We start from the raw sequence: 288,358 nt of genomic DNA on the forward strand, positions 1-288,358 counted from the left end.
TCCCTGCCACCTCTCCATTACCGACCGCCCCACCGGCCAGCTTCCAAGAAACGTTGGAGTGAAAAATCCATTTCCCGCATCATTATTTCTTCCGGTAATCGCAATTCTATCATCCATCAGCGCAACATAAATCTTCCCACACGGTAATGGCAGGTGCAGGTGGGCGGTGGCAGGGTAGGGGAAGGCTGGCTGGTTGGTTTATTGCAAAACATCATTATTACCCGCGAGCTATCATAATGTGTCGTCTTCGTCACCATATTTACGACCGGTACGGTGCGTCAATAATGGCACACCCACACATCCCCGCCTCCCCTTGTGCCCGCTCGTCACGGAATGTACTCGTTTGCTTGTGGCCTTCAGCCCAGGCAGCACGTGTCAAAATGGCACCGATGAGGAAAAAAAACATTTCAAACACGGTTAAGAGAGAAAAAGCTGAAAAAATATCAAAAGCATATAATCCAACGTCGGTTCCTCGGCGACCATAAAGGGAAGGCGTTTATCTCTTCCCGACCACCGCTGCTCGATGTGTTTTTAAATCTAAGCAGGAACACAAGTTTCTACACTCCCCTTTCCCTTTGAAGGTTCAATCATACGCCTTACTCATGCGTGTTATGAAACGAAACAGGTTTGACTAGATAACCCACCCGGGCAAATGGGTGTTACCATTTCGGGGCCGAAAACATAAAAGGAGTGAATATGATGAAGGAAAAACGAAACACAAACTGTCCCCAAAATGAAATCCAGACAAGCGTCAGCCAGCGGCTGCCGGGTAATAGGCGGGATATTTATGTACGCAATCTCTTCCCAACGGCCGACGCCGATTCCGAAGACGATGGAGACGCCCGGTCCTCGACGTTCCTCCGTTGGTGGTTGGCGTGTCGGAGCGTGCCGGCCAAGGATGTGTTAACCCAATGAAGTGTAAATATTTTGTTCCATAAAGTTCCGTCTGAGTGGAGCGATTTTTTCGATGCTGGGACTAGGGTTTTCCTTTTTCCATTTTTTCACCAGAGCCTCTCAGCATGATGGCTCTCCCAGGAAATGTGATTTCATGCAACGCACCGAATGGGCTTGGAAAGGGGAAATGTTCATTACAAACGAGGATATGCTAAGTGACTCCACTGGAGGGGGTCGGATGGGGGGGAAGGATTTGCCATTGTGTGGGGTTTATTATGGTTTAAATTGTGCATGTGAATTCTAGTATGAAATTTTTAACACCATGCTACATCACTTTGCAGAATGTAAATGTGTCGTTTTATTGCGTTTCCATCATCTTGACTCTGCTACTCTATCCTGGTCAAACGGTGAAGAGTGTTTTAAACAAATGAAAACGAGTCTAAGAAGTAGTTTGTAGAAAATATTGTCAAACACCAGGCGGCTCCATCGACATTTGACGGTTGAACTTTTGGCCAAGTGTCAATTGTTTTTAGTATGAGTAAACACACTGAACGTGGCAATTTTCAAATCAAGGTTTTCTTTTCTCAACCAGTTTAGTTTTATTGACCATCATTGCATGATTTTTCCCTTACTCCTTTACTTTTACAAAACACTGGGCGCCTCCATTTTGAATTACATACGATTCATTTTAAAGGCCTGTTTATGCCTTGTTTTGATGGAAAGGCTCGGATTTGGACAAAGAATATCCTTAAACTTCTTGTTTTAATTGGTTTTCGGTTTGGATTTTGAAATATTTCAATAAATAGCAAATGTGTTAATTGACTTAACATTTCTTTTTAATTACTCAAGAAGCCACATCGAGCGGATGGAAATCGCTCAAGCCACTCTCAATAATGACTCAAATGACCGTCAAGGGTCACATGCAACGTACGTTGAATTTGAAGCCACTTCGAAACACTACGTTTTTATGATACGCATCACTTCAGTTGCTTGAAAAATCAATTCGCTTGATATGCCACTTGCACTCGTTTCAAATTTGGTTCTCGGGTTTGCGAAGTTCCGAACGGGAAACTTTGTTTTTGAGTGATGGCGTGGAGAGTTTCACACAGTCATCATACTTTTCCTACTTCTCGCGCCACGTTTTTAATAACGTCGCAATATCTCTAATTAACGACCCATAATTAAGTGGACGATGCATGGAAAGACAATTTTAGTCAACGATGCGGTGAAAATGGGACCAGGTAGGACGGGAAAGCAAGAAAAAAAAAGCTCGATCCCAATATTACCCGCAGAGCTCTGATTAATTAGCACGAGGGTTTGCCGGGCGCTTCCATGAAGAAACCCATCGGCACGGTTTCGAACCGGGCCGAAGGAAACGGACGAATAAAAAAATCAAAAACCCTAAGATTGAGACTTAATTAAATTGAGAGGACACAAATTTTGCACCGGCAAGCCGACGAAAAGTGGTCCTTTGGATCCCTTTGGGGCGCGGCCAACGGCAGGTAGAATGTAATCCCCCGCACCACCGTTCGAGACCCGTTCCGAAGCGTGGCCAAGTGGTCGAAAGACGACATAAATCGTTGCCGAAATTTAGCTTCAACGATCTTCTCGGCTCTTGCACGGAAGCCGACTGTTGGGGACTTTGGTGTTTTTTGTTTTTCACCGCTCCGTTCCCTCATTGGGTCGATACCCGTGCGATTCTTTCAAGCTTCCGAGCCGGTGGCTGGCAGCCGAAATTAAATGGACCGGAATTCAATTATCTTAAAAGGAATCAAACGACTACTGACGGGAAAGGACATCCCCTCCACCCACCGACACCGAGCCAACTATTTCGGATGCGATCAAGCGAGACGCCCTCTCGACCGGGCGGGATGAATCTTTCATTTCGTGCAAAATAGTATCTCGCTCGGTGCTATCTTTTACCACCCACTTTTCCCGCAAACGGAGCCATAGTTCAATGCTTTTAAGGCGAGCGTCATCGGAACTGGTCAGAATAAATAATGAATTATCCGCACTGGGCACACTTTTCCACTTTGATAGCAAACACAAAAAAAACAACAACTCTCCGCGTCATAAACTGGGATGAGACTTCACACAACACCAGTCTCGCATCAGCATTCATGGAACCGAAAACTGCACCTCGTTGAAGCGGGCGAAAAACGGCTGGCGGTAGGTTCTGATTCCTGGCAGGATTGCGGGCAAAAAAAAAAAACGTACCCAACGAAGAAATAATCCATAATCTGTGACACCGACGAGAAAGGGTTTGGTCTCGTTACGATTTTTGCCGTAGGCTTTCAGTGAAATTGATTCTTTTTACAGTTCATTTGCCACCCTGTCGGGCTCTTTGTCGGTGGGAACTGCAGGGAAAACTTGCTCCTTCCCGAACGAAAGTGGATGGAGTTATTTTACATTTTTGTTTCAGGTTTTATTTTCGTTGCGCACACCCCAATATTTGACGCTACGCCTTTTTTTCACCTTAGATCAGAAAGATTACGCGTGTACTAGAGGTGTGCAAACTCGTTGGTTCGTTTGATCTGGAACTGAATTGGAAATGAACGATGAAATGAACCCGATTCCAATCCTTGTTCTTGCGGATCCAAATCTTATGGAACCCTTATCTCGGATTCTAAACAAGACAGATCCAGATTCCAATGACTCTGACTCCGGAACTCGGATCTGAATCTGAGCTCTAGATCTGAATCCCAAGGGAACTTCTGTTGAACACAGTAGGCTTATATTCCAGTTCATAAGAATTCAGATTTGTTAAAACTTAAACGTAATACAAAACATTGTGATTTATATTGAATTACTCCCAATAAACTTAATCCTGATGTTGGTTTTGGATCGCAAGTCATCTGAACCTGAACTCTAGATTTGTATTTCAAGTGATCTAAATCCGGATTCTAGGTGTGAACCGCAAGGGATCAGAATCTGGACTCTAGCTCTGAATTTCAAGTGATTTCAATACGGATTATGGATCTGGATCGCTACAGTTCTGAGTGTGGATTTAAGATGTGGATTCTAAATCCTGGATCCAGATCGTCAGGGTCCCGGTTTCGAGATCAAATTCGTATCGGCCAACGATCCGATTTCCCATCACTAGTCGATACGTGCATGGGAAAGAATCTTTAATGAAATCCCAATCCCATTCTTGGGGCGGGCCCTTTTTCCCTTTTTGGTACGTGACAAAAAGTTCGCTCGGAAAAGCATCCCTCCACAACTTTTCCCCCCCGGGCTAGTGGGATAAAAGAAGGCTCAACATGTGGCCACTACCTGGCATATGCTTGCTTGTTATTCGATAAAGCCGCGCACCCAAAACCGAAACCGGCCTTCCGGTGAATGCAATTGAAACACACTTTATGACGGGTTGGGCGGCGTTTCGTACTTGCCGAATGGTAATGACAGTCTGATGGTCATCCGATGGTGTCGTCATAATATCCGGCGCCGGCGGTTAGTGCGGTCCCACCGAAGGGCGAAGGATAAGTACGGCTGGATCTTCGTGGACGTGGGCCGACTATGGGCAGCTCCTGAACCATGACGGGTGGTTTATATTTTACATATTTTTATTTTTTACTACCTTTTTATAGGCTTGCTTTGTGTCATGGGCCCGGACCGGGATTGGTTGTCCTGGAGTTTCTCTGCCGTGCCTGGAACAGGGTTCTCGTTTTTTCAATCAGTGGAGAAAATTTCATCCCTTTAAGCTACGGTATGGGATGCATAGTAAAGAGGCTAGTGTTATGTGAAACGTATGGAAGAAGGGGATTAGGACTAGAAGTACTGAGCCCTAGAGGGAGCCTTAAAAAGGATGTAAATGCTTCTATTACACTGTATATTTTCCAGCTTCCCTTCCATATCGGATCGAGCATAAATCACAGCTTGCTTTGCAATGGACGCAGGCTGGGAACAAATTTTGGATACTCTTCTACGATCCGGATAAGCCGGCCCAAGCTCGCTGTAACGGAACGCAGTGCCCAGAAGCGACTGCCTGCCTGCCTGTCAGCCAGAGATGAAATGATCAATTATCCCGATTTGTTTTTTGGCTCCAATTCGACGAAACTTATTTCGATGCGTTCGACGAAACGAGGGCCGGCAAACAACGCTGCTACCGGAGAGCATTGATTGATTGACTATGATAGGCACGGAGATACGTCCTATCGCATTGTCGTTAGCTGGTCACAGTAAATCGAATCGAAGCGTCGTTAATTGTTCCGGCAATCTGTTCGAGCAATCGGCTTCCGGGAAGCACCGGGCCACTGTCCGTCGTTCCACCGGGCGTTGGCTATGCTCGAAATACCTCGAAATATCTGGCCATCGAGCCGGTCCAGCGAAGAAAAACCCAGACCAGATACACATACCATCGGTTTTAGCCACCCAATTGGAGCCCCCGGGACCTGATTCTTACCTTTGAGAGGTTTCAATTCCATTACGTTCCCTTAATTCGATTGCTACTGGACAGGCAAAAGGCATAGGCATGGCAATACCCGGGCCCTGGGGAAGGTGGCGGGATGCAGCATCGGATCGGTTCCAAAAAACCTGTCAGAATGGTCCATCGAGCATAGCCCTAATGAGCTTTGACGTGTGGGCACGTAATTTGCCAGCTTTCCGATTAGACGTCAGGCAGCCTGGTTCGAACGGAATGGCGTTCGGGTGTTTTTGCTCGGCCCTATTCTGCAACCGGTTTTGCGTATTAATACATCCCATCGACCGCATCCAGACAGTTAAGTTCACAGATTAGTTTGAGTTTACGGTTTTTGTTTTTTTTGCTGAGCATTCCATGTTCAGGCCCGGTATTTGTAGCAGATGGTTTCGCCCTGTCGATAACGATTTGAATCTGTCCCTGCGGTGTGGGATGGTTTCCCATTTGCGCTACGGTATGTCGCGTCAGATGTCATTAGTCGTTGGCGGTTGGAGGGGAGGATCGGGTTCCGTTAGTGCGGGTCGCAATCATGTGTTAATGTACCACCAACGGATGGAGCGAGCTGAAGCGGATGAGCAGCAAAAACACAGCGCCGGACATCGAAACCAGTCGCATAAATAATGCCGGAGTTATTTTATTGACACTAATAGGCTGGGTGAGGTTTTGCATAAGGGAAATTATTCTTCGTCCGCCCGGACTAATTGCCATTGACTGCGATGAATAACATCGGTATGCTTGGTGATGCTAAGCTTTTAAAACTAATTTTACTGTGCAGCGTCGGTTTGTGGCTGATTTTTAATTCAATTAATCTTTCTACTCGAAATATCAAAACATTGATTGGATTATGGTTGGTTTCACTTCACTACATTCAACTACTTTAACATTGCACATGAATTATCACTTAGATTATTAATTGCATTTCATTAAAATAAACAAGAAAATAATCCCATGGCTACTTTTCTGAATCTGTCAGATATGTTTTAAACACTTTTTAAATAGATAGAGTTCATTAATTTTGATCTACTCATCTCTGATTTACTGGATAGCATGCACTTTTTTTTTTTCTTTCTTTGACATTTTCTGAAAAATGAAATAAAAATTATTTCACTCTTCTCTGATTCACAGTATAATATACAATTTTTTTATCTCTTTTGTCCATTCCTTTCGTCCTTTCCTATCTTTCTTGGTTAAACATTTTCTAACTAAACTGAATTAATGAAATTTAATCCACTCTTCTCTGATTCACTGTATAATATACAAATAGTTTTTCATTTCTTTCGTCTTTACCTTTCGTCTTTTCCTTTCTTCCTTTCTTTTCTAACTTCTCTTTCATCTTTTCCTTTCGTTCTTTTTTTTTACCTTTAATAAAACAATTAATCAGTGTGTCCAAGGCTAAAATTTTAATCAGTCAGTCATAGTTGCACCATCAAAATGCAAGTGTGATACCTTTATTAGTAAATTATAATGTACTATTTTTTTATTTTCGGTTTTTTCATCCAATACGCAGAATCACATACCATAATATTATACCGATAAGGTTCTTTTGGTTGGTTGCTGAAATTGTTTTTGAAATGCACGTGAAAATGCCGTATCATAAAATTTTCCCGCTGATAAAATTAAAAGAAAATAAGCAGCTGTCATTAAGAACATTGAAAACGTGCAAAGAAGTTCTTTGATGTCATTTTGTTTCGGTTTTGATACAAAATTGGGCACGAACTTCCCATACCTTTCGATTACCAGAACGAAATAAGTAAATTTCGTATCATTATTGCTCGCAAAAGCAATTACAAGCGCGCAGAACAGAACAGTGCAGTTACGTGACAGCAAAATTTGTTTGCTCGCTCGCTTCGATTTGCCATCAATTTGTTGCATTTCAAAATGGGTTCCCCTCCGGGCGGACAGTTCGCATGCAAATTCGGTTCCGAGCCTGCCAAGGACTATCATGCGCACTGGCGAGCAAATCAAACCCATCAGCCAGCAGTGCCCCGTACAATGAATATGAATGCGCCCGCACCGAACACACACACACCCCCGGGGCCGTGCCCGGGGAAAGCCCGGGGAAAATAACAAATTTATATTCCATTGATTCATGATGAACGTCGGGCGGGCCCCGGGCTCGAATGGACGGACCGGGCTCGGTGGCTAATACGCTTTTCCCGGCCTCGGCTGTGGTGGGACGTTTTTCCAGCTGCATTAGCAAACCGGGCCAGCTGATTAACATTCATGGCCCCGTCCTAATGCCCATCAAAGCGAATCGTCGAAGCGCACGCCGCTGACCCGTTGCGACAGCACGAAATGAAAACTACAAATCGATACGGTAGCCAATAAATCTATTTATCAATCTATATGCTGCGGGAAAGCGCCAACAGGGAGATTGGCTGAAGAAAGGGAAGAAAGGAAAGGTTTGTGCTCAACATCCCACTGCTTAGGTCTTCACTTCGCCGAACCGAATGGAGCTGGCAGATTTATGATTAACGCCTGAATAAATCAAAATTATAAAATCTCTGCCAAATGAGAGGCCGAGTGTTGATGCTTCGCGAAGATGCAGCACCGTTGTGCTCCGCCTGTGGAGAGTCTGCTCGGCGAGGAGGCTAAGACCGGCACACCGGAACGGCTCGCCGTCGTCGGAGAGCAAGGATGCTGCAGAATGTTACCTTTCAGCTTTTCTGACTCCTTCGAGGGCTGCTGAACATCACCCTAGAGGGCGTTCGGGTTTAGTGGAGGTGAACTTATTCGCACGTTATTTATTGCTCCCCGCCAGGAAGGAAGCACTTCGAATCGGCCCGTGAGGATTTTGATATGCGAGATCCGACCGAAGCGGCGTGCCAGAGCAGGTGCTGGAGAATGTTGTTCTACTTCGTTGCGCTTTGGTATATCTGGATTTGTTATTCGTATCCGTTAGCAACATTTGAGTTTCATGGCTATTTTTATGTGACAAGAATGTTATTAAAAGTTTACTTAAAACATACATCACACATACACACCTTTATATCGAACCGTTAATCAAAGCATTGCGAATCATTAGCATTATTTATGTAACAACCGCTTTTTCCTCGGCATTAGGGATTCCATAAAAATACGTTAATTTATTGCATTCGTGTTCAATATTTGTTTCTTCATATGCTTCCTCAATCCCTACCACCGTGCTGGGAAACCTTTTTTTCCTACGCTCCTATCGACAAACATATCGCGTCAGCAGGCCCAAATAAACCTGGCGGCAACGTACCCACACACACACACACGGGGTTCGGGCCGTAGATCAAAGCTACGACAACAGGGCTTATCTTCCAATCTTATGATCGAGATTTGCCCGGGCCGTCTGAAAGCGATGGAGACGTCGAGCCCCGGCGGCCTAGCGTTCGACTAAACCAGCTTTGACAGACGTGATAAATTCGCAAACAAACTGTTCGACAACCATAAACTCTAGACCCATACACAGACAAGCACGAATGAACTCGTATGCGCACTATACGCGATGTCTAGTAAGGCCACCGAACAGAGACGAATAATATAAAATGTTTTATTTTATCTTTTATATTCATAGTTATACCGTTAAGCCTTGGTAGACTTTCTTTAATTTGTTGAATTAGAAATGAGAAGAATTAATTTATAAAAAAAAACATTTTGGCCAACAATTGTGTTGTACATCCCTGGAGTGGAGCTCCCGGGCGCACGATGCGAAACAATTTCGTACATTTCATGCATGCGAGCACACGTTCCGTGCATGTTCTCGATCAACTCGTTTCGCACATCCGGAAGCTACAATGAAGCTATCTCGGTGAATTTATGATGGAATATTAAATAAGTCTGCGTTCCTTTCGTTTCACTCGCACTGGTTGTCGTGAAAATGGAATTTTATGAAGGAAAAAACAAACCGTGACAGATAGGAACGGAATAGGTTTTACGAAGGAAAAACCGGAAGAGAAGAAAAGATTAGACACAACATTGCTGCCACCTCGGAAGTGTTATTATGAAGAGCACGCGTGGATGCATTGGGAAAAGGACTTTTTGCTGTTTCGTTGTGTCAGCAGAGTAGATATCCACATTCGAATCACACTTCACTCAGATCTACTTCTGCGAGGAAATCAACTTCTCGAAACATTCGTTCCTGATGAAGTTCGGAGTAACATTTCAACAAAAGTTTTCTATTCCCCTTTAATTCCCGATTATTTTTTAGAATATTTTCACCAATTTCAATAGAGTAGATGCATTAGGAAACTAAAACGAGTACTGTGGTAACTCTTCTTTTATTTTTTTATTGTTACGTTGTTTTGTTTTTTATGTTGAAAAGTTGAACAATAATACAAGTGAAATGTAAAATGAAAGGTTTTCAAACCATGCATACATTTGATTGAATAACATTTTCAAAATCGATTTGTAACCTATTGCAGATCTATAAAAAGATTTAAAAATCCATAGAGATCTATAAAAAGATTTAAAAATCCAATCCACTTATATGCATACATTTCCAGGTTAAAGTAAAACTAGAAAGATTTAAAAATTCATGGAGTAGACATTTATATCCACTTATATGCATGAATTTTAAACTTGAAGTAAAACGATAAAAGTTAAAGAGATAATTTAACTAAAACGTTAAAAACAATACAGCTTGTGTGGTTCGACAAGTTAATAATATGTTTTCATTGAAATAATGTACAAGAAACAAAAAAGACTAATTCTTTGTTATTGAAAGTATGCAATTTTGCCAAACAAGACACTAAATTGAATAAGTGACATGTAACTGCCCCTATAGTTTGATGAGCTATTTTTAATTAACCATTCAAAATCACCTCTGGCGATGTACTACAACAGTCATTTCACGTGCCCCCGTTCATCGTTTTCCCCGAAAATGGGATCCACAGAGTAAGGGGGATCACATGCCAGCCTCAAAAAGCAATGAAATCTCTGGCCGACATTTTGGCCAATGGCACATTTGAGGCCGACCGTTTGCAAAGGGGTTGATCGACAAAGTTCAAAGCGAGACCACAATTGAAACGAAATGCTGTTTAATTACAAACATGCATTTCGTGTAAATGGAGTTTTGAAGCCAAACAAAATTGAACCCAATGGTCGAGTTCCCTCGAATGTGTTTAAATACAGGTTTTCATAGTCGCCCCTGGCCCGATTATTGGTATTTCTGAACAAAAGTTTGACCCGGTCAATCTCACCTTCGATTGGAAAATGAAATTTGATTACTTGATGAGTTCGGGATGCTTTTGGGTTGAATTTGAATGCTCTATCTGTGTGAATAAGTGAAAAGTGTTTGGTATTGCTTTGTTTTAGGAAATATTTTTTGATGCACTACGAATGAATTTTTTTAATGTATTTTTGATACATAACAAATAACAGGAAACATATATTTATCTTTGATGTCAACTTTTACCAACCTCACACAACATACCGCAGTGAAAAATATTGCTCTAACTTTTCCTTATCTCGCTTTTCGTGTTCATTGGAAGAATCTTCCCTCCGTTTCAAAAGGATCCCATTTTTCTGGATCTTTTCGTTCTTTGTTTATGGGAAAATTCTAATCACTTTTTCTCAACGACTTTTTTCCACCAACCCCGCCCACGATTCCCGATCTCGCACAAAAAATGCGCTGAATCAAAACTTTTTTCATTCTTGTGCAAATTTACGCGTACACAAATCTCGTCTGCGGGCTTTGTTAATCTTTCCTTTGTCTTCGAATGCCAAATAAAGCGAGGGAACGTGGCTCGGGAAAGCGTACACCATGGACCGAGGAAATTCGCACAGCAAGAACCGGGAAAACCCGTAATTTAAATGGTTTTTCGAAAATTAATAAGACTAAATCAAACTCAAAGGGAAACCATACGACGGACCGCAGATGAAAGCGGCAGGCCTTGCTTTGGCAACGTCCCGTAAAGGGTATCAGTTTTTCCGAGCGCCATTGAAACTTTTGGAACAAAGACACGTAAAAAGACTTCTTTGTCGCTCATCGGATGTTATTATTACTACGTTTTCAATTGATTATGAGTATAATAAATCAACTCTCGAGGCAAGGATTAGTGCATTGGTATGGCAGCAGTAAAATAAATCCGGATTTACTGGGCTTGGTCATTGAAGTTACGGATGAAACATTCGCAGAACGAGGAAAATGTCCTTTTCCGATCTAATTACTGAGAAATAAATTAATACAGTATTACATACATTTTTATGATAAATCATTACTAATAACTCTCTTCCCATTTCGTTTCAGATTACTCGTGATTTTCGACGAACGTAACATGTGTAAGTTTCAATCTCTTAATGACACTCATCGTGTTCTATTTGATTCAGTTTGATAAAGCATTAAGTACACTTGTTTTAATATTTTCATTTGCCACGTAAGTGCTAAAGTTTGTGACACTGAAATTAAAATGAGTTCCTAATTATGTGATCCAATATCAAAAACCTCCACACAATTCATTTGCCCTTTGAAAATGGTTGGGTTTCATTTAATTTAGCAATGTCATTACAAATGCTCAACTTGTTTCGTACACAACGCACAACATCCCCGGGCTCTAACCGCCCTTGTGACATGTCGTGGTGGTTTCAAGGTTTGGGACTGTTTTACGGTTTCACACAATTTTGCACTCCACAGACAAGCATCGGTAAATAAAAGCTTACCTCGTGGGAATGGACCGTCCCCGTGAGGGCCCGAAATTGCCGTTCCGGATATCAATCAGCGAAATAATTGTTTACAACATATTTATGCTATCATTTCCTCACTCCAAAACCATCCCCCCCCCCCCAAATGTGTTTGCGGTGACGTTCGTCCCGTGCGAGCTGACAGTTTGTAAATGTTGCAACTGTGTTTATTCCGTACTCAACTTGTCCTAGGGCCACAACAGGGGTACGGGTACGAGGGTGTGAAATTTTCCACCAACCTACGACCCAACTTCCTCTTTCAACTTCCCCCCAAACGCCAGTCCGTAATGCGATTACGTTTGACGCATTTTCGTGTTTGATGTCAGCAATCGAACAAAAAATACCTACAAATGATTTAGATGCCGATAGAAATCGCATTTGAGGTACGCAATATGAATTATGGTGCCACTGTCCGTTTCCGGTTTCGTGCGAGAAGCACCTTTTTTTTGCGTGGGTGTGGGTTTGGCAGATGACGTACAGCTTTTGAATTTCTTGCTTATTCCCAACATGCCATCGGTACCGATCGGCATCGAATTTTCGATCGATCAGCTTGAGTCATCCGTAATCAGAGAGTGTGGCGTCCCCAACGGGGGGTAGAAAAGAAAAACTAAGCACCTAGCAGGTTTCAAAAGTGATCCCGTCAACAACCGGAAAACACGACGGTACGGTTTCGCGTGGGAATCGCAATGGATGGGCAACAGAGCCCATGGAGATTTGGAGAAAAATGAAAAGGTTAAAGCTTCGACAAGGGAATTACGCCGCAAGGACACTCAAATCTAACCTGTCTGTAGATTGGTGTGTGAGAATCGTTTTTTCCCACCATCGATTTAGTTTTTTAAAATTCAGCTTCAGTTAGCAGCGGCGCTGCTTTTCCTTTTGTTGCGCTCCGTAACGTCACTGCACTGCGGCATGCCGAGGCACGACGGCAAGGGCGTCCGCGGTGTGAAAATGCAAATGGCCTGTACACGATTCCGCAATTTATTCGGCTGACAGTTGGCTGACAGTTTAATTCCTCCGCTCATCAACCCAACAGTCCAATGTACGTAGAGGATGATTTTTATGTTGCAGTATAATACTGTTGATGTGATCATTGGAGGTTGCTCAATCGATGTAAAGAACAAACTTTATCGTAATTATAGAGCTACTGCTTTTCGAGTTAGTGTAACAAAGACAAAATAAAAACAAATAGAGACTTTTAACCTTTTTTAAAGAAAATATTTGGCTTTACATTGCAGATTGGTACATAGAAAAAAAGTAATAGAATCTTATTAATTCATTAAACTTGGTTGTGATTTTAATATTCTTTTGGCTTATTTTGGTTTAAAAAATTCAAAATAACTTTAAAATAACTGCAATATATAATACCTAGCCAATTTCATTAAAATATTTGATAATCTTGATGAGTTTGATTTGTAAAGTACACAATTTCCACTTGTTAAACATCACTCATGTCACTCATCAAATGTGAAATATTTAAATTTATGTTCTCTTAACCTATATATTATAAAGTCTCTGTTCTGTATTCTAAGTAGTTCGTTTTTTTAATCATTCGTATCTCATCCATTTTTCAATTTGCTGCCATTAAATGGCCCCCATGCCTCCACCTTCCAGGGCAATTTTCTAAAATACTTCAAATTGCTGGCACGATGATCGACTGCGGATGATGGACTCATCTCACGGTCGGTTTATCAAGCTTCCGAAACATCGTTAATGAGACAATTTCTGATTGATTTATTAATAGAAATTTGTCGAGTACAGGCTTGTCGGGCCGCATCCCGGCGGGAGTCTGGAGACGTCTCCCAACTGCCGTCGCTTCAGGCAACCAAACTCGCGACACGGGAGTTGCACGAGCCCGAACGGTGGAACTATTAATTTGGGAAAAATGACGCAGATCATGCCGCCGGCTTTTTTCGGCAGTGGTCGCTCTTCCGGCATCGTCTGCTCGTTTGCTTGGAACCCTCACGGATCACGTATGGATGTTGGTTATCTTGTTTTTTTTTTCTTGGCTCCTCTTTTCTGCTGACAGGCTGACAACGCCATGACACGGCTCGTCATCGGCGTCGATAACAGCCATGTCAACCGTCTGTAGCCAATCGATACAACGACGGCCCAACCTCCTCCCCCCGGGGCGCCGGAAAACGAAAGGATCGGGCATCGAGAATTTGCCAGCTCTTTTTTGTTTTTTTTTTGTTGCACCTTGCTGATTGGACCTTCTTCACCGTTTGGGTGTGTCGGAAATTCTCGAATCAACAGACGTTCACGACGATGTAGGTGCGCGTAGGGTGGTGTTTTTTTCTTCATGATAATCGCATAAGCTATGATTACTGCTCGTATATGAGTAGCCTGATGATAAAGATTATTGGGCTTAAGGTCAAATGGAACCCTCACAGTGAAGAGGTTGTTATTACAGACAAGATTTTCTAGTGTATTAGAATACAGTTCCGCTGATCTCATTCACATCATGGAGTTCTGCTTGAAAGAGAGTGTCAATAAAAGCATTCCTGTTGTGAAAATTCGAGAAACAATTTCAGTTTTCCTTTAAAAACCATCTTTTCATATAAAATAATCATTGAATTTGAATAAATTTCATAAGAGCTCAAGCTTGTGCTAATATTGAAGAAAACACAATTTAGTAAAATTTAATAAATCTAATAATAGTACGAGCTAATGGTAATATTGAAGAGACAAGAAAAATGAAAGAGTTTCATTACTCAGTAAAGACTGCTAGCAGTTATGCATCAACATTTGTTTTGTGCTTAAATCGAGCGTAGCTGTTAATTAAAGACATGGCATTATCACGCCTTAGTTTGCCTTCGGCAAAAACCCAAGATGAGATAAGCCAACTGCATCGCCAAGGCGCATTTGCAGTAGTGGTTGGTTCGGGTCGACCCGAACTCGTTGCACCTACGGATCGCAATCGATTCTTCTAGGGACGAACTCGATTCCGGGTTGATCCATGAGATGAATCGTAAGACTCATCACTAATTTGCAACTGCACTGGATCGACAGTTGCACGTTCGCGTTGATAAGGTCAGCTTTCGAAGTGGATTTCTACTCAGCTCAGCCGAACATACCATGGACGGAAGGGCAATTTGGCTGTGTTTACTATTACTAGCCAGTGAATCGATCGGTGCTGGTCGAGATATTGACGGGTTTCAGTACGAATTGCTAGTGAACCACCTGGGGGTTTTGGAATCGCGAATCGAACAGAAGCTTACAATGTTGCTGCAAGGCACCGAGCAAACCGCAGACGACATCAAAGCCGTCAACGAACGTCTAACCAACGCAGCTGCGAGAAAGGCAAGCACGAAATCTGAGGCCTACTATCAACTGGCTCAAATACGACAATCTTCCGAGTCGCTGTCGACAAACGCCGCAAGTGTGCTCGAAGCGGTGGAAACGACGCTTTCATCCATCGAGCAAGCAATAACACAAATGCAATCTGACTACGTCAAAGTGTCCCAACACTCTCGAGCGACTCTCGCAAAGACGAAGGATCTGGAGCGCACGGCAAATTCGTTCGATGGAACGGCTCAGATCATGGCGAAGAAAATGTCCGGTACGCGGCAATCCGTCCACCGTTGGGAATCTACGATGACTGATGGCATGGGCGGATTTCAGCAGACGCACCGTGAGTCCGTTTCGCGGACATGGAATTAATTAGGTAATTGTGTTCCTTCCCGAGAGAGCAGGTTGAATTAATGGAGTACGTGCGTATGGAAACGCAATTTTTTAAGAAAAAACTATTGTGAATCTCGAGCCCTCAATTGTAAAATAACGAAGAAGAAGAAACCGAAAAAAAACTTAGAAGAAGAACAAAAAGAAGGGCAGTAAAATGGAAGAACTAAGAAGTCAAGTTTAAGTGCGTATTAAAATGCAACAAATTGGCAACATTCACTTCGTTTCAAAGATCCGTTTCATGAGTGGTAAAATATTGGGATGAAAACTAGTAAGTTGTTTTAAATTGTCGCATTCACAAAATTGCACAAAGCGTGTTTAAGTAACTTTTGGCGAAATATCACACCGCAAACAATTCAGACTTAAATGCAAAATAATGACGCTCCTGAGGGGGATTAGTTAATTCAATTATTTTAAAGAAGTAATGGCAGTATAATGATCCGAACGATCGTCGCAAAGTGCGAGCTAATGTTTCGCTTCCGGCCAAACAGTGACAGTGATTCAGCTGCCATTGGAAATCCCTCCCTCCGTTTTTCCTTCCCTGCCCACGAGGGTCCCCGAAGCTCGACGGGTTTTCTTCGAACAAGTAATCTAGCGAGTATTTTCCAGCGAGTCCACAAGTTTTCCACCGCCATCAACAATAGGCACCTTGAATGATGGGTTTTTAATGGCTCCCTTCCGGCGCCGAAGCCTTTCGCGCGCGGACAGGAAGCCACCGGTGGCGGTGTTTGAAAGAAAAGGGTTTTCCTTCGCATGACGGTGCGACTCCCGCGGCAGGGATTTATTTCTTCACTTTCGCACCGCACTTTTCCACCCTCCCCCCCTTTCTTCGGTGGGTTTTAATGATTTTCACACGCCCCTCCGAGTTACCGTTTTTTTCCCCGATAGCTCCGCTAAGTGTGTGAATGTTTTTTCTATGCGAGAGTTTTCCACTGGACACCGTTTGTCTAGAATTTTCTCTTCGCACTTCCTAGTTTTATTTTGAGCCAGAAAATCTCATCAACAACGGGCAAGCTTTTTCTTCCCCATTGGGTGGTGGGAAATCGAACGGAACTAATACCCGTGGCGATTCAACTCAATCGAAAGCCAATTTTCGCTAGATGCTTTATTGTATGTGTGTTTGTTTTTTTTTTTGACAAACAGAAAATAAAACTGTCAGAAATTGGCTACAGAATCCTTTTATTTTTCCCAACCCCGTGGGAGGCCTCGCCGATTCGACACCTTTGACGGGTGATGATGCTTGGGAAATTTTAACTGCCCCTTTTCGGTTCAATCCGATTCGGAGCGAAAAATGAAAAAAATATTGAACGACGGAAATGGCACCAGAAACTGAAACACCACATCAGGCTTATTCCGGTTGAACCGCTTGGCTAGTTAGTAACAGCGTACAAGGGCACAAAAAAGGGTTTCCTTTCCTTTTCGTTAAGGATAAGGCGACGGATCCGTCCGGAAGCATGGATCGAGCGGAATCACAGTACGAACCGTACGCGATTCGGAACAATCCAATCCATCGTCGACTAAAGGAAGTCTCATCTCGCCTGGAATCCTGTGTGTGTGTGTGTGTATGTGTGTCCGGAGAGGAAACCCCACAAACCGGACACAAAACCGTACGAAAACCGTACGATGATGGCTCACACCCGGCTAATGCCTTCAACCAACGACGTCTCGTTGATGGCTCGCCGGTGAATGATGCCCCACGGCGAGGACTTGGATGAATGGATACAATCCGGCGTGCGAATGTGTGCTCCCGCGTCCGGGCAGGAAATCTGAACCCGAATGCTGTCACGAATGCGGCTCCACGCACCACCGATGTCTACGGTGATGTTCCGTTTGAGGCTATGAGAATTTATTCTCATTGCTAGCGTTGTTTATGAGGCTCGATACCGGGACGAAACAGAGGGTACGAATTTCTTTCTTCAGACTTAGAGAGAGAGAAAGAGAACGAGAAAGAAAGTTTCCGGGACGTCAGCATCGGAACGGCCACGGGTCGAAAGTGTGCGTCGATGGATATCTTCCATCTTCCAACTTCAGTCAGCTTATCTCATAATCATAATTAATTGGCTACATTATGAAGCCCACGGTCGTACTTCCCGCGTTCAACCGGCGTAGTTGGTGTTTGTTCGGACGGTTGTGAAAGTTTTTCCTCCACAAATTAGGAACTTGAGTGGGATAAGGCAAAGGTCTAAGTCGCCGTTGGTGTGGCAGTTTTGGCATCTTATCCGTGATTGTCAATCGGTAGATGAATGAAGAGTGTTCCTGGAATAAGAATATTTTCTTTTAAAAGAAAGTTTAGAAGAGGATATTCTAATATTAGGACATTGAGCTTTCATTCTACAGTCAAAGGAATTCAACAGTATGTACACATGATTCTACATTGTTGAGGAAGTTCAATTCAAAAGAATAAATAACTTTCCCATGTCCTGAACAGACTACTACTAGATATCTCTCGAAGGTTTCATTTTTATTATGATAAAAATGCTTCATAATTTTCCAAAATGCTGCTATATGCTGGTATACATGACATCAAGACCATCGGGTTAAGGTAGATCACTAGTCCTCGAGCTCTTCCTTAAACCAATCGATGTACATCGAGACACGATGCACGACACGGAGCGCAGTTGAGTTGCACTGTCCGTGACTGTAGATGTTAACCAGGTACTCGGTGAAAAGGTTCTTCTCGTCGTACTTTTGAAACACGATCGGACTGCCCGATGCGTAGCAGTGTTCCTCTGGCCCCGTCACACCGGGCACCATGCAGATCTGGCGCGGATCGGTGAATGGGCGAACGAACCGAGCGTCGCAATCTCTACGGTACACCGGATAGATCGGAGCGGATTGTGCTGTGTGTGTGAAAGTGAGTTCGAAATTAGAAGCAATGCCAGAGTCTAGGAAGTTAACACAGATGAACTTGAAATCAAGAGGCTTTAAATACCTGTTCGATGCAATTCCAACTCTACCGGGGTGTGCGTTACGTTCTGCCAAACACATCCCGGGAACATCGTGACCGTGGGTTGCACAGCCATCGTAAGCTTCACCAGGGCAATGTTGTTCATGAAGGTGGTTTGATTGAATTCCGGATGGATTGCGATGGTCTCGACCGGGATAATGGCGACATCGGGCCGTGAGTGGCTGTACAGTCCTCCTAGCCTAGCCACAGCCGGAAAGACTTCCTGCGCCATCAGACAGGACGCAGCAGCAACGATACCCTTCGTGCTGATGAGGTATCCATAGCAGCGGAATGAAATCTCCGGTCCATTCTCCCAACCCAGTTCAACCTGGAAAGAAGGCATAAAATCGTGCGTCTATTGTTCTGGAGAATACTCCACAGAGGAGGAACAGAGTTTTGACTTACAACGTGTGACAATCTTCTACTCAATGGTTGCAAACCGTCCCAGCGTTGTTGACGTTGCTTTCGCAGGTGTCGATAGCGCTGCTCGCACTCGTTGAACTCCTGCTCGAGAGGGGTCGGTGGCCTTTTGATGTCCGCCTGCGGGCAGCAGACGACCGTTCCACTAGAACAAAGCATTACCGGCAGATTGCTGGCCATGCGCTGCCGTATGCCTGGGCAACGTTCCTGTTCCACACAGACACCATTCACTCCGCCCGCGTAACTGCAACGATCGGACAGCTCCAGGTCGGGATTGATAAAGATCACCGCGTCTCTGCTGGCGTCCTTAGCGCTACCGGTTGGATCTCGCTGAATATTCGGCAGCATCACCGACTCAAGCCACGGTCGATGCGCGTTCAGCCGTACGGCCACGGCCGGTTCCCCGAAGCCACAATCTCGCCCGAACAGGTTGAATCCATATACGTAGTTGAAGTACCGCCCGAAGCGCCACATCTCCCGCTCGATCGGTGCACCGAACAACTGATTGCACGTCTGCGGAACCAAAAACGGTTTGTTCTGGAAGCAGACGTGCTCATTCTGTAGGCCACGGGACAGTTGCTCCCGATACTGGCGAGCCAACTGGCAGTCGGTGTTCGAGCGTAGGGTTGCTCGTGGCGAAATCGGTACAACAGTGGGATCTGAAGATCATGAGGGAAGTATTAAACTCGGTAAAAGATAGACTGAAAACGAAAGAGAATGGACTGTAACGAACCGAATGAAGTTACTGGTTCATCCCGATTGTATCCGACGAGATCCGATCGACCACTTCCGATCACCTCAAACTGTGGATCTGGTATGGTGTCGTTGTACCAAACGCATGCCGGTATGAAAGATGCGGCTCCGACTAGCTTCAACACTGCAATGTTGTTGTAATAGCGTCCCCCGGCTTGCGTGTAGTTAGGATGCACGATGGTTTCAGTTACCTCCAGATACTTTCCATTGGATAAGATCACTCTCGAAGGGGTGGCTCTAAAAGGAAATGTAGTTCATCATCTGAAAAATGACACGCGCACCTTACGACCCTACCCCATGTGAGTGGCACAGTCTGCCAATGTTACCACCGCGTCACGCTCGAACAGCGTCCCGGAGCAATTGTTCCGTGCGGGCGGAAGAGAGTTCGGCCACTGTAACATGACCCGATGTCTGCTATCACCGCGGACAAGGTGTGCTTTGTCCGAGTTGTATTCTTCATAGTTTTTCGACCGAGAGACGACCACATCATCCTCGTACTCGCGTACATGCACGTAACGTAGGGCGCAGGCCCATGGTTGGAATTGTACCGGCGTGGCCTCCGTTTCGCCCTCCTTCTGCAGCGTTTCAATGATCCAATCGGCGAAAGCGGAAACCCGAGCGTACACCCCCGGGTTCGCCTGTCCGCACGGTTTCCCGAACGATGTGACTCCGACAAGGAACGGACTCATCTTGGCGTTGTGGAGCAACTTCACGTGGAGCGGTCCACCCGAGTCTCCCTAGCGTGTGTGCACAGGAAAAGAAATTAATAACTCGATATTGAAATCTTAGGAACGCTGTTCGTTCTTACCGGGCATGTGTCCATCTTCTCGTCCCCAGCACAGAGATGGTGCGCGTGAAGCCCAGCGCGTAGTCCTCGGTCACCGGGTTTATAGAACTGTGAACAATTCTCGTTGCTAATCGGCGTCAGATCGACCTTCAGCAGGACGTTAGTTTTACCCTCGCCGAATCCAGTTCTTCCCCAGCCGGCCGAAAACAGCTTGGGGAACCGTACCTCGTCGTCCAACCAGAGACACGCCGGAGCTACGGTCTCGTGCACGCTAACAAGGAACGAAATACGTCAACTTAAGCATCCCACGGAACATTGCCAGGTGACTCACATAATGTTTTGATCTAGCTTCAACAGCGCCACATCGTAGTAGCGGGCGCTGAACCGGTGCTGCTCATGGCGTATGATCTTTACGATCTTCCTCTCCTGCGCGTAGTCGTCATCCTCGTCGCTGTAGATGTTCAGGTCACCCATTCGTGCCACATCGGGAGCAACATCACTGCATGGGTAGGAAATGGTAACAACAAAATCATACATTGCCTCTGAACTATCTCCCACACCATCGGAGTCCGTGTCATACTCATCGTTTGCGGCGCAATGAGCTGCAGTAAGAATATAGTTCTCCCATATCAGCGATCCGCCGCACGCCCAGTCCACCGTACCGTCCTCTTTGGTCCAACCGATGGCGGCGATGTGTGCAAACTCTCGCAACAGCGCCGGTTGACCGTAAGCCGGTGCTACCAATCCTCTGTTTCCTTCCTTCCAATAGCGCATATGACAGTCTTTGCATTTCATGGGTTATATAATACAGAAGAAGGGAATTATTGTTATTAGTTCATTACTCATATTTGTTGTTAATTATTATTATTAAGCTGTAGCACTATTATTATTAAGCAACAGAGTTGACAAATATTACTAGAACAGGTTTGTTGGATACGTTGTGTTTGCTGAGAGATAGCAAAAACTAATATCAACAAAATTAACTCACCATCCAACGATATTCGATCGTACGGCATCATCATGCCTTCTTCGTCCACAGCCGCGTTAGGGCTAACCGGGTACAGCACGGCATCACCTTCGAAAATCAACAAATCAACCAACCAACTCACAAAAACGCCATCCGTCCGATACGACCTTACTTTCCGTTAACAGCGCGACCGCTGCGAAGGCCGCGAACAGCACCACACGGTACACCATTATCGCTGGTCGGCGTCAGAACAGGTACTACTTCAATGCAGCCGCCTTAGCGCATCGTTCGCCTTCACAAAACTTATGCCGTTTACTTTCCGAATTGACCGCTGATGATGACGTGCCGACCATGTGTGTGTGCGGTTTTAACCACCGAGGCGCAACCGGTTTGCAAACCAAACACGGGGAAGCCGCTTGGCTGTGTTTTTCTATCATTGTTTTTAATCATCTGTGGTGGGAACACGTCGAGAGTAACAAACTGGCTGCTCCAATAGCTTTAGAATCTCAATTGCTGATTTTTCTCATTAGATTAAGAGGAAGCGAAACCGTCACAACATTGTTTTATGCTATTCATTGAACTGGTTATAAACTTTTTAATTATAATCGCAATTCTTCGTCTTCACCGTATCATAAAGTTTGGGTATGACATAGACCCGATCCCAATTAACCTCTTTCAGTTAAAAAAAACAAAGCACCTTGTTCTCTCAGCTGGAAATACCAACATGCCCTCTCAAAAGCTCAATTCAAGTTACATCTCTGCGTGTGTTGTTTTCTGGTTGAACTGGTTTTTACGATCGGGAATTCTAGTTTTGGTGTTTACATATATGATGAACGCGCGGTTTTTTTATGAATTCAATTCGTTTGATTTCACATTGAGGGTTTGTTCATGTAATCTCAATATTTCAACACTTTTGAACTAAAATTACCCTGTAATGCTGAGATTGTCAATCGACATCTGATTGCAATCAATCTTCGGCAAATAATTTGTCGAATAGTTTTACTATCTCATTGTCAAGAGAGAAGAAGGCTATTTTTATTTTTATGTTTAGGAGATATATTTATTCTTATATTTTTGATAGTCAGTTAACAACTATAAAGCAGGATTTGAACTATTTTATTTATTACGGTTATGGTGTCCATTTTGGTGTCCTGTCAAATGCGCCAATTGTCACACATTATCGACAATCCACGGAAGGTAGGCCGTAATGCGAGTATTGACAATGTATCCATCAGTTACACAGCTGCCGTGACTAAACAGGCCTACCAAGTATTCGACTGAAACTTTTCCTGGGTTTTCCCGGCGCCAGTACACTGGATTCGAGGTGGTGCATCTGGGCATCGCGTCATACATGCTTGGGCGCATGCATTGTTCACCACCGTACGGAAGGCGTCCGAGAATTCGCTCACAGTCTGTAGCGTACTGCGGATGTACTTCAATTTCTTGCAGCACTTGCTTGGGACCTAAGAAAGTCAGAACAGATATTCTTATGTTTGTCACTCTACCACTCACTGTAAGCGAATCGTACCAATCGAAAGAAGAGATGAAGCCAGAGGCGTGTGTGTCTCGTTACGCCATAGACAACCGGGAAAGGCACCCGGTGTGGGGATGATGGGGTATGCAAGCTTGAGCAGCGCCACATTGTGCTCTCCGGTGCTAGAGTCAAACTGGGGGTGTATCAGTATACTTTCGAGTTCAGAATAAAGGGTGGAGTCTTCGAACTGCCTCATAATGTAGCCTAAGCGAACTAGATTGGGCCTGCGATCCTTTTTCATCGTACACATAGCAGTCGTAAGTACACTATCGGTCGTGATTAGATATCCCAGGCATAGGAAAGTCGCCTGTTTCGTTGGCATATCCACCCAAGTTACCTCAGCCTGCAAGAAGAAACGACAACAATATTACTTATCCACGAAATACATGAAACAAAGTTTCATTACCAGATGAGGTTTCGATGGGTCGGCACCTTCGGATCGTATTTTAAAGTTTCTCTCGCGCAACGAACCGTACAGCTGTTCGCAGTTTTCTATCTGCTGCGAGCCCTCGTCCATTTGGCTGTCGTCCATCACATCGTTGGGCGGACAGCATACAATCGTGCCGTTGGAGCAAAAGATGAGCCCCTGTTTGCGCCGCAAACGATTGCGAACACCCTTGCATCGCTCCACAGGAACACAAAGCCCCACGGATGCATCATGAAAGTCGCATCGGTCAAACAGCTCCAGGTCGGGATCAATAAAGAGTAGTGAATCTTCTGTGGATTTGGCTTGCAGCTGCTGTGAGCGGTTGGGAAGCAACACCGACTCGAGCCAACCGAGGTGAGCCTGCAGACGTACGGCTACTGCTGGTTCCCCGAAGCCGCAGTCTCTTCCGAACAAGCTCACCCCTTGGACGTACTTAAAGAAGCGACGCAACCGGCTCACACTCCGCTGGATTGAACCTCCACCGGCGAGTTCACAAACCTGTGGCACCAGGAATGGGTCGTTGCCGAAGCATAGGTGCTGGTCAAGCAGACCTTGATCAAGCCGGTCCAGGTATTGTTTTGCCAACGAGCAGCTGTCGTTATCGTAAGCGAATACACGTGGTGTTAGTCGTATGATACTCGGATCTGCAAGAGAGGATGGTGATAACTCAAGCTAACATGCATTTAATACTCTATTGTACCTAACACAACATAATTAGCGTATTGATATATGTTTAGATCGGCTCGACCAGTTGCAAACAATTCCAGTTGATTGTCGTGAAGTGGTTGTGAATTCCAGATGCAAGCTGGCATTTCGTCAATTGAACCATCGATCTTTAACACTGCTATGTTGTTGTAATACGACCTATCGGTATGGTTAGGATGCACATGAATCTCCTTGATATCGTATCTACGCTCTTCAAATACATCGAAGGATTTCCGGAAGCGATGTATTACTTGCGATGGAGCAATGCTGGAAATAGCCATTTCGTGAAATATCGACAGCGGGTAACTTTTCATTATCTTCATTATCTTACTCGTCATTTGTTGCGCATTCAGCTAGCGTGACAATTGTGTCATGATCTATGATGGCGCCCATGCAGTTGTTTCGCGCGAGCTCCGTCGACCCAGGCCAACTTAGTTGTACTATCTCGCCCATATAATCCTCGGTAATATATTGCCGTGAAATATCGAACGTTTCAAACACTCCGGACTCATTGGCAACCACTCGGGAGACCGCCAACTGACGCAATCCCACATAGCGTAGTGCACAGGATTGGGGCTCGAACAGATCATCGCTCACTTCCGGTGCGCCGTTCTGCTGCAGCGTCTCCACGATCCAGTTGCGGAAGTGTGCAACGCGCGTGTACACTCCCGGATGGGACTGTCCACAGGGTAACCCGAACGATGTTAGTCCAACGAGGAACGGCGTTACCCGGTAGTTGTGCTGCAATCGCACTTGCAGAGGACCCCCCGAGTCGCCCTGAAAGAAAATGAACCACAACATGACGTAGTGATAAAGCGTAGCAGTGTTAAAATAACCCTAAAACTACCGGGCAGGTATCCATTTTGGCATCTCCGGCACAGATGTGATGTTCGTGGAGACCGTTCCGCAAACCGCGGGTGGATGTGGGGTTGTAATGATCAGTGCACTTTGTGTTGTTCACTGGTTTGAGATTGACTTTCAGGAGTATAGGCGTCTTTTTCTCTCCTGCAATGAAGAGAGAACGTTGATCGACATTAATCACTTTAGTCAAGAGTTTTAAAGTAATGCTGTTAAGCAACTAGGACACGCATGGGACGTTATTCGACCGTTGAAGTATGCAAAAACGCTGTACATTATAGTAATTATATGATGCTGTAAGACTAGACATTCATATCACCAAAGCCAAAAAGCAAAAAAATAATGTCAAAATAACATACCAGGAACTCTACAGCTGAGCTTAGATCTATTACACAAATTTGACTCTCTACTGTAACTCGATTTCTTCTACTCATCTGTATGGATTTAATCACTGATTGGCATGTTTGATGTACAATATAAACAAGTAAACACCATTGGAATTACCCGACCAACTTACCAAAGCCCGTCCTACCCCAGCCAGCTGATTCGAGCTCAGTAAAGCGCACCTCTTCGTCGAACCAAAGGCATGCCGGAGCCACTGTTTCATGGACGCTGTGAGATAAAAGTCAGTGAGGCATTTAGCGAACGCGGAACATTGATTCGATCACTAGATTCGATCGCGAACTTTTGTAACCCGATCATGTAGTTCTTACGTCACGTTTCGCTCCAGCTGCATCAGAGCAATGTCGTAGTACCTAGCGCTGTAGCGATGAAGAGGATGACGGATAATTTTCACTATACGCAGCTGTTGCGCATAGGTATCATCGTTCGCACTGTACAGATCCAGATCACCGAAACGAACCACATCGGGCTGGACGTTACTGCAATGGGTTGAAAGTTAAACAACTGGTGTCAGCATTGTACACCGAACTCAACTTATCGTTCTCGGCGCAATGGGCGACCGTTAGGATGAAGTTGTTCCAGATCAGCGATCCACCACAGGCCCACTCGATCTGCCCGTCCGCTCCAGTCCATCCGATCGCGCCAATATGAGCGAACTCTGTCAAGAATGCCGGTTTGGCAAACGCAGGCGCTACTATGCCCCTTCCCCCTTGCCAGTAGAACCGCAAGTGACAGTCTATGAGAGTGGAGGTAATTTTAATATTATCAGTATCAACAATCTCCAGCACTCTTACCCGCGATCGTCTCGCGCTCGTTTGGCATCATGGTGTTCGCCGGAAGTTCTTCATCGAAATCGGTGAACACTGGATCCAGGTCCGCTTGACCTAATTAGAAAACGATCAAAGAAATCAGGAAAACATGTTCCATACACGAATTCATATATACCTACAACTGCTGACGGCTAGGAACACTAGCAGCAAGGCACGATACTGAGCGGCCATCTTTCAACGAGCGTCTACGGGAAGCTGTTAGACGCTACTAATCGCAGGTTATTGCAAACAATCATCGCGCACTGCGGTATTAGCGAGTCATGAATGCTTGCGTTGGAGATGTATTTGCATATACATGATCACAATCGCTCGTGTAAGTGTGGCGCTTCCGTCAGCCTATCATAGGCGTTTTTCTCAAGAATGTTTCATTATTGTTTCCCACACATGATCGCCAACGATGTATAAGATCACCAAGGAAACTAAACATACACCGGGGCAATTCTAATTGCCTCTCAATTCGCAAAGCTTGAGATTCTACTGTTGTGCTTAATGAATCTTTTGGCGAGATTCATTCATATGAATCTTTCACTTAAGATTCATTCAGATGGATTCATGAATATTTGCGAATTCGAATCTTCAAAGCTTAATGAATCTTTCGAAACAATGGACAATGCGATTAAAAACAAAAAAGGGGTTCCTCAACCCATTTTTGGCTGGTGACTTTTCATCATTTGGTGTGTCTTTGGGTCTTATAAGACAGAGATTCATTCAGATTCATGAATCTGAATCAGATTTACACAACTCTACTTGAGATGATTCAAACCGGTTTTTTAATGTTAATTTTGTGTTACTTATCAGTTGTAGGATGTGAGCGTTTTAGTTCGAAACACAACAAAGACAGCGGAAATTTATGTTTTTATTAAGTGCAAGATTAATATTTTATACAGGTATTTACAATCATTGAACTTTAGAAAATTTATCGAAAAAATTATGTTCAATGAAAAAGTGGTTTGAAAAATAATGTATTCGAATAATTCTTCTCGAAACAAAGTTTTACTTAGTCATATTTTCCTACTTCTATTAAATATTATTTCACTATAATTTTAGTAACATATGTCTCCATTGGATTTCAATAATTGATTGGATACAAATGTGTACTACACCATCGCTTCGAAACCAACGCGGTCAAAAATGTAATGAGTGACAAATTTTAATCATCTTCACTTCTCGCCAGCATTCTTCTTTAAAATAAAAAAGCATAAGAAATGGAAATAACACGTCATCTCATCATCACCAGCGTGTCATGTATTGTACGAGACGTAAAAGTTCCTTCCCGAGCAGATTAATGGTCTTCACAGACCGTCTTCTCGTGCTGCACACCTTGGCTTCTCTTGAAACGCAGCCTGTGGTGTTCTTCCATGGATCAAAACCCAGTGTAGGCAAACGATGATTTCTCATGTGAAGAGCTTTTGACGAAAATATGACACGCACTGAAGGGATGGGAAGTGAAAAGGACACAACAAGCGACAAGAACTGTGCACAGCACACACACAGCAACTCCTTTGGCGAGAGAGATGATTTATGAAGCGTCATCCGGCAGATCCGCCACCGACAACATTTTCCACTCCACATCAGTCTAACCGGGGAGTTAATCCAGAAGCGCCTTGCACACCTCGGAACAGATCCTCCCCGGTGTAAGCCTAAACACGTAGTTCCATCACGGTTTGATGGCGCCATTGATGACGCCGATAGGTTTCGGTGCCTTCGTGGCCTCCTTTCACCATCGAACCTTGGTGAAGTCATTGTTGTGGCCGATTTTTTTCTTGCTGTACCTGCATTTCTGCTTTGCCCTGTTTTGCAGAAGGTCCGAAGTTACCTTTCCTTCGCCGCCGGAAAGTTTGCTTGAGTCCGGTAATCCTTACGGTTCATTTTTTACCCATTTGCTTTTTTGTTCGCAACTACTCACCGGGAACGCGGTGGAGCGTTCGTTTTGCAAAATGGCGCATGCCGGCAGTCCCGGTTGCGTTGGAGAATGGGAATGGGGGCCGGCTTTCCACCGAAACGTGAGTCGGCTTTTGTTACGCGGATGTTGGTGTTGTTGATGGTTTGGGCTGTCCAACATTGGCTTTTGTTGTCCGCTTTCCATCGTACATCGGCTGATGGTTGGAGCTCCTGTTCAGGTCACCCATTGTTCGGAGAAAAGTGTGCTGCTCAAATTAGTTATTATATTACTACTAGAGATGATGGCTGAGAAGAAAAGGAACGGTTTGACGAATTTTCCAGTTATGAGTGTGATACCTGATGGAAGTATGTTTTAAAATTAACAAAAATACTGCCGTGCCGGGCACGACTCGTTCCGAGAATTTTGTGCTTGCTACGGAAGGCAGCTTTTAAATGATGATGATGATGAGTCCCACCTCTTACCCCAACACAGGTTTGAGAATGGCGGAGTTATCATAAGATATTTGTAAGCAATATCCAAGGCAAATCACGAAGTGGTGGGATCAAAGTGACCCTTCACGAAAAAGACCAGTCAGCTCTCTTTTCCTTGCGTACAGCGGTTAGCACAACTTCCATAAGACAGGAGTCGTGGAACCGCTCTCCGGAGTGCACGGCCAAAAAATGCTCTCTCCTATTCGTGTAGCCGGTATCTCCCTTATCCAACATATGGAGGGGAGTTACCACTTTCCAGGATTGGCAAATTAAGCAAACCTTATCCGCGAAACAGTTGGTCACGTCGAAAATATCATCAATGGATGAATTCGAGGCGCCTGCCACGTGATTGCACAAGAGCGACTGATGCAGTTCCTACAGAAAGATCAACTTCAAATTTCCACTTTTACGCGCGCGTGTCTCAAAGATATGTTGTTCCATTTTTTTTTATTTACATTTAAATTTGCAAAACAAAAATCTCATCATCATCATCTGTGAGATCGTGATGACAAGTGCGATGCTTACAAACATTAAATTTTCACAATAGACAACTACGAGACATTGCACATTCTACTGGGTGCTACTTAACAACCTGCTTAACGTACACGGCACACAAGCGCTTGAACTCGCGAACGTTTGCAGCCTCGGCAATCTCTCTAGGCATGCTGTTATACCATTGTATACCTTTACAAAACAAAGAATTTCTGGCAAATACTGTTGAAAAGTTCGACGTTCTAGGATCATGAGCCCTTCGAGTGTTGTACCGGTGAACGTCAGAACCCCTAACTACTCTTTCTCCAAGGTACCCCGGTAACAAGCCCCTCAGGAGTTTGAATATTAGTATCATAGTCTGATACACTATCCGCTGCTCTACCGACATCCATTGCAGAACATCCAGCATAACAGCAGACGGCGTGTACCGACTACAACACAACACTAACCTCATTACCCTATTTTGCACTTTTTGCAACCTTTTGAGCTGTGTCCGATTGCCGAGGAACAATATTGATGGACAAAAATCAAAATGTGGTGAGATAATGGATTTGTAGAGGTGAACTTTCCCAAAAAAATTTAGGTTGTTCCCCAGTCTACTTATCACCCCACACTTCTTTGCCACCTTAGCGATGACCCCATCAATATGTGCACTGAATGTAAGTCCGTCGTCAAGAATGACTCCCAAATATTTCACCTGGGAGACTCGGTCAATTGGTTCCGTGTTGATGGCAATGGAAAGCTGGCCGATCCACTCCCTCCTCGACATCACCATGTAGTGTGTTTTACTAATGTTTAATGCGAGTTTCTTGTATTTCAACCAGCCATCCAGAGCCACCAAGTCTGCATTTAAAAGGGACTCTGCCTGTTTCACGTCCTTTCGCGATATAAATATTACTGTGTCATCAGCAAAAAGATTTATCTCGCAGGAACGTAAGACCTGCTTCATGTCATTTATATACATGATAAACAAAATTGGTCCAAGAACACTTCCTTGTGGAACCCCAAGGGTGTTTTCAATGGGATCTGAAACAGATTTTTTGAAAATTGTCCTCTGGGTTCTACCTGTCAGATAATCGCTGAACCAACTGAGTTCCTTCCCCTCAATACCGAATCGTCGAAGTGTTGTGAGCAACAAGGGTCTCGATATTGTTTCAAATGCCCGCTTTAGATCCAAGAAAACTGCAAGCACCGGCTGTCTACTGTCCATCAACCCCTTCCACTTCGCAAGCACCAGGTTCAGTGCAGTTTCACAGGAATGTCCTTCCCGATATCCCGACTGCTCCCGGGCCAGCAGTCCGGTCTGGTCCAGGTATTGCACCAATTGGTCTTTGATAACAACCTCCAGGACCTTTTCGACAGTGTGAAGCATGTTGATGGGGCGGAACTCTTCCGCTTTGATAGCTCCAGTCAGCTTTGGAATAGGTACAACCAATGACTCCTTCCATGTCTCCGGAAAAACACCCCTCTCCATCGATTGGTTAATCAAATCCAGGAGCGTCTCCCCCGCTACATGAAAGCAATCCTGCAAAGTTTTTGCATTTACATTCCCTATTCCTGCCGTTTTGGTCAGGTCAAAACATATCTGCCTAAGCTTGCTCATGTCTATTGGTTGAAAAGAAAATCTATGCCTGGGAGCATCAACTTGTCTCAGCTCGACTGGTTCGTCTACCGTCGGAATGTTGCTGTTAACAAGTGTGACGCTATTCACAAAAAAGTTGTTGAACCCTGCTGCGATCACCGCCTCATCGGACTCGAAATTATCGAATTTCACACATGAAGCTGTATTCTCGTCGGGTTTCAACATGCTTTTAAGAAGTTTCCAAAGTTCCCTACTATTACCCTGATGCTTGCTAATTTCCCTATTGAAGTATTCCTCACGAGTAGTTTTTAAAGACCTACTGTACTCGTTTCTTAGCTTAGTGTACTCACACCAATGTGAAGCCAGATTAGTCCGAACAAATTTTTTGTACACTTTGTCTCTTTTCCGCTTTAGACATTCCAGAGCCAACGTATACCATCTGCCAGAGTATCTAGTCTCCACGGTCCTTTCATAAACTAAACTATTCATAGCACTCTCTAGTGTATCCTTCAATAGATCTGTAGCTTCATGGAAATTTGTAGGTTCCCTCTGTAGACCCAAAGTGACTGCCTGACAAAGACCCTCTTTAGAGTACCTATTCCAGCATTTAACTTGTTTTTGAACTGTCCTGAAACGTTCATCATTCAAGTTTAAAAGCAAAGTTTCATGATCAGATATTTTTGCACAAGCATCTGTTACCACGCTAATTGAGTCTGTGTTGCAGTACACATGGTCAATCAATGTCCTGCTATTGTTCGTAATACGGGTAGCTGCACTAACCTTCTGCTTCAGGCACACCGAGTCCATAAGTTTCTTCAATTTTTCGGACCTCACATCATTGAACCAATCAATGTTGAAGTCCCCAACCAAGACATTACGCTTGCCAAAATCTAGAAATCTGTCTAACCAGTCCTCCAGAATTTCGACAAATCGTGAGTCACTTGAACTAGGTGAGTGATACAGAACGCCATAGTTTGCAGCCGCCATGCCTCGAGTCACAGTAAACCCCAAAAAAATCATGGCTTTTAAATATGGACTTTAATTACTAAGAAATTCCTTTCTATCAGATTATGCAAATGAATAATTTTAATCGGATTTTCGGTAATCAAATTTTTACTTTGAGGTGCATCATGTTGTAACATCATTATTTATCACTCGGTGGTAAGTGCAATCCTTCGAATATTTTTTGTCTGGTGCGTATTATATGTTTCATCTTCATAAGTATAATGTTGTTTAGTTAACTCATCATTTTTATCGCTAGACAACAAAATTGCTTTTTTCTAAGTACTGTTTCAAGAACAGCTCTAAAATGACACTACACTTTGTAAAATCCTTATCCTTTTCGACCTGTGTTTTTGTTGAGTTTGTTTGTTGATCTTAGAAGTTAAAGTAAACTTTTCTAGTTCCAAATAATTTTATTGATTTTATCACTAGCATATATAAATCTAAAAGAGCAACCCTTTTCTGCTAGTTTGAAAAAACTTACAAGAATTTGTGTACTTGTATCTTTTTTCTAATATTTAAATTGATTCCGTTTTTACGTATGCTATGAGCATGGCAATTGTTACTCTTTATCCTAGTTTTATAAATCATTTTTAAATGTTTTCTTACACAAATTGATAAAAATTGGATAAAAAATACGAAGAAGTTATCAGATGATATCGATTTGCTTATTGAGTAAAATATAACGTTCCCTAAGAACTGCCTCAGTCGATATTTTCTTTCGATTGAATAAAAAATACCACTTAACCTTCTCGGGAATATGTCCCTTCGTTTGTTGGTCAGTTGTACAAAATCCCATCGCCTGGAAAGGACCCCGCTCGTTAGAATCGATTCTGGAGTTTCTGGTTTCGCTGCAGGAATGATTTCATGGGAACAGCTTTGCTAACAACTCCCACCCCGAGGGCACGAATGACAGACGAATTTATGAGCAAAGACGATGAAAAAAGGAATGGGAATTATTCATAGGAGCAAAAACTTTAAACAAGCTCCGGGAAACTCGACGTCGCTCGCATGAACGGCAATGTCCAGCGCAGAGCGAAAGTTGGTTGCGTATTGGTTTTGCTTAGTCGATCCGTTTTTGTTGGTTGATGGATTGTTCTGCTCGGTCGGAGTGTATTTCTCCTCTCGATGGAACCGTTTTAAAATGGATGAGAAAGATACTGCGGGAAAATAAAGTGCTATGGAAGATTTAACAACAGAGAGGATAAAAAAACGAACAAAACACACACCGTAAGTCGCATGTCAAACACTGAACTACTCCGCCGTGGGGTCAGTTTGGGAATTGTTAACAGTTTGCGGAATTTTGCATTTCCAATTTTCCTGAAAACGTCGTCCCCGTCGTCGTCATTCCCGGGAAGTCACGCTTTCCCATCCGTCCGGGTGGTGCTCTAGCGGTTTCGTGCGGTCTTGGGAATGTCCGTGGCGGGCCACGACGATGACGGCCAGTTGAAAAGCTTGCCTGGAAAGGATTTCTCTATCCGATTGTAGAAGAAAAAACCAACTCAAAAGCTTTCAACCACTCAACCCGCCGGTAAAAAGGGGTGGATAAAAACGAAATAAAAAAGAGGTAAATCGGAAATAACATTTCTAGTTTGTAGAAAGTTTTCTTCCACAGTGGGTTTGATTTTCCGGGCTGCATCGGGTGTCGTTTTATTGTTATTTTTGTGTGTGTGTCCACCTTTTCGTCAAGGTTTGGATCGTTGCAGTCAAAGTGGGTTTCCCGTTCCCTTTCTCTGTCTCTCTTTTTCTCTCCTCCTGTTGACGAATCTTGTTGAACGATTTATGATTCGATTTTCTCCCCACCCCGCGCGGGATGCGGTTGGTCCGAGGGGCCCGTGGAACACAGGTGGAGGTAATTTTATGATTTATGCAAACTGTCAACGGGTGGTTAAAGGACGTGCGGTATCGAAAGCCATCACCGCGCCACGGACCGCCCTGTCAGTCGAGCGAAGACGGCCAGCGCGTCACCGGTGACGAGTGAATAAATCATTTCCTAGCGTTGATTGCAGCGCAACATAATTCATCATCATTTGTTCGGAGGTTGGGCGTCGGGGGGGCGGTCGGGAGCCTCGGGCCGTACTCGATGCATAAATGCAAAAAGGGCTTGCGCTTATCAAGAGCAACATCATTTATTTGCCGCTCGAAGGAGGCGCTCGTAGAAAGGGCAGAAATCCTATCTTTTGTTTTGGAATTGAATTTACAAAAACATCCTTCCCAGAACCAAGTGGCGGCGAGTTTCTTAAGCCTCTCGCCACTCGATTGCGTTTCATTTATCGAGCGTAGACCGGGTACGGCGGGTCAGACGCCGGGGCGATGAAGTTGGTTCAATTTAATTTGGTTGTTTGCTGAAAGTTGTTCACGTACATCAGGGATGGCTGAGGCTGAGAAGGTTTCCCGTTCCGGTGCGTTGCGCTGCGGATGGAAATCTTCGGCGCTCCCGTCATCCATCGGGTGGGAAGGATGTTTATGATTTTCCACCCCACTAAACCCGACCGGCCCGACGAACCATTTTCCGAGAACGAAGCTGCCGCTCCGTGCGAATCCAACGCCGGTGATCCGTTGGGCTTGGCCTTTGTTGGATTTGCCTGCGGACAGCTTCGGAAAATTGCTTTCGGGCGCGCCCTTTTCCGCTCCGGGTGAGTTCGTTGATAAAAATTGGGAAACTTTCTTTCCGTAGTAATTTCTTTCTCGAACATCTTTCCATCCGAGTTTTGCCGCACGGGCCCGAAAACCGTGATGGGCCGCGTATTGATGTCGTTTCGGGGTTTCTTTCATTCCGACCGCTCCCCTTTCACCATCAGGATCATCGTCATCATCATCATCATCGATGGATCAGATTCTTTTTTCTTTCCTTTTCGTGCTTTGTTTCACCGGCGAATTTGTTTGAAACATTGATCATTTCTGCTTACCCGAGCAAAACATAAACTACGGTGAAACCTTTTCCAATATTCTCGACATTTTCGACAAGGTCATGGAGAGCAAGGCTTTCTCGAAACGGGTGCCCGATTTGCATCCCTCCTGCCTTTACATTGCTCGAGATGCCGACCGATTCCGGGGAAAGTTGCTGTGTTTTCGGAAACTCATTCCATGCTCTCGGCCGAATGCTAAAAGGAAGCAATAGACAACGTTGAGTTTCTTACGTACCATCGAATCAATGTTCAATGGTGTCTCAGGGGAAGGGTTTGGAAGAGTCGGTGGGAAAAACAGTCGCCGGACGATGAGATCAAGCCCGCGGGTGGTCCGAACGGATGGTAGATAAAAATGTCGATATGATTTGTCAAGCGGAAGATAATTAATTCGCCCGGATCATGATTGAAGATAAATATCCGGCCGTCACTGAGCTGACTAACGATAGACGTTCCTGATGATGATATTGACGATGATGCTGCTGCTGCCTGATGATGGCCCTCACTCTGAGCGAAAAGAAAAGTGCTTCGAGTGCTAAACCTTCCTAGAAGTGGGCTGCTTTCTTACCCGGGAGCATTTAGTAGCACATCCTTTTGGTTTTTACCACCATGGAGGGTACGTGTTGTTGATGGGTTCGCTCGATGTCGAGGGTGACCGATTCCTCGAGGCTAGGCAAATTTATTGGAATAAATTAGACAGACGACAAGCGAGCGACAAACACGACGGAGTGAAACTGTCACGCCGAGCGGCGGGGAATTTGTCAATGGATGACACTTTTCCAGCAAATTGTTTACGACAGACTCCAGGATTTCCGAAACATAGCCGAAGGGTTTAAGACCGTTCAAAGATATTAAATGGTTTGCAAATTGTTTTTGTTTGCTACCGGTTTAGTTCAGACACTAAATTGTGCTATTTGCCTTCGGGAGTGAACGTTTCTTGTTTATTCTTATAATGAGTACTTTTAACCAATAAAAGGGAAATGAACTGTCATCAACAAAATGACTGAAATATAAAGCAAATTGTAGGGAGTCTCAATATAAACATTTTTGTAACTTGAAAGTTCGTTCTGAGATCTTAAAATTAATTTTGAAGTTGCTAATTTGCATTACATTATCGAATGAGTTTTTAACATTTAATGAGTTTTTAACCTAATTAAATGCACTTTGTAATTCTTACGACATGCTGACCCGTGCTGAAAAAAGCGGAACAAAACAGCAAGATTTAGAGTGTTTTGACTTTCACTTTCTCAAGGCGTTCTACCTCAAAACAACGAACCCCTTTCGAACCCCGTTTACTACCCGTTAATAATCTGTACAGTACTCTGGTGAATATGGCGTCGTAATGGACGCCATGCCGAACTTTCCTAGTTGGCAAGGGGTTAATGAGTATGTTCCGTTCCGAACAAGCAGCTTCACCCGACGCCTGCACTTACCCTCCTCGATGGAGTGACCGCACACTAAAGATTCTGACCATTAGCCGGTGCTTTACTCTTCTAAAACTTTATAATACACTTTGGCGCCTGCCGCGGGGGTTTCTCGCAGTCTCGGGTCGCTGGAGATCTCGGGAGGATTGACTAGACTAATTATGCAAAACTTTTGTAAAACGCGCCCCTTGGCCTGAAGACCTTCTCCCGAGGGGATAACGGCGACCTACCTTGTGTGTCCAGCTTCGCTCCGGTGTCATTTCCGTCTCCGTTCCTACTGCCTTCCCAGCATCAGTCCGCGAGGGGACTACAACTCCCTTTGGTGACTTCCACGCAGTAGGCGGAGGTAAAGGCGTTCTTTGTTTGGGGAAAGTTTTGCGGAAGAATTCCGCTACCAGCGGAAAAACTTTAACCCACCCTCCTCCGATGAATAATAATGAACGGGTGTGGCGAAGCATTCCGAAGGAAAAATGCCACGATGCGAACCGGCTGCTTATGGGGTTTAGTTTTTAAATGTGTATGTGATGGAATGACGATGGTGGTCTAAGCCAGTCACCGATACCGACGCTAGTCCATGAATTCTTTGTCAACGAAAGACAAATTGTTAAGACTTTGCCATAGTGTACCATATTAGCATACCGTTTTTGTGAATAGTTTCTTATTTAGTTTGCACAACTTTTCCTTCATATTTGTATTTTTGTTTGGACTTTTTAATACACTAACTTTTAAATGATACAAAAGTAACTACTTTATTTTGTGGTAGAACGCAGCAGTTGAAAAAAAATTTGACGTATCTTTCACTACAGAGAAAAATGTTAAAGAGAAACAGACTAACAACCGATATTGATTATTCGTAGCTTTGGTTATATAGAAAATATGAAACACAATCAAGCGACACGAAATTGCTCTAACAGCAATACTTAAAAAAAAAATATTATAATGGTAAACAGAACATAAATTAACTAAATTAGTAGATCAAAATATACTATGTTATATACGATAGCATGAATGGTTTTTAAACGATATACGATAGCATGAATGGTCGTAAATGTTTTTGTTTTTTTTATTGCGTATGAAAACATTGAAAAGGGAATCAAAATAAATAACTCTACTTACTTGCTCTCGTGATACTTTAGAATGAAGATAAGAAAAACCAACGGTCTAAATGAACTACTTTGTTTGTTCCATTTTATTTTCAAATCAACATAAAAAATATGAGATACTGATCAAATATTTTACAGTGAACTTAATTAATAATATGTTTTCTTATTGTGTGTTTGTAACCGCGTTTGTATGCAACCCAACGGGTAATTTATAAGCTTGGGTGAAAGTATGAAATAATAAGTCCAATTACTTGGTTAATCCAAAATGTATTAACATTAAGAGTGAACAGTATTAGTCAAGGCTTTTTAAATCACTCAGTTTCACTGAAAAGATACAAAATAAATTTAATGTAAACAAATTTGTGTTGGAACTCCATTTCAAACTATGAATGGAACCATACCTGATGCATTGTATGTTCCTGAAGATTTCTTATACAAGATATATACGCCGACTAGCAGACATGACACGCCGGCTATAGTTCCTATGACGGCTAGCCACACGATACGTGAATCGTCTTCGTGCGCTTCAGGCTCCGGTATATGCACAAATTGGCAACGCATTTCGTTCTCTTCATCGACGAACGAGGTCCATCCATCGAGGCAGACACACTGTTCGGGTGCTTTGCAGTAGGAACCAACGGAACAGTTGCTGCACTGGGGTTCACAGCTGCCTGTTTCGTTTAGCATGCTGTATCCCTCGCTGCAAATGCACTCCCCCGGTGCCACACACTCTCCAAAGCGGCATCCTTCACAGACCGGCGTGCAGCGATACGCATTTACGATGTTTGCGTAGCCCTCGAAGCACTCGCATTCGTTTTCGATACAGTTTCCCGTGAGTCCTTCGCAATCGTTCTCGCAAATGGACTCACACGAGCCGTTGTTGTTCACTCTGAATCCGGCAAAGCAAGAGCAAGTATTTGGAGCAGAGCAGGTACCGTTGCCACACTCTTGATCACAGAAAGGAACACATCGATTGATCGTAAGATCAGCACCGTATTCCGGTAGAAATCCATCCAAACATTGAAACTCATCAGGAGCCGTACAGTTGGCGTTTTCCGGGAGGTTCACACATTGAGGAACGCAACGAAAAGGAACAGTCGATGTTTGTAGGCTAAACCCGACATCACACTCACAGTAATTGGGCTCGGTGCAGTTACCCCCAGAGGTGCAGTCAACGATCGCCGGATCGCAGTAAGGTTGGCAAGAGTTAGAATCCAGTTCCACGAACCCTTCGAGGCATTTGCATACATCTGGTGCCACACAGGTTCCGTTTTCACAGCCTCCCACGCAAACAGGTTCGCAGGACGCAGTGGACACCTGCGACTGGGCATAACCCGGCCAGCACTCACACACCCCCGGTTTCACACAGGTCGCGAACGAGCAATCCAACTCACACACAGGCTGGCAACGTTGGACGCCATCTTCGGTAGCATTCAGACGGTATCCATCGTGGCATTCACAGCTGTTAACACCCGTGCACCGTCCCTCGGAGCAATCGACAACGGTAGGGTCACAATGGGGAACGCAAACGTGTGGCTCCGAACCGTTCTGGACGTGTCCTTCGTAGCAGTCGCACACGTTAGGAGCGATACAATGGCCTTTCTGGCATGACGCCTCACAAACCGGTTTACAAACGTATGCAAACTGTTCGTCCAATAAACTATATCCATCGAAGCACTCGCAACGATCGTTACCAACGCAACGTCCGTTCAGGCATGGTTTCGAGCAGATAGGAGCACATCCCACCTTGCCGTTGCTTAGCTGCGTCAGTTGAAAACTTTGATCACAACGCACTACATTTGGCGCCACACATTCACCATTTTGCACGTCAACAAAGTTTGGATCACAAAAAAGGACACATTTGTGTTCGGAAGATACGTTTTGAGATGGTATATAACCATTCTTACATACGCATTGGTTTGGTGCGACACACTCTCCATTCTCACACGGAGGATCACAAGACGGGACGCACTTCTTACTGGTGACATTGGGTTTGACGAACCTTTCAAAACACTCACATACATTCGGACGCACGCAGTTCGCATTCTGACAGGGAGGATCACAAACAGGAACGCACTTGTCGACCTCGAACCGGTAACCTTGATCGCACTGGCAAACGTTGGGAGCAACACACTTGCCGTTGGTGCAATCGCTGCTGCAGATTGGCTCACATTCAAACGATCGCACGGACGGGCGATAACCATCTTGGCATTTACATCGATTCCGGCCCACGCAGCTTCCGTTTTGACAGGGCTTATCGCATTTCGCCACGCACAGTGTGGCATTGGCGAGTCCATCAATGTCCGCTACCAAGGCACTGCGAACGTAACCTTCCGCACAGATGCAACTTCCACTCGGCGCACAGTTGCCATTCAGACATATGCCACTGCATCGTGGTACGCATCGACCGACGCTGTTTAGTTCGAAACCGTTCTTGCATAAGCACTGATACGGAGCCACGCAGACTCCGTTCTCGCACGAGTAGCAAATGGGCTTGCACACTCCACCAACAAGCGAGTATCCACTGTAACAGGTGCATGTTTCTGGCCCAGAACAATATCCATTGTTGCACGGTTGGGAGCAAATCGGGAGACACGTTCCTTGTGTACTGTTGTAATATCCTGAGCAGCACTGTGTCTTTGTGATGTAATTGAAGTCCAGCTAGGGAAAAAGGATGAATTATTTCATATTAATCCCACAGGATTTATTCTGTGGTTCGTCGAGAAAGGCAACTCACCGAGCATTGTTTATCTTCATAACTATACGACGCTTTACTCTTCCATCTGCAGTTTACTTCTTCAGTTCTCCGCTGCGAGTTGGTTTTAACAAAATAGTTCCTACAGGTATAGTTAAACATTATTAGTAGCAAAAGCTTTGAAGTTATGACTCTCAAAAGCACTATGAAACGATACCGTTTACTTTTGTTGTACACTGCACACCGATTGAGCCTGAAGCAGTTCGAAGCCGGAAAGAAGTATGCTTATTGCTAATAAAACACTCTTCAAATCCATCCTTAACTATTACTCCTTGCGTTGCAGTGTATCCACCGTGCTGGCCAGAATTAAACTAGCGAGACCAGTTTATGCTTGGCTCAATTTAAATCGTGAGCCAGCTGGAAATAGATGTGGTCTTTATCAGACAAGAGTTTAATGTTTATGCATGCGCCTTAAACTGTTCTTCCCGCTGATGACTACAGGCGTTTTAGCCTTATCAAGTCGAAAAGACGCATTCAGTACAGCTGTGTCTGTCCGAGGATGGAATGTGACCAAAGGGAAATGGTTACAGATAGCCGACGCCTTGTAACTGGGCCGTTCGATAATGAATACACCATGTATGCATGATTCAACTGTTGATCAAGCAAACGAAATAATCACTCTGAGCTGTCCATTTTGTGTACATGTCTCATACTTCCTCTGATGTGACAAGAATAGCGTTCTGCTATCGGGGATTTAAAACGAGCAAAAAATTGTTTGTTTTGTTTTCATTCTCGCCTTCTCATCATTTAACACTTTGTTGACAGGAGACGAAGATCTGCGTTTGTTTTTGACTCAACATTGTCCACGAAACGACGGACATAGGCGTTCGATGCAGGCATACCGTTGCGTAATAGAACATTTACTTTTTCCGTTCTATTAATCGTTTTCGTTTCGATCATTCGTTCATTACCGATTTTTAAAGTCAACAAAGTGTTAAACAACCAATTGGGTTGAGCACTTATTTGGCAGCTCAAGTATAATCCATTTCTACGTATTACATAGTAAAAACTAAGATTTGGCTTGAGACTACCATGAATAAACTGATTATTATAAAGCCTCATCGTATGGAATGGAAAATAAATCCTCTATTTTCAAATATTACTGCAAAGCATATAATTTTGTTGCATTTGAGTGTCAATCAGTCATCAGATATCTTGCTCAAACCGTTCATACACAAGGGTTGGTGAAAACTAAATGTAACTAAGTGGTTTGTTTCTGGTGTGATAAAAAAGTACAATGAATAAGAATACATGTTAAAGATGAGCGCACATAAAATATTTTTTTGGTTTATAACATGAAAGAACCAAGTGAAATACTGTAGCATGCCTATGCTATACGGCTTAAAATCCACCACCACTGAAGTACCGTGTTTTGCTGAGCGTGGAAAGCACAATGAACTCTCCATTCCATAATCAAATGTTATGAACTAAGTATCGAAAACAACTAGATCAGGTGACACCGCCAGAAAACAAACAAAACACATTTCGATAAACCCTCAACTCAGAAACAACAACTAAATACCCCAAACTGCAATCTAGGCAAATTGATAGATCGACGCACCCAGCGATACAGCGCAAGCAAGTTGCGACACGATGGTGCGCGAGCATTGCACCTAAGTAATATGACCCACGGCAAGCCGGTGCATGAAAAACAGGGAACCAACAGGTTCGGGCATTTGAGCCAAGTAAGCATGACCCACGGCGGGCCGGATGTTATGAAACAGACAGGGAACGATGCGCGCAAAAACGTTTGCGCGATCGACGTCAATAACCTAACCATGATTAAAAACACCAAAATTATCAAACCAGCATTTATAGAACCGATAAACAACTTTTGTAAAGTAGGTCAGCCTCATTACCAACACTTATTAAACCACCTGTAAACTAGCCTTAAGAAACAGTATAAATAAATCGATGCCGAATAGACAAAGGAACCATTCGGTGGACACTGATCGGACGTGGTCGTAATGCCCGTCGCGCATCCAGTAAGTTAAAAACTTCTGAGTTTTCATCTAAGTTCAAGTTGTACACGATGACAAACCCTCCGCTTTGATAAGTCCGCGACCGCGAGTGGTTTCACGCAGTATGCGTTGATACAAGGTGACCACGAGTTATGGATACCGTATATCCACCACATGGCGACCGTGATTATAATCAGCAATCTTCGGAGTGAAGTGAATAATAAGTGACTCGAATCATCGTGACCAACAAGAACCTTGATGGTTGAGAGTGCGGAAAAGTGTCAATTCAAAAACGATAACCTTTAAAAAATAGACAAAATGGGAGGAAAATCATCCAAGCCGCAGGCTGGTGTCTCTGGAACAAAAGACATTACAATTGTGCAAAATCAGGAAGTGCATACAGAAATGCACGAAGGACATGAGCTCAAGCTCAACATTCTTTTGGTTTTGGTGACAGCAATCTTACTGCTGCAGTGTTTGAAATATGCTTACAAACTCGTTGTGAAAAACGCCAAAAAACAAGCATTAAAGGCATTAGAGCTACCACGATAAAAGTGACGATAGTTATCGCAAATTTGAGTTTAACGAACACAGAAACAAAGTGCCAATTATACAAAGATAAAAACAATTAAAATAATGGTGCGCGAAAAAGCAGTGTCGACGCACGCAGCAAACAAAACAGAGTGAAATGCATAACGCCTATCGTTAGAAAATCATGTTGTGTGTATGAGTGACTATGTTACGCAAAACACAGTTATTGGCGGAAATGAATCGAGTGGTAACCGGAACGGCACTTGTATCAAAGGAAAAGGCGCACACCAAGCGACTACAGCAGTGAAGACGACTCTACCGAAGGAAGGAAATAAGGAAGGAAGGATGACGATAGCAGCAATATAGGATGATGACGAATATCCCTGCACCCCAGGTCAACGATACACGATGGTGGCGAGAAGCATGAAAGTTAAGTTTATTACATTTTTATCATAAATATATTAGAGTAAGAATAAGAACTAAAGTAAAGAAAGATGCTCCACGGATAAAAGAAAATAATACGACAATGAAACAGAATATGAAGAATGAAACGAAAAAATATGAAAATATGAGACATTGGGGATAATATGCGTAATAATGAGAATTTCTATAACAAAGTTTACAATTAATCCAACAAATAGTTGCACGATGAACGATGCCAGACAATATTAAACCCGCGGATGGAATTAAAAAATTAGAAAGGATCTTAGATAGGATTAAAGATTATACGAAAAGGCATAGAAAGGCCACATTAAGAGCAATCGAATTAACTTCAGAAGAAACATTCGAAGGGTTACAACATTATTTCCTTAAGCATGAGAGCAAGTACTCGGACCACGAAGTAACTGCATATATGGTAGCAGCAAGAAACTTGCTGACAAAGATTAAAGAGTTAGTCAAGTTGCATATGTCAAAACCGCAACACGTACAGTTCAGTATACTGGTACGTTGCATTATTAATTTGACAAAATTACACAAAAAGCATAAGAAAATGGCTACGTTCGATTTCAAAACGATTAACGCGGTTCTACCGTCGTTTGATGGCAAGCCAGAAAATGTGAAAATGTTCATCAAGGCGATCAAGATAGCCAGGGATCTGGCCAAGGATAATGAACCAATGTTAGTAAGGGTATTAGAAACAAAGCTGATAGGGAAGGCAGCTCAAGCGATGCCCGAGGACATTATGAAAATTGATGACTTCATCGCCGAAATCAAGAAGCGATTTGAAGAAAAAACGGATCCATTGAAAGTGATCGCTGCTATCAAAGCAATCAGGAAGTCGGACAATAAGGCAATAGGAGAGGAGATTGAACTCCTCACCAACAAGCTGATGGCTTTGTATAGGGAAAATAAAGTCCCTGACGACTTTGCAAATAAGATGGTAGTAGGACTGGCAGTCGATACACTTGTGGAAAAAATTAGTGGCGAGAGAACGAAGACATTGCTAATGGCAACTAAGTTTGCAACTGTCTCAGAAGCAGTGCAAAGAATGCAGGAGCTCGATGCAGCAAGTATGGGCACCTGAACTCGCATTTGTATATATAGATGATAAAATTGTTACTGGATGCGGTGCACAGCATCATATCAGTAACCTAGATAAAGTATTTTGTAGATTTAGAAGAATTCGATTTCGAGATTGAATTTTTAGCAGGTAAAGCCAATGTAGCTGCAGATGCATTGTCCAGAATAGTCATCAATTCAGATGAACTAAAATCATTTATTCCCAAAAATAAGGAGGATAAGATGAATGTACAGATGAAGAGCACAATCTTAACAGTGACAACGAGAGCAATGTTAAAGAAGAAGGAGATAAACAAATCTGAGAAGAGTGAGGAAAAGAAGAAGAAAAATGAATCGAGGACTGATCATCCTGCGATGTGGGAAACGGATAGACCTTCCGAGGTATCCAAAATACTGAAAATAAAAACAAACGAAAGTAGAAAAGGAATAGAGCTCATGGTTTATAACCACAAAGGAAACAAAGCGCTAGGGTCGATAATAATCCCCTCTAATAATGATGCACCGAAAAATGGAAGTCAAGCACTAGAGCTTGCTCTTCTAAAGTTGTGCCAAGTAGCAAAAGACTACCACAGAGACAAGCTAGCTTTGTCAATGCAAGATATATTGTTCAAGTACTTCTCCCATGAAATGGTAAAGGAAGTAGCCAATAGGACTATTTCTAATTTCAGTATAATTCTGTTCACTCCAACCAGTTGGATCACAGAAAGGGAAAATCAGCTGAGAATAATCCACGATTATCATATGACCCCTTCGGGAGGACATATAGGCCAGTACAGAACGTATCTAAAACTTAGAGAGAAGTATAGATGGAAAAACATGAAGGAAGACATAAAAAATTACGTACGAAATTGTAACGCGTGTATTAGGAATAAAACAATTAAGCATACTAAAGAAGAGACAGTTGTGACGACAACCCCTTCGAAACCATTTAGCGTAATATCCATAGACACAGTTGGACCACTTCCAAAAACAAACAACGAAAATAGATACGCAGTTACAATTCAATGTGACCTAACAAAATACGTTGTTATAATCCCCATACAAAACAAAGAAGCAAACACAATAGCCAGAGCATTGGTAGAAAACTTTATTCTCACTTTTGGTAATTTCTTAGAACTAAAATCTGATCAAGGTCTGGAGTACAACAATGAAATTTTAAGCAAAGTAGCAGAAATTCTCAAAATAAAACAAACATTTGCAACCGCATATCATCCACAAACCATAGGAGCGTTAGAAAGAAACCATAGATGCTTAAACGAATATTTAAGGTCATTCTCAAACGAACACCATAATGATTGGGATACCTGGACTAAATTTTACGAATTTGTGTACAATACCACAACCCATACAGATACAAGATATACACCATTTGAACTAGTTTTCGGGAGAACAGCAAATTTACCACAAGATTTATATAAAGCAAAAACAGAACCAGTTTATAATATCGAGCAATACTACAATGAAATGAAATTCAAGTTGCAAAAATCAAACGAAATAGCCAGGGAAAATTTAATCAGAACAAAAGAAAAACGACAGGCAACCTTGAACAAAACCACAAATCCAATAAACCTAAAAATAGGAGATACAGTGTACATTACAAATGAAACAGGAAGAAAACTAGATCCCATGTACATTGGACCATTTTTCATAAAAAGCATACGGGAAACCAATTGCGTAATACAAAATTGTCAATCTAAAAAGGAGAGCACAGTTCATAAAAACAGAATAATTAAACAACCTAGTGAGTAAGGTCATGATTCTTGACAATTGAGTAAGAACCATAACCTTCCTCAAGAAAAGGGGGGCGTGTAGCATGCCTATGCTATACGGCTTAAAATCCACCACCACTGAAGTACCGTGTTTTGCTGAGCGTGGAAAGCACAATGAACTCTCCATTCCATAATCAAATGTTATGAACTAAGTATCGAAAACAACTAGATCAGGTGACACCGCCAGAAAACAAACAAAACACATTTCGATAAACCCTCAACTCAGAAACAACAACTAAATACCCCAAACTGCAATCTAGGCAAATTGATAGATCGACGCACCCAGCGATACAGCGCAAGCAAGTTGCGACACGATGGTGCGCGAGCATTGCACCTAAGTAATATGACCCACGGCAAGCCGGTGCATGAAAAACAGGGAACCAACAGGTTCGGGCATTTGAGCCAAGTAAGCATGACCCACGGCGGGCCGGATGTTATGAAACAGACAGGGAACGATGCGCGCAAAAACGTTTGCGCGATCGACGTCAATAACCTAACCATGATTAAAAACACCAAAATTATCAAACCAGCATTTATAGAACCGATAAACAACTTTTGTAAAGTAGGTCAGCCTCATTACCAACACTTATTAAACCACCTGTAAACTAGCCTTAAGAAACAGTATAAATAAATCGATGCCGAATAGACAAAGGAACCATTCGGTGGACACTGATCGGACGTGGTCGTAATGCCCGTCGCGCATCCAGTAAGTTAAAAACTTCTGAGTTTTCATCTAAGTTCAAGTTGTACACGATGACAAACCCTCCGCTTTGATAAGTCCGCGACCGCGAGTGGTTTCACGCAGTATGCGTTGATACAAGGTGACCACGAGTTATGGATACCGTATATCCACCACAATACAAAATATGGAGAAAATGTGTTAACCTACAGCAAAATCAATTAGCACGCAAATGATGCGTCACAATTTGGGAAAAATCATGGTAATAGTTTAGTTAGTAAGGTTAATATGTTTATCAGTTTGAAGTACATGTATTGAAATATGGAATTTTCGAAATTTGAAATTTTTAACCGATATAAAAAAATATTGAGTAATTCAAACTCTTGTACGAAAGGCATCCGTTTGTAAATTATTTCCATTGACTTAACACACCTAGACTGAACCTGAATGAAGATAAATCGACCCGGTTCAGCGCAGGCCTCAGTTCCGTAGACCCTCGACCCTCTTGACAACGGCATTTCGAACGTCTTCGGATACAGAAGATCCTTTTCACTGTCGACCTCTAACAATGGTCACCCGCTACTCCTTTCCCTTCCCAACGCAGCTCCGTCACCTAGCATGATTGTTTACTTCTCCCTACTGAACAAACAGCCGATGGGCAAAGCCCAAACCAATCTCTCGTTTCATCCACTCGAAGGCAAGGAAACAAAAATAAAACAAACCATCGCAAAAGTATGTGCGCACGTTTGTGTGTGTTTCTGTATGTGTGTGCTAGGACCGTTGAGCCCGATCGTCCAATCAGTCAGTGGTAATAAATTTTCATTGGTCCTGTAAAATTTGATAGGAGCACGATTTATGGGGCGTTTTTTGTTTTTTATTCTCCATCCCGCTCGGGTTTTTTGTTCTACCGATCGCACCTCAAATGGACCTGTAAATATTTACCGACCCGATTGAGCGTGTGGGGGCGGGAAAATTCAGAACAAAGAAATGGCGCAGAAAAAATGGCCCGCAATAAGGAGAACCGAAAGATGAAAAATGTGCACTCGCCTGGTCATTATTCTCTTCATGGCGCGCGCCACTCGATTATGGCACCAACGGGGATATGATTTATCCGATAGAATTATGTTTCATATTTTTAATCATTGTCGTGAAAATAGACTTCCTGCATAATCGGTTTTTTTGCAAAAATGTTTTTTTTAATATCATAGCGGAATGTTAAAATGTTAACTTTTGAATTTATCCGGGAATAGATTCATTTCATTCGTACTACTTATTATGTCAAGATCGACATTAGCTCTTGTTTATTAGTCAATCTTCCTTTAAACAACGTTATTCGATTGCCCAGATTTTTGAATTTAAAAGTTCTTAAATACTTCACTCCTAGTTCTTCTCTTCACTCCAGCTCCTTTCCCTTCTCTACCTCTTCTCATATTATATGTGCTCTTTTGTTTGTTTTGTAGAATTGTTTTGTTCACAAGAATTTCGCCAGACTTTTCTATCGGCTATTTCTATTGGATGGCATGAATACACCAAATCGCATATGAAATACTTTTGCAATATTTTATGAGGTACATTTGTTTGAATCCTTCTAGGAAACCATATTTCGAATGCTGTTTCGAAGAAGAAAATCCATAGAAATTCAAACCTCCGCACAGTTTTCCAGTGAAAAAACACCTCCGTTGCAATCCGGGCAAGAGAAGAATTCTTCGGTAACCGGTTTGAGATGTTTGGCATTGTATTACATTGCACACCGTGACCCTGACGCAGTACATCGGTCTCGAAGAAATGCCCTCCATCCCGAGCGGCCTTCGAATCTAATCCGACCAGTCAGAGATGGGGGGAGGGGGGGTTTGAGACGATCTCGGGTGGGTGGGTTTCTCGAAATTTCTCCCATTTCTTGCGTGGTGCGATGCAGCGTCTCCGAGGATCGACAAAATTTAATTTATAACATTCCAACAACCGATGGAGGCGCCCGGTCGGTGCATGAACATTCGGAGCATTCGGTGCTGCGTGTGGGACCATTTTTTGTCCGGAAAACCATTGGGATGGGGTCAGAGGAAAATAAATTCCAAACAAAGCACTGAAGGGCCAGGGTGGGGGTATAGATTCGATCAACCGAGCGACGGACCGGTGTTAGTCCGGGGAAAGGGCTTACTAGCGAAGGATTGGCTGAAACCGGCCAAGTCGGGCCAGTTGAAGTCACATAAATAAACATCGGCAAATGCCATCGGGGGAAGGGGAGCAGGGGGAGGGAATCGGAGCAGCACAGGCAGCAGAAGAAATGTTTGCGGGATAATTTATTGTGCTGATCCTCCGGAATCCCTCCCGGGAGTGGCCTCAATGCGCTCGGATCTCGGAGCTCAGGTAAAACAAGCACACCTTTGCGGCCGACGCCAATGCTGCAGACGAATTGCCGAACGATTGCAAACCCACGCCTCCCCCCATAGTACTCACCAGGGACCCGGGAGGGGGTAGGTAGAAAAGTGCACCAGTTTATCGAGCATGTTATGGGTGAAATTGTTCAATTTGCAAAATGCAATAAAGGCGCAAACCCGGTGTAAGCTTTGCCAGGGTACGCACTGGAGCAGAGCAGCTATTCATGATGGGTCTTGTCTAGGATGTGGCTTTCATTTTGAATTTTGATGAATTGAACAATGCATATTTGTTGTTGTTGAATGTGCAAACGAAGCGGTTTTGCCTGCAAATGATCAAACATTGTCCTTCGTTTTCTCAAAATCATTTATTTTAAACAAACGAAGTGACGTTAAACATCATTAAAACTATTGACGTTTATGGCGAAATATCAGCATGGTTGAAATTGGATTCACTAACTGATTTGTAACAGCTTTAAATTTCAATTACAATTACTAAATACGTCAACCTTTTGAAATGATTTCTCTCGATCTATATTTTGCTGTCAAATAAAATCAATCGTTAATTAATCAACACGTTCTCCGGATAGTTTTCTTCAGTGAATTGCAATTTAATCTATGTATGCCCCATCTTCGACCGCACGGTCACGTTTCTTGTTGGTGATTGTAACGATCGGGTGTGGGTTTCTTCAAGGGAAGGCAATGGTAGAAACCAGCCGTGTACGTGTGGATGAAGAAGCCCCTTTTTGAAGCCCAGTAGTTCATTTACACGACTCGGTGGTTCCGAAATGGTTGCTGGATGGGGGAGGGAAAGCTAAAGAACTCTGCGGGAGTAAATGCCAACGAATGCTCGTGTAGCATATTCTTACACATACACATTCCCTCGCCCAGCATTTCCCATCCAGCTGCCGTTGACAGGAACACGGAAAGGGTTCTCTGGAAAAAATAAACGCAAAGAAGGAATGGACGGAAGAGTTATGGAAAAAATATCCGGAGTTGTAAGGTCACCAGGAAGAAAACTTTCAGCCCCGGGAAAAGCATGAAAAACCCCACCGGGAAGCGGGCGTGCGCAAGCGATGATTGATGGTCGTGCGGGTCGGCCTGGGTCGCCATTTTATGCAACTGTTATGCTCGCGTCGCTGCTAACGGACGGGTGAAAGCGGGGAAAGGGGAGTGGTTGGCCTGCAATTTTTCCCACGAGAAAATGTACCAAAGGCTGCTCGAAATCAGGGCGGTGGAGGTGGTGTGAAGGGAAAAAAATAAAAAAAAACGACCACAATGCAGCTGAAATGCATCCTGCAGTGCTTTTGCAAGTTAAACTTTAAGAAATGGAATGTAATAACGCTAGATGCAAGCCTCTGGAAATCAAAGTTTTGTCCTTGAACTTTGGACCTACATGGTGGTTACGACATTTGCAAGAAGCTCACTTAAAAGTTGAATTACTTATATATTTTATTTTATTGCGTAAAGTTTTACGAGCAATAGTTGTTTACTTTGGCTTTTAAATAATCTTATTTCGAATATTTGTGTAAAATAAAGAAAACAATTTTTTGTAGAAAAACGTGGAGTAAATTCGAAAAGAATTTATTATTTCACCTCGATTACTGAAAAATAAAGTAACACGAAGTGGTTAAAAGAGCCCCATAAAACACGAACAAACCAGTATTCGAATACTACAACATGCGTAAAAGCTTGAGAAAAATGTTTAACAAGAAACATGAGATTGCTTTCTAAATGGGTTTTGGTTGGTAGAGATTTTTCTTCTCAAGCGCATCCGTCTGACTTCTCCTCCCACTCCACCCAGATCCTTTCTTTAACCCACATCTTTCAAACACTATCTTTTTGCATCTGCATTTTTTACAGAACTGCCAGAGTATCGTTGGCCAACTACTTCCGATTTCCACTCGCCCGACGATTCTGCTTTGCCTGCTGGGATGGAAAATTCTTTACGCGGAAAAAGAAGTCGGGCACAAGCAGGGTGCTGTGGATATGTCATTGGCCGCTGATCCACTATTTTCTACAAAGAAAGCCTGTTCTCTCTCTGTCTTTCTCTTGCGTTTAGAGTGAAGAAAAATAGAAATCTCCAGCTGCACCACAGTGGTGACGGCGTGACGTCTCTGTTTGTGTCGGCCGGTGGGCGGGTGTGGGAAAACACGAGCACAGCAGGTGGGTGGGGGGTGGTAGAGCTGAAAAGCCACGGACCGATGGGACACTGACAGCTGAAAGCAAGCGTCCTGCAGCACATTCCACCCATTCAGCACAATTTTCATGTTTTATGGATAGCCTCTTACGGTGCTCGTTTGGTGCATGATGCTGTTTGCATTCGTATTATGCTCGTTCGTTTCCTTCACCCCGGTTGGCTTCCCCATCCCCCTCCTTTCCCCTTCGCCGATCGCTGGACTTGCTTGCCGAACGTCAAAAACGTGTGTGCGAAAAGTCCCTGGCGGTGCGCCTGGTACGCTTTGTGAACACACCGGCAAGACTTCTCCCAACCGGAACATAATTTAATATTATCTCTGTATCATGGTGCATAATATTGTGCAATTTTGTTTCGCCTTTTTTTCCTCCGGCCCGGGCTCGGACGAAGCGTGCGGACACACGTGCGCCTTGCTGAGATGTAGCCAATCTTGCTGGTTTATGCAACAGTGAGGGACAAAATAAAACAAGCTGAGGAACCTTTGCCTTATTCTTCTCGTCAGTGATAGTACGAACGAGCCTATCAATCATATCTGCTATCTGTGTCTAAGTATCGTAGTTGGAATGATTCGAGCTATGATCACGTTGTTTATTCACGTCGTGTTCTTTCAAATTTCTTTACAAAATGCTAAATAACGCCTGAAAAATTGAAAACAAAGTGCGAGATGTACTAGAGTTTGACTGATTAAATATTGCGTGTCACGTTGTTTATGTTTTATTAGGAGATGTGAATCTTTTTATTTTGATTCAAGCTGTTTTTATATTCTATCATGCATTATATTATATTCTATCATGCAGAAGTTTTTTACCATTTTCAAGTCTTTTTTAACATCAAAATAATCTCGAAAAGGCCCGTTATTATTTTGCTATTTTAAAATATCTTGTTGTATCGTAGTGTTTCGTAGGGAATTTCAACAAGCCTTGTCAATTAGTTATGTCTTTATTTTTCGATCATCCTAATTGTAAGTTATGCCCGATAAAGCTTTATTTATTCTTATCAATTTATTAGGCAAATTTATAATACTATTATGTATCATTTTGTCGATACTGCCAAGTGTTAAAATTTTAAATGAAAAATGGTGTTTAATTCAAACACTTTTTAACACATATTGTTTCATTGCTTGACGGCTTTGTTTGCGCATGGGGTTGGCTTTTCCCTGAGTTTATCCTTCACTGTAGCACACACACATTTTTTCCCGCATCTCGATAAAAGGAAACCGTTACGAGTGCAGTGGCCTTTCGGGACCGGTTAGCTGTGCAGTATCATCCGACCGAACGAGCTCTGCCGAGGATCGTACGTCCAAGCGAACGAAGAGCTGGAGCAAAATCCATTCTGCAGGTGTTTCCATGCTCGAAGAGTTCGAACTATCATCCCGAAGCAGCAGCAGCAGTGGTACGGTTGGCCAGTAAAGCGCCTTCTTCCGGCAAGCAAAAGATACAATGTAACGGCTTCCGCTACACAGATGTGAAATGTTCAGTTCCGTTGTCTTTTTTTATGCCTTTACTGCACTCCGACACTGTTTGCTCATAGGCCGTTGTTTTAAAAGTGCTATTTGTTGTGGCATTAACCGGGCATTAAAGGGATAAAACCTTGCGATCCATCCATCCGGCAGCGAGGCCATTTTTCCACCTGAAATGTTGCCCACAATGGAAGCGTTTACTTCCAAGCGCATCCAACGCCGCTTTGGCTCTGACGTCTTTGTCGTTGGTTCCGTTTACGTTTACATTTGCACCGGAAATGTCACGCTGGGCGGAGGAAAATCGATAGCTCGTCCGGGCGGGTTCTAGTTCAGAGGCCAGTACAAAGCACACACACACACATACTTACACACATCAACCACTAGAGACACATACTTGCTCAAGGAAGCAGAAGGACGTAACGTTCTGACAGGTTTTAAATTGCACTCGTGGTAACGTTTCTATTAAAAATGAACCAACCGCCTAGGAGCGCCCGATGGGTCAACGTCATCTTCCGTCGACAATGTTCCACCCTCCCTCCATTTTTCCTCACCCCCTCTTCTAGCACATGTTGGTTGGCCTTTTTTTACGCCGTTTCGTAGGTAGGTGACCCTATTTTCCACGGTCATAACTCAACGTTCGAAACACGGTGGAAAAAGGTAAAGAGCCTCAAACGGGAGTCCATGCAACATGTCGGACGCTTTCGTCATAACCGGACCGAAGGTAAACCGTTGAATAATGGAAACTGGTGATAGTTTGCGTCAGTTTTCCAGCGATCCATCTGGTCGTGTTAGCATCGGGAAGGTTTGTTTTGTAGGAAGGAAATGTGTTCGATAAAATTGACCATTCCATATTGATGAAGCATACACAGGTTGAACAATCAATCTAATAGAGAAGAAGTGGCACAATACACTTGTAATTTTCCAGCACAAATAGAAACATGTGTTTCATATGTTGTTTATGGGAGTTCCTATTGGAATATTTATTTTGCCTTTTAAATCATTTGAACTCTGATTTTTCAATCTCTTTAACTAATTTTAAGTAACTTTCATGGCTTTTACATTTAGAAATATGTGTTTCATGTGTTGTTTATGGGAGTTCATTTTTGAATATGTAATTTGCCTTTTTAACTCAGATTTTTTAATCTCTTTAGCTAATGTTAGGTAACTTTCATGGCTTTTACATTTTTCTTTCTATATTTTATGATAACCTTTGCGATTTTTACTTCGTCGTTAGCTTATTAAATCACATCGAAACAGTTCACAACAACATTCCTTAATAAATTGGATTCATCCAGCACGATTGTAGGCATGAAAGTGACACCAACGCTTTAAGATGCTCGCAATTGCTTACGGCTACCGGCTGGGACTGGGGTATTAAATTACAATAAATTTTCCATTTTTCTTCGACTTTCCCCCCCGAGTGAGGGAGCTGGGGGCCGGGCTTCCGTCATCATTTACCCATAATCAAATTGAAAACCGTCCCACGTCCCTTACACTTCCCGCCGACTGGTTCAACAGTTTGTCGGCATTCGGATTTCCCAACTGGCAATGAAAAAGCGATTCTGCTGCGGAAACGGAACAGCCAGCGGAAGTGTCTCCGGGACAAAGCCGTGGTGCGACGTGGTGCGCGGTTGGATGGCACGGCCTTGAGCGTGAAGACGTTTCCTTGTCAAGTGCGGTTATTTTTTTCGAATCACTCCGAAATCCCGACATCAATTGTGAAGCGCACTTGAAATAAAAGAGGGACAGCATTAAGCAAAACAAACAACAATAGGAAAAGCAAAAAAACCAACTCTGGATGCTTCATTCTATCCATCTGGAAACACTCCACCAAAACGACCGTTTCAACCTGTCAGCCAAACGATTGTCTGCAACAAACAGGAGAAAACTCGTAGGAAAATAAGATTAAAGTACAAAAAAAAGGAAAACCTCCACTTAGGAGCTTTCCAATGGCCAACGATGGGAGAATAATGAAATCGTGAGAAAAAAATCCTCATGCCGATGACAGTTTTCGGCCGGGGGTGAGGTGAGGTGACGCAGGATCGTTTCAATTTCATTCCAATTTATTACAAATGCGAAAACCGACACTTCGATGGCTGGATTTCGGCTTGAGAGACGGCAACGGTGCGGAATGAAAGTACGGCGCTCGCTAGCCACGGAATGGCTATATATTTTATTTTGAAATGAAATTTTCGTTTGGTTTTTATCTTATTTGCATAGCTAGTAGTCGGCGCCACTTCAGTTCGATCTGGAAAATACAAACACTTTCCACAAGCGCATGTTTGAAAGATTCCTCATGCAAACATTTTTGTTTTCTCTTTCTCTTCCATTTTCGCAGGTTCTTTTTACGGCGCGGAAAAATAACTCAACGGAATGGCAGAATGAGTGGAACCTTGCATGGAACTACTCATGGAAAACGACCGGTTCAAGTGGGAGTGAATTGAAATTAAAAGAAGGAAAAATTTACCATAAGCTAGTAAAAAACTCGTTAATGCGTGTGTGTAAACTGAGTTTGAAACGGATATAAATGTGATTAAGTGTTTTCATCCAAGTAGGCATTGAGTAAGTGTTGAAAAGCTTTTGATTGTTCAAGTTTTCCACCTCATTACAGCCAACGTTTGGAAATCGGTGGAAAATCTTTCTCCTCAGCCATAAACTGAACTAGTCGGATGGATTTTCCAAGTAAAAAAATAAAAACCAATGAATGGAGCGTTTCAAAGTGGAGCGATGTTTTCGTTCCGTGAAATGAAAAGAATTTGTTAGAAATGAGAGTTTTTCTTCACGTTGACTTCTAAACAGTCACAAAAAAAAACATAGATGTAGTCGTTTAAAATCCTGATTGTGGTCGGCAAGATAAATCTCCACGTCCCCGCTAATGGTGGGCAGTCTAAGCACACAGAACCGAAACGTTGAAGAATATTTTCCTGCAAATATCCGACGGTCGGGAAAAGTTCATGGTCCAAGGGGTGATTTGGTAGCGAAGTGAGAGTTGAAAAAACAACACCTACAGTGGTTCGGGCAGTGAACCTTTCCCCCGGGACAGGAAGAACGCCATCCCAACATCCGGGAGGCGCCGGAAAAGCTCGCCCGAAAAAAAAATACGCCCGATCACTTGGCCGGTTTTCCGCAGGGCGGGCGATGGTGCGGATGAGATTGAAAAATGTGAGAATTTTTCCACGTCGAGCCACTGCGAGACCGGAAGTGCGGCTGGCCGGGCCGGTGATGGCGACCCTGGAGTCGAGCGGCGGAAGAAACGCGGCCCAAGGCGGGACACCATTCGTCGTCTAACGGAGGCGTTTCCGGTTGCCGATGCCGAAGGGCATTCACCTCGTGGAAGACGTTCTAGTTGAGCAGGAGCAGGGAAAAGTGGGGAGTTCCGCCGTGGAAGAAAAATGCTAGCGAGACGCTGCATGGGACGAGCGAGTGAGTGTGTGTGTGAGAGATTGGGAAATTTTTCCAACGCCTTTTGATGGTGAAAATAACGCTTCCCCACGCTTGGTAAGGGGCGCTAAGGACAAGCGGTGAATTTGTGGCTAGTGAAGAGAGCGGAAAACTAATGGGGTGGAAAAGGCAAAACAAAAATTGACCACCAGTGCCGGAGGGCGCGAGTGTATGTGTGATTTATGTCAACTAAATAAAAAGTAAAAGGCAGCTTTGCATTTCAAAGGCCAACGGGGCAGAAGGCGAAAAGCGGTTTTGCATCGGGTATAACATAAATTGCATCGTAGCAGACGGTTTGAGTGGTGTGTACCGTGTGTGTGAATGTGTACGTGTGCGCGTGTTGTAATGTACCGCGAAGAAAATGGAAAACCAACCAACCGGTGCAGCGGTTCGGTGAAGTGATTTCTTACTTCCAATTCCCGCGAAAACGAGCGAAACCGCTAGGAAAGGGAAAACTCCACGGAGCGGAGGAAAAGTGCGCTTGTTGTTTTGCGGCTGGCGAAGCGTAACAACCCAATCACCATGAAGTGTCACAAGCGGCTTACGTTGGACATCTGGATCCTGCTGGTGTACGTGCTAGGTAAGTGCAGCCATGATTTACGACTCGCGTAGCTTCCAGGTTTCCCGGCGTCTAGTTTCCCATCGGGCACGAGCTCCGCGGGAAAACTAGTTTTTCTTGGCCCACTTTGGTTTCCTCCCCCCAAGCCGGTGGAACAAAGGCGAATAAAGTACATTTTATTTCGGTTTTTCCTCGTGGCAGTAAGGGTCGTGTCACAAGTCGGTGTATTTATTGTTCGGTGGCACCAAAAAGTAATAAACTATTCGGACAGCTATAAACAATAAAAACACACTCTAACCTCTCCTCGTCGAACGTGTGAGGAAGGAAAAGGAACAGTTACAGGAACAGTCGGTATCTTTTTCCAATTGTGGGCACATTGTGTTAATAATTAATTTAAATTGTGAAAGCAAAGCCACAACTCACGCTTTTCATTTCATAGATTAAAAGTACGCCATTCGAATTTTAACTGTTTGATAAAAGCTTTCATGCAGATGAAAAACATATTTGAAATTTATTGAACACTGAAGTAATAGTCCAGATTTTTTATTGAATCGTTCGGTTCCTGCAATTCTAGTCAAACCCTTTAAAATTGACGATATCATGCGTTAACAATCATCTGCAAGCCATTTTATTAGGAAACTACGCAGTTAAACTAATATAAATAAAACTATTTCACCAAAATATTGAACTGATTGTTTCCGATTAAAACTTCTGCAAATTAGTTCTAAACTACAAAATAACTTAAAACATAAGAGGGGAAGTCTTTTAATTGAAAATTGTATTATTTTTCCTCCGTAATAGTAAATCTTATATCAATTCGATTCAAATAATAATTCAGTCTACAGAAAATAATTGTGTGATAACTTCCTATATCCTGTTGAATTGTGACGGGCCTACTGAATATATTGTTCGGTCTGGTCAGGTTATTTATACTTGTTTAGTGATCTACTTATTACATTTTATATAAACTGTTGCTAGTTTTGGTCGTATGTATCATTCGCGTTGGCCAACACTTGATCTGCGCTACTATGTTTTAATTCGGATTTGGTTATTTCGTTATTTGTTTCAATGTTGTGTTTAGTCTTCTTTTGCTTCTAAGACACGTGTCCGGATCTTATTCTGGTTATGCAAACAATTTAATATTGTTTACAACATCTTCCAAAACGCTACGCTTATTTACATTGTAGATTCGTGCTCTTGCTATATTCGGCTGTTCTGTCGATGCGTATAATGTTGTTTCGTATTAGATTGTGTGTAAATTCATCAATCCAACATTTGCTTTAATTGGTGCAACATATTATTGTTGTACATGCTTTGACCTGTTCTTTTCTGATATCTCAAATTTGCTAACTTCCCTAACATTGTTGTGTGGTTCTAAGAACCGATTAATTCTTTCTTCTTAGTTCACGTTCGGTTAGCAGATTATTACATTCTGCTACAATTTGTACTTTTGATTACCCTTCTTCGTTAAACTTGAAAATGTGATTGAGTTATGAAATAGATTTTTTTTTTCATTTTCTCTTAAATACATAGAACGTTATTCCATCTCATATTTATCGCTCAACACTAGCGTCTGACTTTAACGGCGTATTTGCTCATCATTAGCAGGACGGAGTCGGTGGGACGAATGGCTCAAAACGTGCAGTTCTATCCATTCAAACTCATCTGGTGTATAGTTTTCCCCAGTCTCATCCAAACCCTTGCGTCCTATTTTCTTCGAGTGTCCAAGCCACTTCGGTCGCAGCACGATTGGTTGGCGAGTGGAATAATAATTTGGCCGCCTTTTTTCCCCCCGGGGGGCGAAAAACCGCGCGCGGTGGCGAGAAAATAAACCATAATCCAGCGCGCGAGCGAACGAAAATTGATTAATGCTATAAACGGCACATTTTCCACCCGACGGTACGGGGCCCGCTGTGTTGGTGGGTACGTGACTGTGTGCGGGCGCACCAGTGGACGGTTTTATTGTTGCGCCGTATCCTTTCGGTGGCACCATTCGCCTTCGTATTCTGTTACCATCAGTCTTTCCGGGCGCATTGTATGTAGGTGTGTGTGTGTGGGGTTTTTTTGCAGCATTTTTCTGTTTGCTTTTCGTCCAATCGCGATCGTCGCCTACTCGTTCGCCTTAATTAGAAATTCATGGACACTGAATGGACCCGAAATGGGAGCCCGTTTGATGTATTTCACGGCCCGCGCTAATTGCTCGTGAATGATTTCTGGGGTTTTGAATTTTTATGTCCCATGGCCGCCCTCAGTCTTTTTGGAGGCGGATCGATAACCCCAATGGGACCATTATGCACGCCAAGGGTGAAACGAAAATATTACCAAGAAGAGATATTTGTGCCTTTCGGAAATTGAAAAATAATATTTTTCATACGAAAATCAACGGAACTTCTTGTTCTTGGACAGAAATAATAAGAATAATAAAATTCAGTGGCAAAATTGCAACTCATACTTTGACTCCCATTTGTTTTTCATCACGTGCCGGATTCAGGATAATTCCTTACTGTTGCCAAAGTTCACCCCAGGAGTTGTGCTTTCCATTTTCCCGGTCGAAGGTGCATTCTTTTGGATGTCTTTTTCCCGACGAGAAAAAGGATTCGGCCGCCATTCGTGCGAATAAAGATTCTCGCGTGTCTTTCCCCCCGTTTTCCATTCGTGTCATTTTGTTTTCAGTCCACTCTGGCACCCATTCGTCGCTGACGCGTGGTACAAGCAAAACGCGGCCAAAAAGTCTTTGCTTGGGCCATTTTTCTTTGCACTGAGCAAAAGGCTTTCCGTTTTCGGCGAGCCCGAATTTCGTCGAGTGATTTTTATTTTCCACCTTCAATTTTCCAACCCCGTTCGTGTGTATATGTGTGAATGTTCGTTGCCATCCTCTCCCACAACACTCACCCTAATGTGAACATAAATCGTGCCCCCTCCCCAGGCTGGGAAAAGGGAGCTGGCTTCGGACGCTTCGAAATGGCGCCGGCATGTGATTTTTCGCTGCACTTTCGTCGCAAAACCGCTGCACCCTCCCGCCGATGCCACGGTGGGAAGTATGAAGTTGAGCGAAATGCAGTTGTCGTTTTTCGCCACCCAACGTCAACGGCAGCAGCAGCTGTAGCTCAGTGCTGACTTTTTTGTCCGACAAACGGAAGCGGAAAACTGAACCGAAGAAATAAGAGCACAACTCACCAAACAAACCTGGCGAACGGTGGGTGGGGAGGGCTCGGCGGGTGTGCAACAAAGAATAGTGCAAAAGTGTCTTCCATTTGTTTCCCGAACGCGCCGGCACATTACATTCTCCAGGCGGGAGGGAGGGAAAACACTAAGACAAGCGAGAAAAGGGAAAAGAAAGCCATCGACAAAAAAAGGGATGATGTTCAGTTCAGTGTTGTGTTTCAGCGCCCTAGCCTTGGCAGATAGCGCAAGACAAAACAAAATAAAGCCACCCCAGTTGAAAGCTAATCGGGCTGGGAAAATGCTTACAACGGGAAAATGCGAAATCAATATCAGCCCAGCGCTCCCCGCGGGCCGGTGTTTCGTAAAGTAAAATGGCACAATGGCGGACTTTCTTTCCATCACTCTCTCCCCACTCCCCCGTTCCCTCCCGCACCGGTAATAGAGTGTAAGGCGATTGCCTGGTCGGCGAAACTTGCCATCGGAGTGGTCCGATAGGCACTCGAGGACAGGAAACTAGCGTATTTTTAAGCACTTTATCGTTGATTCGTTTTATTTTCCCCTCGCGTTTCCCCAAGGGAGCGGAAAAGAACGCGAGCGGTAAACGACGAACCCTTCCTCGGGGATCTTTCGCTCCGTTATTTGGCTTCGGCCAGTTCTTCCGGCCGGTCCCCCCAGTGGAAAACCCTTCACCCAAGTTAGTGGGCCGAGTGCTGGGTATAAAATGGAAAACTTTGCAACGCTGTCCACATCCGAGTTCCGGTCGACTGGTCGAAGCCCCCGGAGGGCAGCCAAGGTTCGTGACTGCCAACGCAAGTGAACCTACTGTATAACTTCCCCCCTTCCCCAGGCCGGAATTGATACGTTCGATTGCACTCGCAGAATTAATGGGCTTCTTATTGTAAAGTTTTTGGCTAAGGCATACTATGGCTGGTGACTTCCGAATTGCTCAAATGGTGCGCTAGGACAAGGACACTCACACATACACTCATTTTATTTACTTCGAAAGTGTGGCGCATTAGTTCCCATTGTGCGGTACACCCCTTAAGTTTAGTTCCAAGTTTCTTTGCCCTGGCATCCGGTGCTGAAAGTTGATAATTTATAAACAAATGACAACGACGAACGGAGACACATTTTTGTGTGTGGAAAAGCGGAGCAAACCAACGACCATCGGCAAGCAATTGATAACGATAACCTCGATTATGTTCGACATCATAAGGCTAAGCAATAGGTGCGAATATAATCTTCCAAATGGTGCCTAATAAAAGTTCGTCTTCCAAATTTTCCCTTCCCGAAAGCAATCTATTACGAGCACGATAAAGTACGCAGCTTTTTGCTTTATTCGTAAGTCATTGAATGAAAGAAAAATGGCATAAATGCTCCTTTAGACCCTCACACCTCCCGCCCATCCAGTCGGGATCCGGTCACCAGCTGCGACCTTTTTTTTTTTTGCAAGTGTGCTAACTTTGATTGGTCAAAGTTTTATGAGCCTTTACGACGCCACACGAGCTGTGAATCCGTTTCGCACCGCCGGCCAGTGGAAAGTTTGGATCGTAACAACAAAATAACGATTTTCCTAATGTTGCCATCTTCCCTCTCCCCAACATTCCGCACACATGTTCCCTTCCCGGTGACCTTCAGTTGCGCGTATATCAGAGATGTCAAACATGCGATAAAGACCACTTTTTTAAAAACGTGACGTGCAAGTGTTTAGAAATCAAAGTTTGCGTTTTTTAAACATTCGATCTAAGTTCGATACTAAAAATATGATCGTTAGTTATCCTTAGCTTGTAAAAACCGTGGTTCAGGATAAAAAACTGTTTCCCAAAAATCGATAAAATTGTTGCGGATAGTTTAATTTATTTTGAATAGTTCGGAATAAGATTTTTTCGTAGAATGCATTTCAACCAACTTATTTAAGCTTCTCCTTAAGATTTGTTTTAGAAAACATTTTCATTCATTGGAACCGGTGAGCAGTAAGAACTCCTTCGTAAGCTCATTGAATGCCGTTTTCCAAATTCTAACGAAATCATATCAAGTTTATTTACATGAATTATGCAGGTCAACACTATTGTGCTTTTTGGTACAGGGTTAAGATAAGTAAAACAGCATAATTACTACTGCCAACTGATTGCTGAATATCTACAATTTCATTCATTTATAGTTCTCCAGTTTTGTTTTCCATGAACACTGCTGGCTTGATATGGATCAATGGTGTGTTTGACTTTCTTATAGAAATTGTACACTACAATAAGTATTCGCATACGATCAGGCATACTGAATCATCAAATTATACCTTTTTTTACTGGATATTGCTCATATAATGATAGTACTTATCTCAAGAAAATAACATATAGCTACCGAATGGTTGGATACGATTCATAGAAAATTTGTAGAAGAGGTAATATAATATACTAAAAATTATTATTAGATGTTTTAATAATTGAGTGTTAATCATGATTATCTGTTTGTTAAAAGCACAATGATAAAAACCTATTTTCATAAACCAACCACCATTAAGTTTTCGCCCACAAACCTATTTTTGGAGGAAATGCGGCGAGCGACGTCAACTGAGTTTGACATCACTGGTGTTTATGGAGACGGTTGTACGTCGTTTTCCACGTACGTCAAGTAGTCCGAATGTTCAGAAGGAAGTTTTTTCCTCTCTCCTCCTCCTCCTGCCCTACACCTTACCCTCATATAACATTGTTTTATAGCTCGTTGTTATGCCGACACGTGAGATAGATACCAAAACCGATGGGAGCCTGCAGTCTCAGCGTAACATCGGTGGAATTTTCAATTTTTCGCGTAACGAGGGGCTTTTTCCACCGGACGCCAACCTGTCGGCACGCCACTTCCTCGTCGGGAGCGGTGGACAATCATCTCCGCTCCCGGGGCGCTATCCTATCGGCCCGGGAGGTCAAGTGGATTGGTCATTACGCGGATGTTATAAAACTGCCATCGCCATAAACACCGTATTTATGGCGGAAAAGTTCGCTCACAGTTATCGGTTGCCGTTTTCCTATCCCTCGCGCCCCCCGCTCACGGTCGTTGAGGCGATCCTGGTGATCCCCTTGGCACGAGGGCATCTTCCGAGAAGGGCACCATAAATATATTGATTACATTTGATGGGCAACGATCGTCATCTCTGGCGCGTACTCTAGCGCGGTAATGAGACTTCGGCCATCTTCCGGCCAGCGCACCAGGAGGCGCTGGGTCGAGTACCAGACCTCCCACCGAACGGGCACAAGTCATAGAGAGACAGGATGTGCTTTTGGCAGAGATTTTTATGGCTTCGAATCGTAATTTCCTGCCTCGCCCCCACCGTTGGTACCGATAAGCTTGAGCACTTTTTGGCTTTTCCGTGAAGCTGGAAGGCTCATTACGACACGCGAACCGGACGAGTATCTCCGTGAATCTCAGACAGTTCTTGTTTCTTTTTTTCCCTCCCCTACGCCAACAGGAAGATCCTGTGTCCATCGTAAGGGTGCTTTTTGCATGCCTGCGAAACTTGATTGCGAAAAGATGATTGCGCCGGAAAATCTGCCCCGCAGGGTGGCTTCGGCTTTTGGCAGCCAGTCAAATGAGTTTTCGTTGCTTTACCAACCGAACCCGTTTGTGGTGCTTTGTACATCATTAGAGGGAGAAGTTTTACACAGATTGTATGCTAATACCAATGACGATTGGCATTGGGAAGAAAAAGTTTTTTTTATAACGGGATGAAATTGTATCTGATATTTGTTAACTTTTAAATCCGATTCTGGAGCATTTTTCCCGGAACTCAATTTTCGCAACCTCTTTATAGGGTCGCTATAAAAGGACCCTCGAATTACCGCACAAATAGGATGATCGCACTCGATTAAACTCACCCTCGTTCGATGAGGCCAATTGATGGGTCGGGTGTAAAACTGTAGCCTCAAACGTCAAAAACTCTCCCCCCCCAACGGTCGATCACTTTCCCAGCTGTTGTAAGGGGGAAAACCCAACCCAATCGCATCAGACACACCGTTTACGTTCACTATCAGGCCGGCGCGAACCGGCCAAAACGATCGATAGTAAAACCGAAACGCTAAAAGGCACCTCATCATATTTATCCGAACGCTGCGCTTTATGGCGCGATTGTCATTCGTTTATTTATTCCGCTTTTGCCCACTTTCTCTTCCGCTCTTTCTTTCGCCCTCGAAAGGGCCATTCCGGAAATGATTTTCTCGCACCCCGCCCGAGCCTGTTCGCCGAGGCGCTTTTACTTTTGTGATGCGGAAAAACAAACGCCAACAAATCGAAACAGCGGGCGGGCGGTCGAGGTTTTAATGCAGCGATTAAATAAGTATAGAAAGCCCACAGTTGCGTGCGTTAATGCCTGATGGCGGCATTCCTATAAACCAAAAGCGTGGGTTGAGCTGGAAAAATCGAAAAAATCCCAACTCGACACTCGACTTGCGGTTGCAATGGAATGGAATTTATATTCGTATTGGCGCGCGGTTCGATTCCGGCACGATTTATGATCCTTTCGATGCAACCGCCCGCCAACCGACCGTCCGAATGCGAATGATTTGTGCGCGGAGAGGAAATTAATCGATGCCATTTAGGTGCCATTCGTGGCCCGTAATGAGCCCCGGGCGATTATGGGTTTGCCCTTTGCTCGATTTATTATTTTTACCGGTTTGACGTGGTAGCGTGGTACGCAAATGGGGGGTTTTCCGGGTATTGTTTTATTTGCCCGGAGCATCGCGTTTATGCGTATGCTCTGTGGGTATATCAAATTGCATACGGCGGGAAGATTTATGCTCGTCCTGGTGGAGGTTTTTAGTCAAATCAAATAAATTATACGTTAATTGAGAGACTTGTGTTGGAGCATTTTTGCACTTTTTCTTATATATTTTATATTTTATGTACTGGATTTAAACTTTCCTATTTGTTAATTTAGAAGAACATTTTTGTTATTGTTTGTTCTTTGCTAAACATTTTTTTAATCTAATTTGAGGTTATTTCTTCAATGTTTTAATTTTAATTCAATGGACATATATGCAGACGTTTTTACTAACAAATGAAATTTAAAAATCAATTCCGATTGCTCTAAAATAATGAATATTTGAATATTTCTACCGAACATTATTCAAACTTCAAACGTTCTAAATCGTTCAAACAATTTGATACTTCTGATAAATGTTACCAAGAAATTTATTTAAATTTCCACTCGAATTCTTCTACAATGGGAAACTGAATTGATAAAATTGAAATGAAAATGGCTTCCGTATAACTCCCTGCGCCACCGATCCTTCCTCCCCTCTTCCAAACGGGACTTGAAAATCACTGAATCAACATTCATTTTGTAAAAGATTTGCTAGGCACAAACCGGCCCGAAACACGCCGTTTACCTTTGTGTCGTGCAATTGCTGCGCTTGCACATTTTCGTAATCGGCCAGCTTCACTGCTTCCCGGGGAATTTTCCCGCCTACCAACCCCCAAGCTCGGGCTTACTGGATGACCATAAATTGAAAAGAAAAACGGCAGCAAACGGACCGTACCGACCTCACGCTGGGTGGAATTTGTCCGACTAAATCGGCACTCGGCAAGAAAGTGCCGTCCGAAATCCGGTTCCCCGGGTTCCATGTACCCCCTCCCCGCCGACTGGGAGGGTTTGGGAGGTGGAGGATCCATAAATTATCAAAAGGAAAGCTCCCCCACAATATCGGTAGAAGCTTAGGCTCAAGGTTAGGTATTCAGCATCTTGTAAGGCCGAGAGTGTTCTCCACCGCTCTGTTTCTGATAGGCCATCATTGCACTACACGTCTGTTCCGTAAATCGCACGTCCTACCAACTGGAGGGCTGAGGCTTTGGGAAAGGAAAGGAGCCAACGGTGGCGCTGGCTAAGAATGAAATAAATCTCTTTCCACTACTAAACCCCTTTATCTGCTTCGAGTGACAGAAAGAAAGTGGAATGTGGTTTAGAATGTTGCCGCCATCTGCATGGACGAGTACTCCAAAGGCTCGGACGCCTGGAGTTGCAATGGAGCCGGTAACACAGCCGGTACGAAATGGCGGAAACACGACGGGCTGAATGGACACTTGTGTGTGTGTGGGTTGGTTCGGTATCGTCCGCTTTAGAAGCTTCCCCAGGACCCTGGTCCATCGCAAACAAATGTTCAATAATGACACAGAATTGTAGGTATGAACAGGGACGCGTGCTTTTGCGGTGCACCGGATTGGTCGGTTTGGAGCAGGGGTCGGCACTCGTTTCCAGAAAGAGGCCAGATGATATAAAAAGAACCTAAAACGGCGGCCCAACTTCCTTAAACGATGTTTTAATATGAGCATCAATTTTCTTCTCTAGAAAGTAACATAAACATTACATAAAGTATTTCAACGTTTTATTTCCCATTATATTTTTTATATTTATTTTATTTGTTCTAATTTAAATAAATTTCTTTTGTTATATTTCAAATCAATCATTGACTTAAAACTTGTTACCAAATCAATGTTTTTCTGGATTACTGTTATCTATAGTAAAAACTCATCTTCCAGAAGCTATAATTCAGTATTCAACTGTAAACTATAATACACCCGTTTCCACTTAGGGTGGAAGCGCGCCCGCCTTCTGTGCAATGGCGCGCTATAACGGTGGAAACGCGAGTATCATCGGTCGCACACCGCGCCATATGACTGAATCTCGTTTGCCTACTGTTGAAATGCGGACGCGGTCTTTCGGAGGGACGCAAATTTTGACGGCCGCACAAGATCTGTGAAGTGAGAGGTCTGCTCATACCATGGTTTAGCAAAACCTGTCAAACTTCCGCATAATCAATAAACTGACCTGCTTTAAAAGATGTTACTGCACGGATGCAAAGCAGTATTTGTTACACTATTCAAAAACATCCAATTTTCCACCCACTAGCTTTATTGAGAGCAATTCCTGACGCAATATTCAAAACATAGGCGGTGCAGCAAAAATCTCTTGACCTCTCACTTCTACAGATCTTGGGCCCTTTACTTCTGCTGACAAGTGGTTTGTTGACAGTTCTGAGGTTGTGGTTTTTTATCCGGTACGGTGAAACAACTTAGTCTCAATTGTAAGGTATGTAATTCATTTTTTATTAATAGCAGCATGCATATATCATAAATAACAAACTGAACATTTATTTTAGCAAGTACGAAAATGGAAAGAGTGACCAAAAAAATAACTAGCAATGAAGATAGACTGCGGGTCGTTCGTGCATACGAACAAGGAAAGAATATGAAGGAGATTTCAGAACTGCTGCAGGTGAAGCATTCTACAGTGCATGGTATAATTAAGAAGTACAGGGAAACGGGAGTTGTTGCAGCTACCGTACGTACTCCACCAAACACTAAGAAATTAGATGAGCAACAGATTGCATGTATTAGAGAGTGGATTGATCAGGACTGCTCCCAAACACTCAAGCAACTGGCAACAAAGATTCGCGAACAGTATAACATCGTAGTATCTACTACGACAGTTGCTCGAGTTATTAAAGGGTTTCAGTATTCATTTAAGAAGGTACATAAGGTTGCCCTGCGTGCTGTTCGTCCTGAGTTGATAGGTGATAGGAAAGAATACGCAGAAAGATTTTTGCAACTACCAAATTTGTACGCTGATGATGCGATTATATTCATAGACGAAGTGGGTTTTCAAGCCAACATGAGAACTTCTTATGGCCGCTCACCTGCTGGGAATCGCGCAATTAAAGTGGTTCCTGCGTTGCGGTCGCGCAACATATCTATTGCTTGCGCAATGACTAGAAAAGGAATTATCCACTACGAACATCGACCCACAGCAATAAACAAACACAGTTTTGTAGAATTCCTGCGGGAAATGTTTGTCAAAACTAGAGGCATAGGAGCATGTATCCTTGTAATGGATAATGTACCGTTTCATCGGAGCAGCGAAGTTCACGCAGTGATAGAAAACGAAGGCCACACACTGATGCTACTTCCACCTTACAGCCCATATTTCAACCCAATTGAAAACATGTTTAGCAAGTGGAAGTCTATCGTAAAGAGGGCAGAGCCAAATAACGAGGAGCAGTTAATGCATGCAATTGCTGAAGCATCAACCTTAGTTACCAGGCAAGACTGCGAAGAATTCGTTCGCCACATGTGGACAAATTTACGTCGTTGTGCGAACGGCGAAGAAATTTTTGAGTAAAATTGTGTAAATAGAATATGTACATAGTAAATAGAATTAGAATGTAAATAGTAAATAGAATAGAATAGAATGAATTATAGGAAATAGAACTATGTAAATAGAATAGTGTAAGTAGAATATGAAATATGGAGTAGAATATGAAAAGAACTGTAAATAAAATGGAATAAATGGAACTAGAACCGAAGTACTATATTACATGTATGATTACTTTTGTAAATACAGATCGTATTTGTTCAATCCGCAACCTCAGAACTGTCAACAAACCACTTGTCAGCAGAAGTAATGGGCCCAAGATCTGTAGAAGTGAGAGGTCAAGAGATTTTTGCTGCACCGCCTATATTTTGAATATTGCGTCAGGAATTGCTCTCAATAAAGCTAGCGGGTGGAAAATTGGGTGTTTTTGGGTGAATAGTGTAACAAATTGGTGTCATTGGGTGAATAGTGTAACAAATACTGCTTTGCATCCGTACAGTATCATCATTTAAAGAAGGTCAGTTTGTTGATTATGCGGTAGTTTGACAGGTTTTGCTATACCATGGTATGAGCAGACCTCTCACTTCACAGATCTTGTGCGGCCGTCAAAATTTGCGTCCCTCCGAAAGACCGCGTCCGCATTTCAACAGTAGGCAAACGAGATTCAGTCATATGGCGCGGTGTGCGACCGATGATACTCGCGTTTCCACCGTTATAGCGCGCCATTGCACAGAAGGCGGGCGCGCTTCCACCCTAAGTGGAAACGGGTGTAAATTTCCAAATGATGCTAAAAATGTCTTTTCTTGAAGTGGTTTTTGTGGATGCAAAGGTAATGTGTTATGTTACCGCTGGATTCTTGATGAGATACGTGAGACTGAATAATTTTAAAAAGATTTATTGTAAAATGTTCTCGAAAAATCTACTAGAAGTATACGTTTTAGTCGCCTGGTATTGAATTTCACGTTCAACAGTTTCAAGAGACATTTTTAGGAAGACATGAATTAGGATCGTTTTTGTTTATATGCTATGTCTAAAATTTTCTTACAAGCCGGATAAAATCTACTTGGCGAGCCGTACTTTGCCGAGCCCTGGGATGGAGCGTCGGTGACAGTACACACCGTTGCTCCCCATGTGGTACGAAACACAGTGGCGTGTACATAGCACACGAGGAAACAAGCGCTACAAGGGTTTGGTGGACCGGGTCGACAGCTTTGGAGACATTTTAATGGATCATTGTGCAGAATTTTTGTTTGTCCAAACAGGGGATAGATTGTAGCGGTGGAAGTAGCAGCAGCAGCACCCGCCTGGAACATCGGTCAGCGAAGCTTTGCGTCCGGGCTTTGGCGAGGGTCGTAAATTTCGCAGATTATAAATTCCACACAAGCGCAGCTAATGACAGCACGATGGCATCGGCCATCGGGGTTCCCAAACCCCCTTACCGAATGAGTAAAACGCATATGAGAACGTGATAGGGTGATTGAAAAACAGGAGACGCCGAAGGGAGCACACGGACGGACGCCATTACCCCGGGGGTTATCCATAGTTCTGCTTGCCCAAAGCTCCCTCCTGCGCCATGCTGTGCGTACGCACGTGACCGGCAATGTTTGCGTTCCCCGGGAAAACGCATCTCCCGCTGATGTCCATAAAAAAAGTAATTAACTATAAAACGACCAACGGGCGGACAACCAGGCAGCCACCAGTTCTGCGGTGGCTCCAACCAAGGCGTCCCACCAGGCGCAGTCCTCAGTCCCAGTCGGGGTTTCGGAGTGCTCGCAATGGGAGACATTGCTGCGACACAGGGAAAAAGGGGTGCGTTGGCAGCCGGGGGACGAGGGAGCAATTTTATTTAGTATCCGCAAGTACACTATGCTGGCGCTGGTCAGCCATCAAGCAGGTTTATGGAAGCCGAGTGCTGGAATTCGACGGTTTATGAAGTGCGCACGTGAAGAAGCGCTGTCACCCGGGAGCTGCGGCAGGAAGTTCGTCTTCTCGCTCTCGTCGTGTGCCGTGCATTGGCGCCCGATTGGGTCAATAAACCATTTTTATATCGTTTATTAAAAAAGCAAACTGTGCGTCGCTTTTTATGCATAACCCCGATTTTAGTGCGCACATCCGCCCTGAAGCCGGAATAATAACTTTATTTATCCGGTCCTGCGTCGTACGTCACACGGCAAATGTATACACTGTCATCATTTCGGGTGATTCTGGGGAAGGATTTCATTCTTTTGCTGCACAATTTTTCAATCCATTTTATTATGGCCATAGCAGGCGACGCTAGTTGTAGGATTTTGCGAAACGAGTCCCTCTTGAAATCAAATCATTTTCAGTTAAATGTCACCCGCGATGATTTAATTACCTTCTTCCGTTTGGCAATGTGCTTTTGGGTGTCGCCTTCTCTCCAAAGCGGACGTTGCACAGATAATTAAATTCAATCGCGTCCATTATCGGGACGGCGGGCAAACTAGTATCAACTGTTACTATTAGCTGCAAACCCCTCCACACTTAGCTTGCTAATGAAGGCGTTATCGTTCATTATTTAATAAAGCTAGTGCCACTCGTTCACCGATCCCGGACAGCACGGTGAGTGTATGAGGCCTAAGTTTGTGCCAATACTGTTGCCCGGGCTAATTAATTTGTATCCATGTCGGCGTGTCTGCTCCGCTCCACACATGGAGTACGTTCAGCCAGCGCTTATAGGCCCACCGTTCGCTCCGGAACATCACCAGTGGATATTGTACTGAGCTTATTAAAATCATTAGAGCAAAGCATCAAGCCTAAAATATTTACCAAACCAACCGTAACGCAAGCTCACGCGTACGGCGTCGAGCGAGATTTTGGAGTAGGCGAATAGCGAGGATCCCACATTTCGTGGCCTTTTCGGAATCTCCACACGTGCATAATTGTCGTTGGAATTTGGCTGGTTTGGCTTGCGCGAGAAATTAGTAGATGATAGGGACAAAGAAAAAACCAACGAAAAACCAAACGGAGAAAATTTATCCACCGTACACAACATGATAACCGGCAAGAAACGCAATACCGGAGCCCTCGGCTGGAACACGGCTCAACTTTGGTTTCTTTCCTAAGAACCGCACAGCCTCACGAGGCAACATTCTTTCACGAGTTGCCCCTTTGCTGTTGAAATCAGAGAAAATCTGCCGGTGGCTCTGATTAAACTTGCGTACATGTTCCGTGCCAGAGTGTGCAAATGAATGAATTAAAAGATTAGAATACTGCTGACGCGACCGACAAAGTCGTCCCATCCCGTCCGCCGTTGGCGAGAGTTCACCGAACGAATGTTTCCGGAGAAAAATGCTTTCAACATTCCACCGGGGAGGAGGGAAAATGTTATATCTTGTGTGTAGCAATGTTGCGGAAAGCCAGATATGTTGGTTTCGTGGCCTCGTAAGCTGCCGGTAAAACTTTGCCGACACTGGCACGTGATCTTCCGGATTGGAGATCTTATTTTTTATCATGAGCTCTTTAAACAAAAAAAACTCTTGAGGAAATATTTTTAATCCTTCGAGAATTTCTCGAGGACTGACATAAGTGGATGAAGCGACGTTTTTTCTCTATCCTGTGTTATGAGTTTGGATGGCAATTATAGCTGTAGTATGTGGTTTCAATAACTCCATGTGTGGAGCACTAGATAACAACTTTGCAAATTTCCAGAATGCTACGAAGCTAAATGTAAATTTATTTGCATAAAAGTTCCATAAACCAACTTTGTTTACTATGTCAATCTTCATTTAGTTGAAAATGATTAACAGAAATAATCCTATCAACTGTTCTTACACACGTTATATATTCTGAGGGTAATTTTAATTATTTAACTGTCTTTTCAAAATATGCTGTAAGTCGTTAGCGCATTTATAGCAGCTGACAGCACGCATGTCATGCAACACGGGCGCCATCTATGCCGTAAAAATGGCACTAAAGCGAACGTTGACAGATTTGAATTTGACATTGTTTGTGCCAAAGACGCTTTATTCTGTGCAAAAGTAAACACCAGCAAACATGGCCCGAAAAGCGGAAATACAAATTCAAAGCCCTCCCGCCGACGTGATCTCTGCGGTCAAGTTTGCACCGAAAACAAACCAGTTCATTCTCGTGTCCTCCTGGGACACCAGCGTCCGTTTGTACGATGTGGTCAACAATACGCTGCGACACAAGTTTTTCCACACCTCGCCGGTGCTGGACTGCGCGTTTCTGGTAGGTTTCGGTGGTGTACGCTTCCGTTGGCCGGAAGGAAATTGAACGTTTGTTTTGGGCTTTCAGGACTCGGTGAAAACGGTTAGCGGTGGATTGGACAACACGGTCAAGTTGTACGATTGGAACACGCACATCGAGCAAGACCTCGGGACGCATAATGCGGCGGTGCGGTGCGTGGAGTACGCGTCGATGGTCAACGGTGTGCTGACGGGAAGTTGGGACCGTACGGTGAAGTTTTGGGATGCGCGTGGAAAAGAATGCATCGGGACGTACGATCAGAGCGCGGGCAAGGTTTACGGCATGAGCTGCGTCGAAGAGCGGCTCGTTGTGGCAACCTCCGATCGGAAGGTGTTGATCTGGGACCTCCGCCATATGGGCAACTACGTGGAGCGACGCGAATCATCGCTCAAGTACCAAACGCGCACGGTTCGCTGCTTCCCGAACAAGGTAGGATATGTGATGAGTTCGATCGAGGGTCGTGTCGCGCTGGAATACTTCGACCCGGATCCGGAGGTGCAGAAGAAAAAGTTCGCCTTCAAGTGCCACCGCTCGAAGGAGAACAACGTCGAGCTAGTCTACCCGGTGAATGCGATCAGCTTCCACAACGGCTACAACACCTTCGCGACCGGTGGCTCCGACGGGTACGTGAACATTTGGGACGGATTCGAGAAGAAACGCCTGTGCCAGTTCCACCTCTATGACAGTTCGATTTCGAGTCTTTGCTTCAGCGACGATGGAAGTGCGCTGGCGATCGCCTGCTCGTACATGGACGAGGCGGAACAACCGCCAGAACCGTACCCGGATCCGACACTCTACGTGCGCTTCGTGAGCGAACAGGAGGCCAGACCGAAAAAGAGCTAAATGCCATTCCGTGTAAATGTATTTCATCTAACCATTGATAAGCCTGTACTTTTAGAATTTTATAAAACATCTCTAATTCATGTTGCCTTCTTTTTATTGACCCCTTTCGCTGGAGGGTATTATGTAATGAAAGAAGCTTCTTTCCTTGAAATCACTTAACCATCCGTTCGTTTTAATCAAGCCGTAGTTTTCCTCATCATATGTAGGTCATCAGCAGCCATGTATCCGGATTGAAATTGAATGGTTTCATCTTTCCCAGCAGCAAGAAAGCAACTGTTTATACGAGCGCTTTATTGACGAAATCTGTTTGATGTTCGATGCGGCGCACTGCGAGCAACTTCAGCCAGCTGCCAAAAAGTAGAAAGCCCGAAAATTAACTCTTGCCGCAAATCGGTCAGTTACATTTCGTCAGCAAACACCGGACGGACGTTCATCGTGGCGCCCTTGCTACGGGCTAACCCAAACGGGGAAACTTTCATGCTGCGATTGAGCGAAGGTTTTAGCAATTTACCAAACAGCACTCCAATCGCTGTCGGAAGAACTTGCTTTGACTGGCCGCCGTCATCTTGTGGCTCGTAGCTGCCGTACCAATCGTGTCGGAATGCAGCTACTCCAATGGATACACGAAAAGCGAACACCACATTTGCTCCGACGAACCATGGCTGCTGTCTAACTCGTCCTAGAAATCTAACCATTGCGGATTGCTTTCGGTCGAAAGTTGGAATTTACGCCCCGGGAAAGGTTCTTCAGATGTTGGCCCAAAAAATGCCCAGTCTCTCCGACGATGGTTGAGTTCTCTTCTTTTTTTTCTGTCGAATTGTAACCTTATTTTCCCCGGGATGGTAACGCGCACGCCGTGCAAACTTTGGCCATAAAATTGTGTCCGATAAACGGAAAGACAAGCGCAAGTCGTTTTTGGTAAATGGTCGTTGTGGCCATTTCGGTGCCATTTCAGGCCACTCTGCCGCACGTTTCCTTTCCACCGGTCCTGCCCGGTGGTCTTCGCGAATGGCCCGAGCTGTTTCCAGCCGTTTCCGGGAGATATGTTACTTCTGCGTGTGCGGGTGGGCACACTCATGTTAAGTTTTGCCACATTCCGAAACCCGAGGAACCGATGCTGGTCCTATCCAAGGGGCAGAGATGTGCAAACTTTAGCGAAAGAACTGATACCACCGATCAATTGACACGGAGAAACCATAGGCGGTCGGGGAGTCGGGGAGTCGGGGTGGAAAAGATGACGGAACTTGAGCAAATGGAAGAAAGTTTTCCCCCTCCCACCGACAGGGTGAGGGTCAACGTGGTACAAGAAACTCGCAGCTTCGTCCACCGAGTGGACACTTTTTGCGTTCGCTGAGTAAGTGGATTTCCACTAAAACGTCGATGGGCGGCGATTTGCTTTGATCGAGTGAAAATTGATTTTCTGCCCCGGACAAAGCGGCGTCCTTTCGCCTCAAAGTGATTGTTATGTTTATTTACATCACATTATGTTAAACTTCCCGCTCTCGGAAAGTGGACGTTGCGGGTGGTGTCTTGGACCCGGTCCGTAATGGAGGGACCGCATTTTCGTTATCAGTCTGGATGCAGTCTGTTATTAAGGTCAATAACTGAGATTGGAACGAACGAATGGAAAGCCATTACAATCGGAAACAAGCTTCCCAAGATATTCCATACCAATACGCAATAAGTAAGGTTATGTTTCCTCCTTCGTGCTCGACCTTAACCTTAATCCTTTGCACTGCGCGCCGGAATCCCTTTCGGGTACTCGAAAGGACGCCGTTCGCTGTTGGTAATTGATTTTGTTTCCGATTTTCTGTTCTATTAGTTTGATTTATTAAAAATTCTCTCCGGTCCGATGTAAACTTGTAAAGAATCGTAGGGAGTAAAACATAACATCCTTCGAGTGGAACGCCGACCTTGCAGTGGATCGGTTTTCGTACTCCCAGCCCTTCCCCTGCTGCCGGTCCATCGTTGTTGATTCAATGCTGGCCATAACGCTCGAATGGCGTTTGATGAACTTTTCCTTTTGAAGTCCTCGCATACATCGAGTGGGGCTCTCTCTCTCCCTCCGCGTTTGGTTTAACCCTTTTTCTTCCTCGATGACTTTGTGCGAACCGGCGAAGGAAGGAAAGCGAGGAAGTTCCGTTCCGTAATGGAAATAAATGAACCGATTTATACCATCTCCCGCTAGGAAACGGTTCTTCACCGCCGACGAACGATAGCATACGTTCGGGTTTTTCTTCTTTTTACGAAGCCCTTCTTGGGACTTTCTTCCTTTGTACGACCGGGATGAAAGTGGGACGCGAGCAAGAAAGTTCGAGGTTAATCACGTACCAGGGGGTGAGGTAGTGAGTAGTCCGGGACCTCCGTCTCCAGCACATCCGGTTTGAAAGATGAAAGCGAATGTGAAGCAATATGTTCCCGGCGTGCTCGTGGAGTTGTGTACGGCATAAACCCTGCAACCCCAAAAAAATGCCACGCAACCGAGCGAAGGAGTGGCAAGTTTAGGTTATGGTCGCAAATTTGTCTATGACCACCGTATCCCTCCCTCCCCGGCTCCCTATTCCTCCCGCCGATACACCGATGGAAAATGTCATTACTTTTCTCGATTGCGTCGAGCAATCTACGCTGATGGCGATCGTTACTCGTAGGATCTTTATGTGAGTGGTGCTCGAATGCACGTTCCGCACTCCCTCTCACCCTTCCCGCCTACCAGGACCTAAGGTTCACCGAAACCGGACATCTGCTGACCAACGCCGCCCCGACATCGACCGGACGAGCTTTGGTTTTCCCGTGGACGGTCGTAAATAGTACTTCATTACGGTTTCTCTAGGATCGTCTGTAATCTACCGACCCTTCCGCGTACTTCCGCCTTCCGTAGCAGGTGGCCATTTTTCATTCCAGACACAGCACTCAAAACTTCCCCTGGCCCTTCACCTTCCGTTGGCGACCCAAACAGAGGGGGGAGGAAAAAAAGTCTATAAGGAAATTACATCATTTATGAATGATTCATTTAGTGTGGCACACAGCAATATGGCATTCCGGAAGCGTCCTTTCCTTTACCTACTGGGGCGGGTGGCTAGGAGGCGGCCAGAAAAGCGAATAAACGCCCGAGTTCGTGTCAACGACTGTCACGTTTCGCAATCGATTCACGGTTTATGCTGGCCTTTTTCCCCCATTTCCGGGAGGGGGTTGGTTTTTTTACGCTTCGGTTCTGCGCTCTCAGAACTCGGCACTCATTAATGTTTTACGCCAGCTGGTGTTCGGGGCGCGTGACTCCTCGTGCCGGGAGGGTTCATTTTAATCTAGCTCGGATCCTTTCGCGCCCACGAGGACGAGAAAAAGTGGTGGGAATAGAATATTATTTCACCTTATCAGCACGAACTCGTCCCTCCCGCCCCGAAACCGTCAGTCCTGCCCCTGTGCAGTGGAAGAATTTTTCCTCCTAAGAGGTCCTTACTTCCGACGGTAAAGCAAACAGCCAACCGACCTCGCTGGAACGTACCGTGGGCTTCTTTTAAAACTCAGCTTTAGTTCTGTATTATTATTTGAGGTCGTTTTTTTCCCCGTTTCGGTTTCCTTCCGAAAGTTCTCCCGGGTGATGGTATCTTCTTGTTACTAACCGTGTTTTTTTCTTTTTTTACCATCGCTCGCTGTTACGTGCATATTTTACCCCTCTTATCTATGGATAAAAACGGTAGAAAAAGAACTTTTTATGTAACTTTGGTGACATTGTGCTATTCCCGGCGAACCGGCGTTTGAAAGGTGTACCACCCGAAAAAGTTCTCTCAACTGCCAACGTGGCCTGTGGGGTGGGGGAGGTGGAAATCCACCTGCTTGCCGGGTAGTTGCACATCTTCCGCGATGAAAATGAGGAGGCAGAAATCCTTTTGATGGGAGAATTTTTAACCATTTTTTTTTCTTTTCTTCTTCAAGATAGAGCAAGCGTCTTCTTATATACCGACGGCACGTTTTTATCTTCCATTGTGCTCCGGGTCCGCGTTCCGTCCAAAATGGCGCAACCAGGAATCTGCCGAACTGCCTCCGGGGAGGTGGAGCATGAACTTTTCCCTCCCGGATTTCGATTGTTTACTTTGCATTTCTCGGGCAATGAGATTCTCCATTTCGTTATTGTTTGGTTTTGCGCCTCGCGATAAGATAGCGCGCAATGTTTGCACTTCGATTGTCGGTGGCCGGGCGTTTGGCAATGTTATGTTGTTTCAGCGACGTTTGTGTTGTGAGAACGCTTTTCTCTTCCCCGGGAAGCCTATCTATCGGTTGTGATATGAGTGCACCTTTTTCTATCTCAGATCAACGTAATTTCTTCTTTCTCCGACGCAACGGACACAACGGATTATGCGGAAAATAATGCTGAGTAAACAATTCGCAGGCGGATTGGAAAACACACATTGACTAGGAGCGCAACATTTTATCCCAAACCGGGTGCCATTCAGCCAACCGAAACTGCACGGAAACCGGAATGAAAAAAAACAGAAATCCCCGGAAAATGGACAGTTTTATTTCCTTCCACGCACAGTGTTTCCCTTTTTATTTTATTGCAAAACCCGTTGACCCGTTGAACCCGTTCTTCTACTGTTTGTGCTGCCCTTTTTCCCGGGGAGGAATGATGTCCTCCCCCCGGATGGAGCTTTGGTCCGGAAGGTGGTGAGATTTAATATCCGGTCCGTGGGCGTTTTGGAGTAGAAGAAATAGCGAAAGAAATCGTGTTTTTCGTCTTCGCTCCCTCCCCCCGGGAAACTCTATTTTTGGGCGTCCGTTGAACCATATCGGGGGGACCGTTTGGGGAAAGTTTACTCGTGTGTCCCGGTTTCCGTTTTCCAGGTGTGGTAATGGTTACCGGTTGCTTGGTTACCGCGTAGATACGAAGGGATAGCAAAAATACTAAAATCGCCATAATCCTATCCCAACGGTGGAAATTTGGAGGATATTCAAAAACAAAAATTCCAAAACGTCGTGGGTCGTAAAACCCCCGTCTGTGCACATTCCCAGAACGGCCAGCGATCCGTCAAAACCCTATTTGCACCGGGGAAGGTCAAATAAAAACGGCACCGAAATCCTCTCATCCTTTTCTTCAAAAAAAACTCGTAGACAAAGCGTTAATTTTAATTGCTTTCAAAAGCGGGACGGCTTCAAAGCGCTGTTTCGCTTTACTTTTCTGATATTATTTTAAATGGAAGCGAAAATTCATGGATTATAATCCTTATCGCAGCCACCACCGAACGGGCATTAGAAAGCATTTTTATGACGACGATAAAACGGATAAGTCGATAAGCAAACGCTTCACCCATTTTATATGCTTTCCATTGCAAATCGCTTATTTATTGTCGCGTTCGCGCTTTGGAAAAAGCTAAATCACTCCCCGCACAGGGGATTAACAATTTTCCAATGTTGATTTTAAATGTAAAACGAATGTGCGCTGTTTTCCTCCAACGCATTAGCGACTCCGGTGTGTTTGTCTGTGACGTTTTTTCTTTCAAACATTATTTCACAAAACTCAGCTAACGATCTGTGGCGAGGTACGTGATAATTGGTTTGTACTGCTTCTAAAGGTGGGTGAAAAGTTCTCCCGAGTTTCATTTTTACAGCAAATAAACATCGGCAACAATGGTACAGAAACTTTACCCACCCAGACACAAACAAACACCCGGTGAAAGAAAGTGCAGTTGTTGCAGTACGTCAGCAGGTGAGGAATTATCTGCACGTGTCCTTGCATGGTGCGGACTCGAGTTTTCCCGCTTGCGTCTACAGAAAAACACTTTTTAATTCTTTAGTTGCGGGGGGGATTTTCCCTCACAACTGGCAATAATTTTAAACTACCCCCGATCCTAACAACCGGGAATGGGGGAAAGTTTTCCCCACGTCAGTGAAGGCATGAATTTTACATTTCACTACTAAAAGTACTTTGGCAGTCAAGAAGTCTAAAGGGAACGCTCGCTTTCCACTCGCCAGCAATGCTGTCATTTCGTGTCGTCGCGTGGTTGAAACATAATAATTCTTTTCACATTTCTCCTCTCCCCCCACCCGTTTCCGTGAAGAATTGTAAAAGTCACTGAATGTCGTCTGGCGGTCGTTTACGAAAGGTTGGTGGAGCATCCCATAACGACCTGCGAGGACGGAAAATCTAACCAGCGACAGCGAAACCTATGCGTGTGTGTTTTCATTTAATTCTTCACCGTGGGGAGGAAGAAATAAATTGTGCAGTCGCTTCGTTTCGCTTCGGTTCGAGTTTTTCTTTTCGGACGCGGTGTGTGTGTGTGTGTGTGTTCCGGGGGCCTTCTGCCACGGCAAGCGGCACGGTTTGATAATGATGGCTGTACGGGTTGTACGCACCATGCGAAAGAACGTAGCATTTTCACTTCCAACGTGGAGCGTAGAACTCCCACGCAGAATGAGCCCGCTGAGAGTCACAAATTCCGGTCCGGCATTTTTTTTTCCCCCCAACCAGAGGCTGTTGCTCGATGAAATTTCCACGTGCAGCACAAAAAGGGGATGATGAAAAATAAAAACCGCACCACACCGTGGCCAGATTTGGGAAAATGAAACCTCGCAAGAGCCCCGTTTAGACAAAAACCAGTTCAAAGGACATTCCCATTTTTGAGCGGGGAAGGGGAGGAGAAGGGAGGGGGGAAGTAGAAATTTATTTACATTTATTTTATTTCCAGCGAGCGTCGAAGCACTTCAGGTCCCGGGCAGAAGTACATAAATCATGATCAACCGAGGAAGCAAGAAAATCGAAACAAAAAAAAAACTAATCCCCACCAAATCCTTTCGCTTTCCACCTTTTTCCCCAGCTCCAGTTTGCCATTTTCTTTACCACCACGTGGGCGTAGGCCTCCATTGCCCAGGTGATTAATAATGTTGACACAGCAATTCGAACTGATTTGCGCTGATGGAATCGTCGGATTCGGTTCCGAAATGGTGACGCCTTGCAAAGGTCTACGTTCTTTCGGCGTGCCATAAAGTCATCGGCACAAAAATGACTTACCATTTCTCACCAAAAACAACGCAACAAAAGACGGGCCTCCTCCACCTCCAGGGCGACCTTCCGGAAACGGAACCGAGGCGCCCGGATGACGAACGAACGCACCGGTGTCGTAAAAATTAACCATCTTTATTTCCGAAGCGTATCTTCATTAAAGTCAACGACGGTTGAAATCCAAGAAGGCGCGAGCGACGCGGCCTCCTGTCGTATGTATACCTAACCTTGGCGGAACTTGCTATATTTACAAATACTGATACGGAACGTGCCGTTTCCGGGGTGGTTCTCTCCTGACGGTGGGTTCTCCTCGTTTAGACGAAGCTGGAAGTCATCATCACCATCGCCATCATGCTCGCACTCAGCAGCATCGCTACACCGACGCTACTTCCGAGCGGGGGAGCTGTTCCGGTTGCGCCGAGGATGCCAGCCGCCGCCAGCCGACTTGAGGCCGGTGTGGTACCCTCGTACTGGTAGTTGAGCGCGTTGTCGGCGAACGGTTCTCCGTTGGCACCCGCGTACAGGTACTTCTCGTCGCTGTTGAACAGGTTGTCCGGCGTGTAGACGTAGCTGAGGGCGCCCGTTTTGGCGCGCAGCACGCGGAAGTTCACCTCGGCCGGGTTGAGCCGGCCGGCGACGAAGCTGTGCAGCCGGTTGACCACCACGTACAGGTAGCCCTCGTGGTCGATGCCCATGCTGTCGACCCACTGGATGTAGGTCGGGTCCTTCGCCACGATCTGCTGGTTCTTCGCCGTGAACGGCTTGTACGTGTCCCACTTGGCGATGGCGTTCTCCCCGAGCAGCCCGAAGTACAGCACGCCCTGGTTGTCCATGAACATGCCGTCCGTCTGGGACAGCTTCTGGCCGTAGTCGACGACCGCCTCGAGCACCTGCTGCGGGGTCGCGCGTGCATTGAACTCCGGGTCGCGCAACAGCGACGCCGGCAGGGAGTAGACGTGGTAGCTCGACAGCGGACTGTAGTACACGTTCCGCTCGTAGTTCTGACTGTTCAGCAGCGTATCGGAGTGGACCCCGTTGGCGCGGTCCTCGTCGACGTTGGGGTTGTAGTACGGCCCGAGGGCGATGCTGTCGATGTGGATGGAGTAGTTCAGCTCGGTACCGTTGATGGCGAAACGGACCGCGTTCCGAGCGGCACGCATCGAGTTGTTCTCGCGCACCTTCCACGACTTCAGCAGGCGCCGGGAGAACACCACGATGCCCGGATCGGCGCCACTGTTGTCGGTGATGTAGGCGAAGCCTCCGAACGCGTCGTCCACGACGACCTTGTTGAGATAGTTGTTGCCAGCCGGGACGACCGACTCGGGGAATTGGTAGCGCAGTATGACCGCTCCGTTACGTTTCAGGTCCAGGAGTAGGATTTTGGGTGGGCAAACCACGTGGTCCGTGCCTTTGTAGGGATGAGAAGGAAATAACAATAGAGAGTGGATTTTTGGCAAAGATATTCTGTGCATAGTAAGGGGGAATCGAAACGAAGAATGGATCAAATACACTAGCATGTTTTAAGCTGAATTTTGCAATTTGAAAAAACATCAACCAATCGAATGTGTTCATTGTCGTTTCTAATACTTCTCATTTGAATTTAACGACTTAACATTAAAAATTGTTGATATGAAATATGGCAATTCAAAAGGCATTCATCAAGTACCAAAATATAATTTTTAACAGAATACAGAAGTAAAATGGATTCCTAATCCTTGCATTCTGGTTGTTAATACAAGACTTGAAACTGCTTCGTCTGGTGATTGTATTAATAGGCTTGATAAAGAGTAACATGTTTTGGAAGCACATTTTAGTAAATTTCATGAAATGTTTCTCCTTGTTGTGCACTTATACATCAATATAGTGGACTCAAAAATGATCAAATCATCATAAATAGACTTAAATAATAATTTCTCCTCTCGCGGAGTGTTCTCTCCTAGATTTAAAAAAACACGAGGAAAAGATAATTGTGCTCTTAAAAATTATCGTTTTAGTAAAATTTAAATAGTTTTAAAATTGTTTTAATGTTATTTTGGTAATAGAAGCAATGTTCCAGAATCGATCTGGAAAAACATACGGTATCTTTTTGCGATTGATAGCAGTTCTGTTCATAGTTCTGTTGATTAGAATCAGAGCTTCAAGCTGCATATAAAAATCTCGGTTATTATGCAGATTTACTCGTATTTACTGCATCAGTTTGTAAACAATCGAAAATGAATTTTTATCATTTAAAAAAAGATATTGATGAACAAAAGTATTGTTTCCATGAATTTCATTTATTTCCGGTCAAATTACAAAAAACTTGTTAACTTTTCACTGATCCAAATTTGGTAATTTGAGAAAGGGTGCAATTTACCCCACTGTTTTGGTGCGTATTGCCCCTTTGTTGTGGTGAGCCCCAGCACAAGTGCGTTTTGCTTCAACCAAATACAGGCCTATCGAAAATTGAGCTTAAGAGAAATTGAAACATTTAGTTTTTAACAAAAAAGGCAGAAATTCCTCAACAGGTTACTAGTTTGAACCTTAACCTCTACAGGTGCCTTGCAACGAATATGAAGCAGCTTACTTTGGAGCAAATGTACAACACTAATTGAGTTTACAATGACAATTCAATTAAACTTTAAAGCTAATGAAATTTGTTAACTCTTTCGTTACTAGAAATAAACCATCTTTGATGAATATTTCCTTGTGTTCAAAGATTATTTTTTGTGTTCAAAGATTATTTATAGAGGTGTGTGTGTGTGTGTGTGTTCCGGGGGCCTTCTGCCACGGCAAGCGGCACGGTTTGATAATGATGGCTGTACGGGTTGTACGCACCATGCGAAAGAACGTAGCATTTTCACTTCCAACGTGGAGCGTAGAACTCCCACGCAGAATGAGCCCGCTGAGAGTCACAAATTCCGGTCCGGCATTTTTTTTTCCCCCCAACCAGAGGCTGTTGCTCGATGAAATTTCCACGTGCAGCACAAAAAGGGGATGATGAAAAATAAAAACCGCACCACACCGTGGCCAGATTTGGGAAAATGAAACCTCGCAAGAGCCCCGTTTAGACAAAAACCAGTTCAAAGGACATTCCCATTTTTGAGCGGGGAAGGGGAGGAGAAGGGAGGGGGGAAGTAGAAATTTATTTACATTTATTTTATTTCCAGCGAGCGTCGAAGCACTTCAGGTCCCGGGCAGAAGTACATAAATCATGATCAACCGAGGAAGCAAGAAAATCGAAACAAAAAAAAAACTAATCCCCACCAAATCCTTTCGCTTTCCACCTTTTTCCCCAGCTCCAGTTTGCCATTTTCTTTACCACCACGTGGGCGTAGGCCTCCATTGCCCAGGTGATTAATAATGTTGACACAGCAATTCGAACTGATTTGCGCTGATGGAATCGTCGGATTCGGTTCCGAAATGGTGACGCCTTGCAAAGGTCTACGTTCTTTCGGCGTGCCATAAAGTCATCGGCACAAAAATGACTTACCATTTCTCACCAAAAACAACGCAACAAAAGACGGGCCTCCTCCACCTCCAGGGCGACCTTCCGGAAACGGAACCGAGGCGCCCGGATGACGAACGAACGCACCGGTGTCGTAAAAATTAACCATCTTTATTTCCGAAGCGTATCTTCATTAAAGTCAACGACGGTTGAAATCCAAGAAGGCGCGAGCGACGCGGCCTCCTGTCGTATGTATACCTAACCTTGGCGGAACTTGCTATATTTACAAATACTGATACGGAACGTGCCGTTTCCGGGGTGGTTCTCTCCTGACGGTGGGTTCTCCTCGTTTAGACGAAGCTGGAAGTCATCATCACCATCGCCATCATGCTCGCACTCAGCAGCATCGCTACACCGACGCTACTTCCGAGCGGGGGAGCTGTTCCGGTTGCGCCGAGGATGCCAGCCGCCGCCAGCCGACTTGAGGCCGGTGTGGTACCCTCGTACTGGTAGTTGAGCGCGTTGTCGGCGAACGGTTCTCCGTTGGCACCCGCGTACAGGTACTTCTCGTCGCTGTTGAACAGGTTGTCCGGCGTGTAGACGTAGCTGAGGGCGCCCGTTTTGGCGCGCAGCACGCGGAAGTTCACCTCGGCCGGGTTGAGCCGGCCGGCGACGAAGCTGTGCAGCCGGTTGACCACCACGTACAGGTAGCCCTCGTGGTCGATGCCCATGCTGTCGACCCACTGGATGTAGGTCGGGTCCTTCGCCACGATCTGCTGGTTCTTCGCCGTGAACGGCTTGTACGTGTCCCACTTGGCGATGGCGTTCTCCCCGAGCAGCCCGAAGTACAGCACGCCCTGGTTGTCCATGAACATGCCGTCCGTCTGGGACAGCTTCTGGCCGTAGTCGACGACCGCCTCGAGCACCTGCTGCGGGGTCGCGCGTGCATTGAACTCCGGGTCGCGCAACAGCGACGCCGGCAGGGAGTAGACGTGGTAGCTCGACAGCGGACTGTAGTACACGTTCCGCTCGTAGTTCTGACTGTTCAGCAGCGTATCGGAGTGGACCCCGTTGGCGCGGTCCTCGTCGACGTTGGGGTTGTAGTACGGCCCGAGGGCGATGCTGTCGATGTGGATGGAGTAGTTCAGCTCGGTACCGTTGATGGCGAAACGGACCGCGTTCCGAGCGGCACGCATCGAGTTGTTCTCGCGCACCTTCCACGACTTCAGCAGGCGCCGGGAGAACACCACGATGCCCGGATCGGCGCCACTGTTGTCGGTGATGTAGGCGAAGCCTCCGAACGCGTCGTCCACGACGACCTTGTTGAGATAGTTGTTGCCAGCCGGGACGACCGACTCGGGGAATTGGTAGCGCAGTATGACCGCTCCGTTACGTTTCAGGTCCAGGAGTAGGATTTTGGGTGGGCAAACCACGTGGTCCGTGCCTTTGTAGGGATGAGAAGGAAATAACAATAGAGAGTGGATTTTTGGCAAAGATATTCTGTGCATGGTAAGGGGGAATCGAAACGAAGAATGGATCAAATACACTAGCATGTTTTAAGCTGAATTTTGCAATTTGAAAAAACATCAACCAATCGAATGTGTTCATTGTCGTTTCTAATACTTCTCATTTGAATTTAACGACTTAACATTAAAAATTGTTGATATGAAATATGGCAATTCAAAAGGCATTCATCAAGTACCAAAATATAATTTTTAACAGAATACAGAAGTAAAATGGATTCCTAATCCTTGCATTCTGGTTGTTAATACAAGACTTGAAACTGCTTCGTCTGGTGATTGTATTAATAGGCTTGATAAAGAGTAACATGTTTTGGAAGCACATTTTAGTAAATTTCATGAAATGTTTCTCCTTGTTGTGCACTTATACATCAATATAGTGGACTCAAAAATGATCAAATCATCATAAATAGACTTAAATAATAATTTCTCCTCTCGCGGAGTGTTCTCTCCTAGATTTAAAAAAACACGAGGAAAAGATAATTGTGCTCTTAAAAATTATCGTTTTAGTAAAATTTAAATAGTTTTAAAATTGTTTTAATGTTATTTTGGTAATAGAAGCAATGTTCCAGAATCGATCTGGAAAAACATACGGTATCTTTTTGCGATTGATAGCAGTTCTGTTCATAGTTCTGTTGATTAGAATCAGAGCTTCAAGCTGCATATAAAAATCTCGGTTATTATGCAGATTTACTCGTATTTACTGCATCAGTTTGTAAACAATCGAAAATGAATTTTTATCATTTAAAAAAAGATATTGATGAACAAAAGTATTGTTTCCATGAATTTCATTTATTTCCGGTCAAATTACAAAAAACTTGTTAACTTTTCACTGATCCAAATTTGGTAATTTGAGAAAGGGTGCAATTTACCCCACTGTTTTGGTGCGTATTGCCCCTTTGTTGTGGTGAGCCCCAGCACAAGTGCGTTTTGCTTCAACCAAATACAGGCCTATCGAAAATTGAGCTTAAGAGAAATTGAAACATTTAGTTTTTAACAAAAAAGGCAGAAATTCCTCAACAGGTTACTAGTTTGAACCTTAACCTCTACAGGTGCCTTGCAACGAATATGAAGCAGCTTACTTTGGAGCAAATGTACAACACTAATTGAGTTTACAATGACAATTCAATTAAACTTTAAAGCTAATGAAATTTGTTAACTCTTTCGTTACTAGAAATAAACCATCTTTGATGAATATTTCCTTGTGTTCAAAGATTATTTTTCATTTTCTTTGACGCAACGAGCGTCTTCTGCCATCTGCCTGCTATTTAAGACTCACTAGACTTTTCCCTATAAGCACGTGAGTAGATAGTCTTCTCATTCGAGGATGGTACCAGATGGAGTTGCCGATTGGATTGCCTTCGTAAATGCTCGGCATTCCCAGACTTACAGATTTTCATTTAGCTTAAATAAATTAAGCCCAAATACCCAAGAGAAGTTCCTATATTTTGAAACCTCCTGTCCGCTCACCTCTGGTAAGAGTTTCCGTACGACCGGAATCGACAACCCACATGATGCCGTGCTTGTCCACGGCAACGCCCTGCACGAACTGCAGCGCCGAACAGTTGCCCCGCTCGTTCATGTCCCACGACGGGAAGGGCACGATCTCCGGATCGGTGCGTCCGTTGTTCTCCGGCCGCACGATGTAGCCCAGCGTGGCCGGAACACCCGGCAGCATGCGGGGAACGGTCAGATACAGCCGGTTGGCGTACGGCTTGCAGTCGGAGATGAGCACATTCTTCGGGATGTAGCGGCCACTGTAGAGGGCGTGCGCCCGTTCCGCCTCGCTGGGGAACGCAAAGTCGAGCACGTTCCACTCGTACACCACCCGGAACTGGCGCTCGCCCGGTGCGATCGGGCCGGCGGGTGTCGGCGGGCTGAGACCGTCCAGGGGGCGGGCCGTGGAGCTGGTCGAACCGAGCGGCTGCTGGGCACCGGTGCAGCCAATCGCGACGACCATCACCAGCACGACCGTCGGACGCATTCGGATCGCCATCGTCGAGGCCGTCGAGGTCACTTCTTAACGTGAGTTTAATCAATTAATTTGCCGTGAGCAATAAATTATCGTCCAACTTGTTTCGCCCTCCCCGCACCTCCACGCCGCCGCCACCCGTGCTCGTGACGAGGGTGACAACTTTTGGCCACTCACAAACACTGGTTCGGTGATGGTGTTCCACCGAAAAACAACGTCCGTCACGCGTCGCGACAACGTGCGCTTCTTCCAGCGAGCACTAGATCCACACTGACGTCGACTACTCGCTTTCCGACACACTCGACCGACACCAATTATCACTTCACTTCGGGGAGGATAAAATAGTACACAAAAACACGTAGTACACACACACACACACACACGAGCGCGCACGTTACTAGGGACCGCGAAGGGATACAGAAGAAGAAGGTGTTAATTTAATTTGCAATAATTACGCGATCTTTCCCGAGCAAACGTTTGCCAGAAGATGGTTGCTTCGGTCTTTGCTATGGTATTCCGTCAGCCTCTTGGACCTCTGTCTATCCGTTGGCGTGAAATCTGGCGCGATGCGGAAAATTCCGAGTCAGCTGATTGGACGCTCCGGTCAACGTAGTACTTCGTGTTCAACGCGACGGACGGAACATCGGGACTCCTGAAGGTGCTGTAAAAATGATGAACTTTTCCCACGAGTGCCGTGTTGCCGTGGACAAGGGTCCGAGGAGCCGGGCGAGAATCTTGAAAAATTAATTAATATGCTTCGAGCTTTCGTCCAACGGCAACCGCAAGGGACCAGATGGATTTTCCCGGATGCGCGATAAATATGATTCCTGGTTTTTCATCCCGGCGACCCGGGGATGCTTTCGCTGTGCCTTCCGTGTTCGTTCTGTCGGTTTCGTGTTTTTTTGCCATTATGTTTTTTTGTTTTGTTTTTAATTCTACTCCTTTTTCGCCCCCTCCCCCGAGCTGCCCACTTCCGCCAGGTTGTAACTCATTCGGTGTTTTATGACTTCCGCAATGGCCGGCGAGAGAGTCGTCCGCGTCCGGCACGCTTCCGTTTTATTTCCGTGTTCCGTTTTTGGGACGATGGAGGCCCTGGACACGGAGCATTGAGAGAACCCGCGTGGCTTGGGGAGCTTTGGTGCAAATAATTGCCATTTTTCATCGCAATTATGCTAATTTCAATTGCGGACCACTTTAGGCGCGCGTGTGTAACGTTACTCGCCCATCGCTGTAACCGAACCGAAGCCCATCCCTATGTACTTTCGGTTGGGTTCGTGTGAACTGGCTCGGATTAATTACAGCCTCACGGGCTGTGTGTAAGCCTCACCCGCTTTCTTTTTCGCCATTTGGGACCATGCGCTTGAAAATGCGATCAATTGCGAATGTCAAGTGTTCATGTCAAGTAGTTAAATGGAACCGAAAAACGAAAATTTCTCCGAACGCACCATCCATCGGGCGCATCACCGTGCAACGTGGGTGTAATCTATGATTCCTTGTTTTTGTTTTCTTCGTGCGCCATCGCTGAACTGTGCACTCTCCTGTCGATGCAGCTAGGCGCATAAATTTGAATAATTTAATTACACCATTATTTGCATTCGGTGCACCGGTTCTCGGGCGTTTTATCGGAGCGATAGGTTATTTAAGGGTTGTAACATTGTTGGAGTGCTTCAACCGCCGGAGATGGGTAAGGTATGCTCGTGTCCGTTGGTATTTGCTCCGCGACCTATCATTACGTCCATTCTAGGAACTTTTAAGTGAGAATTAATTAATTTCTGTTAAATTATTCGCAATTAAATTTCCTGTAGAGCGTTAATTACCTCATTCCATGAAGGTACGTTATTTTAAAACAGTAAACATGAAAATTCAGCGTATATGACCATTATGTTGCGGTAAATGTATAGTTTCATTTCGCCAATTCTTCTTAAAACTTCTTTTAATCTGAAGAACTTTGCAACTATGCTACAACTTTTCTATTTTTGGAGATTATTCAAATCTGTGTATCTGTGTTTAGTATATTTGTTGACTATATTTAGGTGTTTTTGGGTTTTTTATGACTCTTTCCATACTTCCGCTAGCTCTTAATTTTGTAATTTTAATTTAATAGAAAGTGTGCGCTATAAATTATATACATTCAAAGATATTTTAAAAATAAAATCATAGTTTTGCTATCACAAATTACTTTATAAATAGACCTCAAAGATTGAAAATAATTCCTATAATAATGGAACAAAACAGTCCGAAAACAAGCTATGGACAATTAAAAAATTCACAACTTCAAGGATAACTCCTGGCATCATTTGTGGTCTTTAAAATATGAAACTTGTTTTCATAGATGGCTAAGTATATTGGCTTCCTGGCGGTTTCTTTTTTATTAATTTACATTTAAAATTTTTTTTATTTTATTTTTTTTTACATTGAAAAATTAAAGTTAAAAAAAATTCCAATTCGATTCGATCTGTTTTGATTTACACCAAGCTAGCGGAAAGATAACGAGGTGCATCAAAAAATTAAAAACCCTAAAATATAGTCAAGAAGTATACTAAATAGTAACAATTTACTGATTAGTAACACCATACAGAATAGAGAAGTTATCCGTCGAAGAAGACGAACGACAAGGTCATTACCATTGAGTGAACAAAACACTTAGCATCCGATATCTACGATATACGTTGATTGTTTTACACTTCGTCAAACCTAATGAAAGTTCAATAATATGCTCAGTTATTCGTTTTTACCTTAAATTCTGTATTTTGTCTGAACTCCTGAAACAATGAAAACATAAATCTGCTCTTAAAACTAGTTGAAAATAAGTTTATCAAGTATTCAACAGCGCGTGAATGTAAAGGGAAGGTACGCGACTGTTGTTTGCTCCTTTTTTCCCTACGTTTCTATTTTTGTACACGGTCCGTTTGAAATTGGCGTTAGCATAATACGCCAAGCACGAACTTTGCCGGCGCAAAACAAACCTGCTGACGTGCGATCGGTCGAGCGGACAGTATCGATTCGCTGTCGAGGCGAGAAACTTTCGATTAGCGCTTGCCGATTGTGAATTGAAACCGAATGGAGTTGCCGGGGACGGTACGAGGAGGACGAGTAATCTATCCATCCAAGTGACCAGGCGCAAACCCTAATCGACGTCCTGCAGGATGGTCGAGTCGAAGGATGAATTAATTTGCAGACGTGCCGAGCGGGTCCATCCCACGCACGAACAATTACAGCACCGATCGGTTCGGGCGATAAACATATCGATAGCAAATTTATCATAATTGTAATATGATTGATTTCCTGGAGGACCACCTCTCATCCCTCCCCCTCCTAAAGCCCTTGACTTTCTCCCTATCCGGGAGGGAGCTGTTGAACAATGGAGCTTGAGATAAATTAAATCACGGCCCACTTGATTGGATTGTTGCACATCAAACCGGCCGGGAGCCAATTAGGAGGAACACATTTCCCGAGCTCGGGTTCCGTTTTGCGTCGTCAAAGTGCGTCTTTGATATGCAATCCGCTGCTAATAACACATTATTAATAACGCCTAGCGTCACATCGAATGCTTGGTGGGGGTACTTGAGGGGGTGGCTTCGAGGGGGGGAGGTCAATTATTTGCTTAAGTTTCATGTCAATCTTCGAGTCAGTTCGTTAATTTGCAGCAGCCCGAACTGCAATCATGGACCCGTTGCACTGAACTGCGGTCGGGTGTCACGCCGTTGGTGATTTGTCTCCCCCTCCACCACCACCCCATTTTCCCATCTTCAACCCTCTCTCAGATCGAAAACTTCGTGTACGTTTAGTGAAGGCGAGTAAATAATCGTGATCAGCTCCGGCGAAATGTAAGCTACAGCGTCAAGCTGGAGCGCCTGATTGATTGATCTCATCTCGTAATCATTAGGCATCACCCCCTCCCCCTCCTCTCGCTGGTGTGTGAGTGCTCGCGAACAATTAATTCACACTTCGATTACAGACAATCGAAGCGGATTCCCACCGGACGAGATCGATCGATCGGGAATTAATTCTAGGGCTTCCAGTTGCCGACTCGCGGATAATCGTGGGAACTTCGAGAGTTCGCTGGTTCGAATGCAAATCCAGTGACTCACGATCACGTGTGCGACGGTGAGTGAGTTCCTTCCTTGTGTCACAAAGGGGTTTCTTTTTTTTCGGGCCAACGGATGTCTGAATGCGCACGAATTTAGTTTTTGTTTGCCTATTTTTATGTGTCCACGGTTTTGCTGCTCGAAGAAATTGGTTGCTTCAATGTCGCACCACCGGCGAGGCATCTCCATGGTTCGGTAAACTTTCGAGCCGGCACCGTGGAGCTGCACAGGAAGTTGGTCAGAAAAGCAGCGCCGGTTCGTTTGTCAAAGGCCGCAACTGTTTAGGAGAGAGGGTCGTTCGTCGGAGGTCGACGTTAGCTCGCATATCAACCAAGTAACCCCACCGAAGAAGTCACACTTTTCACCTCGTAAACTTCTCTTCGGCTTCTTGCTGCCCCCTGCGCAAGCCGCCCTGCGTATGCACAAGCACGCACGCACGCGTAGCATTAGATCTTCTCCGCTTTTTTTTCATTTCGAACTCTCGTTTTCACTAGCCTTTGAAGCTCTCCCTAGACCACGGAGGTTATGTTGGCCTTCCGTCCAACCGGGGGTGTATCACTTTTTGCCGTCACCTTCGTCGCCGAGTTCCGGCCGGATGCGCTTTTGCCGTTTTTGCCTTAACTATTTTGACAGACGGCGCACTTAAGAGCACTTTGTTAACTTCCGAAAACAAAAACAACGAATCCACCCATCCAGGTCCGGTGTGACCTCGGCGGGCGTTCGACGTTACGTGACACGAATGTTTTGGTTTTTTTTCTTCTTTGACAAATTTTTCACTCTCCTTCCCCCCTGTCTACCTCGGATCGAAACTGCGGAACGTCGCTGTCGGAGACGAACTGTTGAATGTCACTGCGCGATCATCCGATCGTCAACTGAGCGCCGCCGCCGGATATCGAGGTGTAGATATACACTTAGCGCGCGCCGGACTGCGTCGTTGTTTGACGGGGCGCTGTCTTGCCGCAGGTTTCCTCCACTCTTTCGAATGATGATTCAATAGGAGCGTGTCTTCTGCAAACCGACGCCAAGGGATGATGGAGTGAGCATGAAACGGTGTCAGGGTGGTCACAGACAGACAAAAATTTGTTAAAAGAGGTGTGATTCTTCACACCAAACACACACCGATGGAGTGTTCTTCACCACCGCTGTTTATCATACAAGAGCAGAATTTATTTTTCCATCAAGCGAAACCCCTTACCGCCAGACATTCTAAACTGGAGAAAGACATTTAAAATAGCAACAGGTATCATATACTAATTTGCCAATGAACATTGATTAATAAACTTGTAGTGATAATTTTGTTCACGGTGTCATCTTGGTCACGAGCTCATGTGGTCGAAGTTGTTGCTAATAAAGTTGCTAATATTGTTAAAAAGAATTTGAAGAAAAATTAGTACAAAGCAATAAAAAGTATTTAATTGACTTTTTATTATATCCTAATATATGGATTTTTTAACCCCTTCACAGTCACGATGTTTTTTGTGATTTAGATCAATACTGTGTTAAATGTTGTTCAATTTCTTCGATTAGTATCGCATAAATGAGTTAAAATGTACAAACATTAAATGACGTGTTTTTGAAGCAGGTGCACATAGAATCAACGTCGCACAACGAAGATAGAAACAAAACAGACGACAAAAACTGTGGCAAAACTGTGAAGGGGTTAACAAGTGTGAGTTTTTAAATGAAAATGAAAAACAAAAATAATTAAATTCCTTAAACCTAAATAATGGATTATTAAATCAAAACTAAACAAATTGGGCATCACAAATCAGTGAACTATTAGAAAGGATAAAACTTATTAATTGTCTATCAATACTAGGCTATTACAATTTTAGTGGGAAAGTAAAAGTCATCAGGATGTAGTAAAATTGGAAAGAGTGATATTTTTTTTTTTTTTATGTGGCACGACATCCCCTAGTGGGACAAGGCCTCTCTCCGAAGAGAGTTTGTGTGACCGAAAGACGGTATATTATAGATCGGTGGTCAGCCGTTCGTAATACCGGAGGGAGCCAGACTCGAGATTCGCTCCCACACCTGTGGTGTGGTGTTTCCTCGCGCTACCGCTGCGCCATGGGCACCCCCAAGAAGAGTGATATTAAATATATGAAAAGATGCATTTTTGTAAATTAAAAAAAAGAAAAAAGTTTGACCATCCAGCTTTACACAACATTAAATTTGACGTTCTTGCAAAAATCAAAATTAGTGCACGGGATAATTGTTGTCTTTAATAAAACAATTAAGTTTTGCGAAAACATATTTTCTATCGAGTAAATTTTGAACACACGTGAAAATAATTTAGTACTAGATCGAAAAAAGCGAGTTAATCTCTTATAACCACCAATTTTCAATAAATTTAAATAATTTTTTTATAGCTTCAATGAATAAATTTTTGTTTCGTCATACCTAAACCATTTGGTGAAGATTACTGACAGATTACTCCACCTCATTCAACCAACGGCGATCTTCCGTCCCACGTTTGGAGGGTTCAAGATGAAGAATGTTTCGTTCGTGCCTGAATCGTGTCCATCGACACCTCTACCAGCGCTAACAAAGTGATCGTTCGGCCATCATCATCATCATCAAACGAGCCTCCCGCATACATGGCGCTGGAACAATCCGGTCGATTGACATATAGCCGAATTTATGCTCTTTTTTATGTCACTGCCATTGTTGGACCCGGTTCCTGCTCACTTTATCAAACTCAATTTCCGTCAATTGCTCTCCAGAGTCAGCACAAATTCGGGCGGAAGGAAGCGGCTCGCCGGTTTGCGTTGTAACTTGTCTATGTTTTGTTACGCTTTTACGATATGTCTGTGTGTGCCAGTGTATCATTATCGTCAGCGTTTTTTTTTTTCGTGCCGGCCATTAGCTACCGTTGTCCATAAAAGTTGTTCGTTTTTCTACGTGGGTAGGTTTTACTGGAACAAATGAGCCTCCTATTGCGCGGGGAGGTTTTGCAATTTAGTTGCAAATTTTCAAACAAACTTCTGCCATTGCTGTGCCGAATGCAAGATACGCGTTTTCACACACACACACCTGAGCTTGTGACTCACCCGGGAGAGAACATTTCTATCAATTAATCATGGATCCTGGAAGGCGGACGGAAGCGGTGGTTATATAAGTCACTGCCGCTCGAATCTTCTCACGGCCTTCGGGAGCGGGGGTGGTGAGGGGAAAGGGGCTCGCAAAAAAGTGGTTGCCAATAATAATAAACTGAGCCGGGCGAGCGGGGCGGATCTCTGGGTGGATCGTGCAGGTTGAACAGTTTTTCTACATGACATGAATACTAAATCAGTGTAACTAATTGCCGACCGGGCGGGATGCAAACCCCCCTCTCCTTCCGGGCGTGGGGGGGGGGGGGGGGTTAGGGAACCATCGCGTCGTATTGTAATTATAAACTACATTAGCTCCTTTTAGTGTTGGCAGCGGTGACGCCAAGTGGAGTATCATATTTGTTTACTAACACCGAGCGGATAGGGAGGTCCATGACTCAATTCTATCGACTGTCGTGCGCTCGTTCTGAGTTCAAGTGCGATCGATTGACACACACACACACACACACACACGCACTGCGAGTAGAAGGAGAGCAGTAGAATGGTGTCGTAAATCCGTCCTCGGATGGGTGGAAGTGGTCGCACGCGCAGGGACGAATACTGATCGAGACGAGCGACCGTATCGCCGTTCCATCGCCAGCTTTGGCAGGATAAGCGCAAATGGTATGGGTCTCAGTAATTACAGCCCGGGGAGTTGGGCATCATCACCCCTCAGCTCCCTTCTGCCCGACCGTCAACCGTCTTCCGGAATCGATTTCGCGCTTCTTACCACGGTTCCAGGGCCAGAGAACCATCGCTGTTGTCGGCCCTAGGTGTTGCTATTGCGCACTTTCGGTCGACTTTCAACTCCGGAGAGTCAGCCGAGGTTGTTGTTGGAGCTGATTTGAATTTATTTTCCATCAACGTCCATCCGATGACTGACCGCACTGCAGGTGGCTTCGCTTCCTTGTTTCACTTTGTAATGGGTTTCATTTGATGGGCCAGCGAGTCGATCGTCAGCATGGGACCGCAACGGTGGCTATTGAGAAGTCGTTTTAACGCTTTAACAACCCCCCACGCGTTTTTCCAGCCACGATGGGCGTTCTCGGAAGCTCGCCCTTTCCCCGGGTTTCATTCTCACCGCAACTAGCGAACAAAAAATCAGAACATGAGAGATAACATCTCCAAACGATTCGTTCTTTTTTCGTTTCGACAGTTGTGTAATTCACCAATAAAACAAAATTCGCACCCTTAATGCACCCAACGGTGCAGGATTAACGGTCATACTTTAATAAACGTTCGATAATTGACACCTTCGAGCGCTCGTGGGGAGCCTTTTTTCTCCCCCCACATTTTCCAGCCACCTTTGGCGGGGACATTTATTTTCCGCTGGACGCTCGTTCAACGGGATGGAATCGATGCATCGAGAGGGTTCGTTATCAAAGGGCAGCGAAGCGTCACATCGTTGACACTCAGAACGCGATTATAGTTTACGGTTCAGTTGGCGCATTGACGATCGAAATTGCGAGTGTTGGTGAGGGTGTTTTCCTTCCATTTTGATTGTTATTTGTCAAATCATTCAACGATAAACCCTTTCCTAAGAAAAGTTTCATTGTTGCATAAAATTGTGATTTGAAACTATTTTTTAGATTTTTCAAAAGTCGATTCCAAACTAGAAAGCTCAAATGACTTGAACTGTAAGGTATTATCGCTGCATGGATGCGCCTGGTTGTTGATCTCATTCTTCTTCTTCTTCTTTTTGGCGTAACGACCTCTTGGTCATGCCTGCCCGTTAAGGGCTTACGAGACTTGTTTCCCTGTTGTACGTGGATAGTCAGTCCTCTCGTACAGGGGAGGGTCCGGTCTCGGTTGGGATTCGAACCCACGCCGTCAAGGTGGTGAGCCCCGGCGCTCATGGGCCGATGTTCTAACCGGCGCTACCGCTCGGCTGTCGCGGACCCCCCGGAGTTGATCTCATTAGACTAATTAATTACTTAAAAACTAAACCCATACTGTCCAAGAGATTTATTTGTAAATTTAAAATTTGATTAGAGTTCCATAAATAATTCCCTCATACATGGGCAAGATTATGAGAAACAAAGGAAAACATCCTGGAAATACATGTTTGAATTCGTCTGTTTCTTTGAGCTCAGCAAGAATTAATTCTCTGTAAATGAGCAGCTAGTTGAACTCTACCGATTTCGACATGTTTTAGCTATTGGCTTTTTAAAAGTTCTAGGTTATTTAATACAATTTGTCATTTCGGGCTGTTACAGAAATAAAACTATTAGAATATCCATTTCACTTCACATTCTTGATTTCACTTGCCTTTTTTTTAAAATTTTCGAAGACGTTTGCGTTTCTTTTCTTACGAGGATTTGTGATTCGTTTTAAATTGAAAAGCGATTAAAACTGATGAGATATGGATTAATCAATTTCGCAATATGCATCATATTCGATCTTGGACGACTGATTTGTAAAATTTATGTTAAACAAAATAGACAAATTCTAACGAGTTTTCATGCAAAAACGGAAAACGATAGCAATTTTGTGTTAAAAGCAAAATAAAGAGTAGTATTTCTTTTAAATTTAGAACCATCAAACCAATTACGTTTTATTACATGTTAAAACATCCAGCTTTATCGCGGAAAACGTGACCAAAGATTTTTTAAAGCCAGACGGCGACAAGTGGTAAAAATCCCTGGTACTTTATATTGTTTTTGAAGCTTGTTACAGTATATTTCAAACGTTTTGAGGTCCCTTAACTCCCATAGAACGCCATATAGGGGCTGAAAACCAGCGAGAAAGCTATGCACAAAATTGCTGTTCTTTCTGTCAAGCCTTCCTCCGTATAGAGAAGTGTATAGTGTGTAGTGCCTTCATGAATTAAGCAACTTTATCAGAAAACATCATAAAGAGTACGATTCAGTGGTTTGGACATACCTGGCAGTATCAGCAAATAATTCCCAAAGATCATCCTTTGAGTTAAACCGGTCAAATATAATTAATATGCCCAAGACTGCAAACCCTCCTTATGCCTCTCAGCTACAACATTCACAAAAACAACTCTTAAATTTAGCTTTCTTGATAACTCTTAAAATTAGGACCTATTCAAACATTTTAAAACCCCAACGGAGTAGGAATTTTACATGAAGACCACACAACAACAGAAAAACATTCTTACACGATTGGTTTTGTCGGCTTTGGCTGAAGTTTCGGCCAAGGACCGTATGGCCACCTTACTGGCCATCGGAATATTTTTTGAAGCTACTAAAAAAATGTAACGCTCCAATAAAATTTACTTCATTCAATTAACTTCGTTAACTTTTTTCTTATCGCCTATGACAATTTGTCTAGTTTTTTAATGCAAACGCTACACAAAATCGATGTTCTCTAAAACAAAATATATAAAAATTTAATTACAAGTTGAGCGGAAGCTGAAGGTATCCTTGTCTATGTCCGGAGCGCTCGCACGCGTCTCCAATAACTCCGGTGAGGAGTGTCAAGTTCATCGTGCCAAGTTTACGCATCAAAGGTTCGAGCGCGATCGAACATAGGTCGCAAAAGCTACATCAACCGGAGACCACATTCCTGTGCTAGCATTTCGACCGAACGGTGATCGGTTAGCTCATCGGATTTGGCCACTCATTCTTAAACTGGTTTTTATCTTCCTCCCTCCCCTCCCTGCTCCATCATCAACGCCATCGGCGTCGCGGGCATGACGTCGAACGGAAGCGGCGTACCGGAGGCTTTGCAAAGCGCTCCATCGCGCATGGATTGAATTATGCGATCAACGATCACGATCGTGTTCACGGCGACCGAATGACCGCCCTGTCACCCCGCTGTCACATGAAACCCTTCGATGTCCCTTCAAACCACCTCGAACCCGCCGGGCTCCCTCCAACTCCAACGGTTTAACCGATCGTGCTCGAGCAAGTGCCTCGAGTGGCTCTCCATAATCGCCATCATCTCGCCGGTAACGTTCCTTCCCGTGTGTGTTCTACTCGAACGGTTTGCTTTGCTCGATGCTGTTCACTTTGTTTGCTGCTTCCTTCGCGGACGACTTGAGTTTCCTCCCTTTTTTTTTTGCGCCCACTTCGAGTTCACCTTGTGATCTTGGCAATGCGTATTGAGTTTATCGGTCATCGGTTGCGGTTAGCGTACCACGTTTGGAATGGAATTTTCTATGCAAATTCCAAAAGCATTGAAACTAATTATTACCATCGTGAGAATTGCGCCCTCCAAAAAAGGATTCCCATCCATTTTTCATTCTAAAAATCCAATTAACAAAAGTGTACGTTTCGTATCGAAAGTTCTGAGATATGTGAACTAAAGCCCACTATTTTCCGAGCTAGCATTATAAACTGGATAATGGACGAGGTAAAGTAACGTTTTACACACTCTGTGCGAAACGCACAACCATTTCCATTGTTTTGGTTGAGTCAATAATGTTTTATCTGAATTGATTGACGTCAAATCGACTAACGGGGCACACTGGGTGGTTTTTGTGCATCGCGAATTTGTTTCATCAACTACCCTGATTGTTTGAAGTAGCAATTAGCTATTAGACCGCACATTAGTTGAATGCATTTCAATTACACCATTAGCAGTACGCCGGGAATGCTGTACAAAGCTTCTGCCATGTATAAAATAATATTTCCACGAAACCATACTTGACTGGCGTGTGCTTCGATTCGAGTGTTGCCATAACGAACTGCTCGTCATGATATTGCGCTAAAAGTATCATGTAACAATCATTTTATTAACATCGTCACATTCATGGCAGCCATAATCTAATGCAATACTACTTTCTACATTGTTCGACCCATCAAAAGAGCATTTTAGATTCGGTAGCCATTTTCGTCTAATTAGTGTTTTGTAAAAGGTTCCTAGAACTGAGCGACAATAAACTGAAGAAGTATTGATGAATATTGAGAGTGATTTATAAGTAAATTGCACACAAACTGATTAGATACTGGACCGTAACACTCTTGTTTGTTGATTTCTCGATTTTTTTGAATTTTTCTATCAATTGTTTGCAGTTGCAATGTTTTTCTGTATTGCAATTTAAATAATTGGAGGTGGAATTATTTGTGAAACTTACATTCGTTTTTAAATGCTATGTTTTTCTGAGCAAATCTTCTACGATAGAAGTCCATTTAAAATTTCGTTCATTAGCAAGAATATTTGCCTGTCACCATTTGTAGCGGCAAATAAAATGCAACCAGTTTATATTTGACTATTTATGAATATCTTATGTTTCAGAAACCCTGATTTATTTATTACGTTTGGTTAATTATATCCTCAACCGACAACCTGCCCACGCTAATTCATGAATAAAATAGACTTTAGTGATGATATGAAATACTTCGTGACCATAACAACGTTCGTGGAATATGCTGTAACCAGTAAACTTTACAGAAACAGTTATAATTACTGTGGTTGCTACTAGATACAATTCAATTAAAAGTAATCTGATCCGGTAGTAGCATTTTACCGAATGCATCACATCAAAGACATAATTTCGTTCCAATTAATTGTAATATTATTGCAACAGTACTCGAATTGCAATTTCATTACGTTGCAACACCCTTTCCTTTGTGATGTTCTACACGAATGAGATGTTGCTTTTGTGTGATGGACCGTAATGAATTGCATATTACGGCATGCATTCATTTTAGTTTTTGCTGAAATCCAAACTGCACATGATGTGGCAAAGCACAAGCACGAAAAAGTGCAACATGACCATACCATTGTTGATTGCTGAAACGAGCGTAAAAGAGGGCAAAGGGTTCGATCAGCAGCGCGATTAAATGGATGTTAACAAGTTGCATGTCGTCACGAAACAAGAATGGAAACATCCGAATAACAGCGAAAGAATGAAAACATGAAAAAAAATCCCCAAAGCTGAAGGTGTCAAAAGAACAAACGAAATCACTCCCGCAGCTATCAACGGGCTACGGAGCTCAAGCCGAACGTCCAGCGTCAGGCGTTCAGAAGCACCAAAATCCCAGCCCTAAGATTGCACGCTTCATCTTCTCTCCATGATTTAATCTTCCAGGCAGGGATTTGGGCGAAACTCTTTCTTGGCGACTAGGAAAACATCTTTCGCACGGTGGACTAGCTCCGTGCCGGCTGGGGATTGGGAAACTTCAGCCCGATCATTTGTTTGTTCTGTTTGGTATTTTTTTCTCTCTCCTTTTTTTTCTTTGAAACCCCTAACGACTGGCAAAGACGTTTTTCCTTTCTTCTCGCTTTCCATATCGTACCGCATTCGGCTGCGCAAATGAACAACCACCAGCAGCATCAGTCGTCCGCAGTTGGGCAAAAACAAGGAGCATCAATTGTATCGTAATTAATTATGTCCGAGTTATGCTGCCGTTGGGTTTTTTTTTGTGAGTGTCATGTTTTAGTCGTGTTTCGGTTTGTCTTTCGTTGGGTAAAAGGGTGCAAAAAATAGGAAGAACATGGGAGAGGGATGCATCCGGGTGATGATGATACTTGTACGGTGGTTTGTTGCCCTTTTTTTTGTCTCAATTTCTAGTGACGATGGAATGTTTTCCGTTTGTACATGTTTTTCTTCTTTCTACATTTCGCATGACAAATGTCATAACTGATTTAAAATTAAAAACAAAAAACAAAGCAAAGTGAGGAAATGATAATCAATCATTAAAAATGGGAAAAAATACAGTAGGGATAAAAATTAATTACTTTAAATTTAAATGAAAAAGTAGCTTTATTAAATTTATAAATACAGTTTAAACACTTACTAAACAAATTTTGTTTCTAAAAGGAAAAATTTTTATTGAAAAGACTAAACTATTCAACCAACCAAAAATGTTGCCAAATGTTATCAACTACTGTACAAGTGACCCTTTCTGAAACGAATCTTTGCGAAGGATGCCCGGAAACGAATTCCTTCACAATTGATTGCCAAAATTCACAACCTCTGAGGAGGACAAGAAGAGATTTTGTTTTTGTTTCGTGCTCGCCCTTTGACACAATGAAATATTTTGCCCATTTATTGCGCAGTTCCGGAACTGCTAACAGGGTCACTTGGAACGAATGTCGGTGAAAGCCCGCACCAAGCAGGAGGTCGAAGATGCTTTTGCATGAGTTATGTATTGCTTCACCAAATTTGTACCATCACACCAAATTACCCTAAGAAGCAAAAAACACAAAGCGTGTCAAAGAAGGCAGAACAAATTTCACACCGCAGTGAAAGTGATCTTGCGGCGAACAAATTGAACCAACAAAAGGTTGTCCGGTGTTTCACTTTTATGGTGACAAATCCGGGAAGGGTTTGTTTTATTATTTTTACCCCTTGCCCAACCATTGTTCAAATGGAAGACGATGGGGAGTTACGCAAAGTAGCAAATAAAATATGAAAAAAAACGTCTATCAAAAGCTTTCTCAGGCATCTCTTCTCCGTCTCGGAGATGGATGGAGGATGGCCGGACCTTACGACAAGGGACGCTCCGGTGTCGGTCGAAGGTTACGCTTCGACAATGTACAAACATCGAAGGGCAGCCAGCCGGACGTGTCGGTTTGATAATGAAGAAAGATAAAGGTCCTCACATACACAATGCGTCTTGAAACCGGGCGCACTCGCAAGGCGTCCGTAAACCTGCCGGGAGTGTCAACTGGATGAGTAGAATTTTAATGTTCATGTGCTCGTTACTTCGGTCAGGTAGGTTTCAACTGCATCCCCGGCAGCAAACAGTACGGTTCGGTTTGATCTTGGCCAGTTCTCTTGCACATGGAGATATTTTTATGAGTTATTGTTTAAAGTGTGCGTACAATGTGTTACAGCATCGCTTGAGCCGACCGGTGGAGTCTGGTTTATTGTGTCACCGAAACATCTTGTCTTACGTACGGACCTGAGGAATGTATTTGATCCAAGGTCGGTAGACATTTGTTTTTGTAAAAAATAGAATATGTGGTTATGCATTTCATTTCTGTTTGTTTAAGGAAATATTGCAGGATGATATATTGGAAGGTGGTTTGAATTTGTTTCCTAAGTTGTAAATAGTTATAATCAGCGGCGAATTATAGGGTAAGCAAGCTTAGGTGCTGCATTTTTTTAAGTAAAATTAAAGTATAAATATTTCATTAAAGAAGAGGAATATTATCAGAATCGTTTCAAAATAATGGACATAGATTAGAAAAAGTTACATCCAGTAAAAGTAATCCTCAAATGTAGTAATTTTGCTGAGCGTTATTCTATTATATCCAAAATTTCACGATTTTGCATTTTAAATTGGCTTAGAAAAATTCAATAACAAATTAAAAACATTTTTTCCAATTTGGTCAATAGAAAATTATATTCATGGAAAACGATTCTCATGAAAAGTTATAGGTGGTTTTGCATGAAATAAGGCTTTACAAATCAAATACAAATTTTGACAATAAACACTTTAATAGAATAACAATGAACTTTCGATTCCTCATTAAAAATGGGTGGTTTAATTTAAATTGAAATTTTATAAACTTTGAAATGAAAAATTGAGTGGTAACTTATAGTTGCTTGGGGCCCCTAGGACTCCTAATCCGTCTTTTTATGATATGTAATAAATCTTTTCATTTGGCTGCAAAGACTAGCAATGTTGGTCGAGAAATAGGGTCTATTATTTTTAACTCAAATATGTTATTTTAAATTTAAATTGAATGCATTCGGTTGAGCTAGTTTACAATATCCTTTGTACTTGTATTTTACATTAACTAGATTTGGATTCTTAATGAGATGTCAATGCTGACATCATGACACAGGAACTTTTAAAAAGAAGGGTTGTTGGAACATTTGCATTTTTGTCGAGCAATGCATTTCTATGCTGTTTGCCATAGTTAGTAAACATGATTCGTGCTGCATAATTCAGTATTACCTGTCGATATGGATCACACGGAACAGCTTACATGTTGCACAGACACGATCCATTTATATTTTTTTACTACTAATATTTAATCGGCCCCGCAAATCGTCGGATATGTTAACGGCATATCTAATTTATTATTCAATCAATAAAACTCCCTGCTCGTCTAGTGTGCGTCATGTAACCGATCCTGTCCGATGATTTGCATCGTGCGTGCGGGAAAGGGTGGAAGCAATCGGGGTTTGCAATCAACCTACCACCACCCTATCCTATTGCTTCCGTCACGCGAAACGTGCGTCGATCCTCGCATCAAACAAATTCGTTCAAATGAAGCATGAAATGAACTGTCATTTATCATGCAATACGGTTATGTTTGCTCAGTGTGTGTGTGTTTACGTTGGTTTGTATGTTTGCACATTTCTTTTATGCGTGGAATCCTCGATCCACCGGAAACAAGGGAGCCCTCCTAGGACGAGAACAAAGAGCTCACAGGAGCCCCCCCAAAAAATAGCGTGAAAAAAACCCGTTCCGGTTTACTAAACATCGAGTGACATAAAATATCAAATTGATCATGTGAGTAAATTGTAGATTGATTGTTTTCAAACATTGCACGTGTGTGAGTGTGTGTGTTTGTGGCGAATGCACTTATAGCCGGAACGAAACGGCCCCATTTTGTTTTATTGCAAATCCGGAATACGCCGGAAAGCTATCGCAATGATGTTTTATTAAATGCTTTTCCCATTGAAGTAAAGAAAAGGTGGCAATTTTTCACGCTTTATTGAATCACATTTACGAGCGATGTCTCCCATCTTCCCCCAATGGAAAACTCGTAAGGTGGGAAGCAGATATTTTACTGGACGTTCTTATTGATCACGAGATTTGGATGCAAACGATGACGTCCTCTCGGCCCTTTCCCCCGAAAGCAAAGAATCACACGCTCGGTACGATTTAATGTGCAACCTATCCACCTTCTATCGGGGGCCCATTTTTCACGCCACAACGCCCCGGAATGGATTTCAAAACGGAACGAGTGGCGGCGTTTTTTCACCGGTCCAAACGGCCGTAAACATTTTGTGTTGCCTAAGTGCGTCATAAAAGTGCTCCGGGTCTCCGGTGTGCGTACTATTTGCATTGAAAATTTATTGATAAGTGAAAATGAGCCCACTCGTGCAAATGGTACGTGCTGGGAGGAGCAAGGGGCGGGGGGGGGGGGGAAGGAAGATAGACCGTTTTTCCAAAGCCGAGCCCACGGAGAACGGTCCCAGACGAAGAACCCGACGAGTCAGCTCGTTCCGATTCGGTGTCTCACGTCGGCTCCGAAATGTCGTCATAATAAGGATGACGACGATGGTAATGCGAAGGATGCCGCGTCCTGGTGACTGGGCTGGGCTGGGAAATAATGTTTCCTTATCGATAAGGCGAGCGATGAGAGCAAAAATCTGTCATCTCTCCCGGAACGCCGAAGGTGGTTGTGGGAGGTTAACGCTGGTCGGGATCGCCTTCCGCTTCCGCAAAATCTCGGAAAACCCCGGACTGACAAAGGTCAAGGACGAGAGAAGGACCCCTGCGGGGGACGAAGTGGAGACGGTTATAACCCTCAATTAGAAATTTGATTGGCCTTTGTGCGTGGATGGGAACGGACGAGACGCACATTAGCTTAAGTGTGTTGATCGTTTCGAAGCGTAACGTTTGATGGGTAGCCAAAAGGGAGTCGAAAGGAAAGTCGAACCCTTCTCACGCGCCCACCGTGACCTGCCAGCTGGTAACTGTCTGTTAGTTTTGCACCTTACGACCTCCTCCACCCCCCATCCCACCCCACCCCAGTTAACGTGCAAAGGATTTGCCGGGGGCGATTAAGTTTAAGTGTTGTTATTCTATAACTATTATCATCATTGCCGCTTGTCACCTCGCCGGTCTCCTTTCCCAGAAGTCGAAGGTTTTCCAATTTTATGGGACTTCAGAAAATCAGAACCGCTGCGCCTACAAATACCGAACACGACGACGATGCGGACGAACGAACCGTTGCGGCGCTTCCTTTTAAACCGGGAGGCTCATTCATTTTAAGGAGCTGTGCTTTGCCCGGGAAAACCTTCATCGTCCGGGACGGCGGCGTTTCCGGGCGCCATCATTCTTCCGGCCCCCCGCCCCATATCGGTGCGGAATGAACCGAAACGGAACAGCACGGAACGGAACGGAACGAGATACAACTCCTGCCTTTGCCGTTGTTGTCATTGAAAATTATAAAAATGTTGACTGCATTTACGTGATCGGAGAGTCAAGTGCCGTTTTTGAGCCGGCCTGCGGTGGAAACAGGAAGTCGTTCCGACTGCTCTCTGGGTTGTTTCGCTTTATTTGTTTTATGCCCCCACCCGATCCAGGCAGCGGAGGCCCTTCTCCGATCCAAGGCATACCTTGTTTTTTTTTTGTTTTGTTCTGTTCTGCCCTCCATCTAGGGCGGGCTGATGCGAAGGAAATGTTTTGAATATCGTTAACGAGCGAAAACGGGACACGATGGTGATGGGCTTGCCGGAGATCATGGCCCCGATGACGTTGACTTCTGGTTGCCCATATGTGTGCGGGGAAGAATTTATTGTATTAGCTTTTTGTCGTTTAAATGAAAATAGAGCATGACGGTTATGCAAAACCAGTAGCCATGTATAATTGCTAAAGAAGCTATTCGTCTTCGATTTGTTGCCATGGAATTTTAAATTAGCTTGCGTTACGTTACGTTACGTTTACGTTTAATAACGTTTTTTCTGTGTTTTGATAACAATTCAATGCTGACGGTAAAATGAACGTAAACTTATTTTATAATCAAGTATGATCTCAAGCTTATTTTATATACTTTCTGCTATTTTTCTGTCATTGGCGTACATGTTTGACTTTCTTTTGATTTTGACCAACATTTTCGTGTTTTGATATCAATTGAATGAACAAAAACTTATTTTAAAACATTAATTGACTTTAGACTTTTTTTACATCTTTTCTGTTATTTTTTGTTGTTGGTTTGTATATTATCTTGGTTTTAAACAAGCGAGACTTACTTTTGAACTAGCGAGATTTTTTACTTTCTTTTGATTTTGACCATCATTTTCGTGTTCTGATATTAATTCCATGCTGACGATCGAATGAACAAAAACATATTTTAAAAGATTATCTGACTTTAGACTTTTTTTTATATCCTTTGTGTTATTTTTTGGTTATATTATCTTAGATCTTAGAGAGACTAACGAGACTTACGGATATAAATTTTTGCGTTTTTCAAATCTGGATGATTTTTATATTTGGAAAAAAATTCAATGCTGACAGCAAAATGAACACAAATACACAATGAACTTTATTTAAGAAGAATGCGGAGTGCATCATTTTATTTGTCTTTTAAAATAAGCTCATTGTTTGTGGTGTTTTTTTTTGTTTGAAGTCCACCCTCGAAAATTGTAAACACAATCTACATCATCATGTTTTTACACTGACACCGAATCTCGAAGCATGTAATGCGTTAAAACGCCGGAGAAGAAACACCGAGCCATCGAAAAGCTTTCAGAAAAAGGCGGGAAGAAGGCGTGACTGCCCTACCGCGTCCCTTCCCCTCCCCTCTGGCACACCCAAATCGGGTGGCCACGCATACCACGAGGTCGAGAGAATTGAAAGCGTCATCGCGAAGCCGCGCCGTTGCGCATGTGATACGCGACGCGTACAATCGAGACAATAATAATACTTTGCAGCAACTGGCCCCCTCGGCGGGGGAGGATTCCGTGGGTGGAGGGGGTCGGTTGAGGTTTACATCTGTTTTGGTCAAGGTTAGCCTGACCGTGGTGAATTATGAATTCCTCTCCCGAACGCAAACCGCGGTGCCGATCCATTCTTGATGGTATTGGGTTTCTCCCTTTTTCAAACCTGCTGCTGGTCGTCGGTGTTTTCGACAGGCTGGAGTGCCGAGCGACGTAAAACAGTCCTGTTTTGTGCGTATGTGTGTGTGCGTTTTGTGGTTCGTTTGTTTCATTAAGTGGTGCTTCCATCATCAGGTGTCGGGGAAGATATGTTGTCATTATCTTTATTGTGAGATCATGACGCCTCGGTATTCATTAATTCTCAACATTACTACTTGATCTTGTAAGCCGTAAATTTTATCTCCAATTTTGTTTCCAGCTGAACATAACAAATAAATTAAATGGATGGTACGTTGATATAAATCATCTTTAAACATGCATTGTAATGAGGCTTAATCCAATTTAGCGTAACAGGTTTACCATAAATAAGTGCTATAGTTGTCAATACTAAGGGTTAATTTGTAAAAAGGAAGAAAACAGTTAATAAAATTTATTAACTTTAAAAATAAGATAAAATATAAAATGATAATAAAATAATAAAATAATTTAATTTAATTTAATTTACTTATTTTATTTGCGCGCTAAGCCTAAATAAAACTTAACATTGAACATAAAATAACATTGACTTAAAAACTAAACCGTTACTCAGAATATACAACAAAAATAGGAACAATTTATTTCATGGAAAAATAAAAGATACTAGTAAATCTCTTATTTTAAAATGCCAAAATAAGATAAAAAATAACTGTTGAATGAACAGGGACAATTTAATTTTCAGAAAAATAAAAGATACTAGTAAAACTCTTACTTTAACATGCAAAAACACATGAATATAGCAGTGATAACGTCATGCACTAACAATGTAGAACAAGCTGTACTTTTCATTGTTCAAGACACATGTCCAAATTTAGTGTTTTTTCTATAGATTTGCTTTTTTGTTTATCCAAAAAACTGATGTACAAAGTGGTCGGAAAAAATAGCCTTCTTAGCAGTCGAAGCTGCATGTCAAACACTCGTCCGTCATTTCATGCAACAAATGTTTGTTTGCTTTTGCCCGCCCGAACACGGCTGAGCTGAGATTTAAATCGTCAGTTTGACACCACATACAGCTGGAAACAACTGTCCCCACGGCTTGGGCAAGCACCACCTCATGACACTAAAATCTAAAGCGAAAACAGTTCGAAAGAACTCAGCCCGCGTGTGGTCCACCGGTGGAGCTTCATCGTACGTCAAAGCTTAGCGAAACCCAAAAAAGAAAACCTATTGCTCAACGGTGACGAGTTGATTTCGGTCACATTTAGCATTTGGAGCGTCGTGTGTTCTGTCGGAAAACACGCGGCCAAACTTTTCCCAAGTCCAAGTGGGAACGAGGTATGACGGTGGGCAGGACATGGGAGCTGGTGGAGCGATAACCTAAGCAACATCGGGCCCGCGTTGCAAACAGTTGCTGCTGCTCGGAGGTGCATGAGCTTGAGCCACCGTGTGAGAGTGTGTTTGACAGCACGCTCTCGAGCGTGTTCGGAGTCCGGAAGTGGAATCGCAGCATTCGACCTGACGGTGATGGACCGGTTTTCCCTTCTGACGCCGTTTTCGCCGGAAGACCAGCGATGTGGAAATGTATTACATGACTAATTCCCTGTCAGACGATGTCAGTTCAACGCGGCGACCTACGGGGCTGGCAAAATGGAGTCCCCTCGACTGCGGGTGAAAACTAGGTGATGCAAAATATTCGCTTGTTGAACATTTCGAAAACAAGAAGGTAATTTAAATGTTGAATTTTTGATCCCTTTCTACAATGACCTGCGGATGATCTGCGGATTTTCATTTTGATGGAGATAGTTTTTGGAATTAAATATTTATTTAGAAAACGATTTAGAATAACGCAAAGCTTTCGTGCGTATCCAATAAAATCAGGGTTCAAAATATCAATATTCATACTGACATCTTGGTCCTAAAACTACCTTTTTCACGACTAAGAGTATGTTTTCTGAGAAGATAAATTTGAGCAATCCTATTCACTTTATACGGGATACGGGAAATAGATACCGGGGGTCCAATTGAGTGACATTAGCGAGTGGCGTTACTGCGAGTGACACTTTTTGTGACACTAACTTCCTGCAACGGTTCAACTTTCCGCCTGATTTTCGCCCATCTTCTTCCAATATTCACAGGAAAATAAAACGAGTCTGGATTGACGCGAGGGAAGGCGATTTTTCTGTTTCAATATTATTTGCAAGAAGAACGAAATATCCACCTGCGTGCGTGTGTGTTGGAAGGGAAAGTCGAAAACAGATAGCGAACCGTCCGTACATCTGCTGCGCATCAACGATTCGTTTCATATTTCATAGGTACAGATTTCATTCCAATGGAACGATTCTTGGAAAGACTGTTTTGTTAGTGAACAGCACTTTCTAGAAATTCTTGCAATTTGAATGTTGGATCTGTATGTTTCGCTTGAAGGTTAGACGATAAACAGATACAGTTCAAAGCACAGCCTTACCTGGATAAGCTTTGCTGAGATGCCAGAAAAACATCGATGGGCCGACTATTTTTCTTTGCGAATAAAACCGATTCTTGTTAGATTTGCATAATGATGGCAGCTTTCTTCTGAACTAAACAAAACAAACAGCTTGTGATAGCTTCATTGGAAGATGTATTATTTCTTGATTCTTGTGGGAGAAATATCTTAAAGCAGAAATATCGCGAAGCTACAAATTTAACATTAATATATCCTTGCAAAGTAATTCCGCGAATAATGAATAACTGAAATTAGTTTATTGTTTTATCAATAATAATTATTATAATTGATTGAAACAATAAATGGGAATAATCAAAACATAAACTATTTGGGATGAACTACTTACTATTACCTCGGTGAGAAAATAAAGTCCCTAAGATAATCGGATCTTTGATAACATCACGGCAATAATTTTCTGTTTTCCACATGTTTCTTTTACTCTTCCTGCAACAATTGTTTTCATCACTCAGTGGTTTTCCTCATCGCTGAGCAATCCCGCCAGGGGAAAAGCGCTTTCGATGGCAGCGCGCTGCCGTCAGAAAACTAACCTAAAACAATTAGTCATAACACAATCATGGCGGCGCTGTCATGTAGTTTGTTTTCGGTTTCGTGTGCGTTTTCAACTCTTCTTTTTCGAACCCCCTCGGAAGAGTGTGTTTTATGTTACTGATTGATCGATAAATGGCTCGTAGTTGGCAGCAGAACCGTTGATTGGTTCATTACGAGAGCGGAAGGAAAAAAGAGGAACGCGAGGACCGATGTAAAGGAAGAGTCGCAGCCCGAAAGGAAAAAGGCTGGACAGGGTCAGGAAAAACTTTTTCTATTAACGTCACCGGATCCGATGGGTGCAGGCAGCAGATCCGGTCGTGGTCAGAAAAATGCCGCACGCCGGAGGAAAAAGGGATCTCCCCCGGGGACGGGGGAGAAAATGGAAGGATTTGCCTCGGCGCTCCACGAGAAGTTTCGGCAGTGTGTACGGACCCTTTTGCCTCCCGAACAAATGGCCGAACGGCCGAATGTGTACGGTTTTGCATTTATTTCGTTTATCTTCTTTCGATTTATCATAATTGACCGCACCATTTGCTGTATGGCTCGTTCCTCGAGCTTAGGCGAACTCTTTTCTTCCTCCTACTGTTTGTTTTGTTTTTCACCAACGGCGTTTCCTTCGTTGTGGTTAAGCTCTGTCCGTGTTTCCTTCGCCTTTTCCCATTGGTATCTGAAAAATGTTCCATACCCTCTGATTTTGCGTTTATCTTTACGACCATCAAACTCATATCTAGAACAGATCCATTAAGATTATGTTCTATTGGGTAGGAGGGGTTATCTCCCTGGCCTCTTATTTCCGGGTGGCTTTTCTCGAGAATCGATGCTCAGTCTCCGGCTCGGGGAGGTGACAGAGCTTCCTTCGAACCGTTTTCTGCTCGATAGCGATAGCTTTCATCTTCTTTTATTTTGAACAACATTGGTCTGTTCATCAACCCTTCAAATGAAGGGCCGCCTTGAATTCGTCGCTCCAACCAACAATCCGGTGCCGGCTGCAATCACTTCATCAGCGACAAAATTCCCACCAGAATCGTTCGAAAGGCCAACCGACCATCGATGCGGCGTGCGTGTCTCGATATCCATCACCCACAACGAGCGCTTTGACCCTTTTCTCCAATCGCCGCCGGGAAGACGGACACGTCTGGCGGAGACCGGATGTTGATTTAAGGCTCGGGTTGGAAATAATCCAACCTAACCAGCCTATATATTTCCCGGCAGGGACGAATTTTTGAGTGTATTTACGACCCCGCCAGGATTACGGAGCCCAAAGCCAAACAATTTGTGGCCGTTTGTGGATTTTCCGGGAAGGCATCGGGTGGGAAATAATATTATTTCAGCCACTGATGCAGCATCACTCGCAACGATGTCGTAAACAAGGGCAGGTGATTAGTTTGAACCCCGAAACAATGGCACCCGTTCTCGTCGGGCCAAACGATGCCTATCTTGGATGGGCAATAAAATTGGAAACCTATGTCCTCCGCCCTCTTCGACGCCCGATGATCTTCAGGGACCATCCCAACGTCTGTAAGGATTAACTTCATTTAGATTGATATCTAATGGCCTTGGAATGGTTACTTCCAAAGAAAGGGGAATTTGGATTGATTTTGTGAAATCGATTGTGTCTTAAAATAGCTCTATTTGATCTTTCGCAAATGGAGGCCACACTTTCGCTATTCAGAGCTTCAAATAGATGTCTGTTCGTGATTAAATTCGAAATGTTCTCTTTTAATCGGCGAAGAAGTTCCTCAGAGGAGGGCGCTACGTTGAGCTTTTGATGCAATTAAAACCCTCCGGAGAACCTTTCCACCGTGTCCGCTGTGAAGTTGCTCTCGAGAAAATGGATTCTTTCAACGCAGCGTGGTTTAACGTCTTTCTTCTTTCGATGATAGGGAAAACAACCAAACCCACCCGAGCCAGCACGATTGTGTTTAATGGATTTCTTGTGTACCATGGTTTTGACGTCAGGGAGTCCCACCCCAGACGGGGAATTTTGTGTTCTCAAACTGGGCGAGAAGTCCGGAAGTGGCTCGAAGGTGGATTAAGCTTCCGATGCGCTGGAGCCATTGATTGGGACGGAGCTCCGGCTATGGCTCGTTAACTGCTGATACCGTGACTGCAAGCGAAGGCAGAAGACTAGCTCATACAAAAAAAAACACACCCACCCACACACACACACACACACAATACGCCATCTTCTGATGACCAGCTGGTACGGAACCGACCGGACCCGGTTCTGAAAACTGGAGCAGGATCCCGGGGAAATCCTTCCAAGACATAATTACGTGCATTAGCAGATTGTAGGGGATTAGCTTCGGCCGGGAAGAAACTGGTCAGCTGAGGCTGAGAAAATGGTATGCAGCTGTGATTGGCTTGCTTGCTTTTCGGTTTCGGCTTCGCTCGTCGTTAGGTCCTGAAGGATACGGATATCAACGGTGGGTGACGGTTGCACGGGACACGGATACGTTGGGTTGGGCATTGATTGGCGAGCTGAAAGACAAATTAAGCTTGGCTTCTTGCCGAGAGCGCGCGGAGTGTGGTGGCAGATTATCGAATGCGTATAAATTAATTAAATGTGATAAGGTTAAGGTTGGCCACATCCATTGCGTGTCCGACGAAAGCTGGAAATTGACGTGAAACGTCTTTAATCAGCGCAAAGACGAATGAGAGTAAGACGCTTCCAGAAATGCGCCATAATGTAGACTATGCGTCAAACACCTGCTGCTGACGTATTGAGTGAAGTGGGGTTATTTGCACCTTTTGCGGAAAACAGGTTATATTCAGTCTTTCTGGATGAAATCCATATGCAACACATCGAATGAAACGTTTGTAACAGAAAAAGGTAGTTTTTTCACTTGCTTAGCCTATTTGTATAATTTTTTATCTCTAATTAAGTTATATGTTTCGTTAGCAAGTGCGAGTCCGGACTCACAGTTCCGGATTGTTACTAACATGTATTGTGAATGTGCATGCCAAAAATCGTACTCCAATTATATAAAACGAGTTTTTAGTGTACATAAAACTCTATACAAATAAAAACCTAAAATATGTAATAGATTTAAATTGAATATCAGTATCCCGACTTTTATCATGTTGGATTGATTTGAAACCTACTTGTCTAATCTACATAACAAACCACGAGATAAATATGTATTTCTTTCTACAACAGTTTCCATTATTGTGAAGAAAGTACAGAAGAGATTAATTCTTCAAAGTATTCCAATTAAATCTAAGGCATGCTTTTTCTTGCTTCAAATAACATTGTAAAGATGTGTTTAGTTTTTTCAGTTGATAAAAGTAAAAGTATGTTCTTTGACCACCTTCAAATCGAATGAAAACGATTCGAAACCCGTGTATGTAACATTTAGCCATAAGCAATGAAACGAAACAAGCAAAAAACTTCCCTTTCGAAGAGCTGACATCCGCTCTCGTTCGCCAGATTTATAGCTTTGTTTATTTGATTAATGGCAATAAATCGTTATCTCTTTCGCATCCTTTGCCGGACTGGAACGGAACTTGTGCCGCAGGACTGCACGCTCCACTCAACCGCAAAACGCTTTACGCCCTTTCTTTTCTTGTTTCTTGGAGTTTTTTTTTTTTTTGTTGTTTTGTTTGAGTTTTGGTGGGTGGATTCGAAACAAATGAACCGGACGTGGTCTGCGACACTTGGTTGGCATCATTTTCGGGGTTAGCTTTCAGAGAGACACACAAAAAAAACCTACAGAACCAATGAAGTTTTCCCAACCATCTCGTCGGCTGAACTTCTTATGGTCTGGTTGTCTTTTTTTTGCTTCACTTCACTATTTCCACTCCTGTTGCCTAATCAAATTCTGAACGGCGTCACCGCCTTAGTGCCAGAACGAGCGTCTTCTCGCAGGATGTTTGGTCGGGAAAATTTATAACCATCGAGAAGTCACACTTCAAAAGAAACACTTGCAGAAATCCACTCAACCGTTGGGCGGTTCTGCCAGCGCTTTCTTAAGTAGTGTCGCAGCCTGCCCCGCCTTGGCTCTGGTATCTCCCTCGTCCGGGCGCTCCGGGACTGGTGTTACATCGACCCTTTTGAGGGGGCGTTCGACCTTAGGAGGTTCTGTTATTTGCCACTTCAAAAACCGTTTTCTTTCTTGAAAAGGCACGTGCAGCAGCAGCAGGGTAGCGCTGCAGCTCGAGAATGGGACAAGTTTTCTGTCAAACGTACGTACTCACGACTGGTATGCAAATAAGCGTTGAAACTATTAACACTCGCTTCGAGTGGACTTTGAGCTCTGGCACAAACCAAAGGGTGGGAGTGAGGGGAGGGTGAGCTCTGAATGTCCTGAAGTGAACTTTAATTACTCTTTGCCGGATGCAAATGAACCATTTGGAGAAAAGTTCCGTTGCGCACCACGCAGCGGCTGCATTTTTGCTGCAGTTGGTGTATGAATGCGTGAAATTAAACGTAGTTTTTGTGCATCCGACTCATTTTCTGCAACATTGTCAAGTGCATGCACTACGAAGTGGATGCTTGAATATTAATTCCAAAGAGCTCGTCCCTAGCGTCTAGCGTAACATCATTTTTTACGGTTTATGATCATTGTTTTTCCCTTACCAACAATTTTGTCTATTTTGAGCGTATCATCAAATTTTATATTTTCATTTTATTTACGTTCCATTAACTCTTCAATTTGTGTTTCCAAACAACATTTAAAATAATGCTAGTGAAATCTATACATATAAAATGTTTGTGTCACGGTGTTGGAGGTTAAACTCCTCCCAAACGTCTGATCCAATTTGAATCAAACTTTGCGCACATATTTCTTAGATATAAGAAAAGGTTTTTAACTATATCTCACGTCTGGAAACTACACACTTTTTAAATTAATTACGATTTTCTATCATCATATATCGCACCTATAGAATGAACAATCAGAATGTGTAGTTGAAAACCAAATGTTTCCAACAGTTGTATATTCAAACAATATTTAACTGAGCTAGTGAATTTGTATTTTTTGGGAACTTTTTGTTGTGACATGTTTATTTAAGGTGCAGTAATACCAAAGTGTACCATAAGACATACATTTTAAACATTCTAATAAATATTTTCATTGTAATGTTATCAACAATAATAAATTCAAATGTTTCTTGATCCTTGATAATATTTCCAAATCATTACAACATTTGACATCCGGAGAAAATGTGAATAATGTTTTCAAAAACATGCATCGATGTATCGTTTTTAACTTGTCGTAAAATTCATATTTGAACATTTTTAACCCACTTGTTATTTAATTCTTACCATAAATAGTTGAGTAAACTCATTATAAATATTTAGAATTCTTCGAATTCGCAAACTTTGGTTCAGCTTATTAGAATCCCTTCTAGTATCGCCGTAAACTACCGATTTTCCGGCTCGCATCGCTCGCTGTACATCGTTGGAATTGTTATCACTTAGTGAAAATCACACAAAACATTTCAAGCCTCGTCGCAGATTAGGGACTAATTGCTTTGATTACAAACGAAACAGCTACTCGCATATTTATGAGTCTGTTCGGGAGCGAAATTCCCTCAACACGTCCAATCTAGAGATGGGAAAGATGATTCTTTAAAAAGATCAGGTGCGGTGCAGTGCGCTCAGTGAGATGAACTGAACGCGTGCGGTGATTCTTCCGCACGTCCCAAGAGCGATTTTTCGTCGAATGGGTTATAGATTAAACGACAAATATTGGCCTGGTCATTATAACACCGTGAAAAATGGGATATATTGTAAGATATCACATACATTCAGAATATTTTTTACATAAATATTCGATATTAGAATATTTATTCATGATATTTCTGGATGTGATTTTAACAACCATAATTAATATCGTTGCCCACCTAAAACAGTAATTCATTCAAAATTATAGCGGTTGATACAAAAACCGCTTTTTTTTGCTATCGTTTATGTACTAACGAAAGAAAGAATGGTGCCCCACACTTACATAGTAGGAAAGTTGATCAACCATACGAAGAATCATAACCGCACCTCTGGCGTGCGATTGAGCAGGGCTAGCCAGCTCGTTGATCAATGAATAAACCAATACCACACCGCCGGTTGGTGGAGTGTTGTCGTACACATTCATGATCAACCGTAGAACGAATCAATATCGCACCGCTGGCGTGCGGCTATAGCCTGCACGGTAGGTGACCGCACGAGGAATCAATACCGCACGTCTGACGTGCGATTGAGCAGGGCTAGGGAGCACGGAGAACGATCGTCGTGCGTAGAACCAATACCACACCGCCAGCGGGTAGCGTATTGTCTTATCCATTCTTGATCAACCGTAGAACGAATCAATATCGCACCGCTGGCGTGCGGCTATAGCCTGCACGGTAGGTGACCGCACGAGGAATCAATACCGCACGTCTGGCGTGCGGTTGAGCAGGGCTAGGGAGCACAGTGAACGATCGTACGTAGAACCTATACCACACCGCCAGGGGGTGACGTATTGTCTTACACATTCATGATCAACCGTAGAACGAATCAATATCGCACCGCTGGCGTACGGCTATAGACGGTAAGGAACCACCCCGGTGGCAAAATGATCATGCTTTCTCGTTCTGTCGGTATCAATTGTCAATTGGGCAGAACGAGAAAGCATGCTGATTTTGCCACTAGGGCATCGTCACACAGCTGGCGAGTCGTGATTTTTCCTATGTATGCATAGTCGGGACCATCGGCGTGCGGAAGAATCATTTTGGTTGATTTGAATGTGCGGTAATCGTTCGCTCAGTAGAAAGATCAGAGTGAATCATACAGTTCTGATTCAATTTGCCCATGCCTAGTCCAATCACGTTGATCCACTGTCGAATGGGGGGAAAAGGCGAACGTCTTGCGCCAATCCTGCGTACACGCGTGCCTTGGAACCGCAAACTATCGCGGTATGTGTGTGTGTGTGTTGGTGTGTGACTTTCATTTTTAATGCCTTTGCCTCCCTCGAGGGACTGACGCGGGGGTTTTCGTAAGAAAATTAGGCATTTTAATTACGTGCTCAATCTGTCCGGGGCTGCCGTTTTTCTGGGCGCTTTTCCACGTCTTTCGAGGACTCGGTAGACTCGATTTCATTACCCGAAGAAGAATTGCTCCGAGCGCGCGACGACCTCAGAATCGAAATGGAAACGCGAACGCCACGGAATGCCAACGTTTTCCCCAAAGCCTTCGCAATGATGGTGTAGGTAATAAATCAAGACAATCGGCTCATGTCAAGGCTCGGGCGCAAATCGAAAGGTTGTTCCAGGGTGTATCTGTGTGTGCTCTCGAGGATTCGGCGTACCGTGTGCGTGTCGACGCTCGAAGCCCAGGCCAAAAACCAACGAAGCGAACGTTTAGCTTTTCATCGGCTTCATTACCATGTGAAACATTTTGCAGTAAACAGGAAAGAAGCCGACGTTGCTGATGATGATGATGATGGGAGGAAACGGAGCCGTGCAATCTTTTGAAAGCGTCGGCACCACGGGGGGAAAAGAACAATTCACCCCCGAGCCGTGACTCCATCCTTGCCAACGAACCGAACTACTTTGACTTTGACAGCAGGAAACCAGCGTTTCGACGTGTTTGAAAATGTCTCCGCTTGATGTTTCAGTGGCGTTCGTCTGTGTGTGTATCCTTTGCGAAAACGGTCGGGGATCACATCCTGAGACGCCTTGTTTTGCGTTAACTATTAATGACGGCTGGAAAACACAACCCACCGGCGTCCTCGGAAAACGCTGGGCGGTCGGTGGAAATGACAAGCGGAGGCATCCACAAAGCGAATCCGGTGAAATTCAAAGGAACTTGATAATGAAACTGGCCAGCGTAAAGAAGAACCAGAGGCAATCAGCGTGATGAGCCCGGGAAATCTAGTGCGCGTTCGAGATCTAAAGTGGAAGGCTTCTGTTCACTCACTCAGCCTGCTCCTGCGTCTAGACGCGGCATTACGAAGCCCCGTTTTGTGGGAGTGCGTGGAATAATTAATGGCAAACCCCTACCCGCCCGCCCTCCCCACCACTTGCCTGTCGTTTGACGCTGTTTTCCACGGTCGAGGCCGTTTGGAATTTTCTAAGGCCACCCATCATCGTCAACATCAACGCCACCATTAACCACGGCCGGGACGAGGGGAATCACTGGTATAATGCCTATTTGCGATGCTGCTGATGGGTCCATTGTTGTTGTTGTGATTTGCCCTCCCCCCCTGCTCCTCTTTAACCATACCTCAACCTCCTAAATAGGAGGTCTGCTTTATTTCGGGCGTTTTGGGTTAGTATGGAATTGATGTAAGCGAGTCTAATGGGTGCAATTGCTCTTTCGCCGTCGGGCAATCGTCTTGCGAGGAGAAAAATGTCCAAGAATCCACGACACACAGCTTGCTGGGGAGAGGGGGGAGGACAAACAACCAGTCGTGGCCGCATACACGCCCAACGTATGGGAGGGAATGGGTTGAAGGTGTGGAAATTGTTACATTGTTTGCTCATTAAAGAAAGATCCCTTTCCCGGGATCTATGTAATGGCGGCCATAACGGAGGCTTATATCTATTTGTTTCGCTGTCGGAGGACGATGGGGGTGGAAACCCCTTCATTCACGCACACTCGTTTCAATATATGTTGTTCTAATTAGTGTACACCGTCTGGGCGCCAAATAGCAGTCATTTGTATAAACTTAGGGTAAGTTTTGACGCAAAAACGTTTGACAACAACGATGCCAATGCTGTCAGTTGACACTAATTTGTGGTTATATGTTCCTGGGTCGCAAGGTAGTCAAATTGTGGGGTTTTAGTGGAAGGGGAGGGAAATTCACGTTGTTTTCAATGAATTTCAGGTTATTTTACACTTTTTTTTATTTTGTTCAATTTTCCTACTACTTGTTTACTTTATTGAGTACTACTTGCCAACTTTTGTCAAAACATATTGAATAAAAGCAATAAGTTTTAAAATGAAGCAAAATTCATTTGTTTGGAGATATGAAGTTGGCTGTATTTATTAAAACGGTGCTATTCGAGCTAGTTCGTCTAATTCCGGCTTGTTTTATAATCCTTAAACCATCTTTTCTAGTTAACTCCTCTCAATGTATACCAAATAGAACTATTCAGATCTAGTTGAAAAGGATGTTTACATTCATCGAACTGTAAAAAATATTCTAGTACCACTGGTCTGGAATTGTGCCTTTTAAACTCGATTGTATTTAAGAGGTCTAATAGGAACTCAATTTTTTTTGTAGGCTATATTTTACTATCAATTTCCGTATTAGTTATAGCAATTTTGGCAGGCTTTTACCAAAAAAACTTCTTTAGCGAGTTCATTTATTAATATAATGGGTGAAAACCGTGAAAATCAAGATGATCTTATAGCAACTGAACAGAGTGTATATGAATATTGATCGAAAGATCGAAAATTGTTGTTTTCACCTGGTTTCTTATCGCCTCACTTCAAGGGCTCTCTTAAATCTTGTGGTATAAGTTTTCTTTTGTAAAATTACCTTTGGATGGAAATGTTAAGGTTTTTACCTTGCTGTTGTCAATTTTCAATGATGTCCCAGCGTCTTCGAATGAGTACTAGCATGATCGATTTTGGTACGAAAAACGACTTTTTTTTACTTTGTCCTTAGCTAGTCGCAATATCTAGCACAAGTGCTGTTCGGCGCTGTGGACGTGACATAAACCGCAGCGATAAAACTACAACTCAATCAAAAATTGATCCTTTTATAAGAAACCGGACTGACGGTGAACAGTTGGTCGGACGAAGCGCTGAAAGCAAACCTTTTTCGTCGCGAAACTTCCACTAGGTTGAGCTGAGAATTGGAGTGCACTCGAAAGAAAAAAGAAAGCCGACTGCTACCAACGTGCCGTCGGGTGTGGGATATAAATTTTAATATTTTATCATCCCCCGCTCAAGCTTTCGAGGGGTCAAAGAGGGGTTCGAGCAAAAACCTACAACTCGCTAGCCCCAAAAATAACACGTCCAACACTCTGCCGACCCCGACACGGCCACTCTAGAGTCCGGATGCCTCGGAGAGGTATTGGCAGGATATTGGATCGCGTTTATGTGTTCGTTTTCACCAGTCCGGGGAGGAGGATGTTTTATGTCTTTTTTGGCAGATTTCTATGCTTTTATAACCGAACCCCCCGTGATCGTGAGCGAAAGGTCAGCCCGGAGGGTAGCAGACGAGCGAACAATATTGGGTTGGCAAATGGGACTTTTTTTTTGTGTTTTGGTATTCTTTCTCCAACTGCAACGCAACATAACTGCAAGTCAGTCACTTGGCCATGGGTGGGTGACATTTTGTTTTTTTGATTCCAAAAGCATTGTTTCGATGGAATGGAAATAAAATGCGCGAATGGCACGAGTGTCACGACAAACGCTGGATCGTCGAAGTGCGTACTAAATTTATGGCACGCAATAAAATTCGACAAATGCCAGATAAATATCTGCTGCCAAATGGTAGCAAAAATTACTTTTCAATGGAAGGCACACATACAAAGGCAGGATCGGACCGGGATACTGCACTCCTGTTGTTCAGACCACACCATTTTGACTTCCTTTTGACAAAAGAATTGAGAATGGTTAGAAGAACGACTTATTTGAGTTCGTGATGAATGTTTTATCCTCGAGTCCTATTAAATCAGTGTTTCTACAATTATGTTACACCAAAATGTATTTGGCATTTATATTTGACTCATCTGTGTACGAATCAATAATGCGTTGTTCCATGCATTTCCAGATTCATGTTTTTTTTTACTTTCTTTTTTGCACAACTTTGAGTCTCTTTTAAATCCTTAGAATGTTCAAGTATGCTGAGCCGTTCATATTTTATGCTTTGCAAATTCTTTTCACTTTTCTAACAATGTGGCTCGTAACTGCTCGGTAAAGGCGCAAACTTTCCCCAAGTGTTTGCAGCTTTTAGGAAAATGAAACACACCACGGAGAACCATCGCGCGACACCAGCTTCTTAGTCGATCTCGGAGGTGACCTCGGTCGCCGTCTGCCTTCGAATGTCGCCCCGAAACATGCCACAACCTTCCCACCGGGCAATGGTTCTGGTGTCAAGTGCATGCTCGAAAGTAATGACAGTTCGAGCAGCGGACCAAAAACTTATTCCTTCCCGTCCGCCGTTGAAGTTTAATTATAATTCTATTAGTTCGTAATTTACTTAGAAAATCAATTCGGTCGAGCGCTGCCCAATGCGTGACGCTTTCGGGAACCCGGGGACCTTTGGCCGTAGCCGCGAGCTCACTCTGTCGTCTGTCGCTGAGCACGGCACTATCTGAGTACTCCCACTGCGGGGATGGAAAGTTTTCGCGAGCCCGGAATGCGCACACACAACGGCCCCCGGTTGACCCATATTGCAGGGGTCATCGAATTTCCCGAAATGTCCGTTGACGTGGCAAACATCTTGGCTTGAAGTGTAAACTTTATTTTCCGCCTCCTTGATCGTGGTGTCAAGATGGTGAAGTTTTCAGATCGCCAGCCAAGAGCGTGTCGCAGTACGAGTCAACAAATCTCATTAACTTTACCAACTCTTGCTTTGCTTGTCAAACCAACTTCTCTTTGCTCTGAGGGCGCACCGGGGCATATCACCGTTAAAATAATAGTAAACTTTTTAATGAAATAAACCTAAAAGTGTCGCTGAATACTATAACTTGGTCCTGCACAGACTCAAGCAATTGGATTTAAAGATATTGAGTGTAAGTTCTACTATAAAATCATATTTTCCTGACGTAAAACATCGACGATTGCAATGTTAAAGTATTTGCCTCACAGACCACCGCAGTTACCACATCTATAATTGTTACTTAATTGAATCGTACCGTAATTAAATTGTGGTAAAGTACATGTTTGGGTTATTTTTAATTTTTATTAACTACTCTTATAATCTCTATAAACGTTAAGATAATCAGGTAAAGTTAGATTTTCTTACTTTTGCAGGTTATTCAAATATAAAGCGATGTGTGATTAACAAAACTGCAATGTCTTACCTATTGAATTTTCTAAAAAGATCCTATTGTGTACTCCTAACGAGGCCACTATAAATGGTATAATTATTTGACAAATCAACATCGACAGGCAGCGTTCGTGAACGATTTTGCTTCCATTAGCCAAATTCAATCAGCTATTATGCGCCTCGTTGGGAAGCACTATATAGTTATCAGCGTGCCAAACGTGACCTGGCGAGCTGAAGTGGATTGATAAAACTTCTCCCGAGTGGCTCCACGGCCAGTGCGCGCGAATGGTTCGTGTTTTTCAAACTGATAATTGAAGGACGCTCAAATTAAGCACTCGTTAAACGGACGCCATGGCACATCGTTCGACAATCGGGGTTGTTTCCCCTGCTGTTATTGTCCAATTTAACTTCTCCTTAGCGCCACCGAAAGTACTCGGCGAGTAACATGTTTCTGGCAGAGATGGAAGCTGTTCGATTGAAAGCAAACACTGTAGTCTATGTTGTGGCGTTTTCCGCTTCCTTTTCCACTCCCTGTCGCTTTCCAGCCGTCACGTTTTATTATAATTTTTTTGTTTGCCAAAAAATCGTGACTTGTTCGACGGCTATCCCGAAGCGAGATGATGTGATCGGGATAAAGATATTCATCTATCGATACTTTTGACCTCGTTTCCAGCGCCCCGTTAATGCGTTGGGGGTTGGGTTTGTTGGAAAAACTTTGCGTAATTGACGCACTTTGCGCACGAGCCATCAGCACGTGTCCGGGGAAAGGGAGAAATGTGAATGCAAATGGTACGCCTTTAATAAACCGAACGCGTTGAGCAATTTTTACAAACAAATATACCTTCATTCCAGCGAAGTCCCTGGCGAGATTTAACGTAAAAGATCGACTCGTTAACGTTTTTCTTCTCTCTTTCTTTTCTAGGTAAGTGCAACTGCTTTGACTATCCACCCGGAGCGCAGCCTCTGGAAGAAGGCCATTTAAGATAAGTGAAATGAATCCATTTAAATTACTTACAACAGCTTTCTTTCAAAAACTTACACTTGAGCGCTGTTTCTACCTCTACAAACCTGGTCCTGGTTGAAAAAAAACCCATCGTAACCGATTTGATTCCCGTGGCTTCCGGCAGAGGACTAGATTGCTGTCTGCTGCAGATAGCAGTGTTATCTTCCAGATTCCTTTTTACACCGCCCGAGGTGTCTACGGTGAAGGTGTCATTATCTTCCTGCGGGGGATATCTTCGTCACAAGCAGATCGCGGGGAGTTGAAATGGAGAATTATTAATACCATTCAAGATAATTCCATTCCGACAGAGCTGCTTTCTAAAGGGGGAAAGCTTTTTTTAACGACTTTCTGCTTGGCGAGATGGTGATAGAGTCACGAGAAGGTCATTCATTTTCAGACTCAACAGTGTTGGATTTGCTTTGAAATATTATCGTCGGAGTTCATTATCGCACTCAGGTCATTTCAGCTGTTTATGTTGGAGAAGTCCTTGAGTTGTTGAGCAACAATTTTAACACGAAGCAGATTTAAATATCTATTGGATCTTCTTAACATCGAAATTGAGGATTAAAAGCAGTTGTTTTATACATTTCAGAAAAAACTTAAAGTAGCTTTTAAACTGACCTTTTGTAAGCTTGAATCTAATCTTATTTATCTTTGTGGTATATAAATCGTAAGCATAGATCTTGAATGGATTTAGTACGAAAATGCAATCCAACAATTGTGAAACAAAGCACAAACCACAGTCGAATACCTTTTCCAATAGCCTTTCGTATTTTTAGTGCCACCATAAAACTATTACCGTTAATAAATGTGGTCCATAAAATTAAAATCTAATTTAATTAAATCATTCCCTTTCTTCGGGCTCGATGGCTCGAAGAGAAGAAAAAACCTCTTCTACCACCTCGTGCCTGCAAGTAATCGCCGGCGGACCCTTCACCTAAGTGGAGCGGATTTTCCAGTGAAGTGTAAATTACTTTCAATTAGACAACGGACCTAACTCTCGCTTGCCGGCGCAAGCTTTGATGGACGATGCTACGGCCGACGTGGCGATGGCGCCACGATTTTCCCCGAAGAAAGCACGATGGCGAATGGCAGATGGATTTCCCCGAACGGGGGACAAACACAGGTGTGGGCTTATGTGATTCGGAACAGCCTATGCCTGTGGAGCGTATTCCCTCGAGCGATTCCTGCTCAGGACAGTGAGACGTCGTCGTTCCCCTGTGTTGGAAACTATGGCTGGGAAAGAAGGCATGGGATCTGCGTGGGCACGGAAGCAGCAATCTAATTAACATGTACAATCCGGATGCTGCGAGCTGGGATGTATAAACTAGGAATTTCAATATTCATAATTGAAAAATATTGCGTAAACTTCATTAGCGCACAATTTGGTTTCCTTCGCTTTCAGCTCGTTCACCTTTGCCGGGTAAGTGGAAAGTCTATCCACTCCTTAAGGGGGAAAAAGGTTTTTAAAATGGAAGCTTGAACGTGAGAAGAAAGTGGGCGCCGGATGGGGAGCACGGGAACTCAAGGGAACCGAACCGGGGAGGGGCTGAAAGTCGAAAGAATTTTCACAGGTGTTTGGAAATAATTAACGTCGTACCGAGAACGGAGCAGCAGGAGTTCCGGGGAAGAAAAGCTTCGGCGTTCGGTTTCATTTTTACCTTCCCGCTTTCCCGAGGAAGCCGGCTACCTACCGGTGGAATTTCCGCTCGGTAAGTGAAGCTACATTAGCCCTAATAGTCCGTTACTTTATCGGCGTTTGGGTGGGAACACTTATGGTCCTGTGTGTAAAATGACAAATCGCCTTCCAACTATCGCTGGAAAGTGACGCCGACTGGTGGCTTCTCGCAGAGAGAACGGAAAAACCGTCCGACTCCTGAACGGGGTGTTGAATTTTTAACGTTCCATTAACTCTATTAAGTTAATTATTTGTCAGAGTGGCATGCGCTACTGAGGAGGAAAAGTTAGACAAAAGCGACGACGGATACGTCATGTTTGGTCCGCTTTTCGGTGAGAAATTTACTTCTTTGTTGCGAAAATATCAAGTCTGCAAGCTGTTGACGAGTTGCGAGTCATCTTGTGTCAAAATCGATGGTTTTATCGTCCCTTTTTTACGTTTTATGTTGGGCTAAGTGTAGCACAATGACTACAACAGAACAATATTAAACTTTTTTATGTTTATTACGAAGTTTGCCTTTTTGCAAGCACTATTTTTGAGCTCTCTTGTGTGGTAGTGTGACACAGTGTTTCTAGCAGTAAACTTGAGTAGTTATGTTGCTAGTGAAGTTAATTATTTGTTCTTTTGCTCATGGTTTGGTTGTATGATGTTGATATTCTTTCTTCCATGTTCCAAATCTCCTGTTTATTTTCGAATAAAATTAATTTTACTAAACCCAAACACAAAAGGTTTAAATGCAACAGATTTCCACAGTCGATTGGTTATGCGAAATAAAAGATAAAAACCTATCCCAAACAACATTCAATCAATTGATTCCGACAAACACTGCGGTTTGGTCCGCCCTCTTCAGCGTGTCCCTCGCTAAATCTTGCCATTTTCTCCATCCAACGCTAAGGGTGTAAGAAATGTGGCAAAAGGATTCGCTTCGATGTGTCAGTTCACTTCAATACTACACATTGTCTTGCCATGGGGACGAGAAAACCCTGTGGAAAAGGGAAGGGCGTGGTCCATTAATTGAATTTGCTGGATCATTTCACTGCTTTACCGATTCGATTATTTGCACTTTCACGCCATTTTCCCCTCCGCCCCAGTTGGAATAGTGGTCGGGCAGGGTGTTCCCAGGGACCCGCTCGAATCCTCGCCCCCCACCACCGATATGATTACGATGTGGACGATGTGTGCGGACCCTAGTTTGAGGGGGAGGTACAATCCACCCCACCCTAACGGCCATGTTAATGCATGTTCCAGCCGGCGCACGACTCGCCCTTTCGCAAGAGGGATATAAAGTCCGACTTTACATTTATGCTCGTGCCGCACACAATCGTAGCCTCGTACACACACACACACATGGAAGCTCTTTTCTCAGAAATGTTTGTTTTTCAGGGCAAGTGCCGTATGCGTGTGTGTGTGTGTGTGTGTGTGAGTCGACAAAATTTTGTGTTAATTGATTTTCCTACGCCCTGTGCGTTGACTTGTGCGTCGGAGTCGGCAGCATCCTGCCAAGGCAGCACAGGACTGTTCTAGTGTTGGGCGGCGTTCAACCCCCCCTAGGGGGAAAACGTGGGGGCTTTTGGCGTTCGAAAGCAGGTCCTTTGTAATCTAGTTAATGGGTAAGCCAACACCAGAAATTGAATATTTATGATGGCCGGCACGGGCAGACACACTCGGAAAGGGTCGGAAAGCATCGAAGGGTTCCGCCTCCGGTACTCCGAACGAAAGGTAGTAAGGCTTCGTTTTCACTCCCCGTAAGTGAATGTGTTGGTAAAGAATTAATTTTTGACGCTGGCAAACGGGGACAAGATTTAAATTGAGTTGGCATTCCATGTTTCAAAGCTGACTAATTTTTGCTCCGTACGCTTCAGTTGGACAGTGTTTATTTTACACTTGAACTCAACGTCATAGAACATCAAATACTTTGCAACGGTATTTAAAATCTCATATTTCATTTAGCTAATATTTCAGTCAGTAAGATTAATTTAACTGCAAAAAGGTTACTAGTTATGGAAGTTTTGTGACTCCGTTTTAGCTGAAGGTATGTCTTACTAAATCTTTAAGGGTCGTTCAAGAAAGATACAAAGGGATTCTCAAAATCTGGGAGGAGTATGAAAATTAACCTGAGGCAGCTCAGTATTTTAGAGATGTAATTAGGAAACCCGATATTCGGGAAAATATGAAGGCTGAAACCATTCCGTTTCATAAGTTGAAGATCGAAATTATGCAAAACACCCCATTGGTTTGACATTCCAGGTAAGGTTTGATCTTCAAGGCTTCTGTCGAATTCCATCCACACGGATTTCGATTCAACGAATCCAATACGAGGTCAGCTTGGATGAGCCCTTAGGATACAATTACCAGGTTTGCGAGTCATACTAATTTCACGTAATGTCACCAACCATATTTGCTTGTGTTATAAATTAATTAACCACGATATTAAATTTAAAAACGAGAAGCACATATTTTCTAAGAGTAACTGTTGCAAACGATCGGGAAAAATTATCAAATTTTAGGAAGCTTTCAAATATGGTTGAGGAAACAACCAATACTTTAGTCTTTTATTACTCGATGTTGTTTGCAACAGAAAAAAAACGTTGTCTGTTTTCTGCGCTTATTTATACATTTTACTATTTATCATAGTTCGTTTTTTCTATCATCTTTGACAGCTGCTTGTTAGAGCGAATCCGGGCTCGCAGTTCCGGACTGTCTCTAAAAGTAACAAAATATAAATTTAAAAATGTTGTCCATTGCCTAGCTAATTTTGAAACCCACTCAATTTTAAACACCATACTCTAAATGATTAAAAAAATATTTCATAATGGCATCCGGGTAGGTCGAACAAACATGAGCTTTTGAAAATGTATACTATCAACGTGATCAATCTCTTCAATGATGATGTGTCGGGTAGAGCATTCCCCTATCTTAATTTAAATATTCTAAACAGAATGCTTTGGACACCCTCGAGTGAGGTCCGCAATTAGAAATGCATGAATTTTCCACCCACGTTCCGGACACGTACACGTCTGGTGGAAACTTTCTCTGGAAGCCTGTAATTTTCCTGAACCAAAGCCTAAAGAGACACTTCGAGCGAACAATGTTGTGTCCATCCTTTGGTTAGTCTCGTCGAAAACGAGGGACCGTTGACGGGAACTACGTACCGCATCGAACACCATCCTTTCCCCCCCGGGGACGTAAAACCGGGGGGTCGAAAGTTAAACCTAATCAAAGAGGACAATCGACCTCCTTGGCTTCCACCGTGTGGTCCGTTAAATTATCCAAATCGTTCCCCGATCTCCCAACCGAGCCTCAAAATCACGCTTCCGTGAGGACACACTGTGTCTGCGTGTGGTTGCCTCCCGATGCGTGCGAATGTTAATCGTGCCAAATATTGGCATTTATGTGACGTTCGCCGTCGGAACAGAACCGGTGGTTCGTCGGTGGAAAAGCAGGAGCTTTTCGTTCCGGATTCGAGTTTCGCTGTTGTGGCTTTGTGTGCGACAGCTTTCCAACCGGGACCGGATGGTTTCGATTCGGTTCACTGGCCACCGGGTCAGCCCGTACCCCGTAAAGGAGCCTACGATTTTCGAAGAAGAACAGTACCGGGAAAAAAACGAGAGATACTGAAAAGCACTGTCGCCAAACTGATGTTGTGTAATCTTCCATCAATTAGCCTTCGGACAGTCGAACCGGCCTTGAGGTTACCTTATGGACGACCGGTTGTGGCTAGTTTTAAGGAGCTTATAGTGCCATACGGTCGCTAGGCCGTCTCTAGCCGTCGAGCGTTTCGTCCTGTGGTGGGCCACAAAAAATAAATGTACAAATAAATAAATAAACGAAACTCACAGCAACCAAGCAGGGTACACCATCGGTTTCGGAAGTTTAGGAGTCCGCTTAGGGTTCGGAGCGCTGCTGAATACATTACGAGCCGCTCGTCATCAGGAGACCACCGCATGCAAAACTCGTTGCGTGCGACTCCGGGAAATAGACAGCGAAGCCCTAAACCCCAACACCCTCCCGGCCGGGAGGGCCGGTACGAAGAAAGGACCGTCGAACCCGTAGCAGAAATGGTAATTAACCTCAATTATGAAAAGGGGACTATTTATAGGCAACGCCAAAACCAGTTGGTTATGGTAATTTTTGGTTTTCTCGGTTAATGCTCTCGGGAAAGCTCCCTTACACTCCCCCTTGCATACGGCACACACCACAACAACATGTTGCGAACCGCTTCCGACTGGCAGGTGGGAACAGCTTAAGGCCCTCGGAGCCCTACGCTGGCTGCGACTCAAATCACTGTCTAGTTAAAAGGGCTAATAAAACCGGACCGAAGAAGGGGAAAAAGAATCAACGACAACCGAACCGTCTCCGGGATTTTGCGACACCTTTTGGCGTAGATTTTGTTGTCAGCCACAGTGACCACAAAGCTGACACACGACAACACCGACGGCAGTGTTGCACGAACTGGGAAGCCATTTTTGTCTGTTCCAATAATGTAGAAACGGGTTGTTTCCAACCGAAAATTATCGTGCGATGTTGGTATCAATTTGCGGCTTAATTTAGTTGCGTTTGTCTTTACCGAAATACAATAGTTGTTTTGAAACAGATTAACCTAACTATTATCTGTAGTGATTTTCCAATCATTTTTCAACAACTTAAAGCACAATGATAATGCTACTTTTATGCTACACTTAACGATAATTTTCAGATAGCAATAATTTTTATGCGCTCCAAAGTAAATTAAATATATGTTTTTCAAGCTAAACACATTTTGCATAGTACATTGAACTACATCGTTTTTATTGCCTGCAAAATAAATTAAATATATATTTTTTTGAGCTTTTTCGAAATACTCTTTTGTTCACAAACATTGAACAACATATTGGAGGCACAGTGAAATAAACTAACAAGTTATATATTGTTTTATCAACATTTGTATCTTTGCAAATTTTCTTTCCATGTATGTTCTTTTTATAAGGTGATAAAATACTTAATGATAATTTTCAGATATGAGTCGTTTTCATTGACTACAACATAAAACTAAATATGTTTTTTTTATAACTATTTCGAAAAACAAAACAATCTTTTGTTCACAAACATTGATCTATATATTGGATTGAGCAAAAGGGAGTGAACTACCTAATTAATTTTCTTTATTAACATTTTTATCTTTGCGAATTTTCCTTTCATGTAAGTTCTCATTTCACTTATTTATTCAACCTTCCAAGAACTTATGATAACTTTGAAAGCATGCTATCGAAACCACCACGGGTTGTTCAAAACCAGATGAAATATATTAGTCTTTTCCTCGCTTCCTCCGAAGCCAACCCGTCTGAGCCGGGAATGAATAATGTGCCTGCGGTGGTTTATCAGTAATATAGCAATTTACGTTCGAAACAACCCGTTGCAGAATAAAGTCAAATCCAGCCGATAAAAGTTTTCAACAGAACCTACCTCTTTCTCGGAGCGTAATGATGGCGTCACGTGTCCCCTGCAGACGGTAGGGTTCTGCTTTGTTTGGTTTGAGTTCTGCACGTCTTAATCCAATTGTGTGGAGCTAAGGATGGTTATTTTTTTCCTCTTTTGACGACACGTGGCTTCCGCTTTGCGGATAACGAGTGAACTCCGATCCGGCAGCCGGTGCATGTATCGCATGACGCCAATAACGACACTGAATAATTACTTGCTGAAGAGGTTTTTTTTTGTTTTACTTTCGGTGCTGCAAAATCGAAAAAGGAAAAAGCTAAGCTAGCCGAGAGTAATGGTGGAAAAATCAAGTTTCCTCCTATATGATGTCGGAGGAGGAAGCAAAAGAACCGTGGAAGCGGGGGTGAACATGATTAATTTTCTTTCACCGGAGAAAAGATCTTTTCAATTTTACTTTTCTTTTATCAAAAACAAAAAAAAAATCATGTAGCATGTGGTTGGATATTTTTTCTTCCACAACAAAATTCATTTATCAAACGTTTTCATCGAAAGGAGAAGATTAAAAATGATGGAACCGTAACGGAGTATGAAGCGAATGCTGCTCTCTAAAAACTCTCACCAAGAAAGAAACTGTGAACCTTTTGTAAATCAAAAGATTTTTTTAGTTGCTTTAATTTTCTACACAAAATACGTTGTTTTTAGTTATTTAATCTGTGTAATCTTCGTGTAATTCAGCACTTTTTGTGTTAGATAATAATTGATCCGAGGTGACAGTATTTTTATTAGGAAAATTTGACGCTTGCTGCATGAAACATGTTGCTACTTGTATTACCTCGTATGACTTCATTTAATTTCTTTAATTTTAATTTTATTTCTCTTGAAGTGCTTCGACTGCCATGATCAAAAGCGCTCAACTGGCCTTATTGTATCTGGAACACAGATAGTTTATTTTTCTAAAGATATTTTCCCTCTCATTTGAACAATGGGCTTTCAATATTCAGGTGTAATGAACATTATTATTTCAATAAAAAAATCGTTGTTGAGATCTCACTGGATTGTAAACGAGTAGATTTAAAGGCATCTTCATTTTTCACCGGAATCGTACAGTTTTTCTTTTGAAATAAAAGTATAACTAAACGTCCCATTGTGAAAAGGAAATGTTTTTCGCTATCTGTCATCAACACTTTTGAAAAGAAAATCACAACCTTGCACCTAAAGACGAGAGATGGTGTTTTTTATGCTGAATTCGTTTTATTTCCCTCGCTACATCGCATTTTTTCTACCATGTAACAATACCGATTCGATATCGAAGGTTGGTACGTTTTTTTCAAGGATAAGAATATTCAGTGTACTTTATACCCGGATTCCGGATTTCACTCCCCGCACACGCCCTCAACCTTGTGCTATGGCGTTCGACCCGTCGAGCTTTCAGATGCTTCAAAGACGGAACATGAAAAGTGCGCTCCAAAGCACGACAAAGTAATTTCACAGCAAGAAAGCTTAATACCACCGAGCGCTCTGAGAAGATCATCAAAAACTAGTTTACTTTCGAGCTTCCTACATTTTTTCCTTCGGCCAGGCGATACCCCGTGGGTCGTTTTTGAAATGAAGATTCTCAATTGGCTTCTCGTGTTCTTTGCACTTCCGCCTGGGTCGGCCCGATGTCAGAGGACATGACGTATTCTATGCTGATCTTAAGTTTAATTAAGGACTTTAAAAGTGGAAAAGTATATGGACCGGAGGGTTTATTCATTACTGAGCAAACAATATTGTGGAGTAGGGCTGGGCATATTGTGGAGTTTATTAGTTTACTTAAAATGTGAGATGTTTCATAAAAGTATGTTTTCTTAAGAGTTTTGATACTCAAAAACTTGTATAAAAAGGAGTTTTTTTGGCACCTGCTTTCGTCTTAATAGTTTAATTCAATACTCGAATTGATTTTCACTGTAGTATTCCTTCAAACTTGTATGTGCATCATAATTAGTTCAAATTTTCATTTCGTGATGATTGATTTATTTAATTTAGATTTTTTTGTGCGGCTTTTCCCCACCTAACAACTAAGAGTCCAGGTCACTCGCAAATCTAACACATTGCGCACCAATGTGGAAATGGCCATTAGCAATGTCAATTTTTAATGTATAAATTAAGCGATTGATTCCCAGTTTTCTTCTCATTCGGTAGTTTTTATCTCTACACCTTTTATTTCTGGCTGCTCGTGGCGCCTCTAAGTGATTTATCACTTTTTAATTAATTCGAAGACACTTTCTTTAGTCACCTCTACATTTGTAGAACTGGAGGAGAATGAGAAAAAGAAGTCATTTATTATGCAAATTTGCATAGAGCTGCTAAAATTTGATTCTCGCGGAGCAAAATGAAACCGCTGCCAAAGTTCTCACTCTTCGAACGGATCAAGGAATAATCGATTTCTGTCGCATTCCAATTTTTCTGTTTAGTTCCATTTTCGGGAGGCTTTTATTTTTCATGGAATTGGTTTAAGCAACCATGCTCCGTTAAAGAGTTCCCTCAGCAGTGAATGGACAAAAAGTATACTTCCACTTCCACGTGGGACCAGATTTATTTCATCCCTTGAATCATCACCAAAGTATGGGAAAAGTATTGGCAGATAAGGCTCAAAAATAAATATAAATGTTATCTGTCCTCAGGAATTGTGTCGCCTTGTGCAAAGATTGCCCCTAAACTGGTTTTCAAATACTGATATTTTATTTCGTATCCGTTTCAAATCCAGATGACTCATGGAAACGCAAGTGCACTGCACCGCGTTATGCGCCCGAGCCAGGGTCCTTTAGTAACAGTATCTGCAACACACTGTGCAGCTTTATCGGTACCGAAGAAAGCCATCGAAGGATATCACCGCATGATATTTCATTTCAATTCAAACACTCGAAAGCCAATGCAATCTTCCGATGCGAACCCGAGCGTACCAATCAGCCAATTGTGCGGGTCCGGTCCTGCGTTGGAAAGTGGCCACCCCCTCCCGCTTCCTTCCTAATGGAAATGTGATACACCCGTGGGGCGCTTAAAAGCCCTCCTCCATTCCTCCCGCACCGCCTGTGTGCATATGTTGAAAGTTATGCGCTCATAACAGTCATTGGCCCTTATCCCGCGGCAACTTATACGGTTACGCCGGGGAAAAGCTTTGCTGCATTCGGCGTGTTCCACGAACGATTCTCGAGAGTCTATGTGTGTGTGTGTGCTTTCTTCCGCCCGGCGTGAAGGCGGGTGTATTGAGACCCCCCCCCCCCCCACTTTACCATCAGCCCAGTCTGCAGCTCGAAAGTATTTGCTCGCGAATGCATAAAACGCATTGCCATCCATTAGCGAAATCGGGACGCGGATTTCATGCCCTGGCATCTGTTCACATGTGGTACGCTTCGTACTGCATTGTTCTCCTGTAGCCTCCACCACCACGTAGTGGCGTAGTGTATTTGAGTAAAGTTTTTTTTTTCTTTCTTTCTTTGTGCGCAAACACCAAATCCTTCAGCCCGAGGATTGGAGGATTTTCCGCGGTACATAAAATTCCAATAAAAATTTACTACGGCTCCCGTGCATCGACTGCAGCGAGGGAAATGTGGTTCCCGTGTAGGTTTCACGGTTCGATCCGCAGCTGAGCTTTCGCTACAGAAATGGCGATAAAATGGGTCGTTTTGCGGGATTGACATTTTTGCAAAGTCGAATTCGCAAAACAATTTTCTAATGATTTCAACCCTTTAGAAAATGTAAACATGTTTATTGGTCTCTAGTGTTTACATTTCTCTTTAATTTAGAACATTTGTGATTTTTGAAATTAGTTGAACAAGTAATGCTTTCCAGAATTGCTAGCAAACGATAGAAAAATATCAATAATAAATAAAAAGTCGAAAAGGTATCAATCCCTTTCGGATAAATGATTTTCATGAAAAAAAGAAAAACTCGTTGGTGATAACAAGGTCGTTGGCATGGTACAGATTCACTTCCAAAGTAACACACGGCGAAGTGAGGATGTAAAACTCCGTGCTACAGCCAAAGCAGTTTGCTGCTCCGATGCTTTCCGTTTCCAGGCGAAATCCATCATCATCAGTTTACGTTCCATCAGTTTACCGTCCGATCGTGACAAACTATCTCCTGCACTGCCATGCAAACCCGATGCTTGGATTCTGGGATGGTGGTGGATTTTATGTGCTAAAGTATATGTGGTCTTAAAGTGCACTCGTTCGGCGTCCGATGATGGATGCTTTAAATCCTCGTCCGGAGTTCGCTGGAATATGAAAGTGAGTTGTGGGTTTTACGAGAACTTTAAAAGGCCACTTTGAGGATAGAGTACTAATAAAGTTGGTTTTAGCCATATAGTAATTTCTTATCCTTTAGACATTTAGCACTTTGTGTTAATTTTTATTTCAAAACATTTCCCACAGATTTCGTTGTGCAAGATTTTGTTTCTCAAACAAAGATGGTTGGATATAATGATATAAGAAGACTAGAAAACATGTGCTGTACTTACATGACGGTTAAGTCATGTACATGTCATGACCATCAAGTATATTTAATACAGTACAGAAATCGGATCAACAATTGCTAAGAGATTCTCTTTCCGAGGCTTCTTTGTTATTTGACCCCGTAAATACTATGGTCCCTACTAAAGTAAAAGCGCCATGTGCATCACCTAATATTTTTCTGTTTATTCCTTTTTTTCTTTTTAGGTAAGACGATGCGTTGGTGAGGTTGCAGTTTTCATTATTCTTCTAATGGTCATAATCTTTCCATGCCTTTGATCAACTGAATGACGACGCAGTTACATTCAAAACATATTTAACTGCAATAAAATCTCTTTTCATTATCCTTGCTAAGCGGCTTTTTTCATACAGGTTTTTCCGATATGTGTAAAACTTACTAAATATTCTTGTTGAGCGCATAATGTTATGCGTTATGTGGGGTAATAATGTGTTGCGATAAAGCGGGTGTTAATGTGGTTTATTAAATTTTTATTACCCTTCACCCGCAGTAATTGACTGTTTCGTGACATCTGTTTTTTTTTTTTTTTACTTTTAGTTTTTAAACCATTACTGTCAATGGCATTGTTTCACACTTTATCGTGAAAAACTCACACTTTAAACTCTTTGGAAGGGTAGTCAATGCTTTACGTTGAAGTAGTCGTTTTGGAATGCAAACTTAGCTGCAATTTGAAATAATTCGCAAACCTGCGAACGGGTTTTATCATCGGCTACCAAGTTTATCTCTTGTCATGTGCAGTACAGCGAGCGCATGTAGCTCACTATGAGATGGCATTGAAATGCCAGGTGAAGTGAGAAATTTATTGCATGGCACAGTATTATTTCAGTGTCACATTTGGTATCGGCCTTTCTCGGTTGGCATTAAATCAGCTTTGTGCAATCTGTTCCGGTATCTCGCCAGCGTGCACTGTAATAGCACCAAGATCGGAGCCGTTGGCGTTGCGGTAATGAGCGAATCGAATCTTTGACATCATTTGGTGTTAATTTTCCGACCAACTGATTACCGTACGTTACTGGTGAGAGATTGTGAACGAATTGATTCGGGCCATGCTTCGCCTCACCCAAAGCTACAGCGATGATATTGTGGATACCACTGTACGGTACAAAACCGGTGATCAAAATCATGAATAGTTGAATCGATTTGTGATAAATATTCAACTTGGTTTCAAAAATACCGTGATGACAGATCAAAAGCATTCGCAGTACATTGGTTGGAAAGTGAATCATTTGCTCCAAAACTCTTAACCGGCTGGTTTTTCATTTAAAATAAATAAAAACATCGTGCTCATGCTGCGGATATTTTGACTGGAAAAACCACTTTATTTAATAAATCACCATGCGCCTCCATTAAATGCCAATATTCGCTAACTTTGATTAAGCGACTCGTAGTAAGTCCATTTTAATTCCTGATTCTTATATTAGTATTATTTGCTAATACAAGCATAACGAAGTTAGTCATTATCTCACACCACCTCGCCGTATTTTCAATCAACTCTAGCTTTCCTTAGTTGAGCAATGGCTGCCCTACGCTTTTGAGAGAGTGCAATTTTATAATCTATTAATTTATGTTTAAGATCGAGCTACAGATTAATGTGACCGTAAAAGAGCGACTCATACAAATTCAACGAATCTTCAATGTTACATAAAACTGCGTTATTAACGGGCCTGCTTTAATGTGTGGTATCGATTTAATCTAAGCACTTTTAACAAGATTTATATTAAAACTAATATATAAGAATCTTGTTCTTACCCTTCAAGACTGTGCAATGGTAATGATAAGATAGTTTAGAGGAACGGATTCAATGATATCCTGATGCAGCTCACTATTGTCAGTAATTCCAGTCATAGAACCTACATCAATTTCTTAACTAAAAGTTTATCAAACATCCGACTAATATGATTAAAGCAAATTAAAACTCAACAATGTCACTTAAACGTTTGTTTACATGAGTATATAATTGTTTCCAAGATACATCACTGGTCTTTTGGAGTAAATACGAGAAGCAATCTCGACATTCACGTAAATTTGCGAGTCCCAACTCTTTCAAATATTTAACCAACAATGGCTCCCGTTCTTCAAATGGATATCCTGATAGTTGATTTTCAACAAGGAATTTGGCAATTTTGTAATGATTCTTCTCAATTGCTCGATTTAAAACGGTTTTTTTATTTTTATCTTTGTACGAAAATACATCGTAAGGATCTTTTTGCATCATGTATTTGAAAAGCTCTATTCGATCGTTTTCAAACTTTGTATCATTGAAAGAAGCTAAACAATCAAAGAATGCATTCCATTTAAGCGTGCCTCCAATTTGCTTCGGTTCGAATCCTTTGTGGTCCATCAAGTAACGGGCCACTTTGAACAAATTGCAGCTGAGAGCGTACTGCAGTAATGTTTCCTTGTTGGCGTCCTCAAAATCTCTAGGATTCTTTACCTTTTCTTCGATAACAGCTATAAGAGCGTCCTGGTATCGTCTGTTCACACACCCACCTACTTCGTCTAATTTGACAAAATGCATCAACTTGGTCATTACGTTGTTGTTTATGGGTACAGTTATTAAAGACAATACCTTTTTCGATGTAAAGCGGTTTCCTGAGCAAAGCGAAAAGTAGAGCAATCGGAAAAGGTTTTTTTGTGTGTTACTAACCTCGGACGAGAAACTGCTAATCAATTCTTTCTCCCGGCTAAAATTGATTGCTGGCTTCCAAGTGTATAGATCTTGTTCCCCATCATCTTCATTGTCACCTCCATACTGATTAACGTACTCAATGTCTAATAGTCCGCAAAATTGTTTGAATAATATTGTAAACAGGGTGTTAAAATTATTTGATATGGTCATTCGAATTACGTAAAAAAAATCGCCCATATCAACGTTTGCTGGAACAGTGCACTTACGTTCACCGATCAGATAGTTAATCACGTAAAGGTTTTCAACTGCAATTGCTCTTTTTATCAGACCGTTCATGTTGTCTGGCAGTATAGTCTCAATTCCTCCAGCCTGTTCAACAAGATTTACAAACAGACCACCTGCCCTTTTTTGCACACAGTACTCCAAAGGTGTCAGCTTGTTTTCGTTCACTTGGATGAAAGGTGATTGCAAGTCGACTTTTTTCCCCTTTACCAAATATTCGGCAACCTTTGCCGTCACCTCTTTCGCAAACGTTTTTAAAGCTTTATCGAGGGTTTTACAACGATATCTAGTATTTGCTAAAATCAAATCTCCGTATATAACAGCTATACGCAGAGTCTCTTCTGGTTCATCTTGTTGTACTTGTTGTGCTAGAGTCAAGCCGTTGATTCTCGCTCCATATTCTAACAACTGCTGAACGGCGTATGAATCATTAGAAACAAATGCATAATCCAGAGCACTCCATTTCAGTAAATAGTCTTTTTCGTTCAAGTAAGACTGAGCAGGATGTTTTCCTGGATCGAACAAAACGTTAAATCTCGATACATTGTGAGGGTAATACAGTGTTACCCAATGAAGTGGTGTTCTTCCTGCGCCATCTCTAGTGAAAATACAAAGATGATCTTTCTCTAGTGCTTTTTTAATGTCACCTGTGGATTTGTCAATTGCCGTCAGGTGTAGTGTAGCACGAGATTTTATGAACATCCGGTCGAAATACTCTCGCATCTCTCTTCTGTTATCGCTCCAAAATGAAGGAGATCGCAAAAATTTGTTAACAGCAGGAACTGTCCTATTACAATATAACCAAAATGCAGTAAAATATTCTGCGAACGTGCGGTGTATGAACAAAGGAACATCGTCTTGCACGGCCTCCACGATGCCACTTTTTTCGACCCCTCTGTTGACCATGCTTTTGTAGTTTAGAAATATTTCCTTCGGATCACCCTCTGTCAACAACTTTTTACGCTCTTCTGCGTCGAAAAGCACATAGAGGGCCAAGAAGGAGTACATGTCTTTTGCATGCTTTTTAGAATTTTCAATGACAGTCTCACCTTGCACTGTAGCTCGGCTGGCATCAGTCATCTCTGTTTTGTCTACAGTTATTCTCATTTTATTTTCAACAAATGACTCTATGAGTTGAAGTTTTTCAAACCTATCGTGGCACAAGTCGACAATCTTCGTGGATATTCGACACTCGGCAAAGTCGATATGTTCTTGAATGAAACCAGAGAGCGTATCCAAAGCCATTCTGGTAAACAGGGGAGTGTCTCGCAAGTTCCACAGGTAGTATCGAGTGATAGATTCCAGACAGATCAACAAATCAGTCCGTTGTTCTGTTGAGCATCGCGTGTATTCCTTGAATTCGTTGCTCAGGAAGGTATCTATGGAAACTAACCGATCTTCGTCGGAAAATGGTTTCAATCGATAAAACTTCACGTCATCAAAAACAGATTCAAATTCATTTTTCAACTTATACGGTCGACTTGTGAGATAAATTTTATCGATACCCTCAAATTTCTCAAATTTGTGAAGCAGATCGAACAACACCTGTTTATAAGTAGGAATTATTTCATCAAAACCATCGAATAGCAGAACCAACTCTCGACTGTTAAATTTTTTTATGAAAAGTCTCATCTCGATGAGTTGGAGAGGCGACAACATGTGCTTGTCGTTTTGCAAATAATCAACTTCTATGTTCCCATCGACTATGGAAAGAAACTTTGCACACTGTTCAGCTTTCGTGCGCTCCACATCCACTTCTTCATTTGATAATCTGTTTATATTTCTTATCGATAAAGCCAAGTGCGTCATTTGGAACAAGATTCTTAGTGCGAGGTCATTGTCCATGTTGGCGTGGACATCACCATCCAAAAGTCGTCTGAAATCGGTGGAATATTCTATTGCATTGAATCTTATTATCCACCTGGCGGAATCATGTTGTTGTAAATACCACCCCAACCACGTCAAGTAGGTGGATTTACCAAAACCTGCCTCTTCCAGCAAAATATGAACTTTTACATCATGATCGTACGTTACTCCCGGAGGGTGATATACTATACTATGCTTATGCGAGTGTATGATAGTTTCAATATGCTCCGTGTATATCGACGATAGACCAAAACTATTCTCCACAGCGGAGCGAAATTCATTCCAGCTCATTTTATCAACTTCTCGAAATGAACTTACGTTTAACGGTAGTCTATATTCGTGAAACGCTTCGTTAGTAGACTCATCCTCATTTAGTTGTTTTAGTTTCTTACTCACGCTCCTCTGTGTATCTCTCTGAACATACCATTCTTTAATTTTCTCGTAATCTTGATCAATCAAATTTGTTTTGATTGCTGAATCGCTGCCTCCTTTTCCGGTGAGTTTCAATAAAACTGCCACATCATCGTCATCGTCAATAATATCCGCTAGCAATGCATCGGTTCCGAAAATATTCCAATGTGAATTTTTTTCCAAAAAGTCTAAATCACCGACCAATATACGATCTTCAATGTCTTCTCCTGCAGAGCAATTTTTGAACAATTTTATGAATACTACCTTATTATTATTTCCTCTGAAATATGAATCTAATGCACTCAAATCAGGAATAAGTTCATGCTCTTGGCAAACAACAACCAAAACTTTTCGACCATCCGTATGGCATAAAGTGTCACGTACAAAATCCTCATTTTGTAAATATTTCGCGCTTTCCATGAATGTTATTTCGCCGCTACTATCATGACCAAAGCACAGTGAAAACGTTTGGTATACAATCAACATGCTGAAATCAGCGTCGTATCTCGATGTAAACATGTAAATTTTGTGATCAGGTTGCGAGGGTTGACTTAAAAACTTGAAAATCTTGGAATTTTCTAATCGTTCTTTTTTAATCTGTAGCACGAAATCTTTGATGATTTTTATGTACCTATTGGACTCAATTCTCACGTAAAGGTGTTCAAATTTCTTTACAATGCTTTCGAATAACGTGTTGACGTAATCCTTTTCCAGTGGTCCAGCTTTTGCTGATTTCATCCAGTTAAATATGATTACTGACAATTCTTGATAAGCCATTTCGGTTTCAAGCACTCCTTTTTGCTCCATCGATAAATTGTGAACATTTGTCGATTGCCATACATTCATTATTATTTCAGGTAGCTGATCTTCGCTGCGAGTAGAACAAACTAATATAAACTTTTCGAAAAAGGAAGTTATGATTGTATCGGTAACATTATCATCTGGAAGTTGCGAAGTGGACGTGTCATTTTTTGGCAAAAAGTTTTGACTAAATGCTATACCCTTTTCGCTTACGTCTTTCCAGACATCACGGTCTGTGTCGACATATTGTTTGTATTCTGCTTCAAATGCTCTTTTAAACTGCGTATCTGCTGTCATAAATTCATGTTTTACATTGAATACACACAATTTTGGATCTCCCTTAGAAGTTCCTACTATGTTGTATGCAATCGCATTTCGGTATGCTGCAATAGGGTAGTGTAACGTTATTTTCTTTTTATCGTAAATATGCGAAGCTAGCATTTTCGCCAAGCGATTGCAATCAGAACAATCTTCCATAATGGCTTTAATTTCCTCGAACTTTCCTCTTTTCTTTAGTTTATCTTCATTAAAGCGAAAGCATGTAGCTCCAATTCTATCAAAAATATCAAGCATATCCGTTCCCGACGTATTGCTTGGAGGAAGCTCATCACATAAATCGCTCACATTAATGTCCAAATCAGCGTTAGTACATAATACAAAGCATTGGTCGCTGACAGTCGCTTTTTGTTGTTCCAGGAACGATGTGAAGTATTTTGCAAGAGAAAATGCAGCTTTGGAGGCTTTAGACGTGACATCGCCCCACGTGATTTTATGTTCGGCCAGCTTATGCTTTGCTTGGAGACTCATTACTCGCCGTATGCCGTTGTAGGAGTACTTACAAACAGTGTCGTCAAATTTACCTGCATCGGGATCTTCCGTGGTGATTTCAAACAAAAGGTCTTTGTATGTTTCCATCAATTTGCACATTTGTAGCAAAACGAGGAGGATTAGTTTCAACTGATAGGAAACGCCATGGAGCGACTTTTTCAAGCCCGTTGGTGGACAATGCTGTTGCTGATTGGAAATAAGATTATCCACAGTCACATTTTCATTTGAAATATTTGATCCATTTGGTGGGTCTTTTAGTTTTTCACTTGGTCCATTATCCATTTCGCTTGCTCTGCGCCTTTTCCTTGGAGAATTTTCCCTGCCATCCGTATCCATTTTTAAAGACGTGTGCTGTTAGCAATCTGAAATTAAAAAAAAAAACATCGTTGTCACATGTTGTTTTTACTATAATGTGGGAATAGCAAGTGTTGCAAATGCAACGTGAGTGAGAAAAACAAAGGAATTATTTAAGAATTTTGCTAGTAGAAAAAACTAAAAAAATAGTCCTTTATTCTTCCACTTGTTACCATGCTTTAATGTTTCAAATATTTTTATGTTTTCTCGCATTAGCAAGTTTGAAATCAAATAGCCTCGATAGCTTGTGACCTATCGTTCAAGGAGAATAGAATCGCTCGGGCAACGGCAATATAAGCTTTATGTTTTCCAAACACTTGCACACAGTAACACAATGAGAATTTCCCTGTGGGTACCCGAATATCTTCATATACGTTTTTTTTTTCTTGATTTTACACTACAAAATGTCGATGAAAGCAACAAGTTTGAGCGTCGAATTATCACAATGATTTCATAAAATGGATCAACATGGATGGTTAAATTACCAGTACACGCACCAACAATGTGAATTAATAATTGTCTGTTCTACACTTTAACACCCTTGAATGACAGAGTTTTCCGGTATCCGTACACTTCAAAACCAATCGATCACTTCTTTATCGATTTCAGAATATCCAATCTCAGTTGTTTTATATATTTGAATATTCTCAGATGCTTTCAAGCTACAGCCATCAGAATTCAAATTTGGCCGAGAATTCCTACTTTGCCATGAACAGACACCACGCTTCAGCTGAACAAATTTCGCACTGTATTTGGTTTTAATCAAAATAGTGATGTGAACACTCTGAGCTCTGCTACAATAATGATTTGCTGAACATATTCTCTCTATGAATGTTGCCAACAAATTGTGTTATCACATGCAGGCGTTATCAAAAAAAAAAAAAGGCACGGTACATTATACGGCCAATGGAATGATAACGGTTTCGGGGTTAATGCCCAAGTGCCAATGCTGCAGAGTTTCTTGGAAGGAAATTAGTCATGCGCTCTGGCTCTTCATGTAAGACATGAATCATTTTATTTATCAGTAACCGTTTGATTTCGCAGAATTAAATATCAGCATAATCTTCCAAAAATATTGCATGAATCATTCACCGTAGCTAAGTGATGAAGAACGCGAACGTGTTTATTTAAAACCCACGTAAGCTGACGATAAATCGTAAAACATGGGCCAGTCGGTTCAAGCGGTTCTACACTGATATAGGGGGACGAAAATTGTCGATTCCTAGGGGCTAACGATCCGCAAGGCATTATAACATGGTTGAACAGCACCTGGTGCAAGAAAAAAATTGGAAACGCTTGTAATGCGAAACCGAAATTAACAATCTTTTACGCAATCAACACTTGAGGGCATCGCAGTTTGTCGAGGGTACCTGTCAGTTTAATCATCGCTGTCCCATACAAAACACTATAGACTATAGGTCAATGATACATTTAAATAATTTTTAACTGGTTTCGGTAGTGGAGCAAAGATTGTAGAGTGATTCAGTGGTTCTCTGTTTTGTGTCGATAAAGTTCCTTTTGGACCAAAAGAATATATTAATAAGAGTAAATACTCCATCCATTGAGAATCTAGCAGCGTTGTAAAAATCTTTCAAATGAAACGTACGAATAAAACACATTAAAAATAAGGTATCTCCAATCTCCTGATTTATATGTTCAGCTCAGATGCTTCGTTTGACCGTCAACTGGGTTACACGCTATGTGTTTGTGGTTGACCAGATATAACGATGTGTGTTCCGAAGGGTCTGTCAGATGCAAAATCTAAAATCTCTTGCATTAAAATCCAATTAATGTTATGCTTCATTGGCAAGCAAATTAGATTTTTTGGTTGGAATTACTTATGTTATGCTTCATTGGCAAGCAAATTAGATTTTTTGGTTGGAATTACTTAGCAAATGTTTCATAGAAAGTTTTTGAATTCGTGATACATATTTGTACGGTTATGGAGGTACTTACCTGTCACTAATCCGGACTCGCTCTTCCAGATCTTTCAAAGTGTCAATGTAAAGCAACATTCGATAAGTTTCGATTAGGAAGGGTATAAATAGCGGAGAGAAGACAAAATCCGTTCGTTTCTGTAACAAGCATACGCGGACGAAAAAAAAGTAAATTTTTGGTATTTCTCCCGAAACAATAAGCTTCTTAAAAAATGGTCGGACGCTTTATAAAAAAATGTTAACGTTGATTACCTTTAGTATTTAGCTTTCGGTATCGTTTTATTTGCAAATTCAATGACTATTTTTTATTAATATCTTAGTTTACTCTTAAACAATTTGAGAAGTGATTTAAAATTATCCCATTACAATATTTGTGATAATTTTTTAAGCTTATTTCAATTTTTTCCAGCCCCTGGTAGTTTATAATTTCTACCAGGTTCGTCGCTCTTCTACCTGTGCTTTTAAGACATTCTGAGCGAATAAAAAGTGAAGCGTCGGTGTTAAAGACAACGTAGCTAAAAGTTAACTTTATTGAAGTAATTACCTGTTTACAGCCGACGAAACGCCGGAAACCAAGGCAACGGTCTCATTCCCTGGCCAAACCATTGCCTTGTGTGTAGAGCCCAAGGTCAACACCTAAACTGGTTCGACAAAATGTTTACGAATTTCAAACAAAGGAACATCAGTGAGTATTTCACCCAGTCGTTTTGAGAAGGTAAATCTTGTTAGGGTACGGTAAATTCCGAGGAAACGACAACAATTCATTCGCGTACACCGTGCAGCTCATTATGCTCGAAACGTCCTTTTTATGGAACACCAGATCGTAAATCCGACCGAAGTCCGTCCCGCCGACCAAGTCTGTGAACGCACGAGAGCTGTTGGGGGAGAAGCTTAAGACGATTATCTACGCTCCAAGGCATTCTAGAAGGCATGGTCACACTTTCACCGAACAGGGAGTGCTGCTATATTAAGGATGGTGCGAAATTAAGTAGTGTCACAATTTAAATAACATCAATTAAAAGGACAAGATTCTATTTTCCACAGTCGTCCTGGTAGGGTAGGTCGAATCAAACCCATGTAATAAAAGATGCCATAAATATGACCCACACAATGACCCTCGGTTTAGGCCATCCCGCTATGAGCAAAGACACGCCAACCTGCCTCTGGTAAGTTAATGTCCACCAAGTTCGATTGTTAAAAGACCGCATCCGATCGGGAACTAACGTTGGTGATAGCTGCGGATGACAGTTGGATTGTCGTATAAATATCATGCCTGCTGGAGTGAGCGAAGGTCTGGAGGACGTACCTTCCGGTTGGTAGCCAGTAGTTTATATATCTTTATGGTAATAAACCTGTGGTCCGCCGGCCCTAGATTACCTTCCCGGATTGGTTTCACGATTGAGCGGTCGGGGTCCTCCAGCATACCGCAGATTCTTGGAAGTATATTATTTAAGAGGACCCGCGCGTCCCATCGTGCGCTGGCCCTGTGGAACGTAATTCTTATGCCAGACGCCGGCAAATTTGGGAAGCCAACAGGAAGGTGTAAGGGATGCATACATAAACCATCCAGAAAACGAGCATCCCAATGAACCGTCCCCATCTCACCGAAAAGCTTCGAGGTCGTCGAGGCCGTTTGAAAAATGTGACTAAGGAGTTTTCGAAACGGCTCAATAACCAGCAAAAAAAAAGGCCAATTTAGTTGGAGTCCGTTGGTTCTGGATGCAAAGTGCTAGATTTTTGGAATATTTAGGTGCGCTCTCGGTGAAAAATGGAACCATAATACTAAGCCCGTTGCTTTGAGCCTCTCACCTCCCTTTCCTAAATTCCGATGAACTCTATCATAGGCGCACGCTTGATAAGGACTTCGAACCGTCCTATCTCTTTGTGCCTGGTGCAGGAGACCTCTCCTAGCGGACCGGACCGAAAGCCTATTGTGAAGTGAGAGTTTATGAAGCGGTAAATAATTAAAATACATCCAGCAAACTCATTTGTCACGTCCGACGGACTGTAACAGTGACGCTATCCTCAAGCCCGAAGACAACGGTCAACGAGAGCCGTAACCTATCCGGGGTACATTTTCCACCTGACCCAACGTAGTTCGGAACAAAGGGGGACGAGACAAGACGGGGACGGTGTTGGCAATAACTTTCGATTAGATCTCGGGTTAGCGTTTCGTTTAACGTAGCTGCCAATAGATTATGTGGAAAGATGCATGAATTTTAAATAGATCCGATAAGTAGCTTAGATTTTCAGGGAGATTATGGTAACTAATCCAAACTTCGACTCGGTCGCTTTTTATGGTGTAATCGTGCTTTCCGGAATAATTGTTCACGGCTATGTGCCATAGCACCTCTATTATGTTTGCAGCTTATTATAACTACGTATTGATTGATTTCTTTACTTTATTTTCTGATGTCAATTTTATTAACTTATCTTGAATTTGTTACAAAATTTCCTTGATTATGCTAGATCCTAGAGCAAGCTCATTTAGTTAAAATTAGAGTCAACTGTAGTAAACTTATGTCTTTATAATCTCATGGGAAAGTTCCATGTGAAAAATACCTTTTTCTTACTAGTTTTTTTTATTTTTCAACTAATAATACCTGAGCACCAGGAAGCGAGTCTCATAATTTAACAGCGTTGGTATCCGTCTCGCCAAATTGTGAATGAGCTTGACTTCCTTCTTAGGAAGCAGTCGTATAAGTTTGCATGTGCGTTTGCAATTTTCATTGCCAACAAGCAAGCAAAGGGTTCGCGGAAACGGAAAGAAAATGTTCCCTGTTTTACTCGAAATTAATCCAAAAGTGAAACAGAACCACCAGTGTCGACGGATCCTCCCTCGTAACGCTACGGGAAAAAGGGCATCGCGCGACTGTAATTTATGGATAACTGACGCCATAATTCAGCGAGCAAACACAAACTTTATTGAAATGGAACAGGAAGAATTTTCGGCAGCGCCATCGCTTCTCCAAAACGTGTGGTGCTCAAAAGTGGAGCCGACTAAATGCAACGACAAGCGAGTTTGAGAGTAGAAGGAGGACTCGCCAGCAAGCGACACACGAATTTCTGCCACCGAAACTATCCAGACTGCAAGAAAACGATTGTGTGAATTCTTTTTCTTTGTCGGCAAAACTTTGCGAAGAGTCGGACTACCCTCACTATGGTGGGATAGAGGTTACGCGAAAAAGGTTCTGGCTCCTTGCTGGCCTACACTTTTTTTTTTTTTTTTTTTTTTTTTTTGTTTAACGTCAGGGGAATCTTCCGAAGATACGGGCGCGACTCCGTATGCCGGATTTTTACCGACTAAACCACCTGACGGGCGCAACCCTCATCCCCCCCAGTTATTGCCGCGAAGCGTTACTGGGGGAGGGGTTTGGCTCCTTTCTGGAGCTTTAACGCTGCGACCCGCTTGGGGCTCGCGCTAAGCCCTTGCGCTGACACTGCTTGACGTGTCCGAATGTGGGTTCATCCACCCGCTGCTTGCGCTGAACGGCGCCGCTACCACGACTCTGCCACAGCAGTCCAGGGTACTAGCGGCCTGAAGTTGTGGCTTCGGTGATTGCTGCGTCCTCGTCGGAGGTGAGGGCTCGTCGGCGTGAGCCGTCAGCCTCGTCACCGCTTTCACCGTCGCTGTCGCTGCTGTTGCTGCTTCTGCTGCTGCCCGAGCTGTCATTGCCACCAGCAACGTCGATAGTAGGGAGCGTGAGTAGAAATAGCTCCTCAAAGTATCCGCGGGCAAGCGCAACCTGTCTTACGCGCTCCAGAAGCTCGCGACGACGTCGCCGCTCTTCACGAGAGACTTGTGCGGATGGTGACTGTTGCTGCTGGTGTGGCCACTGCTGTTGGAGCCGCCGCTGCTGCTGCTGCTGCTGCTGCTGCTGCTGCTGCTGCTGCTGCTGCTGCTGCTGCTGCTGCTGCTGCTGTTGTTGTTGTTGCTGCTGTTGCTGCTGCTGCTGCTGCTGCTGCTGCTGCTGCTGCTGCTGATGCTGCTGCTGCTGCTGCTGATGCTGCTGCTGCTGCTGCTGCTGCTGCTGCTGCTGCTGCTGCTGCTGCTGCTGCTGCTGCTGCTGCTGCTGCTGCTGCTGCTGCTGCTGCTGCTGCTGCTGCTGCTGCTGTTGTTGCTGTCGCTGTAACTGTTGTTGTTGCTGATGGTGCTGCTGCTGCTCTCCGGCCTGGCGAAGCCGGAGCCGCTCATAGTATCGGCGTTCACGCTCTGTTACTGCCGCTCTGCGAGCAAGGGTTCCCGGGGATGGAGGGGCCTGCGATGGTTGTTGCCTCGCGTGCTCAGCACTGCCCGCTGCCACCCGCTCGTTGCGTTGAACATTCCGGTGGTTATCGCGAGTCCGTAAGCTTCCAGCGTGTGTGTCCCCTGCTGCCTGGGCTGCATCTCCCTGCCGTGCAATCATTAGGTTGGCGCGCTCCTCGTTCCACTCCGACTGAAGGGTCGACGTGATCCGTGTCGCGAGTTCCGTCACGCTACTCCACTCCTCAGGTCCACGGAGAAGGAATATCTGTAGCATGTCTGGTGCCAGTCCACTGATGTACTCCCGGCGGATTTGAGAGAACCGTGGGCACTCAAAAACGGCATGCTCGGCAGTCTCTGGGATTCCCTGACATCGTCGACAGTCTGGGGATTGCGTGAAACCCATGCGGCACAGGTAGTCTCTAAAAAATCCATGTCCAGAGAGAACCTGGCACAGGTGGAAGTTAACACATCCATGCTTCCGCTGCATCCAGGCTATAATGTCCGGGATCGCTTTATGCGTCCACCTGACAAAGCGTGAAGCACCTGGTCTGGCCGCCTTCTCGTCCCACTCCTCCTGCAGGGTTTGGAGAGTTGTCATCCGCTCCTGCTCGCGAACCTGCTTGGGACTCAACTGGTTTCCTTCTCTTTGCAGCCTGGCAAAGCACCTCTCATCTTCCTTTACCAGGCGGCATATCGGCACTACGGTGGCTATCACGGCAGCCACCTTGTACGACACCGTGCGGAATGCAGAGGCCGTCCTGAGAGTGCACTTGCGCTGGGCCCGACATAGAATCCTGCGTGCCGTTGTGGTCTCCACGGCCTCATGCCACACGGGAGCAGCATAACGTAGTGTTGACTCGACGACCGCGGACAAGAGCCGCCGTTTGGCATCTTTCGGTCCGCTGTGGTTCCGCATCAGGCCCGTGACTGCGTTGGAAACCCTTGATGCTTTTTCGGCAACCTCCCTGATGTGTGGAATCCACGATAGGCGCTCGTGAATCCGGACTCCCAGATACTTAATGTCCTGTTGTGTCGATATCCGCTGGCCGTTTATCTCCACTGGGATGTTCCGATGTCCTGTTCTCAGCTTTGACACCATAACAACTTCCGTCTTTTGTGGAGCTAGACTTAGACGGTGGGCTATCATCCACTGGTTGACGGCTTCTGTGGCTGCGGTTGCTCGGCGGGAGGCGACTTCGGGGGTCGGGCCAGGGACGAGTAGCACTATGTCGTCAGCATAGGCCACTGCCTCCGTCCCCTCCGGTAGATTAACCGACAACACGCTGTCGTACATACAGTTCCACAGGGTGGGGCCAAGGATGGACCCCTGTGGAACCCCCGCCGACAACGGCCTTTCAACCGCGCCATGATCGGTGTCAAAGACTAACTGACGATCCTGGAGCCAACTCTGCAGTATTCGCGTGATCGGAGTTGGGACTTCCCTCTCATGCAGGGCCTTGGCAATCTCCAACCAGCTAGCAGAGTTAAAGGCATTTCGGACGTCCAAAGAAACGACCATTAGACATCGATCTGCATTCCTGCTCGTTGCATGGTGAGACCTCGCAAGCTTTCCTGCGTCTACCACCCGCTGAATGGCCTGCACAGTCGAGCGTCCTCGGCGAAACCCGTACTGGTTGGGGGACAGGCGAGGTGTATCCACGTCTTCCAGGTGCTCGTTCAGTCGATCAACAATCAATCGTTCCAGCAGCTTTCCTGCTCCATCCAGCATTCCCAGGGGGCGGAAGGAAGAAGACTCGCCAGGAGGTTTGCCGGGTTTCTGAAGCAGTACCAGGCGCTGTCGCTTCCAAGGGGCGGGGAAAAAACCCCGGTCGAAGCATTCCTGATATATGTCGCGGAAGATTCCAGCATGCTCCCTAATTGCCACTTTGAGTGCCGCGTTGGATATGCCGTCCAAGCCTGGCGCTTTCCTGGAGGGCAAGTTAGTAGCGATGGCACGAATCTCTTCCTCGGTGACCGCCCGTACGGTGGCCTCCATTACGGCAGCCTGCGGTGTGGGCCACTCGAACGATCCGTGCTCCGGGAACAGGTCATCTACAATCCTCTCCAGAACAGCTCGGTCTCTCTCGGGTGGCACACGGTAACCTCTCAGGCGAGTCATCACTACTCGGTACCCGGACCCGAAAACATTCTCCTGGACATCTTCGATGAGCTGATTGAATTGATCGTCCTTGCTGGCCTTTATGGAGCGATTCAGCTGCTTCCTTAGCTCTTTATGGTGATCAGTGGCGATGGCTCTTTGTACAGGGTCTGTGAGAGAGAGTAGGCGCTCGCTGGCCGCGAGACATTCCTCGCGAAGCCTACCGATCTCTGGGGTCCACCAGAACATTTGTGGCCTGATGTGAAAGCCAGAAAGGTTGTTACGCTCCATTATCTCATCACATGCTCGCATAAGACCCTCCACAAGTCCCTCAGGGGAGTCCGCTGTCACCGGGAAGTTAGTGACCTCCAGCGCCAACTTGTACGCCTCTGGCTGAAATTGACGCATCTTCCACCGGTTACCTGACGTTCGTTGTCTGCTGTATACTGGTTGTACATGTTGGTGTGGAGGGCCTGCAGTCGCTGAGACGCTAGGCACGTCGAAACGTACGTACCGGTGGTCGCTGTACGAGTATCGATCGACTACTACGTACCAAGTTTCTGGGAGCGCCAATAGGTTTCTAGCGAATGTGACGTCGACTACACTTGATCTCGCCGCTCCGTTTCCGCAGAAGGTCGGGGTGTTTCCGCGGTTGAGCGTGATAAGTCCGAGGTGGTCAACCAACGCCAGCAACTCCTCTCCTTTCGGTTTGGTACGCGAGCTGCCCCACTGCTGATGCCACGCGTTAAAGTCGCCAGCTAGCACTATGTTTTGGTGTGCCCGAGCCTCGATTTCCACGGCCCGAAGGAACGATTGGAAACCGGTGATGGTCAAGCTCGGGGACGCGTAGCAACTCACAAATACCACGCCGCCAATTTGTGCTGCCACTATCCCGGGGGCATCACTCCAAACTCGCTGAATCGGGTGTGTTCCAGTAGCAATGATTGCAGCTTTGCCTGTGGTATCGACCGACCAGTTGCCATTGTTACCCGGGTAGCGGTAGATTTCGCAAGCCACCACTACGTCCACGCTCATATCTCTCGCTGTCTGTAGGAGCAGATCTTGTGCTGTCCTACTGCGGGCTAGATTGATCTGCAGCACCCTCAATCTAGCCGCGGGTCGCTGTCTGCCGTCTGCGTTTAGGGGGAGCATGGTGATGGTCCAGATGCACAGACTGGATCCCCCGTGATGTGGGATCGGCCGCAATCTTGGCACTTCGGTGGCGCTGTACAAGTCCGAGCCTTGTGCGCTGTTGAGCCGCAGCGAAGGCACAGGTTCGTCCTGTCAACTTTGCTTGTACAGCTCCTTGCTTGGTGGCCTCGATGATGGCATCTCACGCAGCGCTGCTCACTGACTGGAACTGGCGGCAGCTCTTTTACTACGCAACGCGTTAGTCCAATCGTCACGTATTCGTTTCGGATGTTTTCCATCGTTGCAGTGGGCACGCTAATCCTGGCACGTTGAAGACCGCTAGGGCTGCGCCACTGCGCAATGTCCTCAGGCAGAACCGTCACACCAAACACCTCAGCCATGGCAGTCATCGTGTCCTCGGGCGTTGCGAGCATGTCTATCCCGGAAACAACCGCCACTGTCCTAGGGACCTGCAGTCTGGCTTGACCCGCTTCCCCAAGTGCCTTCCGCACAATGCCCAGTGCTGTTGAGCCATCCGAGTTTCTCTTTAGGCTTATCCTGAGGACGTTATCTGATGCCCTGGTTGCCTTCAACACATGCTCGTTGATGAGCGGATCGCTACGAATCTGTTTGTACATATCCAAATAGGTTCTACCCTCAGGGACCGTTACTTTTATTTGAACGGGCCGAGTTTGCTGCTTCGACTTGCTGCTGTTCACAGCATGTTTCTGCTGCTGGTGCGAGGGCTGTTGCTGCTGCTGTTGCTGCTGCCGGTGTTCCTGCTGTTGCTGTTGCTGCTGACAGTGCTGTTGCTGCTGCTGTTGGTCTTGCTGCTGCGACTGCTCCTGGAGCTGGGAATCCACACCGCGCGGCTCCCCCGCAGCCGGGGGGGAATTTTTCCCTTGTTTTCGGTTTCGGTTTCGTCTCCCTCGTCTACCACGGGATCTCCCAGTTTCTTTTCCTGCCTGGGGAAGGCTCTCCGCGATCATCCTCTGTATCGCCGCCGTCGATTCGGTTATCAGTTCCCCCACGTTTAGGTTCTCTCTCCCTCTAAGCAATGCCTCCAACGACTGCCGGCATTGCCGCTCATGATCTAACTCCTTGGCCAGGAGTTCCACCCTCTCGCTCAGCCCATCTATTCTCTTAGTCAACGAAGAGATTATATCTGCTGTGGGGGAGATTTCGGCTGCCTCTACATTATCTTGGCTGCTCTTTGCCGGCGAAGAAACTGGCGGTGTGGCCGAATGTGCCTCTATACTCCCGGTCGGCGCTGCGGAGGACATCGGGTCCGTCAACCCAGCTTTATTAACCACTCGCGTGGGGCGCACCGGCAGCTTGCTTGTCGGCGGGTTGCCTGGTGGTTTCCCTGCCAGGCGGGTCGAGTATCGCGTCGCTTGTTGTGTAGCTGCCATTCAAATCCGCTCTCAACTTGGGCCCTCAGCAACGCCAGCACACTATTCCAGTCTGGGGAATTTCCGTTGGTGCAGATGTTCGCCTGCCACGCGCACACAAGCACACACACTCGCACTATACCAGACTGGGACTCGTGATTCCTCAGTCAAACACGATCAAACACGATCGAACACGCCGCTGAGTATGGCCTCGCTCGTGGCGCACTCGGTTTTTTTTTTTTCGGTTATTCTCTGTTTCTCTGTTCTTTCGTACGGGAGCTCCGTCAGAACACTCGGTTTTTTTTCGGTTATTCTCTGTTTCTCTGTTCTTTCGTACGGGAGCTCCGTCAGAACACGTCCGCTCGGTTCGAAAGCTCGACTGCGACTCTGCTGGCCTACACTGGAAACTGTGTCGAAAGACGGGAAAATATATATATTTCAAATCGTGAAAAACAGAGCACACCTTGTATTGTACAATGGCACAATGTTTGGCTCGTGGTAAAGTCTTGTCACATGTGTGTTCGTGTTAAACTTATAATCTACTTCACTCTTCCACCAACAATGCCATTTAGAGCTGCTGAACAAACGAAAAGTCTCTGGTTATGATCGCACCTACTTTAGCGATGTTGTTGGTGTCTCGGTGTAAATAAGGTTTTTATTCCTTATTTCTACATGCACCAGATACCCGCATATGACTGTTTGGCTTTTCTTATGAAGAGACAACGCTCGGGCTGGCTTAAACAAGTTACATAAATTAATTTCATTTTTGCTAGAATATAAAGTGACAAACAGTGACACTTTGGAAATTTTAGTTGAAGGAGCAACAAGTCTAAATATATCATATGTTTTGGTTGACTATCGTAAAACCAATCGATATATCCTGTAAAACATTTAGTACTTCTTAAGCAAATCAACTGAAAAACTTTACCCAACACTTACAAACGTGATGTTTTCTCCTGCTCTAACTTTATCCATTGTTATAATCACCAGATTAGCTTTAATAACGGTTTTTTAATCTCTTGTACTCACTACCTCATGAATTGGATAAATGCTTTGCATGTGCCTTTAATGTAGGGAAACATAATTTAAAATTCAAACAAGCGCGTCAATAACTTGTCCATGATTGGTGGCAACACGCATTTCATAAAGCGTACAATGTACTGTGTAACCGTCTTCATTGAATAAGTAGCCCTTTTCAATTATTCTACGCTTTTTATAGTAACCGTGATAGTACACCCTTAATTTACACTTAGTAGTTTCCTTGCGCACGAAACTGATTTTCTAGAATAAAAAACCAACACTTTCAGGTTTTCGTTCAATTTCACCATATGATGATATGATACGATGATATCATATGATGATGTAAAGTGATGATTGGCAGAGTGAAGTGGTTATTTCTAGTGTTGTGCTTAATTAATGTTTTGGCGAGATTAATTCATATGACTCTGTCACCTAAAATTTATTCAGATGGATTCATGAATCTTTGCGGATTCGAATCTTCAAAGCTTAATGAATCTTTTGAAACCTTTATGAATCTTCATGAATATTTCATGGATCTGCCATGAATCTCCCCGATTCTTTCATAGGTCTGGACAATGCGACAAAAAAAAACAAAGGACCCTCATTGGCGTGTCTTTGGGATTCATGAATCTCTTGGCGAAAGTTTTCATGATTCATCAAACCCTTATAAGGCAGAGATTCATTCAAATTCATGAATCTGAATCAGATTCACACAACTCTAGTATTTTCCGTTTGATATGAACTTCTTCTTCTTGGCGTAACGACTTTGTTGGTCATGTCTCCCCCGTTAAGGGTTTACGAGACTTTTTACCCTATGTGTACGTATATAGTAATGGTCAGTCCTCCCGTACAGGGGAGGGTTTGGTCTCAGTGAGGATTCGAATGATTTTGATATGAGATTCGAATGATTTTGATATATTTGGATGAAATATGAATTGTTCAAATTTTTTCGAGTCAAGTAATTGGAAAAGTGAAGTGGTTATTACCGTTGCAGAGTTATATTTTATTCCACCACGAACCTACACAAACTCGTCTAATACATTTTCTTATCTAACTTTTAAAAGTTGTAAAAAAATCTTTGATTGTAAGCATTTATTTTCTAACCCTCAATATATTCAACACAAAAGTGAATAAAAGAAAGTCTAATGAAAATATGATTAATGATGCTGGGAAACTTTTAACATTCCTGCCAAAAAACTGTTTAATCGTCGTGCCATTACTTTCGAGCCATTGCAAGGTACTACATTTCCAGGAACTGTTTCCTCCCTACGACGAAGGGAAAATTTAATTTATCCCCTGTCCCACGACGCCGGACACCACTGACGGATCATTTATTTCGAATGAAAAATGATTGTCCAGCGAATGTGTTGTATTATTTATTAGCTGCTACAACGGCGTCGAACAAGCGACCGGCGCAATCTGGACGCCACCGTGTCTTGCCCACTCCCCCCTTTCTGGTACTTCACATGTACTTTCGTGTTACTTCACGAAAGGGCAAGCCAATGTATTGCACAAACACTACGCAAACGCATCTTATCGCATATGGTCGAGTGGAAGTGGTGACGTTCGGTACGGTGTCCACGTCTCTTTGCAGCGGTAGCTGCTGATAGCTGGTGAAGATAAGACAGTTCCTGCTCGATAAAGGATTCATGACGATGTTTGTTGGTCTATGGGGCAACGGAGTAGACCGTGAGATGACGTGACGCGCCTAATGGAAAGCTGGTCCACGTTGCAATCGGTGAGCACGGGTTCCACTCCAGGGCTTCTTGTGTCAAAGGGTTTTCAGGTTGGAGAGTGGAGGGTATGGCGGTCGAAACATCCAACCGCAAACAAATACGATGCCATTATGCCAGCTTCCCGCCAGCGTCGAAACCGACCGACCACACCTCGCTAACTAATAAACCGCAACGGTCCAAACCCTACCCTTCGCATACATTACATGCCCTCCCATAATGCCCTCGTCGTGGGTCGCCCGCCGCCGGCGAGGGTGTGAAACAACAAGCAGTTTGTGGTTTGCGTGATCGATGTACTGAAACAATTTTCCTCTCCAATTACAGATATCACCAGCGGTGGCATCCAGCAGAGTCAGCCCATCGACGGGTATAAATCATTCCTCGAGACCAGCACGGCCCATCTGAGCGCGTACGTTGCGGCCGCCTCGATAGCGTCCTCGGCGCAGGGTGGCTCGGTGGGCTCGGCGACGTCCCACCATCAGCAGCCGCAGCAGCAGCATGTCCAGCCGCAATCGCTGGTCCAAGCCGGAAAGTGGGAGGATCCCTACTTCGACGACACGACGCCGAGGAATGTGACCGCGCTCGTCGGCAAATCCGCTTATCTGAGCTGTCGTGTGAAGAACCTGGCCAACAAAACGGTAAGATCCAGCTGCTAGAAAACATCCCCTCCCCACACAAAGTGCATTGGAAGTTCCACGGACCGAAGGTGTGCCAAAGGGATGGGGATTCCGGCAACTCCTATCAGGCTCATCAGGGCGATAAAAGGGAGGATTACAATGTCACTCTGGTTCGGTCGAACGACAGCACAACGCCCAATTCTATCCGGTCGGGTGGCAAGCTTAGCTGGAACTTGGTTCGGTTGCATTATGTCGGTGGGTTACTAATTCGCCCTAGATTCTGACGGACGGAGTCCCTGATCCCTGGTGGTATGAAAACACTGGCGATGGTCATTCTGTTGTCATTCTTAAAACATCCAACAAATGAACGCTGACACGGGACTAACTCGCGCCGGAATGGACACTTTTCCCAGCGTTGATCACTGCTTTATGAGCTTTATGCATATGAGACTCGCAGTGTGCTGTCGTCATGGTGTCAATTTGAGTTCGAAAATAAATCACCTGTACATGATAAATGTTTGTTTATGGAGAATTTGAGCTATTTTGATAAGTCTAAAGGTGCAGATAGATGATAGCATTTTTTGTTCGTCGGAAACTTTCATTCGTCTTCATTTCAGTTGACTGAAAGTTTCCGAATTCATCTTGCGTTTACACAACTCACAACAAAGTAACGCCAACTAACTGTCAACTGGCAATGATGAGCCGGTAAACAACCTCTGTAGAATTGTAAACGAGATGTATAATTGTTTCTATAAAATTAGTATTAATACTCATTTAGCGTTGTGGATCATGCGAGTGAACTTAAATCGCATAAAAAGACGCTGTTTATTTGGTTTAACGATCCTTCTAAACGAATTTATAGTTTTGACTCCTTCTAAAGCAAGCGTGAAACACATTTCATTGCTGTAAAGCAAGCCGTAGACGTTACATATTAATCTGCACAGATGTTTGACGTCTACAGCCTTTCCTTAGCTCTTTCCAACATCCCTCGAGATATTCGGGATATCTGGAGGGATGTTTGACAGACGATGGGTACGAGAGAACAAAGCAAATCTGTAGACGTCAAAGATCTGCACAGATTAATATGTGACGTCTACGGGCTGCTTAAAATAAATTTCTAGGCTGGCTACCTAAAGTGAAATTTTAGTTGGGCAAATAAAATTGCTTGTTCATTTCGTGTTTTGACAAGAGTAAAATGAATGTTTGACGGTTGCTGTTAAGGAACCGAAACGAACGAAAGATGCAGTCGTTTAAAACCACTTCAATAGTGCTTGGTATCAAACGTTAACCACAAAAGTTTTTTTGTTCGTGATTTTTTAACGTGGGTGTTGCGGCCTGCAACAGTTTCTCGGTCCAATCTTATTTTCTTTCAATTTATCTTTATTCAACACGTTTTTATAAACACTTGTCCCTATTTTATTTTCTTATCTAGAGCGACAATGGATGGTTAAAAAATGTACACGTGTTAGTTTTGCTTCTGTTCTGAACCGAAAAATGTCATCACGTGTCCCGGCTGGAGTTCCTTTTTATTATTATTATTATTCTTTATTCAAGATTCAACAGGTGAATTACCCCAATGAATCGTCAGTTTTAACAAATAGTTTACAAAACAATCTTCAGTTAACATTTATAACTAATTACTATGCCAACATTGGACAAGTGATTCCTTAACAGTAACAGAGGTTCGGTTAAAATCTATTCTATTGCTAAACTTATTCACAGAACGACACATTGCGAGTATCGGAGCATTTTCAGCGTACCTCGTTGTAGTAGGATTCACATATAGGAACTCATTATTACGCGTAGAATAAACAGGAACACGAACAGGACATTGACTCAAAATATATGGTGCATCAATTTCACCAGTCAGCAATTTGAACAAAAACATGGCTTGAGCCACACCTCTCCTATGCTCAAGGGGTTGCCGACCGAGAAGCAGGCAACGAGTCTGGTAATCAGGCAGAGGGCCGCTAGTCCACCAAGGAAGCCTACGTAGGGCGACGCGAGTAAATTTACGCTGAATGGACTCTATCCTCTGGTTCCAGACGTCGTAATAGGGAGCCCACAAAACAACATTAAATTCAAGTATTGATCGTACCAGCGCCGCATATAAGGATTTAAGGTACACAGGGTCAGAGATTTCCGTAGAGTTCCTTAAAACAAAACCTAACGATTTGTTAGCCTTACTAATAATATGCTCATAGTGCTCACGAAATGTCAAACTAGCGTCAAGTATGGCACCAAGGTCACGTACAGTAGTACACCTGTTAATCTCTTGACTATCGAGCACATAAGTCTGAGTGTAAGGATTTTTACGCCGATGGAAACTAATCACATAACATTTATCCACACAAAGTTGTAGCTTATTAATATGGCACCAATGAGTCAGTTTATGTATCACAGATTGAAGGCGGTCAGTGTCGCTAGGGATTTGCACTTCGTTGAAAATTTTTACGTCGTCAGCATACATCAGCACAGAATCCCACTGAAGATATCGCGGCAGGTCGTTAACAAATAATACAAAAAGCAGAGGACCCAAATTGCTGCCTTGGGGCACTCCAGAGTCCGCAATAAAGGAACGTGACACAACTGCCCCAATCTTTACCCTATACACTCGATTGCACAAATACGACGCTAGCCAAGAAATAAAGTCATTGGCAATCCCTAAATGACGCAGTTTAGACAGTAACACTTGGTGATTAACCCGATCGAACGCTGACTTGAAGTCCGAGTACACAGCATCAACCTGGTTTCCTTGCCCAAAAGCCGCAATACACTACACTTTTATCTTCTTTTCAGCCGCGTCCGTCAGCTGGTCGTCTCTCTCTTGGATCGACCCTACGGCCCTAGACAAGCTAGCGGACGCGGCTTATCACCACTACTACTACCCAACCGGTAAACTTTGAACTGCCCGAACGGACCGTTGTTTTCACAACAGTGGATTTAAACTGATAAGAAAACGCTCCAGGAATAACCAACTACCAACATGCGTAAACTAACCGATAAGAGAGGCTGATAAGCTTACAAACCAAACCCACCAAAGCCCGAAAAAAACGAAAAGTGCATTAAATAGAATTGTTTTGTATATTTGAAAATTATAAAAAAAAAACTGCATTAGCAAAATGATATCAAAAACTGGTTAAACTAAGTAGGTTTCAAAAGTAGGTCGAAGAATGGCCTTTAAAAATGTTTAATTCCTACGCTTGGCTCCTTTTCATTTCGTTCTTCTAAAAACTGCTCCCAATCGTCATTTTTGCTCTGGCATGTCTTTTGCATCATAAATGATGAAGCCCTTTTCCCAGGAGCACTCATACGGAATGATTTAAATTAGCTTCCGTACCGAACAAACTGACGGACCGAAAGCGGCCGACTGCCGACCCACACAAAATGGCAACGATCGGGAAAACAATGCTGGCACGCGCATTATTTGCAAACAGGTGACTCGACAGAAAACCCCAAAATTTATTCATTTTCCCACCATATGCTGTCGCGCGGCCCATGGGGAAATTTTTCCCGACCGCCCTTAATGATTCCCGCAGGGTGTTGCTACATTTCGATTAATTTTCCCACCAACCGCACACACCAACACACAATCAGCACAAAGCGCTGGCCAACCCTTCGACCCCCTTGCGGCTAGCGAGGAAAAATAAACATTCATTAACGGAAAGACAAATTAATTTGCTTACCTTCTTTCCCGCCAAGGCTCACAAACAGGCAAACAAACAAACAAACGAGCCAAATTATCCTGCGTTTCCTGCGACTGGCGGGAAAGTCGGAAAAAAGAGCCTCGATTTTCTCCCGGGTCACCAAGGGCCGGAGCTCACCGGGTCCGACTTTTGAGTGCTTGCGTTAATTATGCAACCTCCGCATAAGTCAACCCCGAAGGATTCCCCTGCCACCGCTTTCCGCCTGTCGGCAACATAAAAATGATCCAAAAATTCGATTGTTTTCGTCCAAAACCGTACTCCAAGCCGGGGAACGCTAGAAAATGGCCCCCACCTCGAAAAGAGTGGCCGAGGCGAGTGGGATCTTGGGTTCATAAATTTTCCTCCGGCGGCAATAATTAACAGGTCGCCTTGGCGTCGATAACGCTGGCTGGGACGAATTATGGCGGCCTCCCTCCCGGAAGTTCCGGAAGGACACTTTACTGCCGGCGGTTATCTATCACCGCGGACCGCTTTTGTTGCTAAAACCGCCCATTCGGGGGTCATTTCGTTCCGTTTTATTTTTCCACCCAACCTCTGATCCACCACCCAAAACTCTCTTACATTGGACGCGTTATCAGCTTTTAAGACCCGCCGTAGTTTAGTGCACATCGATCGCGCAGGATCATCAAAGAAATGGCCTCTCCTCACACCTACTTCTGTGCGTAATTATACCTTTCTAACGACGCCATAGCTGCACAAGGTTTGCCTCTAGAGTGAGCACCCGCCCACCGACACTGCCGTGGGAAAAGTTCATCAAAACAACCTTTTAAGGTGCAGTCAAATTTATGAGTCGGTCGGAGGGTTTCTAAATGATGTCTCTTCCGCCACTCTTCGGAGCCTGTGGCCTTTGAAAGTTTAGTGCCAAGCTGCCAAGAAAGGATATTATTATTTTTTTATGATTGATATCGGAACGGTGCCGTCGGAAGAAGGTCCATCATTTTGAATTAGGAGCAATTAGACAGTTTTACATTTTTTGGTGGTGATCAAACAGTAGGAAACTTCCTTGAACCGATTTGAAATTCCTAGAAATGAATAACATCGATGATCTGTTTCTTCTACACTTTTCCTTCGACCAACGAATGGTTCAAGAACCGTTTATGTGATTTAAAATAAATTACAAAGTTTCCCCTATGGATTCATGGGAAAACTTTCCTTCCCGTTGGAGAATGGTGCCAAGTGTATGGATTGAGATATTTTGAGACCAGAGGAAAAGTTAAACTTTTCCGTTGCGTAGCTATAATCCATGTCCCTAAACTGGACAGTACCCAATCCAACGAAGCTTGGGGAACTTAAGAAAGTCTTTGAAGGGACGGCTAAAGAAATCCGTAGGATTCGCAACAGAATCTCTCTGTTCTGGCGCTTGTTGGACATTAGACAAAGCAAGCTGGGGTAGGAGATGAATCCAGAATGAGAGAAAAAAAGCTCCTCTAGGCAGCTGTTTCCTTCCACAAAGTCCTCAAGATGGATGGGCGCTTTTAGCAGCGCTCCATCAAGGGGCAACAAATTTAAACACGAAAAGGTCGATTTTCGCCTCTTCAAATCCTGGCTGCTTCCACGGCGGGGAAGGGGACAGATTTAGTATTCATAGCAATCGATGCTGGCAGCGATCCGGTCCGAGGCAGGTAGCGAACGCTCCTCGAGAGCGCTGGGAAAGCTATCGAGAAATTATTAAGGAATCGTCAAACCTTAGCCAGCACCGAAGTCACAACTTTGGGGGCAGGGTAAGGTCCTACCGAAAGCTGGCCGAACCGGGGCCCCCGGAAAGCCATTATTCTGCGCCATGTTTGTGCGGGAGGCCACTTTGAATAATCAAATTAAATATTTACCCACGACGAACGCATTTCTCATTTCATGCTGCGCGCTCCTCGGATTGGCTCTGATGGAATGCCGGGTTTGGCAAATGGGATTCCGTGCTACTGCTGCTACCTCGCGCGTTCCAGGTCTCGTGGATTCGGCATCGGGACATCCACATACTCACCGTCGGCAGCTACACGTACACGTCAGACCAGCGGTTCCAGGCGACGCACCACAAGAACACCGACGACTGGACGCTCCAGATCAAGTGGGCCCAGAAGCGGGACGCCGGCATCTACGAGTGCCAGATATCGACCCAGCCGGTGCGCAGCTACTTCGTGACGCTCAGCGTCGTCGGTAAGTATGGCGAACTTGTTCTCGTTTTTCCTTTCCCATTTTTTTGATCATTTGCATATCTTTGAAGCGTGTTCGCAAGAATGACGGTGCTTAATGTAAGAAGCTAATCTTTTGAAGAATATTTAAAATCGTTCCCTTGTCACCATGAAAGAAGACTGTTTTCATTTCATTCTAGACGCAACGCGTCGCTTTCAACTAATTAACGAAAGTAAATAACGTGAACAGTAAATTATTTATATTTTATTGATGTTTTTACGAACATGTTCTACTTAAATAATCATTTAAATTATTCTGTGTCCTTTTTACATTGTCCAATTACATTGCAACACATCCCATGAAAGATTTGACATCATTACCAAGTTTACAACGATATAGTTTATATATTTCGACTAGCTTGACGCCCCGTCAATGCTCGACGAAGAAGAGGTTGGGAAAAGAATTATTGTTTTTTTACTCCTGACTTGAGGTTTATGTTTTAATTTGATAGTTACAATAACAGGATATTCCATTGATTACCCGTGTTGTATAAACCCTGTTGTATAACATTTGATGAATACACCTTGACATATGTCGTTGTCATAGGATTACAGTAGTTGTCAGAATGCATACATATGAGGATTTGGGGTTATTTGAATTAGAACTATGTTTGAGTCTAAATGTTGGTTAATATTAATGATAACCCCGTAATTGCTACGAATGTTTGTATACCTTGTTTTACCTAAAACTTACAGAAAATTGTAGACAACCTTTGGTTCATGCAACACAAATAAAGATTTTGTACATTTCCCAAGTAACATTTCCAAGACCTATTAGACTTCAACAAGTTTTATCAATGTTTTAACATGGGTGTACCAAGTCCAATTGGTTTTATAGAGGTTTCCTAGCAGGCAAAATAGTTTTAATAATTTTGGCATCCTTAAAACCTTTTGAGGATAGCTATAAAACCGCTCATTAAGTCTAAAATCTTAGTAGACTTGAAGAGTCTGTAAATACGCTGTTAAGTCCTTCTTAAAACCTTCTCTTAAAACCAATCAGTGATTTTTGGTCTAGAAAAGGTTTTAAGGGATGGTTTTTACAACGTTCTGTAGAGTGGGCCCTCTTACACTTAAAACGGGTTTATGAAGGTTTTATCACAACCTTTAAGATATTTTACTCTTCAGATGAGACTTAATGATGAGCATGAACAACAACGTTAGAACCATGATAAAACTTAAAATGTTACTTGGGTTTTGAGATGTGTTGTTTTTTACCAAAAAGTGAAAAATGTGTACATACTTGTTTTGTTTGTGTAAGTAAATCTGTAAAATGATGTTATCAAAAAAAAAAAGATCTTCAATCTTCAACAAATTTGTCGAATGTTTCAGAATCAGCATTTCAGCATTTTCAGTCTACACAAAACTCTACACATAAATAAAATGCTAAAATATATAATGGATAAAGTTTTAATAAACACAAAATTTGCGCCATTTCACTCTTGTGGAATGTTTGAATCACCTTGTTAGTTTATCGATTTGTTTCAGCTTGAGAAACATCTGACTCATAAGCAAACAGAACTAAAATCACAAGGCCACAAAGCTAGTGTTACTCAACTTTCCCTCCGAATGGTGGCGCTTTCGATATTTGGCTACCGTGACCCTGGAACCGATCACGCACGTAGCGCTTCGCTCGAAATACGAAATTATGCAAATACATATCCTGAACGGTTCGGGCGCCTGTCGGATTCGGCTCGGTTGAGCTGTAATTGAACCAAACAAAATTATAATTGTTGTTTATGCCCGTCCCATCATCCCCGGGTGGTCGGTTTCCCGGTCGTAGGCTTTGCTTTCGGTGTAGAAACTTGGCGTTTCGCCTCAGGTCCCTTTAAGCCACCCCTTTTCTCTTCCGAACGCTACCATTTACTTAAAATGAAACGAACGAAGCAAAGTGTAACCAAATTGAGACGCTCGCTTGTTTTGGGCAAACAATCAGCATTATTGACCGGACTTGTTCAGTTTTCACTTCCGCGCCGTTCGCATCCCCTCCGGGACCTGTCCGATGCTTGCCATCGATCCTCCGGGATATCGGGGTTCGATTACGAATTTGGCAAACCCTCGGTTAATCTTCGACACCGAGCCCGCCGGTACCCGCCGGTAAGCTGGACACGTCGGATTTGCATTGGAAAGCCGGAATTCCCAGCTCGACGGACCGGAAGCGGTGTAATTATGTCAATCAACCACGTTTCGATACATTTAAGCGAATTATGTGCCCGAGAGTTGGGTGGATACGGAATAGATTTGAATTCTATTAGAATTTTATTCCAAATCACAAACACGGAGTGGCAGTCTCTCTTCCTACTTCCAACAAAATGGCGTAAAAGGAGGTGAGGAAACTTGCTTGCAGCAATTAGTGGGGCTTGCATTAGCGATGGGGATTTGAATAGCGATGAGTTAATTATTCACCATTTTGCAAATGCAATCGCTCTCGGGGGAGAAAGTATAATCCGAGACCGGAAGGAGGACGGATGGTCCCAACATGAGCTCGTGCATAAACATGAAAACCGCATGCTTCATCATGCACCGTAGGCATTAACACTAACGGCAAAATATTGATGTAAAACTAACGAGTGCAATTACTGTTTGACAGAAGTAAACTCTCAAACTATGTTTTAATATGTGTTCACATACTTTCGGAAATAGTAGAAGAAGTAGATGTAACATAGGCTTTCACAAAAAAAATTACCATCTTTTAGCTCATAAAAATATCTCTAACATAATTCAATCGTTGAAATTATCACACTCTCTGTTTTGCTAAAAACCTAAATCATGAATAGTAAATTTGTGGGTAGATAAAATTAAATTTAAAGTAAACAAAACTTGTTCAATGCTTGCTGTATGTTTCTAGATTTGCTTATTTTCATTTTACCTTTTCGAAAATAAACCACCATACTGTGTTTAGTTTCGATTGAAAATCGTTTATATCACTCTATCGTTCTATCGGGTCTGATACAAATTGTTCGTCTTTGTTCCTTCACTTGATGAAGCCTTCGAAAGTATGTTGTCCTTGTGTCATACCCTTTTTCATTGAATCGAGTTCAACTCGTTCTGCGATCGATCTTCTCAGCACGACTTTATTTGGAATTGTGCCTCCGGTTTCCGGAGAAGCACCTTTCATTCGTCTTCAATCGATTCAGTTTCGTTATTCCCATGAATGTATTTGGTTTCGTTTTTGACAGATAAAACACAAAACCACCTTTTTACTAGCACACGTTAGGAGAGTAGGGTAGGAAAACTTTACGTTGATGATGGCAGGTAGAATCAAGCTAGAGCAAACTCTAATATCCTCTTGCTTTCTTCACTCCTGGTGGCTGATTTACGAATGCTGATGAGAGCTACCATTGATTGGATGATTGCCGAGCGTTGATATCGCTCTACGGGGAAAATAATTTTTCCTTCCAGGTGCTTGCATCCTATCGCTGGCAGCGTTATTTTATTCCCCCTCGCTCGAAAGTTCCTGATCTTGCACCATCATTATCGTCGTTTTTCGCTATCGCAAACCTGTTTTCGATTGTGGTGTAATCAGGTTGATTTTATCTTTCCTCTGCTTTGGAAAAAGTTGAGAAAAACGTTCCAACTTATTTTTCTCGCTCTAATGTTTTCCGCTCCACCAGCAGCTACTGCCACTGTTGGTCGTCTTCGATATGCTATCGATTTTAAAGCCGAACGATGTAAAGGTGCCGGGACGCGGAAACCGACGAGAAAAGCCTCCATCGCCCCGCCGTGGACGCATTTTCAAGGGTACTCTGCACGGGCGATTTAGATGAAATGCAAACAGGTTTATGCGATTTTCAAAAGCCTGCCCCACCATCGCACACTCTTAAAACCCTCTTGACACCTTATTGTTTGCCGGAGGGGTCTTTCTCCGCACGTTTCGTGAGCCATTACAGAGGGGGGAGAAGAAGCGGAGGGTCGCTGTTTGTGATGGGAAATCGAACTAAATTGTTTGCCCCGGCGTCGGCAAAACAAACCGAGATCCGCTCAATCCGCACGCCGTGAAATGCTTCGGATCGGACGGGCTTATCGGCAATTGATGGGTAGATAAATTGAACAAATTTGCCTTCGAGTCGAGTTGGATTTCCGGCGACGATCGTACGAGTGTTCCTTCCGGTTTCGGGGCGATGGGTCCGGACGATTTGTGAGCCAGGCAGATGGAAGGAGAAGTTGAGTTGGAGTATTGAGAGGTTATCTAAAATGCTTCCTTATTGATTAGTTTTGGGTGCAATAAATCGGAGAGGTTTTGTTCATAAACTAAATAATCTGCTGAAAAGGTAATAATTTGGTGTTTCTTGAAATGTGGTTTATAAGGGTTTATAATTTGATATATCGAATAATATTATTCGACTCGATATTTTACATAATGTAATTTGTGTTTTGTGTTGTTTTATTCTTTGCAATTTCATTGTTTAGATATAGAGCTTATTATCGACTCTTCATATGTTATAATCGGCCGTACACAGCCAGTTTAGACAAAAGTTTTAATATTTTAATTTAGTTTAGATTTTCTATTAATAAAGCGATACACACTCTTAAAGTTTTTTTTACAGCTTCTTATAGTATTTTTAATGTAAGTTTCGAAAATCTTTTTTAAAATCTCGAAAATCTCTTTTAACGTTAGTTAGAAAATTTTAATTTTACTTGTGAACCTTTTGAACAATATTGCTACTGATTTACTGCAAATTTAATTTAAATTACCGTTTGTCACAGTAGTTTGAAGAAGATTTAAGGGCACTACTGAGTATATTAATGTTAATAGAAGATCCATTTCCAGACGCTGTTAGTATCCCTGCATTTTGAGAATGTCCACCGAAAATGAATTACCAAATATAAATTTGTTATACAACATTGAACAAGATAAATGGTTTCCAATGCATTTATATATTATTTTATGTCCTTATTTGAGATTTATTAATTATCATTCTTCTAATACCAATATCGCAAAGTGAATCTTTTTTGCGTATTAATATTATTTTCTATTCAAGATAATGTATACGCTTTACGTAAATAATAGTTCTCGGTATTTCATGAGACGAAGATTCGGATTAACCGATGAAATCTTCCTCCTCTTGTATCTTGGAAACACGAAGGAAGTGAGGTTTTAAATAGCTTGGCTCTACAACGACTCCCCTGTCAGAGGTTCTACGTTCCCTGCTTGCGTTTTATCGGTTCAGTGAACTATTGTCTCCGGTGGAATGAAACCATCCGGAAAAGTCTCCCGGAGCGCTGTAACAATTGAAGAACATTTCGAAAGTTGAAACGGAAAAGTACCCTGTCTCCGGCCGTCAACGATTTCCAGGGAAATATATCATTTTCTTTCTTCGCCTTGCTCTTCGTGAAGCTAAGGACACTTTCGTACAGCCCGAGGACCCTACTCCTACAAAGGCACCGGAAGGTCGAGCAATTTTCACACCGATGCGGCGTAAGAAAATCGGCCGGCGCACAGGAAGTCTCGCACCGTTCCGTCGCTCCGAAGCGGGAACCGGCGGCGGAAGCAAAAGGCAAGCGCTTTCGGGTTCAGCCGACGATGAAGATCCAAGCGGCCACAAAAGGTTCGCGTTATTTATGCATCGAAACATTCTTTAATTGGCGAGCTCGTTACGTTTTCGGGGCGAACAGAGGAAGATAATTTTTCGGTGGTTTCAATGCGGGAGAGAACACTGTTGCATCCGGATACCCGATCGTACGTCCGGGTTTTCCGGAGCTGGGCTGAAGCCGAACTACCGATGGTGGCGGTGGTTACAACCTCTATGAGCCATCAAAACCATTCGCAGCCCGGACGTCACCACACTCGTAGGCGGATGCGTGGAGGAAACTTTGCCGACGCAACTTTCACCTAAATCATCGTAAATTTCCCGACAAGAACTCCCGGTTTCAATTATTTGTCGCTATTTTTCTCGACTTCGCACATTCACGCATCCGGTGGCACATGTGCGTACATTTTATTGTGTGTTTGTGTAGTGTGTCGAATATGCGGGTGTATGTTGTTCACTATTTGCTACCTAGGAAAAATGGTCTTGCGTGATGGATTCTATACAATTTTCCCGAAACCACAACTTCCGATTCGGTGAAGCATTTCGAAAACTTAGGAAAAGTTTGTGCGTGAACGATGCTGAAACCTCTTCTTAGGCAGGATAATTTTCATTCTTTGGAAAGGAAAGAAAAATAATCAGCATCTCATGCAAGGATTATATTTTAGTTTCGACAAGCTTGTGGTAATAAAAAGCATAGACTCACTTGTTTCAAGCTACCTCCTTGTTATATGCCTTGTTCTCCGCAATGAATCACTCTTCAGTGAGTTGTGAAATATATATGCTCATATATCTTTTTTTATTAAATGATCTTCAAGTTATGGTTCGGTACATTTGATGACAATTTGTAACCTGTGGGACCTCCTTGCAAAGTGTGGGAACTCCTGCAGGAAAAGAAACACGTTAAACCAATCCCGCAAGGCAACGCCCGTCGTCGTGCGACATTTGCCTTTTGACGTGGTTGACGAGTGAAATTGGCAGAATGGAACCGTCAGCCGCCATTAGGCGGGATTTTAACACTTATTGCCGGAAGTCAAAAATGATATGGAGGAGGAGGGGGGGATGAAGAAAAGTCAGGCGCCAAGGGAAACGGCCATTAAATTACACACATCCCGGGAACGTTTTGTGCGGGTGAAGATAATAAGGCATCAAAGTGAAATTTTGCCGAGCGAGATGAGACCCGGACTCGGATGCCACGAGGGCGAAATGGTGGCAATTAATCCAGCGTGCCGTGTTTCGCGGTCCCTTGGCGCCCCCAGTCCGTCGTCGTGGCCTTGTGGCTGCTCCGGCTGGCGTTTGGTTGGTTCGAGGTTAGCGGCACATTTTACAACAAAAATGAGCGGAGGAAGGAGGAGTGTTTTTTCGGTAACATTCTACACTCCTGCGTAATTGCTTAATCATTTTAATGACTTAATCGCTCGTTTCGCTGCGTCGTAGTGTTGAAATAATGCGAGAAGCAATAACGTTACTTGGGATCACACATGGGAGTAGCGGGGGCACCAGAATCATAGGGTGACGGAGGGATAAGAAGAGGAGAAAGCTTTCGGGACCATCATCTTTAACGACTTTGCAAGAGGAATATTTATTTGTTTAAAAGAAGATTTCTTATGTGTGACAAATTTTCTTCAATTATTTCATGATCCTGCCATTCGTTACTAACATTGTATTTATTGAAGATTTTTTCTGTTGAACTTACGCTAAGAAGGTCATTTGTTTATATCTTCTAATTTTCCAAAGTTTTCGAATACATCCGCACCTTTCCGGGTATTATCTTGAAGTACATACATTTCCAGTGTCGCTTTAATTTTAAAAACATACATACACACATATGTATTTTTTTACTTCATTTATTAGATACCAATTTGCATGTAAAGTTAAATTATGATATTAATTGATACGTTATTCCCTCTCCATATTACTTCCAAATATTTTTCCAGCCTTGCATCTCAAACATTGTATTTACCTTAATGTAAATTTAAATAAAAAGAGGAAAACTTGTTGGAAAAAACCTTAAATGCAATGAAAAATGTTAGGTAGAATAGATTTTAAAAACTAGTTTTACTAGCCTTTCCTAACCCTACTACGACTTATTATATTTATTTACATTGTCACTGGTTTTACTAAGTGGAACCGATTGAAAACTCGTTTCTTAGAATTATTTAAATGTGTACTATACTGTGTATGGTAGTTGTTGCTTAACTGCTTGCTGTTGATAGTAACGATGTTACATGCGTTATGCTGTATCAAGTTGGAACGTTAATTAAAGAAGTTGGTTTTGAATTCTTTACAATTCCATTATGTGAGTTTTTGACATGGAGTTTATTATTGGTGTTGCATATGTTATAACCAGCCGGACATGTGTAGTGTAAAGCAATATTTAATTTTTTCAGTTTAGTTTAGATTTAATTTAGATATTAATAAAACTGTTCAAACTCTCGAAAACTTGTTCACGCCTCATTATAGCATTTTCTTTTGTCTAACATCAGTCCGAGACGTTTAGCTTCTTTTTGCAAGGAATATTAAAGTCATCGATATTAAGTTCACTATTTGGGAGTTTATGTTGATATACGAACCTTGTAATAAATAAATACAATAACTTTACTACTGATTTAACGCCATTTAGTTTTAGTTTCTATCAGTCACAGTATTTAGAAAATGATTTCAGGGCTGTATTGAGTTTTTAAGTGCTAGAATTATACTTTTTTCCAGACAATGAATTGTTTGCATCCCTTGCCGTTTATTTTTGTCTAATTCTTGTCCAACCTAATTAAACTATTCCTGTTGCATACTTTGCATCAAATTCAATCCATTTCCGATGAAAGGCGCTTAGTGAAAGATGCCTTATGAATTAGAAAAAATGTTTCCAGAACAACCAACGTATTAAAATAAAAGTGAATTATTTTTGATCCTTTAGAATACGCTTTGTGTTTTCTTCTGCTGAACAATGCTTCGGCCGTACACTCACAATATAAAAAAGTTACATCTGCATTGTTAATTTCTTTGAAATTGTAAACTGTTCATAATCGCATGGTAGACAAATGAAGAATTCACCCAAAAGAAAATGAATTATGCATGCTTTTGATTTGCGTTCGGATGGAATTCCGGACATTGTAAAACGGTCCGCGCCAAATGGTCGCTTTCCCTCGCACAGTTTGTGGCAAACGCGGTTGGAAAACTTTTTTTTTCCCTGTCTCCGCGTCCCGGTCAGGTCTGCAACAAACTGTACGATCCACGAAACTTTTCCATTTTCGGTACAATTGTTTCTTGCTCGCAGCAGGACACCCGCCGAGCGGGAGCAGTCGACCGAAGGGAACTCGCGCAAATTGTGCAGAGAATATGGAAAATAATTACTTCTGTCCATTAAACTTCTGCCCGAAGGGGGTCCGGGACTTCAGCCGGTTCGGGGTGTATCTTAACTGTTTCTTGTTGTTTTTTTTTCATTTGACTCATTATTTCGGGAAAGATTGGGATTCTGCAACGGACACTCTTATCTCCGGAATGATGGTTTGATTAATTTGCCGAATGTGTATGTGGTCTCGTGAGGAAAAACCTGTTCCATCGGGAGCAACGAACGCGTTATTCGGCGCGACTAAAACATACTCCGTGCCGCTGCGTTTGTCACAACTGTTATGCAAATTGTTGCGAAAGAATATCTTGTGAAATATGATAATCTGGTAATTACTAACCTAACCTTGTCCGCCCTTGCCGGTCGCCCCTTCGCCGGGGGTGTCGGGGCCGGGTCACCCGGGTCAGTTCATGCACTCGAAACGAACGAACATCGTCCGGTGAGCATAAAATAAAACACACCATAACGGAGCACACAACTGAAGGAAGCGCCGGCTCGCGCCTAAGATTTCTCCGGACCCGATAAGGCGAAACGAAACGCCCAAATGGCGGTCGGTCGTCGTGTGGCCAACGTCGTGTGGTGGTGAGCCCCGGACGGGCAGGCAAAATTATTACATGAAAGTTATAATTTATGAACGACGCTGGCAAATGGGGCCCCGGGTCCCAACAATGGTCACAGCGTGAGCCTGATAATACCGTTGTAGTCGCGTTGGAAGAGTCTGTGTCGGAAGGAGCAACAAAAAAAAAAAAAAAAAGAAACGAAACGGAACGCCCCGAAAGCGATCCTTTGGGTGGCGAATTTCCGGTCCGAAAAACAGGCCAACTGGGGCTCATGGTGGAGTCTCGTCTCGGCCTGCTAAGATGTTGTACTTCGTTTTTGGGTAAACATTCTTGAATATTTATTAAAGCATCGAACCCTGCGCTAAGCGGCCTTCCGTTACGGGTATTCATGTTTTTTGCGGTGCCTAGTTAGACATGACTAATTCCAGGATATATTGCCACCGGTTGTTTCGTTTTATTCTTGGTCATGTTTTTTTTTCCTGTTCGTTTTCTATTCCAATTCCACTCGCAAAACATTTTCTTCGGCAAACTCGTTCCGATGGAAATAAACGATTTCCCGACCAACTGTATTAAGTTTCCTCCGTCTACCCAGTGCCCTTTCCGTGTGGTTTATTTGTTGTTTCTCCCATTTTCATACACCTCGTCGACGACCAAGAGTTAGGAACGGAACCCGCCGAAAGGGTTTCCGTGTCCGTGTATCGGAACGGGAAGCAGTAATTAAATGTAACATGAATCGAAATGACCCCCAAATGGGGACGGAAGTCATGCTTTTTGACGTGACCGTGGGGTAAAAGGGTGGGCAGGCAAAAAAAAAATCGACAAACTTCGTGTCAAAGGGAAATTTCTACCGCTTGTTCCGCATGTCCCGTGTGAGTTGGTTCCCAATAAAAAAGGAAAAAAAAGTACGCGGAAAGCCCTTATCCGTTTAGCAGGTGCATGGATTAGATTGCTTAATTAAACTACTAACAAGTGTGGCAGCAAAAGGTTGTTGATGAGTGGACTCTTTTTTTTCTCGTCCTTCCCGACTCGCAAACAGTGATGATTTGCGTGAAATTGATCCGATAGTTTGTTGCGGCACACGCGCCACGAAGGCGATCGGACCCCGGAAGCAAATGACGGTTAACATGAAGCTAATATATGACCCCATTTCCGGAACAATTCATGTTTATTTGCCCTTTCGCTGTTCTGTTAGTGGCTGGGGACTTAAGTGAACGTGCCTAGTGGTGTTCGTTTCAGCGTTTGTGTTTGTTTATGCCTCATCCCGCAAATTGAGACATAACGACATGACGAAATCATGACATCAGCGTGTTATTTAGAATGATTCATTGCAATTGAAAAGGAACAAGCTAACTAGAAAGTCATAAAAAAGATATTTAAAGTGGACCAATAGTAACCAAATTAAATCTATATCTATCTCAATTTTTCCAAGGATGAATTTTTTTAACTATTTTTGTTGATATTCTCATACTTTTTACATCCCTCCCGAACAGCTATATTTTAAGAATGAAGAAAAAATTATAAATTAAGAACTTTAGAACAAGTTATCGTAAAAAGTAGTACACGAACTTCTTAAATAAATAAACATCATGTGGTGAAATTTAAATTTCCCACTCTAGGGATGGGAAAACGGGTAGCCCCCATACTACCTCCAACTTGCTGAAAAAGTAAAAATACAATATTACTAGCAGCAATTTCGCAACTTTTGTGGTTACTAAAAAGAAGGGCCATACTTGCAATATGAAATCTCTTCTGCAATTCCTGGACTTAAGACAATAAGCGTTCATTCTTATGACAAACATGCATTGTTTGATTGAAGGGAAGTTATTTTTTTAATCATAAGTTTGTTGAACTCATTTTCTTACCATGTTAACTCTTTAACCCTTACCTAAATATTGCTTGAGGCGTAGAAATAATTTGATGGACTGTCATCCTACATGAAGTAAATGAAATGGTTGCTCGTATGCAATCTCGTAACCCAAAAATGGTAGAAAAAAATTGAGTATCATTTATGTAACTGTTATGAACACTAAATCGAAAGGTTTCATACTAAATTTTCAAATTCATCCTTACAACTGCGGGAATGTCAGAAAACGTAAATTCATTAAAATTGAGCTGATAGACATACGGTGAATCATGCGTTGTTTTTTAAAAGTCCTGTTTTTATACTCATAGTTCTCGATTGAGTTCTCGAAAGTGATACTTGGAAACTTAAGATAAAACGAAAACATTTCTCATATCAAAAATTTTGTTTTCCCGGATGAAATGTGGTAAATCAGCTGGTAAAAATATAAACAAGGTGTAAAACGATAGTCAAACCTATTTTTGTAGGTATTTAAGAACGCATTTATCGCCTGTAAATATTCAACCTCAATTATCGCCCCGAGGTTTCTCGATTGGTATACTTTTGCCCTAATCAAATTATCTTTAAGCTCTCATTTGAACAAATTGCATGATGATTAAACGTGGTTCACCAAAGCGCCGTATTTCCTTCCAAGTTTATTTATATATACAACCCTCGGTGGCACATGGCCGCTATAATTACTTCCCATCAAGCAAGCAACGCGGCAATTATTGTGCATGCATGGCTTGGCTGCATTTGGGAAGTGCATATTGAGTATGAAATAATGTCCCGATGGGCCACGTGTTCGCCACGGAAAAGTCGACGGCGGCGAAGGGTGCGCGCGGGGAAAGCTCGCCCGGGAAAATCACGCTGCATCGGGTCGGGCCTTCGGCACGTTTGCTAGGGGAACATAATTTTCTTTTAATCAATGCTTCGGCTTTAATTTAAATTTAATGACACCATCCGTGCCAAGACTTCGTGCCTTCTTGGAGCGGTACGTGCATACGCGAGCCAGCCACCTTTGCTCGCTTCGCAAAATCCACACCGAAACAGCTCGACGTCATCGTTCGTGGTTCATTTAGCAACCGACCCGGAACACTCCCATGCACGATGACGACGATGATCGCTCGTTCAGTTCTGTTTTCCTGGGACCTCCTTCCCCTTCACTTGCCCGCAAAGGAAACGGATCATTTGAAGTGCTTCCGAAAAGTGCCCGAGCAACAATTCGAAACAGCGTACTTCCCTTGTGGGCGGTTTGTCCTCGGTTTCCTTGGCGGGCGCTTTCCGAAGGGACTTCCCGAAACGAAACTCCCGCGTCTTCGGGAGCGAGGTGAGGGAGGGAGCGTCGCGGGGCGGAAAGCTGGGATTGGGTAAAGATGAACTTTGAAATGATTTAAATTAAATTAATTTTCCCTCCGGTACACCCGGGTTGGGCGCACGAGTCCCGGAAGTTCCTCCTCCCGGTCCGGTGCTTGCGTCGGCAAAATTAGCTCCGGCAAATTGAGTCTTTTCAGCGGACAACGTGCATTACGCCCGGCGCGCTGTTCTGCGCTTTCTTGCGAGCTCCGTTTCCGTTGGTCATTTCCTTTACCCAGAAAATCCCATTTCCAGAATTGGCAGGGCATTAGTTTATCGCATCGTTTATTCTACGGCAAAAGTTTGCAATTTCCAGCTTCGTTCCTTCCGGTTTCCTACTCCTTTTCTTTCATTTCCCACTAATTATTGCGACCATTTCTTCCTCCCTACATGAAGGCAAAGTTTCCAAAACGATGTTAGAAAAATGGGTATCATTAAAAATTATGTGTTCCATGAGTCGGTTATTCTATTACAAACGCACTTGAATCTTCTCGAAACTTGAAGTGTCTAGAGAAAATGATCTTTGACTAAACGAAATGAGGAGTATTTTATTGTATTTGAGATATTAATTTTATTCGATAAATACTTTCCAAGAAATATAGCGATATAATTAAAAACATAGTAACATTCTAACTGCACGACGATTTGAAAATCTAGCATCAATTTAACTGATAAAAGTTCATTTTCCAGTTCGATTTCTCTTTTTCCATTTTTATGAATTTGTGAAAAACTAAGCAAAACACTTTCTGAGACAACAAGTAAGACGAAAGAAGTGTATAAATTCTAAAACCATGAATTGAATTAAACAATCAAAGGTAATTTCAAGGAAAATCACAAGAAGGAACTTTTCTCTTCAAACGTCAGCGTTCATCTTCGTATCACTTTTTCGAGTAATTGTAATTTGATTTTGTACGGTCAAACTCTGAATGGAGACTAATTGACTTCTTGTTAATTGAATCTCTTGTTTATTGTACGAATTACAATCTGTTTGTTCATCAGATTATTCAACACATCTATTTTTCTTGTCTTCTATTCCGCAACTTATCCTGTGAAAAGTAACAAATGCAGGCTTAAGTATTCTTTTTTTAAATAAAAAAGTTTACAATTCAGTTCAATACCTTTAACGTCTGAATCGTAAGGGTAGGTCGGAAAGAGTATAACGAATAGAAAGAGAATATCAGTGCAAGTGTAAAGTAAATTGTACAGGCCTTCGAAAAGGACGAAAACAGAAATGCAACGCGCCTTTAGATGTGAAACTACGAATTATTTTTCCATTTGCCTGCACAACACGCCGTGGAATGGACACGATCCGTTGTAAAACACTGTTGTAACATAGTTTTTCATTCTGGTGCCCTCCCACCCGCTTCTCAGGGCCATCGTTTTTATGGGCTGAATGTTGTTTTGCATCAAGCTGTGGTGCTTTTTACTCCTTTTTGTGATCCTTTTTTATCGCTGCATCGCCATTCCTACGCCCTATAATGCTTAATTGCATTTTAATTCCTAACACATTGGACTGTAATTACAAAACCACCCATCCTTTGTAACTTCCGCTTTCGTAGCGATCTTTGATTCGCCCCTCGCGTGCCTCCATGATTCGTCCTCCGCCACTCAACGAGCCCGCTTAGTGATGTGATGATTGTATCGGGTGCTCTAGATCTAGGGGCATAAAAAAAAACCGCCGTGGAAAGGACGAGAGATGGCAAGGATGGCAAACGGCACTGTTTAATATGCACCTTGCAGCGCTACCCCGTGTACGTTTATGCATCCTTTTTTTCCCCCCCGAGTCGCATCGAGCTTAAAACCACTGCGGAGCGCGACTGCAACCTGCCACAGATTAAAATAGCTTTTGCTAAGAAACGACCCATTGTTCGCATTGTTGCTGCTGGCGTGTCTTTTGTGGGTGCCCACATCCCCCCCCCCCTCTCTTCCCCCATCAAATGGCATGCTTTTCTTTGCATCTGCCTGCCATTGTGTGCAGTTGCTTTTACGTGTTGTTACGCCACGAATGTCCCTGACATTGCAAAGCCATCGAACGGCAACCGGATTACACTGCAGGAGAATCATAGCGTTGAGAGAAAGAGAAAAAAAGCCAGCTTTTCCTTTCCTGCGTACCATCACGGAAGGCTGGTGGTAAATGGTGGAATAAAAATTCGCTTTCCTTGCTCATAGTCCGCAGCTCAACCTCCCCGGACACACGACACGATGCTGACAGCCACGTGCAGGTGTAAATTATGCAGTTTAGATTTAATCAATTTCGTGCCTGATACGGTAAAAAAAACCGGCAGGAAAACCACGCTGCACTATTGAGTAAGGAAAAAATGCAGATTTCCCACACACACACACATGGCACGTATGGGTTAGATCGTTGTTATTCACGTCCGTTTTTTTTTCTCTTTGGCAGAAAGCATGGAACGTTCTATGGATGAATGAAGGAATTCATTTTAATCTATTGTTTTAGATCATGTTTTCCGACCTGAGTTTTGTTTTTTTTTCTCTGCAGACGGTGGCAATTATACGGGACTATGGTGAGGCAGTTTGTTTTCACCGTCTCTACGATATCATTTCAGTTGGATGAGTTTGATAAATTATAAAAAAATTTATTCGTCAGAAAGTGTTTGGACAGCTAAGACAATATTTTTTTATACAATTTACTTATGTAATGTTATGTTATTATAAATAAATAAATTATTGATACGGCTTGGCCGTTCCAACTAAACATAATGATAAATAATTAAATGATTGTGTAATGCGATAAAATGCTATCGTGTCTCAACTAATATTTTCAATTTCAATTACAAATTATTAATTTATCGGAACTTATTACCTACATAAAGCTTAAAATTAAACTTAAAAATTAAACACTACGTAGCAGATTTCCATCACGTTCACCATAGAATGCCAGTTTGTAATTTTTTTCAACTCGTATGTGCATAAACCAAAACCATGGTTTGCTTGAACTTTCACATTTTCCAAATGGTTCACGGTTAAGTTTAGTTTTCTTCTTTTTTCCTCATCAATCTATGTAGCATTCACCCCTTTATGATCCACAAGCCGTCCTTTTTAGCACAAGCGCAAGTAACTTTTGATGCATGTTTTCAATCACATATATGCAACTGTTAAAAGCGTTGAAAATCTTTCACTCACTGCCAGATAGGAACGAAAACACCCCATGCCATGTTTAAATTTAACTCTCTATGAATAATTCATGCAGGACGCTTAGTACCGGTGCGTCAGGCGCCGTTAAGTGCGAGAAAATGGATGTGTTTGGTGGAAAAATAATGTCCTTGAATATACTTTCTTTTGCTTTCGCTTGCAGCAAAGCCGCAAAGTAAGGCTAGTGGTCGCTTTAGTGACGAAAAGTAGCGCAAAATGGGAAGGAGAAAAGTAGTAAAAAGTTGTCCAACTTTACCCTCTCCTTCCCACCCCGCTTGGAGCGGACGATTAACGGCGTTTTACGATTTCACGAAGTAACATTTCCATATGTATGCCGTGACTCGGTCGTAAAGGTCAGTTGTGCGTTTTTCTTTTCGTGACTACATCTATAAATGTGCATGCTCACCATCGCCGGATGCCAAATGTACAGTTAGTGGTTTCGCGGTAGTGTCCATCTAAGCACGCCGTGTACTGAGATCCAACCTTAGGGGTGGGATGACTTTTTTAGAACTATTTTCGCACCACGATGGTCCCATTTACTGTTTGCGTTTTCTACCGGCAAACGCGACAATGCCACTGTTTAACTTTGGATTTTTTCGCAACTTTCAACTCTCGGCACGAAGGATTTGGATGCGGGTTTTATTTCGGTTTTATTTTCTTTTACCGTGTTGTTTGACAGCGCTTCACACTTTCCGAAGCATTACCAAAAGCATGCATGTTGCACTTGTTGGTACACTATCTGATTTTTCTCTCCCTCCTCTCGCCGTTTTATTTGATAACTCCCCCCACTTTCATCCTTCGCAAACGCTTGCCAATTTTACGGTTGGGAGCGAAGCGTTTTGTGTACTACTGCAGGAAGCTGTCCCCAAACGGCACGAACTCTATTCCTTTCGAAATTGCATAAGGGTTCGCATGGTAGTGCTCTTGTTTGGCCAGCAAACGGCTGGAAATGAAGGAAAAGTAAAACTAATGCAGAAACTGTTTCGGAACAGGTTGACCACCGACCGTCGGTCAACAACTCGGAAAAGTGTGACAGGGTAAAGGCAAGCAAATAATGAAGTCTAGCTGCTCCTTTTCGTGGTACGAAAAAAGCGGTGAACATTTGTTGGAATTCTGATTCACTATGGGACTATTAAAGAATGATGTGTAGATTTTCATAGGCACCAGTTTAATTAATTGCCTCACTGTGGCTTGTTTCCAGGTATTTTTCATTGAAAGAGTAAATAAATCAATTTGTTCTAGAAGCTAAGTAAATTAAACTTGTCTTACACGCATCTGAAAATGAATTACAATGAAACCTTTTAGCTGTGGAATTTTGTGTTCAAACATATACTCTCAACTTTATTTCGATTAAGATACGGTTCACAAGACGTAGTCAAATGTGCAATATTTGCGTGTAAGATCCACATGGTCAGTTGCGTGAAAACAACAGAAATTGTTAATCTCATTGAAGTGATTCCTTGTACAAGTACTCTGAGAAGTTGGCCATGGAGTTCAAATTTCTTCCTCTTCAAAGTGGGATCCTATTCACAGAATCGGATTCCGATGCGGATTTCAGTGAAATGTAATAAATCCATCCTCTCGGCGATGTTTCCTTACAGCGCTCAGTGAAAGCAACCGTTCGCTACTTCATTTACATCCCCTCGTTCCGGGAGGGATTTTCGTTTCCCTTAAGCTGCTGGATATTATGCTTCCGTTTCGCTTTCCGACATTCCGATGATTTTCGAATGCACCTACATACCACCTTCGTTCCTGAAAGATTGCGTTGCTAAGTAAGGAAACGGTTTAAAATGAACTCACTCTACACAAAAGAAATACCCTTGAATTGATTGCAAAGTTATAAAATCTTTCTATTATCGCAAAGGATAGCCTCGTTTCTTCTCCAGCTGCTTCCAGGTAGTTCTGGTACCGGCCTGGAGTGGCTTGAGCATGGGGCGTTTTTCCCAACTATTTGTATCTAGAACCTTTCCCATTTTCCGCTCACCTAGCTGAAGGCCGCCTAAGCCGGGTCAAGTGGATCCGGGAAGGAAGGCATCCCAAAAATTGAGAAACCGTCGACGAAAGGCTAATCCTTTCATTCTCACGCTAACTAAAGCTATCAGCCAATCTTTCCAATGAATGGAAGAACGAAGTGAAGTGGAAGCGGTGTACTCCACTGCAAGGGGAGATCGTACGAAAGTTACATGCAGCTTGTACAGAAAACGAAAAGGACAGACGGAAAAGACGTAATCCGGTAAAAGCATTAGTGCTCGATTAATTAACATAAGAATCGGCCCTTTCCGAAGTGCTAAAACGAAAAAGCAAAAACTAGGACACAGGCATGAATCGAAGAGTAGAGTGTAAAGCTGATCGCAAAAGAAAAAAAAACAAACCAAAAAAGGCACCCAAAGGTAGCAAAATTCGTTTCGATAGTAATCCTTCTGACGAGCAATCCAAACGTTGATTTCGGCTGTAAGAAAGTGTGTCCAGCAACTGAAAGGGTTCGGAAACTCTTGGAGGATTTATTTACGGCAGTTTTCCTTCGCCACTCCATTCAACGGCGACGCTCAAGTTTGACTGCAAATCATTGAATTTATCCTCTGGGCTAATTCTTTGTCGCACAAAGAGCAAAACTTTCGTGTAAAGTCCTGTCCCTTATGCTTTTAGAGCCCCCCTCCCTTTATCCCCCGCGTCTTCCACGCGTTGACGTGGAAAACAAAATCCCCGGTAATTGAGTAAGTACTGAGTAATTGTCCCTACCGTGACCCCGATTTCCACGAAAGCCGTCGTCATACACGGCAAAGGGTGGTGCGGGCTTGGAAAAAACAAACCAAGAGACTAAAAGCACTGGCACATTCCTTCATGGTGACCTCTGAAGGAAGAAAAAACAAAATGAATCCTTAGTCGGACTAATTGGAAGCGGATGCCACCCGGGTCACTTATCGGGCGCCAATCTGTCGTTGGCCGACGTTCGTGACTGTTGATTGATGCTTTGAATAGCGACGATTGGAAGAAGAGAATCTTTCGAAAGCATGGATAATAGAAGGAGCACCACTTGCATTTTTAACACGATTTGTTTTTTTATAGCTCCTTTAACTTACATGTTTAAAGTGACAGAACTTTTTTGTAACAATAATTAAGAAAATGATTGTTTTTTAAACCGTTTTAAACAATTTAAAACAAATTGTAAATGAGAAGTACAGATGAACACACATTAAATATCCAGAAAACTTTATCGTGATTTTGACGAAGGACAAAATTTAAATCCCTGCCTCTACTGGCCGTTTGACCCTGTTTGTTCTCCTCTTATCCAACTGTGGCGATCATTCATTTTTTCTCCCGTTGATGAATTTCAGAACTACGTGTAATAAAAAAGAGATGGTCAGAACAACGGTCCCTAATGTAAACAGTTCTTGGTGACGGTGGTAATGATAATGAAGGAATTCGACCGAGAGAAAACATAGCCTGGTGGTGAGCTGTTTGGCAAACAATTCGTCCAGATGCTTCCGACGGGCGTATCGCCGTTTAGCTTTGATGGTGGGAAAGTGATACCGCACCGTGGAGATCCTGTTTTTAGGGTCCACCGGAATCCGCAGCGCCGCAATCTGATGTAAGCGTTGCCCGAAATGAATCGCTGTTGATGTTTAATGTTAGCCCACCCACTCCAGGACGGGTGTAAAAAAGTAACCATGGTCCCACCCTCCCCCTGTTTCACGGGTGGGTGGACATTAGTAGCGATGGCACTTTTTCCCCGGTCGAGTTTTATTTTTCACGCCTCGTCGACGACGCCCACCCTCCTACTTAGTAGTTGTTTTCCATCCCCAAACAAAAATCCTTCGAAAAGGATATGCGTACAGACGATCTCATTTTTCATCCAGATTTTACCGAAACGAACCCTCAGAGATAAGTATGCCACGCCCTGGTTTGAACAAGAAGAATGGGGTCTAGAACTACGGTCCAAGGGGGTGGGGGACTTGCTGGTGGCACTTGGGGTGGAGGAGAAAGTTAATTAATTGTAATGCTTAGCCCAGTCCATCCCATGAATCGCACACTCTGAATCAAGTGTCAGGACACAGGCAACCCCGAGGTAGTAAATATTCCCTCTGTCGGATGAAATCGTGCTCCATCGAGCTGCATAAAGGATTCTGTGGAGAATGCAACTGTGAAAGACAACAAGTATCGTAACGAGAGAACCATTGCACGGTACGTGTTGTTTGATCTTCAAACACCAACAATAGAGGTGGTTTGAACATCAGTAAGTTAAACCGCTTCGAGCAACAACTGGTCTTCGTATCGCTCCCACCGCAATGAAGTGTCAATTAATCAAACCGTAACACGCAATATATCAATAGGTATTTATGATATGTTGTGATGTTTACCTTAGCAGTATCAAAACATACCGAACAAAGGTACGGGTCCAATCGGCATAGCGATGGAAGTTATGGGATAGAAACAATCATCAACAAAGGAGACAGCTGCAATAAACAATCATACAGACAAACAATCGGTCAAGTATGCATAAATGGATTCAGATAAAATCAATTTAAGAGTTTCTTAAGCCATTTTTTTTCTTTAGTTTTTATAAACAGCAAGTTTTATGAATCATAAGTCTTTGATTTACGTTAACAACAACTATATTTGTTTTTCGAAGTCTATCTGAAAAATGTCGTGAATGTTGTACTCGGCTTAAAATGGTGCAAACGCTGTTTCTTAACACAAAGTCTTCCTTCCATAAATAGTGGAGAGAATTTTCAAAGATATTTTAGAGTTTAATTTGTTTGAACCACCCCTTCGGAAATTGGGAAGATTGACATTAAAAACAACATTTTGAGAAAAGTGTATGTACTGTACTTTTAAGCAACCTTACAAATGTTAACTTTAAGTTTACATTTCGTAAAACGTATTGACATAGAAACGTACAACCCAGGACATATGCAAGTGTTGTAGATGCCGATGTTATTTGTCTCTTATATTTTTCGCTTAATATGAACAGCGAGCGCTACAAACCTATTGTTATTCGATAATTTTTTGGTATACTTTGATATTGATTTATAATTGTAAATTTTCATCATTAAAGCACATTTAGAATACATTTTTTTGCTTTGTTTTGGTCTAATCTTTCCGTTTGAAGTGCCTTCACGGGCAACTGTTTCTTTTGTTCTATGCAGATTATTTTGCTCCACGCCGACCTCGTGCACAAAATTGATCAAAGAATTTAATAATTGAAGAGCGATTTCAAACGTATTTGGTGATCATGAAAAATCAAAAGATCAACATTTGTGATTTGCACTTTACATAAAATATAATTTATTAACAAGATAGATTTGATTCTGTCAAAAGAAGTAGACAAAAAAGCAATGAAAATGAGAAAAAAATAGGAGGCCATTATGAGCGCCAAGATTAAGATGATAGGGAATCGTTTTTAACTTGTTAAGGCAGAGTTGGTGAAAATGATGAATTTTTAAAGCTACATAGACAACAACATGCAACTAATGGAAAACATATTGTGTATTACTTATTAGATCATAGTGTTGTTATGAATTTCTACAAATAATTGGTCATCGAATCTGAATAAAATTTCGACCGGTAATTATAAAACACATCAAATGAAGTTAACATAAATTAATAATACTTATACTGAAAACTTCAAACATGTTTAATGGATTGCTAGCTCTTATAAAACAAATAAATCCAACTTTGGTCTTTGGTACATAAACATTTAGGGAAATGGAAAAGTTTGAAGGGGCTTGACTACCCGTCCGCTTTTAACCCCGAAATAGATAGATCCGTCTCTGTGTAGAAATAACATTTATTTGCATCCCCGTAACCTATTAGCCTTGAGTTAAAACTTGGTAAATGGCGGTGGATCCGAAACTTTATCTAACTTCGTCAGCAATCGATTGAAGTTGTCTTTTTGTCATCGTTATGTCATCAATTCACTATCTAACGGTGGGAATAATCACGGCAGGGATTGCAGATGCCACAACCAATCGATAGATTCAATCGTCCAAAATGACTCAAACGTCATTCGGGGTCGTACCATACGGCCACACGATGGACCCCGTAGGCGTTTGACGACTCAATAAACCTGCCCTAAATAATCATCGCCATCGTTGTCTGCGTCGTAGACGAAGAAGTTTATCTGCCTCCAACGTGATTACGAGCTCTAATTCGTGCGGCCTCGCCGGATCAACCGGATTGACCTCGGTTGTTGGTGTTGGTTGCGTGCTTGCTTGCTTGCTTGCTTACGACCACATTCCCCAGTGAACGAGGATGTTCTTTGCAGCTCCCTGATGACCTTTTCCAGCAGGTGCAACTCTGACTTGATTGAAACTGACCAAGCGCTTTTGTTTTTCGTTTCCTCCGCAGTCCCGACGGCAACGATCATCGGAGGGCCGGACCTGCACGTGGACAAGGGCAGCACCATCAACCTGACCTGTGCGGTCAAGTACAGCCCGGAGCCGCCGGCGTACATCTTCTGGTATCACCACGACGAGGTGATCAGCTACGACTCGAGCCGCGGCGGCGTGTCGGTCATCACGGAGAAGGGCGACGTCACGACGTCCCATCTGCTCATCCAGAACGCCGACCTGGACGACTCGGGCAAGTACTCCTGCTCGCCGTCCAACGCGGACGTCGCCAGCGTACGAGTGCACGTGCTGAACGGTAAGTAACGGGCGCGCCGGCACCGACACAATTCTCTACCACTCTCACTAAACACCACGCCACCACCACCACCACCACACACGCTTCTATTAACGCTGACATCAGTTCGGGCGGTCGTTTCAGGTGAACATCCGGAGGCGATGCAAACGGGAGGTGTCGGGGCACAGCGGGCCATCATTCCCTCCGACACCCGGGCGCTCCTGGTCGGGCTGCTGCTGCTCACGGTCGCCCAGGTCGTGGCCCGCCAGTTGCACAATCTTTTCGCTCCAACGCACCGCCGGACTCCGACGTCCACCGCTGCCCGGTCACAAGCGAGTCAACGTTCGGGTCTAGCGAAACCACTGGAGGCACCGACAACGACGACGACGACAACGACGACGTCCCTGGCGACTCCGACACCGGGGTCGGACATGCCACACTCGAGGCAAACTTTGCGCCCCAATCCGTGTGGCAGCGAGTTCCGGCGGCGGCTCGTGCGGTGCGATAACGAAAGATGATAAACCACTGTTTCGGGCCATTCGCACCGCCACCAAGGGCCCCGCTCACCGGCAGTTTATCGACGTTATGCGATTTTGTGGCCGTCTGCCTTCCTTGCTAGCCGGGTGGCAGAGGGCCAGCACTCCGTTCGGAATGGGAAAAACGGAACCGCAAGAACGGGAGGCCACCGGTCTTTATTGTGGCCTGGCGCGATAAGATTCATCCGAGGTACGTGGGGTCTGCTTTGTGCAGCCTTCTCGACGTCCCACCGACTGTGCGGTGGTGGTGGTGGTGGTGGATTAGAGCATGTCGTTTTTATTTTCTGCCATCTGCATTTGAAGTCTTATTTAGTTTCAGGGCTTTATCTGGCGAGATTTCGTTAGCGGGTCAATTTATTTTTGCGATGACTTTTTCGATCGAACTCTCTTCGTATCTTTCGTGAGAATAACAAATCTAAAGTTCTTAACTCGAACAGGTTTTTTTCTTTCTCTTAAATCATGCCTCAACACTTAATGCATTTGTGACCTCTTTCTAAGAAGCCACTTGTCAGTATCGAAAAAAATAGTAAAATTGTTAAGTGAGGGTGCGATTTTAAAACCAACAAATAAAACAGCCGCCCCAGTCGAAAACGATCGAGAATGGTACAAATCGGGTGCTTCGCGTAGCATGAAGCTGTTAAACAGATGAGCAGATGTTTGCAAAACCGAAACAAACTGTCTAATGGAAATGTTTTGTTCCGGTGAAGTGTTTTGTACGTTTTCATTCAGTTCTAGAGCGAAATGACGCTAGATGGGCTGTAGAGCCCATGCCACCTGTGTGAAAACCTCTATTTTTAAGTGCTCCCAGTCGCAGACCAGAAGCAAACGGATTAAGCGATTAAAAAACAGTGTGTAAGTGAATATATTTAAGAAGCGGCGATCACGCGGGACAAATCTTTTGCGATGTTGCGAAGCATCCGTGCAAACATTTACGCCAGCGCAACTAGATAAATCAATCAAATTGATAGTAGATAAGTGAACTGTACATCCACTGTAGTGATGTTGGCCGTCGAAAAGGGAACGATTACGAGAATGGTGTAAAAAAAAGAAAAACGAAAATAATTTAAAAAAATTTAAGTGAAAGCCGGAAGGATGCGGAAACTAGTCCTACATTCCAGACTCTTCGGCAACACTCAATAGAGGCATCCTAGCAAATTCCAATGTTAAATAGAAATAAACAAAACCAAGTGAGAAGCAAACAGTTGCATAGTTGAAAGGGGAAAATTTTAATCTTTACTATACATTTTTTGTTATGTTAAATGCTTCCGTGCGCACTGAAAAGCATAAGAGGTGCAAGTTCAAAGATATTGTACCTGCTTCGTAATTTCATTGGTCTGGTAACGAGTCAAAATACATTTTCCTTTAGTTTAACCTTTGGAACAAATGTATACAAAAACGTATTGCTGTTGCAATGTTGAATGCAGTTAATTTTTGTTATCTCAGTTTTTTTCTTTGTTTGTTTTTTTTGTTATCAATTCAACTGAATGGTTTAATTCACAACCACATCTGTAAATAAGCCGTGGCGTCGTATAAAAATTGTATCACACGTATATTCATTCACAAACCAACACTCGCCAGCAAAAAAGAAGCAACGAAAATGTCCAATCACTAAATCGAAATTTATAGTTTATGGTTGAGAGTTTAACATGAGCAAATGTGTGATGAAGGACTACGAAACACAGTAAAACACATTCAAAGAAGCTAAAATCAAGATCAAAAAGCATGAAAAACAAAATCTCTTTACTTGATTAATATAACAGAAAAATATGGAACAGAAAACAACGTCCCGATGGTTTAGACAAAAGAAATGTTGAAAGGTGAAGATTATTTTGACAGACAAATAGTTTTAAAAGACAGTTTTCATAAGTGGAACAAAAATCCCAATCAAAATTATTTGATTTATGAGCAAAACCACCTTTTTTGGCTTCTTACAAATACAGTCCTGATATGTCCTTAAATTCTCGTAATGGTTAAGCCATTTGCTTTACTGGTGGAAAACAAATCATCCAGCTGGTCTATAGTGCCGAAGTGGCAAACCCCCCACGGGGTGGTTCAGCATCGTAACATTTGACCCGCAAATTAGCTCATCACCATCAATCATCAACAAATTTTCCCCAAACCGGTCGAGCCAGCTGCTACCATGGCGGTTAGGGTGAGCGGTGTGTGCGGGAGGAAAAATCTATCGCCAAACAATTTGTCCATAATCAGCTCATTTATGGAAAACCATTAAAACGTCATCACACCCGCACGATCCGGGGGTTGAAGGAAAATTATCGAAACCGCACACTCCGATTCACTTAGCAGCTGCGTTTCAGTAACGGGTTTTCCCGCATGCGGTCGTCCCACGGCGGAAAAGGGGAAAGATCATTTTCAAAAACCCACGTCAAGGGATACACGAAACGCTTGGCGTGCTTATGATTTTCCTATATTCTTATTGCATACTAATGCGTGAGATTTTGTGGTCACGCAAACGAGGGGAAATCAAAAATGACGTTACACTTGAAAAGAGCCCGAAGAGAAACCGGCGGTTCGCCGCAGCGAAGCCCCTAAGATGGTGCTGGAAAAATCAATTTCCCTAAGACCACTCCCACATGTCTGGCACGTTTCAAACCCGAGAATGTTTCTTAAGCTGGCAGAAGTTTTTGTTTTTTTTTCTGTTGTTGCGTTTACTTTTCCGATATCCTCCACTTGATCCTTTCAATATCATTAAAGAAATATTGATGCATTAATAATTGATCGGTTTTGCTTCTTCGATAACGTCTCGAATGGCGTTATTTTCCTTCCACCATTGGGTGTTTGGCATGGCTTACGGGTTCTTACTTGTTACCCACATGCCATGGATGGATTTCGTTTTCGTTCATTTTTTTAGCAAGCCTTGTAACTTCGGTATCACGTTCGGTGCGTTTATTTGAGATTTTACTGGGACCCTTTTTGCCCGGGAACTGTTGCTCCAGATTTGCGGGGATCGAGATCTGGGCGTGGAAGAGAAAACAAAAGTCATACGTTGGCGTGTGCGTGCTGGAAAAAAGGGGGGAAACCCCAGTCAATCGATGCCTCTCCAACTTTCACTAGAAAACGGGCAGATTTACCAACTGGCACCCTCTCTGGAGGTTTAAAGGCAAAACCACAACGTTACGTTTACCGGAAACGAGGAAGTTTTTATTTGCCTGACTTTCGTACCCGTAACCAGCCATAATCTTTCTTGGTTCACGGTATGCTACACAAAAACTCTCTACTTTCTGCAATTTCATGCTTTTTGATGCTGCTTGCAGTTGGCAGATGAAGCCGAGCTTTCCGAACCGAGCAACATCTACTTCATTGTGAAAAACAAACCACCAGAAGCTTCATGGGAAATTGATAAGAATGTTTTTATTTTCCACTGCCCCTGTTCATTGCTTCGTACCGCGCGATCTTGGTTTTCGCTGGGAGTTTTGCCTAGTGCAAGATGTTTCGAGAAAAAATTCCCCCACAATAACGACGTGAAAGTGATGAGGGAGAACTTAATTTGAGTTTCAAGCTGGCGCCGGGGATGGGCGAGAAGAGGAGCAAGGTGGGGATGTAAGAAAATTGATACTGAAAATTGTTTAATCCCTACCAAGGGCTAATCAAAATTCCGTATCAATTTTCGACGCAAAGAAATCTTTTGTTTTTTTTTGCAAAAAGCGTCCAATAACAAAAAAGAAGAAGAAAAACACACGAAGGCCCGAGAATAACCAGAAAGCGTTTCGTTAAATCAAGAAAAGGTTCAAACCAACACAAAACACAAGTTGAAAAGAAAGATTAAAGGAGGATTAAATAAATAAGCAAACAAACGACCGAAAATATCGAGAAATATTTAAAAGAAAAACAATAACGAGGACAAAAATAAACTGTAAATACCATTATCATGAAACAGAAAAACAAACAATGAAACACAAACTTTCACACACGGACATAGAGATAGATGGAATGATCATTATGTTTAAAACACTACAAGGTAGGGGAACACAAAAAAGGAAACACTTAAAATGAATAAATCTTAATGGTAAAAAAAAGGAAGAGAAATGGCGAATACACCGCGAGGAAACGAGTGTACAAGCAACTACACTACAGGTGCACAAAAATCGAAACCCTTTCAAGCATTTTGTCATTTGTAAATAGGATAATGTATACATTTTCCAAGTAATGAAACCAACCATATAGCAACCTTGAAACTGAAACCATCAAACCGGTCTAGCAAAAAGGGAAGCGGTAAAAGGCCCGTAATGGGTTGTTGATGCTGTTGGAAAGAAGCGGCAAAGCAACGCAGGAATTTGCGCCGCAATTTATAAACAACCACACCGAGCTACCGATACAGTGTAACTGATGTAAAGTGATACAAACAGTGGTGTGGTGGACCGGAAGGGATGGGAGAAACTTAAAAGACACACAAAAAAAGAAAGAACGTACGTAAATTAAATAGTAGGGTGGCACGTTGCTGCAGCAACTGTACCGGGGTTGGAAATTGAAGACAAAGAATTAATAAATATAGCATCTGAGTTGATTATAAAACCATAAACTTGCGTAACATTCTTTTCGTCGAGGGGTGATATTTTTTCCATTTCACAAAACGAATGCCGAAACAACTACAGCCTTCATCACACTCCTTTTCCATCGTTTGAATCCACTCTGCTAAATCGACACTCCACCTCGACTAGCGAGCCAAGTTGGTTGAGCAAATTATGAACTTCTGCGTTCCGATTCCATCCTACTTCGTCGTTCCACGAAAGAGTTTAATACTTTTCTCACAGCTCACTTTTCAACTTGCCTGACTAGAGGCAGCAGTTATTAAAATGGACGGAATTTTATTGACCAACCATCCTCCGCCGGGACCTCCGGGATGGTAAGAATCTCCAGGAGACAGACAAACATCGGGGTTAAATGTAGCGCTAGTCTGGAGTGAACGGTGGAATTTTTCACCAGACCAGACTTTAAGCCCTGTCCTGCCATCCCGTACCAGAACACGGCTTTGTTAAGCTGGGGTTTTTCCTTTTCTTTTCCAGCACACTAATAAAACTGCATTATTTATTCATTTCGTGTTGCCCGGGGCAAATCCATATTAACTTCAGCCATTCACGGCATATTTGCGTTTATTGAAATACTTTAAGTTTATACATCATTCCGATGCGACATAATTGACAGCAACGACAACAAAAGAACAGGCAGCTCAAACATTTTAATTCATCGTAAACCCATGGAAAAGTGTTAAACAACATGTTTTAAGTTTTATGAGCGCCACGAAACATGAACGTAGACCTATGTTTTCTTTGCATATCAGACGTTTTTGATCGATTGAATGGATCCAATTCTAATTTCTTATTTAAACCGTTCCAACACTGTTCTGATAGTAAAATATAAATTAAAGTTATAAAAATTTCTAGAAGAAACATATTTATGCTGTGACACATATTTCTATGTTGACCAGAAAACATTCACTAACTCTTCAAAGCAAGGAAATATAATGTCTTGTTCAAATTCAACTTAAAATTCGATCTGAAAGATGGGTCACTCTATCGGCAAACCGTGAGTCACTTTTCCCTTCATCAGATGCTTAACGTTTCTTTCGAAAAAAATCAGCACAACTCCCCCACTTTAGAAATCATAAGTATTTCCCGTCAACCTTAAGCTAAGAATAAAAAACTGATGACACCAGGGAAAACGACGTTAAAAGGATGCAAACGAGGGAAAACTTTTTGCCCCTTTCCCACGGACGTTAGCTTATCCCCGTGTCAACTGAGAGGATTGAAATTTGTCAAATCAAACATAAAATTGTCCATTTTTTCTCGCCACATTTTAAGATCGGTGTGTTTGGGCTTCGGAGAAAATGGAAAGAAAAAGGGTCCCTTTCAATTATGATTCGATTGATATCGAACTGGCGAGGGAACGGTGGAGTTGTTTTCGTGCTTCCCATCAAAAGGTGCTTTAGAAACGGCATGAACAACTTTTTTTGCCCGATTTCCCCTCTGATCCAAGCATTTGAATAGCGACAAATGGAATAAACTTTGTAAGTATTTAACAATGGAAACCGATTAACATACGGTGATGCTTTGCAGAAGGAAAACCGTTCGCTAGGCTTTCGGTCCTTTTTCTCGTGCTGGTAGAACTTTTCTTAACAGAAGCACAATTTTCCATCTTTCTGTACGTCAACCGTAAAACCTTACTGATGGAGAGATGGTACACTAGTTTATAAAGATTTATTGCTTTACAGCTTTCAACATTATCTAAGGCCGATTGAGGAAAAACAGATTGCAAAGAGATTTGGGAATTTGACATGGGAACTTTTTTCAATCAGCGCTCCCCAAAGTAAGGACCCGAATTTCATACACACATACGTTTATCTTTTTATGCTTGCACTGGAAGTTGTGCCACTCACCCCTTAATATTACGCCCGATGTGATCAACCCATCGAGAAGGAAACATCGGTCCCGAAGTCGCTGGGACGAAAAATGGACGAACGAAAATCAATCTTTCGCTCCGACTCTTCGGCGAAAGAGTTGAAGCGAAATGAGATCATAATCCGGATCAACTTGCAACTATTCAATCTTGAAGGATCTTCTTTTTTTCCACGCAACTCTTACAACTATTTTTTCCGGTTCAATTCCTGTCAGCAATCGGAAAATTCGGACTGCGATTGGAAGCTGCCATAGAAAAAGAAAAAAAAGCACTGAACATTGGTGGAAAATGAGGTACATTAGCCCGGGGAGCAAATCAAAAGAAACGGTATGCTGTTTGCGGGGATTGGGAAAGATAAACTAGGATTTATTGGCCTTTCCTTTCCATTTGGTTGGAAAATGATCAATTTGTCTCGGCTGCAAAGCAGTCCGCCGGGTTGGATAACGTCGGACCAAGGGGGGAGGATACTTTCTTAATGCCTCGATATTTGCCAAACAATGAAGACAAATGACCCACTGAGTGCAAGCTGAAAAGGATCAGCCTCATTTTTGATGCCCAGAGGAAATGCGATGGGTTTTATTGCCATTTTAAAAGCGTCGACTGTTTATGTATCTTTTAAATTATATTCAATAAAAGTTTACAAATTATTCATAGATAAAAAAATAAAACACGATTTTTATTATTAGCTTATGAAGCATATCAATTTCCTTCTTCATTATAATAATAATAATACGGCTCAAAATGATTTATTTAACTTTCATGTTAGAATTTGTATTTTGTATTTTAAATTTTAAAACAGATTGTTTGTAGAATTCTTCTGTGCGCTTTTAATAGGAAACCTGTTAGTAATAGTACATTTCTCGTGCATTGCATGTACCATAGTATTCCTACCTGTATTATATTGAGCTTTTCACGACAACGCAGAGGCAACTAGGATGTTTTACCACATCGTAACAGCATTTCGAGCTGGAAAAAGAAAAGTTTTTCAAACTAACCGTTAGCAAAAGTGGATGAAAAGACAAACACAATTCTAGAGAATTTTTCAAAAAAAGCCGTTGGTTTCATTGAGCATATCGACGGACAGATTTAGACCAAACGTTCGTCGATTTTTGTACAAAAATAATATGCTACGAGAATGCAACGGCAGCACTATGCTGCGGTTGACCGACTGGATGGAACCGACCGTAAATCGTTGAATGTTAAAATTTGCAATAGGCTGAAGTTCAGTTTGCACTCGGTAAAATTTGCTCCAGGGCCCTAGAATACATAAAGCGGGTTTAGCAATACAGTCAGGACTTGCCCAGCAAAATACGCTTGCATGAAAAGCGCTCAAAAATTTTAAACAAAATTTTGATGAAAGTTCCTTGGTTTAAAACTGGTCATGTGAATGTATATTTTACTCCAACCAGAGCAGTTCCCTCGATTTTACTTTTTTTGCTCCTCGTGGGTATGAACATTTTACTATCTAAATTTTGATTGCTGTCTATAATTTCTATTCAATTAAATGAATAAACTTCTTCCATTTATGCCTTGCCTTTCAGTTTAATCAACATTATCTCAATTACGGCGGTACTTTGTTATTTATACGTGAAATAATTTTAATAATTCAAAAACTGAACAGAGCAAGGCTTCGGCGCGATGTAATAATATATTTCACATTATACTACAAGTTTCAGCCATTCAGCAAACCAGTTGAAGTGATATTAAAATACGTTCCTGCACTTCAGCTTAGAATAGACACGTCGTTTTTGCCGTGCACAAAACTGAAACATTTCCGCCGGTCGCCGCTGTTTTAGGTTGAATATCCGCGAATGGCTGAAGTTTTGTTCAAACACCGAAAACAGGCTTCAAGCTTTTTACACGAAAACCATAATGTTTACGCCGACAGCGGCAAAATTCTCTAGTTTAGTGCCTGGGATGTTAACTGATATTTTTGTTTTCCGCACAAACGTTAGCGGAAAATTACTTTGTTGAACGTATGTCGTTACTGGAACTGCAATATGCCACGGATGTTAAGAGGCATACTTAAACGCAATTGGCATATAAATTGCAGATACATGGAGCATGGGTTTGTATTTCATGCGTGAGTGTAAATTAATTATTTCTAGAAAGCTGTTTCGAATTTGAAGGCAATAAATATTCGTTGCTATAAAATTATGTGGAAGGAAGATTGTTTCAAATAGTGCATTGCATTAATATGTTCAAGAAGTAAAAATGATACAAATCAACCAAAACATATTTCATTAAAAAGAAAGACAATTATTTCGTTCGTTTGTTCAAGTGAAATATACTCAAATCAAAGCACATTTTAAAAATTTATAGGCAGTCTGCGATTGTTATTTCATTTCGAGTGTTCCTCACAATTTGCTCCGCACTTTTATGAGCTCTTAATATTTCCAACTCCACTACCTATTTTCTGTTTGTTTTTTATGTGTTGTACCTCAATTCTAAACCCTACTACCAGTTCATGCATTTTACAATGTCTGTCAATTTCATACATTTATCTATGCAAAAATATCCATCTACAATGTGTGCTCTGTTAAAAATTGCCGTGCATTTTCTGTTGGAGTTTTCATTTGCATGCCCGTTTTGAGCGTTTCGATCGGTTGAGAGGAATACATTTATTATTTAGAATTATTATTCATTTTGTCTTTCATCACTCCTAGATGGAATGTTGCATGTTTCGCTTTTTTCACTTGTTCATCAATTTTCCCGCGAAATGGATGAATTTTGTTAGTTGCCTACACATTGATCGCTATCCGAGTTGATTTCATAAATAAAGAATAACACGATTGCCTGACTTTGATCGTTATCTGTTGTCTTACTTTCAAAGTCTAGTTTTTCAACATTCTATTGCCATTCCATGCTGGTTTTTTTCTATCACCCAAATGAAGGAATGCAATAAAACCATTCAGCTGAACATAACAAATCATTGGAACTTTTTATTAACAACGGAAACGACTTTAGAGGCCTCTTTGTAGAAATTTTGTAAGTTTAAAAACATATGAAAAATTAAGTTACAAAAATGGTTGTTAGTGAATAATAACTTTTACATTATTAATATTTTCTGTTGGCAGTTCAGCTTCAATCTTAAATGATACCACCGGACAAAAATTGTGATAAAAGACATTAAAGGCAGAAATAACTATCTTTCGTACGAGTACGGATAAATTGTTCGATTTATGTTTTTCAAATTTCAACAAACACATTCGTCCTGCAACATCTTCTCGAAGCCGGTGGGAAAAAGTCTTAGAAACCACAGGGAAGCAACTTTGCAAGCGATGTTTGAGTATCAAGCACCATTAGGGCGCCTTCGGTGTGGCTCTAAACGCTGCCAAGAGAAGAAACCACTCGTGTCATCGCCGTTGGTGGCGGCAGGCTAGTCCCAGTGGTGGGAAGAAATCGTTGAAACTTCCTCGTACTCGATTTTGATTCTTCTGAGAGCAGTTTTGTATCAGCCGAGTCTTATTTTCCGTCGCATCTACATCACAACAATAGGAAGCCAAGGAAGAAGAAAAAAAAACCGACTATCAATATTTCAAACGTGTCTATCGTGCCGTAGATGGTGTCGATGATGGCGTTGAAAATAATGAGTGTGAACCAAGCCACCCCGCGTTGGAGGCGTTGGAGGTGTTGAACGGGAACAAATCGACACCGTGAGCATGCCCCCCACCAGGCGCTGATGGGAAAGATATCGATTGCTTCTGCTGGCCTACATTGCACTCGGTGGCTTCTTTTTCTTCCTTCGACATCTTCAAGGAGAAAAACGCCCACAACACACATGCCGGTACGGTATCGGGAGCTGATCATCATGACAAGTCGATAAAAGCGAAGAGATTGGAGGGCACAGAAAAAAAAAAAACAATAACAACCTTCTTCGACAATAATGCTGACGATGCGATGATGCTGGAAATGTGCATTAGAGTGGGAAGGACGCGAAGCTATGATTATTTCGAGGAATGTTTTGATATGGGTGTATCGATCTTTGTTCTACGATCTGAGAAACTTAACCTATTTAAAGGAGCACCCGATAAACGAATCCTCAACACATCCAATTGATAAAAAATACGTTCATAAAATAAAGAAAATCACAACTTTGCTGTCAGATTTAAGCGCTTGAAACATTACGGATTTATTCGATGCAACACTGAATCTCTCGTCAGGTGACCATTTTCCCATTCCAAGCCCAATATCCTCTAGTGCACGAAAAGGTATGCAATCCCTGCACGGAATTCTCGGGAATGCCAATTTCGTCCATACCATTGACATCGGACCGAAACCCGTTGCATTCCAGATCTACACTCCGCACGCATTGTCCTCCGATGAGTGATGAGTGGCATTAGTCCAACCGGGAAGTGCATATAGGAGAAGTCTCCTACATCGATATGTGATGAGGTGCTGAGAAATGTGATGAAGGTTTAATTAAATTTCACACACCCGATGATATTCAGTGCAATTAATTTAACACTTGCACAGCTTCAATTCAATTCTGGTAAAATACAGAAATAAAATAAACCTTTTGTTTAAAGAACTTCGTGAATTATAAAAACTTCTTCTAAAAACTCTCTTGGATATACAACTTGCAGTGACGGATTTACACTCTTGTGGGCCCTAAGCGGTAAAATGAATGAGGCCCCCGCACTACCGTAAAAAGTAACCGATTTTCGTCTTGTTTATATGCTTTTCAATAAAATCAATGTTAGATATTATTTTATCATCAAACAGTTTTCTGACTGTCTCCTCGAAGTTCTATCTATCTGTTGTTTAATAAGTCTTCTGCAATAAAGAACTTTTATTAAAAATGGTATGCAGAACACACGTATTGCTTACATTGAAATAGATTAAGTTTTTCATTCGCATTATTTTATTCTTATGCTTGATATATTCCAAAATTTTGTTGTTTTGATGCAAATACATGCTTGTTTACAATTAATAAACTATAAACAATGTGTCTTCTGTTACTCTTCAATTCTGATTATATACCGGACCAAACTTTCTTTATTTTATTATGGTTCTTAGCATTAACTTTTATAGGGTACAGTAAAATTATCCACTATTGACCAGTTACAATGTATTACTTGTCGATCATAAGAGCAAATTAAAGAATTCTATCAAATATGTGTTTAAGTATAAATTTTACAAACTTTTCCGCTGAAGGTTCGGGCCCCTTGCAAGCTCGGGGCCCCCGCGGCCGCTCAGTCCGCGCACCGTTAAATCCGCCACTGCTAACTTACGTCAGTAATTGAAACGATAGCTTATGTTAAGATCATTGCTAAATAGCTAACATGCGCTAAATAAAGATACAGTTACTGACTGGCCCCGGTTTCCGTAGACCTCGGTTTACGTCGTTTGACAAACCGTTCGATGCTAGTTTATACTAACGTGCTTTTTTCTTTACTCATACGAGTCGATGCATTTTATGTGGTGGTGCAGGTTTTCCGCTTCCGACTACTTTTCTCAATCAGAAATCTATTTAAATTGAAGCACAGTTACAGTTACAGTTTGTTTATTTCTTATCGGGAACAATATTGGAGTGTTGTTAAATTAGATTCACATAGGTTTCGGTTTATACCACAACTCTATACATATAAATTTCAATTGAAGCACTGAATATATTATTGTAAACCTACGAAAAGGAAGTAAAATGGAGTATACAACGACTGATGGCCATTGATTTGATGGCAAAAAACACAAACTTTCTTTTTGTTTGAATAACACCATCATATATACCGCAGAGAATTTAGATGAGATGAAAGTACATAAGTAACGTTTGGTCTTTGGCTGTTCAGTCTTGAGTAGGTATTATAAACGAAAAAAAGACAGAAATTTGACATAAACTTTTGCGTGCTAGCCCCGGTTTACGTCGCTGTCAAAGTCCCATTTGGTGAGGAAAACCAAGACCGGCATGTTTTTCAATATTTTGAACTTTTTCAAATTCTTATTAACATCATGGTTTTCCATTTTGCTTAAGCAATAAAGACTACTAATAAATAATATGAATGTCACGTATGCATGAATAAAAATTACTGCTTCGTTTCTCACCTGTTTATTACTGTTCAAACCCTACTCCATCTCCCGAATCGGCAGCGAAGATTGCGTTACAATCTAGTGCTAAAATTTTACCATCACAACTAAACCCCTGCGCCATCCTAGTGAAACGCAACGCAAGGAAGTACCGCATCGGCCGGATTAATATTTAACCAACGGTTGATTAATTATTCAACCGAGGAATATAAATCCCATTTTAATACTTGATCAGCCGCGCAAATATTCACGTCACGGCTTACGGCGACCGGGGCCGGTGTTGGCGAAGAGAGGCGCCGCTTTTGTCGACGAATTACGAACAAGGGCCCGCCTTTGTAGAGCTTTCGGTGAGATCATCCTGGCGACGGTGTAGATTAGCGTCCCCGGTTAGCGGGTCGATTGATGAACGGAGCTGAGGGGATAATGATGGGATGGCACCGGATCGGATAAGCACCGACCTATATCTCACACCAGAAATCACCACCGCAAGGATGGATCGTGGCGGTATCGAAACAACCTGTCCTTATCTTATCGATTCTGAGAGTTCGTTGTTGGCATCACTACACGTGAGAAACGTGTGCGAGAGAAGTTGTTGAAACAAACCGGTAAAGTTTCTCAAGAAACATCCATCCGAAACCTTGGAAGGTATCTATTTACCTGGTACCAGGTAGTACATCGACAAACCATCGCACTCGGGAGGATACCGCGAAATGAATAAAGACGGAGAAAAGGAGAAAATTGAGCATTGCGAGCTTTGTTTGATTAGGATGATTAATTACAAGGCTGCACCGGTAGCGCCCATCGGCTGGTGGAAGGTGATTAATCATAAAAGTTATATTAGCCGGTCCATTTGATGATGAGCGAAACGGTTTTCCGCATCCCTTTTTTTATGCACCCCCTTTCCATACAGCCGCTTTAATGGATCAACGCCGACACGGTTCTATTTAACAGGATATTTTTATTTAGGTTCCCTCCCACCCCTTTCGAGAGATTCGAGCGTAAAAGGTGATGAAGATAATGAACGTTGGAATTTAAAGTAGAAAAAAAGGATACTAAGTACCACGTGCCCGGAAAAAGAAATGGACACTAGCCGTTTGCTTCCAGGACAGGTTGCGTGAGCTATCTTCCGCTTTCAGGTGGGATGGCATTGAAATATACTCCTTCAACTGTTCCGGGACGCCAGTATCCTGGAGTGTTTCCGACGGTTTTATTAATTTTGCTCCTTAACAGAAAAGGGTGAATACATTTAACGAGCAGCATTTTTTATTTTAATATGGGGAAAGGTCAGTTATACCTTCGTGGAGTATCCGAGTCGAAGGAGTTGACATTTTACACTTTTCTTTGCTATAAAAAAATCAACAATGTTTTTTGCCACAATAATTTTGCCTTTTGAAATTAATTCTTCAAATAACTAGAATTTATTAGAGCTCATAAAATGCTGTTTATCTCATGGAGGTTTGTCTCTAGTTTCAAACTGTTTTAAATAGTTTCGTTAATGTTGGAAAATTTCAAAATGAATGTTCACTCGTCCATATTTCAGTTAAACTGTGTGATTTTGATGCAGTTGTTTCAATCCTACGATTCATGTCATTATGAATCACCACAACGGCGCTCGACAAATGCAATCCGGGAATGGTGCACGGACTGGGAATGCTCGGTTAAAATGCGGTATGCTTCCACTTGCTCGTTGGCCCCCCTCGCGCCTGGCCTTCCGTCCGGTGCCGTGGAATCCAACCGGCGAGAAACTGTTATTTTCGGCGTCATGATTTCATATTATTCATACGAAGCGCGATGATTTATGTGCCAAAGATACTAAAAGTTATTTCAGCATAATTTATACGCTCGAAAGCACACTCCACAGACTGCAGGCGGTCCGGGGTGGACGAGACATAAGCCAACGCTGAGGCGGGCGAGATTTCTGCACCTCCGACGGGCATTCCAAGGGTGACGGCGGGCGGGGGGAACCGGAATGGTGGGTTGGCCGCGGGCCAGTTCGCAGGCAGTTGGCTTTGGCCACGAGAGCGTGGTTCTGTTTTTGCGAATGCGCAAAGGCCTTTCGCTTCCTCCCATTTGGACGGGTGGAAAACTATGTCAATTGGAAAACGGAATTCAATTGACGGCATTTATACGTTTCCTATTGTTCTGCTCAAGTGGGCCCATTTACTTCAGACCAAACGCATGAGAAGTGAGGGAGGGGGGAGAAGGAGCTTTGGATTTCGCAGTGAGCAAGAAGGAGGCTGCATTTTCCGAGTCGAATGCATCGAATGATTTGTTCGCACGCAAAGAATTTGCCCGCATGCTGGAAAACGGGGAGTAGCAAAGTTCTGAAGCAGAAATGAAAACAACTTACAAAAGAAAAGCGGTACTTGGATTTCGAGTTTTCCCATTTGCAGCATTTACATTTCCCACTCTCCAACGAATTGCAAAATGTTCGAGAACATGACGAGAATAATTTGCAAAACGTCATGGTAAGTAAGCTTATCGACTACATTAATGTAAAGTATGACCATAACTAAATTGAACCAAGGAAAGCGCGCTACTGTAGCGCCTCTAGCGGCGTCAGCCAGAAATTAATATTTTTAGTAGTATTAGTAAATAGTAACAATGAAGTTGTGAAAGTTTCAGACCTGTACTATTTTTTTTCGCGAAATGCCGAATAATGGAAATTGATCGACCGAAAATAGCTCCGCACAAATCACTGGAGCGCCGGTGGACAGATTGACAAGGCCTGGAATCCATAATAAAAGCAAAGAAAAATTAAAAGTATTTTTCTTTTGCACAGTTATACATAAGGTTAGTTTTAAAAATAGGTTTTTACTATTTACATGTTCCCTGTTCCTATAAATTCACATGAAGTATTTTGCTGATTTTTCGACCTGCCATTATTCCAAGGTGGTCTTGGAGTGGTACTGGACCAATAAGATCCACTTGGTACCAAAACCAAATTTCCCAGAGTGTCACCCCATCGAAAAACTCTGGGCAATCACAAAACTTCATTTTAGACGAAGTGTTGGAACAGTTAGAGATGTTCTTGGCAAGAAGAAGTGAACGGACGTTGCGAAAACGGTGTCCCTTTCCACGATACGAGCGCTAATGCAGGAACCACAACACAAAATACGTGAATTTATAAGAACAGTGAACACTAGAATACTAAAAACCTATTTTTATAACAATCGTTATGCATAATTGTACAAAAGAAAAATACTTGTCATTTTTATTGCTTTTTTTTTTATGGGTTCCCGGCTTATTCAATTTGCTCAATTGTCTTGGTTTTCCAGTTATTTGTGCGGAGCTATTTTTGGTCGATCAATTTCCATTATACGGCATTTAGCGAAAAAAAATAGTACAGGTCTGAAACTTTCACAACTTCATTGTTATTATTTACTAATACTACTAAAAATATTAGTTTCGGGCTGACGCCACTAGAGGCACCACAGTAGCGCGCTTTCTTTGGTTCAATTTAGTTATGGTCATACTTTAAGATGTTTTTAAAAAGCAGATATTAAAAGCTGATATTGGAAGCTATGGCTTTTGCTCTCACTGTGTCTTTTGATTTGAAGCATTCCAATGAAGGGTTATCCTATCGTGAGAAATTCACAATGGTCCATTCCCTTAGACGTAGGCATTTCAACAAAAGAAATATTCTGCTGCGCCTCGCTTACTCTGATGCTGTTCGTAAAGGTCCTCCACTGGTGAGCGCATTGCGTGTCGGTATCTGACACGCCAAACGCACTATCCACTCCAAACCTGCCCCATACTCTGCCAGGACTCCCATCTAAACCCCCCGAAACCCCACGTTCCCCCCGGGACTCGGCAGGCGCTAACAACAAAACATGAACATATTTTCGAACGTGTTGAAACGGACACATTCTCTCGTGATAATTTATGCCGTGCCAGATGCGAACTGACCTCGTTCGTACTTTATTAATTCAATAACAAATTATCTAGCAATAAACACATTATTATACCGAGCCCGGTGGCCAACAAACCCGTACCTTCCTGAGGGCGTGGCCAGTCCGCACCGCTTCCCCCCGGTACCCTTTACAGTGAGCGTGTGAACGGTTTTATCATTTCTACCACCGATCGGGCTGGAATGCGTTTCGACTCTGTAATGGAAGGTTTGGTGTGTGTGTGTGTGTTTCGCAATGCGAAGGACATTCACCGCTAGTCGCGAAGTTTTAGCTGTCGTAGCCAAACCACGTTATTTATGGCCGAATTGTTTCGACCAGATTGTCAAAATTCCTCTATTCCATGAATTTTACTCCCGATCTAATCGGTTGCTCTACTAATTAGATTTATAGTAACTGAACCCAAACTTGAAATACTGTTTGTATGTTATTTAATCAATCTTGTTACCAATAAAATAATTTTGTCAAGCTTTAAACTAAACTTAACCCATTGCGAAACAATTGAAATGAATAAAAACTTGTCAAACGATGTTTTTAAAACTGTCGTTTTGAAAACGGAAAGTCCATCACTACACAATTACTCTCGACGGTGCTGTCCGAACCAGCTCAGCATCCATCGAACACCAAACTGAAAGGCGCTGACGCTGATAAGGTAAACGATCGAGTTGAATAAATTCGGCAATGAGCTCGCCATCCATGACGTCACGGAATCTTTTTGTTAGACTATTATCAGCACGTCCTACCTTCTCCCTCGCTCGTGCATTTCTCGTGCCTTCTCGGAGATGCTCTAATCACATGGTTTCAGTGTTCTGTTGAGCTGTCAAACGGAGTGGATCGATCGCCAATGCGGGTGTGTTGTTGATCAATAATAAAATGACTTTTTAAGTGCACCGGCAGTGTTTTTTATCTCACTTGCAGTGATGAGGACCTTATGTGGACATGGAATCTCGAAAAATATCATCCAGTGTACACAAGTTAAAGAGTTGTCGTGTAAAATGTACAGCGTTGTATTGTTAAATCATGATCAACAAAAACATAGTAAACTTTTTTCTAGGAAATAATGTTGATTCGAATATTATTCCAATATAAAAAATATTATTCCATTTAACTGTAATTTTCTTGTGTCGAAGTAAAGCAGGAAATAACTAGGTAGCTTCGTCACCGAAAAGAAGTTCGGTTCGTTACCTGCAATTGTGATTACCTTTTTTATATATTTCGTGGCATTCGAAAGACTGCTGAAGCTGTGATTCTATCGAATGCACTGTGTAAGTGCATTTTGTGGCTGCAATCTGTGCAATTATCTTTCTTCTCGATGATAGTAGCCGCTGCAAATATTTCTAGCAAGCCATAACGAGAAGGTCGATGCAACCAAACAAATCCTCGGTAAGCATAACGGAAGGCGGACACGATTGCAGTTGAACTTTGCTTTCTTCAAGACGATAGCATAAATGTGCTGATACGAAAATATGACAAGAAAAAAGCCAAGTGTATAAAACTGATTTAATTTTGGAAAAGAAAATGGAGGTGGATTGTCAAAAGTTATAAACAGCAATTTTATTGCTTTTAAACTGTCATCTGTTAACTGTACGAAATAACTACACCACAAACACTAATCAGTTCGAGAACAAAGCAAAATCAAACAAGGTTAAGAATACCATCAATTTGTTACTGCCCTTTAGAAAGTTTTGGAAAACATAAAGTACCTTCTGTTCAACCATCTGCGGATCCTCGTCTTCTACTTCATTAGATCCCAATTTATTACGGTTTAACGTCCGAGTAAAGTGATTCTTTGATCTTTCGATTTGGCCACGTCCAAAGCTTAAGTACGTTCGTGGAGGGTGAACCCCCGAAAAACCCCAAATCACTTGCCAAGTCACTGGCTTTTAAATCCACTGCATAAACTTATTCATATTTTCAACGTATTCCACTCCAGCTTTTTGCCATTTGCTGATTTGAAACCTTTCTTGAGAATGATTTTGGAACTGCTCCACCAGTTTGTGGCGAAAGTAGAAGGCACTCTTACACCAGCGTGGTAGTTCTTTTTCTTACTTTTAGGAAAGCGACTTTACCTTCCAGTGAGCGAAGCAAAGCGGGACTCGGCGCTAGGCGACCTAATCGAATTCAGCTCATCACCATCAGCCGGAACAGCGAGTCGTCATCAAAGTGGTTGCCGTTTTCGGGACTCTCGAGCTCGGCTCATCAAAAATGGATCAGTACACCGCGGGACCGGCCAAGATTTCGTCCTCCTCGGGCGCCCTCACCCACACCCCGGATGCATCGCGCAGCAGCGACATGGAGTGCATCGAGGAGAATGTGATCGTAAGTGTGGAAGCAAGCAAGCTTTTCCTCCCCCACCCCCTTCAAGTGTTGCATGTGCATGTTCGGATCGGGCCATTGTCCGGAAAAGCTTTTCCGAGTGACCGTGAAAGCGAGCTGATTCGCTTCTAATGCTCCCTGGAGATCAAAGTCAAAGAAAGTGGAACCGGGTTAGAACATTCCCCAGTTTCGGCCAGGTGTGGTTGTAGAAGTTTCTGCTTTCCCGGCGAAGCAATGCGGAAAGGAATGCAAAGTTTCCTCCTTCGCAGGACAAACGAGCGGGTGCATTCTATCAACTTGCACCCGTTTAGTTTATCTCGGAAGTGCACACAAATAAAGAAAGAAAAATCCACCCTGGCATTTCACCCACTCGAGTGCCATTCTGCGAAACAATTCTAAAACAGCTTTTCGCAGCTGTGCAACTAGCGATAAGAAAAGGAAGCTGGAAGCTACAACCCGACCCGGACGATGAAGCGGATCCCAACGCTGGTGAGCAAATGTCATCAGGAAGATTGGAATAAGCTCTCCTCAGGTTCTCCCCCCCTCATTTCTCCCCTTACGAATAGTGTAAGATTGCACCAACACACTGTCGCCCATCGCATTTGGCATTGTTTGGTAAGGTAAAAGTTTCCTTCAAGCTGCCAAATCGTTTTCACTGCCGACAGGAACGGCTTAACCACCGTATGTTGAATCTTTCCCCGAACAGTTTTCTAATCCTCTCAGCGGCTCCTTCCTTCTTACTGACTGCTTCATCTACCCTTCACTGACTGAAACGCACTAATGAACCGGCAAAATGTTCGCAAACGCACTTTCATTTCCAGTTTGGTACGAAAAAACAAAGCGATGTCCTTCCTCCAGGGATGGACAACCTCGGGATAGCCATATGTGTAGACTTATCGATTAAGTTATTGTTGAGTACTGAGCCATCCGATTTTTATATTTGAAACACCATATTGAAAAAGTCTTCACTTATTTGTTTGATTCAACTGTTGCACAACCCTGGCTTCAGATATGTTGATATCCTTTTCTTCCTCTGTGCTCTAGTGAATGTTACTAGAGGGATTTAAGAGGCGGGAGAGGGGGTTAGTGACACTTTGACACACACTTTGAATTGTTTTTTGTTTTTTTTTTTAGGAAAAGAAACCTCGTATGAGAGAACAAGATATTTGGCCTAGTTTACCCTTTTGTTTGCTTTAAAAAAAAAATATAGTAAACGGAAACTCACACCTGGGAACCCGTTCCGCCGCTTTTCTTAACATGATCCTGCCCACGTTTCGTTTCATGTTTCGTAAAATCATAAGCTTAACACGTGTCAGCTGACTACCTGCAGCTGGCCGCACCAGCACAACGCAACAACATTAGCAAAATTGCTAAACGCTTTTGCATTTCTAATGCACAACCTCCATCAAATCAGCATAAATGCACTCGCAATCTTCCGCCGAAAAATGTCCGCCGAAACATGGTACGGAAAAAACAACACCAGCAAGCGCAAAAAAGCTCGGCTCCGATAACAACATCACCCTATAATCTACACCACCATCGACGCTTCCGACGCTTCACGGTGGTGGAACGTCGCGTGCAGCGGAGCAACTTTGGCGTGGGAAAACTTTAAAGATCAGTCCCGAACCCGAAGCGGGGGCGAAACATTGATTATGGAAGGGCGGAGCATCAGCATTATGCACGATGATGAACTTTCGTGCCTTTGTTTTCTCGTTAGTGAAACTTGTTTGCCCAACCTGGCTTATGCGTGGCTGTTGATGCCCGTTGTGCTCGGTATGGAACGTAGTTTGACTGCATGCAGCTTGCCAAACTGCTAGCTTTTTGTGCTTTCAATCAATCTCGCTTGGGCACGCTTGAAGTGATGCAGGAAGTTGTGATTGTATTTATGCTTCACAATTTGGCCCACCATTGAAGAGGAGTCCTAATTGAAAAGATTTAAAGTGATGGTTAGAACCAACCTTTACTTTCAACTACAACAAAACAATAACAATAAAGATACAAAAAATCGGCTTGTATGTTCATAACAAACCGAATGAATATATTTTAATGAATTGAATAACATTGACATCAAAATAATCAATCATAAACTTAACTAAAATTAAATTCACCGTGAATTTTAATGAAGCAATTTTTGTTTGTTCTTAAGTTGAGGCAATTATAACAGTTGTACAAGATATTTTATTAGTATATTGTTGAGTTCATAGGCGTAAAATTATTTAAAAATGAATTGAATGTTAATGCGCTTGAAGAAAGTAATATTTTTTTAAGAATTGAATAACATTTACATCAAAATAAACAAACCTAAACCTAACTAAAACTAAAGTCATCGTAAGTTTTAGTGAAGCAATGCTTGTTTGTTCTTAAGTCGAGGCAGTTTATATTTCGTGTCTGTATATTGTAAAGTTTATGAGTTTATAAGATTTTTAAGATGGTGAAATGCAGACCAAGAACCTGATTATATCTATAAATAGATACATTTTCTTTGCCTTATATGACATCAATCTCGAATTGAAACTTGTTTTATATAATTTTGAATTTACTTCCTGTAATATTTCTATCGAATAATTAAACCAAGTTATCCATTCAGTGAAGTATCTACCTGAGGAAATTTGAACGATTGCGTCAATATAAACCCAAAGCAGAGCGCTGCATTTCGAATGATCACCGAACTTACTGTAGATCTTTCCTGAAAGCGCTAACGTTTCCCTTCGAGTGTCAAATTTGTTCCGTCAATCGCCAAAAGGAAAACGCATCGGAGTGCAATTTCATTATGCATCTATTTTCGATATCGCAATACCATAGATCATCATCATCATCAACATCATCGCGACGCGCACGGGTACATCAACGTCAACGCGCGAAAAGGGAAATCAGTTTAAGTTTTTTCGATTTTCAACTACGGCGAGCGAAAAGGAAAAAGAAGCCGCACACTTTCCGGCCTCCAAGCGGAACGAAACTAAAAGGGCCATTCGGCAAAGAACGCGATTTTCCGCCGCGTTTCACTCGCTTTGCCAATGCCTGGGCCAGGATTGACGGTTGACACGGGGAGCAAAAAATAAATAAAACGCGAGGGGGTTGAAAAAACAGCCGATACACCCGCGCTTCCCGGTGGAAAATCCAGTTCGTCGTCCATCGATCATTCCGCTTTTCCCATTTGCATGTGCGCCCACCGCACCGGTGTCAGTTCGTGGAGCCCTGGCTGCTGGCATTGATTTATGGGATCGCTCGTCAAATGTTTCTTTTCGGGTTGTTGCTGTGTGTGCATGTGTGTTTTTTACCTTTACTTGCCCGACCCTTCCTTTTTCCTTCACGTCACATCGACCAATAACATCAACAACGCCGGGGGCCAATGCCGCTTGGGAAAAAGGCCTCGTTGAAATCTACCCAATCGCCATCGGTGACGAATTTTTCGATTGCAAACCGAACCACGTTTTTGTTTTCTTCTTCATTTATTCTGTTTCATCCGCTGCAAACCGATAACATGACGGAAAGACCGACCGCCGGCGACATTTCGTCCGTCCGAGGGCATGGCGTCGATGGCATTTTATTGAAGAGCGTACACGCACAGGAACCTGGAACCGAAGGCTGTGGTGATTGCAATTAGGCTAAAATTGAAAGTCAAAATAGTGATCGAAGCTAGTTATAGCGGCAACCTGTCACCTTCAGGGGGAGGGGGTTCGATTTCATTAGTGCACGCATAGGTGAAGTGATTGTTAGTAATGACGTGTAATTGGGAAAACGATTTGTCGTACCACTCAGCCCATCGATACTCATTAAAGCACACACCGTCGAACAAAGCCGTCGGGATGGACTTAAAATATATATGTACATGAAAAACAATCATACATCAAAGGGCTGTAATGTGGCTCAATTACTATTAATTACTGGTCTAGATGTTATAAGAACGAATGGGATAATATTACAGTGGCAATGATTATCCGGTAATAACCTACAATAGGTACGATAATTACGGCTTTTCTATCAATTTTTTTATGAGATATCCAAACAACAAACATTTAAATACATGTGTGGCATTTTAATCACAAACATCCACAGCACTTAACACAACGCCTGCAATTGTTCTTTTCTTCCATTTTATTTAAGAGAAAGTGTGGCAAAAAGCATCAATGGGATAAAATGCACTAGCACTTGTTTGATTGAGCAAGCCACTAAAAACAACATCAAGCAATAGAATATGTTCATTGACGTGTCTATTATATGGTTTGTGAAATTCACACCTTAACAATAAGGTTTACCAGAGAAAACAGGATAAAGCCTTATGCCTGAAATCATATATGATTTCCCTATGATAGTTCAAGGTATAACTATTATTAAAATAAAATATTACATTCAAACAGACATTCGTTAAGTACCTCAATATGTATACGAATACTGAAAAGAATAAACCGTACATTCTGGTTGTGGAGTCAAAAATTAAAACATTCTCATCAGAGGGAAAAAAGCACCGATTTATTTCGGGATTTATTTTTGGTCGTTCAATTTCCGTTATACGGCATTTAGCGAAAAACTATAGTACAGGTCTGACATTTTCACAACTTCATTGTTACTATTTACTAATACTACTAAAACTATTTCGGATGACGCCACTAGAGGCGCCACAGTAGCGCGCTTTCTTTGGTTCAATTTAGTTACGGTCAGACTTTATGTGAATTTCATTGCAATAAAACCAATGTTTATTTTGGGTTGGAAATACATTTAACTTAAATTTTACATAACCTTCCTTAACAATTGTTGATACTCTAAACATAAAAAGCTCTCGATGAATAGCTCTAATTAAATAATTATAAGCGGGTTGCGTTCTACACCAACATTTTGGTTCATTTTGCCCTACAGTTTTAAGAATACTTATTAAAAAAAGCTTTTAAAAACCTTGGTTTTGATAAGAATTTGAAAATTTTCATGTCGTTTTATTATTTTTGGTAACATAAAAAAAGGCTATATAATCATTCTGTGAAGATTAGGATTTTTTATTTTGAATGAATAGCGAGATGAAAAAATTTTCCGCTTAAGGTGAGCATATTGCCTCACATTACCTTACCGCAGTTTGTTAGCTACATTTGCAACACACACACGCACACATTCCAGTGTTTTGAAGCACGTAAACGGTCGTATTAGGTATCGAATGGCTCCAAACAGTCCGCTTGTTTTTCTTGCCTGCTGGAACACATCCTTCCGCCCGGAACTAACTCGAAAGAATGCATTTCCAACATCGGCCACCGAAGGGAATTCCCGTAAGAAGACAGGCAAGAAAGGCATCGTACCGCAGCCACCGGTGGGCTGCACGGTGCAACGAAATTGAATTTGAATATGCATCAGCACAAATTTATTTCGAAGGGAACGTGAGCAACTCCCAACGAAGCCTGCTTGCGCGGGTCGCCTTTGTAACGCAGCGTCTCCTTTGGCAGCCGGTTCCGAAGTTTGATTCCGTACATTTTCGAACCAGACCAGGATTACGGGTTTTTTCTTCATCTTTTTTTCGGGCGGTTTCTTCGGGTACGACCACACTTAGGGACGCCCTCGAGTAGAAAACGTTCACGGAGGCGAAGGAAATAACGGTGATTCGAATGGAACGGGGGAGCGTCTGGACCACCTCTGGTCGACATTTTGTGGCTCCGATTCCCACAAGGAAAGGCGAAAAACAACCTCTGCAATGGTTGTGATGCTGGCGGAGCGTCTCTCTTTCTTGGCACTCGACGAGGCAGTGTGGAAAGTTTCTAAATAAATTATAAGTTCTCGAAATCCTTAAGCGCTTTTGTTTTTCAATTCGACCTTTCCGAGCGCGCGTGCGTGTGTATGTAGTTTGTAGGGAACAAGATTTCCTCCCCACATAACAAAAACGTGGGTGCGGCATTGGAGAGGAAACATTTGTTTTTTACACCCACTCCCGGTTTCCATCCCCTCGATCGGTTTGCAGCCGACAGACATACACGTCGGTGAATGGCGGCGATGATGGAAAAGACAAAAAGCCCACCCACTTGCCGGGTCAGTTTTCGCACGGTCACTCGGGAGGATGGCATGCGTCGGTGCAGTCCCATCACCCCGGGTAAGTTGGTGGAAATTTAAATATAAATTGATTTCTGCTTTTAGTCGATCGAGTGCGTACGTGTGTGTGTGTGGCTGTGTGCGGATAAGAAGCGTCCCTCGGTGGACGGCAAGGTTTTCCCGGCCAAAAAGCTACTCGGCCAAAGTCCTGCGATGACACTTCGCTCCGGTTGTAAAGCTGGTTGTAACAAACGTCCGAACACGCCCCCACATGCATGCGAGCGGGTGGGAGGAAAAACCAGGAAAAGCACTTTCATCGGGGGCAATGGGGAACGGACAATGCGTGCCAATGTTATTCAAATGTGTTGGCACAAGTGTTTCAACACGGCGCTTCGGGAAATGTTAACGGAGTGGGAAAGTGAAAAGAAACCAACCTGAAAGCGTTTTCCCGACTCGTTGCGCAATGGCTTTCCCATAAATGTCGACTGAAGCTGGGCCATTCCAAGCAAAGCTGTCTTCCCAATCAATTGGGCGTTTACTAGGAGTATTTGATGCGGACTCTGTTTTTCCCTCACTTTCATTATTCATTCGAGTTCTAAGCAAACGATTTTAAATCGATACTTCACATCTATGAATTTTCAACATAAATTACCAGACGGGAAATACTCCTTAGAATACATGGTTTTAATTGTAGAATTTTAATTGGTCTAACTATGTTATTTTTTTTGTTTTCCAGATAGATGAAATCACAGAAGCAGAACCGACGTCAGTAACGTTGCGTTTTTGCAAACGAAAGGTGAGTAAAACTAACGTTGTCCTTTTTTCTTGGCTGAAATATCATGCACGACCGCAACGCACATAATTTTACTAAATATTCATTCATCATTCACCATCGCTTATCGGAAAACGTGAGTGGCTGCAACTTTCAAGAGACAAATTTACGTAGCAAGCTTTTCCACCGAAAGCAATCCCTTTCGAGATCTTACAATCTTCTGGTCTGCTTTTTTGGAACTCGAAACTTTTCGTTAAAAAGTTTCACCCATTACTGTTGAGCGAAACAAAAGTAGAAAACAAAAACCAAACGAAGCTCAGCACAGTTTATGATGGATTTTCCTCGAGCGAAAACAAAAGGTAGAGTAGGATAATCCTCCACTTTTCCACTTCTTAATTTGCAGTCATCCATCATAAGTAACTTCCGGAGACACGTGCTTCTTGCACACCAGTCCAGAGCTGGCGTGGTGGTAAAAGTGGGGAAAGCTTAAAAACATCAAAACTGAAGTTATACCACATCACTTTGCACACTTTGGAACGCAGAAGAAAAGGTTGCGACGCGCACTTTCGTGGGAAAACTTTACCCAACACATATGGTTACCATTTTTCCAAAGGCGTCGGTATGTTTGCCCGAACGAAAGGTTCTTGCGGTAGTTTAAGCTATATAGCCAACAACGCGGCAGGCAACTTAATACCCCGATTTTTGATTTAGTCACTTTTATAGTAAAATTTTACAATATTTTTTTTAATTTTTATATTATCTATTTACTTTTTCTGGTAGTTCGATCTTGAACCGTAAAAAATCACTTCACTTTAAAAATAAACTTACTATTAAACCCTTTTCAATAATAAGGATTGAGGAATATCATCATTGTAATCAAACCCACTGCGTTTTTCGCCTTGAAGTGCAACCCAGCGTAGTAAGATCCTTTCATTCTATTTTGTGCTCGTCTATAGTGGAAATGAAATCCCAGCTAAACTGCAGAATACTCGTTGAAGAGCTCTGCTTTTCTTTGCCGTTATCCATGCTCGAGTAGCGTCAGGAAGTGTATCGGTTGTAGTAAGATGCAACTTCGTTGATAAATCATACTTTACGTCAAAACACTGCAGCTCGCTTCTTGGTTAACCTTGTCTACTTTTTGTGTTGCCAGGATACAGTGCAACTTCATGCTAGAGGAAGAAATCATTCTCATTTTATTAACCGTGTTTCGGTTTTCATGATTTGTTGTGAATAATCCGTTACTTCATCAAATGCCCTTTGGTACGTTTATGTGCGCGTGTATTTTTTCTCTTATGAGTTTTTGTTCACATTAAATTTATCTATTATATTTATTTTATTATTATTCTTGAACAGAAGTGTAATGAAATTTTTTCATGGATAGTAGAGTACAGCCATCTTGCATGCATGGAGAAATTACGAGCAGCGTACGATCCTCTTAATATAACTCGATGTTCCTAAACCATCTCATACTATTTTCTTTTGTGCGCGAACAGTTTCTTCGACCATTTGTAATCATCTTAGCGTCCGCGGGACTTCGACCGAGCGCCACTGATCTGGAGTTCCTTGGCCGCTGGGTCGGACATTTACAGAGCATTCTAGTGCTGGTGTTGCTCATCGTCGGTTACGTTCTACAATTTCTATGCGGACTAAGGTAAGCTCATCTTTAGTTTTTGTTTGAATTCATTCTTGTTAATCCAATTTAACTCTCAAATTCAAATAGTGGTCGTTTTGACGACAACATAATTTTCGATTTTAATACCTCGAGATTTTTTCAAAAAACAAATAGATCTTTCTGTTCAGCCAGTTTCGAGAACCTACTTGATCACCTCATTTTGACCGTTTTATTATTTGAAGTAAAAACCTTTTCTATTTTTGAAGATTTTATACAATCTGTAAACGGCTGCCTTTTAGCATATTTGTTGACTATATTTTGGCGTTTTTGGGTTTTTATACACCTCTTCATCATTTCGCTAGCTTTATGTAAATAAAATAAGAACAAATTTAAGTTCTTTCTATGTTTATATTTACAAAATGCATAATATAAATAAGCAATATTTAAGAAATAAAATCATATTTTTGCGATAACAAGTGATGCCCTAAATTGACCTAAAAGATTGAAAATCAGGACAGAAACAAACCTTAGCTTTAGGTGAGAGTATATCAGCTTTTTGTTTTTGAATTCAAATTTTGAATTTTGAAAGAGAAAAACCAAAAAAAATGAAAAATAACAATTTTTGCTCTACACCATGCAACCGGGATGATGAAGAGAGAGAGAAAGAGAGAGAGAGAGAGAGAGAGAGAGAGAGAGAGAGAGAGAGAGAGAGAGAGAGAGAGAAGAAAAAAAATAGTGGTCAAAATGACGCATTACCACAAGATTTCAAAGCAATGTATTCTAGTGTTTATGGTTCGCATCGAATGGAGGTGCCTGGTGTTACGCTGGTTGATATCAAGCACTGGGCGCCTCCATTTCAGGTCAAGCGTATTGTAATGGAGGCGCATGGTGTTACGCTGGTTGATATCAAGCACTGGGCACCTCCATTTCAGATCAAGCGTATTGCACCCGATGAATTCATGCATACCATAAGAAAATTATACAATTGACGGTGACTTCGCTTTTCTTAAATATAATTACCTTATTACACAACTAAAATAGAAAACATCTTACATATCTTAATGTAATGGTTGACGTCCAATAAAGCAAAGTGATAGTAATGAAACAAACTGATAGAAAAAAAACTTCTCCATCGTATTTAATCCATTACAACCTATTGTTTACCGCCACCATTATTGTTTTCATTCACATACTAATGGAAACTGCGTGCATAGTGCTGCTGGGGACAATATATGTACTCGTTCACTTACACTATTGGTAAGTGACAGACACAAAAAAACGAAAAGAAAAAGTAAAAACTCTCCGACATGGGTAGGTTTTGCGTAGGGAAAAGTTTCCATGACACCACTTCTTAGCAGCGCGCCAGAAGAATGAAACACCGTTGGACACACTGAACCCAATCATTGCTGCCACGTGCGCTCATTCACCGTGTGACAATGACGGAAAAGCAGGCACACACTTCCAACTGGTTATCGCACGTACGCCCACACACAGACCAGCCCATCATTGTGGCCACCTTCGATAGAAACAAATAAGTCCCATCATTTCCGCCGGTTCGCTCGTAACGTGCGTTACGTGCGCCCCAAGCCCAAGTCGGCGGAAACCCGGAACGACGGAACGACGGTACATGAACAAAGTTTTTCTCTACAAAGGCACGCCACATTGGGATTGGGAAGAAGAAAAAACCAGACAACACAAAAAAAAAGTCGGTAAATAAAACAGCCACATGCGGTTCTTCAAATGGGATAACAAAAGGTTTCGTGCGCACCGACGGACACAGCAGGACGGGACGGATGGGACGAGGCCCTTTAAAATAGCTATCATTCCTCTCACACCTAGCAACCGTGACCGTCTGCGTAACGAAACTGGTTGGGAAACTGATGGACACACATAGATTTTACTCCACGCTCAGGTTGAGCCAGATTAAGGGAAAAAAAGGAGTAAAAACCCTATCCACCGTTGTGCCTCACTTTCAGCTGCGTTTCCGTGCGTGACCGGTTACGGAAGATTCAAGAAGCGGTACTGGATTTTTCCTTTCCAACAATTACAATCTACTTGGCCACATTTAGCTCCAACAAATTCCCCGCCACAAGGTGATCCTTTACTTTGGACCACGCAAAAGCGACCGAGTGAATGGAGCCCAACCTTGCACTGCACGGTCACGTCAAGCGAAGTGGAAATTTTTCGCGTGGAAACCGCCCCGGTTGTTGCTGGAAAACAATTTAAATTCGTTACAGACGTTGCCCGCTGGCGTAGGAAATGAAGGTGAGAGCATATGTGGCTTTGACGCCATCCCGTACGTAAATTCCGTGCATCCTTTTACCTTATCCTCGCTGAACCATGCAGCCCCGATAACCCTGATAAATCCTGTGAGTGCCCAGATATGGCCGGCCGTGCGCATCTTTTCCCTGCCGTGGGTGGGAAAATTTCTGCCCATTAAAATCCTACTTTATTAAAATAATAAAAGGATTATAAATATTTATGACGGTTACCGGATGATCCTTGAGTGAATAAAGGCACCGAACCCGATCGGCGAACCCAGCGACCACGGTTGCCATTATTTTCCTTCCAACAAAAGTTTGGCCGGGGGTTTTTTAACGAAATTCGTTCCGCGAATTCTGCACCTATGTTAATTCTAAGTACATTTACAAAATACATATTTTTTCTTCAAAAACATCATCCCATACATAAATCAAAAATGGAATAAATTATTCTGTAGGTAGAACCTATTCAATATTATTAATTTACACAAATAACCAAATTGGTTTCCTTATTCACCTATTTGTTATTTTGGATTTGAAATTAAAAAGTACCTTACGCTGGCAAATAAATGGTCGTGGTTCTATATGTCTATATAGCTAATATACACGCTGCTTATTTGGTATAAGAACACCTGGCTTTTCACGATTTTCAATGTTGAAAAAATGCAAAATGACATTATTTATGTTTTTATCAGCTCTATATATAAGTTTTCTACATCAAAGTCACGATTACATCATCAGGGGTTTTAATTATATTAAATGGACTTTCAACGTTTTATTGTATTATTTTCAGTCAGGTTAGCAAATCAGGCAGGTTTTAACCAAAAACTTGTAGAAAGCGAGCTAATTTACCAATATTTGCAATGAAAATCGTGAAAATCAAGGTGATCTTATAACAACTGAACTTTGTACAGTTTTTAATTATAAGCTCAAATTACGAAAACTGATTGAATATCACTATAACTATACTATTTCCATATCCCACAAGAGCAACCGTTACATTATTGGCCTAAACCGACATCCTGAAGGGTCATTTGTTCATCTCCGCAGCGAGATTTCTGCGAGCATTTTTCAATGTACCCACAGCTCAAAAAACAACTATCAGAAGCAGAGCTTAATTTCCAGTAAGCTAAGTTTCCCGCCGAAACCGGGCATTCTAATGTTTGGGGTCGTGTTCTTAGATGATAATCTATAATGGCGCTTTCCGGCACGGTCACCCGCACGATTACCGTCCCGGGCATGCTTACCACCGAGCAACCTAAACTCTCACACACACACACACACACACACACACACACACATGGACGATATGCCCACTGCGTTTGGTCGAAAAGCCAAAACAGTGTTTCAAGTGTTGGGGAGTAGGACACCAGCAATGGAACTGCAAGGGACCGGACCGCTCGAACACCTGCATGCGGTGTGGTGAAGTTGGTCACCGAGCAGGAGGCTGCGACAAGGAGCAGAAATGCGTCCTCTGTCCACCAGATAGGTGCAACCATCGCATGGGGGGACCGGACTGCAAGGCGCGCTGGTAACTGGGAAATCCATGGAGGTGATCCAGCTGAACCTCAACCACTGTGAGCTGGCTCAGCAGGTGCTGTGGCAAACGTTGGTAGAGGCGAATGTGGACGTGGCGCTACTTTCGGAGCCATACCAGGTGCCCGTTGGTGACCAAAGCTGGGTGGTAGACAAGACTGGGAAAGCAGCAATCCTAGCTGGGGGTAAGTACCCCATCCAGAGCGTCATCTGCAGGGATCACGAGGGGTTCGTCATAGCCGTGATAAACTCGATAGTGTGCTGCAGCGTTTACGCTCCCCCCAGTTGGTCCCCCGCAAAATTCGAAGAGTTTCTCAACACGCTGTCGATGGAGCTAGCTGGTAGAGGAGCAGTGGTCGTCGGGGGCGACTTCAATGCTTGGTCGGTGGAATGGGGTAGCAACTCCACAAACCAGCGAGGAACGAGTGTTGCAGAATGCTTCGCGATGCTGGACCTGCAGCTGCTCAACGACGGCGAAACAAGTACCTTTCGGAGAAATGGCAGGACATCTATAGTGGACGTGACCTTCTGCAGTCAACGGCTGGCAACTGGAGCAGATTGGAGAGTGCTAGAGGACGATACCCTCAGTGACCACCAAGCCATTCGCTTCTCGGTGGGACATACTCGTGGTCCATCAGGAAGCGGATATGGGGTCACGGGAGGATGGAGGACGCAGTGCTTCCACTCGGACACGTTCCTGGCGGCTCTAAGCCTCGGGGGCTTTGGCATCGCACCAACCAGTGCCGCTAAACTGGTAGACGTCCTATCGGACGCGTGTGATGCAACAATGCCGAGGAGGAGGCCATCCAGCTCGAAACGTCGGCCGAAGTACTGGTGGAACCAAGCCATCAAGGAGCTAAGGACGGCGTGCACCACGGCCCGCAGGAAGCAGCTGAGAGCCCGCTCCGAAGTGCGTCGGGAGGAGCTGAAGCTGGTGTACCAAGCTGCCAGATCGGCCCTGAAAAGGGAGATCAAAGCCAGCAAAAGGCGATGCTTCCTCGACCTCTGTCGCGAAGCCGAGAGAAATGTGTGGGGCAACGCGTACAGGGTCGTTGTGAACAAGCTGAAGGGCCAGCACCCGCCGGAAAGGTGCCCAACCAGACTTCGTGCCATCATAGAGGAGCTGTTTCCGCAGCACGATCTCACGGCTCGTGTCCTATCGTCGTCATCAGCTGAGGAGCTGTCTGCGGGGGTAGTGCCGGTGACCATCGAGGAGTTGCTGGACGCTGTTAGGCTGCTGAAGCTGGACAAAGCTCCGGGACCGGACGGTATTCCGAATGTGGCGCTGAAAGCTGCGGTGCAGGCGTATCCTGAAGTGTTCAGGGAGTCGTTTCAGCGGCTGCTGGAAACGGGAGAGTTCCCGGCTATATGGAAGAGGCAGAAGTTAGTGCTTCTGCCGAAGCCAGGGAAAGGCATGGGCGGCCCTCCCTCATTCAGACCTCTGGGGCTGCTGGATACAACCGGTAAGCTGCTGGAGAGAATCATATTGAACCGCCTCAGCGTTTGCACGGAGGGTCAAAATGGACTCTCCGACCGGCAGTTCGGCTTCCGCAAGAGGAGATCAACGGTGGACGCAATCCTTGCGGTAGTGGGGAAGGCGAGAGCAGCGTACGAGAAGAAGAGGACGGGAGATCGTTGCTGCGGAATCGTCACCATCGACGTTAAGAACGCTTTTAACAGTGCCAGCTGGGACGCGATCGGCTTAGCTCTGCGGAGGCACAACGTACCCGAGTACCTGTGCAGGATCCTCGCGAGCTACCTCAGCCAGCGTCGCCTAGTCTACGACTCAGAGCGGGGCCAGGAGTCCATGGCCATAACTGCAGGTGTTCCACAGGGCTCCATTCTGGGGCCTACCCTCTGGAACATTATGTATGACGGGCTGCTGGAACTCGACCTCCCTAAAGGCACAGAACTCATCGGCTTCGCCGATGACATCGCCTTGACTGTGCTTGGGGAGAACGCAGCCGAAGTGGAGATCCTTGCGGCCGAGGCCTGTAGTAGGATAGAGTCGTGGATGAGGCAGCACAGGCTCGGGATTGCTCACCACAAAACCGAGTATCTACTGGTGAGCAGCCACAAGCAGAAGCAGTCTTCGTCTATCTGGATGGGTGATTCCCAGATCATCGCTCAGCGGCAGCTGAAATACCTGGGAGTGATGCTGGACGATCGGCTTTCCTTCAAGGCACACGTCGAATATGCCTGTGAGAGGGCAACGCGATCTGCAGCAGCTATCTCGCGCATCATGCTGAACACCGCTGGACCCAGAAGCAGTAAGCGCCGCCTTCTAGCGACGGTGGCTACGTCAGCGTTACGGTACGCGGCACCAGTGTGGGCGGATGCCCTGAGCGCCACAACGTACCAGGAGAGGATTGGAAGGGTGCATAGGCTACTTGCTATACGGGTAACCTGTGCATACCGGACGATATCCTTGGATGCAGTCGCGGTGATTGCAGGGATGGTGCCCACGTGCTTGTTGGTGGAGGAAGACGCTGAGTGCTATCGACGGAAGGCGGCAGGAGGTGGCAGCTCCAGTGCGGTGAGACCAGCGGTTCAGCAGGAGACGATGCGGAAGTGGCAAAGCAGATGGGACAGTTCTGGCAGGGGACGATGGACACACACCCTTATCCCAGACCTCGCGTCGTGGGTAGGGAGAAAACACGGAGAGATTGACTTTTACATCACGCAGTTTCTCTCCGGTCATGGGTGCTTCAAGTCCTACCTGCACCGGTTCAATCATGCCAGCGCCCCGTGGTGTTCCTGGTGCAGCAAGATGGTGGAGGACGCAGAACATGTCCTGTTTGTTTGTCCGCGTTTCCACGTGGAACGCGTCGAGATGGTGCAGAGCTGCAGAGTGGTGCTGACGGCGAGAAACCTCACGCAAGTGATGTGTGCTTCGGAGGAAAACTGGGTGGCAGTTGGAGCTGGTATGCGGGCGATTGCGACGAAGCTGCAGATAAGGTGGAGAGAGGAGCAGAGGCAGGCCCGTGTTGGGCATTGACGACGGATTGGAGCCACTAACCAATCGCTAGCCGTGTGCGGGAGCACAACCCCCCCTGGAAGTAAAGCCTTGCGGCAGTTCCCAGGGGATGTGGTCGAGGAGAGGTTTTAGTGGGTAAAAGCCCCACACTACCCTAGTGTGTGGGGTGTCTTACTGAAGATTTCCTCTTCGCGTAACAAATTAAAAAAAAAAAAAAAAAAAAACACACACACACACACACACACGAGGCCATGTACTCACAAAAGCAGCAACCATTAACGCCGAGCAATTTTGCATTTTTCGCCCACCGACTCCCGCTTTCCCGGTTCCCTCCCTTTTTTCGACAAGGAACGATTGCATGTCTGGCAGGATTGTGAATTACAGAAGCATAAGCCCGGGCGCAAGCAGCTCGGACGTAACACATCCAAAGCAAAGCCGGCACAAGGGTCTGGATTTTGTGATTAATGTGATGGTGCTACTCGCATGCCGACACGACACGACACTGGCGGGGGGAGAGTGCAATTTTTCAGCTGCAACAACCGACCCCGAAAAAACCCGGGAAAAGTTCGTGCTGGGTTTGCTGCGAGGAAACCCGCGCAGGAAAACACACAAACCAAAACCTACCTACCTATTTCCCCTGCGACCCTTGTCCTCCTCGTTCTGCGTGTTTTTTTTCGTCACTGACTCCATTTCCCTGCCAAGCGCATTCTTTGCCCCATTTTCCCACCGACGGTGGTGATCCAATTGGGTGATAGACTGGAAGGAAAACACAGGACTAGCTCAACAACAAAAAAACGCCGACGGAGAATGGTACCCGCATCGGTTTCTCCTACACATCTCCCCTGCCCCGTTTGGATAATGAACCATTTCAACTCAATTTCCTCTAATGACCATGATTACAGTGGCATGGCATAAAATTTCATCATGTCGAGGTACGCCCGAACCGAACCTGGGCGATGTGTTTTCCACCCCACGCCCCGTACCATATGCTACACACGGGATGCAAGACAAAAAGAAAAGCTCGTGGATGGAAATGCACGAACCATTTCCCGATACCTACGTTCCACTTCGCAGCACCCTAGCAGGATTGAACTGCACCCAGGGAAACATTCCCGGTCCCGGTGCACTTCCAACAATGATCTTAACAGAATCGGTTCCCTTTTGCCTGTCGGAAACGCTTCCCTCTTGTCAGCAAGAAGATTTTCTTTCGTCGAAAAGAATCGACGACCCCAAAACCGTCTTGCTGAGCAAGCGGTAACACGCTGGCGCCCTTTTTTTCCACCCGTAAGGGCCAAACATCCATGCGAACCTTTAATCATCCTCACCCCTTTTGAGCATTATCAACATAGACAACGACAACGCGATGGGGTTTGTATGAGAAAGCAATCTGTACCATGATTCGAAATGAACAAAAACAGACGCTGAGAGCGACAAAAAGGGCGAAAGCAGTCGAACCCGAGTAACGTAGAATCGAATGGATTTTAGTTCTTCCTATCCTTATCCTCCTCCTTATTTGACATTACTTCTTGTCTAAACTTGTTCTCTGTTCAAATTATTATTCGTGTAGATTATAAACAAAACTGCTCTTTAATGCTTTCCTCTTTATCTTGAAATACATTGTGACACTTTTTATATTTTTCTTCTAAGATTTTTTCATTTAATATGTTTAATAATCCCATTACAGTGTTATTCATGGCCGTTTTATTGATATTGCAAACCTGTTTGGTTTGAACCACCAGAATAATAAGTGTTTAAAATAGTAACGGGTGAAAATAATTCAAGGAAAAATTGTCATCGTCAGAAGCAAAACACTGTATGTTAAAACAAGTTTGTCACATCACAGTCCACCTTTATTTTGTAGTGGTTTGATCACTCGGATAGAAGAACGTTAAAACTTTTACTTTAAAACTTGTAAGCGTGTTCCAGCTTCATCGATAAAGCTTTTATATTAACCCCTTCACAGTTCAGGCAAGTTAAGAAAATGGCTCAAAAAGTTGGCACACTATTTTTGCGTTTTTCTATAGTTTTTGATCTAGAAACGAAGAAAAAATTATATTTTAGAAAAAATTTTGACAATTTTTTTATTAAATGATGGTCAGTGGTGGTTTTATTTGTTATTGTGATCAGCAATAAATTACCGATAAAAAGCAAAACTTTAGTTCAATTGCATCGATTAGTGTTAAATATATGAATACAAGTTTACAAACAGGTAAGACCGTGTTTTCGAAGCAGGTAAACTCTAAAAACACGACGCGCAACGAAAGTACAAACAAAACGTGCGACGCTTGAACTGTGAAGGGATTAATTTGAACAAAGGCCTGGTAGCTACCCAACCTACAACGTATCTCTACCTAACCTAATTTAAATTACCTATCTGATTCAAGTATTTTCTATTTAATTTGTATAATATTTGAATTGAAATTTATGAATAGTTTATTATCTAGAGCGAAACAACTATCTATCTCGTTTTATTATGTTATCATTCTATCTATCTTGACTGCCTGGTTCAATTTAACTTCCATTCTTAAATTAACGAAACTATCTGATTCATTTCATAAATCTAACACCTTTAATCTATATACCTGATAACCTTGCCATAATTAATGGTAATCATCTTTGATCTTTACATCTATCAAGGTTGCTTTAAATAATTTCAAACATCTTAATTGTTTAATATTTTTTTATCATTCTATAATCAATTCTATTAAGGTCTATTACAATTTGATTCGACTGTATGCGCAATCAACATTTCCAGTTACTTACAAGTAAAAACCCCAAAAACCAACTCAAAAGAGCAAAATTTTGAAAACAAATTTTCCAAGCATAATATGGAAGTACCATTTCGATTCAACGATGGTCGGACGATTTCAAATCCGAAGAAGGGTGGATGCATTTTTCTCGCGTGCTCAAGCACATTCCGCAAGGCACTGGAGATGCAGGGGAAAAAAACAAAACAATCGGAACCCAACGGTAATCCAATGAGAATCTGACAATCATTACACCCAGCTGCCGCGGAGAAGAAAAACGAGAAAAAACAAGAGCGTGTAAAAACTGATTTTGGCTGAGAAATGAGTGAGTAAAGAAAACTGTACGAGTCATCAGGGAGCGAACATTTTCACGTTGCCCAAGAACGAAAAAAAAACATAGAAAAGGAAGGAAAAATGCGATTCAAGAGCTGAAATCAGGACAGAGTTGGCTTGCCGTTGGTAGGACTTCACTCGTAACCCTTTCAGCTGGTTTGTGCTGGTTGGGTGTTTTATTTCTTTCGCCTCGATTCTTTCCGATTTACATCTTCATCAGGGTTTTGCCCCGATTCTCCACCCCACCTCCCGCAGGGGTTTTGGGCTTTGGGACAATCTGTCCACGGTTCGACTTCGCGCTTTTGGGGTTTTCGGTTTTCGTTTCCCTGCCGTCCTTCGGTAACATCATTAACCTTTCCCCTCCCGTGAACGTAACGTGGCCCCATCCCTTTCCCGCCACAACAATCCTTTTACGGTATCCTTGGGATCCCCTGTGGATTGCAGTCAACCCTCTTCCTTCTCCTTCTCCTTGTCCACCGCCCAGAGCGTGGTGCAAATTGGTGCTCGGTCTGCTTAATTTGCTGCAAACATGAAACATCAAAAAGTCGTATCGTAAAAGTCACGGACAGCTTTTTTCAACCCACGCCACGGAACGGGTATCCCTTTACCGTCGTCCGCTGCTTTCCTTCCACCCTGCTCCTCCGTTCGCTTTCCCACGGTGACTAACATTGAAGAGAAAAAAAAGGAGCCGATGAGGACATACGCCGATGGGTTTCTGTGTCATCCCGTTTGGACGTTCCATAGGGACTCATTCTTTCTGCCTTCTTTTTTTTCCACCCTCGTTCCAATATCCTTGTGGTTCAGTTTCGCATCATTTGGATTGGAAAATGTTTAGAAAGTGTACGACAAGAAAAAAAAGAAGAACAAACCACAACGGGTGTGGTTGTCTTTCGTTTTTCCCGTTGAAACGGCTGTTCTTTCATGCCGTTGCAAAACTGCTTCTGGTTATGCGTCCATTTTCACTTGCTTCTGACCTTCGTGGAAAGCGCTTACCGTCTCGGACGTGGACAAACCGCAATCACCGAGCATAACGGTCAGCAAGTCCAATTCATTACGTTAAAGTGTTTATATCGTTGGTTGGCATGTTGTTTCTCGGCGCACAAGAAGCGAGCATTCAAGGGACGCTTCATTTTGCAGCGCAAAAATTACAGCTAGAGTGAAAGAAAAGGTGGCGATTGATGGAGTGTAATACAATTTAGAAAATGATTATTGCAATTAAGTCGCATAAATCTGAAGGGTGAAGTGAACCGTACGCCCTTGTGAACTGTTTTCCAACGCCAGAACGATGAGCTTTACAAATAATAACACAGCTCATTATAAATACTACACAGATTATAATCAAAATATTTTTAAATGAATCATATTGGCTTGTTTACAAACTGACAAATTGTAATTATGTCCTAAGCATACAATAATTAAAGTGTAGTGTAACTGACCATTATTTCATTTCGTAACATTTGACATACGGGTCAACCATGACTATCTGTATTAAAACACAACTATTCATTACCGGTAGCTCCATTTAACACTCATTAATAAACCGTTTCAAGGTGGTCGAACATTTATCATACCATTGGTCATATCATTCGTAAACCAGATGTATCGAAACACGCAATTAAACATATGGTTTCGACGTTTATCGGTCGTAGCTATGATATGTTAAAACCAGCACAAAAAACCAGTTCAATTATTTTAAATCAAATGTAAAAAACTGCTTCAAAATGCTCATTTCAAACTCGTAATTAACCATCAGTTATGGTTTATCATGCGTCAAACATTGACTGTTCGCTGGAATACGGTTGCACAATATTGAACTCTTATTAATTGCTATATAAACGCACCCATTTAATGGGTTTTATTTATTCACTACCAGTTCGCTCGTTGTTATTTGTGGTTCCAGCTCAGGTTTGTGGTGTTTTTAGCGTGTTTTTTTTTTCGTTGCACAATCCGTTTCCGATTTCGTAACTTGGCCTCAACCCAAATACGTTGCTCGCGAGAATTATCCCTAGTTTTGTGTACGCGATTTTTGTGCGATTTTACTTCCTCTCCCCAGTAAAATCTGGCACGTCGTCCGGTTTCAACCACGCTGCAGTTTTTCCTCTACCAATGAACATATAAAACGCGATGATGGAGTAAGAAATTCATCATTGTTACGTGTGTAACGTGGTGGAAAAACTTTAACCCATCATCGCCAGCGTGGCTGTCATCAGCACACTCGGGGCGCCCACCATTCTCGTTTCATTTTACAAACGAATGTCGTTTCGTGCATGGAAAAATGACGCAGGAAAGCAAAAAAAAAAATGAAACAGTTTATGATTTAAAAATATTCATTTCCAAATGTGGAGAGCAAAACATACAAGCCGGCAAACGGAACGATTTAACCGAGTTTCTCGTTTTGGTTATGACAAATGGCACAGAGTGAAAATCTAAACCAATATAAATCCAACGAAACGTTTCTATCTTGATTCTTGGTATTGGATCGTTTGGGATTTCAAACAAATTGTTGAACAAAATGTTTCTAGTTTTCTAACGTATCAATTTTTGTCTACTTTCGTTGAAAAAAAAAAACGGAAGTATGAAAAGGTTTAAATACGAAACTGATACGTCGAAATATTCGTGATGAAACCTGTGTATCGGAGTAATTCTCGGTATCAGTTCGTTTTGGATTTCCAATAATTGTCGAACCAAATATTCTACAAAAAATAAAAATATGTTTTACTGCATCTTTTTTTTAGAAAAATATTAAAAGAGTTAAACATATAACTGATATTTAGAAACATTCGTGGAAAAAAATATGCATATGGGTGAAGCGACTTGTTTGAAATAATTCTTATCGAATTTAATTTCACCAAACCGTCAAATTTATGTTGTTATGTTCATAGTTCAATCTTCACGTTTCTCGTTTTATTTAACTTTTCTATTGACTTATTATATGGCAAATATCGTTTTCATGAGGTACAACAAATTAGTTTGGTCAACCAATGTTATTTTAAGTGAAAAAAGAACAGACTCGCCAGTCACTTCTCCACACGTGTGCTGTTGTTTTATTTTTCCTATCCATCTTCCCGCAGACGTGACCATGGTTTCGTTGAGGCGAATCAATCTACTCCGACAACTTTGTCGCCCGAAGCCGTCCGACCGTTCGGTAATTGGACCGTACCGTCGCGTCGAATGTCGGACTTCGCCGCCGGGCGAACGATCCCATCCTCGGCCGGCGACACTGCGGGTCACTACGGGCTGCTCGCCTCCGGGGAAGCCATCTTCATCTACCTCGTCCCGGCCCTGCTCCACCTGAGCGGATACATTATGGCGGTCTTCATCTACCGGTTCGCCGATAACGAGCAGCTGCAGAGTCTTGTCGAGCGGGTATGTTTCCGGGGCCGTAGCTTCTTTCGTTACTTTCATTTACACCCATCCAGTCACTTGTGCCGGATGCACAGGATTCGTTTTTCTTTGCATCTTTTTTTCTGGGCTCATTAGAGCCCTTTGCACTATATAATCATTTCCGTGAAATATGTCGCAAAACAGGGTAAATCGGTTGTAAGAAGTCTTACCTCAAGTAAAAGATCATATGTTTTCTTCTCCCCGACACCATTTCCCTTGCGGGCCTACTCGGATGGTAAAGTGCGTCAAATTATAGATCGCTGTCAACTCCGATTTATTCCGAACACCGTGTCGGTGGGATTTAGTGAACGTGAAACATTCATCGCGTTTCCCATCACCCATAAATATCCTCCTTTGATCGATGCGCGAACGAGCGAACAAATCAATCTCCCCCATGTTGTCCCATGCTCGACAAACATGCACGAACGTGTGCGGTTTGGAAAGTGGGGGAAAAAAACATTACACCACCGGCGTCACAATAAAGAATGGGGAATAAAACACGTACACCGCAACCACGATGTGCAACAACGACACGATCATTATGCAGGGTGCTTTTTTTCTTCTTCCGAAGTTTACTTTGCGGCTCTGCAATGGTAAACAATTTTCCAAACCCACCAAACGTAAACGTTCGTGAATCTTTGTTTATCCGCCTAACACACCTTTTTCTATCCATCACACCGCTGACATTCGGCTGGAATGAAACGTGTAAATTGGGTAGAAAAGCGCTGCGAACTAACGGAAAAAGAGATAAATTTAGTTACACGCTTGGAATTATGTTTCACACAGAATGATGTCTTTCGCGCAACCGATGATCACATTGTTGAGTGAAATATATTTGTTTGTCAAGGAATGTTTCATTTATCTCCTTAAAGTATTGAAGGATACAAACTGAAAAACGAAGTAACGTATTTACTTTTACAACCTATAACACCACCTTTTACAGTCTAGAACACTGCTTCGAATACTGGGGAATTTGTTTTACCCATAAATTTATAACATAAAGCACAAGAGAGGTTTAAACAATTTATTGATGTAGCTGTAGAATATTTATACGAATACAATTTGTGTATATAACTTATATTAGATTGCGATAAACGGGCTTTAACTGTAGAACTAGCAGTGACAAAAGTAAAAAATATATATGTTTTGAAAATCTAAAAGTATCGCATTAAAAAGTTCGTTTGAATTTGAATTGAAACCATTAAATTTGTTACAAATACAGAAAACATACTCTATAAAGGTAGTGCTGTACAAGCAAAAACTGGTATGTTACATTTTTTAAATCCCCAATTTGATGTTTTAAATCGCTTCTTTTCCTTGCTTTGCGGTTTCCTTCAATGCATCCGGATTAAAACGAGAAGCTTTCTTTTTTTCAAGTTTTTTCATTTTCCTTTGAGTACGCGACAAAATTAATATCAGTTTTAAATTCCACGCCAGCAGCCAGCAGGTTTCAGCGATCCTTTCAAGCCCCGTTGGCATTAATTAACGTTACATGTTCGCCACTTTAAACGGTCTCTTCGTGGAAAAAAAGAAAATGAAACATTTTCCAGCGTACGCTATAACGAACATTCAATATTTAGCATCATTCATCATTTAACCAATTTTCCACCGGTTTCCCGTTTGCTCATCAAGCACTTTGCCGACCCGCAACGGAATCACCCGTTCGTTCGCGGTAATGTTTTACAATTTTCCCACAAACCCATTACCAGATCCGCCGGGAAATCGGCCATCGTGTTTTCGATTTCGGTCGAATAACAAAATACCTTCCCTCTACCTTGCACCAAGGGATAAAAAACAATCAATTCGATTAACGATGACAGCTACATATACTTTCTTCCCATTTTCGCCCGAGGGCCAGTGGGAAATCAATGTCATCGAGGGCGAGTCGGTCATCGATTGTAGGCCGTGATCCCTGATTTCGGTGGTGGAATTAAATTTACATCAAAAAAGGAAAAAACAAACAAACGATCGGATCAGGACCGTGTGATTTTTGTTTCACTCCGTTTTTCTCGGGCTCTCTCCCCGGCAGGTTTTCATCCTGAGTAACAACCCGCGTCGCCTGGTGCTGACACTTTGGCTGTACTTTGGGCTCGGGCTCGGCTGGCTGGCGGCTTCCACCACCTACGTGGCCCTGCTCGGCACAAACGGGGCCAATGCGTATGCCGAGCGGTTCGGCTCGTTCCAATGGACGACGGGAATGGCTAGGTGGACCGGGACGGGTGAGTTGCTGAAAGTGATGCTCATCGTCGCGCTGTTCTTTCACGATCTCGTGCAGATGGTGGTGATCGTGAGCTACGGTCTGATGTGCTACATGCTGCGATGCTACCTGCAGGCGCTGAAGGAGAAGCTGCTCCTACACACAATCGAGCCGCTCAACTGGATGAGGGTAAGTTTATTATTTTATAAAGCGATGGCATTACATATTTAAATTAGATTTCAAATTCATCAAACAACTTTCAAGTAACTGAAAATAGGTAAAAAGTTATAAATCAGCTACGAGATTTACATTTATCTACCGATCCAAACAATGTACAAATCTTAAACACAACGCCATCATGTTACTTAACCTTTGTTATGTTCAATGTAGAAATGTAAATCTGTAACCCATTGCTTTCGTTCGTTTCTCCAAGGCCCCAATCCTCCCACGGTTACAAAAAGTCAAACGACTTGTTGTCCATGCTTTGCAGACTGCACGTTTATTTTCTTTCCATTTTCCCAACAGGTCCTTTTTATCAATTTGAGATGAAATTGCAATCGACAAGTATCGAATGCATGCAATGCCCCTCCCGGACCATAAATACAGTCGTATGGGTTTTGTGAAGCCACCGGGCAGATAAAGAAACCGTTTGGCTCGTAAAACTTCCAGCTCAGGAAAACGATTCGTTCGGGGAACAAGAGAGGAATGGGAATGTAATGGGGTAGATGCACCCGCACTCGGGTTCTTTTATATTTATATTTGTTCGCTCCATCTTACATAAATTGGCAAGATTTATCGCAACATGTTCTACATCATTTAGGTGGATCGGCGAAAAGCTTGTTGTGGCTTGAGTTTTCGATTGGAGAAGATGGCTTTCCACCGGGCCCGGGGAAGATAACGAACATCGATACATTCCAATTAATGGGCGACAAGATGAAACAATACCGTTCCCCGGAGTGTGGAGCGATTTATATTTCTTCGACAAACTTTTTCACAAGCGAAATCAACCTTAATTCATTCTTTGTACGTTAAGGAAGTCCTCGGGAGGTTGTGAAAATGTTTTTTGTTTTGATTTTTGTACTTGGAGCGTAAAACACGAATTATAAAATAATCATTCAACATTTTACTACAATCAATTGGAGTCATTAGCTTAAATAACACACTTTGTCTTACTTAAGAACGAGAATTTCATCTGCTCTGCTTATAAATACACACATTTTCACACTGAAAATCAATTTTCCTAGCGAAGGCGCTCTTCAGAAGATAAGCTTATCGATTGGAGAATAAAACCAATTGACAAAACATAAAGAAAGAGTGCCATCAGCCAACAAACAGCTAGTTCGATATTGAACCGTCCACTAAGTGACGCACGGACGGGACGAAATTGATAAAGGAAATAATGGATGAATAATTTATCAGCATCATTTTGAATTTTGTTTACTCGAGCAATGCAAGAATGTCCGAGAAGACTATTCCAACGGTGTTTTCTCCATCATAAAAGAATCGAACAAAAAACCAAACAAACAAAATCTAGGTCAAAAGACACCGCAGATAAAGTGCAAGACGTGATGAAAGTTCGACAGACAAGGAACTTTTCCGCCGCCACGAGCTGCTGTTCAAGTGTTCATTAGATATTCCCAGCGGACAAAAGAATCTACGCACATAGAGCCGGGGAAATAAAACATCGGAATGGATGAACGGAGTAAAGTGTCCACCGCACATAAATTATGCCTTGATCGAAAATGGATATAAACTTGCTTTGCGCTCCAAACCACGATCCCTTATCGGAACACTAAATTCGATTTTCACACGACAATACGGTTTGCGGGAAATTTAAAAGATGAAATGCCAACATCAAACGACCACAAGCGAGTCGTAACAGTATAACGTAAATAATTGGCACGATCGGAAGAATCGCCAACCCGTTTCCAATTCCAGGAACGAGCTGTTAACTGGCCGATTGCTATATCGGTTTGCTATAAATCAAGGACCTTCTGTTAATCGAAAATCAATTTTCTTTCCTAAGTTCACGTTTGAAAACGAAACATGTACCGTCATATGGGAATCGAATACGATGGAGAACATAAATTAGTAGTTGATTGATGAGAGCAATAAAAGCAAAGTAACCTCCATTACGGCACACGTCAGGCGCCATTTTCCCAGGCGAATTCAAAAGCTACTATGGTTTAGATCGGGGGTCGGCAAAGTTCGATTTTAACCGTAATAACATTTTAGTGCTTCATACAAAAAATACATATATACATTGGATTTGGTCTCGATGTCAGGTTTGTTTTTTCCCAAAACAAAGATTAAAAATGTTGAACAAATCAGTATATTACCATTCAATACCAAGTGACTTTCTCGTATACTTTTTGTTAGACTTGTTCTATCGTATTGGTATATATATAATACCAATAACTCGTTTACTTTGCATCCAAAATAGCTATATTCAAGGAATATAATTTTCAATTCTGCGGGGGGGGTCTGCGACAGCCGAGCGGTAGCGCCGGTTAGAAAATCGGCCCATGAGCGCCGGGGCTCACCACCTCGACGGCGTGGGTTCGAATCCCATCCGAGACCGGACCCTCTCCTGTACGAGAGGACTGACTATCCACGTACAACAGGGAAACAAGTCTCGTAAGCCCTTAACGGGCAGGCATGACCAAGAGGTCGTTACGCCAAGAAGAAGAAGAAGAAGAATTTTCAATTCCATCACAAAACAAAATAAGCCTCGCAATATTGAAAACTTATAAAAGCGCAGTTACTTTAGTTACTACAGCAAGAGCTCCATTAAAACAAAGATATTTTAAAATAATGTGTGTGCAGGATCAATTTCAAGTACAATTTAAGAAAAATGATTAACAGTAAAATAAACCAAAATTCAACGAAAATAAGGATGAAAATATTTAAAAAAGTTTAACGGAAACGTTTCAAATAATTTAGCTTATACCACTTTGAATGTAATTTTACTATTTATAAAGTTGATACTCTATTCAAAAAGGTTTAGTATTAATTTAAAAACATTAAAGCATCTGGCCCTTTTTGGAAAACGTGTGCCGATCCCTGGTTTAGATATCCGCAACGGATAGTACGAAATCTAGAGGAATATGACTTTTCAAAATGAAACCGCACTTTAGACGCAAATGATTAGGAATAAAGTGTCGTTTTAGTGGCCGTAAATAACTTAATGGCATATTAATTCTTGGATTTTTAATGTATGCAACCCCTTTGCAAAAAAAAAAGATCCAGTAAGTAACGTTATTCAGATAAAGTTCGTGATCTTGATTTATACTTTTTTAATTGAATCGTTACGCAACGGGAACCGCATGAAAAATTATTTTCCGATATCATAACAATTAAATAATTTTCCTCCGAAACGAACCCGCACGACTGTTTGTACGACTTCTGCTGACACTCGCACTCCTGAGCCGTCTTCGCGGGCACACTTTTCCGGGCCAACCCATCGGGGCGGCCGGAAAACCGCCAATCCTGCGACCGCAGCGCGCGTATGATTTGTGGTATTGCATCCCCGGGAAGCAATCAACGGCCGGATCGCGATGCCCCGGCGATAATCGGGCATAAATATCCCCCCGACCTGCAGGAATTCAATTAAATGCTTGTTTTCGGAAAAGTATGCCTCTCAACGCCACGCCACGAGGAAACCCGGGTGCCAAAGGGCCCGTGGCCGAGCGGGGTGGGTGGAAATTTATCGAACTTTCCATGTGAAACTTGCTCATTACCGGGCGCGATCCACGGGTGGTAAACGGGGCTCTTTGTGGATTACGAAGTTGGCGCTGGTCGTCGAAATCCGTCGGGCGGTAGGGCAAGTAATTAACGACGGCTTTTGTTACTGTTTTTCCCACCGTCCACAGTGTCCCCTACCTCACCACTCGGCACCATTTTTCACCCCCACGATCCCGGGGTGCATGCATTACTAGCGGGAATAATTTCAAACCGTTGGACGCTGGGGTCGGTTGGGCGGAAAATTCCGAGCCGGGCCGTGGAAAATGCGGACGCACAATTTCGTCCATCCATTTGCGCCATTGCGATGGTGCGTAAACGATCGAAACGAGGGTCGACCGATGCGCTAATTCGCCCATTCAATTATAGATATTTTCCGCATAATCACTATCATAATCTATCGAATAAATAAATCAACAGATCATGTGCTTGCATTTTCTTCCCCTCTTCCCCACCCCTCCGCGGAGGATGGAAATAGCTCCCATCCTTCGCTGATTGCTTATTTGGCCCGTTGGGGAGTGGCTGGAAAATATCTTTCCGGAAGAAATCCGCCCACAACACGTCGACAACAACACCGACGCGACAAATTCATCCCGGGTTCGGTGGAGAAAAGGTGCTCACCACGTTCCGTTTTTCCAGCCGGCGTCCCTGCCCTACCCGACGGGAAATGTGCGGCCCAAGGAATAAATTGATCGCCCACACGAACGCACAAATCGCGGCCGGCCGATGAGGCCAATTTTCGCATTCCACCAGCGAGCCTTCATTCTTCGGTGACCGGCGAGCGTCGGTTCCGAAATCCGGTACAATCATAAATATTCAGGGAGGGTCCCGGGAATCACGGCCACCCCGCGGGCCGGCCACTGGCGTGATGCTGGCATTCGCGAGCAGCTCGTCGCCAGAAAAATCACCCCAAAACATGCTTCCATAATCCCGCAGACCCGTGTCACCTTCGGGTGGCTCCGAAACGGGGAGCCGGGGGGTTGAGATCAGGAAGTGGAACATTTGTTCCCGCACGCATTTTACGGGCCGATTCCGATGATTTATGGTTCGGTAAAGAGATACCCATGCGCTCATTCGAGCTTCGATTCGTACGCTTCGCAAATGGAACATGGCCACCAGTAGTGATCGGTTATGGAAATTGCGAAGATTTTCAATTACACTTTCCCAACACTCGAGGCTTGTAATTTAAGTAGGGATATATTTGGATAACTTGTTTGGAATTCGTTTTACGACAAGTCTGAAATTTAGGGAGAAAAAGAGATCTATTCTGTATACAAAAATCTAAGGTGTCGACAAGACTTAAATCCTATAAACTCTCTTTACTGTATTAATTTCGTGTACCAAACTTATAAAGCTTTAAATACAAAAAAATCGGTCAAGTTTACCCAAGATTATTGGTATCCCGGGGTTGTTTTTTTAAAAGAAAATTGAAGCTTTATTAATATTAAGAAAATATTTAAATGTGTAGAGATTTTCCTTAACAGAATAGCAGCTACTAAGCATTTACTTACATCTCTTGAAGAGATGATTAAAGATTATGTAAAGAACTGGTTGTTGCTTGAAAGCTTGAAACACTTTATATACTAATTTATTGCTACTTATATTAATCTTAACCTATTTTATTTACTTACGAAACTAAGTTACGAATCAATTCATGTATTGATAAGAGACATTTAGCTCTGGTTGATATATTTGTATTGGTCAACTGTATGTTTATTCGTTCCACTCCAGCAAGCTCCAGAACATGATTTGTAGGGGTCCTCCAGTGAAGGTTTAACATTTTTAGTATCTTGTTTGCTCTGATTTGCAATTTGTTTAAGCATTTATGAAAATTAAAATTTTACTCAAATATTTTAGATACGGTTTTAATATACTAGAGTTTTAATTTTCTACGGTCTATTATGAATAGACAGATGTTAAAACATACAAAATTTATCAATTTGCGTAGTTAGTCGTAGGCGTAATGAATGTTAAATGAAGAGATTGACAATTAATTTGCTTACATGTAAGTGATTGAGAAAATTTGGGTTTTCTAAAATGTACTGGATAAGGTTTCTGTACAGTTTAGTTTTGTTTTCATTTCCAAAGGCAAATAGACAAATTTTAACGATTTTTCACTAAAAAACGGAAAACGTTGATAAATTTAATTTGACAGCAAAATGAACAGTAGAATTTCGTTTGAATTCAGAAAAAAATTGACAATGTTATCATTTAAATTGAAACAAAAACATTTGATTATATGTTGCAACTTAAGGCTTTATCGCGGAACAAACTTGTTTGATGTTGTGAGACATTTCCTGTACACCGAACTCTCGCGATTTGAAGTTTTGTCTATTTGGTCCGTTTCCATAACTTAAAAAAAGGTTATAAAATCATTTGTCAGTCAAATCAAGATAAAACTCCTTTTGACACTAATTTCATAGAAAACATTCAAGTATAGGAACTTATTTGAAGAATTGTAGAATCACTGAATTATTGAGTTGAAAAGTAGCAAGACATACCCAGGATTCACCTTAAACCAAATATCTAAAAATATATTTATTTAACACATTTTCCGATCATTATCATTTTTATACAAATATATTTTTAAATAGTATTTTCCTTTGTTTTCATCCACATCCATCATATTAAACATTTCTAACAAGAAACAAATGAAAAGCCAGACGCAAAAAACCTCACTTCTCGCGAGTGCCTTGCAAAGCAGTAGAGTAGAGCAGAGCAGCTTACGTATTTGCAAAGCCGCATAATCCCCAGTCTTTTCCGCACTTCACAGCCCAAACCGTAACCATGGCACCTGCTACCAACCTTCCACACCCGGGGACGCAATCTAAACAGCTCCGGTTGTTACCCACGTTCCGTTGTTTAAACCCACGCAACCAACTCCCGCCCAGATTAGGTCAACTCTTTCCACTGTAATATTTTTTTCTGCCTTTTCCCTTTTCTTCTTCTATGCTTTTATGCTGCGTCATGTGCCCGCCGATGACGGTGAAAAATCGCCCCCTTCCGGTGACTGCTGCGGTTGCGTAACAGGAGATCTGCGAGTTCCGTAAGCTGCTGCACCATCTGAACACGAGAATCTCGCTGCCGGTCGCGAGCCTCACGGTGCTGAACCTGAGCTACACCGTCGCGAGCGTGGCGCACCTGTTCCGCGATATGACGGCCTGCCCGATTAACATATTCACCGCCAGCCTCGCCAACGTCCTGCTCTGGCTGGTCATCGCGCTGATCCCGTTCTTCCAGGTAAGCCGTTCGGCATAGGCTTCACCGACGGTGAACGTCCCAAAGCCGACTTGTAATCCTGCCGGATCATCTAATCACATGGTGCCGTTTGTTGCACGCAAGCACGTCCATCGTCCCCACCACCACACCACCCTTCCCCTCCTTCTTGAGCCCTGCTAGGGGTGGATTTACAAATTGATCCTCCCCGGACCTACCACTCGATAACACCGAGCATATAGGCGAAGTGGTGATATCCTAGGCTATCCGGCTACCCTCGACCAACCATCCTATTATGTGTGCAATTAGTGACCGGTGGGTGCATCAGGGTAAGTCCGATGAAAACCTCCCCCCACCCGGAAGCGGAACCTTCGCCCCGTCCGGGAACGGCGGGGTGATTCATAAAGCTCGACCCGGGGGCAGCTTTATGGACAGCTCGACGCACTGACCGCGAACACAGTCGTTGGGATGTAAGTCGCTGTGTGGGTGAGCCTTCGACCGCACCGAAAATTAAGTCCGTGCGAGTAGACATTAACTCGGAGCGCTGTGCGTAATTATTTAACCGTCCCTTAATGTGCTGCATCGAGGCGTGCTGGTGGCTCAACAGTATCAATTCATCTATTTTAATTAAAACCACTATGTACGATACTCGGATGCGTTTGAATTACTTGCTTTAACATTAATGCTCTCCGGTTTCGGCCGCGGAAAAGCATAAGCACATTTAATAATGTTTTCGAATCTTGTTTGTCTAAAGGTTAATTAAACTTTTAAAGCAACAAATTATGCACGGCACACTAAGTGAGTATTAATAGCAACAAAGTAAATTTTACTAGTAGGGGTACCTGGGGTAATACGCACCTCTTAAGGGAAACTGTTAGTTTCCAATGAACCTTGCTAGTGTATGTCGATTTTATCAACTAATTTAGTTCATCATGGTTCAAACTAGTAACCTGTTGAGGAGTTTATAGGTTTTTTGCTAGAAAAAATATTAATTTTTCAATTTCTGAAAAGCTCAATTTTTGGTAGATATTTATTAGTTAGAGGTAAAACGCAACTTCATATTAACTGTGCTGGGGTGAAATAAACCACAACAAAGGGGTAGTAATCACTAAAACAGTGAGGAAAAATGCATCCTTCCTCAAATAACCAAATTTGGATTTGTGAAAAGTTAAAAAAATTCCTGCAATTTGATCGTAAATAAAAGAAATTTAAGGAAAACATGCTGTTATTAATCAACATATTTTTTATGATAAAAATTCGTTTAAGATTGTTTACAAACGGATGCAGTTTTCTCGACCCACGGGGTGCATTTTGCCCTCGTCTGTAGTTGAATATATTTTTAATTAAAGTACGATTAAATATGCGTACCAGGTTTCTATTTGCAGTTTGCGGCTCTGATCCTAATTAATAGAACTATGCAAGCATGTATAAAAACAACGATTTTAGCTCTACTTTTTTCTTAGCGGACCAGGTCAGCAAAATTTACTCAGAACCAGCGATGTTCTTTTTTTTTGCTTTTATTTCACGTTTCTCTTCAAATAGAGCTATAAAACTCACAGAGTGACCATATTTTAATTCACTCTTGCAGGGACTACTTGACTACTTTTTTCGCGATCAAAACGCATTTTTTATTAGAAATTGGCAAGTGCGTCTTGCCTCAGGGGTGTATATTACCCCCTAATAGTACTTTAAATTCTTTAAATTTTAAAACCATGAAGCAATCTGAGAAGAACAAAATAAGTGATAAAAATAGTATGTCTGCCAGCAAACAATAAAAACATTAAAAGAACAAGCATTTTGATAAGTTGTCCTATTTCCATGAGATTCCAGTAAAATAAATCATAATGTTTTATTTGCAAGTAAGTTTTGGTAAAGTGCCATTTAAAGGTTTGAAAATCTTTCAATTCTTTTTCCTTTACTGCTCCAGGATGTTGGGTGCAATATCATGTTGGATGCTTTCAGATTTATTGATGAATGTATGCTTGTATCTTGTATTAATTTTCAATTGGTTTCAAATCGTATAACCATCCACGGATTTTTTAAATTAATAAACTAGACCTGCAATTGCTACCAGCGATAAGCTGATTTATTTCAGCCTAATTGAAAATCTCCTCCATTCACGGCGGACAAAATGTCCGCTAATCAGCAAAACCTTTTGCAGCGATTGTGAAAGGCTTTCATTTATATATATTTACCAATTCCGACCAGCTTAACGGGCGACTACACACATAATTCGGGGCTCAGTGGCGCAGTCGGTCGTCAACCGGGGCCAGCCTATGATCCGCTTTCAATTTGTGGCTTCGGTGACACACTCCCACAACCAGGCCCTAATCCTTTGCCAGCGAAAGGAAGAAGAAAAATACAAAGCACCCTACGATGTTCCGTTTTCGAAAAAGCCGGTTCTAACCGGTGACACCAACAATGACGTACGCCGGCAAAATGCTGAACCCGTTCGAAAATGCGTCGAATTGAATTTGCATAATGTCGGCCAAAAACACCGTATTAGGCAAAAATGTCGGTGCTAACCGCTTGCACGTGCATTCTTTCGTGGTGGTGGTGATGGTGCGCTCGTCTGAAGGGAAAAACGTTGGCGAGGATTACTACCTGTCAATCGGTGTACCGGGACCTTTTTCCACCCCCGTACCGTTCCCCGTTGCCAATTAACGGACAATTTAATAGGGACACATTATCGCATCCATAATGGGTGGATCCGTTGCTCAGAGTGTGCTCGGCCGTCTGACATGTTCCGGGTGGTCGGATCAGCAGATAATACCGGTGCACGGTTTCGCGCCAGCATCGGCCACGAAAATACCCCCCTCCCCCGCTCCCGTGCTGTCGGTGCTGACTAATTAATAGCTAGTTAAACGAAACCCATTGTTCCAGCGTTCGTGAACACATCCCGACATTGTACCCGAGTGCGCACTCCGGGACCGGGACCGGGTTTTCGCCTGCAACCAGACGTCACCATGCGATGTCCAACGTTTTGCTTTCGCTGCAATGAATTTATATCGCGCGCTGTGTGATAATTAAATTTCGTAGGTTCCTCAAGCCAGTGCGCTCTTGCAGTGCGTGGGCGGGATTTTGTGCGTGGAAAATGGCCGACCACCGTACTGCAGTGTCGGCAGCCAATTTGGGCGCACAATTATGTTTCCGTGTTGCATTGGCTTCGGCAAGCCTCCCCCTTTTGAAAAGTAACGAACGTCCAAACAACCGAGGGACCATTTCATCGTAACCTTGCAAAATAATTGACCGCACGCAGAAGGGTAATTAGTGTGAGTAAGATTGAATTAAAATACCCGAAAACGAAGCACACGACTGTCAGAGTTGGCAATTGCTATGACAACGTATTAAAAACCGATCCGATACCCATACGGGCTATAATAATCTAACAGGCAAAAATTTGGAAAGAACAGAAGAAAAACGCATAATAAAATGTGGTTGAAAGATTGAAATTTAAAATAGTTACATTAATTTTGAATTTTAGAATATTACAAAGTCTTCGAATGGTTAGAGCATAAGTGCTAATGATAAATTGAACAGGTACCGACAATTTTGCAATAAATTGAGCCTTCAAGAGATATGCATAGTGTTACAAACTTTAAACAAAATGTAAATTAAAAAAAAATGTTTTCGCGTATAGAAAATACCATTACTTTTACAATTCTCTCTAAAAATGTTTACATTAGTACTTAGGTTTATCGAAAAAACAACATCAATTTAAATCAATTGATGATTTTTTCGCTATTGACTGCGCTCGTTCTGCTACTTCCATCGTTCTTTTCATTGTTTCAGAATATTTTGAATTTACGAATGTTATAATTGTTTGTAACGATTTCGTTCCGATTTTTGTATTAAACATGGTCAATATTTTTATTAAAAAGAAATCCCACAAGAAAGATAAGTTTCAACAGATATATTTTTTAACATTAGCATAAACAAGCCCACTTTTTGATGCAATAATCGCCGATAAAAAAGCTGGTATTATACACGCATAAACATGGTATTTAAAATTTACTCTTAGTTCAGTAAGAGGTCTATAACAAATTCTAGTATCTTTAAAACAACACATCTGCATTGAATAAATTCAAATTTATTGATAGTTCATTGGCTACCAGAGCAATAAAATGATTTCAACACAATTTCACTCATAACGAAGTGTTTTGTGTCGCGACCTATGTCCATTAGACATGACAGAATACTACCGCCGAAAATTCGGAGTAGTCCAGCTCGACACGCAGCTTAGAAATTAAATTCATAAACGAAAATCAACCCGGTACTGTGGCGCTGTGATCCGCCAAAACGTCCGCCGTCAGAGCGAGCGTCCGGACGTTGTTCGATATTCCACCCACACGCACACACGGCAGGTGGCTTTGGGGCACGATTTTGGGTTCGGACTGACCTCGAACACACGGTCCCGTGCATACAAATCATGGCGAACGCCTTGCACACCGAACGCTACGTGGTCACGCGTAGCACACCGGAAGCGGCCCGGGAAAATCGTCCGCATAAATCCGCCAAAATGGCGCGGGAGGAACGAATGTGGTGAGCCAGAATAACTGGCCGGAACAGTTCACACGTTGCCTGATACGTAAAGGGGTTTTTGCGTAGCTCGGTGCATTTTCGCGCTTCGAATAAAGCTGGTGAGTTGGATGGGACAATGCCTACAATCGATTTTACCGTCTCGTGCAATTTCGGGTGTCGGTGATCAAGTTCCAATCAAATCGTGCCACAGTTGGAGGCAAGGTTGGCTTCGAACTTTAAATTCAAATCAATAACTCTCGCCGGATGCGGTTCATAAGAAGATGAATATTTAATTGCTCACCTCGAAGAATTTCGAAACGTTTTTCCATCTTAAAGGCGAAAATAACGATGCGATGCTTAAGAAGCTCCATGATGAAAACCCCAAACCGAAAAAGTAACCACCTATTTTATTAATTCTCGCTGTAGTGTACATGCTTCGATCAAAATTATGTTTGATATACGTTGATATTACTTAGCCATTGTTAATTTTCACCTTGGCAGAATATGTTAGCGTCTGTCTTCTTACCGTCGAATCTTTTTCGTTGGACTTAAAATGCTCTCAATTCACGTGCCACTTCATAAAAAAAATCATCTCTTAACACTGAACTAAATTTGTATTAATTAAAAAAAAAAAAAGAAACGCATGACATTTCTCGCAGAAAAGTATTAAAATGAGTAGTTTTCAATAGGTCTGTTTGGTTTAGAATTTCGAGGCCATAATTTACAGAACGAAAAGGATTTATTTTATTTTATTTTTTGTGTTTTTTTTATTTAATTCAGATTGATTATATTAATATAATGAAATATCTGATTTACTAAATACGCTGTCAAATTGTATTGTTGATGAATTTGTTTTTTTCAGATTCTCAGCCAGAATTAACAATTACTATCAGATATCTAACGAAGTTATGGATAATAACGGAAAGATGTGTAGAATTAACAAGAATGAAGACTTAAGCTGAATATAAAGGATTGCGAGCTGTTATAAAAAATAAGTCCAATTTCGGCCATATGTAGAGAAGAGCAATCTAAATGTCCGCAGGGCCCCGATTATTCCACTGCTTGGGGCCCTTCTATGAGATAGAAAGTGGTTCGCCAGAAATTAGATGTTGTTGATAAGGTTAAGCTACCAGCTGTATTCACATTGCATTAATTTGTTGCTGTTGATAAGGTTAAGCTACCAGCTCTATTTTTATTGCATTGTTTTAAACGCTTTCTAATAATAATAAACAAGCAGAAATATTCGAACAATATAACATTTGTAAGAAACTTTCTTCAATTAGAAAATTCCCAGACGATGCAAGGAATGCGTCTCATGAAATCTCAACAGAAAACGATCACGCGATTTCAAACGTGTTACATTTTCTGCGTGTCCTGCAAAAAATTCCATCATTGTCTCAACTTTACACTCCAACGCCTCCCTTTCCGGGTTTTTTTTCCGCAGGCCGCCAGCCTCACCGTGACCTGTCGCCAAACGCAATCCTGCGGCCACCTGATCAGCATCCGCCCGTACGTGCACCGGAACACATCATCCGAGGATCTGAACACGGTCCTGCTGTACGCGTCCTCGCTGAAGATGTCGGCCAAACTGTTCCGCATGCCGGTCAGCGCCCACTATCTCTGCTTTCTCGTGCTCGTCTGCTTCATCGGCATCGTGACGTTCGGAATGTGCCTCAACATTTCACTCGGGCGATTTTAGGAGAGCGCGAGAGGTCGGCAGGGTCGCAGGGGGGCACAAACCCGACGAACCGGAAGGAAGCGGTGCGTTTCCGATTGGACGTGAAAGAACGGGTCCAGATCCACTTAGCAGTAAATGGTCGAGATTCCCGGGAAGCGATGTGTGGTTCCGGTTTGCAGGAAGAAGGGAGCCACGTAAAAAAAAACCCAGTTAAACTAAGAAGACAAAAAGAACGTCGAAGGCATCCGGAACGCATCTCGCCATTCCCGTACCGGGAGCACTATTTGCACAATTTTCCCTACACACAACGAACAATGGGCTGGATGGGCGGTGGTATGCTTTGCGTTTCCGGGCATTGCGGGCCAAAGCGGAAGTGAATAATATCGTTACGGTGCCGGCAATCGACGAAAACTGTCTGACAGATGACAATCGGCTCCGGTGGCGTTCGCGCTCGTCGACAGCCGCCGTCCGTAATCCGATCCGGTTCATTGTGAGCAATTCGCATTTAATCATCCCTGGCACACAAAGTGCCCGGGACGGAACCCCGGGGTTGCGGGTTCAACGAGGCAAGCGGGGTAAAAACTTCCAAATGGGCGCAAACAAGCGCAGGGGGAAAAAACTTTCTCCGATTTGCCCAGCCACCGACAATTTCCGGTTCGATTTATGCACGAAAGGGGGAAGATATTTGCATGTTTCCCATGTTTGTTATGCAGTCATAGCCTTAGCTGTTTATCAACGCGCTTTCTTTATGTACCACGGTGTACATATGTTATGCGTCTGTTTGTCTTTTTTTTTTATATATCTGTCTTTTCTTATCGTTTGTTGGAGTTGTAAGATCCCACATCCCCTCTGTGCTCTAGTGTTTCATCTTAATGTTTCCTTGCGGCACCACTTTGCTTCACTCGCACGAAACGATTGTAAATATTTTTCAAACTGTTTGTATGCAAAGAAGAATAAAATCTTACTCAATCAACCAATGTGTCCCTCACTCCCTTCGGCGGGAATTGTATTGTCGCGTTACGACACGGAGCAGCTGCGTTTGTAAAAAGCAACAAATCGGGTGGAAGATTCCGCCAACAATTGCGCTAACATTTCGCCATTCGGAAAAGGGATATAAAACGTCCCATTTCTTTTATTGATGATAATTTATATGTTTTCGGATTGCCTAATCAATCATAAAGGAGTCGAACATTAGCTGCTTGTACGAGTACTTTTTTTATATTTTGCCATTTTTAGCCATTCGCATGTTTTCCTACCGATTATCAACACATGATCCTCTGCTCCATCGAATTAACAGTTTTACCGAGCGAAAAATATGTTTAGTAAGCTTTTCAAAAACATTTCAAATACACTGGATGGATTGTGTTATCTTCCATCTTTTTTTTTTTATTAATAAACCGAGATTGAGTTGACAAGATAACGCAAAATATGAGCTGTTCAAGATAATAATAGATTCCTCTTAAAATAGTTTAGCAAAATCTTGTTCAACATCTGTGACTTCAAAATGGTTCTACCAGTTCCTTCCTTGAAGTTCTTTTTCAACCTAACAATTAACTCATCGTAAGCGTGTCCGTTTCATGATGGCCCGTAGCACTGGTTCAGCACAGGAAACCATTCTGTCGTTTTTTTTCCTTTATATTTTACACAAAACAAAACCATGTTTCGAATATAACATTCTCCCCCAAACCTTCCGCCGATCCGGTGCTGCGATGGTAATGTTACGCGATTCCAATTTAGCATCGTTTGAGCTTGTTTCAGCTCAATTCAACACTACCGTAGCGTTAGTTGCCCACGAGTAAAGCTTCGACGAGCGGAACACGTTTTCCGTAATATCACATTCTAACATTGACCGAATATTTCCCGTCGGACCGTGCCCTCTGAAAGGCACAGGTTGCTGCTGTTGGTTCCGCTGCTGCTGCTGCTGCTTTGGCCATTCGGCCTCGTGGGAAAAGCGGCGTCGTTTAATTTATTCAACCCCAATTCGCACAACCAAGCGGCTCGGACGCGGTGTGTTGTATCGCCAGAACATCGATGACTCGTCCGGGTGGACCGGCAGCCATTTACCGGCCCTCGCGCTCTCCTCGGCCCGACTACGAGTCGAACACCACCCAGCGTTCGTTAATCTGCTCGATTTGCTTCGTCAGGATGGGATTACGGACACGTATTTTGACCTCGAGCTTGCCCCCGACCGTGCGTCTGCCGTCCATCAGCTGCAACAAAATGCGCGAGGCGAACGCGATGAGAATTGCAGTCTCCCTCCCCCCCCCCCCCCAAAGGGCGCTACCGGATGGGCTACTCACCGGAAATGAGTCGTGGATTTCGATCTGCGTCTCCAGCGGCTGCAGCTTGATCGAGACCGTCCCAATCAGCACGTCCGAGCGGAGGAAACCACTGAAACAGGAGGAGAAAAGTCCAGTTGATGCACCGTGACAGCAGCAACAGCAGCTGCATCTGGGCGGAAGGCGCGACGACCATCATTACAAGGCGCAATGGCCAAAAAACATACACACACACACATACGGAAACGTGCGTGGTAAGCGACATGCAAGCACGTGATGGTACGCGGCACAACGCATCGATTGCACACGCAAATATTGTTCAACACAAACGGTTGGCCGATGGAAAGTTAGATGCAAATCACGAGCAATACAAATGGGTGGTGGTGTGGGAGGAAAGAAAGACAAAAAATAAAATTGAACCTTCCCGAACGGTTTCGGAAGCTACAGTGGAGCATCCTAAAAAAAAAAGGACACACCAATCTACTCACTACATGCGTACAAATTACGGGATGCCCAAAAGGGAGAAGGTTGTGAAGGTCTGTGGAAAAATGGTACCAACGAATACTCCCACCGAACATTAACGATTAACAGTGACACAAAAGCGGGGATTCTTGTGGTTTTTTCGTTGCCATGCACTCTGCTACGGAACCATGCATTAACGTACATTGGGGACTGAGGGTGCAAAATGACAATCCAATGATCCCTCACGGAGGTACAACACAGGAAACAGCTTGCGTGCACAACTCCCTTTCCCATGGGGGAGTTTTTTAAGGGGAATGGGGGGAAATGCAACAGGATGTTCAAAGCTTTCTGGGGGATGTTTTCAAATAGTTCAAATAATATTTACCCTTTGGAATAGACTTCGCATTTGAGCGCCTGGCGTTTGAATATTCGCTGGCAGTTACGCTGATTGCGCTGGATCTCCAACGTCTGCTGGTAGTTGTACTCGGGGCTGTGAGTATCTTTAACGAGGTTCGTTCTTCCCTTCAACGGATCTTCCTGTATAGCATGAGGTTAAAAATAGAGTTTTGTAAATCAGATTCAGATTCATGAATCTGAATGATTCCTTGTATTTTAGAGATTCATTAACCTTTAAATGACAGCAAAAAATGAGTAGGGGGACCCCTTTTTTGTCGCATGATCGCACGCCGATGAAAAAATCATGGAGATTTGTGAAAGGTCCACGACAGACTCATGAAGATTCATTATGGTTTTGAAAGATTCATAAACGTTTGAAGATTTGAATTCCAAAAGATTCATGAATTCATCTGAATGAATCTTAGGTGAAAGATTCAAATGAATTAATCTTGTCAAAAGATTCATTAGGCACAACACTAGATAAGACCCTTCCAGTTTGTATCAGAAAACATTTAAAACCATCTACTGATCTGGCTATCCCAGCTAAAGTAGATGCCCAAACTAAACGAAGACTACAGATACCAAAAACACTATGTAGGACAAAGTGTGACAAGATGATATCAGATCACGATAAAAGTCTCTAAAAATTGTTGTTTTGGGGTTATTTTGCCCCATAATCTAAAATGCCGGTTGGAACAAAAGTGCTCCAAAAAATCTTCGTTTTGATAACAATTTGAGAATTTTGAAGTCGTTTTAATATTTTTTGTAAGTAAAAAAGAGAATGTAGTAAAAATCTGAGAAAATTACGAGTGTTTTTCATGAATGGACTGCAAGAAATTAATATTAGGTTGCCTCGACAGCTCCTCGACAGAGAGTTCAAGACTTAACGACATTTTCAACAATATGAACAGCATGTGTCTAAGGTTATGGAATGGGAAAAATGGAACTAGCATCTAGAATTTACCTTTCTAAATGGTGGGAAACCAGAATTTAGTAAAAAATTTTATGAAAAAATATTTATAACGGAACGAAACGAATCCGTGCAAAGTAAGTACAATGAAATGTCGATTATCCGGGACCGGATTAACCGGGGGCCGGATTATCCGTGGGTCAGCTAATCGATAACTGCACAAACGTGTTGAGCAGATGGTTAACAGATGAGTAACAATTTTCGTTACAGCAACTTTGAGACCAAATAAGTTTATTTGACAAATTTTAATATTTTAAAATTAAATAAATTAATTATTACCAAACCAATGTTGTTGAAGAACAGGTTTTTTGTATTGATAATCCTTCTTACAGTCAACTCAAGTCTTGTAAACGTATGTGGGACATACATTTGTATGAAGATCCGATTATCCTGGGTCCGACCGATCCCGATCATCCCGGATAATCGATGTTTTACTGTATTTAATTGTTTTAAAAATTGGTATGTACTAAAGAACTATATGAGGTTTCTATCGGATAATTTTTGAATAGCAATGACACTTACCTGAGGATAAGGAAACTCGAACTTAACGTAAGTATCAACATCCTTTGGATTGGGCACGTTGTAGTTAATTCCACGCACGACTTTAATCTCCACCTCGTTATCGGACAGATCGGTGTTGCACTGCACCACGTTGAACTGCAGCTTTTCGTAGTGGAACTTTGGCAACGGCAAACCCTGCCGGTGCCCAAGCCGCACCAGATCGAGATCCTTCTGCACGTTCAGTGCGAGATTTTCGAACTTGTTCATCCCGGCCACGTCGCCCATCGCCCGATGATGGTCGCGCGTGTTCCGGCAGATAATCAGCTGCTTCGACAACTGCTCCTCGAGGCGAATGCGCGTCTCGCTGTCCAGGTCGTCCCCGACCGGTGCACCACCTTCGACGACGGGCTGATCACAATCCTCCGGCGTTACGATGGTAAAGGAAGCTTCGAGTGCGTTGCGTTTCGCCAGCGGTATCGGCAGCGTGCTCATATCCACCCGCCCACCGGAACGTGCAACCTCGATAAGCTTTTCCAGACCCTTGAATACCCGCAGGCATTCCTTGGCTTCCTCGAGATCGCCCGCTTTCTTCGCTTCGATGGCCGCTTGTTTATACTCTCGATGCCGTTCGGTTAAAAGCGCCAATTGTTTGTCGTACAGAGTGGTCGCAGGTTTCGGTGAGGGCTTGCTCGTACCCGCAACCGATTCCGGCGAGCTCTGGGGAGCAACCGGTGGTTTTGGTGGAACGGAAAGAGCCGGTTTGGAAGGTCCGGCTGCCGGCGTCGAAGGCTTCGGTGGACCATCCACCGGGATTGGTCCGTAACCAGGGGGTGTTGGTAGCTCATCGAATGGGACCGGTTTTCCGGCTTTGTGTAGCTTAATAGCATCCTGATACTGCTTCACAATGCGGCCAATTCTTCGTGCTTTGGAACTGTTGCCTTCTTCCTTTGCCGCCTGCTCGACCGATTTATACTTTTCCAATCGCTGCTCGAGGGCCTCCAGGACCGTCGTGCCGAGGATGAGATTTTCTTCCGCAGCCTCCTCCTCCTCTCCCTCCGCTGGCACTGGAAGGGACGGTTGGGAAGGCACTTCGGCTTCCTGTTGCAGCTTCGATTCCTCCTTTGGTCTACCCCCGGAAGGCACTGTTGGTTGGTTCACTGAAGCCGTCGTCGTTCCGCTATTGAATTCCTTAGGTGGAGGGGGCATACGGCTCAAGTCAACCTCCTCACCATTCTCCAGGGCACGTATGACCACATCGAATTGCTTCAGTACCTTTACATACCCCATCGCTTCTTCGTTATTGCCAGCCTTTTTTGCGTTCAGTGCTGCCTGCTTGTATTGAGCTTTGCGCTCATTTAGGAGCCGCAATTTTGGATCATCTGGAGTGGCAGCTTCCTCCAACACTGGCGCCGGTGTCTGGGGCGGACCAGCATCACGTCTCGGAGGCACGGGTGGTGCAGAATGCGATGGTCCCGGTTCGACCGCCGCAGGTTTTGCGGCCGGTGGAGGTGGCGCTGGGCGAACCGGTGCTGTGTTCGGTTTGGGCTGCTCCTCCGAGGAATCTTTCTGATTGCCGGCAAGCTTAACGCTCACCTCCGGAGGTATTTCACTCTGATCAACCGCTTTACCCGCTTCAGCCATTCGCAACTGGTCTTTTAACGTTTTGAGACCACGGTTAAATCGTCTGGCCTTCCCCGAATCGCCCGCCTTCTTTGCGCCCTCTTCCGCCTGCGTGTACATTGTGATGCGTGATTTGAGCAAAGTGACCAAATCTACACTGGAGGAACTTTTTCTCGGAGGTGCCGCCGGTGGTGCTGCATCTTCCTCGTCGTCTGCGCCATCATCATCCAACGATACTCCCCCGGTGATAGCGGTCAGTTCGCTCATCAAATCCGAATCGTCATCACCATCATCGGAAACATCGTCGTCGCTACCTACGTCCCGCAAGCTAGCCGCAACCATCGCGTCCAGCTCGTGTGGTGCTACAATTCCTTTCGCCTTCGGTTTCGGCTTCGGCCGCCTTGCACCTCCGTGGCCCGCAGTAATGGCAGCCAGTTCCGCTTCCAAGGTATCGTCATCCACATCGCTGCCATCGTCCAGATCGTCACCGAGCCCGCCGATGTCGTCCGAAAGACCGAATATTCCAAACTGCACCAAAACGGAAAACAAAGAAAAAGCCAACGATGACTAATGCACAAGCTGTCGGATAAGCCTACTTACCTCGGAAGGCTCTCGCTTTCGCTCACGCTTTGGTGGCGTTGGTTTGTTGAAACTAAACATTATGAACCGCGATCACAATAGATGCAAGGACACCAGGAAAAGGACTTACTTAAACGGAACAACTAGTAATTTTCACATTAGCATTTTCTGGCAAAGGCAAAGGAATTTCTTTTCTGTTTCTTCGCGACGTACTTTCAATCGCAGAACGGTTGTTTTGCTTCAAATGACAGGTGCGTTAGGACAAAAAGAAAAAAAAAACACAATCGATCTGTCAAACGTACTGCCAGCACCAAGGTTGATAAAAAGAGAGGTCGATGCAAAGCTAGTTTCTTCACCGCCATTGTTTGAACAGTTAGTTTCAAAAGCGTTCCTTGTATTATGCAGGAGATCTCTTTGGCCGCTTCCCAAGAATCTCTTTGGCCGCTAATAGGCGGAGGGCGTCCGACGCGTCCGTGTCCCGCATGAAAAAGGTAACCGAGTCACAGTTTGACAGCACACCAGTGCAGTTGGCAATGCATGATTTTCCAGAAATTAGTTAGCGAGAAGTAGGGTTACCAATAAAGGCGCAGAAAACTGTGACTCACACAGAAAATTAGAATAATCATAATCTCAATTAATTGTAAAGGTCTTTCTCACGTACCACCAATCACTCAACACCTCAACAACTTGTTTAGTTAATAAAGTACAGGCTGGCGAAAACCGAGGCCAGCCTGTTAACTAAATTTTCTGTTTACCCAAACATTTCGAGACATTCATGAAAAATAAAAAATTCAAATCAACTGTCAAACATATTCCCACGTTTTTCGGCACTTACATAGTATGCTTTGACCTCTTTTTGCAACGACCTTAGCCAGCACATGTTGGATTTGTTTACCAATAGCAGCAGCATTAAGTTTCCTTGCTGCAACTAAATTTACATAAAACAGCTACAAGATGTCGGGCAAAATGAATAAAGTTAAGCTTTCTAAAGGTATTTTACAGATGAAATTCATGTCCCGAACGAAGGAGAAAGTTGAAAAAGAAGCCGATGCAGAAAAGGGCCGGTAAGCAAACGAGCAATGTGCACATCCAGCCCGGAAAAAAGGTAAACAACTAAACTCGTTCTTTCCAGAGCACTGTACGCCAGCGAGATTACGGACAAAATGCTACATGAATCTATCAAATACATACTGGAGCCAAGCTACGTCCCTTGTGAGGATCTTATCGACGGTCGAGTCAGCTACGGCGGTATGAATCCAGAAATTGAACGAATAATCGCTATTGAGACTGGTATCGACATTGCAAAACAGCAGCGGGAAGAAGCCGTCAAGGACGCAAAAATGACGACAGACGTGCCGGATGCGGAGATGGCGAAGTTTTACTCTACCGTAGTCAATAGTATGAACAAGAAGTACCAAACCAAGCCGAAGCGACTTCAACATCCGTTACCACTTAACATAAAGCGTTCGAAGTAGGTTCCCAATATAACTGAACTTCCATCCAATTTAGCTATGTTGTTATTTAATATTTTATTATATTACATATCGTTGCTTTAAGTCGAAAACCTTACATAAAACAGTTTAAAATTTATGCTTCTTTAATTTTAACAGCTTGAATAGCGTAGTTTATGTCAGTATTTTGTGTCCAGCACCACCGATTCGACCAAAACTGATAAAACATTCCATGCACTAGGATAGTGTTGCAGTTGTAACTGGTAAGAATTCTCTGTAGATCAAGGGGTGATATAAACTTATCCCAATCGTGTGTGCCTTCTGGCACAAGCTTAAAAATTTGTTCTGCCGCAACAATAGCACCCAACCACGAGGGCGTCGTTTTACTGATGGTGGTGATGAAAAATGATCCTCCCGGCTTGAGGTTGCTTAGACACTGCTCGATGAAAGCAACCTTGTCGTTAACGTGTTCTAATACCTCTGACGACACCACGGCGTCGTATCGTTCGTAATTCTTGGCTGCATGTTGTTCGACCGTTTCTACGTGGTATTGAATAAGGTCTTGCTTCAACGAGCGGTTCTCTTTGGCATGATCTCTAGCCACACCGATCAACTTCTCGCTCGGATCGATGCCAACAACATTCGCCTGGAGTCGGGCAAGCACTTCCGTAAGTATGCCTCCACCGCAGCCTACTTCAAGAATATTCACATTCCTGAGAACGTCCGGTTTTTGAATTCGATCACGTTCCACCACCCCCGTGGCAATCAACCCGTCACGGATGAGCGGGACACGGAGGGCGTTCATGGCGTGCAGTCCCCGAATGGGACCATTCGGATCCCACCATTCGGTTGATTGTTTCGAAAGGTTTTCCACTTCACGCTGGTCTACGTTGCTGTACTGCGTTCGAATTGTGTCGGAGGGAGAAGAAAAACTTCGAGATGTTCTAGAAGAAAAATTGCATCATATTATTTCATCATCAAAAAAACAACGTTTTCTCACCTTCGGAGGAAAGCTGTCTGTCGAAACAGCCGTAGGCAATGCTGAGGTATCATGTTTTTCAGAAACTTGGGCAAACCGCAATCTAAATTATTCCGGTAGGTTGCTGATACCGGTATTTGTTTCCAAACATTTACTTTTCTGGTGAACAATGTAGAACTGACATTACATCAGTTGGCAAACTAGAATAAAGCCCGGTGAAAATACAGTTGACATGTTGTCATCAATACGAAAAACGAAAATTAAATGTAATACGTTTGTTACATCACACTTAAAACTTCATTAAATTATGTTCAGCACTTAATTTTCCTTAAAAAAAAAACTAACAAAAAAATTATTTATAAATAATATTTAAGTGGTGATTCTTCGGAATGCAGTTTGGCAACCATTTGATTTTGACGTTTGCTTGATGCTGTCAAAACAAAGTCCAACAAACACGTGCGAGCGGTTTCAACGAAAAGAATTGTAGATTGTAACAACGTGCTAACTAGTGCTATCGCTGTAAATTCGATCTATTTGTTCGTTTTATTCTTCGTGTCGTAAAATACCACATCAAAATGAAGATCAAACAGTCAAAGAAAAAGCCGGATTTCCAGAACATGTCACTGGACAACTTCCTCGACAACATGGATGTCGATGCTGGCGAGGAGGAACCCGAAACGAAACCTAAAAGCAAACTCAAAGCAAATGGCATAGACAAGGCGAAGAAAAAGATAAAGGCGAAAGGGGAGGGCAGCACCAAGGAACAACTTCAACCGGCAGTGAGCGAATCGAATCCGAAGAAGAAAGCCGCAAAAACCCTTGAACCGGCGACTGAGGAGACACCCGTGTCGAAAAAGAAGAAAAAGATTGGTAAAAGTCAACCACTGCCGGCTGAGGATGAAAGTGTGAAAAAGTCCAAACTTGGAAAGAAGAAACAGAAAGCAAATGGCAAGGTTAAGGATAAAAATGCGTCTTTGGAGGAAGATACGGATGAGGAATACGACGAAGATGCCGCCATGGAGGAGGTAGAACGGGAGCATCAGCTGGCGCTGAGCAAGCTTGAAAAGACCGATCCGGAGTTGTTCGCGTTTTTGAAGAAGAACGATGAGAAGCTGCTGAAATTCGGTGCGATGGATAGCGATATTTCGGATTTCAGCGATTCGGAGGATGAAGCAGATAAGGAGGAAGACGAGGAGGAAGGCGTACACAAGCCGTCCGGTAAACTGGAAGTGGCCAGTGACGAGAGTGACTTCGAGCCCGACGAGGAACAGGGCGTCGAGAAGGATGAAGAAGACGGTGACGATGGCGACGAGGAGGAGGAGGCAGAAGCTGATGGCGGGAAGAAAGGCCCCGCGGAGCACGAACCAGGTACGAAAATAACGTTCAAGATGCTGAGAGCATGGACGAAGGACCTGACCACCCTGCCGGTGAAATACGTGCATCCGATTAGGAACATTTGCTATGCGTTCAGTTCGGCTATCCATACCGTCACGGGAGATCAAGGCACTATTCCGCCGTACCGAGTGGAGGGTTCGGCCATGTTTAATGCCATCGTGCAGACGTGCGTCCTGCACCTCGTACCGGCCGTACGCAGCTACCTTCGGCTGACCGATAAGCGGCAGTTTAAGGACATCAAAAAAGATAAAAAATTCATAAAGGTTCGCGCCTGCCTTAAAAATTATCTGGCCGATCTGACGAATCTGATCGAGAACGTGTCCTCGACGCACATCATGTCGGTGCTGCTGAAGCACTTGCACCAGTTCTCGTGGATCCTCATTCGGTTTCCACTCTGCACAAAACCGATCTTGAAGCGTATGATCGTCATCTGGAGTACATCGGACGAGGAAACGATTCGCGTCCTGGCGTTCCTTGTTATCCTGAAGGTAACGTACGCCCAGAAGCGTTACTTGAGCGTGGTCCTGAAGGCAATGTACTTGGCGTACGTGAAAAACAGCAAGTTTGTCTCGCCAAACACGCTGCCGAACATCAACTTCATGCGTCGTTCGCTGTCGGAGCTGTTCTTGATTGACTTCAACGTGGCGTACCAGCACATGTTTCTGTACATCCGCCAGCTGGCAATCCATCTGCGAAATGCAACGGTTCTGCAGAAAAAAGAAAGCCTCCAGTACATCTACAACTGGCAGTACATCAATTCGCTCAAACTATGGGGCGACATTTTAGGAACGGCCCACGGCAACGGAAACGCTCTCGAGCCTCTGATCTATCCCCTCGTCTCGATCACGATCGGTGTGATCAAGCTGACCCCTTCGGCGCAATATTTCCCACTCCGTTTCCACTGTTGTCGTATCTTGACGCAGCTGAACGCGAAGACGCGCATCTACATCCCGGTGCTTCCGTTCCTGGTGGAGGTGCTGAAATCGAACAGCTTCAACGAGAAACATAAGAAGCTGTCGCTACGACCCGTCAACTTGACCTGTTTGCTGCGTTTCGCGCCGGCCAATATTCAGGAGAACGGTTACAAGGATGCCGTGCTCGATCAGATCTACGAGCTGATCCTGGAGTTTGCTGCCAACGAGTCCGCCTCGGTCGCATACCCCGAGATTGTGCTTCCGATCATCCTACAGCTGCGTCAGTACGCCAAGGCGACCACGGTTTACAAGTACGCACGCAAGATGAAGCAGTTGAGCGACAAGCTGATGGAAAACTACGAGTTTATGGATAAGCGGCGCAGCAAGCTGGACATCCCGCTGGCTGATACCGATCGTATCCGAGGCTGGGAAGAAACGGTACGAGCTTCGGGCACGCCGCTCCGTACATTCTACGCCACCTACGCCAAGGAGGCGGAATCGGCAAAGCGTCGGTTGGCCACCGACTCGGAGAAGATCGGCGACTACAATCTGCCGACGTTGAAGAAGGTGGACCGAAAGCCGAAGGAGAAGCAGGACGGTCCGGTGACGCTGTTCCCTTCGGACGACGAAGACGAGGATGACGAGTCGGTCGGATTCGGAGACAGCGACGAGGCCGAATCGGATGATGGGGATAATGTTGACTCGGAGGCTGAGGATGATGATGCCATGTCCGGCACGGAGGATAGCGACGAGGAGGTGGACGACGCTGAAGTAAAGGTTCCACAAGGCAAGCAGAAGAAGAAGCAACAGACGAATGGCAAACAGTTGAAAAAACAGAAGAATCCGTCGGCACAGGAAGCCGACGATTATCCACTAGAGAACGTAAAAGATACCGATCAGGTGGATATCTTGCAAGATTTGAAGCTTGACGATTGGGACGATTGAGCGTCGAGTTACATATTTAGTTTGTACCATACCATCTATAAAACTTGAATAAATGCCGTGTGAAGAAGCAATTTTTCTTCATTCAATGTAGTTACATTTTCCATTGATTTTAATTCTAAAACTATAAATTGCTGCAAGAAATGGTCGACGATGTTAAATTTAGCTGGATGATATTTCACCATGTTATACAATGTAACCAAAGGGATATCAATTGATAGCATTTTGGATGCGTATGACCCAGCGTAAGGCTTAGTAAACTCCAATTATCATGAAAAACCTTCAGCCCCACGCCGAACGTTCACATCACGATTCAAATTCGTGCTACAGCGGCTCGTTGCGTGCTATCCGTGAGGATTTTTGGGGGCACACTGGCGCGTGCATAATGGACATTACACTGGAACCGACGTGGCTTCATTGCGAAGCCTTTGGCAAAGGCCAAAGTTGGGCAGCTTTAAAAGCTCTCACAAATGTTACCAACGGTATCAGTTGTACGGTGGCAGTTGTTCGGTTGCTGTGTATCAAAAGTGTTTCCAGAGTTCCAAGGACGTGCAGTGAAAATGACGCACCACCACCAGCATTCGTTCAGCGAATCGAGCTGCTATGTATCCTGCATTTTGATTCTTCAGTTCTTTCAAAAAATGATTGTAAAGTGCTGCCAAAAGCTATCGATTGCGTTTCTCAGCGTGATGGAGGGAATTTCGATGAGAAGTACGGCCGAGGAGCAGATTAGAACGTTCGATCAGCAGTCGGCACACTGGTGGGAACCGAATGGACCGATGCTTCTACTGCACAGGCTGAACAAGCTAAGGTAGGAACAGAGTAAAATATCCTCCTGGCGATCGGTAACGATACTCTTATCGTTTTCAGAGTTCCACTGGTCGTCGAGGGGCTCATCAAAGTCGGTAAGCTGGACCGCAAGCAACGGTACACGACAGACGCCCTGAAGGGGCTGTCGATCTTGGACGTTGGCTGCGGCGGTGGCATTTACGCGGAGGCCCTCGCCAAGCTGCAGGCGAATGTAGTCGGCATCGATCCGGCTCATCATCTGATCGACGTGGCGAAGGCGCACGCCGAAAAGCAGCCGGAAATTAAGAATCACTGCCAGTACCGAGCGGAATCGATGGAGCAGCACTGGGAGAGTGCGGTTGGAAAGTACGACGTGGTGGTACTGTCGGAAACTCTCGAGCACGTCGCGGACAAGAGTACGCTGCTGAAGCAGATCGCGGCCGTACTGAAACCGGGCGGGTCCGTGTTCATCAGCACCTGGAACAGGACCACCTTCGCCTGGCTGATGGCGATTGTGCTGCTGGAGAACATTACCAAGCGTCTGCCGAGGGGATCGCACGATTACGACCAGTTTATCGAGCCGGAGGAGACGCAGGGCATCCTCGAGGGCTACAACTGTCGCACGATCGAGTGCCGGCCGTTCTACTTGAAGTTTTGGGAGGACGAGTGGGTTTGGGTGCCGTTCAGAAAGTTTACCTACGCTCTCCATGCGGTCAAGGAATAACGACAGGAAAAAGGACATCAGGCATCGGATTGAACTAGCGGATATGGAAACACGGAATGAGAGGAAACGGGAATTTGACAAATGAATTTCAAACAAAAATAACTGTGGAGAGGCTAAATTAAACTGTATTGATTTTTAATAATATTTAATAAATTTTCTTGTTTACTTGAAAAATCAAAGAATATGGCGTATTCCCGAATGCATAAACGCATCTTTGTAGTACATCAACTCAGTCTTTTTAATCTGTTTTGATTTACAAGTGTTAGATTAAGCGAATTTTTTCTTCTTTCTTTTCTTTTTTTCTTCTTTCTTCTTCTTTTCTTCTTCTTCTTCTTCGTGTGATATCCACTATGTTAGTATATTGCTGCAACAACGCATACGCTGTGAGTCAACGGGCAGTGGTCGCCACACACGACCTTCTTTATTCGGAGTCCAATCCAATACTGACTACCCTCTATCCCTGTCACCCGTAACCCAGGATGCCACATCCTCCCTTTGGCAAAAATAATGCGTTACTTATTCTCAGAATTCTCTCCTCTCTACACACATGTTTAAGTACCGCTTCGGTGGCCTTATATTTCTACCGCTACGCCCTTCACGCCTCGGATTCTCTTTGTATGCCTCTTCCACGTCTTGTGCCTTCGATAAATTCTGCAATCCTGTCCGCCCAAGTGGCTCCATTTCCTTGTGGTGTACTGACTCTGATGACTTACCCTCAGCCTGCCCTTGGTCCTCGTCAAATCGTCGGACGTACCTCTTCAGCATCTTGACGTTACGCTCGTACTCCTTATTACTTGTCATGTCAACAATAGTAGCTCTGCCTCCGTGAAGCTCCTTCACCTTATACAATATATTCTTATACACCGTGTCAGTTTTATCTCTTCTCTGCTGCATCATCAATACCATATCTCCCACCTTGATGTCACTAGCTCGTGCTCGTCGTTTCCTATCTTCCCTCGCATTACGGTCAAATTTTGCAACTTTGTCCCGATCCCTCAACTCCTCGTCTTGAGGACGTGCCGAATCAACATTAATACTGGGGAGCAGATTTCTCACTGCTCTACCAAACATCAATTGTGCCGGAGGAACTTTCGTCACGTGATGCGGCCATGAGTTGTATGCTGCCACATAGTCAGCCAGAGCATCCTTCCAATTCTGCTTGGTCAGCCTAGCTACGGTTACCGCTTTATTAATGCCTTGCATGCTGCGTTCAACAAGACCGTTTTCGGTTGGATTAAGCGGTGTAGTATGCATCAGCTTAACTCCCCAAACCAACTGCAGCCAAGACTGCAATTCCGAGCTGTTAAACGGAGGCCCGTTATCCGCCTTCAAGGTCTTAGGAGCGTGATAGGTGTTGAAAATTCGGCGCAGAGCCCGCTTCACCGCTTCCGTGTCTGTTTTCTCCATGGGCAGCGCCACCAAATATCTTGAGTAGTTGTCCACCAGCACCAATGCCTTCCAACTCAACACCTCCGAACATGAAGCAAAATCCATTGAAATGTATTCCCATGGATTCTTTGGTAACTCCGTCAGCGTAATGGGCAAGGGTGTACTAGTCTTTGTCACCAGCTGGCACTCTGGGCAACTCTTCACAAAACTCTCTACATCGCGATCCATGCCCGGCCACCACAAACCCTGCCTCAAGAAGTTTTTCATCGTAGACATTCCTGGATGGCCACGATGAGCTATCATTAACGCTCGATTGCACAATGCCTTGGGTAGAACAATTTTCTCCTGTTTCAATAGCATTCTCCCTTGGATATACAACTCGTTTTGAAAAGGCTGATACTTTGTGATGCTTTGTGGCCACTTGTCATTCTTGTCGAGCCAGTGCATAACTGTCTGAAGTTCCTCATCTTGGAGTGTTTCGTCTTGCACCTGTACCGTTGTCAACGCTAGCAGCTGCTCGTTGATGTTATTTACGTCCGCCTCAACCAAACACAGTTCATGAGGCTCTTTCTCAATTCCAAACTGGCCATCATCTCGTTTTTCACCCATCCTTGATGCTGCATCAGCAATATTGTCCTTGCCTGCTACATGTTCAAAATCGTAGTTAAAATGCTCCATTCGCAAGAACCATCCCTCCGCTCGAGACATAATTCGTTTGCCTACATCTTTACGCTGACCAGTTTTCATCATAAACATAAGTGCCTCGCTATCGGACCGCAAAGTAAACTTACGCCCTAAGAGATAATATGCGAATCTCTCCATAGCCCAGATGATCGCTAGTGCTTCCCGGTGCAGTTGCGGGTATCGGCATTCCACAGCAGTCAGGCTTTTTGACGCACAAGCTATTATGCGTCGCTCCCCAAAAATCGAATCTTCTTGAGTCAAGACAGCACCGAGCCCCCATGGAGATGCATCCGTATACAGTATCGTTTGGTCTCCCTCTTTGAAAAATCCTCGCTTCACCAGGTCCTGCTCTGCCGAAATTTTTAAGTTCTCAAACGCATTCTGCTGCGGCTCCTTCCATTCGAACTTTGCATCCCGGCTAAGTAGATCTCGCAAAGGCTTGGTCATGTGCGAGAAGTTTTTGATGAACGGACTAATAAAAGTAAGCATACCTAAAAAACTCCGGACTTCGGAAACGTCTTTAGGTCTCTCAAATTGCATAATCTCTGAAATTTTTCCTTGTGTAGGTAGTATTCCCTTTCCATCCAGGCTGAATCCAACGAAATCCACCTTGGTCTGGTTATACGAAGATTTCTCCTCATTCACTGTTAGATTGTGCCTCCTTAATAGGGTTTTTACTTCGCTAACGTTCTTCTGAAGCTCTTGCTTACATGGTGCAAACAACAACACATCATCCAGATATACAATGATGCCCTTGCAATGTATCAGTATCCTTTCCATAATCCGCTGGAATAATTCCGGAGCACACGATAGCCCAAATGGCAGTCTTCTGAAGCGCATCAATCCGTTCGCAGTCATAAAAGTGGTAATATGGCGTACATCTTCATGCAGTTCCACATGAAAATATGCATCTTTCAAGTCCAATTTGGTAAAAATCAAACACCCGTTGCTATGCGGAATATCGGTCCAAATCTTCTCCAAGGATGGCATGGGGTAGGGTTCACGGATTATTGCCTTGTTGACCTCTCGATAATCAATGACAATCCGGAAGTCTTTGGTGCCCTTCGGCACCAATACCATTGGTGAAACAAATGTGATCGTATCACCTTCCTTGTCAGCCCTTTCGATAATCCCTTTTTGCTCCATCTCGGCTAGCCTCTTGTTAATAGCATCTTCGAATGCTTTCGGAACATTGTAGCGGATTATCTGTCTAGGTATTATCGTCTTGTCCAGCTTGAAACGCACTCCTCCTAGAGGCAACTTGGGGAACTCATTATCACTCATTAACCCAGGTGCCGGTACCGAACTGTCTACGGTGTGAATGTATCCGCCTCGTTGGTTTGGGTGGCCTATGTGAATCAAATCCAACTTATGCGACGTTTGGTATCCGAGCAGGGATAACTTCGTTCCTTCTACCACGAAGAATTTCGCCAATACCATGTTCTTTTCAATACCCTCAACTGCTATGTATGCGCTGAACGAACACACCACATCCAATGGCTTCTGATTCGCATACCCTTTTAACACCTCCTCCGGATGCACCGTCAAATCCTGGACAATAGTGTGGCACCTTTGTCTTATTATTTGCCACCCCTGGGTCGTGATGGTATTCACCGTGGCCCCGGAGTCGATCAGGAATGTGAACCTCTCGGAACCAAGCACGCAATGTACCAACCGGGGATCCCCATCGCTATTGCAATTGAACTGCGGAGGCTTAGGAAACCCGGTGATCATCTGGTTGATTTCACCGGCAATCAGCTGATTCACCCTGTTGGCCTCTCGTTTTATTTCTTCCAATCCTGGCTTCTTTCCTGGAGTCTGACAGAAGCTTGCGAAATGGCCGGTTCTTCCGCACGAAAAACATTTCGCTTGAAATGCCTTGCATTGCCCCCAGGTGTGAGCCCGCCCGCATTTCGGGCAATTCGGCCGTCCAGCTTCTCTTTGTAGTCCCCCACTTCGTCCATTATACTGCCTTTCCGCATACGGCCTGTATCGCAAACCCGATTGCTTCACTGACCGAATAGCGTTAACCGGTCTCAACCCTGCATGCTGTTCTTCTGTAGCGTTGCGCGAGCCCGCGTCCATTTCACCCGACTTTACCTCCTCCGCTTCTTTCCGTATGAAGTCCAGGTGCTTCCCATGGCTTATAACTTTTTCCAACTTATTCTCAAACAAATTGGCCATTTCGTATAGTTTGTCCGCAATTGCCGGGATTGATCTGCGCGTCACCGCCTGCAACATTTCTTCTTCGCGTTGTTCCCCACGAAACTCGCACAAACTCGCTTGCGCCTGCAGACGCAGCACCCAGTCCGCGAACGGCTCTGCCACCTTCATTCTCATCTCGCGGAATTTCAACCGCTCCTTCGTAGCGTCGCATAAGTCGCTGAAATATTCATTCAACGCCTTTACCGTATCCCTATAAATGTCCGTGGTCATCGCCAAACTATTCTGCTGCATTTCGATGATGCTCAATAGGTAGCTGCCCGCAAAAATCTTCAATCCAGTTACGCGCGTTTTTGGATCCACTGGCGCTTTGCATTCCACAATCCTCTCGAATTGGTCCCGGAACCTAATCCATTCCGCCTTACGCTTGTTCGTCGGTACTGCTTCGTCGAACGGTTTCAACGGCCAAGACCCCGAAAGCCACTCATCCGACACTTTTCTATTGTCTTTATCCACCGGACACTCCACCACCATCTCCGGCATTTTTGTTTCCTCCATCACGTCACTGACTATCCAGCCTTTGCTCATTTTTCCCTTTACTAATATGTTTTTTTTTTTCTTCACGTAAGAACTGTTTTCGTCTATGCTTGCCAAAGAACGATCACGAACTGCCTACATCTCCGCATGTGCTTCCTCACTACCCACGATACTCACCACCAGCTTGATTTTCATCTTACTCACCACTACCAAAACCGCTGTCCCGTGCACCCGGCCTCATTTTCATGTTTCATCCTGTTTCCTTAATCGAGCATATGGGCTACCTTTTGTCCTACCAGCAGTCAAAAACAAAAAAAAAAAACAAACCAAAACTCAACGGTTTTCTGCACTGGTCATGGGCCGAACCCGACTCAGTGACGTTCGCGATCACCGCACCGCTCTGTTGGTCATGGGCCGAACCCGACTCAACTTTCGTACTCTCTCTCACTGGCCATGGGCCGAACCCGACTCAGTGGTGTCTCCGATATCGCCTCTCTGTTGGTCATGGGCCGAACCCGACTCAACTGTCGTACTCTCTCTCACTGGCCATGGGCCGAACCCGACTCAGTGGTGTCTCCGATTTTGCCTCTCTGTTGGTCATGGGCCGAACCCGACTCAACTGTCGTACTCTCTCTCACTGGCCATGGGCCGAACCCGACTCAGTGGTGTCTCCGATATTACCTCTCTGTTGGTCATGGGCCGAACCCGACTCAACTGTCGCACTCTCTCTCACTGGCCATGGGCCGAACCCGACTCAGTGGTGTCTCCGATATTTCCTCTCTGTTGGTCATGGGCCGAACCCGACTCAACTGTCGCACTCTCGCTCACTGGCCATGGGCCGAACCCGACTCAGTGGTGTCTGCGAAAATGTTATCCAATGCCCCTTTGTTGGTCAAGGGCCGAATCCGACTCAACTTTCTTCTCAAAAACTCACATACGCGTCCTCCTTTCTTCACCACTACCGGTTATCAATTTTCCACTTCGTTATCATGGCAGGATCGCCAATGTGATATCCACTATGTTAGTATATTGCTGCAACAACGCATACGCTGTGAGTCAACGGGCAGTGGTCGCCACACACGACCTTCTTTATTCGGAGTCCAATCCAATACTGACTACCCTCTATCCCTGTCACCCGTAACCCAGGATGCCACACTTCGTTTTTTCGTTTTCATCTTCTTTCTCCATTATTTTAAAAGAATTCTTTTTGAAGAATTTGTTTTCGATATTTGTGTTGTTTGTTCAAGTTCTTTTAGTTGAATAGAAATGATTTGAATTTGTTCTGCCATGCTCATCGCCATTAAATTTATAGATTTTTGACAAATATTTTAAAATTGTTTGCAACCATTTCCTGTCCTTTTATTGCAGAACAAAGAATTTTATGTTTTTTGATAAAAACCATATAAAGTTAAATTAATTTAATAAGATTATATGTATTCGTTAAAAGGAAACAAAAATTTAAATTACAAATTTCACAAAACCTCTAATTTAAACTTGTGGGTGAAAAAGGTGGTCATATACGCGACAAAATATGGTATTTACTTACCCTTCTTTTTTCATTCCATTGCATAGAAAAATATGAATAGTCTTCCAAAAGGATTTAATTTTTGATTTACACTTTATTTCATTAGATTTATTTCGCAACGGCATAGTTATTCGTAATCTCCTGGGACGGCCCCATTATCTAACAAACTAACCTAAAAATGTGCTACATTAGTTACTATACAAAATGGTTGCTCTTTGATTACTTATCACCGTATCCATTTGCCATGAACCGTACAAGTAGAAGCAGCAGCAGTAGTTGAGTATGCATCGTTTGCTGACTTTTGGACTCTTTCATTATGCCACCTTGTACCGTCTACTAGACTGTCAAGAAGTATTCTACTTGATTAAAAGTTAAAGAAATATCTACAACATCAGGGAACCGGTGGCGAAATCAAACAGGCAGCTCCAAGCACGGAACCAGCCTCTTGGCTTGCTCGCCGGTTCGAAGGAGGGGTGGAACGATTATCATACGTGTACTATAGTTAGGGTAGTGACTTGACGGGAGATCTACTTCTCCTCTACGCTTCCTCTTCCTCTTTTTCTCACGCGGCTTCGCAGAGCCGCCAATGGCGTCCTCGAGCGCCATGTGCTCCAATAAATAAATTAACCCTAATTGCACTCATTGGTATAGGAGTTTGCCACTGGAGCGTGCAATATATCTTAGACTCGCAAGTCTGGCGGACCCCGGCGCTGCCGGACGAAGCGAACGATCGCTCCGATCGCTGTGATGTGTTGTGATGAGTTTGATGAGTTTGATGAGCTGGATGTGGGACACAATTCCTCTTCGGACTGAACCGTTAAACCGGCACGCACGATCAGATCGGGATGCTAGTGTGCGTGGGAACAGAGGTTGACTGTGCTTGAACTTAGAATTAATTTGTCTATTACCGCTCAGCTCGGGCTGGTGCCATTTTCGCTTACGGCCATTTAAGATTTAATTTGCGTTCAGTGCAAATTCAATTGAACTACTCTCAATACTATTTGAATGTTCTAGTTTTGCAGGCATAACCAAAGCTAGGGACATGCTGGCTAGGGATTGGTTTGGGTGCGCTTATGCGCCAGCACTCTGCTGTGATTATCGTAACCTTAGGAGCGTCGTCCAGGATGACGTCCAACTGCTGAGCGTGCTGACGAAGGTTGGAACAAGCAGAAGCGCCACACCGTGGAGCTGATTCCAGTGACTGCTGGATGACGACGTGTACACTGATGGGCATTTGTTGGATTTGTAGTAGTCCTCGCAGTACATCTGTGAGACGAGAAGATGGAAGAGATGGTTATAGCATGCCTAACTTAACTAATCCGTGTATGCCAGCCTCGACAGGGTCTTCTTCTGACGTACCTTGATCAAGGTGGATGACATCTTGTCGAGGAACCCCCTCGTAAACATGGCCGTTTCCCGCCCGCAAGTTTTCCGGGCAGCTGCCTCCGAGCAATCCAGATACTCCATGAACGAACAGCACACGGTTCGCACATCATCCTCGTCCGTCCGGCTGGCGGTCCGATGGTTGCGGTGGCGCCGTTCGTGCTGATGACCGGCCTCTCCGTGCAGCTCGTGCTGACCGTGGTGCTGGTGCTGGTGCTCGTGGTGTTGATGCTCGTGCTGGTGCTCCCCTTGACCGGGCTGCGACTGCTGCGTAATGGCCGTCACGGTGTGATGGTACCGACGCCCGCACACCTCGTAGTCCGGACGGACCAGCTGCAGGCAGGGTGCGTGCGACAGGAACTCGGTCTGGTACTCGCCCTCCCGGCACAGGTCGCGCACGAACTGGTGCGTTCCGTTGTACAGCTTGTTGAAGCGGTTCCGTTGCTCCAGGGTCATGCAGCGTCGCGTGTAACTCCTTATACACTGCAAGCCGTTGTTCAGATCACTGGAAGGGTAAAAGAAACATAAAGAAATCGGTAAATCAAAAGTGTTTTCACATCCAATGTGTACGAAAACGTTCATAAATCAAACCAAAACCGGATTAAACTCATTATATTTTAATCCACCCGTTTACGGTGGAACGTGACCAGAGCTTCGTTTGTTGTTGATTATCCATATTTGGCTATAACAAGCGAAGGGTAGCCTTGGTAGATAAATTTGGAAGAAATTTTCAACCACGATAAATGCTTAACGAACGTGATGAACGCCCAATTTAACACTAGAATACATTGCTTTGAAATCATACCCAAATGGTTTTTAGCGATCATTTTGACCCCTATTTTTAAAACGCTATGACTTCCCTATTTTTGAATATTTTTCAACTGTTACATTTTAGTATATTTTTTGACTATCTTTTAGCGTTTTTAATTTTATGATGTAGTACTTCATCATTCGTGTATAGCAAAAAAGATCGACTCCAATTTATGGTGTTAATAAAAGCTGGAAAAATACTATTTCCACCGTTTTTGCTTTACACTGAGCTAGGGGAATGATGAAGAAATGCATCGAAAAACCAAAAACGACGAAAGATAGTCAACAAATATACTAAAAAGTAACAGTTTACAGATTTGAAAAGTACTACAATTATAACGTTTTAAAAACAGGGTTCAAAAAGACCCCTAAAAAGCATTCTAGCCAAGAATGGTCAAGTTGGTTCTCGGAGCTGGACCAACAGAAAAATCTGAAATTTTTGTTCTAGATGTAGCTTTGGATTTTAAGAAAAGCCTTATTTTTTGTAAAAATATTCTGCCGTCTTCGAGATATTAAAATCGAAAATTGCGTTGGGGTCAAAATGATCCCTATTTGGATTCTAGTGTTAATTATCCATATTTGGATAAAACAAGCGAAGGGTAGCCTTGCATAAAATTTTATTTGGAAGTAATGTTCAACCACGACAAACACGCCAATTCCAATGTACGCCAAATTTAAAATATGAAAGTCATAATCGGAGCTAACGTTATGAAAACGATAACCGTTTCTAGCGAAACCATTGCGTATCAGAAGGTTGTTTTGCACTTGAAATCGTCGCTTTTCATAGTGACGCTTACAAGCTGACGCTTACAGCTACCTTGTTGCGGACGTGTTAAACAAACCTACGAACACTGATACAGTTGAAAGACTTAAGTAAAGCCCCGTTCACGGATGACAGCCCTACGTGGGCAGCGGTAAAACCGTAGCTGGCATTAAAAACGAGTTTGCCGGACTGACCATCGCTGCAGTTTCGTTTTATTTCCATACATTTACTTCCCACCAACGGTTTTTGTGTGGCAGAGGCGGCTCTTTTGCGTTAATTGCACTTAGCAACCGGCCAGCTTAAATCCCCTAACCCTCTCCCTCCTCCCTTCCACCAAATGGGAGTGTGGGATGATTTATCGTCAGGACGAAGCGAGCGTTACAAATGCGGAGAAATTCAAATACTACCGACCAAAAAAAAAAAAAGAAAATACACACGAAATCAACACTACAGTCGACAAACGGAGCAAAAACTTACGGGCATATCTTTTCCAGGTCCTCCTTCTTGGTGGCGATGGACAGATCCGTCGACGATTGTATCACCTGGAACGGGCGGGCGCACTTGGCCAGCTCCTCCTGGCCGCAGTTTTCCGCTCTTATTCGGGCGAGATTCACTGCAGCATAAAAGTCCCGTGCGGCGGTCGTGGTCGTTTTGCGGTGATTTGTCGGCACGGGGGAGCGAGAAAGGAGAGAAGAAAATGGAAAGCGAAGCAAATTAGAAATTGAAAGAAGTAGAACGAACCAATTAAAATGCACGTCAAAAAATAACACTGTAAGTATAAATTCATCGAAAGAATTTTCTATCCGCCCCACCTCCCCCGATCGCCACTTGATCTTCCCCGAAGGCGGACCCATCGACGCCGGAACCCATTAAAATGGCCCCAGGGCGAACCAGTGGCGTTCCGGCGGTGGCAAAGTTTTTCAAATTAAAAATGCATCCAGAAGGGTTTATCGGCAGAAGTGTCGACGAGTGGAGCGAACGCTGGACAATGTGGAAGAGAAAACATGGCAACAAACTATGGCATTCGGTGCGGCGTCACGACTCAATTCTTGACCACGGTTTGATTCATTACTCAGCCCAACACCCTCGCGCCTTGGAGGCGAGTTTCCGCCCCGACAGGCCAAAGAATGGACATCGAAAGTTTTTCTCTGCGGAAAGAAATTTTCCTCGACGTTTGGTTGCAAATTTGCACCATTAAACGATCCCGCGGGGATGAGGTGGGAAAATGTAGATAGCAAAGAAAAGCTATCTTCTTTTTCTACCACCGTTTGTAGCCTCGAGCGTTTGCAGAAGGCGTCGGAATTCTGCGGACTTATTGACGGTTCGGCGTTCGTTCCGAGTTGGTTGGGTATTTCTACGTGTAATCAATTTTTTCGCCTCCCCACCACAGGTTCGTTTTAATTTGTCGCGAAGGAGATAAAAAAACACCCCTGAGAACAAGCTGTCCCCGGGAGAAAAAGTTCAAACTCTGTCATTATCGCGGATCCGATCCCGTTCCGTTCCGGGGAACAATTTCTTTTGATTGCTCAAAGGTTTGCAGAAAGAGAAGACAAGTATTTTCCTCGTTTTTTATTCTTTCTCTAGTTATTCCAAGTGCATCCAGAGCTATCGATGCCGGAGATGCAAACTATTGGCGGAAGTGTTTCTTGTCGCAGATTTGAAAGGATGAAAAATCGTATGAAAAACATGGTCACCGTCAACAGATTTTCTGCATATTTTGTTCGGTATGATGATTTTTCAATTCGGAAAGGTTCTTCAAATGATCATGAAAATAAGTGTTGCAAAAAAGAATCTTCTAACGAGTTGTGGATCTTAAAATTGTGCCGGAAACAAGAATCATACTTAATTTTATTTTTAATAACATAAAAGTTGTTTGATAAAAGATAACAAGTTAATATAATTCTTATAAAATAAAGAACTGTAGTTAACAATTTTAACAGAAACGAGGCAGCGCAAAATCGGATGATGAATAAAAACAAAAACTGAAAATTTAAAATTTAATGTGCATTTATTAGTTTAACTTTGATTTGCATTTTAATTATTTGATGTATATTGATTACTTTAATTGATATTTGGGGAAACGTATAGTGCATTTATTTGATTGTAACATATAATTTATAATGATAAACCAATTATTTTCGTATTAAATTATTTTTTTCAGATGAAATAATTAATGCGATAAAAAATCAGTACTAAATTAAACAAAACTTATGTAATCTGTTGAAAACGGGTAAACTTCAAATGGAGACGCCCAGTACTTTATGCAATAACTTTGCTTTTTTCGTTATAAAATAGGTCGCAGCTAGATAAATTTGTTAAAAAATGGTTATACAACATTAAAAGTTTATGTTTCACGAATCGCATCATCATAATAATTCTTAATCTGTCGCGATCAGTTCCCTTCAATTATCTTCCCATCTTCGCTCGAGATCGCCACGATCTGCTCGGAATACGGTAGATTGGCGAACATTCTCGTGAATTACGTGGTTAACCACAAACGGTCCAGCAAAGCACGCTGTTCGTACCTCTTTTTCCTCTCCCGAACAATGGCGCAACAAATGCAAATGACGCCCGACACCTTTTCCGGCTCGTGGGCGGACGGTTTCCACGGAATCGTTTGGCAGATAATGCGAGCTGCATAAAGATTTCCCGGTCGGTTGAAGGAAGCACAGAGTGAAAAAAAAACAAAGAAAACGTCGTTATTTTTCACTCTCGCCACCACGGTGGCCCTTTTTCTTTTTGAGTGTAATTTAACCCACCAACACCACGGGTTTTCCACGAAGGAAAACTCTCGGCGTGTTTGAAGGGAGCACATTTTCCCACCGTTGAAGGTAAAATGTTCTTTCCAGTTTCCACCGCGCGAATCGCGGCTGATTGCGCGGCCGGCACACAAACGTACACACACACACACATAAACCGTTTGTCGGAGCGCCGGAGTATGAAGTAAATTATTTTTCCACCGTTCAACTGGACTGCGTCATTCCCATTTTCACTCTCTAGCTGTTTTTTTTTTGTTTTGTCCTTTTGTATTTCATCCCATCACCAGCTGACCCCGGCTGGAATCAAGATCCCGGCCGCGGGTATACATCGCCGCTACGTCCGGCTTAAGCACGCGGCCATCATTTATTTAAATTTTTGCAACAATGCCCCGAATGCAAGCCGACCCGGGCGAGCCATTTTCATCACTCCGATCGTCCCGAAAGTTTTCCACGCGCGTGTCCAACCTAGGGTTTGGTTGATGGTGCACGTGTGTGACTTGTTTTTCTTTCCATCCTTTCCAATCCCCACCGACCCAGCCCTTCAACCCGGTAGGCCCGGTGTGCCGATGCCATTCTCACCCTTGCTGGGGAAAAGCGGCTGGCCACGCTGGTCATCCACCGGGAAAGCCGTTGGAAAACGGGGCTTTCGGCGAGCGCGCTGCAGCCATTATTAATGAATATTCAGCACGAAACGGTCGTGGCGGATGCAGCCCACGGGAAGTTGTCCGCCCGAAATGTCGGACCTTGACGTAGTTCCGGGACGGGATGAGGGCGGGGCAAAGGGGCGGCCGGAGCAGCTTCTTGCCAACAACAAACGGCACGATCGTGGTTGCTCCGGTCGGTGCCGGTGATCTGCTGCAATTATGGGCCAGTTCTTGTTTCACCACTTGCAGGTGCATCCTTCCCTTCCACATAACTCCCAACCCCCAACACCCGTCGTTTGGTTTGAGCGGTGAAGTAAAATTAAAATGATGCGGAAATTTAATATGCAATATGGAACCGGGGGATGGCGCAAAAGAATGGCACGAAATGTGGCCCCGGTGTGCCACTGGTTTCTTCCTCACGCTCGAGTGATACCGTTTTTTTGTTGTTCTCGCTTGCCACCGGTCGGTGGAATCATGTTTCAACGACTACGAACGTTTATCATCACCCTCGGTTCTGCAGGTGCAGAACTTTGTCTCACGAACGGCAACACCTTTGCGTTCGCTGCCCCCCAGGCCCCGGCTGGAAGTAAGGGATGCCTTTCAATTATGGCTTTGATGGTTGATGGCTTCGAACGAAATTATGGCATCGCTTACGAGCAGATTAATGATATCAATGGCTGCGGTGTGGATTTTAATTACTGACCGTCGGTCGCCTCAGTAGCGTATTTGCGTGGAATACGTGTTGTCTATATAAAAACATAATGTGAGCGAGGACGACAAATTTTCATTGAACCTCTATTGATAATACTTGGAATTTTCTCAATGATCACCATGAGCCACAGTTTTAATATGTTTCGTGGAAAAATGAGTTAGAAGTGTGGCCTTCTATTTTCAATCCACCGTTTTAAATAGATTTAAAATAAATTTAATCCTATTCAATCATACTGTACGTTTTCCCTTTGTTCCAAAACAAAGAGTTAAATACCATCATTATCTATTATTTACTGCATTGCAACATTGTTACTCTATACACTGTTTTATTGTGTGTTTCAAAATTCAATGTTACGGTTCTCTGGTACTTTGAGCATGAATGATACGATCAGTTGTACTGTGCAAAACAGATTCCGTCGTTGTTCTGAAAATGTGTATTTCAAAGGCACGGTACATGGTCTAATTTTAAATTCTCAAAACATTTACAAAACAGATGAACGCGTGTGCTGATAGTAACGCCGAGAATAAATATTGAAATAACCAACATTTGCAAAATCAATAAGTAGAAAATGCACCTTGTCGCTGATAATGTGCAACAGGTTGATAACCTAGTCCTGATCCAAAAACCTGGTTTTGGAACAAACAATTTGAAAAATCATGCTTAGTAATCAAAAACCAATCCATCAGCCGCGCAACATCAAACATAGCTCAGGCGCGTTAGCTTTGCCCACTGTTTACATTTCCTCCTGCGGTCCGGTACAGTTTTCCACCGGACAATCTAATCATTGGTATCACTTCCATCCCCTCCTTCCTTCTAGTTGTGGCCAAATGTGGGAAAACATAGCCACAGTACACAAATAATGCTCTGGGATTAAGGGGGCACGAGTAGAAAACTGAAATTAAAAAAAAAAATGCATGCAACCGACAGCATAAATCCCGAACATTGCGGGGTCATTAGTGTCGAGATCATCACCATCATTATAATCATTGCAATCGAAGGTGTGGTGGTCCTGGAGGTGAACATAATGTTCCATAGCAATGCACAGTGGCTCAATTATTCAGGACAAAGTTAGTTTTTCAATTACAAAAAACATCAAAGCTTTTCCAAATGTTTGGTATCATATTCTTCATACTTGTTACTGTTATCATTGTCAAGTGAAAAAGTATATTCATGTTACGTAGTACTTTATGAAGCATATAACTATAAAATTTGTGAGCGTAAAATTTGTCGTTATCATTATTAATTTATCTACTTTGCTGAATTTACTTCGATTAAAATATAATAAAAGCTATTTTTTTATTTTAAAATACTGTATCAATTCAAATGACAAATGACCAAGGTTAAATTAAGGGGGTCGTTATACAAAGATAGCATCTTTTTTGATTGTAGCTTTATGGATTATAAACTTTTTTGACAATTTTGTGTATGGCAGATTTGTTGACAACTGACTGATTTTTTTTATTGATTTTTGGTTTTCGTCTTCAAAATCGCGCAATTTAAGCAACATTTCAAGTCAACAAAGAAAATTTCATTTAAATATATATAGTTTCAAGTTCAAAGTTCAAAGTTCAAGTGAATCCAGTTACAATTCACGCCCTAATGAATGGAAATCAAACGGCAAAAAAGCATTTTGGATCACCTCCAAGCTGATTAACGATCATAGAGTTAAAATAGGAATAAAACTGTAGAAACTGGTGAAAATTAGAAAAACATTTGTTTTTTTCATAAATATTGAACAAGTTTTTTGGAGGGTCGTTGTACACAGAAAAAAAACTATGTTTGCCTCATGCACGGCCTAATAGTTTTCAAAGATAGCTAAGAAAACTCCTTGATTGCTTAAGAATCGTTTTCAGGAAATTTTTAACCAAAATTCAATCCTCTTCAGAGCCACCGTGCAGCTTGTCGGAGGTGGATTGCAAACAAAATGGTCCGTTGGAGTATGGTAAAGGTATGGGAGGGTATCACTTCAGTTCATTGGATTTAGCATAAAATATATCACACCGTTTTGGGGGAGAACGCCGAATCAATCGTCCGAGCCAGGAGTTTTGGTTGTCACGGATAGTTCACAAGCTGTGAATTCGTCCATCTTTCTTTACTCGTCTCACCCTCCCACTGTGACAACATGGCCTGAAAGTTCACTTTAAACAGGATCTACATATTTACCATATTCAACACAGCCCCTCCCCCACCACTCTTCCAATTCCCTTCCCCTCGAATGCACTTTCCACACTAATGCACGAATGATGAGCGATTGCAACGATTCAGGCGCGACGCCATTGAATCGCAAATCACGTCGCCATCGTCAAGGGACAATTACAACTAACCATTCGAGCGAACCCACCTTGGATCTGACACTGGTACACCCTACCCCGTCAACTCCCCCTCTCCCTCTTCGAACGCTTGGAGGTGGATGTTAAATATGTTTCCACGTCCCTCACCTCAATCGGATCCGATTGACCACAAAGTTCAAGCGTACGGCTCGCTGCACATCGCCACAGTTTGGCCAGCAGTTGGCGCGGCCAGCTGGAAGGATGGACAAATATTTGTCCACTTGTCCCTCTCCCAACGGAGGAGGAGGAGGAGGTGGAGGAGGAAAGTCGGAAAAGTAAGTCCAGCCGGTTGCAACCGGTTGCTTGCGCTTCCACCGTGCGTTTTTGTTGTGCCGGACGGACGGGGGGAGGGAGAATTTAAATCAATTGCATCACACCGCACACAAATCGTGCACTTTCGTGGTGGCACAATGAAATCCCCGTGTCCGATCGCATCATTGTGGAGTGCAGCTGGTCGGAAGAACCTCTCCTCCGACTCGATCCAAACGGTAGAGCGCCACTTGTTCGATCGTTTCGTGCGGCGCAGTTCATCACCATGGAGTCGCTTTCGCCGCCTTTCGAGAATGGGGAAAATCAGAACGAGTCGCACCGAAGTCAGCCGGAATCATAAAGACAAACACCTACCGGACGGAAGGTGAACCGCAAAGGTTTTCCGCCCGAGTTCGTGGTTTGCAATCGAACAGCAAAACAAACAGACGGTTGAATGTTGAATAAATTTTACTGCGAACGTAAGAAAGTGCTGAACGCTTCGGTGAAGGTGTCCTGGTGGGATTTTGCACTGACACCCAGTGTTCGTGCTGGAAATGGGAGACAATCGGACAGTTTGCGTCACGTCGCCAGCAGATACCACCTCCTTGGAAAGCCCCCCTGATCATTGTCCTTGACATAAGAAATACGAGCCGCAAATGAATGTGGGCTGCGAGGGAAAAAAAACATTCCAAGGTTCCATGGAAAGCGCTAGCACTGCGCCAATTTGAATTTTCTCGCGGCGTTGGCCGTCGAGATTGGAACGATAAAGTTTTCCCGGGGAGTTTTCTAGCTCGTACCACTTGTTTACAACCCGATGTAACAAGGAAACACGTCGCAATTTGCTGCGCTCACTGCAGTTTGACCGTGACATTGTTTAAGTCAAACCTAAAACCACAAACGAGGTACTGCAATATTTAATTTAAACATTGTGGACGTTAGACGTTTATGTTTTAAACAATTCTTTCCTTTCCAAACAGAACGGTATCATTTTCTGCCAATCAGTAATAGACGCTTTTCCCAATTCAATCACTCTCCCCATCGATCACGCGCGTGAATCCCTAATTAAAACTAGCGCGAGATGTAATCCTGAAAACGAGACCTTAAACCGTCCGTAAAAGGCTTTAAAAACGAGCGAATAAAGCTCAGACAACACAATCTAATTAGGCTACTATCCGTGACTGCAAAATTTATGATACGGCGGGGGAATTTTTCACACCTTTTTTTTTGCATTCTTCTGCCGCTTGCACCGGTTTTCTCCAATCAAGCCGTCCACCGGAGCGTGCGAAGTGCACAAGGCAGGATGGGGGAAAAAAACCAACCATTTAACGGAGCTGTTTTCACCCGTTTTTTGGTCGTTTTTTTCTTTCTTTATTATGGGTGTTGATCGTTGCCCGTTGGCTTCCGGTGGCCACAAGGATCTCAGAATCTCTCGGCGTAATCCCTTTCCTCCGGGAGGATGACGGTGGAGTCGTTGCGCCCGGGAATGGACTCGGCCAGTATCTACATTGAGGCGATCAAGTTAGCCGGGGTGAGTTGCAAAAAAAAGGAAGAAGGGCTAAAACTGAGCCACCGAAAGGACGATGCGCCCACAAAGTAGAACCACACACACACAGAGCGTGCCGAGACCGGACAGGAGCCAGTTAGGATCGTTTTAATTCCGACATTCCACCTTGTGTGTGTGTGTGTGTTTTTTTTACTGTGCATCATCCTTCCTCACTTAATTCTCACGGCTTTGCGAGAAAAGGGAAGCCTTTTTTCGCTCAAGTTCTTGCTAGGCTAGCCGTTTTTTACTCCACCCCTTTCGTTCGGCTGCTTGCATGCTGCTCATTTTCGTTCGAAAACGTGTTACCCGAGGTTCCCGGGGAGGGGGGGTGAAGGCAAAAAAAAACCTCGAACTAGGAAAACTTTCGGCTCGGGTTCTTTCCGTTCGGAGCCCTTCCGCTCCGGACGTACCTATCCTGGGCGCTACCTGCTCGAGCCCGAAACCGGGTGCATGTTAATCGTTTTCGCCTTGGCGTAAACCATTTCCGTTCTGGTGATTATGTTTGGGGTTTTTATTTTCACATAGTTTTTTTTTTCTTCACTTTACCCGTTTCAGCTTGTTTTGGAAATGGGTAAAAACAGCCAGTTAATGGCAGACAGTTATTTTTGAGGGAAGAGGCTTCATTCATTATCTATGCATCGAATAAGGCTTGGCATTTCAATTTGTACAAAATAGAATTTATAATATTGTGCATGTTTAGTATGGTGTTTGTTTTCAAAAATTAAAATACTTCAAATATCTACTACAATTTTTTTTAAACTCACCATTTGAAAAAATTAATAAACTTAATACCAAACAACCTAAATGGGAAGGCACATAAAAGACCATTTAAAAAACGGGCTCTAAGCTCAATTTTTAGAAAAGGATTTCCCAGGGTAAAATGTTTAAAAATGGAAAAAATAAAAAATGGGTTAGAACAGAAACGGCCACTTCCTGCCTGTCCTGTCAGCCGGACTACGGTGAAATCTCAACCTCAACTGCCGCAGTAAGCCCGGTCCCGGAAGCACATGTGGCTCTCGGGAGTTTCCGACGGGAGGCCGGATGTAAATGTCGACACACCGCCGGAGAACCCGGCGTTCGCCTGCTAAACCGGCTTTCGCAACCGGGGCGAGCTCTCGTGGATTATCCTTTTCGTCGTAGTCCTCCCGAAACATGCCAAGGACTTGGCGAATTTGCCCCGAGCGCTCACACACACGCACACACGCAAGCATGCATCTACCTTTCCTGCAGCTGCAGGTGCAGGATGTAAACTTAATGCATAAATTATTAATTTGCCACATCATGCGAACCGGGTGGTTAGAGATTCCCCTTCGCGAGCACGTTTCGGTTCTCTAACGCCTCGGAGTGGTCGGTTTGGTGGAGGTTTTAGGGTGTACGGCTCAAAATTGGAACGAATTGCTGCCTGCGTTGGTCTCTTCACGATGCGGAGGTAAAGGGCTGGATTTTATTTTATGTTAAATCGTTTAAATGTCCTTCAAGCCAGTGTGTGTGTGACCAACAGTTGAACAAGAGTCCCGGGACTACGGGGTGCTAAGCGTTTAGCCAGGTTTGCCTTGCAGATAAAAATCGTCGCTAGAGCATTCCGAATCGAGAGATAATTTTTCATTTTGTTTGCAGTGCAATTCGTTAACGAGGAAATTTCCTGGATAATTTTTAATCCTTACTGGTAAATGTTGCTGCATCGTGCTTTATTTTCCTAACATTTTTGTAAACACAATAATCCTATTAATCCGATTTTGCAAATGTACAAACATTTAAATGTTGGCTTTAATGACGCATTTGTTTGCTAATTAAAACTTTCCAGTAAACTTCTGCCCACTAAACAGTTTTGAGAAAATTTTCTAAATTAATTTTTAATTAGGTTGCTTACGTTGGTCTGGAATCATAAGCTTGGAAATGGCCATTTTCCTTTGACTACTGTACACTTATTTCAAAATAATAGATTAATTAGGCCGTATTTTGCGGAAAGTCAAAAATTATTTCTACTCATCATTACCGTTCGGGGAAAAACAATTATCAATCAGTCCATTCGTGGCAAGCTTTCCGAGAATTCCGCTTCCGGTGGTTGCAGGTGGCAGAAATTCCACGCTTCATACCTTAGACAATGGAGGCGCCCGGTATTCCACTACGTTTTAAGCTAATACCACTCGTTTACGCCAACACTGCCAACATTGGAGGACTCGGGGCTTCGTTCGGTGCTTTAAAGCGTGCATTCCGCATTTTCTGCATGAGCAAAACGCGCCACACCGCACCAGAACGTGCCGGACAGGCCGCATCTAAGAGATTAAGTGCGGAGGGAGGGCAACATTCCACGCGACACGCGAGCAGTTGAAGCATGCGATTAATTTGTAGTAATTTCAATCTAATCGTCATTAGCAACGCCAAGCACAAACACGCCACGTTGGACGGACGCCGCTTTGGGAACCATTCTCGTCTGGTCAGCCATGTTGTAATGTTTTGGGACTCCTCCCTACTGTCTTCAGCTCCTTCAGCAACTCATCCATGTACGTTGACACCTGGTCCGTTTGAGATCTCTGAGACGTGGGAGAAAATTATCTACAAAACGTGCCGAAGATTGTTAAACTCCAGCGCTATTCAAATGGTTTTCTAATCCATTTCCGGTTTCTGTCGAGCTCATAGGAAGGCAAAAGTGACGGCAAAGGGAAGCCCAGGCCATCATCTTCATTCTAAAGATCGATGGCATTTGAAGTGCCATCCGGAGCTTCCCCAAGGTACATCATCAAGACAATGGAACGCCCGAATGCCATAAATTATAGGCATTATACTAGAAGAACCACTCGACGAGTGACTCTTGAACGCATCGACACGAAAGTAAAGGCACAGAATGCAACCCTGTGTGGCCGTTGAGTCCATCGTTCAGTAAGAAATAAGCTGCGTTTACATTTGCGTAGCCCATGCCTTCATTTTATGGTTCTTTGCAGTGTAACACGTTGTAGAGGGAAAATGTAAAAGAGTTCCATACAAAAAAGGAGCAAAAAACTATACGCACAAAGAATGGTTTCATATCGAATGGCAGCCGCCCGTAGTGCGGAAACAATTCTGGTGTGAAAGTTATATTTCATTGTTTGAAAATCATCGTTTGTAGAAAGGAACGTTATTGCATTGCCTTCCATTGGCCCTTTTTTATGCAGTCTCGTATGGAGTTATATGACTTCTTCCTTTGCTTTCCTACAAGCATTCATTCAACTTTTCTTCTGGCGAATGGGCAAGAATATTTAATTTATTTACCAAACAATACCACAGGTTCAGGATGAAAAAAATATTATTTAACAATCCTTGTTAGTGAAAACTTATGAAACTTCAAAACCCTTTTACATGTTTATGCCAAAAATAATGCCTAAAACGGATACAATGTAGAAACAACATACGATACATACGAGCTAAGAAAACAAAGTTTAAAAAATAGACTTTGCTTGACACGTGTCTCTATGTTGTGTCCTTGTTGGTTCGTGATGGTAGAGATGCCGGAGTGAAATAGACTACGACAGAGCGTTAATGATTGATTGCAACAACAGCATATTGATTTTCCCTACCTATTCCGGACGATTCCCTCGTTAAAATGCATTGTTGGCCTCGCAATCACAATCCTCATGTCAACAAAATAATAGAAATACTGTACATAACGTTTAGACACTTCAATTGATCCCAGTTAGGAATTGAAAAAAAGTGTGCTTCGTAGACCTATTCACGTGACGTAAGGAAAAAAACAGCACGAGTCGCATTAGAGACAAAATAAACAAACACTCGTTTTTCAAACTTTGTTCCCACCAGCGGCGGCGTATTTCCGTCGAAGATGAAAGTTCCGGTTTCGGAGACGAAGGAAAACAAAAAAGGAAAAACAACACCGACAATTCTCAAGGTACACTCAACCTTCCGTGCGGTAGGACATCCCTCTCCCAGACAGGCTGGCCCAGCCCCGCTGTCAAAACAGTGTCACCGCAAATCATCGCCGGCGAGCGTCATCGCGAGTGCGAAACCAGTTCGCTGCAAATTGAATCCTGTTTATAAATAGTTTGCACCGACTACTCGCCGGCTACGGTTCTACTTCTCTGTTCGTCCGTGCACACCGGTCCAACGATCGCTGTTCTTTCAGTCGCTGGCTGACTTTACCTCGCCGAAAATGAAATTAAACCGGCGCTAATTATATCAACCGCTCCGCTATCGAGCAATACCGGTCCGTTATCATTCGCCAACCCGTGGCGTGGGAATTAAAACAAAAAGGGTATCGGTTTCGTGTGGCAGTTTCGATAAGCCACTAATTCCCGGCGAGCGCCGTCCCATCCCGTGATTACATTAAGTGGATTAACTGAAACGCCTTCGTCGGATTAAGTGGCAGGCGCCCCTTTATCGCTGGTGGGCAAAATATTCCGGAACGAAAACCGGTTAAGCGATGGACATCCTTGAAGAAACGCTCGATGATAAGGATTTCCGCGGATGACAAGCGAATTGTTCCGATAGGGTGAAATGAGGTAAAATAGAGTCGTGCAACATCGCGTTGTTCGGAATTCGTTGCGTTACGGCGTCGAGAAGAAACATCGTTGCCATGGTTTCTGCGATCGGTGTGCTGTGTTGCTCGTGCAAATCGCGATCGGCGTGACTTGGAGATCGGTGCACTCGCACCGAAACGGGTTTGGGGGAAAAAAAATCTACACACACACACAGCCTCAAAGCAGCCCCCGGTCCATCCGCAATCCGCGAGGTCCGAAGCCGGTATCGATAGATATAAAAGCGGCCGACCGCGAACCAGCGCGGCGTGCACACTTAATTAAAAAACCACCTTGCCCCGGTTTGTCCCTTCCCCACTCTATCACCATAGTTGATATGACGCGTGAGAAGAAGAAAACAACAACAAAAAAATGGGCGCCCTCGAAAGTGGTGTGCGTTTGAAAGCGCAATGTGGCGTAATATCGTACGATACCGCAGCGGACCAATCGGAGCCCTGCTTGGGGGGCTTGGCATGCTCCAACACACTGGTGCAACGCCACGGTGCACACATATTTATAACACGTCATCCACGTGGAAGAAGGTCGCGCTCGCGCGCCTCGCGCTTTTCACACACATGCACACACACATACATCCGCGTCCGTAGCCACCTGCCAAAATGATCGTAACCGGATCGAACCGGTCTTTAAAAGGGAGTAATTGTCTTGTTTTGCTTTCCGCCGAACTGTTCTTGTTTTCCTGTTTTCGTGCTCTTTTTATTAACATTTTTTTTGGAAAACACCCTTGACACGGGGGAAGAAAACACCGAAATAAAAGTAATGCCACACGATCGAAGGGCGAAGGTACTCGTTTTGGAGCTTCGTTTTTGTTTTGAGTACTTTCGTTCGTAACAAGCTGGAAAATACCAACTGTGGTGGGCAGTCGATAATTGACGTAAATACCACTGCCTCTAGCCACTTCCCGTTCAAGAGTGTGTGTGTGTGTGAGTGGGCTATAAATACCTTCCAATGTGCTCAATGTGCCCAATGTGTGCTCTGGAAACACCTCCCCGCCTGAGCAGAATGGAATGTGGAGCAATGGGCGGGAAATTTTGACAGTCCGGGGTCAATGTCAAAAAGATGACCCCATTTATCGTTGCGATAGCGTTGGAGACATTTTTCGTTTTATCAACAAGCTCTGTCTTGACCTACGAAGTTTGCAGTTTCCATTGGTTCGGGCTTAGGACCACTCCTCGATCATTGCCCAGTAGTACGCGAGATACGCTGAATTAATTCAATTACTGTCAATTGGACTGATTGAAGAAGTGGAATATCTCAGGCATCGGGACTTGCGGTCAACGCTCTGCGGGAGGCAGGGCAGGCTCGAAGTGGTTGGTGCAAAATTGAAAAAGGGGCTACACCAAATGGTGGAGGCTCGCACCGAACCGGTCAAAGGCCCTGAGCGCACCTTAGCGTAACGCTGATGATACAAACACAGCGTCGATTTATTAAAAATAGCACTTCTTAGCTTTGATCCTTAAATCAAAGAGCAGTAAACTTCAAGACAGATTCAAAAGTGGGACGATTTTGAATGGAGCTCCAATATTTGACACATTACCAGCTCTGTGCTGTATTCGCCACCTTCCTGCCGGTTCAGATGCGTAAAAGATTTCTTCCGCAATCGCACGATCAATTAGGACCAGCTTTGCGCCTTGTCTCACACACTGGACTCAGCTTCTCTGCTCGTCATCGTGCAGCGTCAACAACGCAATTGAAGCTGTTCAATTGGCCAAACCCCGGACCTCGATTGACGTCAGTCTGTACGGACCCAAACTGTTCTACCTGATTCTGGAGTGGGATTTTCCGCTTTTTTCCTGTTGAACGATTGTCGAAGATGCCAGCTGGGCAAAAAAGCTACTTCGCAGGCTCTCTTCAGCGATCACTTAAAGATGAGGAAATTTGATTTCGGGCAAAAAACAACGCCCAGCACACAGTTCTCGCTTTCAAAATATTGATGACTCTACGCAAATCTCTGCCCGGTTCACGGAATGTTTATGCATGTGCTGTTGACGCCGCACATCATGCGACGCCGGTTATTTTAAGTCGCAGGCGCACCAAGATCTACGGCGATGCTGTGTCCGAGACGAAAGCCAAGAAAATGTGGTTTATGAAAAAAAGGAAGGCCAGTAGGAAGTGGTTTCGTTCAAACCCGAAATCGCAATGTGTTTCGGTTCGTTTTTCATCTTTTTGTGCTGATTTGTTTATCACTGTTCGCTGGTCTGTGAAGAAATGGTTTTGTTTATCGGATCAGATGTTGGGGACCGTCGACTTGTTGTTTTTCTTAACAATGTTAATTTTGCTGCTTACTTATTTTTAGATGGCAATTTTAATCTTAGATCCCGATAAAACGGCTCACGATGGAGTACTTCACGTGGCGTTAATTGCAGGGAGAAAAAATTATTCATAATCAAAACAGATAGTTTGCTGAGTATGTGGTAGATCTAGGACCCAAAGGTGCAACGGTGTTGTGTAACGGGGCTATCCGACACGAGGCCAAGGCTAAAAACAACTCCCTCAGAAGGGTTGACCCACTCCGTTGACATGACAATCGATCGTCGTTGATCGAACGTTGGGTGATTAAATTGATCCGCAACTAGGAGTTACGTGCAGGCAGATTGATTGTTTGAAATGTTTGCTTCGGGCGGTACTCCGAACGTAGGCATGAATGAAGGAGTAGAGTTCGCATGGAACCAACAAGGCCGCGCTTTATCAGATTGAACGTGTTGAGAGACTGCGACAGGTGGCCTTCTACGTGATGTGCGAGTAATCTTCTCCCAAACAGGATTAGTTAACTTTCAAGTTCTTTTGTTTCGGTCTTCTTCGGTATGTCAGTTGTTGTCAGTGCGCGAATTCCATGAAGTGCTCCTTTTTATAAACTTGTACCATAAAAGTTGGCCTTGATCGATTAAAGTGTAGTTCATTGACTTATAGTTGAAGACAAAGGCTGAGAATGAAGCGATCTTCCTGCATTGTGATCCCGATGCTGCGGAACGAGTTTTGTAGAGCCATTGACCAAGAACTAGTTCTTTTTTTTATCTCATCAACATTGTTCGGGGACTATCTTATCATTGTGCACATTTAAGTATTCCAGCTAATGCTATCTCTTACTGTTGCTCGAACCCTCCGATATGACTCCACTAGGTTAGTCAAAAAGTTTTGAAAGCGGAAATGAAAATACAGCTTTTTTTGGAGGTTAGCTCTTTTATTGCTCAGCATAGTCTCCCAGACGATTAAGACACTTGGTCCGGGTGCAAACCGGGTCTTTTTACTCGCCTCGGACTCGAAGAGCCTGGTTCAAACCTCTTGTTCCTTAGCGTCTTGTTTTGATCCAGGATCGTGCTGGTACATCCAAATTTCTTTAACAGTGATGAATTGGCGTAAACAATCGCTTTTGATCTTTTGAAATTGATCCAAATATTGCTCAGAAACCCGCATACGAACATGTTTTTGTTCGTGCTCACAGTTTTCTGAACCCCAAAACCTTAGCCAAAATATGCCAAGTTGGTCCATGTGAGATACTTATGGTGTCAGATATCACATCCATAGTCGTTCGATGATCTTCCAAAACCATATCCTGTAATTTTTCAAAACTTTTGGACGTCCTGAGCGTGACTCGTCTTCAACGCTTGTACGACCACGCTTAAGCTCCAAAACCCATCGAAGAATGGTTGGAAATGAAGGAGAAGACTCCTTTAGTACTTGTATTACCTTTTCATGGATCTCAGTCCCCGATAAACCTTCTAAAACAAAGAATTCATTCATAGCCTGATATTCAGATTGTCCAGAGAGCTCGAACAGGTCTACTTCATAACGCTTGATGAGTTGACGGGTCGTAATTACATTTGGATCAAGTTCATATAAAAGATGAAATATTGAAATGGAATAGAAATTTTGGATTTTCTACAACACCAAGGTTGTCGCTTTCAAAACTTATTGACTAACCTACTAGCTCTTTCAACATTGACATTTACCCAGTTGTCAATTCTAAACAAATTCTCCAGCTCGCCACTGTTTAGTCGGTTCGAAGCGGTCTAATATCTTGGATCAACGAACGTTCGAGACGTTCTGCGTGTGAGTGTGGCTGCGTGTCGTGACCGACCTTGGCCCATGCTTTCACACCAGGGGCGCTTCTTCCGGTCTAACGCCACACACGTGTAGCGGATGCAGCTATCAGTAAAAGAACGTGTGCATCCGATCGTACGATATAACGTACGCAAGAATGTAACGCTATCATCCAACCGTAACGAATTCTTTGACGTAAGCACCTTTGGCAAGCAAATTAAGCCTTTAGCATTTTTTAAGAGCAAACCGGGGGTTAAAACATGCTTGGTATAAGGAGTACCGTTGAAAAATGGTTATTAGTTCTGCAGAGCCGAAGATATTTTTGCAAAGTTTATGTGTTCGATGTACAAAACTAAGCTTCTCCAATTATTATTAAATTGTATTTTAGCATTTTTTGCATTTCTTGAATAAATATTATCAAACATTGTTGTCAATTTATCTTGTGCTGCACTTCGATTAAAATCATAGTTGTTTGTCAGAATTACCATTTGGATATTTTAACACTTTCAACCCCTTTCGCCCCACCCCACTCTACTTCTGTACCTGTTCACACCCTTGTGAGCCGCAACAATCGCTAAAGCATAGAGCCATAACAACTCAAACGGCTTTGATGGTATTAGTATCGGCGGTTCGCTTGTTTACCAAGTTCGGCATAGCGATTTCCGTGGGCTAGCCAGCTCGAGCCCCCTCCAGCCTCTCGCCTACCACCCGGCCTCAGTCTGCACCGGAATCCGACGGGTGAGCGGTTGGCCAACCTTCCCACATATGTGGCCCACACGGACAACCATCGCGAAACTCGGCGGTGCAAAACGTGGCAAAACAAACTTCGGGTCTGCGGATACCGCGGTACGCAAAAACGGCATTGCAACTTGACAACCTGAAACCGCAACACCAACGTTTACATTCACCAGATGGGTCTGCAATCCGGAGCTGCAGGGAGTGGAGCGAGTGTGTTGCGGAGCGTGTCAGATAGCTGGCGCAAAGCGAAAGTTGCCACCCGAACAAAAAAACTAAAAGAAGGAGAAACATGTATGCTTTGTGCGCGCAGCATAACCTGAAAGCAAACCGAGCAGCGTCGCTCTGGTCGGTTAGACTACAACTGAACCTCTGGAGTTGGATAGCCTTTCCCGTCTCGGGCCGATCGCTCGCAAAGTGCCGTTGGTTGGAGGAGCGAAAAACGGTCCTTTCGTGTTCGCTTTGGGGCGTATGCGCAGACAGCATAATTGGTTGAGGTTTGAATCACGGAGTCGGAGCCCGTCAAGGTCTGCGAAGGTGTGTAGTACCACGTCATCGGCGAGAATCCAAGCCAAGCCCAAGCTGTTCAAACACAAACGATCGGTTTGGCGTAATCTACCCCGTGTTCGTGACGTCACGGAGCGTCTGTATCGTACGATGTGGTGCGATTGGCTGACAAAACCGGCAGTGACATTCACCGGCATTCCTTCGTTTTTCCCCTCTTCTGTCTAACTTTATAACCTCTTTTTCACATATCTTTTTTCCTTCTAGTGTGATCCCACCACGCGCGCGCGCCATCGGTCGGGCCGTTGTTAATTAATTCCCCTCAAAGTGTTGTGGTGGATCGCACGATGGTCGTCCTCCGCTTTTATAATGAATGTCGATTAACTCGGCTAATTCGTATACTCTTTTGTCCCTTGTATCTGTTTTGGATGCCGGCCAGACGATCGTCACAGCCCGCTGGCTAAGTCAGATTAGTATGAGGACGCGCGCCCGACTTAACCTAACTTTTTGCCCACCTTGGCGAGAAGCCAGCTATGAAAAAGTTGGCACATTTTTAAGCAATTCTTTTTCGCATATGGTTTCCCAGTGGATGTGAATATTTTTATATTTCATTTTGTTTCAAAATCTATCTTTCCACAACAAATTCGGGTCGAGAGGTGGTGTTGTCTATGCTTATTTTAAAATATTTCTGATCTGGTCTTTTTTTTTTATTCATGCGAAAATATGATTCATTCATAATCCACAACGGTGTGGAAGGGAAACCCAACAGCCACAACAAATTTTATTTTGTGAAAGGGATTGTAAAACATTGGATCGTAAATTCATAAATATTGTGCTTCATTTGATTGAATTTCCAACTAATTCCTTCAGTTGATGTGCGAGTCATCATCAGCAGACGCGTCAGATGACCGGGCTAAGTGCTGCCGTACGGAATAACCGGCTCCTTATCAGCCCTCAGCTACCTTCAATTTCCCACCATTACACACTAGAAGCGCTAAAAGTACGGCCCATATTAGCCCGACATTGGAGTATGATGGATGGGAAGGCTTTGCAGGCTCGATTGAATCACCTCGTGCGGGGAATGATGGGTTTGTGCGTGCGGTGATGACACACCATGATTAAACAGTGGATCGTACGATCCTCCAGCGACGACTTGCCATTGGCTAACACTGACAAACTGAGCGGAAAGGTTTTATGAGTAGCATTAAGCTTTATCGTCGGGCTTACCAGTTTCAGAATGAACTGATTCATAAACAATCGTATTCATTTGTTTTCCAAAAAAACTCCATAAACATTCCAAAATTTTCATATCTATGATATTTGGGGAAAACAAATATTAAAACAATCCTGAATTTGTGTTATTAATGCTTGTTTTTTCAATACTAGATTTTGTGATAATTTTACGAACCATTAAAAAAATGAAAGAACGAACCATTCAAAAAGAAATGACACAACATTTTGCCCACTTATCACTTCCTCCATGCGTGGATTAACTACAATTGGCTTGATAAAAAATGCGAGTTCAGAAAACACTTAATACATTCCTCAAATAACCATTTTTTTTTTTTTTGCAAAGTCTGCTCTCCACCGTTAGCCTTCAACCGTCCTACCTGTCAGCGAACAGCTTTGAACCGGATTCCGGCGAGATTTGACACATTTATCACATCTCTCGCGATCGCCAGTTGGCAAACAGTGTGCCCATATGATAATGTGTATTGCGCAGTGTTCGCAGAAGGCTGCTGCTACCCTCAATCTACGTTTCGTAAGATAACGCCCAAAATGTTTAAATTTTTGTATCGTACACTTTGAATGTAGGTTCTATCAATTCTCTACTTGTTTTAAACTTACAATGACTTATTTCTCACATGGGTGAAAATACTTACCGGTTATAAATACTGTCACGAGTATACTGAGACGATGGTAAAATTTACTAAAGTCCGTCAAAACAGGTAACATATTTGTTTGATGTAGTAGTGATCACTTGCTGAACGTTTTGGGTGAAGAGCACAAAACACCTTGTTTCAGTTGATGTTATTTTGAAAATCACGATTCAAATATTGTTTTGAGCCTCGTATTTGAATTTGCTATCACTTTTACGGATACAATACAACTGATCCAACTTGCATTGACGATGAACCACCAGTTTCACAAAAAGATTTCTAATCGATCAGTGTTTTCCTCCCACAATAGACAATCGGCCCTCGCATAAGACCGCCGAGGTTTGGGGGCGCGTCGGGTTTCCACTTTTCCGTTCGGTTTTCTAGTATGGCTTCCGTAAGTTGACGGTTTTCACTTCGCCCTCGCTCCGGATTGTTGCCTCAATGTAGCAGAAAATCAAACAGAGGCGTCTACGAAAGGACTTCCCTGGCGTCAGTTTACAGTTCTTCTTGTTGGAAATTCCGTTAAAAAAAGACCTATTTCAAAAATCTTGTTTCATCCCTTGACAGTGGGCTGTACATGCGAACCAACGTGCTTCGTAGGGGCTTTCGCGCTCTTCTAACAACCGTTCGCGTCGAGCGCCAATGGGTAACTGACTGAAGTCTGTTCGCCGACGGAAATGAAAATAGCACATGCTTGGGATTTCTTTTTTCACCACGCGCGATATCACTTGTTTGTATCATCGGTGTAGTGTAACGTGGGTAAAAGTTTCCTACGTGTAGGTATTGTGAACCAAATGGGAGTTTTTTAGAGCTATTGCAGCTAGGTTCATTTGATTTTATATCAATCCACTGCATAGTTCTGAAACCAATTAATTATTCGATGCTTCATCGATGTTTTATATATTTTAAGTTTCCTGCATTCTTAATATGTACTGATTTGAAGATGTTGTTTTTAACCATTTTCATTTCATTTTTATTTAGTTTGCAAGTGTTTTTGAAGCATTGCAAGTATTTTTATTGAATTAATGATGCGTTAGCCCCAACATACCCTAAAATACAAAATGGAGCCATTCACTGCGCAACATCACCGTGCAACATTCGGTGTAGCGCGTTACAGAAAAATGAAATCATAAAGATTTAAAGTAGAACTAGAGGATTATGGTTTTGATTTGATGAAATTTAAAAAAAAAATTGGAATTTAATTTAAAAATATATAGCTCTTATTTTTACCTGTTCAAAACTACGTTGAAATCGACCAAGGAAGTGTATAACGAACAATAAAAATGGCACTGTACTTTACACCTGTAATAGCCTTTCACACAAAACTTTCTGCAATTTGTTTAGGAATTTGCTTCCGAATCCATTCTTAAAGGTTTATTCTCGAAACAGCGGACAGTTACTTCGCTTTTCTCTAAATGTGACAGACATTAGAGGCGGTGGTATTTGTTACAATCCATTTAATACTTTCGTCTCCATCATCATCAACTGCATCGGCGTCGTCCCGTAGCCGGCAATGAAAGCCCTCCGCATCTTTCCCTCACTATTTGAGGACTAGCTGACAATTAGATGGAACCATAATCGCCGTTTTAGTGAATATTCCCACTGGCGAGGCCGCCTAGAGTCCGCCTGAAAGTGTCCTCAAAGTGTAGCACACCACATTAAGGGTCGCCTAGAGGAAACCATTTTGGGGGTGGTGGAAAATTTTCTGCTCAATGGAGTGTGCGCTCGGGTGTGCGGGGAAGATACCGTTGTTCGAACGCCCTACTCTTGCGTATCCTTGCGAAGGCTTTTTCGACGGCGGCAACTGCAGTGTCATCCATAAAAGTGTAGGCCCTCGGCGTGAGTATATAAATATGCAAGGATTATGCTTCTGAATGACACTTTGACGTGCGTCGGCCTGGTGCTCGGAAAGCAGGAACGAGGAGTGCCTGGGCTGTGTTTATAGTGCTCGACTGAGCAGCTTTCTATTGGGAGTGTGGGTTGAAATAATTGCACTACCAAAACCTACTATGGTCCCTCTTCGTGGTCTTCTCAATGTCATCCTCCGGAGCAACGTGTTATTTCGCCAGATAGCCAATGTCACGTCGGTCAATAAGTAAGCTGACGCACATTTATCCTTGGAAAACCTTAAAACCAAGCCGTTCAGCCTAGAGGTTCGCTGTCGTGAAGCAAGAATGAGGGACCGTCGGTGTCAGGCTGGAAAAGTTTCGTCACAAAGATTTAGGATGCCATTGGTAACGTAACGCTTCTGGGTAGGATTATTTCCCCAGCGTCGGAAGGTCGGACACTGTCGAAAGATTTATCGGTACATTGGGTGAGGTAAATTGATTCATTCTTTCAAACCATGTCTACAGTGACATGGAGTACCATTATAAATGCAATAGTAATAGGAATTTGGGTTTATAATATGTGCTGGGTTATCAAAATGCGAAGAACGATGAAAAATACAAACAAATACTAGTTAAGGAATCTTATTATATTTTCATCTACTTTTTTTTCTAGGTCCTTCAAGCTTAATTTTACGCCTCCTTAAACGTAAAATATCGCATTGCAGCGAGATGTGGATTAAACAAATTGTGATTCATTATTTTGAATAATTTTACCCCGAAACATCGCCCCCCTTGGGGCGTTTCGCTAACGGGAACGACAAGAATCAATCATTAAGAAACCGACATGAAAACAGCTACAGGTAAACGAAGGCGATGGCAATGTCAATATCGTTCCCATTGTTATCTTTCGCTTTTCTTTTCCCCATTAAATTATATTTCTTCAGACGATAAATGGACTCTTCTTATTTAAAACCCAATCCTTGTTCTTGAAGAGAACTTGTGAATACAAAATGAATCGATTTTTGTGGGTTTTCTTAAAAATAGATGTTATATTTAGTTTGTTTTGGTAATAAAGAAGATGTCATACAACCGTTTTTAAATTTTGTAAATAATTATGAGAATCTACTAGGACTGCAAACGAACGTATATTTAATTTTTAAAGAGAGCGTCCGCCTAGAGTTGGATAATTTTTAAAGCTCCAAAGTATATGCAACCAACAGAGCATCTGGTGCTTTTTCAGAAAGTCGGTACAATTGAGGAGAGCTTTTGGTAGCTTTCAGTGAGCCTTCGTGCAGTTCTTCGCCGGCCATTTCAAAATATAATTCAATCCAAGCAAGTTTTTGGTCCTAAGTACAACTCTCAGAGGGACCAAAGAATTTGCACCGTCGAACAATCTTGCCCCTCATTCCCCCACCGCATGACAAATGGCTCCAAGCACTCCCCCCCCCCCCCCCCCCCCCGGGGGGCGGTAATTACTTCATGGAAAATTAAGCAACAAATCCATCCCGCGGCCACCGACCAGAGGAGCCCAACCGGTGGATTGAAAAGGAATCGAAGATCAATGCTACTGTTTCTTGCAGTGCACCCACTCACCGGAAGGTTGCACTGAAGTTGTCGAAAGGCAATGTAGATTACGGGCCGATCTTGGAACTGCGCTAGTGCTGAACCACCTCTCGAGAAACATAAAATTTCTTTTAATTAAAAACTTTTACCTTTCTCCCCCGCCGGTCTTCCCCAACGAGTACTTGCGAAGACGGGCCACAGCTGTCCTTGTGCGCGAGGTGGCATCGAGTTCGCGCTTGGCCGGAAGATTTATAAACGCCATCTTTTTTCCGTTAGCTCTCCGTGCGCCCCAACGTTCAATACCGTTCGTTCTTTCGAGCGGTCGCAGCAATCGGGGATTTTTTGACGTTACAACTTCGTATCCTTAATGATAGTGACGGCGAGAAGAAAGCGGGTCCCTCGCTCCACTTCCAATCGAGTTCAAACGAATCCACTGTATTTTATTTTCCCTCGACAACTCAGTAGCGGCCGGAATGGGTAGAGCGAAAAATTACGCGACCGATCGAGGGAAAGTTTTTCAATGATTCTTTTGTACGGTCATCGACTTTTGATTTTCGAAAAAAACATCCAGGACATCGACGGCTCTAACCTTTCTGCGTGTTTCACATTCATGTATCTGCTTGGTTGCCTTTTCTGAGGGAATTCCGAATTTTGAAAACCCTCTTGTATTTTAAGGAGTATTCATTTACGCAAGACTTAAAAAAAATGTTTAAATTTAAATGTTCTCTCTATCAAGATTTAACAAGAGATTTGACTTTTAAAGCGATGAGGTTGTAGCTGTTCCTACAACAGAAGAAAACAAATCATACACAAACAACATTTTTAACGATATTTTTCCAATATAGAATCTTCGGTTATAGAGTCAAAAATATGCGAAGCGGTTTCTCAAACAGAAACATTTTTATTTGGTTCAGTGGAACTGTTCCTTTAGGTAGTAATTTCAAATAATCATTATCAATTGTCCCGTGATCCATAGCTCAATTCGTCTTACATCAATCAAACAGTATTGCCATTTAATATCCACATCGAACTTGTGCTAAAAAAATCAACTTCATCTGTAGGTTAAATAATTTTCCCAGTGGTCCTCAAATTGATGGTTCATTTCGATTAAACTTCACCAATTTTGTACACTTTGCCAGTACAAAAAGTAAAATTCGATAGCCAAAAACCGACCTGGCAGACGAAACGGAGCCAAAGGAAAACTTTCTCCCAACGGCCAGACAGTCCAAATTGATTACCATAAATTTGCCCACGCGCCAACGTGAACCGATGCCGGGCGGACGATGGGAAATCGCTGTCTCCGATGACTTTATCACCTCATCGACCATTGTTTATGGTTGTAATCTTTGCTCACGCTGTACTTTACAGGTTTTCGATGGTTTCAGTTGAGATTCAGTAAAAAAAAGAAATGCAACCAAACGTTGGAGGAAGAAACAGAGTCTGTGGAAATCTTTTTCAAAAGTTTTACAGTGAAATGGTGGAATAAAAGTAATGCATCTTTCGCTGGGTTTTCCCCACGCGTTTAGGGAGAACTATTCCGAATTCGTTCGTGTACCGCCAATATTTAACGATAATTGTAGATCGGTATCGATGTGCTTTTTCACTTCTTTTTTATGGGACATTGTTTAACAAACTGTAAGTTCAAAATCGCTTCATATTTATTGGTTTATTTCTCTTTCGCATTTCTTTTTCCTATTTTTGAGCGTTGACCTTACGAATCTTGCTTTTAGTCGTTGAGCATCTATTATGCCCTATGTGAATGCCATAAGATTCGGTCGATTTACTTTCATTCATTATCCACTTCGAACGGACATGCTTTCTCGTATTTCTATCCTTGAAACTGACTTTGCACCCAATGGAGGCGCCCGGTTACGTGTAGAAAATGG

The 288,358-nt window shown here is 43.3% G+C and overlaps 14 protein-coding genes across 17 annotated transcripts; 6 read left to right on the forward strand and 8 right to left on the reverse strand.

The window, feature by feature from the left end:
- Positions 1–18,093: 18,093 nt before the first annotated feature.
- On the reverse strand, positions 18,094–21,741 carry LOC131265680 (uncharacterized). The gene is made up of 10 exons (XM_058267979.1): positions 21,684–21,741; positions 21,533–21,619; positions 21,125–21,326; positions 20,876–21,043; positions 20,566–20,815; positions 20,052–20,494; positions 19,738–19,994; positions 18,990–19,663; positions 18,570–18,912; positions 18,094–18,477 (listed from the first exon to the last, which is right to left on the reverse strand). The coding sequence occupies exons 1-10, from the start codon at positions 21,739–21,741 to the stop codon at positions 18,188–18,190; spliced, it is 2,772 nt and encodes a 923-aa protein (XP_058123962.1). The 3' UTR covers positions 18,094–18,187.
- An 875-nt stretch (positions 21,742–22,616) lies between these two features.
- Positions 22,617–26,438, reverse strand: LOC131266547 (uncharacterized). Its single transcript, XM_058269117.1, has 11 exons — positions 26,387–26,438; positions 26,232–26,321; positions 25,972–26,173; positions 25,749–25,916; positions 25,553–25,647; positions 25,025–25,182; positions 24,509–24,954; positions 24,173–24,444; positions 23,452–24,116; positions 23,040–23,388; positions 22,617–22,974 (listed from the first exon to the last, which is right to left on the reverse strand). The coding sequence occupies exons 1-11, from the start codon at positions 26,436–26,438 to the stop codon at positions 22,682–22,684; spliced, it is 2,790 nt and encodes a 929-aa protein (XP_058125100.1). The 3' UTR covers positions 22,617–22,681.
- An 11,003-nt stretch (positions 26,439–37,441) lies between these two features.
- Positions 37,442–40,160, reverse strand: LOC131266557 (tenascin-like). Its single transcript, XM_058269128.1, has 3 exons — positions 40,080–40,160; positions 37,551–39,810; positions 37,442–37,473 (listed from the first exon to the last, which is right to left on the reverse strand). The coding sequence occupies exons 1-3, from the start codon at positions 40,158–40,160 to the stop codon at positions 37,442–37,444; spliced, it is 2,373 nt and encodes a 790-aa protein (XP_058125111.1).
- Positions 40,161–56,356: 16,196 nt separating this feature from the next.
- LOC131266568 (uncharacterized) lies at positions 56,357–184,250 on the forward strand. Its single transcript, XM_058269139.1, has 5 exons — positions 56,357–56,414; positions 155,143–155,456; positions 161,083–161,293; positions 183,457–183,753; positions 183,859–184,250. Exons 1-5 carry the CDS (start codon positions 56,357–56,359, stop codon positions 184,248–184,250), a joined length of 1,272 nt encoding a protein of 423 aa, XP_058125122.1.
- On the forward strand, positions 71,693–72,837 carry LOC131260663 (mitotic checkpoint protein BUB3-like). The gene is made up of 2 exons (XM_058262451.1): positions 71,693–71,901; positions 71,968–72,837. Exons 1-2 carry the CDS (start codon positions 71,707–71,709, stop codon positions 72,760–72,762), a joined length of 990 nt encoding a protein of 329 aa, XP_058118434.1. The 5' UTR covers positions 71,693–71,706; the 3' UTR covers positions 72,763–72,837.
- On the reverse strand, positions 79,871–86,699 carry LOC131259884 (uncharacterized). Its single transcript, XM_058261492.1, has 3 exons — positions 86,174–86,699; positions 83,536–84,627; positions 79,871–81,164 (listed from the first exon to the last, which is right to left on the reverse strand). The coding sequence occupies exons 1-3, from the start codon at positions 86,697–86,699 to the stop codon at positions 80,071–80,073; spliced, it is 2,712 nt and encodes a 903-aa protein (XP_058117475.1). The 3' UTR covers positions 79,871–80,070.
- Positions 184,251–201,554: 17,304 nt separating the features above from the next.
- On the forward strand, positions 201,555–240,846 carry LOC131272548 (uncharacterized). Of its 2 annotated transcripts, XM_058274309.1 has the most exons (9): positions 201,555–201,649; positions 201,843–201,994; positions 202,667–202,930; positions 209,667–209,726; positions 211,196–211,353; positions 224,240–224,534; positions 226,582–226,938; positions 233,521–233,730; positions 239,672–240,846. In XM_058274309.1, the coding sequence occupies exons 3-9, from the start codon at positions 202,817–202,819 to the stop codon at positions 239,924–239,926; spliced, it is 1,449 nt and encodes a 482-aa protein (XP_058130292.1). In that variant the 5' UTR covers positions 201,555–201,649; positions 201,843–201,994; positions 202,667–202,816; the 3' UTR covers positions 239,927–240,846. The 2 variants fall into 2 exon arrangements, with proteins under 2 accessions (XP_058130292.1, XP_058130293.1); XM_058274310.1 differs by lacking the exon at positions 201,555–201,649 and having other exon boundaries at positions 201,943–201,994; positions 202,648–202,930.
- A 399-nt stretch (positions 240,847–241,245) lies between these two features.
- LOC131260981 (coiled-coil and C2 domain-containing protein 1-like) lies at positions 241,246–246,926 on the reverse strand. 3 transcript variants are annotated; one of them, XM_058262849.1, is made up of 5 exons: positions 246,734–246,926; positions 244,535–246,661; positions 243,032–243,183; positions 242,206–242,296; positions 241,246–242,115 (listed from the first exon to the last, which is right to left on the reverse strand). In XM_058262849.1, the coding sequence occupies exons 1-5, from the start codon at positions 246,791–246,793 to the stop codon at positions 241,996–241,998; spliced, it is 2,550 nt and encodes an 849-aa protein (XP_058118832.1). In that variant the 5' UTR covers positions 246,794–246,926; the 3' UTR covers positions 241,246–241,995. The 3 variants fall into 3 exon arrangements, with proteins under 3 accessions (XP_058118832.1, XP_058118831.1, XP_058118830.1); XM_058262848.1 differs by having other exon boundaries at positions 242,206–242,350; XM_058262847.1 differs by having other exon boundaries at positions 242,206–242,356.
- A 677-nt stretch (positions 246,927–247,603) lies between these two features.
- Positions 247,604–248,295, forward strand: LOC131271925 (M-phase phosphoprotein 6). The gene is made up of 2 exons (XM_058273511.1): positions 247,604–247,776; positions 247,845–248,295. The coding sequence occupies exons 1-2, from the start codon at positions 247,667–247,669 to the stop codon at positions 248,185–248,187; spliced, it is 453 nt and encodes a 150-aa protein (XP_058129494.1). The 5' UTR covers positions 247,604–247,666; the 3' UTR covers positions 248,188–248,295.
- LOC131271924 (ubiquinone biosynthesis O-methyltransferase-like) lies at positions 248,217–249,297 on the reverse strand. Its single transcript, XM_058273510.1, has 2 exons — positions 249,164–249,297; positions 248,217–249,107 (listed from the first exon to the last, which is right to left on the reverse strand). Exons 1-2 carry the CDS (start codon positions 249,214–249,216, stop codon positions 248,300–248,302), a joined length of 861 nt encoding a protein of 286 aa, XP_058129493.1. The 5' UTR covers positions 249,217–249,297; the 3' UTR covers positions 248,217–248,299.
- Positions 249,298–249,576: 279 nt separating this feature from the next.
- LOC131272255 (nucleolar complex protein 2 homolog) lies at positions 249,577–252,486 on the forward strand. The gene has a single exon (XM_058273923.1). The coding sequence runs from the start codon at positions 249,718–249,720 to the stop codon at positions 252,394–252,396; it is 2,679 nt and encodes an 892-aa protein (XP_058129906.1). The 5' UTR covers positions 249,577–249,717; the 3' UTR covers positions 252,397–252,486.
- Positions 252,487–252,901: 415 nt separating this feature from the next.
- On the forward strand, positions 252,902–254,013 carry LOC131259204 (ubiquinone biosynthesis O-methyltransferase-like). The gene is made up of 2 exons (XM_058260645.1): positions 252,902–253,204; positions 253,264–254,013. The coding sequence occupies exons 1-2, from the start codon at positions 252,954–252,956 to the stop codon at positions 253,904–253,906; spliced, it is 894 nt and encodes a 297-aa protein (XP_058116628.1). The 5' UTR covers positions 252,902–252,953; the 3' UTR covers positions 253,907–254,013.
- LOC131266579 (uncharacterized protein K02A2.6-like) lies at positions 253,924–258,436 on the reverse strand. The gene is made up of 2 exons (XM_058269151.1): positions 254,620–258,436; positions 253,924–253,940 (listed from the first exon to the last, which is right to left on the reverse strand). Exons 1-2 carry the CDS (start codon positions 258,434–258,436, stop codon positions 253,924–253,926), a joined length of 3,834 nt encoding a protein of 1,277 aa, XP_058125134.1.
- Positions 258,437–261,299: 2,863 nt separating this feature from the next.
- Positions 261,300–283,165, reverse strand: LOC131259079 (uncharacterized). The gene is made up of 4 exons (XM_058260498.1): positions 283,084–283,165; positions 263,638–263,773; positions 261,564–262,092; positions 261,300–261,470 (listed from the first exon to the last, which is right to left on the reverse strand). Exons 1-4 carry the CDS (start codon positions 283,154–283,156, stop codon positions 261,300–261,302), a joined length of 909 nt encoding a protein of 302 aa, XP_058116481.1. The 5' UTR covers positions 283,157–283,165.
- Positions 283,166–288,358: the final 5,193 nt, after the last annotated feature.

This window comes from Anopheles coustani, chromosome 3, assembly GCF_943734705.1.
Source record: "Anopheles coustani chromosome 3, idAnoCousDA_361_x.2, whole genome shotgun sequence".
NCBI lineage: Eukaryota > Metazoa > Arthropoda > Insecta > Diptera > Culicidae > Anopheles > Anopheles coustani.

Coding starts and splice junctions, on each gene's coding strand:
- LOC131265680 (XM_058267979.1), bottom strand. CDS start 21,741: ATGGTGTACCGTGTGGTGCTGTTCGCGGCCTTCGCAGCGGTCGCGCTG. Junction 20,495..20,565: donor AGAAGATGGACACATGCCCG/GTAAGAACGAAC, acceptor CACACACGCTAG/GGAGACTCGGGTGGACCGCT. Junction 18,913..18,989: donor GTAGAAGATTGTCACACGTT/GTAAGTCAAAAC, acceptor CCTTCTTTCCAG/GTTGAACTGGGTTGGGAGAA.
- LOC131266547 (XM_058269117.1), bottom strand. CDS start 26,438: ATGGCCGCTCAGTATCGTGCCTTGCTGCTAGTGTTCCTAGCCGTCAGC. Junction 26,174..26,231: donor CGAGCGCGAGACGATCGCGG/GTAAGAGTGCTG, acceptor CCACTCTCATAG/ACTGTCACTTGCGGTTCTAC. Junction 22,975..23,039: donor TTCATCTCTTCTTTCGATTG/GTACGATTCGCT, acceptor TGACTTTCTTAG/GTCCCAAGCAAGTGCTGCAA.
- LOC131266557 (XM_058269128.1), bottom strand. CDS start 40,160: ATGGATTTGAAGAGTGTTTTATTAGCAATAAGCATACTTCTTTCCGGC. Junction 39,811..40,079: donor AGGCTCAATCGGTGTGCAGT/GTACAACAAAAG, acceptor CTTTTTCCCTAG/CTGGACTTCAATTACATCAC. Junction 37,474..37,550: donor AGGAACATACAATGCATCAG/GTATGGTTCCAT, acceptor GTATCTTTTCAG/TGAAACTGAGTGATTTAAAA.
- LOC131266568 (XM_058269139.1), top strand. CDS start 56,357: ATGAAGTGTCACAAGCGGCTTACGTTGGACATCTGGATCCTGCTGGTG. Junction 155,457..161,082: donor AGAACCTGGCCAACAAAACG/GTAAGATCCAGC, acceptor CGCGCGTTCCAG/GTCTCGTGGATTCGGCATCG. Junction 183,754..183,858: donor ACGAGTGCACGTGCTGAACG/GTAAGTAACGGG, acceptor CGCTGACATCAG/TTCGGGCGGTCGTTTCAGGT.
- LOC131260663 (XM_058262451.1), top strand. CDS start 71,707: ATGGCCCGAAAAGCGGAAATACAAATTCAAAGCCCTCCCGCCGACGTG. Junction 71,902..71,967: donor TGCTGGACTGCGCGTTTCTG/GTAGGTTTCGGT, acceptor TTGGGCTTTCAG/GACTCGGTGAAAACGGTTAG.
- LOC131259884 (XM_058261492.1), bottom strand. CDS start 86,699: ATGGCGATCCGAATGCGTCCGACGGTCGTGCTGGTGATGGTCGTCGCG. Junction 84,628..86,173: donor TACGGAAACTCTTACCAGAG/GTGAGCGGACAG, acceptor ATCCCTACAAAG/GCACGGACCACGTGGTTTGC. Junction 81,165..83,535: donor GATGACTTCCAGCTTCGTCT/AAACGAGGAGAA, acceptor ATCCCTACAAAG/GCACGGACCACGTGGTTTGC.
- LOC131272548 (XM_058274309.1), top strand. CDS start 202,817: ATGGATCAGTACACCGCGGGACCGGCCAAGATTTCGTCCTCCTCGGGC. Junction 224,535..226,581: donor TGCAGAGTCTTGTCGAGCGG/GTATGTTTCCGG, acceptor TCTCCCCGGCAG/GTTTTCATCCTGAGTAACAA. Junction 233,731..239,671: donor CGCTGATCCCGTTCTTCCAG/GTAAGCCGTTCG, acceptor TTTTTTCCGCAG/GCCGCCAGCCTCACCGTGAC.
- LOC131260981 (XM_058262847.1), bottom strand. CDS start 246,793: ATGTTTAGTTTCAACAAACCAACGCCACCAAAGCGTGAGCGAAAGCGA. Junction 242,357..243,031: donor TGCGAAGTCTATTCCAAAGG/GTAAATATTATT, acceptor CCTTCCGCCCAG/ATGCAGCTGCTGTTGCTGCT. Junction 242,116..242,205: donor AAATCCACGACTCATTTCCG/GTGAGTAGCCCA, acceptor ATTTTGTTGCAG/CTGATGGACGGCAGACGCAC.
- LOC131271925 (XM_058273511.1), top strand. CDS start 247,667: ATGTCGGGCAAAATGAATAAAGTTAAGCTTTCTAAAGGTATTTTACAG. Junction 247,777..247,844: donor GCCGATGCAGAAAAGGGCCG/GTAAGCAAACGA, acceptor CGTTCTTTCCAG/AGCACTGTACGCCAGCGAGA.
- LOC131271924 (XM_058273510.1), bottom strand. CDS start 249,216: ATGATACCTCAGCATTGCCTACGGCTGTTTCGACAGACAGCTTTCCTC. Junction 249,108..249,163: donor CAGACAGCTTTCCTCCGAAG/GTGAGAAAACGT, acceptor TTTTTCTTCTAG/AACATCTCGAAGTTTTTCTT.
- LOC131272255 (XM_058273923.1), top strand. CDS start 249,718: ATGAAGATCAAACAGTCAAAGAAAAAGCCGGATTTCCAGAACATGTCA.
- LOC131259204 (XM_058260645.1), top strand. CDS start 252,954: ATGACGCACCACCACCAGCATTCGTTCAGCGAATCGAGCTGCTATGTA. Junction 253,205..253,263: donor CACAGGCTGAACAAGCTAAG/GTAGGAACAGAG, acceptor TATCGTTTTCAG/AGTTCCACTGGTCGTCGAGG.
- LOC131266579 (XM_058269151.1), bottom strand. CDS start 258,436: ATGCAGCAGAATAGTTTGGCGATGACCACGGACATTTATAGGGATACG.
- LOC131259079 (XM_058260498.1), bottom strand. CDS start 283,156: ATGTTACCTGTTTTGACGGACTTTAGTAAATTTTACCATCGTCTCAGT. Junction 263,774..283,083: donor CGTGACAGTATTTATAACCG/GTAAGTATTTTC, acceptor TTTATGCTGCAG/TGAATCTCGCCCGAATAAGA. Junction 261,471..261,563: donor TGTCATCCACCTTGATCAAG/GTACGTCAGAAG, acceptor CTCGTCTCACAG/ATGTACTGCGAGGACTACTA.